The 216,119-nt window shown below is 45.7% G+C and overlaps 13 protein-coding genes across 17 annotated transcripts; 6 read left to right on the forward strand and 7 right to left on the reverse strand.

The window, feature by feature from the left end:
* Positions 1 to 23,487: 23,487 nt before the first annotated feature.
* On the forward strand, positions 23,488 to 28,347 carry poli (polymerase (DNA directed) iota). Its single transcript, XM_056278778.1, has 9 exons — positions 23,488 to 23,622; positions 23,757 to 23,882; positions 24,540 to 24,704; positions 25,210 to 25,356; positions 25,586 to 25,822; positions 26,234 to 26,412; positions 26,528 to 26,619; positions 27,598 to 27,731; positions 28,124 to 28,347. The coding sequence occupies exons 1-9, from the start codon at positions 23,532 to 23,534 to the stop codon at positions 28,345 to 28,347; spliced, it is 1,395 nt and encodes a 464-aa protein (XP_056134753.1). The 5' UTR covers positions 23,488 to 23,531.
* Positions 28,348 to 29,198: 851 nt separating this feature from the next.
* Positions 29,199 to 36,472, forward strand: LOC130117589 (ras-related protein Rab-27B-like). The gene is made up of 6 exons (XM_056285705.1): positions 29,199 to 29,218; positions 31,477 to 31,630; positions 33,197 to 33,282; positions 33,834 to 33,937; positions 35,766 to 35,889; positions 36,283 to 36,472. Exons 1-6 carry the CDS (start codon positions 29,199 to 29,201, stop codon positions 36,470 to 36,472), a joined length of 678 nt encoding a protein of 225 aa, XP_056141680.1.
* A 4,068-nt stretch (positions 36,473 to 40,540) lies between these two features.
* On the reverse strand, positions 40,541 to 45,219 carry LOC130123704 (sia-alpha-2,3-Gal-beta-1,4-GlcNAc-R:alpha 2,8-sialyltransferase-like). The gene is made up of 4 exons (XM_056292971.1): positions 45,062 to 45,219; positions 44,547 to 44,669; positions 43,470 to 44,027; positions 40,541 to 40,823 (listed from the first exon to the last, which is right to left on the reverse strand). Exons 1-4 carry the CDS (start codon positions 45,217 to 45,219, stop codon positions 40,541 to 40,543), a joined length of 1,122 nt encoding a protein of 373 aa, XP_056148946.1.
* A 552-nt stretch (positions 45,220 to 45,771) lies between these two features.
* On the reverse strand, positions 45,772 to 50,234 carry LOC130119364 (cyclin-G2-like). The gene is made up of 8 exons (XM_056287833.1): positions 50,068 to 50,234; positions 49,398 to 49,521; positions 49,135 to 49,272; positions 48,682 to 48,932; positions 48,474 to 48,552; positions 48,281 to 48,379; positions 47,260 to 47,462; positions 45,772 to 46,638 (listed from the first exon to the last, which is right to left on the reverse strand). Exons 2-8 carry the CDS (start codon positions 49,518 to 49,520, stop codon positions 46,527 to 46,529), a joined length of 1,005 nt encoding a protein of 334 aa, XP_056143808.1. The 5' UTR covers position 49,521; positions 50,068 to 50,234; the 3' UTR covers positions 45,772 to 46,526.
* Positions 50,235 to 50,364: 130 nt separating this feature from the next.
* On the forward strand, positions 50,365 to 77,264 carry LOC130122449 (coiled-coil domain-containing protein 158-like). Its single transcript, XM_056291375.1, has 23 exons — positions 50,365 to 50,754; positions 50,917 to 50,974; positions 51,103 to 51,248; positions 51,793 to 51,974; positions 52,139 to 52,248; positions 52,808 to 53,138; positions 53,361 to 53,425; positions 53,591 to 53,701; positions 53,866 to 53,947; positions 54,418 to 54,537; positions 58,373 to 58,585; positions 58,994 to 59,230; positions 59,656 to 59,824; positions 62,266 to 62,418; positions 62,861 to 62,973; positions 67,156 to 67,314; positions 67,555 to 67,647; positions 69,019 to 69,105; positions 73,669 to 73,820; positions 74,466 to 74,525; positions 74,656 to 74,723; positions 74,968 to 75,135; positions 77,151 to 77,264. Coding segments are annotated over exons 1-23 (3,009 nt in total). The 5' UTR covers positions 50,365 to 50,624; the 3' UTR covers positions 77,153 to 77,264.
* Positions 77,265 to 77,269: 5 nt separating this feature from the next.
* zgc:158260 (uncharacterized protein LOC571389 homolog) lies at positions 77,270 to 81,579 on the reverse strand. Its single transcript, XM_056278790.1, has 8 exons — positions 81,353 to 81,579; positions 79,766 to 80,108; positions 79,360 to 79,529; positions 78,489 to 78,660; positions 78,186 to 78,266; positions 77,945 to 78,088; positions 77,779 to 77,856; positions 77,270 to 77,583 (listed from the first exon to the last, which is right to left on the reverse strand). Exons 1-8 carry the CDS (start codon positions 81,544 to 81,546, stop codon positions 77,467 to 77,469), a joined length of 1,299 nt encoding a protein of 432 aa, XP_056134765.1. The 5' UTR covers positions 81,547 to 81,579; the 3' UTR covers positions 77,270 to 77,466.
* Positions 81,580 to 92,530: 10,951 nt separating this feature from the next.
* scarb2a (scavenger receptor class B, member 2a) lies at positions 92,531 to 112,844 on the forward strand. Of its 2 annotated transcripts, XM_056282982.1 has the most exons (13): positions 92,531 to 93,027; positions 99,434 to 99,591; positions 100,118 to 100,265; positions 100,635 to 100,829; positions 101,984 to 102,075; positions 102,541 to 102,660; positions 103,167 to 103,345; positions 105,148 to 105,266; positions 105,735 to 105,808; positions 105,929 to 105,980; positions 107,151 to 107,303; positions 108,149 to 108,196; positions 108,594 to 112,844. In XM_056282982.1, exons 1-13 carry the CDS (start codon positions 92,905 to 92,907, stop codon positions 108,723 to 108,725), a joined length of 1,593 nt encoding a protein of 530 aa, XP_056138957.1. In that variant the 5' UTR covers positions 92,531 to 92,904; the 3' UTR covers positions 108,726 to 112,844. The 2 variants fall into 2 exon arrangements, with proteins under 2 accessions (XP_056138957.1, XP_056138966.1); XM_056282991.1 differs by lacking the exon at positions 108,149 to 108,196.
* Positions 112,845 to 117,221: 4,377 nt separating this feature from the next.
* On the reverse strand, positions 117,222 to 143,364 carry ppef2a (protein phosphatase with EF-hand domain 2a). Its single transcript, XM_056287369.1, has 17 exons — positions 143,313 to 143,364; positions 138,120 to 138,128; positions 137,522 to 137,649; positions 136,835 to 136,889; positions 136,568 to 136,743; positions 134,891 to 135,005; positions 134,664 to 134,710; positions 134,074 to 134,240; positions 133,766 to 133,802; positions 132,500 to 132,649; positions 130,799 to 131,155; positions 127,099 to 127,284; positions 126,623 to 126,765; positions 123,747 to 123,853; positions 123,351 to 123,517; positions 118,349 to 118,436; positions 117,222 to 117,475 (listed from the first exon to the last, which is right to left on the reverse strand). Exons 1-17 carry the CDS (start codon positions 143,362 to 143,364, stop codon positions 117,222 to 117,224), a joined length of 2,238 nt encoding a protein of 745 aa, XP_056143344.1.
* A 6,760-nt stretch (positions 143,365 to 150,124) lies between these two features.
* Positions 150,125 to 161,025, forward strand: LOC130121271 (flavin reductase (NADPH)-like). Its single transcript, XM_056290151.1, has 5 exons — positions 150,125 to 150,184; positions 156,300 to 156,443; positions 157,027 to 157,228; positions 158,888 to 159,052; positions 159,973 to 161,025. The coding sequence occupies exons 2-5, from the start codon at positions 156,309 to 156,311 to the stop codon at positions 160,128 to 160,130; spliced, it is 660 nt and encodes a 219-aa protein (XP_056146126.1). The 5' UTR covers positions 150,125 to 150,184; positions 156,300 to 156,308; the 3' UTR covers positions 160,131 to 161,025.
* Positions 161,026 to 168,249: 7,224 nt separating this feature from the next.
* LOC130116449 (long-chain-fatty-acid--CoA ligase ACSBG2-like) lies at positions 168,250 to 188,907 on the reverse strand. Of its 3 annotated transcripts, XM_056284365.1 has the most exons (16): positions 188,724 to 188,907; positions 188,508 to 188,622; positions 186,961 to 187,035; positions 185,849 to 186,129; positions 183,737 to 184,011; positions 183,212 to 183,300; positions 180,285 to 180,405; positions 175,450 to 175,530; positions 174,989 to 175,138; positions 173,948 to 174,115; positions 173,568 to 173,749; positions 172,367 to 172,600; positions 171,988 to 172,205; positions 169,847 to 169,986; positions 169,244 to 169,487; positions 168,250 to 168,406 (listed from the first exon to the last, which is right to left on the reverse strand). In XM_056284365.1, the coding sequence occupies exons 3-16, from the start codon at positions 187,023 to 187,025 to the stop codon at positions 168,318 to 168,320; spliced, it is 2,337 nt and encodes a 778-aa protein (XP_056140340.1). In that variant the 5' UTR covers positions 187,026 to 187,035; positions 188,508 to 188,622; positions 188,724 to 188,907; the 3' UTR covers positions 168,250 to 168,317. The 3 variants fall into 3 exon arrangements, with proteins under 3 accessions (XP_056140340.1, XP_056140335.1, XP_056140333.1); XM_056284360.1 differs by having other exon boundaries at positions 188,508 to 188,907; XM_056284358.1 differs by lacking the exons at positions 188,508 to 188,622; positions 188,724 to 188,907 and having other exon boundaries at positions 186,961 to 187,156.
* A 3,662-nt stretch (positions 188,908 to 192,569) lies between these two features.
* hint2 (histidine triad nucleotide binding protein 2) lies at positions 192,570 to 195,268 on the reverse strand. Of its 2 annotated transcripts, XM_056295910.1 has the most exons (5): positions 194,852 to 195,268; positions 194,436 to 194,573; positions 194,168 to 194,272; positions 193,743 to 193,815; positions 192,570 to 193,638 (listed from the first exon to the last, which is right to left on the reverse strand). In XM_056295910.1, exons 1-5 carry the CDS (start codon positions 194,936 to 194,938, stop codon positions 193,547 to 193,549), a joined length of 495 nt encoding a protein of 164 aa, XP_056151885.1. In that variant the 5' UTR covers positions 194,939 to 195,268; the 3' UTR covers positions 192,570 to 193,546. The 2 variants fall into 2 exon arrangements, with proteins under 2 accessions (XP_056151885.1, XP_056151893.1); XM_056295918.1 differs by lacking the exon at positions 193,743 to 193,815 and having other exon boundaries at positions 193,510 to 193,638.
* A 120-nt stretch (positions 195,269 to 195,388) lies between these two features.
* Positions 195,389 to 203,891, forward strand: mrps30 (mitochondrial ribosomal protein S30). Its single transcript, XM_056295884.1, has 5 exons — positions 195,389 to 195,990; positions 197,053 to 197,198; positions 198,387 to 198,492; positions 200,380 to 200,556; positions 203,311 to 203,891. Exons 1-5 carry the CDS (start codon positions 195,390 to 195,392, stop codon positions 203,568 to 203,570), a joined length of 1,290 nt encoding a protein of 429 aa, XP_056151859.1. The 5' UTR covers position 195,389; the 3' UTR covers positions 203,571 to 203,891.
* Positions 203,892 to 204,656: 765 nt separating this feature from the next.
* On the reverse strand, positions 204,657 to 213,678 carry emb (embigin). The gene is made up of 8 exons (XM_056295897.1): positions 213,358 to 213,678; positions 212,644 to 212,724; positions 212,177 to 212,360; positions 211,528 to 211,610; positions 211,170 to 211,306; positions 205,964 to 206,240; positions 205,798 to 205,831; positions 204,657 to 205,584 (listed from the first exon to the last, which is right to left on the reverse strand). The coding sequence occupies exons 1-8, from the start codon at positions 213,428 to 213,430 to the stop codon at positions 205,524 to 205,526; spliced, it is 930 nt and encodes a 309-aa protein (XP_056151872.1). The 5' UTR covers positions 213,431 to 213,678; the 3' UTR covers positions 204,657 to 205,523.
* Positions 213,679 to 216,119: the final 2,441 nt, after the last annotated feature.

The following is a 216,119-nucleotide window of genomic DNA, read 5'->3' on the forward strand; positions in this document are numbered from 1 at the left end:
GTTAAGGGTTGGCCTATCGAGTGGGAGAGAAACGGAGCCGGGGTCAGGTATCACAGCTACGGAACCTTGCAATACGTACGTCTCCAATTATTAGTGCACAATAAATTTATTATTTCAATGTATTTCTTTTAACATGAGGTCAACTGAGGTACAATCCTGGGGAAAATAAATTATGCTCATATTACGCCACGGCAACCCATCCGCCATGTTGGACGACAACGGCTCCATTCATAGGCGTTGCTCACTGCGCGATGCTAAACGTTTTCCAGTCAGAGTGGACATAATCTGTTTCAAGGTTTGAGTCACAGAGTAGCTATCGTGGTTCGATATCTTACAATGGCTGTTTTTGGTTGTTCGAATCGAGCTAACGAGCGGGACACGGTCTGGCTGTCCTCCAACATGGCGGAGCTGTTCGTTGTCAATTAGCCAAAAGAACAAGCAAATATCAGCTAAGCTATTGCCTATACTGCTAGCCAAAATCACGACAAGAACACCTTTATTTTTTATTTTTTGAAAGCTAACACAATCTGTATTTAAAACATCTTAATAAACTAACGCTACCAAATTACGTGTACGGGTAATTTTTGGTACTTTTAATAGATGCTAGACTGCCGTTTAGCTTAGCTTACCTGGCAAGAAACTGCAATATGTCTGAAAGTATGGCGTCCTGCACAGAGCTTCATACGTATTGCCGGCTATAAAGGAACAAAAAACAAGGCAAGAGCACCACCCAGCGGCTAACTCAAGACAACTGCCCTCCATCAACCCCCTCTTTCTTCGATGACGTCCCAGCCATCAGGCTGAGGAATGACAAACTAAACCCACCCAGTGGCGTGGCCACGGGGAATGGACGGGCATTTGTTTCCCCCCCCCAGTTTTGTCAAAAGATGGTCCTCGAGATTCCTTCAAAATTGAGGAGAAAATGCCTGGGTATAGGTTGAGTAGGGTAAGCATTTTTCGGAGAAATGCTGGAAGAAGATTACGTAAGTGAATTACATGATGGCCATTTATAGCGAAAGCGCTCCTTTTATTCGAGGTCATTGTGATGTGACAATGTGGCGAGGTCATACATCAGTAAGGGTTGCTTTCATCACATAGACATTGGAAGCAATGGAAGGTATTCAAATTTTAATCCACAAAATGAGGCGTTTTAATCCACATAACGAGGTACTTTATTGATCTAAACTATGACAAATTGACCTCTTTGTGTGTCGGTAGAAACTGCAATATCTTACTATAGTTTTCCCCATTCGATTTACGCAGTACCACGTGACATTTGTTGTGTTCTATGCATACGTCACTAGGTGGCACCAATGTTATGAATGCCCTGTTGCGTGTAACGTAGGAGAGAAGAGAAGAGAAGAAGAAACGCTTGCTCATTACTGCTGTGCTCCGTGCTTTACTTACTTATACTTACTTATACATACACTGCTTACACAACACACGTCCAAACATAACAACATTGCAGAATTTCCCTTTTTAGAATAGAAATGTGCACATAAAGAGAGACGAAGGAACGGTTTTCCAAACTTTTGCAATGGCTTCCAGTACACTTCGTGATCCTGCGACGGAAAATATAAATATCGACCAAGTACTCGCGCTTGGAGCCATCCGACCTGTGATCGATGTCCCTGCTAAAAAGTATGGAAGTAGGGAATATATGTTTCCTCATAGTCATCAGCAGCGAAGGATATCTTTCCAAAGACATTGACTTAACTGAACTCGTAGATCAGTTTGCCATAAAACCTAGGAAACTTCGTTTGTAACATTGTTGTTAATTGCTAATCAGTGGAATGATACATAAAATACCTGTCATTTTAAGGCGACTTCAGAAGCTAGCTTAGTGTTTGAATTTGTTGCTGAAAGTAAAAATGGTTTTGATACCACGTTAATGCATTTATTTTACTTTCAAAATACTACCCACCTTTCAAAACAGTGGCCAACCTACTATAACATTTGGAATACAACATTGTAAGTATTTTCTGCCTTATTCAGACCATAATTAAGTTATGCCAATATGTTATCTGGTTTAGGTTTGCTCCTATGAATCCGAAAAAAATACTAAATGCCAGTTATCAAGAGATATACGACACGGCCTTGTAAATCTGCTTCTCTTTAAAAGCGTATATCATAATTGTCTACGTTGGCAGAGAAATAAACAATGATAGATAATCATATCAGCTGATATATAGAATAACAGTTACAAAATTGTCAAATTTTCCATTTTAGCACTGACAAACATAGGATCAGGAGAGGCCTTCTAAGCCAAAGTAAAGCATGTTCTTCAAAAATGTACCTTTGGGCGCTGATTTATAGAATAACTGTTAAGAAATTGTCAGTTTCCATGTCAGCAGTGGCAAACATGATATCGGGAGATGCATTCTAAGCCAAAGTAAAGGATGTGTCCCCAAAAAAAGCGTGTCCCCAGGTCCCCTCGTTTTTATACCCCCTCCCTACTTCATTTACCCTGGCCACGCCACTGAACCCACCCACTTAAAAAATATCAAAGCAAGTGTTTGTGGCGTATATGTGGGATGGTGTTATGTGTATATTGTGAGTGTGTATGCTATATGAAGGTGCATATGCATTAGTGTCAATACTCTGCACTTGTTGGGCTTAACTATATCCTGTTGTTCTCCTTGTCTTAGCCCTCTGCAACAGTCTCCATCCTCTTTCTGTCTTTTTCTGGTCACTCTCCAGTCTGGGGACACAACACTCAAATGACAGTTTCTTTGGGGCACGTCTATCCCTTGGTGGATTTCCCCTAAGAGCACCGGACTCATGCAGTGACTCATTCCGACTGACCAGTTAGTTCACTGGTCTCCTGCCCTTCGATCTCCTGTTCCGTCTCAAGCTCTGTGTTTGTTTATTCGACCTGCTCGCCTGCCCCTTTCACTTGGACTTCCCCTATGCTCTGCTGTGTCTTCTCCATCTCCAGATCCTCCTCTGCACCCAACTCAGTTTCTGCTAAGCTTACCTCCCAGTCTACCTCCTCACTCTCTCTCAACTCCACCTGAAGAGACCCCATTGGAAGAAACATACATTGTGTGAGGAGATTGTGGTGGATGACTCTTTCTCTCTCTCCATCCTCAGACCGCACCACATACACCGGAATCCCAGGTTGTTTCTTCACTACGACATAGGGTTTTGTCTCCCATCTATCTCCCAGTTTGTTCCTCCCTTCCACATGGCATATTTTAACCAAAACTCTGTCTCCAGGTTTGAAGATTTGGTTCTTTGCTTTTTTGTCATATTTTTTTTGTTGGTCTTTGGCATGCCGAGACATTTGGTTAGCCTGGGCATATACGTGCGACAAAAAGTTCTGGAGGGCTTGAACGTAGTCACTGTACTCACATGGCTTCTTGTTGGTGGACAGCCTGAAAATCAAGTCAAGTGGGAGCCTGGGATGTCTACCAAACATCAGGAAGTATGGCGTGTACCCGGTTGAATCATGTTGGGTACAGTTGTATGCATGGGTCATGGCATCCACTTTCATGCCAACGGGGCATCTGGTGGGGCTTAAGTGTTCCCAACATGCCCATAAGTGTCCTGTTGAACCTTTCTGTACAGGTGATCAAAGAACTTATCTGTTATTGCCCACTTCAAAGCGAGGAACTCCACCTTGTGCGCAGGATATCGTGTTTCCGCTGGGCTTAAGCTCCTGCTAGCATAGGCAATAACCCTCTCAACCCCATCCTGGACCTGTGCCAGCACAGCACCCAGCCTCTCGCTCAAAGCATCTGTTTGGAGCACAAATGGCAGATTGTACTCAGGGTAGCCCAGTATTGGGGCGGAGGTCAGCCTTTCTTTCAGGGTGCAAAATGCCTCCTCACACTCAGTCGTTCATACAACAGGGCAGACCTTGACCTGAACTTCCCTCCCCTGCTCTTCTTCTTTCTAGGGTCCTGGAGGTAAGGGAGTAAAGTGGGGCTGCTAACATGGAGAAGCCATTGACAAACAGTCGATAATAGCCCACAAACCCCAGGAACTGAAGAACTTCTGGCTGGTGGGTCTTGGCCAGTCCCTGACTTTGCTTATCTTCTCTGGATCAGTTCTGACCCCCTCTGAAGAGACCAGATGTCCCAGGTACTGAACCTCCTTCCTCACAAGCTGGCACTGGGAAGGCTTCAGCTTCAGGTCATGTTCCCAGAGCTGGTCTAACACTACTTGAAGCCTTTCCAGATGCTGGTCAAATATCCTAGAGAAAATGATCAGGTCATCCAGGTAGATGAGAAGGTGGGTGTCATGGCAGTTATTTAATTCCACTCTGACATTACATCAGGAGCGAGACAACAATCTCTTACAATATTGTCACACGATTTTAATATATGCTTAATCAACAGACGCATCCAAGCCCCGGTGCTTGAATGCGCACTGATCAATACAGTACAGTTTCTTTTATAGGGCAGTTGCCTGTTCGTCCCCTCCGCCAAGACCACTTCACTTCTGAGATTAGTGTGTACAGACTTGCTACACTCAGTGAGTCTCCCATACAGCCAACAATTAACAATAGGCCCTTATTTGTGCACCTGGAGAAGACACTTTATGAGACTACCTTTTTCTACTAAACATGGACTTCAAGCATCTAGCTAAGCAATGTAAGGTCATGGTAAAAGATTAAAAGTAAGCAAACATCAAATATGAATTGCCCTCACAATCCCCCCTTTTGATTACTTTTAATCAACAACAAATCGCCTAAATAAAGCGTCAAAGAAAACATAACAATGGTTATACATCCTGGGGAACATCTTACCTCACACAGACTGACTGTGAGGCCTGTCTGTCAGTTGTAAGTCAACTGAAATGCTTCAGATTTACACCAAAAACACTCCATATAAACTCAGCAGTCAGACAGAAGTCACAATCATCCCATGTCCTCTCGAACCAAACATCTCACTTCACTCTTGACTAGAAATGTATAAAAGACTCAAGAGGTTATCTACACTAACCTGAGTGGTTATATCACAAGAAAACCCACGTTGACATGTGGGAAAAACTTATGTGAATGCTCAAAATCCATCTAAAAACACAACATAGTCCCCAGTAACATCAAACAATGAATAAATGATGAAACAATAAATGAGAGATATATTCATAACACACATGTAGGTTGGTTACAAATTAACTAACTAAGCATTAACATAAGGAAAGGAAAATAAACCAATAACTCCAAATAAAGGAAAGGATCTTGGGGAACTACTCTATTAAATGAAGTGACTGTAGACACTTGCTAAAAATGTTCATTATCATCAGGATCATATGGTGGAACCTAGGGATGAGGAAAATGTTGAACTTGTACAGTCTTAAGACAATATTTACGGATCATACCAATCATACAAGTAATGATGAAAAACAATGACCAAAATCAGGAGAATACCCACAATCAGTGTGTGAATGAATGATGCACCCACAGATACCAAGAGATCGAACATGCCTGACAATGGATCCCACCCATGAACAGTATGTAAATCTTTTACCCCTTGTTCAGTATCATGTTTCAGTTCTGATATTTCAGCATCGTTGCTAGTAATATATGCACAGCATTCAGTGGAGACCACCTTACATACACCAACCACCCTGTGAGGCTAACAGAAGATCCAGCGCCATCCTATTTTCAGTTGCTACACGGCCAACATCATCTAAACGTCTCGCCATGGTGACGGCAGCTGTAGAGATGTTCAAGTGATGTTCTAACACAGTAGAGAGTGACTTGATCTCCTCCTGAGCTGCATATACACCATACAAGGGTGTCAATATACCAAATGTGCGCTGAGCAGTTGGTGAGGCATGTTTAGATTTGTGATGGAGTGATGATAATTCTGACTGTGGGCTTCTTTGGGGAAACAGCTATAAGCCTGATCACCACAAATCAGATAGACCTTTTCAGGCAGTACGGGTTGCTTACTGAACGTTTTCTTTACTGTCCTATTACAACGAGCAGTGTCTGCGGTAATTTCATAACTGGGGTCCTGTACACACAAAGAGACATCAGGCAGGACATGCACATGCAGAGTAGGCCAAGTAAATGAACAGTTGTGAGCTAAAGACTTAGTAGAAAATACACAGTAAACCCTAAAAATGCCAATTGTATTTGCAAATTCCATGGGGCTGAATACACCCCAGCTACAATATGATAGGTGTGTTCTGGTTCAGTCATAAGCTTACATTCTATATTGTTATTGCAATCAGCAGGCACAGCCAGTAACTCAATACGATATCGAAGCACTGCATTTACCACTGTTTTAAATTTGGATACCTTCCATAATACTGCATAGTTCAACTCACACGGCCTGTAACCTTTATTGAACTCAAACAAGGTAAATGAGATTATCTCTTTCTCATTATCGGGTAGATCATCATGAATAAGCCCTGAGGCATAGCAGACTGAGAAGGCATCAAATAGGTTAATATCGAACACCTTAAAGTCCGCTGCAGACAACGGTACTGGAACTACCATAGGTGATTGAGACGATGCAGGTAATGGTTGGCAAATCCAACAATTAGTGACGTTACGAGGTGGCCCATTCTTTCATCATAGTTATAGCCAGATTTCCTCTATAGGAACAAAGCATCTTACACGCATTAGAGGAGATTGAACAGTCTGGATGGCTACTGTGGAGTTAGCAAGTTAGCAATATCTTTACAAATCTATGTCCCGGTGGCCAATCTGCATCTATACGGCATGTGGGATCTCCCTCCTTTTCGCACCAGACTGCAGACTGTTTTAAGTCCTCAGCTGTAAGTCGGTCTGTGACTAGCACTTTACAGTGTTCTGTTCCACATGTAGTGATGAGATAGTAATTATCGCTTATCCATGACCAATAAACTTTGCGTACTTCGACCAAACTTGAACGAGAACTTCAACGGAACTTTGACCAGGGTGAGCTGTTGGGTCAGTGGTTAGTAAACAGCTATCTCTATCACACATATCTCTCCTGCACAAAAAGACATTGCTCTCCTGTCATCTGTACGTCTGGCAGTTTGGCTACGGTGGGGGTAAAAGGTGCTGAATGAAAATGTAACAGAAGTTGATGTTGCCACATTATTATTTTGTGGGGAATCAAAAACCCATAATATGGAACCAAAAATCAAAATAGTTATTATTGCAAAACAATACATTGTTCCAATTCTCTTAAAAGGATGTTGGCCTGTTTTCAAGTACTGGCCTCATCACTACAAAGTACCTTGATGGCGCCCTATTGTAAGGAATGCTTCTCCCTATAGCGTAGCAACCATTGGCTCCCAGTAGGGTTTTTTTTTTTAAACCTCGCTAGCCACGTCTACTTCTCTTCCTCTTCACCCTGGCCCTCCGTCTCTAGTGGTGGCACCTTCTTGCAGTGGCTGGTGTGTGTCCAGCTGACTCTCCCCTCCACCTTCACCACTGTAGGTGTGGTCATGGGCTCCCTCCAGTGTTTTCTCTTTAGGTCCCTTATCAGCACCCAATCTCCTGGTGTCAGGTCATGCAGATGACCCTCTACTGTCTGTGGAAGTGCCGAGCTCACCTGCATGTGAATAGAACTCAGCACGTTGTTTAGCTACACACAATAGTTAAGCATCACATCCTCCATGAGATCTGAGCTGAGGGCCCGCCTTTGCGGGGGAAGGGCTATTCCAGTGTTCATGGGTCTGCCTGTGAGGATTTCAAAAGGCGACAGACCTGATGTGGCCCTCCCTCTTGTTCTCATGGCCATCAGCACTAAAGGTAGTGCCTTTATCCATGTCCTGTCTCATCTCAACATTTGAGCAGTTTATTTTGAATCGTCCCTTCTCTCTCTCCACTGCTCCACCACACTGTGGGTGATAGGCACAACATTGTCTCAGATTAATATCCAAAAATGTGAAAGTTGTTTAACAGCACTATTCACACAGCGAGTTCCGTTATCACTGCTGAACTTCCGTGGTATTCCCATCTGGGAATAATCTCTCTTACTAGCACCTTTGCTACTGTGGAGGCATCTGCCTTTCCTGTAGGGAAAACTTCAACTCACTTAGAAAACATATCAACAATCACAAGACAATATTTCTTTCCCTCACATGGTGTTAATTCAGTGAAACCCCTCTGCAGGGGATCAAACGGTTGGTCAGGGGGAGGGTGGCTCGAGGCTTGTGTGGTTTGCCCTCTTGTGGCATTGTTTTTCAAAAAAATTAAATATTTTGAACAAACTTTTGGGAACAGTCTGCAAAGCCTCTCGTAAACCAGTGTTTGTTTACTGTGTCCACCGTCCCCCCTTTTGACACATGGTCCTCTCCATGTGCCAATTTGCATAGAAGGAAACAAACACTTAGGCAGGCAAGGCCACCCGTCCTCAGACTGCCACATGTCATTTACATATGTACATCCAACTCTGCTGATCGCTGCTTTGCCCTGTGTTCTTGCAACAGAACAGAAGTCATGAACCCACCTCTTCATCCACAGTCTGTGTGAATGGTCCATCAGGTATGGACAGTCCCAGCGTGGGCGTGGTAGTCAAAGTCTGTTTCAGTCACATGAAAGCTGCGTCAGCAGCCTCTGTCTACGTCACATTGTCAGTGGAGCCTTCACACACACTCCAACATGGTATCACGACATTTCGTTCTTACAGATCCACTGTCTTCAGTAGCCTGTTGTCCTCAAAAATGACATCAGTTGTTTCTTAGTGCAAGTTTTTCTAATTTTGAGGATGGTTTCCACTAGTTTTGAGCTCAACGTTTTACCCTTTTTATTTTCATTTTATTTTTAGAGATCTCATGTCCTAGGAAGATGACTTTTTTCCTGAACAAATTGCAGTTTACTCAAGCCAGTTTTGTAGCCTTGTTCTGCTAGATGTTTTAGCAAAGCAACGGCACCAACTTCATAAGCTTGTTTTGCTGACGAACAGATCGTCACTATCTCAGCGCGCTCCCCACTGGAAGCTCGCAACTGTCCAGACTCACTTGCAAAACCTGAGAGTCCACCGCTGGGGACTCAACATAACCTGGTGGCATCCTGGTTCACGTATAAGTTTCACCCTGAAATATGAACGCAAACCAATACTGAGAGTCTGGGTGCACACAGACACTGCTGCATTTACTGCCCGTAAATCTTGCCTGAATCGCCCCTGTGCTGGCTGATTCTGCCCCCTTATCTTTTTTTTTTTTTAAACTGGAAAGGTAGGCCTCCTCACTGGTGAATGAACACGTGGGATAATGACTTTTGCTGCCAGCAAACTGTTAAACACTGGTGTTATACCTATTACTGCCCCTGGTTTGGGCAGATATTGTGCCTGACATGGACGGTATGTGCTCTTGGGTGTCACATGGAGGGATTCAGCTCCTTTAACTAACCCCCACATCGTAGTCATCCGTAGCCCATAAAATTTGTGGCAATTTTGCAACCCCGGTTGAGTCAATGGTTAACTGGGGGAAATTTCTCCACCCCTTCAAGTTGAATTTACTGCTCTGTTTTAAATCCACACTCCATTTCCCAATAAGTGTCACAGCCTCTCACCCTTGACATCAAAGCGATCGCCCCTGACACCTGCTGACCCCCCCCCTTTCACCCCGGTACACCAGCTGGTCACGCCCTCTCTCCCTTGACATCAAAGCGATCACCCTTGTAACCTGCTGACCCCCCCCCCTTCACCCCGGTACACCAGCTGGCCATCAAAGCAATTGCCGCTCTCCCTTGACATCAAAGCGATCGCCATCACCCTTAAAAAGCCTCCACTGTGGACCAGTCTTCGCCGGAACGTCGCCTTTCATGGACTTCTGCCTGCCTGCCTACCTGCCGCTGAGCCAACTCCTGCTCTACCCCTGAGATCGGTTACTTCAATAAAGACTTGATTCTTCCCTTACCTGGTTTTCCCGTCTGCTTTTGGGTTCTTTCCTGATATACGTGACAGTACGTTCCAGCCACTATGGACCCAGCAGACCATTCCACCACAGACCTGGCCACGGTCTGCCAGGCTGTAGCCAACCAGGAATCGGTCCTCAGCCAGGTGCTACAGGAGATGGCTGACGCCCTTTGTGAGCTCGGCTCAAAGATCTCCGGAATCCAGACCCAACTTAGTGCCTCTGCTAGCCTGGGACCCGCCCCTCCAGCTCCGCCACCCTCAGCGCCATCAACTTCGGCCAAGGAACCATGGGTTGCCCCGCCCGATAAGTATGATGGAGATTTTGGACTTTGTCGCCCTTTTTTGATGCAGTGTGAGATTGTGTTTAACCAGCAGCCCCAGTCATATTCCACGGATGGAGCCAAAGTCGCTTACATCATGGGTCTTCTCCAGGGAAGCGCCCTGGATTGGGCTACAGCGGTGTGGGAGATGCGGGCCTCCACTTCCTCATCCTACGCTGAGTTCACCACTGCTTTTCGCCAGGTTTTTGATCATCCCGTGCGGGGAAAGATGCGTCAAAAAGACTGCTCTCTCTCCGCCAGGGTTCCGGCAGCATCGCTGACTACTCAGTTGACTTCCGTATGCTATCAGCGGAGAGCGGATGGAACAACGAGTCCCTCCAGGCCGGCTTTTCCAATGGTCTCAGCGAATCCATAAAGGACGAATTGGTTTCCTACCCCGAGCCTGGAGGGTTGGAGGAATTGGTTACCCTGGCCATTCGGGTGGACAACCGTCTCCGGGAGCAGAGGAGAGAGAGGACGCGCCGCTTTACGGGTCACGGCAGCTTTCCACGGGCCACACCTCCGAACTCTGGGGGCCGAGCTCGCTCGACTGAGGTTGCCGTCCTCCGAGAAAGCCCGAGGCGTGACTCTTCCCCAGCTTCGGAGCCGATGCAACTCGGCCGCTTCCGGCTCAACCCGGAGGAGCGTCAACACCGCATCACTGAGAACAGCTGCTTGTATTGTGGTCAGCCTGGTCACTTTCTTGCCTCCTGCCCTCACCGTTCCGTCAAACTAGCAGGCTCACGAGGGAGGGGGAGGATCCTCGTGAGCCCAACTGTCTGCCCTCTGTCTCCTCGTCCACGTACCCAGTTGCAAGCTACCATCAGTTTTAAAGGTCAGTCCACTAAACTTTTGGCTTTAATTGACTCTGGAGCTGATGAAAGCTTTTTGGATGCAAGTGTTGTGAAGCAGTTAGGTCTTGCCACTGTGAGTCTGGACCAGCCTCTTGAAGCTAATGCCCTGGATGGACGTCTCCTGGCCTGGATAACCTCTAAGACCGAGCCTGTGTGCCTCCTGTTGTCGGGAAACCATCAAGAGGAGTTAAGTTTTTTTGTTATCAATTCTCCATTTGCTCCCATTATACTTGGTCATCCCTGGCTGGTTAAGCATAGTCCCCATATTGATTGGTCATCAGCCAGAATTTCAAGTTGGAGTCCTGTCTGTCATGCCATATGCCTCCAGTCTGCTCTGCCTCAGTCTGTCCCTTGTCGGGTGTCAAGCCCTGGCTCCAGGAATGCCAAGCCCGATGCTCTGTCTCGTGTGCATGGGAAGGAGTCTGAGCCCAAGCTCCAACCTGACACCATCGTTCCCTCTACCTGTGTGGTTGCGGCTGCGGCTGTCACCTGGAACATTGAAAGGGAGGTCATAGCAGCACAACAGACTCAGCCTGACCCAGGTAACGGTCCCCCTGGGCGCTTGTTTGTTCCAGATGCTGTTAAATCTAGTGTGTTGCAGTGGGTTCACTCTTCCAAACTTACCTGCCATCCTGGAGTAACCCGTACCCTAGCCTTCCCCCGTAGGCGGTTCTGGTGGCCTTCCATGATACTGGGTCTTTTGTTTCTGCCTGTCCTGTTTGTGCCCAAAATAAGTCCTCCACTCGGGCCAGGGCCGGTCTGCTGTGCCCCCTGCCTGTTCCACACTGTCCCTGGTCGCATCTGTCCTTGGATTTCGTCTCTGGTCTGCCCGCCTCCGACGGTAACACCGTTGTACTGACTGTTGTTGATCGCTTCAGTAAATTTGTTCATTTTTTGCCCTTGTCTAAACTGCCTTCGGCTCGAGAGACTGCGGATCTGCTGGTCAGGGAGGTTTTCCGGGTCCACGGTCTTCCCCGTGATATAGTGTCTGACCGTGGCCCCCAGTTCACTTCTGTGGTCTGGAAGGCTTTCTGCTCTGCCATCGGTGCCACTGTCAGCCTGTCATCGGGGTTCCATCCTCAGACCAACGGCCAGGCCGAGAGGGCCAACCAGGCATTGGAGACGGTTCTCCGCTGTCTGGTGTCTGCCAACCCATCCTCTTGGTCCTCACAACTTCCCTGGGTAGAATATGCCCATAACACCCTGCCATCGTCTGCTACTGGGTTGTCCCCTTTTCAATGCCTTTACGGCTATCAGCCTCCCCGTTTTCCTTCTCAAGAGTTAGACATTCCGGTTCCGTCTGTCCAGGCCCATGTCCGTCGGTGCCGTCGGACCTGGTGGCGAGCCCGTGCTGCACTGCTCAGGACCTCCGGCCGTTACCAGCGCTTGGCGGATCGTCATCGCACCCCTGCTCCGGACTACTCCCCCGGTGACCAGGTATGGCTCTCTACCAAGGATCTACCCTTGAAATCGGACGCTAAGAAACTGTCCCCCAGGTATATTGGTCCCTTTCCCATTGTTAAAGTCATTAACCCCTCTGGGGTCCGTCTGAAGCTGCCCCGCACTCTCCGGGTTCACCCTTCCTTCCATGTGTCCTGCCTCAAACCTGTCTCTACCCTCTGTCTCTACCCTCAGCCCTCTAGTTCCCCCAGCCCCCCGCCCCCACCTCCTCGTATGATCAACGATCATCCGGCTTACACCGTTCGTCGTCTCCTGGACTCTCGTCGCCGCGGTCGCGGCCTGCAGTATCTCGTGGACTGGGAGGGATATGGCCTGGAGGAGAGGTGTTGGGTCCCTCGTCGCCTGGTCCTGGACGCGAACCTCATCCGGGACTTCCACAGGACGCACCCTGACGGGTCTGGTAGGTCGCCCGGTGGCGCCCCTCGGAGGCGGGGTACTGTCACAGCCTCTCGCCCTTGACATCAAAGTGATCGCCCCTGACACCTGCTGACCCCCCCCCCAATCACAGCCTCTCGCCCTTGACATCAAAGCGATTGCCCCTGACACCTGCTGACCCCCCCCCTTTTCACCCCGGTACACCAGCTGGTCACGCCCTCTCTCCCTTGACATCAAAGCAATCAGCCTCTCGCCCTTGACATCAAAGCGATCGCCCTTGACACCTGCTGACCCCCCCCCTTCACCCCGGTACACCAGCTGGCCATCAAAGCAATTGCCGCTCTCCCTTGACATCAAAGCGATCGCCATCACCTTTAAAAAGCCTCCACTGTGGACCAGTCTTCGCTGGAACGTCGCCTTTCATGGACTTCTGCCTGCCTGCCTACCTGCCACTGAGCCAACTCCTGCTCTACCCCTGAGATAGGTTACTTCAATAAAAACTTGATTCTTCCCTTACCTGGTTGTCCCGTCTGCTTTTGGGTTCTTTCCTGATACGTGACAATAAGAGTGCTCTGAAATGGGCATCTATATGCTTACAGTTGGGGTGAGTATTGCACTCCTTCTCCCCTTGTCTCCCACATGTGGTCTTGTGAACTCTGAGTGTGATCCATGGCGCTAAATCCTCCCACTGGGTGTCAACTGTTTTGACCAGAGGCACATGTGGTGTCGAGTTACACACCCAGTGGAGCTGAGTTACGGCAGGGGGGTCGGCACAACTGTCAATGCACACATATGATCCCAATACATCCAATCACTTGTTATAACACAGTATAACAGATGAGTTCCCTCATCAACTCCTTCACTTACATTCATGGCCGGATTAACCCCCCAGGGGGCCCCGGGGCACGCACGTCCATTGCCCCCCCCCCCGCACCGTCAGATAGGCTATGCAAACAATACATTGTTAAATGTAAAACTAATGCAAATAGCCAACATGGTAGTCGACGCTATGCCAATTTGCATGGGATTCGGATGGCGACTACAAAGTACAACACAATTTTGAATCAAAAAACAAACAGATCATCAATATAGACTTTGTAGCTTGGGGCCCTGCATCAGTAGAGACTGTAGCTTGGGGCCCCCACATCAGTTGAGACTAGCTTTGGCCCTACATCGTGACGCAGGGTTGGAACAAACGTCCCTTGTAGGATATGATTGGGGATCCCTACACGAACACAATTCCCCTGACCTTTTGGGGCCCCTCGTGGTCCGGGGCGCTGGGGCACTCGCCCGACATGCCCGGTCCGTAATCCAGCCCTGCTTACATTGGCTGTAACATGCAAATCAGAATCTTCCATGACTGTGTGCTGTGGTGACATGCGAGCATGCGCCAATTTAATCAAACCAGAGGTTATTGATCTCGGCCCCGATGGCGACATATCCCACTGGTATATGTACAATTTCTTGCCATGCCCTAATTGTACATACTGTAACGTGTATGGATAAGTAGACATGTTGGCCCTTGGCTAATGGGTCGGACCCTTTAGTCGACTGGTTAACGTTGTCGCTTGCGGTGTGGGAGACACGGGTTCGCGTCCCGGTTCCTGGACTGCCCCCCGAATTCGCTACAATACTGACCTGGGATGTCTGATACTCTAGTGACGTTAATTCCTTCCTCTATACAATGCAGTACCAAGCCCAATGCACACATCACCGTCTTCTGTGACGACCAACAATGGCGTGGTATATAATTCTCTCACTGCAAAACCTGATGCCCTACAGTGTCAATATATCTACCACTGCATTTCCTGGGGCTCTTGAAATTCATTTTGTTTTATTACTGAAACCTTAGCTCCGGAGTCAACCAAAACGTAATATGTTTTGTTTTTCTCTCTGCCATTTCTAAAATAATTTCAGGTAAATTCTCAATTGTGCTCACCTTTGTCATATTGAATACGCTTTGGCTGTCATGTGTTAATGTGTGTGTGTGTGTGTGTGTGTGTGTGTGTGTGTGTGTGTGTGTGTGTGTGTGTGTGTGTGTGTGTGTGTGTGTGTGTGTGTGTGTGGTGTCAGGAGTGCATTCACCAGACTCCGGAATCTCTCCCGTCCTGCCACCGGTCACGCTTCATCTTCTGTGTGCACACCGTGTGTGTCCTGTGGGTTCCAGTCTCCTTCTTGGTTTGGTACAGCCTTTTGCCCAATGATCAGGGACCCCACAGTTCCAACACCCCTCGTTTCGAGGGCCTGCATTGCGGGGTCCTCGGCCTCTGCTCCGAGGGGACCGCCGCGCCCTCTGCTTCTCCCTCTGCCCCTGTTGGGGCTCTGCTGAGTCTGGTACTGTGCCAGCTGCACCATTTGAAGTTTGTCAGTCAGCCGGGCTTTGGCTTATTGTGCATTTATCTCTGAGAGTTCTACATTATTTTCAACATGGATGGCATGCTCTTGAACAGCAGCTAAATGTCCTCTCTGCTAGCCCACACAGTGTTTGCGCACCTGGCAGCTGATTTCTTCCTCCATGCCGTCCAGGAAACAGATCTTGAACCGCCGTTCTTACGGGGGAGTCATTTCATTCTTTCGGCAGCACTGGTGGTGCTAGACCACTGTTTTCCCTGAAAACTTTTGTCAGTCTGACTAAAAAGTCAGACAGGGTCTTTCCAGGCTGCTGTCTACAGACCTTTATTGTCCCCCCGTCTCATGGTGGCCGGGAAACTGTCTCTCATTCTGCCCGATAGTCCCTCTGCATGGCACCAATAATCGGCATTGTCTGCCAGTTATAATGGTCAGTTTCATCCCGGCTGTACCCGGCTGGTGTGGAAGCGGGTGGTCGCTGGGTTGCTGGGTCGCTGGGCTCCGTGTGACGGGCTCCGCTGCTGTGGCCAGCTGTTCTCGGGCCTCTGGATACAGATGGGCAGGCCGCTGTTGGTCTGTGGCAAGTTGCCGCTGATCTACGGGTCTCTGATGAGCGGCTGAGACGGGGAGAAGATCCAGGCCCTTCTGTGAAAGCTGAGGACAGTGATTAATTGCCCCCCCCCCGCCCTTATATCTCTTCTCACCATTCTTTTGCCCGTTTCTTTTCCCAGCCTCTTTTTTCCACATCTTCCAGCTTTTTTTTTACTTTCATATTTTCCCATCTTATCCTTATCCTGCAGTTTATTATTTTTTGCAGCTTGTTTTTTGCCCTTTTTAGTTTTTTTGCAGCTGTTCTACAGTAAAACTACCAGTTTCAAGAAATTTAAATTTATTTTTTCCACATTGAAAGCTGTTTACAGGAGTCATCACAATGTCTTTCACATATAATTTTTTACACATCCTGTCAGACAAGACTTGTCAGTTAAAAGTTTGCTTTGTTTCTTCCCCATTCTTCTAATCTGCAGTCACTCTTACCCGGAAATTTCCTATCATGACCATTCAACTGACATTATTCATTATTTCCTTTGCCATTGGGTCGCCCTAAGTGAATGTCATTACCTTCAGACGTCTCCACGTGGTCTTCAATATGGCATCCTCATTTAGATAAAAAAGCCGTATCATACAATTCCTGTCCCCACAATCTCACATCCGTCTCTTCTTAATCACTGGAGTCGACTACAAACTATCCTCAGGGGAGGTAGACTTCTTGGGGTTTAGGCAATTTTTCAATCCCTTCATCAGACTGGCCGGCCAGTTTAATCCGTGCAGAGAGTGGGTCAAAGAAGAATATGAATTAGGCTTCCCGGTGAGCCCCCAAACTGTCGTGGCAATTATTTAATTCCACTCTGAGATTAAATGAGGAGCGAGACAAAAATCTCTTGCAGTATTGTCACACGATTTTAATATATGTTCATGAACACGCATCTAAGCCCAGGTGCTTGAATGTGCTCCGATCAATACAGTCCAGTCTCTCTTATAGGACAGTTGTCTGTTCTTCCCCTCCTTTTCGCATGTCTTCCAGCTCTCATCCACTAAGGCCACTTCTGAAATTATTGTGTACACACTTGCTACACTCAATGAGTCTCCCATACCACCAAAAATTAACAATAGGCCCTTATTTGTGCACCTGGAGAAGACACTTTATAAGACTACCTTTGTTCACATGGACATGGATTTGTTCATGTGGACTTCAAGCATCTATCTAAATAATGTAAGGTCATGGTGAAAGATTAAAAGTAAGCAAACATCAAATATGAACTGCCCTCACAGTAACAAGATAATTTTTGATGTATTTGTGCCCATTTCTGCCTATGACAGTCAAATTTCAAAACCCTCAGGTGATCGTAAAATTCCATTAGCATACATTTCTAGGACACAAAGAAAGAAAAAAAATCACTTTTTACCACTCAACTTAGCTTTTGACTTTCTTAACATTTTTTTCTAGAGAGCGCAGAAGAAAAAAATTAAAACAATCAAACAGGATTTGTAAAGGATACTCTGATGAAGTGGGTGAATCTTAGGGGTGCAGTCCCATAGTGAATACCTGTCATTCAGTGAACAAACAGTTGGGCAGGTCTTCCCTCCAGTCTACTGTCTTTCAGATACAAGCAGGAATACAACTGTTCCCAAAGTCTGGATGATGGTTCTACTGCTATGAAAGTACTGTCGCGGTTTTTCTATAGCCCGGATAACTATGGATGGAGGCGGGGACTTTTAGGTGCGACAAACCGGGCTTCACCACCGTTAGCTAGATAGCTGCGCCAATGCTAGGGCTAGCCTGCTAGTTAGCTAGTTAGCCGTGTGCTAATGGGTTAGCAAGCTCACCTTGGGACCAGGGCTGGTGATGGAACAGGGCGGCTGAGCTCTAGGCGGGGCAGGAGATGGGTGGCTGCTCTCCGGGGTGCGTGTCCCTCTCTCTCTCTGTACTCTGGCTCCGGTGTGACCGGGTGAATGTCTCTCTCAGTCTCTCTGGGGAAGCTCTCGGGGGTAGTCAGCTAGCTACAGGTACCGAGGCAGTCTGCTGCTAACACTACCACTGCTAGCCACCGTATCTACTGTCTAGCCCAGGATATGCTAGGTTTCCCTGCTCTATCCCACGCTAAGGTGACAGTCTACGATATGGTTACTAAACAGTTCTGGCCTTTGTCTCTCCCGCGGTGTCTAATATAGTTGCGTCTGTGACAGCGCGAGCTAACCTGTGATTGGTCCTCTAGCTGCACGAGCCCAGTGCAACATTCCAAGTAATCCCCAGGCATTTCCCACTACACTGCCCCCCTCCAGCACTGTTGAGTCCCTTCAACATAAATGAACAACAGACTACAAAGATCAGTCTGATTAATCTAACACGATAAACGGGACAGAACACCCGCGAAATGAACTAGGCCCGGAACAAAGGGCGTCAAACAAATGTGGGTGGTCGCTATCCATACTGGACTCTTGTGACTAGCCTAGTAACCCCCAAGTCAACTAGTCACGTCCGTCAAAGTTAGTCTAGGAGCCAGGCGGGCCTCCGGACTGGCCGGCCCCGTCTGGTGGTGTACGGGAGATGGGACTCAGCGGCGTCGGCTTCGTCTCCTTCTGGGTGAGGGGCGTTGGACTGCCCGCCCGGAGCACAGGCTGCTGTCCCATGACGTTGGGTGATTGTCGACTCGCCTGAAGAGTAGCTGGCAGCAGTGTGTTGGAGCGGCTGGAACCGAGCCGGGGAGCCTGGTGTGCTGGGTCCTCCATCGTCGTTTGCGTGGAACAGGTCCTCCAGCCGGAGATCAAGGTCTTCAACGATCTCCTCCTGCTCTGTCACTCCTTCGTACTCCTCTGTTCTCTGCGCCCCCGGCTCCTCCATGTCAGCAGCGGGAGGACCTCCTTCAGGTGTTTCCTGTGGCCCTATGGCTGGTGCTGGAGCAGACAACAGAGCATGGCGCCTGTCATCTGTGCCCCAGATCTTCACCAGGCAGTCATCTGAGCCCGTGAAAATGCGTCGCCCGGTGCGGTCGAAGGTGACACAGTAGACAGAGGAGAGATGTCCCAGAATCCTCTTGTGCATCTTCATGTGCTGGTAGACAGCTGTAGGCAGTAGCTGGCGTAGACGGTAGGAGCCATTGAGCCGACGCCCATTGCTCGTCTCCACGATATTGGGTGGACTCCCATAGATAATAGGAGGCTCTGGGGGTCGTCCACAGTGCAGAGCAGCCAGCGCTGAGCCCTTCCACACAACATGCTTGCAGCTCTTGTTGGTACGCAGGAGGTTCTGCCTGCCGGCTCCCAGGATGCTGTGGAGACCAGGCACGCTGGCAGGAACCTCTTTCTCCAGCAGTGGACATACTCTAGAACACACTTGGAGTAGGTGGTCTGGGCTGATGTGCCTGTGCAACTTCACCTTGTTAATGTTGTCGATGCCACTGGCCAGGGTCTTGAGCTCAGGGGTGCTCATGCTGTCTCCTACCGGCGGAGGACTTGGAGAGCTATCGCGACGCCGCTCGTCTTCCCATGCTACTCGCCGGATTCTCCCTTTTCCTTCAACCTCTCGCCCCAGCGTCGCTTTAAAGTCATACTCGCGTGCCTCAACCTTCCTGATTGCTTCAGCTAGTGTTTTGGGTTCTGCCCCCAGGACTTCATACGCGATGTTTTGGTTCTTCAGCCCGTGCAGAAAGGCTTCTGCAGCGTAGGCCTCCTGCAGTGTAACACCAACCTGCGGGTATGCCAGTGTGACAAGTCTCCTCACTTCCTCGCCAAACTCATAGAGGGTCATCTCTCTGGCCTGCTTAACCTCGCTGAGTTTACGGCGCGCAGTTCCCTCAGGCAGCTCTTTACCGTAGCGGCGGCGTAACTGGGTGATGAGCGCGTGGTAGTCATCTTTTATCGGAGCCGGCTGCGCGATGACAAAAGACATGGCGTTGTCCCTCAGTCGGAGATACAAGGCGTCCAAACAGGTCTCGTCGGTCCAGCCCCTCTTTCTCGCCATCCGTTCGAATGGTCCAACGAAACTATCCCAGTCGCCCTTACCATCAAAAGTGGCGAGGAGCTTGATGTCATTTTCGTGTCCTCGGTCGGGACCTTGTGAGCTTCGGTTGCCGCTCCGACTTTGAAGGTCTCCTGTCTGGCTCTGTTGACCTCTAGAGGAACCTGCCTGCCCTCCAACGCTGTCATCCAGCAGGTTTCGGCCGCCGTTGCTGTCCAGGGACATTTGGCCACCCTGCATCCCGTGGGGGGGTGGTACTGCAGTCGCTCCATTTTTTCCACCATGACCGATCGGAGTGCTGGTAAGTGGTGCGGGCTCACTGGGTCCATTTCCTGTATAGCGCAGGGCTGCTGGGGCCGCTTTGCTGCTCGGCCTGGCTGGCGTCTCCTCGTTGCGCCGGTCGCTCAAGTTAGCCACTGCGGCCATAGCTGCTGGCAACAGGTGATCAGCGCCGTCTCGCTGTCTGGCCCCTGGGTTCTCCCGGGCCGGGGTGAACTGCGAGAGTAGGCTCATGTCTTGCACCGTTCTGCTAGTTCGTTCTCTGAGCACAGCCCCTGCCGACCCTACACCACTATCGCTTTGAGGGCTACTAGGAGAAACCCCTTGCTTCACTACTTGAGCGATGGGCGACAAACCGGGAGGCTCACCTTGGATATCTGAACGATGACGGGCCCAATCGGTGCGCTGAATGGGAGGTGTGGGGGGACGAGATCGCTTAGCCACCGCTTCCGCTAGTCCATCGATACGCGCTGTGAGGGCCTCCATCTGCATCTCTATCTGGCGTTGCATCTTAACCTGGGTCTGGCGTTCCATGTTTTCCATCTGGCGTTGCATCTGAACCTGGGTCTGGTTCATGGTTTCCATCTGCGCCAGGAGGAGCTTCATCCAGGCGTGCTCTCCGGGGTCTTCTGTCCCCACACCAGCACCATCCAGACTCAACTCAGACTGTTCTTTTACATTTTCTTTGTCCTGTGACATTTTTATTTTTCCACTGATTTACGTGACTACTGAAGAAATTACAGTGCTTCACAAAATGGCTTCTTGCTAGCTGGGTTAGCTCACAGTGTGCAGGCTGAATTATGCCGCCATGTGACCGGGGCAGGATCCTCCGGTGTTGAGATTATGGCGAATCCCAACCTTTTATCCCACTTCTGACACCACTTGTCGCGGTTTTTCTATAGCCCGGATAACTATGGATGGAGGCGGGGACTTTTAGGTGCGACAAACCGGGCTTCACCACCGTTAGCTAGATAGCTGTGCCAATGCTAGGGCTAGCCTGCTAGTTAGCTAGTTAGCCGTGTGCTAATGGGTTAGCAAGCTCACCTTGGGACCAGGGCTGGTGATGGAACAGGGCGGCTGAGCTCTAGGCGGGGCGGGAGATGGGTGGCTGCTCTCCGGGGTGCGTGTCCCTCTCTCTCTCTGTACTCTGGCTCCGGTGTGACCGGGTGAATGTCTCTCTCAGTCTCTCTGGGGAAGCTCTCGGGGGTAGTCAGCTAGCTACAGGTACCGAGGCAGTCTGCTGCTAACACTACCACTGCTAGCCACCGTATCTACTGTCTAGCCCAGGATACGCTAGGTTTCCCTGCTCTATCCCACGCTAAGGTGACAGTCTACGATATGGTTACTAAACAGTTCTGGCCTTCGTCTCTCCCGCGGTGTCTAATATAGTTGCGTCTGTGACAGCGTGAGCTAACCTGTGATTGGTCCTCTAGCTGCACGAGCCCAGTGCAACATTCCAAGTACATCCCCAGGCATTTCCCACTACAGTACACAGTCCAATCGATGACGCTGTAATCACACTTGGAAACGGGGGGGGGGGGTGTTCCTGCTGATGGCTCATCCATCCATTATCTAAACCTCTTATCCTGATCTCAGGGTCGCGGGGATGCTGAAGTCTATCCCAGCAGTCATTGGGAGATACCCTGGACAGGCCGCCAGGCCATCATAGTACCAACACCCAACTGGCTATATGGACGAGGAATTTTTGGAACAACTACATAAAAACGGTGCTACAAAGCAACATTGGAACGAATATGCGAATAGGTTTGTATGTCCTTGCTATCTAACGATCCTTTAAGGATCGTCAAACAATGAGCCGTTCTTTAAACTGACGTTATTTAGTATCCTTGCATGTGTGTTTGGTTGAAACTCAGATACATTATTCATATATTTAGTGAATTATTAAGCATGTTTTTTTGTGTACAAATAATGATTTTACGTGTGTTTTGATTTACAGACCATACGGCTGGCACACCCGCCTGTATTCTTGTCACCACCTCGTCCGATCTGCAGTAGCTGAACATTATGGCGATGCTAGAAAAAAAAGAGAAGAAGTAATGTTGGAATTCATTGCTGGCAGCCACACAACATGTACCCTGGCTCTGCCGCATGACAGAAGCTAAGCAGGTATGGGTTTGGCTAGTACTTGGGTGGAAGATCTCCCAGGAAAACTGAGTGGACCAGTAGGGGGCAGTCGTCCCCTGGTCTTGAAAAACGCAATAAAAAAATCCCAATGCCCCAGTGCAGCGATGGGGACACTGTACTGTAGGATATACCGTCATTCAGATGAGACGTTGAACCGAGGTCCTGACTCACTGTGGTCATTAATGGCCCCATGGCACTTATCACAAAGAGTAGGGGGTTCCCCGATGTCCTGGCAAAATTCCCAACCTGGCTTTCTCCATCTGGCCACCTAATCATCCCCTTGTGTAAATCGCTCAATGATTCCTCTCTCTCCACCTCAAGCTCATGTGTGGTGAGCATTCTGGCACAAAATGGCGGCCGTGCGTCACCCAGGTGGGTGCTACACAGTGGTGGTGGTTGAAGTGAGTTACCCCCTTCAATGTGAAGCCGCATCCGGGCCACGGCACCAAACGTAAACCCAGATTTCTTTCTCTCTCGGCCCTCCTAATCAGTAACATCAATTTATGCAGAAAATAATGTCTGTGTTTAATATAAGCCTAAGCGTTTCCCGTTTTGTTCTGCAACACAAATTATGGCCGTTAATATCGCGACTGTTAATTCTGAAGCTGTTATGCGCTTCAAACTTCTGTTAATTTTCTGTGTGGATCAAAATTCGTTAAAGTGGGTTGATTGTGGGGATCATCTTGAGGAACAAAACGTGTTAATATTATAAATCTTTGTTCGCGACAAAATTTATTCTTGCGATTTATCCAAAATCCAAATCCATAATTTTACGTGACCTTTTCCGGTTCCGGGTTAAAACGGAGGCTGGAAGAAGAAACTCGGAAGTGGTCGTAACAAAGCACGGTGACGTGAGTGTAATAATTACATTTACGTGTCCTGCCTAATATAGAATCATGCACAATGTGGTAGTAACATATATACTGCTATAAAGTAGTCCTTTTTATTGGTTTCGGGGCTAGAACCGTGGGGTAAAACGCCATTTCAAAAGCATAGTGAGTAATCGATGTGGGCCGGTGAACGAAGCACGATGACGTAATGAATATGGGCAGTGCTGGACGTCCAACTCCGCCATCTCGCAGGCTAAAGCCGGTACTACTTAGAGATATATAATAAAGGAACCAAAACAAGGCAAGACCACCACCCAGCGGCCAACTCCAGACAACTGCCCTAGATAAAAACAAGTAACTGCATTTTTTATATTAAGGTTTTAACCGCCGGGGTTTGACTGTCGTTGCGGTGTTGTAGTTCGCTCTCCAGAACGATAGATGGCGGTGTTACAGCAGAGTGAACCGGTGGGAAATAACGATGCAGAAATGTTGACAAGCGATAGTGAATAAGACACTGAAAGTTTAGTCATAGTAATGGTTCGCATGTCGAGTTGAAAAATTAACAAGACATATACTCTGTGTTAATTGAAATGGAGAATAGTGATGAAGACGTCGACGAGGATGAGACTGAGTGGAAAAACAGTTGTACGGACGAGGAAGTCCTCCCTGCAGCTGCTGCAGGTAAACACAGTCGTCCCCATGTAGACTTACCCAAATCCGATACGCCGACCACTTTGCAGCGCCTGTCAGCTAAGAAATGTGTTAAAGAGTGTGAACTGGATAATCATTTTCATACATAACGTTTCTTATCCAAGGCGCCAACTTCGGTAAGGAAGCCGGACCAGCAGCCTCACATAGAGTCATCCTGCATTTTGATTTGGACTGCTTCTATGCCCAGGTGGAAATGATCAGAAACCCAGCACTGCGAAATATGCCTTTAGGTAAACGTCTTCATCTGTTCTCGCTTTTTAGATAAATGTATCCTATAATCATTCGTCCACTCATTCATTCATTCATTCATTCATTCATTCATTCATTCACTCATTCAGTGTGTGTGTGTGTGTGTGTGTGTGTGTGTGTGTGTGTGTGTGAGAGAGAGAGAGCGAGAGAGAAGTAAGGGTTTCAGCCAAACACTTCTAAACATGAAATCTTGACAATTTCATGATTTTAAGATCACTTTCTCTCTCCGTTGTTATCACGCGTGTGTGTCTGTCAGGCTGGCTAATGTTGACAAAATCAAATGATCTATCGATGAAGTGATGACATTTTGGTGATGAATACTGGTGCCTTCAGGATGTTTAGACAATTATTATTTGTAATGTGAACATGATGATCAAGTAAGTAGAGGCATTCATTGTTCATTCCACTCAGCTAAAACAGTCTAACAAGTTTAGAAAATCGTATCACTTTACTGTAATGCAGCCTTTAAGACCAGGGAATGACAACATTTAAGTTAAATTTCCATATTACAATAACCATATTATATAGATATATTGCCCAGCTCTACATGTCGATTAAAAAAATATTTTTTCCTCACAAGGGTTGAACATAAACTCAAGAATCCTCATCATGTTAACTTGCTTTTCTAATCTCTGTAGGTATTCAGCAAAAGTATATCATAGTCACTTGTAACTATGTGGCGAGGGAACATGGAGTCACCAAGCTGATGTCAGTGACTGATGCTAAGGAGAAATGTCCTCTGCTGGTGCTGGTTAAAGGAGAGGACCTCACACACTACAGGGAAATGTCATACAAGGTCACAGGTAACTGAGCATGTTTAATATAATTATGCAGAAGGAGAGGACAGCAGGTTTTACAGCATTAGTTATACAAAGGTTCATGCAGTTTTGTTCTTCAGCCCCATTCAGTTGGGCTGCCTATTCTGTTCTGTTCAGTTCAGAGCCATTGTATTTCATCTTACTCTATTCGTTGCTGTGCTTGCCAAATTATTATTAATATTGTCCAGACACTAACACAACAGGCCCTATAAAACACCGCATATCCTTTGTTCTGTTGCACATTGAAAGTTGATATGTCTGTCTTGGTGACAGAGTTGACCACTTATCTTGGCCTATCAATTCTATTCTACTTTTTCTATTAAGTTAAAATTACTATCTTTATTAACATGCAAATACAAAAACATGAGGCTTGGTGAGACAAAGCATGTCCTGTGCCACTGCTTGCATTCATGCGTCTTGCAACATTGATGTGACAGGAACACCCTCACCTCACCCCTGCTCACCTCGGCCTGTTTTGTCTCCCATCCAGACCTGCTAATGTCCTACTGTCCATTAGTAGAGAGGCTGGGCATTGATGAGAACTTTGTTGACATCACAGAGATGGTAGAAAGAAGGCTTGCACAGACCCCAGTATCTGACAACTATTCATTCGAAGGCCATGTCTACAATCATAACAGTAAGTCACCTAGCTGTCTTTATTGTGTAGCTGTGGGCATGCATGTGGCTCTACTGAAACCAGGAAATGAGTTGTGAAAAAAAATTGAGACACTGAAGACATTGGATTTTCATCAGTTTCTTATTAGAAACTGAGCTCTCTGAAAAATGCAAAAAGTGTCTCACCATTTGAGGTCATGTCAAAGATGTCTGAAATAGTTAAATAATTTGTTTGTACTTGGCCTACTCAGATGCAGACGCCAATCCCAATGGTTACCCCAGTTTGGCCATAGGTTCACACATTGCAACTGAGTTAAGAGCAGCCATCAACAGCAAACTGGGCTTGACTGGCTGTGCTGGGATCGCCACCAATAAGCTACTAGCTAAACTGGTGTCAGGTACCTTCAAACCGAATCAGCAAACCACACTTCTACCAGAGAACATCAGAGATATCATGGGCTGCCTGAGTGGTCTTCGAAAAGTGCCGGGTATGGAAGTTTAGCTTTGACAATTGAATTTGTGACATTGAAATGGAACCCCACAAAGTTGTTTTATTTGGTGGTCTGTGTGTCTTGTCTGACAGGGCACACAAAAGTAAGTAATCCTGTGTTTCTAAAGTAGAAAATTCTAATTTTTTAGGTTTAAATATCAGCAGAATTTACAAGCATGAGTGCCATTTTTATTATGACCATTCAGTCCCAGCACCAACGATGCTTTTTTTTGGGGGCAGTAGATTAAAATGTGGAGTCTTGTTTTTTTAAAAACTTTTTAATATAGTAAATTTTGTCTGGGTTTTTGGTTCTCTTTGAATTTAAAATTGACCTTACTTATTTTTTAACTGATTACATTTGCGGTAATGTCCCTACCCAAATCCTTGTTATCCAATCATATTTTCTAAGGGGTGGGACACCAAACTCAAAAGAGACTTCAGGCCTTGGGATTGGTCAGTGTCCAGGACCTGCAGCTCTTTCCATTAGCCACCTTGGTGAGAGAGTTCGGAGGCCCCAGTGCTCAGCGCTTGCAGAACCTGGCCTTGGGCATTGATGAGTCACCTGTCACCACTACTGGGGCTCCACAGGTGGGAAAAGACAACCCTGAAATGAAATGTTATGCCCAAAATAGTGCACATATATTACACTGCCCAAAAATGTGATATGTGAAAAATATCTATTGATATTTGCTCTAAATTTCAGTCTCTAAGTGATGAAGACTCTTTTAAGAAAATCTCCTCAACCAAAGAAGTTTTACAGAAGATTAATGACCTACTGAGCAGTCTAGTGGAGAGGTGATCTAATTCAGCAACTTTTTTTTTTAACCTTTTAAATCTTTATTCGATCATTGCTGTCTTCAGGAAGTTAAGTTATCATCTCTATAAGCTATCATCTCCGCTTCCGGTGTGGGAAGATGGCGGCGCAAATTCACATTTGCAGTGGCCTCACCCAGTATTGATGTATGAAGATGGCAGCGCGAATTCACGTTTGCGGCAGCCTCAGCCAGTACCGTCCATGCAGTGTCTTTGTTCAGGTCTGCGTCTAAGTTTGTCTTCATTTGATGGCTGGGAGAGTTGCACTGGATCAGCTGGGAGAGCTTGGTCTGCTGCGTCCTGTGGGCCCAGGGACCACGGCCCTGCCTGGAGCTGTGCCTGAAGAGGAAACACTGAGGGCTTTCTGACAGGACGCGGAAGCAGGGCAGGCTAAGCTAACTGCTAGCCCATGCAAGACCAGCAGTTCTGATAACACCGAGGGTGGTCTGACGGCGGCCTCGCCTAGCCTTGACTGTGTTTTTAGTGTCGTCGTGTGGAGTGCGGGGAGGTGTGTCGAAGGTGTGTGGCTGGGAAAGTTGGCATTGGATCGGCTGAGGGAGCTTGGTCTGCTGCGTCCTGTGGGCCCAAATACCATGGCCCTGATCAGAGCTGCGGCCAAAGAGGAAACGCCGAGGGCGGTCTGACAGGATGCGGAAGTGGGGCAGGCTAAACTAATTGCTAGCCCATGCAGACCAGCATTTTTGACAGTCATCCTGGCTGGCGTTCGTTCTCCTAGACAGTGATTTTTTTTAAAAAAAATTTTTTAGTGTAGATATGTGTTAGTTTGGATATATGTGTTCTTGTAGTTTTTTTTATATGTGTTTTGCCTTTGTGTTGCACTGCTGTGGGCTGGGGGAAATGATGTGTCATTTCATTTCATGTGTGCAAATGCATGAAATTAAATGACAAAGTTCTTCTGATTCTGATTCTACAACTTGTCTGATCTGTTTGAAAAACGAGGATGCACAAAGATGGGAGGCAGCCTCAGACCCTGCGACTCACCATCCGTAAATTCACTGTCACCAACAAGTGGTCCAGTCGGGAGAGCCGCCAGTGTCCCATACCTAATCACATCGGGCAGAAGATCTCCTCCGGTAGGCCCACTCACCTGGAAGGTTGTTTTCACAACAGGAAGTGCTGTCATTGTCAAATCCAATCAGTAAAGGTCTAGGTTGCCATACGCAGGCATTTTATTGTATTCTAGTTTTTGCTAACGCGATGATGATTTTTTTTTTTTGGTTGTTTATTTTATTGTTTTTTTTTTTGCAAAGCATAAGGATTAAGCGTTTTACTCAGAAAGACCATCATAATTCTCACAGCCCATAAGGTCTTCAGCTCCATATTAGCAGTTTTCATCATCATCTGAGCTAGTTATGCAACAATGTGATCGCAAGGTTGAATAAGTGTTGTGTCTAATGAAGCTCTTCACTCTGGTCATGTCATCATATTAACTTGGAGGTTCAATTTACTATGGTATCTTAAATAGGCAGCAGTGATGTTCTGGCCCAGCTGGTCACCACGGCTATGAAGTTGTTCCACAAGATGGTGGACAGCAAGGCAGGCTTCCACTTGACGCTCATCAATGTGTGTTTCACCAACCTGCAGTCCAGAGTGGCCGCAGCGGGCAGCAAAGGCTCCATAACATCTTTTCTCACTTGCAACACATCGTCCAAAAGAACGCAAGGCTCCTCACAAGATCAAGTGGTATGATCCAACCTGGTTTCCTATTGCCAATGAGATACATATTTTTTCAATTCTTTCATTTCAGTTATATGTTTTTTACACACATGTTGGCATTATCGTTGCATCAGTATCATAACTCTCCATTTTTTTGTTGCAAGGCTTCATGGGGACTACTGACATTTCCTTCTTTGTAATCAAACAAGTACCATTTAGCCTCAGGTGCGAAATGTTGAGGACTTGTGGTTATTAATTGTGCACCTCACCCCCCCTCTCTTCTCCAATAGGATGATTTGTTTCCCAGTGGGAGGAGTCGCCATGTTGGTCATGGGTTTGGGTGTGAAGTGCAGAAGAATGGCCCCGAGGAGCTGATTACCCAACATTCCTTTCAACCAACGACATGCGTAGGAAACCTTCCCTTTGCAAAGGGATTACCAGAAACATGGGGTCCAGCTGTCCCCGCAGCAGCTTCCAAGATTCAGGACGAGGCTTACGGCATGGTGAGCGCCGATCCTGATGAAATAAGTAATACTTCTAAGCCGGTGTGTCGATTGCCCCCCGGTGTCAACCTGGAAGACTTCACACACCTTCCTGAGGACATCCAGAGGGAAATTTTATCCCCCGCCTATGTGAGCTCACTCTGGGGTGCCCCCACGTCCAGTGTGGGACAGCCTGCCATGGATTCAGCAAGCAACACCCCTCACATATTGAATAACTGCCCACTCCCTGAAGTCAGTGATTTATATAATCTCAAAGAAGGAGAAGAGACCATAAACTATATGAATTCGTCAAACAAACAGACCCTTGTGAATCTCCAGTTCCCTCCAGGCACAAGCACACTACCAGAAAAAGGCAATTCAGGGGACGGGGGGCACAAAGGCATGCTCTCGTCAACCCGGTCGTCTCACTGCGAGTTCCCAGCAGACGTAGACCAGAAGGTTTTCTCTGAGCTCCCCATTGACATCCAGAAAGAGCTGATGTCTGAATGGAGGCAGCAGATGCTGGTCTCTAAGACGCCATCTTCCAGGAAACAGGGGCGGGGCTCGGCGGGCAAAGATGGGAAGTCTGTAGCCAAAGGCCGCCAAGCAAACAACTTGCTTAAGTATTTCAAGCCCGGTTAGGTTTTTGGTTTCCTGTCATCAGCTGACATTGCCCAGCGATGGTTTAAATCGCTACAAGATGTGAATTAAGCGTACTTTTTGTATTGTGTAACTTTTATCCAAACCCACAACTTTTTCTATACAAGATGTTCATTTAAAAAAACTTTATTTTGTAAGTGGAAATATTAAGTTTGCGCTTTCAACTTGCAACAATCAGGCATTGTAGTCTCCCTTCTCTAAAATGTGAAATTCCTCCATTGCCCTCTTTATATTATATTATCCCGTTTTAACTTGGCTTTGGTCGCGGCATTGTTGCATCAGATGTTCTGATGGTAGTGACATCAGCATTCGATGACAAACTTTTCCGCAAAGTTTGTCTAACTTGTGTTTCTTGAGAAGACCAAAAGTGTTTGTTCAGTTCTGCCCTGGTCATGTTGGGGAGCATTGTGTTGGGCTGCAGGATTACCGTCTGAGCACGGAGGAGAGGGGCAAACTGGGTGGTTGGCCGATTTCCACTCAAATCCACAGAGGCGCACCTTGTTTGTTACCACATTAGGCGACTCAGTCCAGTTTTCCAAAAAAGAAAAAAAACCTTCCCTCATTAGGAATAGCAGAAAACACGGGTCTGTGAGCACACGGCCCCCGTTGGTCCTCTTGTCGGTCTTTAACTCCTCCCTGGATCACATGTGGGAAGGGGGAAAGGTTCAGGCAATAGCATGTCAACTATCCGTCTCACATTTTCATTTACCCGGGACTGGCTGGTCTCCCTCTGAATGGAAGCTGTCACTTCCTCAGGCTAGATTGGTAAGATTGAGGTTTTACTTTTGGGTCTGTTTTGGGGCTTCGATGCTTAAGAACATGTTCCCCTGTGGAGTGTGAGCGTTACCAGACCTTATATCCGACCGAAGGATCTGATTTTCTGTTGTCATGTGTTTGGATCTTTTTTTTTTTGTTGCTTCATTGTGCCACAAAATGAGCTGAGTTTTATCTAGAATTTGATTTACTTTCAAGACTTGAACATCTCGCTTTGTAACCGAAATGCAGTTTGATAATGTTCAGTGTGCCAAGACTTCATTAAATTGTAATTTACTCAGACAAATGTGATACCAGGATTTTGTCGGTGTGTTTGGCACAGTCACTTTGTCACCTCACACGTCTGCTGATTGTGTAGAACTCAATACCGTTCATGTAACACCTTTAATCCTGCACTTTTGGAAATGACTTTAGATTTCACGGGGGGCGTCCTGTCTCCCGTCATTGCATTGGCAGTGGAATTTGAGTAGCTCGACAACAAGAGTCTCCTGAAGATGACAAACGTCTGCAGTTTGTCACCATTACGGCAGTCAGCAGATCTTTCTTAACAGACAAAAAATGTTACTCTGCTGAGACTCTTGTCTGCCTGCGAGGGTTACGGGCAGTGGAGACGAAAATCTCTGCTGTCGTTAACAACACAACCCCTCAAAGAGCTGCAAAAAGGGGGACTCGACGGAGGCTCGACGGTGACCTGGATGGAGGTGTCACGCAGTGATGAGCTGTTTTGGCCGTGGCCCGTCGTCAATAAAGGGAGTTCTGTCTCTTGAAACAGGCGCTGCATTTGCTTGGGTGCTGGGAGGAGCTGCAGAGAAAACCCCAGAGAAGCATTTGACTGCTCATGTGGAGGCTAGCTCCAGTCATGTGCTGGCCCCCTCTCTGATCAGCTCCTAATGACTGGAGAGTTATGACGGCCCGCTAAGACTGTGAGATGTTCACACAGCGCCTCTGACTGAGAATTTCAGCTATGCTCCTTAGTCCCTAGATGAGACCATTTCAACCTTTTGTGTGTGTGTGTGTGTGTGTGTGTGTGTGTGTGTGCGCGCGCGTGTGCTCAACTGACATGCACTTACTGTAGTACACATTGTGGGGTTTAACTGGTTTGTGTGCACAGAGGGAACAAAGAAAGCATTTATGAGTGGCCCTCTGGCAAATCTTCTAGCTTCTAGTTTGGTACAGGCTACATGCAGCCGGCGTAGTGTTGTTGTGCTGTGACTGATTCCAGGGCAGGTTGAGCGCCGAGCTGCAGGATGGCCGAAGGGGAATATGATTATCTGATCAAGCTCCTGGCACTGGGGGACTCAGGAGTGGGCAAGACAACCTTTCTCTACAGGTTCACCGACAACAAGTTCAACCGGAAGTTTACCACCACAGTCGGGATTGACTTCAGGGAAAAGAGAGTGGTGAGTTGCGCAACAGAAAATCACAGGGTCATTCATGTAATGAGTCATCACTTTTAAAAATCTAGACTAGAGAAGGTTATGAATTTCAAAAAATATATATTTTTAGAATATGATTATGTATTCTTCGGGTTTAGGCACATTTTATTGTCTTGCATTTTTGCACAGTGTCTCTGCGGGGCCTTTTCAGAGGTGGAATCCTTAATTCAAACGTAAACAAAAGGGTTGCTTCACTAACAAAATACAAAAGTCAAGATTGGAACCTGCTATCACTCGCAAATTGATTGACGTGTCTCTTAAAGGAAAAAATTGTCGACTCGTTTTGTGTTCGTGCAATCAGTACCGATGAGTAATGATATCGACTGAAGCAATAAACTGTGTTGTCGGAGAAATCACTGCTGTCCTGTTCAGTCTTTCCCGCAGCGCCTGCATGTACCAGAATGCATTGCGCGTAAGTCTGATCGTCGTCGATAAAAAAAAACCCTCTGCGCTAGCGTTGTGGGATGTCATTTCCACCACCAGAAACAGTTTAGCCGAGACGATGAGGGTGTGTTTTCTGAACAGTGTGTTTAGAGTAGATTAGCGTATCAGAAACCCTGCTAGGCGGCATTTAGTTTTTCTGGCCGTCAACTGACGTCATGATACGTCACTTGGCGGCCAGCGAGGTTGGGGGGATATCGGTTTCGCTGTCGTCTCGGAGATGCAGAAGCGAGCTGGGGCCATTTCCGGTTGTCTTTCGTGCGCTATCTCTGACCCTGTTTACACTTGGTTTTAGAATGTGTTTTGGGCGATCGGATCACAAGTGGACAGCGAGACACATCGCCGTCTACACGTCTATCATGCGTCTCCATATGCGTCCTGCTGGCCACTTGGGATCAGATTTCATTACTCCGAAGAAGAAGAAGATTTCCTGTTACGTCCTTGCCGGAGACGCATCAGGACGCATTAGCGTTTACGCTACAAAAGATATGTGGTCAAATGCGTCCCAGACCACCTCGGCAAGTGGTTTGAGTTCACAAAACGTTTTGGTGGTCGTTTACACTTGTATTTAGCGGGGAAAAACGCATTTTAAAACCAGGTGTAAACGGGGTCCTTGTTACAGACAGCTAAAGTGACTTTCCCCTTTAACATAAGGATTAACAATTAACAACAATTTAACCCGAGTTCCTGTTTTCTGGTGCTGTAAACTTTGGAGTAAAACTGGAGAAATAAAAATATTTTCAATTACGATCTGTTGAGAAAGACATGAAATGCTTCAATGTTTAACTCAAGATCCTCAATTGTGTATGTAAATACACCTCAATTGTAAATGAGAAACTAGATCACAGATTGGGCCTTTAAAGGCCACAAAACACTTTTCATTATGCTGTGCGCTCGGGGTATCGGTGGGTGTTTTATGACTGATGGGTTTATTTGGGGGCTTAAAATATCCTCAGCTTAAGCCTGGCTCTGTCTCCCCCTTTCTCTCCGGCCTCAACTGATTTCATCCGTCACATGCTCCCCCCCCCCCCCCCCCAAGTCAGTGACATTGGTCGGTAGCTAACGCTTGTTTTCGGTGTGAGTCTTCAGAACTACACGGGCATGTGTGCTGACGGGACCACAGAGAGGAATTTCCGAGTCCACCTGCAGCTCTGGGACACGGCCGGGCAAGAGAGGTGATTACCTACAAGTCTTAAGTTTTTTTTTTAGCCATCGCCCCAATAAGTTTGCAGATGGAAGGAATTTGACTCGGTGTGTGTCTCACGTTAACCCCCCCCCCCCCAACACACACACACACACACACAAGGGACGGAGTGGAACAAAGAAGGGAGACTGGAGTGTTGTAGCATATCTAGAATAGTCTGTGTGTCTGGGAATAACAGAGAAAAGTGTGTAAACAGATTGGGCAGTAAGTATATTTGTACAGTGTTCAAAATAAAAATAAAAAAAAACTGGGATATTTGCATAATAGAACATCGCATAATCTGACATTTTCACTGGGTTACGGCGCCTCAGGAATATTCTTTTGAAGCATTACAGTTGGTCAGATATGTGTTTGGTGTGTGTCTGTGTTTGGTAGGAGAGGTTGTCTAGACGGATTTGACTCTGGGTGGTTTGTGTAAAGAACGCTGTGTGTGTGTGTGCGTGCGTGTGTGCGTGTGTGTGTGTGTGTGTGTGTGTGTGTGTGTGTGTGTGTGTGTGTGTGTGTGTGTATACTAACACACAGGTTCCGGAGCCTGACCACGGCGTTCTTCAGAGATGCCATGGGCTTCCTGCTGATGTTCGACTTGACCAATCAGCAAAGCTTCCTCAACGTCAGGAACTGGATGAGTAGGTGTCCACTCAGCCCCACTTCCCCCGCCAAAGCCTGCAGAAATCACTGGTCTGCACCCACCATCTCCACCGCCCAGGGGTTTATTACTGACACGCCACTCAAATAAAGGAGCCCTTCTCTCTCTCGCGCACGCTTGCTCGTTCGCTCTCTCTCTCTCTCTTTCTCTCTCGCTCTCTCGCTGCAAAAATTACATTAAGAGAAAAAGAAAAAACCGTGCATGCAATGAAGGTTTAAGTAGTGGGTGAACTTAACTGGGGAGAGAAGAAGAGGAGAGAGAGAAGAGAGTGACAAGCAGATGTCTGAGACCGGATTTGCTGGAGTTAAGGACGCGCGCACCTATTCCAGAGAAAATACAAAAACACCACACTAGTGAGCGAGCTTATGAAGAAAGCTTATTCATGGGTCTTAGGTCTGAGCAGTGCAGAGTGTTTCAGGCCGGCGTTGACCTCCGGCCGTGCCGCTGCTGGAGACCGTTCATCAGAGGTTCTGATCATTTTAGAGAGGCTGGATCTCGTCTATAATGTAGTAGCTGTATGAATAACTGACACGCCTAAATTAGGATGACTAATTACAGGCCTGAGTCATCAAGTTACAGACCCCTGGGCACACATGGTCGATGGGCCCCTCGCCACCTTGGTGTGCTGGTCAGGCTTTTAAGCAACCATGACTAAAACCTGACTAAAAGCCTTAAAAGTATGTTATTAAAAAGGAAAATAAGGCATCCGGGTGGCGTGGTGGTCTATTCCATTGCCTACCAACACGGGAATCGCCGGTTCGAATCCCCATGTTACCTCCGGCTTGGTCGGGCGTCCCTACAGGCACAATTGGCCGTGTCTGCAAGTGGGAAGCCGGATGTGGGCGTGTGTCCTGGCTGCTGCACTAGCGCCTTCTCTGGTCGGTCGGGGCGCCTGTTCAGGGGGGAGGGGGGAACGGCGTTATCCTCCCACACGCTCCGTCCCCCTGGTGAAACCCCTCACTGTCAGGTGAAAAGAAGCAGGTGGCGATGCCACATGTATTGGAGGAGATGTATGGTAGTCTGCAGCCCTTCCCGGATCGGCAGAGGGGGTGGAGCAGTGACCGGGACAGCTCGGAAGAGTGGGGTATTGACCGGATACAATTGGGGAAAAAAAGGAGGAAAATCCAAAAATAATAATAATTATAAAAACTAATAAAAAATGAAAATAAAGCAGCCAGAGCTTTTGTTTTTTTCACAGTGATGACACTCTGTTTAATGTAGGTTGTCTTCACACACACACCGTGTCCCCCTGTACTTGTGTGGACCCCCCCTCAACAGTGACAAGGCACTGAGGTGCCGCTGCATTCTTCGGAGTTCATTTTGAACCCTTGCCATCTGTGAGAATGAGCTTTCTCCTTCGCAGTTTGTCCCCGGCAGAGTCAAAACAAAAAAAAACACGTAAGGCTACAAACGCGTTGGGGGAAAGACCATGTTGCAGCAGTTTTTGAGGAGACTCATGATCCTGCTCGCTCTTTGCAAACCAGCTGAATTGGATAATGTCTTCAGCCAATTTCTGCCAAGTGCACGTGGACCCCTGGGCCCGTGCCCAGAATGCCCGTTGGATAATCTGGCCCAGACTAATTAGATGTGTATTATTTATATTCCTACACTGCTGGTACATCACAAGGTAGAGTGACACGTTCGCATGTGGCGTGTAACGTTATCGGCCTTCTGCTTGTTGCACGCTACGCAGAAATAATGAAATCTGCTGCATAACAACAGTATGTGGGATTTGCTGTTGTTTACATCATATAGGATTAATGTAGTTTGCATCATTTTGCAAATGATTGTTTCTTGTGTTTGTACAGGTCAGCTGCAGGCCAACGCATACTGTGACAACCCAGATATAGTGCTGGTGGGCACTAAGGCAGACCTCCCGGATCTGAGAGATGTCCATATCAAACAAGCCAGAGATCTAGCAGACAGATATGGGTGAGTGAGTCATCTAATCATAACAGTAATGATGATGATGATGATGGTGATAAAATTTTGAAGTAGTAGTTGTGTAGCTGCAGAGGATCGTGTAATTGAGCTTATGGGGTCATGCCAACATGAGAAACATACAAACTCCACACATCAGCGCTAACCGCTGAGCCTCTGTGCCATCCAGCAGCGCAGTGCTCAGTGGATATAGGTCAATGTTGCATACCTGGCCTACTCTGTTCAGCCATGACCTAATGACTCCTCCTTTCTCGTAATCCTCGAATGGTGCATTAGGTCACTTGTTTGTTTTTGAAGCCTCACACAAAGCCAAACTCCATGTATGTGAGAACTTACCTGTACGGAAAAAAAAAAATTAAAACCACCCACTTCTTCCCCCAACAGCATCCCCTATTTTGAGACCAGCGCTGCCACCGGCGTCGATGTGGAGAAGGCGGTCAACACTCTGTTGGAGCTGGTGATGAAGAGAATGGAGCAGAGCACCGAGGGGGAGGTTGTCGCCGAGCCCAACGGCAGCCCCGTCGCCAGCGATGAGGTGGTCGAGATTCCTGCCAGGAGGACGTGTGCCTGCTGATAGGTGGACATTTCACCAACCAATATCCCCCTTTCCTTTAGACTCTCCCCCTGGGTCACATTTTAGTTGTAAGGTCCTAATTTTTACTGCCTGTGACAGTGTAGGTCACCAGGTAGGTGAGACTGTTTTTTTTTTTTTTGGAAAATCCACATACACACACACCGCCCCCCCAAAAAAAATCTTTTTCCAATATTATTCTGCTAGGCAAGCTCAGTTAAATGCCAAAGATAATGTGATGTGCTAAAATGAACAAAGACACGGTCCACTTTCAAGCCCAGAGGAATTGGAAAGCTGGCCTACTTAGCGTGTTAAGATAGTTCACTGCCATCGGGTAAACACCTCGTATCTGCACAAACGTTAAAACTTCTCAACAACAACAAAAAAGAAGTGACAAAAAAAAAGTAATTTGAGACACATGACGGCTGTGTATTTTTAAAGCCCCGTGTTGTAATGCGTGAGAGATGCTGTGCTGCAGCGCTGCTGCTGAGGAGGAACGCTACATGGATAACACACACATGCAGCAACACTTGGGGAGCAGTAAATATAACGTCTGGAATAAACCGATAGAGTTTTTCTATTTAGTCTGGAACCACGATGAAGCCTATTCCAGCCCAGATGTGTTGGTCTTTGTTAAGCGTTGTTACTGCTCTCTTAGTTTTGTGTCATACTGGCACTTTTTAAACCATACAAAGGGTTTTTATCATGCGGGGTCGTCATGCAGTGGGTTATAAATGATGTAGATGTGGAGCTGCAAGGTTCGACGTGACCGACACCAACATGTACAGGCCCTTTGTCTCTGGTATTACTGCACTCTTATGCTGTTTTACTCACAACCTGTGTACTACTGCTGTTATTATTGCTCATATTCAGATTTATGACAGAACATGCCATCGTGTCATTGCCCTTTGTGGCAAGTATCATTCCTCCTTTTTTTTTTAATATGTAAAGAATAAGTACAAAGAGAAGGGAGATCCCACTGTAAAACCTTTTGATGCTGGAAAAAAATCAATTATATAATTAGAAAAAGGTCATATCTGATTCTGAGTCTGATATCGGAGAAAAACTACTGCTTTTATTCAACACATTGAGGCATTGACGGTAGGAAGAAGCAGGCACATAACGTATATTCATCATGGAGTATAATCGGAAATACATCGAAGTCATGGTTACACTTTTGTTATATTAACGATCATTTTTGTTACAACAACCATGGTTAGCGAAGAGCTCTAGACGTGACGGATGACAGCCCGGTGCGACGAGTACAGCCACAGCTAAGCTCTGTTATGGACCACCGAACAAAAACGCCATGCAAGCTGGAGGAGGGCTCTGCAGATGTTAAAGGGTTGTCGGAGCAGACGCTGTTCCGTGTCGGTGTGATTAAAGTTGTCTGGAGTCTCGAGTTATGAGGATTTGCCACTCGCTTTGGGAAACGATACACAGGTCGCGCTGTGACTTCACACAGGACGGCAGTCCTGAAGCGGGGTCACACACTCTTGTCAACACTGTTCACACGCATCCGAAGCAGTCGTTTCAGAAAACTGAACAAACTGTAGTTAATGTGCGGGGGGTGGTGGAGGGGGGGGTGTCTGGCAGGGGGCTGTTCAGCATTCATGGAAGTGTCAGGATGCGAGTTAAAGAACAAAACCTGAGCATATCGGTACGAGAACACACATCTGAGATGTCCACCACGGTGCCTTGGATGAAGCCAAGAGGAAAACAACAATTAAGTTTCTAGTTATCACCAAACAGTAGCTAACTCCGTAGTGTCCTACAACAATGTTAAAATCCTGCACCAAACTTAAAAAAACAAAACAAAACCAAAGCCAAACAGCATCGACACTACATTTTTTTCTAGGGTTTAAACACCAGTTATCCTACAGAATCCCAGTTGACTCCGTGTCCAGCTCATGTCGACTTTTACCTCCTGAACAGATAGATGCTCTTTGGTGTTCTCAACAAAACAGATGGTAGTAAACATTCACTACACAGTGCAGCGTGTAGTCCATGTGAGGGTAACCTCACACGGCCACATCCACTGCAGGTAACCCGGGATATTAAACCTTAAAACTTCACATTTGTCTCCGCTCGGTTTTTCCTGTGATGACTGTGTTGTGATCCGGAGAAGAGAAATGATGTTATTTTCCGGACATGCCTTCTCCTCCAATAGAGAAGGACACGTGAGAAGAATTGGGGGAAAGAAAAAGAAGGACGTGACTGCATGGATTTTATGTAGCTGAACCATCACCAAAGTACAAACAAAAAGAAGAAAAAATGTCCACTTGTGCATGACGTGTGCAGTACAAGGCAACCTCAACTGGAATGACTGCAATACACTGTGTGTGTGTGTGAGTGAGAGAGAGAGAGAGAGAGAGAGAGAGAGAGAGAGAGAGAGAGAGAGAGAGAGAGAGAGAGAGAGAGAGAGAGAGAGAGAGAGAGAGAGAGAGAGAGAGAGAGAGAGAGAGAGCGCTTGGGTTTCCATCTTAAGCACGTGCTGTAGGTCACGAGGCGACCCTGAGGCTAGCCATCATTGTTTGAATGCAGTTACCAATAACACCAGCGTGGAGCTTCACATATTAGGTTTAACATGGAGTCTTTTTTTTCTCTTTGTTTTTTGGAGGTGAAGATAATCTACAGATATAAAAATAAAGTTGGTTCTTTATTTGCCAGAAAGATAAAATGGGCAATAGAGTATTGGTCCCTTGTGGAATATAGGAAAACTTTTTTTTGTTGCCTTAAAACATCTCTCATATAAAGTATATTCTGAGTACTATACCATCTGGGATACAAACAATAGCAAAGTTTTATCCACCAAAAAAAAAGAAGAAAAAACGAGTTATGAAAACTAGCCTTAAACATATTTTGGTGCGCCTTGCAAGCATCACTATTGAAATAGAGGCTCATACTATTTTAACAAGATGCAGAATTTCAGTTCTCTGGATTTATTCACGACGTATTTGAAATTATGGCTAACCGATAAACTAGCAACTTCTCCTGCAGGGCTGACGGACTGGGTTTGAGGTGTGGCTTGTGGTTTGAGTCAAAACGCAGTTCTGAAAAGCTTTTCATGAATAATGCCCTCAGTAATGACAAAACGTATTTCCAGGCAATGTTTTAAAGGTTGTTTTTTAGGATTTTTTTTATAATCTCAAAACCCAAAGTAGGGCTTTTTAACAACAACTTTGATTATAACGACGAAACGTCCAGAAAGCTAGGTTAGCCTGAGGCTAGCTAGCTAGCTGTTGGAATGTAGAGCGACGCTCCGCAGGTGAAGAGTCGTCCCGCTAAAATGACGTCACACCCTCCTGCTCTCCTACAACAACGACAGACCTGTCGTAGGTACAGCATTGTAAACAAACACTATCCTTCAGGGCAGCGCGATACCACCAGGGTAAAAACGACTAAAAACAGCGTAAATTGTACCTCTGGTGAAACACTGAATCAGATTATATATATATAAAAAACAAAAAAAACAAAAAACAAAACACTGATCTAACTCCTTCCCTGAGATTAGGCAGTGATTGAACTACAGAATCAGTATACCTCTGTAAAAGGCGTAATGGTGGCAATATGTCTCAATCAATCAATTCCAAGTTGTCTAAAAAAAAACGGAATTGGGGAGATATGATCATCTGATGTTTATCGTGGGCTGAAGTTAAGATAGATAATGTTTGTCCTATTCGAGCTGTTTTTGCCACTACCAGCTGCCATGCAAGAAAAAAAAACGTGTAGGCTCAAATGTGAAACAAATGAGGAGTGCATGTCTAACCTGTGAGCTTTGAACCCAGCAACACCAAAGGAGTAACAACACAGCAGTGCTAAGTCAATACTTTACATCCCGACATCCCCGTGCGAAGGACCGTGTCGCCCGCGTGAGAGGCTTATATGTGATGTAGGTGACGGGAGCCTGTGTTTCTAGAACGAGGGTGTCATGAAGATGGCTGAACGTGCTAATCATGCATTGTGGGGTTGGCTTCATGACCAAAGTTCCCAGCTCGGTCGATGTGTGTGGGTCACAACGGTCTCTCTCCGGCTGCGCCTCCCAGGCCCGTGCCCTGCATGAAGGCCTACTTAGGCGCAGTGCGACAGGCTGAGCTTTGTCACGCCTTCCTCATGCATCTTGTACAGCAGCTTGAACTCGCTGGGCAGCTGGTGGGTCTCCTGCCACTTGGTGGTGAATTTGGTCCCTTTCTTGTCGTAGTAATGGTAGGGCAGCTCCTTGCCAGTGTTGGGGTCCCAGCCAAAGGGCCAGAAGCCGTAGAGGTGGATCTCTTCACACATGGCGGACGCCAGAGTGTACATGAGGATTCCGGTGCTGAGCCGCTTGGGAGCGAGGTTTTTAGTCTTCCAGTATCTGTGGGGCAAATGACGGTTGATGAAAATATATAGCATTCTGTAAAATAGATAGACAGACTGACATATTTGGATAGGTCTTTCAGCATGCTCAATAAGCCAGATAAGAAAATCACAGAAAGGTGAATAACTCCATCTGGATATGTTTAGTGGGAGGCGTTGTGTCCAGATGAACTGATTCACCTTTCTGTGATATCTGGACAGGCTCAAAAACGAATATCTAGACAGACAGAAAGACAGGCATTTAGACAGAATGAAAAAACGATATTTAGAAATAGAGATAAAGGTACAGACGTGCTCAAATTTGTTGGAAAAACGAGGAATGCACAATTTTCTCTGGAATAGCTTGAAACTGACAAAAGTAATTGGCATCCCACCATTGTTTGTGCCATATAGAAATCAGACTTTGCTTTTGATTTTTATCCAATAGGATATTGTAGATAATAAAACAAATGAAAATGGCAAATGATGGGACCCTTAACCTAATATTTTGTTACACAACCTTTAGAGGCAATCAGTGCAATCAAACGTTTTCTGTAGATATCAATGAGACTTCTGCACCTGTTAACCGGTATTTTGCTCCCCTTTTCCTGAGCAAACTGCTGCAGGCAGCAGGTTTGATGGGTGCTTTCTCCAGACTGCAAGTTTCAGCTCTATCCATAGATGTCTGATAGGATTCAGATCAGGACTCATAGAAGGCCACTTCAGAATAGTCCAATGTTTTGTTCTTATCCATTCTTGGGTGCTTTCAGCTGTGTGTTTTGGGTCATTATCCTGTTGGAGGACCCATGACCTGTGTCTGAGACAGAGCTTTCTGAAACTGGGCAGTACGTTTTGCTCCAGAATGCCTTGATAGTCTTGAGATTTCATTGTACCCTGCACAGATTCAAGGCACCCTGTGCCAAGCACAGCAAAGCAGCCCCAAAACATAACTATGACATGCCAAAGGCATGCAAGTATACATGACAAAATAGCTTTTAATTTCATCACTTTTCAGAAGGAATGAAGTAATACTTCAACAAGCTGTAAGGGCACCAACAAATTTGAGCACGTCTGTATGGTAATATGACCAAATAAAGAAATGCCATGATGTGTGCGTCCAGTGGAAATTTGATTCTTTCAACCACTTCCCGATGGTTTTTACTCTTTTCATTTTGCTGAGTCCATTTCTCATTTTGTTGTATTATGTTCATGCATCTTTTGTTGTTGTCTTAGTTTTTCTCGATGTTTTCCAGTGTCATCTCCTGTCTGCTGTCATGCTTAGTGGAATTTTGCTTGAATGTTGTTTTACAATCTTGTTTTTGCTTTACTTGCTCTAATTAATACTTCTTTTATTTTTTACTTCACGTCTGGGTTTTATCCAGGGGGAACTTGAGCAAATTTGAGGGGGGAATACAAGAGGATGCCATCCTCACCGTTAAACTGTTTGGTGAAAAAAACAGCCATCCTCCTTTCCATCCCCTGTGGGTTAAGGCGCTATGTGAACTTAATCAAGGAACATTAGTATGTAAATCTATATTAATGTTTTGTGGATATGAATTAATAAGATTCATTCTCAACACAGTGAAAGGTGTAATGAGTGTAAAATTACAAGATCGATGCCGTGGCTGCAGCTATTAACATTAATAATGGATCTGTTGGATGTAGATGTGCTCCAACAGAACCATTACCTACGACTATGTTTATCCTATGATGCTAAGGAATACCAAGACCAGGCTGCTATGGTTGTAACCTTTACGTGGCTTTTAACTTGTAGATGTAAGCAAACTCGCTGAAATGGGTTGCATCTGAAATCCCATGCTACTGCAGCGAATTCGCGGGGGGGGGGGGGCAGCCGGGAACCGCCGCAGCCGGGACGCGAACCCTGGTCTCCCGCACCACGGGCGACTACGCTAACCAGTCGACTAAAGGGTCCAACCCGTTAGTCAAGGGCTAGCGAGTCTAGTCATACGTGATCAATTTTCTACGTAAGTATGTGTACTATCTTCTACATGAGTGAAAAATATAACTGCTATGTGGACGTACTACTTCAATCATAGAGCTGCACCACTTCCTTCCAGCTCGTTGCGGGTTAATGACGACATACTGTGTGTAAATTTCGCCCCCCCTAAAAACCGAAAAATAACAGACGATTTAACTGTTTTCCTAAGCATAGTGAAAAGTACTACCTGCATTTAAATGGTCCCGTTGCTCTGCCAGTTGTGTTTTGTATCACCCCTCCACCGTTGTTGGTCGTGGGCGCGAAGTATCGCAATGCATTGTGGGATGCCCATGCTGGCGTACTGTTGTTTTCTGACATCCGAGTATTTTTCGTACACTATTTGATGCATACTATGGTTTTGGACACACTAAAAAAGTGTGTGTGTGTGTGTGTGTGTGTGTGTGTGTGTGTGTGCGTGCGTGCGTGCGTGCGTGCGTAGTAAATGGTATGCTACTAAGTAATTTCGGATGCAGTCATGGTCTAGGCTTTAGTTAGTGAAGCACACCCTCCCCTCCGTCCACCACCACCAGACCCCACCATCTCCATTATTATTATTATTATTATTATTATTATTATTATTATCAAAACAAATCCTGGTTTTACCACCGACCAATACGTCACGTCATCACAAACAACAAACTCGTCAGCTCATTTCATCATCCTCACTTGTTGACGTCGTGCATGATGTTGCCCGGCCAGGCCAGCTCCACCTTCAGCTGGCCCTTGTGCTCCACGAAGAAGTCCACCAGGGTGCGCGTCACCGTGGCGGAGGTGTGCAGGAAGAAGGCGGGGATCCACAGGATGGCTCCCTCCAGCTTCTTCAGGTTGAGGAAGAAGTTGTTCCTGTCCTGGATGGTTAGCAGGTTGTTGTAGTACCTCTCCAGGATGCTGGGGTTAAACGTGGTCATGTTGGTCTTCCTCCCCACGTCCTTCTGGTAGACCTCCGTCGGGGCGAAGTTGCAACGGAAGACGAAGTCGGCCTCGTCGATTTCCGTGCCGCAGCGGCTGCCGGTCAGGATGCCGCTGTTCCCCACCACGGCGCACACGTTGTAGTGCCGGTTGATGATGGGGGAGGCGTCCGGCAGCAGGGACTTGAAGTTGTTGCTGATGGAGAAGACGTATTTGTGACTGGAGTAGTCGAAGTGCATCAGCTGGCCGATGCGCACGCCGCTCTTGGTGAGGGAGAAGTTGCTGGCGATGTCGATGTAGTTGAAGATCTCCTTCCTGTGCGTGGTGGTGGTGGTGGGGGGGGGGTGAAGAAAATCCTCAGTCAGAAAAATGCTAATTTTCAAAAACCAAAATATATATTTTTTGATATACTTTATTAATCTCCGTGGGGAAATGATGCTCTGCATTTAAGCCACACTAGTTGTGCAGCTGGGAGCAGTGGGCAGCCGCCGGGGACCAGCTCCAGGTCGCTTTGCCATGCCTCTCTCGGTCAGGGACACGGACAGGAGCATTAACCGCAACATGCATGAGAGAAAACCCACCGCAGAGAACAGGCAAACGCCACACGGGAAGGACCTGAGATGACCCCCCGAGGTTGGACATCCCTGGGGTTCGAACACAGAACCTTCTTGCTGTGAGGCGAGAGGGCTAACCACTGCGCCACTGTGCCGCCCAAGACCATTCCATTCCCTTCCCTTTCCTTCCCATCACTTTCCAGATCATTCATCACGATACTGAGAAAAAAAACAAAACCCAACAACCCCAACATTATCCTATGGGGGGGGGGGTCCATACCTTTGCTGATTAAACGCCGTCTTGTTAAATTTCCATTTCGACGGTTTCCCTTGGAGCTCCACGTTCAGGGCATTTGTTAAAGGGATGAAGGAGGGGTCCAGGAAATTCATGGCAAACTGGGACCTAGAAAAGACGGCGACATCGTTAGACTGGATTAATTGGCAATACACACAATGTGATGACAATATGACACCAATTAACAATTAGGTCACATCTTCTCCACCGACCGCGAAGGTCAGCACCGTGGACAGCTCTGCCGTCTGCAGAAGCTCTGATTCGCCATGACATGGTTTTGAGACACGAGCTCACATGAAACAAGTGTGATGTGGGCTCGCGAGTCGACGTTTGTGGATTTCATTTTGAGTCGTGCACGTGAGGGGGGCAGACTCTTCTGTTGCAGCAGGCCGAGAAAAAAACGAGCCACGCTTTAGTTGCATGTGGCCTATATACATTTTGCGCGTCAAATCAACTTAAATCGAGACCCCCCCCTTCCCTCGTTGAGCCCCTATACTCACCGAAATCCTGCATGGAACATTATCCTCGGCCCTCCCATGTCGTATTTGGAGGAGGTGAGGAAGCTGTCCTTCCTCAGCGACACATAGCTGATGAGAGACAATATGAGCAGCGCGACGCTCAGAATAACCAGACCCAGGGCGTTTGCGAGGCGGACCATGTTGGAGCAATCTCATCCCCCTCTCGGCGGCGGTGCGCAGTAAATCAGCGGGCCCCTATGTTGACATCGCCGCGGCGGAGCGGCGTTTCTGCCCCCTCAGCAAGGTTGCTTACCCAGAGATCGACGCGTTTGACGGCAGCCTTCATACGGTCCCGTGATGTAAAATGGACGCGCGGGAAGACGCTGCTGCTGGGCTGGCGGTGGCCTGCACGGTGCGCGCTGCTGCTGCTGCTGCTGCTGCCGCGGCTCGGTCCGCTCTCATCGCCCGGCCGAGCTCAGTCCGTCCTCAGGGCTGCGGGACGCGCCAGGTCCTCTCCTCCGCCGGCGGCCGCCCTCATCACGGAGATGGATAAAGGATCGCGTGTCTGTCCGGGCTATCTGCCCCGCAACTCCACCCCTCCGGAAAGACGGCTTCCCGGGAGGGGATCAGAGAGAGCTTCATGGATAGCGTGCAGCCAGCTGCAGGTTCCGCTCCGCGCTGCGGGGCTGGCGGTCCAAAATCTCTTGTCTGCGCCAACTGCGATCATTACATAAAGGCACTCACCGTGGACATACAAAATAGGGTTTTATTTTTGGAGGGACAGGTTCCCCCATCTTGATCCATTTTCAACATTGTTGATATACAACACACCATACATAGTAGTCACAAAACATAGATGTTTTTCTTCTTTTTTACATTTTATATACATTTTTAAGCTTTTTTACAGCTTTTTTTTTACAGTCTCCATTCAAAATCGTATATTTCCACCAGTCTCCATGCACATACACGATATCCTCGTGTCTTGACATTACAGTCTCATACGTGTCACATTAAGGTTAAGGACGTTATGACTTTTTCCACAATATGAACCAGCTCGAGTATAAAAACATGAATAAAAAAAAAAAGTAAAATGTGCCAGTTTTAGCAGGTTTTCAATAGCTTGTGGACCTCATGCTGAAAATAAAATTGTGCTTTTAGCATGTTGAACGGAATGTGTCAAGCTTAAACACACATTGACACACGGTTTAAACTCGGGGGCGTACTGCCCTCGCGCTGCCGAGATATTGCAAATTTCAGTCTCATGGTTCCATATTAAAAGTGTTAAAAATAGAAAACAAAAATGGTTTAACAGTAAACTGGGCAGGCACTTGACCCGGATTCGGTATCCCTACATATGGATAGAAGGAAGGGAACAAAAAAACCAAAAACAAAACAGGTTTATTCTTAAAACACAGTGACCACATTAAATTAGCTCCAGTTCAGATGGAACAGATCGACGGCGAGGGTCTGGTCACAAATCCATCACAAGCCAGGAGCCGAGGATGAGTCACTTTCTGCAGCTATGGAAGACAGAGGGGAAGAAGGCTCCTTCTGCGTCACTTCCCGGGGAGCCACACAGACTGTCCTCCTCACAGCTCATGTCCTCCCCCGAGTCCTCACTACGAGAGAACGGGACAACATTAACTGGCCACTCATGTCAACATACTGTTAACTTTTGAAATGAGTCAACTCCACTGTCAGTAGTTGAATTAAGGGAATAGTACTAGTGGGTGCACAGAGAAACATGTAGGATGGCGGTAACATCAGCCACCATCTCACTGCCGAGTGTCGGCATTCACTTACTGCCGGCCACTGTGACTGGTGATGGGCCATCATTTGGACGTTCCATTTCATTTTTAAAATGTAGCTTGCTGGTGATAACAGTGAGCATGGATGACAAAATATGATTCAAAAACCACTGCAGCCTATAGCCTTGAAAGGTAGTTTCAAGTCTGAATGACAAACAGCCCAGTGAGAAGGTCTGCACAACCGGACAGAACAACAGAGTGCCCAAATGTACTCTAACACGCTCTGACAGAATTTAAGACATGGAACGCTTCATCTCGCTGTACCAAAACATGGTCGAATTCAGATCACTGAGTTCAACGCCATCTGGTTACTTCTCCACAACCCACAAAACAACCTGAATGATGCCCTTTTATCAGCGGTTCGGTGTTACAATGTTTTCAGTCTGCTGGGGTACAGGAGGGAAGGGAGAAATCCCCATCAGTCCCCTTTACCTCTCGCTCTCGTCCCAACTCCCCTCTGGAATAGTGGGCAGGCCAGGCACGCTGAAGTGGTTGGCCTGCAGGTTCTGCGCTGTCCGCCTGGACACGATCCACACCAGCCTTTTGTTGTCCGGTTTTGTACATTCGCTCGAGCGGTACTTGGTCATGCACTTAGCCACCAGGTCCCTCCAGTGGCTCAGCTCGCTGTCGCTGATCTGCAAGAGAAAAACAAAGTGTTTAAAGGGGCTGGGCGTGAGGATAAAAGATTCTTGAAATACTCTTGTCACCACCATGCAAGGAGGCAGCATATGTTTCCAAATTATAACACACATCTTGAAAGCCAGCCAGTGAAGCCATCGTATTCATATAGTATAGTTCAGTTTACATAAAAGGATTCATGATCATGCACTAAAACTAGTGAAAACAGCCCTGACATAGTCTCACATGTAAGTGAGACCAAGGCTGGAGCTGTGGCGGCCAACAGACCAAAAATGCTTGTACAAGAGACTTAAATGCTAAGTAGATATACTGATCACATTGGCATCAGGGTGAAAAATTAACACAACTGTACTTATTAGAGCACTTGCAGTGTGTATCACAAGATTAAATAAAGACAAGGACAATAGTTTTAAAGTGATCAAAAGACAAAAAAAAGCTGCAATTTTGGAAAGCTTCCCTGAGTTTAATAAAACCTTGGCTGTAGCTGCAAGGTTTATTGACCTCCAACAGCAATTTCAGCAGATGGTCAGCCAATTTTCAGGGGTCCTACGTGATTCCAAAATTAGCATTTCACTGATACATTGTTGAAAGTGTTGTGTGAATTCACAGTCCCTCAAGCAACTATGATCAGTTGTTGGAAAAGTTACATTTCCTGCTCAAACAAGTATATAAGCATCGCTAAAGGCTTAAATGCAGATATATTTTTTTTAATTTAAAGCTCACAATATTTACTCCTGAAGTACGCTATTTAGCAACAATGCTACATAAAATGAATAAGTTACTTGGCTTGTCATTATTTTTATTGTTATTATACCTTCAGATGCCTTTGGAGTTGCTGTACAATCTTCAGCATGGGAATGGACTGCAGGGCCTCAAACTCCTGAGCAATAAGGGATAATGCCAGCACTGATGGCTGTGGGGAAAGATAAAACAACAGACTTATGAGACCCATGACTCAAAGCCACTGTTGCTACTGTTGCTATGCTATGAAAATCATCAGTCCTTACTTTTGCCTTTGAGAAAACAAGTTGGCATAAGCAGGCTTTTAGCTGGGCTTCCAGTCTCCCAATACTTAGGATCTCCTCCCTTAAAATATAGAGGAAATCCTCATATGATCGTCCAGTATATTTCTCACACAAGCAGAATCTATTTAACTGGCGCAAAGCATAGGATAATGCAGCAGTAATAAAAAAAAACACTGAGAAAAATCATTACCTTCTGGCAGACATGGATGCAAAGGTGGAGTGGTAGAGGTTTAGAAATGTTAAGGCGGTCACAGCGTTGGGCTCCAGGTTGAGCTTCTCTGAGATGATCTTCTCCATACGGCAGAGGTCGGAGACAGTGAACTTGCTTTGGCTGATACGGATGAGTTCATGGGTGGGCGAGATATCACATTCCTGTTCGACCATCTTAGCTGCGATGTGGAAACAACAGACTCCAATACAGGGCAAGTGTTTGGGCTGCACCTGTGAAGATACCATGGTGAGTGAACATTCCATAGATGGACTGATGTCACGTGAGGATGGCTGTAGTGTCTCACACCCTGTGTGTGGCTAAATTTGAACACGGTGCAAATTCCATGAAGCTGTGGGCTGAGAATAAAAGCAAAAGACAGACCTATGCCAAAAGCATTAGCAAATTAAAAGTGCACAATAACTAAATTCCTACCTTCATAATGGCGAGGAACCGGTCGAGGAGATTGACGGCTTGAACAAAAGTATGGGTGCTGTAGCCAAAAAAATTGGTCAGGCCCCACAAATCCTCCACCTTAGCATCTCTGCCTTTTGCTGATACACCATTACAGTCCTGGGAGGAAAAAAAAACATATTTGAACATTACTGGGGAACTGCTGTTCAATAACATAACATCTGGTAAATCCACATACTTCCGGAAAAGACAGCCCAAACTGTAAAAATAGGTCAGTGGGCTACCTCAGCAGGGGCCGACTCGATGATCTTCAGGCCACTCTCCCTGGGAAGAAAGTGGGACTCTTTCGCACAGCACGCCTTTAGCTCTTTCAAAAGCAAGTTGTCGATGGTATGAAGGTCCTTCATCCTGAAAAACAACATAGCTCGGTGTTTGCTGTGGGGGGACTAGGAGATATTGTTTACCCCAATGCATAAGCGAGAAGAGGGCAGAGACGTTTAGTAGGCTAAATCACGCCCACTTTGTGTAAGATATCACGTAGCGCCGACCCTCCCCCAACACAAATCCATTACCACATTGATGAATTTCTGATCAAATTTGATTATTCCCAACAAAGTGATTGTTGTTCTTTCACGCCATATCAAATCACATAGCAAGAAACAATCCAATGACGCTGAAACAGCTCACTTTAATTAAGAATAGGAAAGAGAAGAGCACAGATTTGTAGGGGTGACTGACCGGACGTTAAAAAAAAAGAAATTAGGTCAACTGTTCAAACGTAAGCAAATTTCGACTGTGCAAATAATATTTTTTTCCATTTACGCTAATACCACAACAACGTATTTAGTCCCATATTAAATGAATGAACGTTAACAGCAATAGCATCAAACTACAACTGGTTGGACTTCACAGATCAAACTAACAATAGCAGCCGAGAAACCTTCGTCTTCTTACCTGCCCCCAGAAGGCAACGGTGTACTCAAAAATATCAAAATATAGATGGTCAAATAGCCATGTTTTCCAGTGATTCCGTGGACGGACGATAATTTAAAAGCTCGCCGCGATTTTTATCACTGCCAAGAGCGCAGTAGACAAGGGTCCGCCTTGACCCGTCGAGTAAACAAACGGCTCGTTCAACCAATAAAACCACAATACCCGTCATGCATATCTGTAAACGTCAGGGGCCAGGGCCAGGGCCAGGGCCAGGCTGGTCCATTTGCTCGCCGCCTCCTGCTGGTGTTACGATCTTGATATTTTGCAGCTGCCAAGATGTCTGCGTTTGCTTCCAGTTTAATGTTGTGAAGATGATTAACTGGGCGGATTGGTGTTTGCATTAAGATGATTAATTACCTTGCGCCAGACCACAATGATTTATCTATGAAGAGGATTTGCCGAACGGAAGAGGATGTTTCCATGGTTACGCGTACCCGCGAGCTGATCCGTTCGCTGGCTAAGCTACCTTAGAGTAGCCTGCCTTTTGTTTGTATTTAGCGCTAATGAGCTGACCGGGGATGTCACTGGGGTTGGAAAACTTCGGGCCCCAAACTAAAGGCATCTTCGTCAACAACGACGCTGACGTTTCACATTCTGAAGATGCTGATGGATTATTGCACCACACCAAAGTTGCAAGAGCAGCAACAGGTAACGCTGCTCTTTGGAGTAATGTTAACTCAACTAGCGTTAATGGGTGTTACTAGTTTAAGTGAGGTAGGCGATCAAATGATCGTTAAATATGATGCGAATGTTGGGTATTGTTTTGTTGCGTAGCAAAAGTATTCTTTGATTTAAAACTTGCCGTTACAGAGACACGTAAGACCAGCACACCTCCTAGACCCAACAGTCTGAAACTGCAAGAGCTGAGGTAAAGTTTAAGACCAAGCCAAACTATTAATGTTATAACACAGCTGATTTTTGATCCACATCCCAGCTATTGTAAATGTCTGTCAACTTGTGGGCGGTTATCAATTCTCATTCGTTTCTTCTTTTCAGTGAGGAGCTGGACAGGCGTACTAAAGAAACGCAGAGGCTACAAGAGGAGGTGGAAAATGCAACCAAACGGGTCCTGCAGAGGGTCGGCTGCACGTATAGCATCGAGAAACGCCAACAAAGCTGTCATTTGTCTATGTATAATGTAGGTGAGTAACAAACAGGCTCCTCCACTGTAAATTTAGGTCAGGTGAAGTCCAGTTATTTGTGTAGTACATTTGACACTGGATGCATCACAATGCGTTTTACAAAGCATTGGAGCAAAAAAGAGGGGGAGAAGAGATAAAAAGGAAAAATGTGTGCATATGTCAAAATCATAAAATGAGCACTAAACAAAATCCTGGGTGTTAGAACAGCATAATATTTGAATGCTGTTAAAAAGAATTGTTTTAAATTTTCTTCTGTAAGCTAGTGATGCCTAAGCCAGAAGGCTGGCTGTTTCATTTGGAAGTGGTATAAATACTATGCTTCATCTGTTTTGGGGTGAGTATAAGAGATAACCAGGTAGGCGCTGGTATTTGATAAAGCATCTCCTTTATACTCCAATCATAATCTTTTTTAACTTTTACTTTAGTCAGCCAAGGAGAAAAGATAAGTAACAACTTCAGAAATATAACTGTATTAGTGTAGTTTAAGTGATAAGGTCTTGAAAGAAAATAGATTTATCTCAAAAGGGTGTCTATCGATTGGCAGACCTCTCACCAGGGGTTCCAGATGTCCGGCCAGCTCATCAGGAGCCAGTGATCCAGCCTCTCAGCCATGTTCTGGAAGGCTTGACCCAGAGAGGTATCGGTTTCCCTGGAAAGGAAGTTCTGGAAAGTGCCATAGAAGACTACTCTCAACAGGTGTCGTTGCTGCAGAGGCAGCTCGGTGAGGTTTGTTCCCTGTTTTCTTCAGTCCTGTCTTCCCTGTCAGTTTAAACTGGGGCATTTGGCCGTTTTCTGTCTTCCAAACAAGACAACTACTTTGCTAAATCACAATTCATTGGTTGGTACTTTAGGACACAATTTTTTTCCCCTGCTAACCCTTTGACATCAAGTCATATGGTCAGCATGAGCAGCAGAAGATTCAGTTTCATCAGACCATCATAAAGCTGCAGACCAAGCTTCAGGAGGTCCAGATGGAGAATGCGGTCCTCTCAGACCTCAGGTAAAGGGGGGGGGGGGTGTTGCTAGCCTTGCTGCTCTACCACGCTGCTTGATTTAAGAATTAACTGCTGAAATAGTATATTGACTAGGAAAGCTTTCACCAGGGTTGCAAACTACATGACACATTAGAGCGTGAGTGTCTGTAATAGAACCCAATTTCCCCTCGGGGATGAATAAAGTATTCTGATTCTGATATGAACACATTATCAATATACTTTTAGATACTACATCCTAAATCTCATTACTTGTTTGCCTACTTGACACCCCTAAATTCAAAGACACGGATTCTTACTCTTTTCTAGAAATTCTCAGACTCTTAAGTCTTTGTGTTATGTTCCTTGTTTTTATGTTAGCATCCCATCAAGTCAAATGTTATATTCAAACTTTCTTGGCTAAGAATAAAACTTAATGAATTTACAGGTGGCTGCCATCAGTTCTGATCAAAATATGTTAGTTCAAACAGTAAAGTACTATTTGACCTCAGGTAACTTATTTGAGCAGATTTTTCCCCTACAGACAAGGAGAAACCGCCACAACCCATGTCATTTTTCATCTTTTAGAATGGCAGATTCAAGCAAACATGCCAGCCAGATTGAGAAGATGCAAGAGGCGCTGTGTGAGCTCCAGAGTGCCAAACAGTCCAGCGACCAGAAGCTGCAGGAGATGGAGGACAAAGCAAGATCTCTCAGCGGGAAAGCAAAGTCAATGGAACGCACTATCAGAGAGGTGTACACTTCACTGGTGGCTCATAATAAGCACTATGAAGACAGCACTGTGGCAGCAGATGATGCTGCCAGCAGCCCATGGCAGCTGCCACTGGAGGTCTTCGCTGCCAAGGTAGTGGACAAGCTGGAGCATGAGAACAACAGACTACGAGAGAGGCTTTCACTGGTATGCAACAGAAGTGAATTAACATGAAAAGCCACGTCAACACAGTTTAAACATGTGATTAATGGTGATTTTTACAACTTTTTACCTCCTTTTAGAATATTCTGATAGTTTTTTTTTTTATAAATCCTTATTAAGTATGGTCTACATGAAGTTTATTCATTATGTTTGTTGCATTGAAGAATCCTCTTAAAAGGATTTTACCCAACATCTTTTTATGAACAGCTTGGAAATGATGAACAGAAGTACCAAGGGAAGTTAGACTCCATGTTAAAAGAACAAAAAGACAGGTAATCAAAAAACCTTGTCAAGAAATTACAGAAATGACATTGCTACATAGTGTTTAACAGTTCGGTGAATTCGTCATCTAATCACACACGATTAGCTGTTCTTTTGATACATGTTTATTGCTATAAAGCAAGCAGTAGTCTTACTTGCTTACATTGATCTCTTAGAATGGAACAGCTTATTGCCAAACATGACCAGGAGGTGGCACTGTTGACTGACAAATTGATTTGCTGCGAGAACAACGGCACCAGTTTACAGGTCAAACTGCTGTTGCTACAGTAAGTGTTGTGAGTAAACTATAGTACCTCTTCAAGTGGCTTTACATGTACAGGGGAGACAAAATATTTTCACTTGGCATTCTTCTCTGCTGCAGCTGGCTCGTCTTTCAATATAGAGCAAAGATTCTCTGAACTAATACCAGCACACAAATTCCCTTTTGCAGAAAACAGGTGGAGACTCAGCAGTCGTTGCACCAGTGTCAAGTCACTGAACTTGAGTCCTCCCTCTCCTTCAATAGAGAGAAGGTGAGCTTGAATACGCAATAATGTTATGAGCGTGGCAGGGGGAAAAATTGTGCCCGGATCCATATTGGACAAGACTAGAGAAATATGCATCAGTCTAGCACATATTCAGTGTGCACAAATATGGCAGTAAATCCAGCTGTCATCAGAACATGTACACCGAATGTAATGGGCTGCAGTAACCCGACAAACATCTTAACAACAGAACATGTTAAGCTAAAAATGATGACTTAAGGTAAATTAACACATAAAAGCACACGTGCAGAATACATCAGTGACTCTCACTAACACCAGAACAAATATAAATTTCCATCAGTGTTTCCATACATTAGATTTCCCATGTAATCTAATCATGCTTTACTATAGAGTAGCATAGGTCTTTTGTTTTGTTTTCTGTTTTTTGTTTTTTTTCTACTCAAAATGCTCAGATTCCCATGTTTGATGGTAGTTGCTGTGTCTTGTGCTGTGGGCAGGTTGGATCTTTGGAGGAGCAGCTGACCCAGGCCCTGTCCCAGATGGAGGAGGCCCAGAAAGAGAGAGACCAATCCCTGCACCAGGTGGAGGAACTCAACTCCCAGCTGGTCCAGCTCAAGGTACTTACGTATACCCATACTTTTTGAACTATTATTGGCCATTGAACTCACGTGTGCCCTCTGTTCATATGTGTGCATATTATGATCTCATCAGTTGGAGATTAATCATACACACGAGGGGCCGGTGAAGGAGAAGCAACAGAACAAGCAGTTCCAGGAGCAGAGCTCAGGCCTAGTCTTTAGCAGGGCAGAGGAGCTGCATACAGAGTTGGAGGGGCACAGCCTCTGTGGTCCAGGGGTTCAACACCTTGGTAGGGACAGCAAAGGCGGAGTCCCAGGCGCTGATGAAAGCCCAAGTGGAGGCCCTTGTAAGGCCACCCATAGATCAAACTGTACATTTTCCACTGCAAATTGAAATAATTTTTTCTTTGACCAGTGCATCTCCACCCAGATCGGCAGTATTTATTTACTGTTAGTGGCACGCTTGCTGGGAGCTGTCAATGTATGACTCTGTCATCAGGGGTTTAAAGTGGTTGTCCTTAATTTCTGGTGAATTTGACACTATCAGATGGACACAATAGATCATTTTCATGTCACAGATCCCAGTTGTCCATTCACGTGCAAATCACAATTTTCAACAGTTGTGGCTTTTGGTGGAGCACCGGCAAGCTTATCCCGTGTTAACACACTGTTTGTATTTTGGAGAAAAAAGAATGATCACCAATGTCATCTGACACATTAATATTGAGCAACGTGTCAAGCATTTACTTGAACTTCATTAAATGTTTGATAATGTTTAACTTTATATTTTAGTGCCTTTCACAAGCACTTCCACATTTGACATGAAAGTTCCTTCTTTTTCTCTTCCTCCTTTTTCTTCTTTTCCTTTTGTGGCAGACTCGATGCATTTCCTGTGTTGCATTTGAATACCTTGTGGGAATGGTGGACCCTGCAAGCAACGATGAAAAAGAACATTTAGAGAACAGTTACACAAAGCTTATACAATGAATGGATGTTGCTACAAAAATGCCATTTTTGATGTAAAATTTTTTTAAAAAGTACGGCTTAAGCCCGTAGGGCTAAACCCCTATTGCATTTTTTTGTCATATTGTAATATTGTCCCCTTATTGTCATTCTCCTTCTCCATACATTAGCTCAGTTTTCCATGAGATGGTAAAGGGTAGAGACTTGAACTTTGCACACTCATCATATATGAGATAAGGACCTCATGCAGTATAGTCTGAAACAGCCATGCGATGGCTTTTGCACCCCGTCTCGTGCTAAAAGTAAAACTGCTAAATTTCTGCCTTTTGAATGCTGTAACTCCCGCATCACAAGTCTGTTTGATGCAAAACTTAGTACAGATATTCTCCTGTGTCTTTATGCATACTCAATAATCCAGGTAAGAAAATCACAGAAAGTTGAATCAGTTCATCTGGACACAACGTCTATTGACAGAAACGTTTCAGCACTCATCTAAGTGACCTCTTCAGTCTCAACTGACTGCAGGCATCCCCACCCTTATAAACCACACAGTGGCATAACGACCGAAACCAACGATCGGTTTCATATGCAGATTGCCGTGAGCATTAACTAGAGTTTCAATGGCCATGTGTACTATTCACAGAGGATTGGGGAATAGTTGCAATCACAGCATTGTAAGATGGTGACAGATGGCTGTTAAGTGCCAGGAGGATTGCCGTGACTTGTACATCAGGGAAACCAAACAGATGCTGGTTAAGAGAATGGCACAACACAGAAGAGCTAACATGTCAGGCCAGGCTCCACAGCCTACACCAGGGATAGGCAACATGGTCCAGAAAGGTTCGGTGTGGATGCAGGTATTTGTTCCAACCAAGCACCTGATGACACCTGGTTCTATTAGTCAACCAATAGTCTTTGCTAAGGACGTGGATTTGTAGACTCAGGTATGTAACTCCTTGGTTGGAACAAAGACCTGCACCCACACCGGACTTTTCTGGACCATGTTGCCTATCCCTGGTCTACACCCATCTACAGGCCAGTGGCCACTCTTAAGCATGAGGGTGTGCACAGCCTCGATAGGGAGGAACGCTGGTTTGAACGGGGCCATCTATGTTAAGAGGGAATGACCATCCCTGAACTAAGGGGGGTGGGGGGGGCATCTGCCACCATCTTACAATGCTGTGATTGCCACTATTCCCCAATCCTCTGTGAATAGAACACATGGCCGTTGAAACTCTAGTTAATGCTCACACCTATTTGCATATGAAACCGGTCGTTGGTTTCGGTTGTTGTGCCACTGTATTGTTTATAAGGGTGGGGACACCTGCAGTCAGTTTAGACTGAAGAGGTTACTGAGATGAGTGATGAAACGTTTCTCTCAATAAACGTTGTGTCCAGATGAACTGATTCAACTTTCTGTGATTTTTCTCCTGTGTTCTACAAATGTGCTAATGGGAGCACTAAAGTCTGCCTAGATTTTTGTTTTTTTGTGTGGCTAATTTGCATAATTTGAAAAATAGTTTTGTTCCCTAAGACTTTTGGATTGATTCAATAACTCATACGCCGTTTGTCCAGTTCGTAACAAATTTGCTGGGTATGTTCCCGGGAAGCATCAGCACATGTATGCCAAGGACTTGAAAAGTTCACCAAAGTATATAACCATACTTGGTACTAATCATGTCCAACAATAACTTTCAGTGCTGTAAGCAAATGAACTTCAGATTGGGCATGGTTTATTGGTTTATCCCATTAATGGCCATCACTCGATGACCATGTATCACTTTTAAAATACATATTTATCAGTACTTCAAAAGTATGTGTTGCCCTTTATGGCTTTAAACCTCCATGCATCCAGTTGCATCACGATTAAGTAATTAGTCTTACAGGCGTGCGGGTGGTGTGGCAGTCTATTCCATTGCCTATCAACACAGGGATCGTCAGTTTGAATCCCCATGTTACCTCCGGCTTGGTCATGCGTCCCTGTGGACACCATTGGCCATGTCTGGGGGTGGGAAGCCAGATGTGGGTATGTGTCTGGTCGGTCAGGGCGCCTGTTCAGGGGGTAGGGGGAACTGGGGGGAATAGCGTGATCCTCCCATGCGCTACGTCCCCCTGGTGAAACTCCTCACTGTCAGGTGAAAAGAAGTGGCTGGCGACTCCACATGTATCGGAGGAGACGTGTGGTAGTCTGCAGCCCTCCCCGGATTGGCAGAGGGGGCAGAGCAGTGACCGGGACGGCTCAAAAGAGTGGGGTAATTGGCCAAGTACAATTGGGAGAAAAAGGGGGGAACCCCCCCAAAAAAAGTAATTAGTCTTACCTTAAGTAATGTGTGATGTTCAGTGGCAGCGATTTATAATCCAAATTACTGACAACCAATTGGCTGACTTCTCTGGCTGGTGTCTCTGCCACACGAGCAGCTGCTCTACTGTTGGAGTCAACTGACCCTCATTTGCAAAAACACAGTGAAACCAGCAAGTCCAAACCATGTCGACGTTGAATCATCTCCCATTTTTTAGCTGCATGATGTGTGATCCGTGGGCTCACGTCTGATTATAGCATCCTGAGTTTAATTCCACCCAAGGACTTTGCCTGCATTTGTTCCCCGCTGTCTATCAACCCTGTAGTTCCTGTCTTTCCTCACCAGCTTGTCTAATGAAAAGAAAATAGCAAAAAAAGGCATTCTTAGAATTAAGTAAGAAGGTCTGTTGGCTGAAAAAAAGAATAAAAGAATTTGTTCTGTCAACTTTCCCCCTGGATAAATAACATTTTAAAAATACTTTAGACCAATCTCTCTCCTCTCCTCCTCCTAGGTCGTATTAGTTCACCTGCTAGTATGGTCACAGGGGCTTTTTTTCCGTTTCATGCACTGTAATGTAATTAGCCTCATGTGTCTCCTGACTCTTCCTCCAGCGCTGCAGCGAGCAGCAGCGGTGGGAGCTCCAAGAGGAGGTCAGGACCCTGAGAGGACAGCTGGAGGCGTGGGAGCAGCTGCTGAGAGCTGGCGAAGAGGAGGCCCATCTCCAGGTGCTGCTGGGGCAGAGGGCCCAGGAGAGCAGGAAGACCCAGACACTCCTAGAGGAGAGGGAGGAGGAGCTGAGACTCAGGCAGCAAGAGGCCCTGGAGGTAACAGAGCACCCGTTAGGTGTGTGTGTGTGCGTGTGTGTGCGTATGTATACATAATACCATTGTGTTATCCCTGTTGAGGAACCTTCCTGAAGACATGTATTACCATCCACATAAAGCTGTTTCATGTGTATAAGCATTTTAATATAGTATACTGCTTCTGCCAATGTTACACATACTGTGAGTTTTGTTCGGACAACAGGGTGGTGCGGTGTGTAGAGAAATTGTCCTTTTACCAAAGGACTGGGGTTTGAGGTCATGTGAGAGCAGTTATATACCCTCCTTGACTACCCTTGAACAAGACGCTAAATGTTAACTAGCTCCATAGCTCTCTACCTGTCTGTTTATCTGTGTGTGTCTTTCTGTCCTATGTTTTCATACAGTAACATGTCTAATTCCAACTGGCAGGTCAGCGCCAGGCTGGTGGAGGTCCAGGGCCAGTGCCAGGTTCTGTGGTCGGAGGCGGAGATGCTGAAGCTGAAGCTCGATGACAGGGAGAAGGTGGTGGAGATCGTCAGGCTGCAGATGGAGAGCGGCTCCCAGATGCTGGCTCAGCATGGCCACACCATGGACAGCCTTCACTGGGAGAAGAGCCACCTCACCAACCAGCTCAACCAGCAAAAGCTGGAGCTCCAGCAGCTCAAGGTCAGGAAAAAACTGGAAAGCTGGTGGTTTTCAGCCACTGGTCACACAATAGTTGTGTTTCCATCAGGCTGTTTTTATTCAAATTTTGACATTGCAAATAAGAAAATTGAATTGAAATTCCAAAATATTGAATGACATAACAACTGTGTAAAAGCTTTTTGCCCTTACCATAGGCAGAAAAGTTACTGTGATTTCAGTCACAACAATTACTGAAAAGCACACATCCTGTTGGATTGTGTTAGCACAAATCTGTTGTTCTGGTAAAAATGCTAACAGAAATTTGTTCCCTTTTTTGTTCCCAAATATTCCCTTTGGGTAGTAAAATACTAACCTCCGCAAATGGAAACAAACACCATGTTGAAGCCTGCATCCCCACCCTTCCAAAGAAGAAAAGACCCCTCCTATCTCTCTTCCCTCCTGTGCAGGCTGAGCTGGGCCAGGGCGAGGCTGTCCTGGCTGCTCTGGAGCAGGAGAGGAGTGAGCTGCAGACCTCCCTGGCTGAGCAGAGCCACAGCATCCAGCAGGCGGCCCTGGAGAAACGGCGGCTCACCGGCCAGCTGGACGCACAAAGCAGGCAGCTCGTGTCTCTCACTGGTGAGATGAGCGCTGTGCTGTACATGTGATAGCAAACAGGCTGTTCGTAGTCACACCATAGCTGAGGTCACCAAACAAAACTGAGCTGTGTTTTCCCTGTCTTCACTTCCACTGCACCTGGTGTATGAGTGTGCTGTGGATTCTTTGTTGAGTTATACTGTAAGGTTTGCAGGATGATTCAAGTTGAAAAGACTATGCATTTAAGTTGATGACTGAATCTAATTTTAAACAGAGAGAGAAAAGAGAGAGAGAGATGACCTCATTGGCTATCACAACTTTTGCACAGTTGGTAGCAAGAAGCAATGTTGCGTGATGTCTTCTTGTGCACATGTACATGCAAAGTACATGTAGCTGGGGATCAGTTTAAGGCACTAATTAGATTGACCCATTTACATGGTTTGAAATAATGTGAATTATCTAATAACTAAGTATACATGGATTCCTTTAGTAATCATTTTAAGGCAAGGTAGTTATTAATTGTAATAACCTACTCTTAGCTCATAACTCATCATCAGTCGCTTCTCCGGGGTCAGGCTGTGGTGGCAGCAAGCTAAGTAGGGCACTTCAGACGTCCCTCTCCTCAGCAATGCCCTCCAGCTCCTCCTGGGGGATCCCAAGATGTTCCCAGTCCAGATTGAACATGTAGTCCCTCCAGCGAGTTCTGGGTCTACCCCGGGGTCTCCTCCCATTTGGACGTGCCAGGAAAACCTCCAAAGGAAGGCACCCAGGAGGCATCCTAATCAGATGCCTGAACCACCTCAACTGGCTCCTTTCAACATGAAGGAGCAACAGCTCTACTCTGAGCTCCCACCGGGTGTCCGAGCTCCTCACCCTATCTCTAAGGCTGAGCCCAGACACCCTACGGAGGAAACTCATTTCAGCCACTTGTATCCGTGGATCTCACCCTTTCGGTCACTACCCAAAGCTCATGACCATAGGTGAGCGTTGGAATGAAGATTAACTGGTAAATGAAGAGCTTTGCCTTCTGGCTCAGCTCCCTCTTCACCACAACGGTCAGGTACCACGTCCGCATTACTGCTGATGCTGCACCAAGCCGCCTGTCAGTCTCCCGCTCCATCCTACCCTCACTTGTGAACAAGACCCCGAGATACTTGAACTTCTTCACTTGAGGCAATAACTCATCCCCAACCAAGAGGGAGCAATCCAACATTTTCCGGTAGAGAACCATGGCCTCAGACTTGGAGGTGCTGACTCTCATCCCAGCCATTTCACACTCAGCTGCAAACCGCCCCAGTGCACGCTGGAGGTCATGTCTGATGAAGCCAACAAAACCACATCATCTGTGAAGAGCAGAGATGCTATTCTGAGGTTCCCAAAACAGACACACTCCTCACTTTGGCTGCGCCTTGAGATCCTGTCCATGAATATCACAAACAAAATCAGAGACAAGGGATAACCTTGGTGGAGACCGACACCCACCAAAAACGTGTTTGACTTTGTGCCGAGAATACAGACACAGCTCTCACTTTGGGTATACAGAGTAGGTCCTGCCCAATTGTGGCAGTGACTGTCCTCAAGAATGCAAGTCAAATAATCCACTCGTCTTTTTATTCTTTCTTGTTCCTTATATGTTATTGCAGAACACTGTAACTGGAGATATCCTATTGACCTGTTGCCTGAGGGTTAGTCATTTTTGTGTTTGTTCTGTGAAAACAACATCTGATTCTCTGTGACCTTTCATGTGTGCCGTTTCAAAATGCTGAAAGAAATGGGAACAACACATATGCTTATACCAAAGAATCAAAAGATTGTGCAAATATCTTTGACCCAGTTATGTAAGGATTACTCAGGTCAGGTTTTGACTTCACCCAGATAAACATAATCAGAGGTGTTTAACTGGCTGTTTGGCAGGAGGAAGTATTTACCGGTCATTTTATTCGTCTGCATGTATTTTGCTGTATTGTAATTGAGATGTGTGTGGGGAATTGTCCAACTGGGCCGTAGTGCTTACCTAGTTTCGGGTATTATGCATTGTTTCTGGTGAATTCCACGTCATTAAGACAGGTGTGCACCGTCAGAGTGCACTGTAGTCCCACGTGTCATGTTAGTTGTTTGATTTTGCGATAGTTAAATAAAGTGAAAGATTAACAAGGGATACCGAGAACACCTACTGCGATGTCTAGGGTTTTTCTTCTATTGTAAGAGTGCAGCAATGAAACCCACCCTTTCTTTGACCTGATGTTATAGCTCGCTACTGCGCCATTCCTAGAAAGAGGTGGGCCTTTAAAGAGCTTATGGCAAAAATAATGTTTCTCTTGCTCCGCTGGGTTAGGAAAACAAAAAGTATGCTGGGTATGTTTTCGTTCTCAGCCAAGCCCTTTTTGTTCATGCGATGATGAGCAACTTTGTGTGGTGTGTGTGTGTTGGGGGGGATCTGTCTGCATATGTAACATGCACACATGTACCTTGGTTTTCTCCAGAGGAGCACAAGGAGCTTCAGAGGTTGCACAGCAGTGAGAAGGAGGACCATGAGGCAGCATTGCGGAAGCTGAAGAACCAGCTAAAGAACGCCCTGTCCGAGCTGGACCGGGCCAGGAGCTCCTTAAGGACCCTGGAAGGGGCCGATGGACATGGTCAGATAAAGAAAACACGCACACATCCCTATTTAAACCTCTTTATTAAAAATCCCAGTTTCAAAGAAACATCCACTTAGTGTGGGATAGAGTCATCTGTTTTCCATCATATAGGCCTTTTCCTTTATTTATGCTTTGTTTCAAGTTTCAACAGGCAGATTAGATGGACAGATAACCGGAGAGATTACATCAAATTACCTTGGAGCATACGGAAATACTTTCATATGCTGTTTAGCCAGCGTTGTGTTCCCAGCTGAAATGATTGGATCTCACGTTGAAGATGATCGCTGTATTTGATCTCTATCTCTACAACTTATCTGAAACAGATGAGACTACACCCTTTTCTGAGCTGTTCATCTTCCACGCCCCTTTGGGTGTCTCTCTCTCTCCTTTCTCTCTGTCTCCCTCTCTCTCTACTCTCCCTGGTGCGGCTCTCTCTCAGGCCTCCAAGTGGCCATGGGCATGCAGAAGCAGATCACGGCTCGGCGGGATCAGATTGACTCTCTGCAAGGCAGAATCCAACAGCTGGAGGAGAGCACGGAGAAACTCCACCAGGTGAAGGGCTCAAGCTGCCAGTGTTGGTTTAGTCCCAGGAATCAGGTTGTCTCGGATAAGTTAAAAACAAAAAATACCAGGAGTGATTGTTTGCCCTGTTTGGATGGGATTAGCGTCTCAAATAAAGTCTGAGATATAATTCCTAAAACAAAGATGTTTGTCTTTTCATGCACCCATTCGGATGAAATTGTAGTTGCTGTAGTTTCTCCACAAAATTACAGTGATGGAAGAGCTTAGTCTTTGCAAAAATGCACTGAGCAACAGATGAGAATGGCCATTGAACATACTGTCATTTTAGATTTTGTTATTTATGATTATGAATTTATTCACCTAATGCAGACTGGGTAAAAATTTGAGTGCATTACCAAATGCAGCCAATTTGGCTCATAACAAACCCACAGCTATAATCAACGCTTAAGATTTAATGCATATGAAATTAAACTGAGTCATTTATTAAGTTGAGTTTAATTCATGACATGAATTTAAGGTGAGGAAGGTGTCAGTTCAATGGCCTATCTGAGCAGTTTGCGGGCTCTGGCTCTCTTCACTGATATAATTTTTCTTAATGGCTGATGATGATGGACTCCCAGCAGGCAGTCTGGCTAGTAAGTATAGCTAGTAGGTGTTATTTATAGGCTACCCATACCAGTGAAGTTGGGGTAATTCATCAATAATTTTCAGTAGATCGTCAGAGCATTTTTAATATTTCTGTTCTAGGAAAATACAAAAAAATCAGACCTATGCGTTATCCCATAGTGGTCAAAACAAATTTGCAAAAAGAAATGTCATTTAAAACGGATTTTTCCAATCTATGTACAGCAACCACCTCTCTACCTCCCCACCCATCTTCCCTCCCCTTTACTATTCAGCCCCTGTCAGAGTTCCCGTGTCCCCAATGGAGCTGTCCAACTTTCTGGATCCCATCCAATCTTGTTAAGGACTCTCTCCCAGCTATCTCCTCACTCATCACAGAAATCATTAACTCCTCCCTCAGCTCTGGTTCAGTCCCCCATACACTTAAACTGGCTGCCGTAACCCCCACCCTCAAAAAACCTGGACTCAACCCTGATATCATGAGCAATTTCTGGCCTGTCTCTAATCCCCTCTTTCTGTCAAAAATACTAGAACGTGTTGTCGCCTCCCAACTCAAAGCTCACCTCGTCTCCAATAACCTGTTTGAAATACTTCAGTCTGGTTTCCGCTCACAGCACGGCACAGAAACAGCCCTCCTTAAAGTCACTAATAACCTCCTCTCTGCAGACTCTGGCCACCTCAGCATTCTCATCCTCCTCGACCTCACTGCAGCTTTTGACACCATCAACCACACTGTTCTTCTCTCCCACCTTGAACCCTTCCTCAACATCACTGGTACTGCCCTCCCCTGGCTAAAGTTATATCTCACAAACAGACAACAGTTCATCAGCATCAACAACTGCACCTCCTTCATTGCTCCTCCATCCCATGGTATTCACCAGGGGTTGGTGCTTGGTCCTCCCCTGTTCAGCCTTTACATGCTCCCCCTTGGTAACATCATACGTCATCATGGTCTCCACTTCCACTGTTACGCCAAGATGTCCAGATCTACATCTCCACTAAATCCATAACCCCTACAACTTACTCCAGTCAGACGAACTGCCTCACTGAAATCAAATCACTGATGCAAGCCAACTTCCTCAAAGTAAATGGTGATTTGGGGTGGCATGGGGCCCATTGGTTAGCACTGTTGCCTCACAGCAAGAAGATCCTGGGTTTGAACCCCAGGCCGTCCCAGGTCCTTTCTGTGTGGAGTTTGCATGTTCTCCCCGTGTCTACGTGGGTTTTCTCTGGGTGCTCTGGTTTCCTCCCACCATCTAAGACATGCATGTTAGGGTTAATACTCCTGCCTTGTACCCCTGACCAAGGCAGTAGAAAAAAGAACTGGTGTTCGTCCCCAGGTGCTGCACCACAGCTGCTCACTGTTCCTATACAATAGGATTGATTTAAATGCAGAAGACAAATTTCATTGTAACCAAACAACTGTACAATGACAAAATAAAGTGGCTTTCTTCTTTTTTCTTTATAAATCTGACATGCATCATTGGTCCAAATCCCTTACCAAAACCACTTTAAACTTCTGCCTTACCATCGATGACTCCGCTCTGTTCCCCTCCCCACACATCCACAACTTTGGAATCATTTTTGCCAACCACCTGTCTTTTTAACACAGCATCAATCAAATCACCAGAAGTGCCTTTTTCCACCTAAAAAACATAGTTCGTCTCCACCCATCACTCTCCTTCTCTGCTGCTGAAACCTTGATCCATGCCTTCATCACATCCAGAACTGACTACTCCAACTGTGTTCTCTACGGCTCATCATCCAAAGTCCTAAACAAACTCCAGTACATCCAGAGCTCATCCTGCTCTCCTTCTCACCCACTCCCACGCCTGTGACCACACCACCCATGTCCTCCAGAACCTCCACTGGCTCCCTGTCCCACAACGTATCCAATTCAAAGTCCTTCTCCTCACTCACAAATCCCTCCATAACCAGGCCACCTCCTACCTCACCGACCTGCTCCACTACCATACTCCTTTCTGCAGCCTTCGCTCCTCCGATGCCAACCTCCTGTCTCCATCACATAGGACTATGCTCCAGACCTGGGTTGACGGAGACTTCTCCATAGCTGCCCCCCTCCCTCTGGATCCCCTTCACCAAATACATCAGTGACTGCACCGATCTCTCCACATTCAACTAATCAAAACTCACCTTTTCAGAATTGCTTTTAATGTGTGATTAATGTTGTGTGTTTTATGCTTTTGGTGTGTTGCTTATCATAGTTATTTTGAAAAGCGCTGTTTAAATAAAATGCATTATTATTGTTTATTATAGCTTTCAATACGGACAGCATCAAATTTCTGAGTGCCCTTGAGTTAGAGGATGTCTGCAATACACAAAATTATCTGACGTCCCTGAAGAAATTGATCCTGTCCAAATCAGGCAATTGTCATTAAATAAAATCTAGGGATTCTATGCAGTGGTAATTTCCTAGTGTGTTTGTTTGCTAACCTGGGGGCACTGGGTTTAGTGCCGATCTCAATTATAACTGTTGCTCACACTCATGGTCACATGAGTGTGTGGCTGTGCTTCTGACTGTGGTGATCTTTGTTTACTAGAAAATTCTCTACAGCATGCTGAGCTATGTCTCATAAGCAAAGCTGCCCCCACTCGGTCCTCATGCAAGTCCTCCAGCACCTCTGACTGAGAGTTAACAAGTACTGAAGTCCTTTCAAATATTTTCCAAATGACCTTGTTCTCTTGGCCCACTGGTATGCTGGAAACTCTCCAGAATGGCACGCCTCGTTTAACGGATCGAGAGGATCTCACAACAGAGACTTATAAAATATTATCTAGTGGCGTCCGGGTGGTGTAGCGGTCTATTCCGTTGCCTACTAACATGGGGATTGCTGGTTTGGATCCCCATGTTACCTTCGGCTTGGTCAGGCATCCCTACAGACACAATTGGCCGTGTCTGCAGGCGGGAAGCTGGATGTGGGTATGTGTCCAGGTCGCTGCACTAGCACCTCCTCTGGTCGGTCAGGGCGCCTGTTCAGGGGGGAGGGGGAACTGGGGAGGAATAGCATGATCCTCCCATGCACTGCGTCCCCCTGGTGAAACTCCTCACTGTCAGGTGAAAAGAAGCGACTGGCGACTCCACATGTCTCGGAGGAGACATGTGGTAGTCTGCAGCCCTGCCCGGATCAGCAGAGGGGGTAGGGCAACGACCGGGACGGCTTGGAAAATAGATGAATTGGCCGAGTACAACTGGAGAAAAAGGGGGGAAAACTCCCAAAAAAATATAAATAAATAAATATATAAATATATATATATATATATATATATAATCCACACAATTCAGGTGCTCCTAATGCAGCCATTATTACATTTTCAAGTCCAAATGATTTGCTTTGTAATTTGGCTTCACATGGAGCAACTTCGTGTTGCTCCATGTGATCTGGTGGGAGGGTGGGACTTGTGAACAGTGGGACTGTCTTTCAACCTGTTGACACAGGTTCAAGTCAGAAAAACCAGTATCATTGTTATTGTCATCATGATTTTTATTTTAAAGCCCTTCCACCATTTGTTTTTGTTCAGTGGTGTGTGTGTGTGTCTCTCTTTCTCTCTCTCTCTCTCTCCATCCAGGAGAAGCGCTACCAGAGTCTGGAGGGTAGGCGTCGGGCCCAGGAGCTAGCCAGTGCCAGAGAGGAGACGAGACGGCTTTTGGAGGAGCTGGAGGCCTTGCGCTCCAAGGAACGACGGCACACAGAGAGGGTTGCCGAGCTGGAGACAGCCCTCCACAAGGTGGCGCTCACTAACACTACATTCTCCATCACCGTCTTGCAAAACGATTTGTCTCGCAGAGAAGGGCCTCTTTAAGACTGTTAGAAGACAGCAAAATTATAGTTTCTTTACACAGCCTTATACTGTTTGTGATATAAAAAGACACTCAAAATTAACAAGATTTCATTAAAAAACTTTTTAAAGCAGTCTATCTCATTTGGGAGCACAACACTGACTGTGTTTCACCTCCATCTCCCCAAGATATCAGACCGCTTTGCAGACCGTCAGGACTTCATCCAGCTGCAAGAGCAGGAATTTGTTCGTTTGAAACTCCAACATGCCCTGGACCTGAAGGTATGTTGGGCGGCTTCAGTGTTTCGTTCGGTCTTACACAAAGAACAGACCGTACAAAGGAATTCAACTCTTGTCAGTTATATTATGTGTCCAGTGGTCAGTCATGCAAGATGCACTGTTGGCTCAAAGCCCATATTACAGCGGCAGCAAGGGCAGAACTATGATGAGAGAGAGAGAGAGAGAGAGAGAGAGAGAGAGAGAGAGAGAGAGAGAGAGAGAGAGAGAGAGAGAGAGAGAGAGAGAGAGAGAGAGAGAGAGAGAGAGAGAGAGAACTATGATGAGAGAGAACTATGATGAGAGAGAGAGAACTATGATGAGAGGGAGAAATATGATAGCGAGAGAGAACTATGATGGGAGAGAGCAAGAACTATGATGAGAGAGAGAAATATGATAGAGAGAGAGAAATATAATAGCGAGAGAGAGAGAACGATGATGAGAGAGAGAACTATGATGAGAGAGAGAGAACTATAATAAGAGATCTATGATGACAAAGAGTGAACTATGATGAGAGAGAGAGAAAGAGAGATTTGTAGCAAGTAGGAGCGGTCTAACAATTGTTCTGATTCTGTACTAAGAGGTCACAGGAGACAATTGTTAGACCACTCCTTGCTACAAATCTCTCTCTCTCTCTCTCTCTCTCTCATCATAGTTCTGCCCTTGCTGCCATTTGACGTACCAGAGGGCTTTATTTTCTGCGGTTATTGGTACATTTGACCTTCAGAGATGGACAACGTAGCAGTTTGGGGCAAGTCTTTGTATTCTAATCACAGTCTCATGCTCACCTCTATTACCACCCCATGTACCGTGTTGACAGTTCACACAACTCACTGCTGAATCAACTAAAATCTGCCATTATCAGTGCTTGGGACAAAATATGATGGAATAGGGGCCCAATATTGAGAACATTTGTTTTTCATTGTTGATGACATGAAAATGTATTAAAATTGAAAATGTTCTCCCTCGTTTCATGCTTTTTCCCCCTTCTTTTTTAAACTTATTTTTGCCTCTGTTTTTTTTATGTTTGGCACTTTAGCTGTTGTTATTGTGAAGCATTTGGTGGCTTTGTTAAAAAAAAGGTTCTATGATATATATGTATGTATGCAAAGCTGTCTATACCAACTTGTGAGGGTTTATGATAAGCTATGCTGTTTTGTCTGACTTACACAGTTTGATACTTCCTTCCTGTTGATAATGCTAAAATTCCATGTGACTTTTGTTGACTCATTTTTGTTTTCCCCACCAAGGAGAACTAACTGTATCTTTTAAGTCACATTGTGAAAATGTGGCTAAAGTGTCCTGTGACTAATTACACAAAGCCATCTGGATTTATTGATTTGCGGAGACATGAACGGTCACTTATCTGTTCTACAGGAGCTTCAAGGGCAAAATTTGCGCACTGCCGTTGGCGCTCCATCCACCCCGTCCTCCTCCCAGCCAGTGTCTAAGACCCGTATCGAGGTACAGCTGGAGCCATTTCACTACCTTTTTTAGGACTGATGATTTGTCAAGATTTTCAGCTTTATCAAACATACAAATTCAGACAAAGCCATACAAAAAGGGGTCAAACACAAAAAGTTGCAGTACACTATGACCATATGAGTGGTAAATTTATGTTATCATTAAGCCACTACATATCCTGTTTCTCTGTAAATATACATCAGTGTGCCCCATTTTAATTCACATTTCATTGCTCTGTCCCATTCCCCAACCAAGAACTGTTCCTGTGCAGTTACATGACATAATTCTGTAAAGGAGTCCCTGTATCCCTACCTTATCCCTACCCTGTATCCCTACCCCGTATCCCTACCTTATAATGCCCTGCAGCTCCGCTGGGTGTGTATCAGTGTTTACTTGGCTGCAGATAAAACAGGTTTAAGCACATCTGCTTGTCCTTTAGCCCAGAAACTCACCCTGCATTGCATTCCTGCAGCAGGAAGAGACACTCGGCTCTGTATCGTTTTCACTGCAAAGATGAAATGATGGTCAGTCCTCAGTTTGTCCTCAGTATGCTGCTACACAGTTGTGCACCAGTGCTGATGAAGGCCATTTAAACATTTGGCTTCTTCAGCATAGATAGAGATGATAACGTTGCCATTTCTTTCACACAAAAAATACAAATATAGCTAGTGGCAGTCTCAGGCTATTTGAGGAGCAGGCGCGAAAAAATAAAAAGGACACCGGCTGTGTGCGGTGGGGTACCAGCACGCAGGAAGTCATGATGCATTTATGGTGAAACAATTACAACCCCTGGTTAATATTAAAATTGTTTTATTATGTGAGTATAACTACTGCACCTCTAATAATACACATGGGGAGCTATTAAATATTTAGACATTTATTTCACAAAGACACAAGTCAGTCCCTCCAGGATTTTGCGGGCTTTTTTGGGGGATTGTTGCGACCTAAAATGCCTGATTTGGCGGCAGCTTTTCTAAAAAATTGCAATGCATGTTGTGATGTTTTTAGCCGTTTTTCTTTTTTCTTTTTGCAATGAAATTGCGGGAGCAAGTGAACATTGCAAAAATAGTTGTGATTTTTGTTGTTGTTGTTGTTGTAAAATTCATTAAAAATCGAAGGCAGCTTGTTCCAGGGAGAATAAAACTGCACTGTTCTGAGTGTTATGCGTAACCTTACCAAAACCACCTTACTCAGCTCTTGCTAACTAACCACATGCTGCAAGCTCTCCCCACCTAGACCAGTCCAATGTTACCACACACACACAAACACGCACACACAAAGCTTAGCTGTTTGTCATGCAAACAGCTAAGCACACGTTACCACTAACCATGCATATTGAATCTAACTCACCTTGATTCTTTCCGTGCTTGCAGTAGATCTGGATGCGACAGTCTCTGTCGTGGTGATTTGTCTTGTCTGTTATCCATGCGTTTCAGCCATTCTCCAGGTGTGTTTTGCAGTAGAAAAGTGTTTGTCAATCGATGATTTACATTTGTGTTCCACCACAACGTTACACGTGGTGCAAAACAGTTTACCCCCGCTTTCGTGCAGAACATCAGGGAATTACCTTGCACGGTCTGTGGCAGTAAGTTTAGTTGGTAAATGTGAGACATTTGTGGCACACCAGCCACACCAGCCACCTGCATGTCCTCTCTCACTACATCCATAAACCTCCTCTTTGGCCTTCCTCTTTTCCTCTTCCCTGGCAGCTCCATTTTCGGCATCCTTCTCCCAATATACCCAGCATCTCTCCTCCACACATGTCCAAGCCATCTCAGTCTTGCCTCTCTTGCTTTGTCTCCAAACCGTCCAACCTGAGCTGTCCCTCTAACAAACTTGTTCCTAATCCTGTCCTTCTTCATCACTCCCAATGAAAATCTTAGCATCTTCAACTCTGCCACCTCCAGCTCCGCCTCCTGTCTTTTCATCAGTGACACTGTCTCCAAACCAAACAATATAGCTGGTCTCACAACCATCTTGTAAACCTTCCCTTTAACTCTTGCTGGTACCCTTCTGTCGCAAATCACTCCTGATACTTTTCCCCACCCACTCCACCCTGCCCGCACTCTCTTCTTCACCTCTCTTCTGCACTCCCCGTTACTTTGTACAGCTGACCCCAAGTATTTAAACTCATACGCCTTCATGGGAAACTATGACGATTGGTCAAATTTGTGGAAAAGTTGCGGTGATTGGACAAAATTGCAAGGTCACACAGAATTCACTCGGATTGGCTGAATTTGTGTTAATTGTTGCGATCGCAACATGAGGAAATCCTGGAGGGCCTAACAAGTGATGATGTCAATGAAATGAGCTGTACATTGAGGAGCTTAGTTAGGGTAGGGGGTTAGTCAGGGTGGTGGAATCAGAGTAGAATTCTTCTTTTGGCCATGTGTTTGTTTAAATCAATTACCTCATTTGGGTCAACTGCCCCTCTCAATGGATAGCAGCAGAAGATCTGAGAGCCTACCTTCCTTACATCTGTTACTGATCTGGGTCTTGATCAGCTTCAGTTTAGAGAATGACTGCTCTTCTGAAGCAGTTGTCCCTGGCAATGTAGCGTATATTTTGAGGAGTTTAGTCAGGGTAGGGAAAACTGTCCACATCATTGATTTTAAGACACTTTAATATAGCTTGCACATTGTTGGTTAGAAGAGCATAGGATAAGTAGAACACCTTGAGTTCAGTGACATTTTCTTTCTCCACGCCATAAAACCAGCAAACTTCTCTAACAGAGAGAGCAGCTCTCTCATCTGTCATGCCTTTCTAGTGATTTGGGATGGAAGGCAGTGAAGACCAGATAGGATTGCCCAAGTTGGAGTTTCATCCTTCCCCTTGAATCTCCGGTCTAGCTCCTTGGAGAGGATGTCAAGAAAAGTAAAGAACACCTTTCTCCGGTGGTGCTCCTCCAAGCTCTGGGCTTGATGGTCCTCTGTAGAAGATTGGGAGCTGTACTTGTATCTCTGAGGTACCTTTCTGTGTCTGGCTTGTCCAGGTATATGATGAAGGACCTCAATGCCAGCTGCCCCTGCTTGTTCTTTGGCTTTTGAAAAGGGGACCTTGACTTCCTCATTGCTTTCACCCTTTCCATGACCCCTTCCACAGTGGTGTATGACACTGACAGATCAAGGCCCTTTCTCCGGAGTGCAGAAGCAGCAATGGCAGTCTCAGCAAAGACAGGTGTGATGATTTCCATGCATAGAATAAATTCAAAATCTATACTACGCAAGAGCATCCAGGCATCACCTGCTGCAGAGTCCAGTGGATCACTCACAGCCATGTCCTGAAGCAGCTGCACCAGGGCAGAAAGGACCTTCTTCAGCATTCTCAGGGCATCTTCTCTACAAGCCCACCATGTGTTGGGCAGCCTTTCCAGCTAATTGACTGTCTGGCCAGGTACACAGACTGTTGCATTTTTCAAATGCTGCATGGCGCTTTGTGGATGAACAGCTAAATTGAAAAACTGGACAAAATGTTCACTTGAGGGGGTGTCTGAGTGACGTAACAGTCTATTCCATTGCCTACCAACACATATCGCTGGTTCGAATCCCTGTGTTACCTCCAGCTTAGTCGGGCGTCCCTACAGACACAACTGGCCGTGTCTGCAGGTGGGAAGCCAGATGTGGGTATGTGTTCTGGTCGCTGCACTAGCGCCTCCTCTGGTCGGTCGGGGCACCTGTTTGGGGGGGAGGGGGACCTGGGAGGGAATAGTGTGATACCTCCCACACATTATGTCCCCCTGGTGAAACTCCTCACTGTCACGTGAAAAAGAAGGGGCTGGCGGCTCCACACATATCGGAGGAGGCATGTGGTAGTCTGCAGCCCTCCCTGGATCGGCAGAGGGAGTGGAGCAGCGATCAGGATGGCTCGGAAGGGTGGGGTAATTGGCCAAGTACAATTGGAGAAAAGGGGGGGGTTCACTTGATTGAGCACTCCACCAAGACCAAGTTCAGACAGTGAGCATGGCAGTACACGTATGAAGCTTTCTCATTATGGCTCAGAATTCGCGACTGCAGACCCCTGTAGCTTCCGCCCATATTTTCAGCTCCATCACAGCCTTGGCCCCTGATGTTTTCCATTTTCAACCCATTTTCCTCAAGGAGTGCCACTACAACATTCAATAATTCTTCACCCGTAGTTGCTGTCACATCACAAACTTATAAAAATCACTCCTTAGTTTCCAACTCATGGACAAAGCGAACAACAAAAGACAACTGTTTGACATGGGAAACATCAGTCGTCTCATCCAAGAGAACGAAGAATATTTCTGATTCATTCATTTTACTGAGCATGACTCTCCTGACAGAAGTGCCAAGGGCCTTGATTATGTCATTCTGTGTCTTATAGGACAACAGAGACATCTGTGGCTTTTGGTTTTCTGTTACATGTTATATAACATGTTCATAATACAAATATGTGTGTTGAGTTTCATCAGATACTCAACATTCCATGGTTTTCTGTGTTCAGACACAAACTAATCAGACCAGCTCTCACCTCATCACCACAGCAGTGCACTGGTGCAAACATTCTCTGTCTCTCTGTCTCTCTGTCTCTCTCCTCTGACAGCTTAAGTCACAGGGTCTTCCAGAGAACTCCGCTCTGGAGCTCAGGTCTCTGGTTAGGGAGCTTCGAGGTGTGATTTCAGAGAACCACCACAGACCACATACAGACAGCCACAGACGTAGGTCTGCCCCCGAGAGAACAGCCAGGACCTCGCTGTAAGTCTGAGTGGCTTCCAACCTGGCGGAAGAAATTCGCTTCAGTTCTAAAGTCTGCTTTGGGGTGTCCACTGTGTGTGTGTGTGTGTTTGTGTGTATGTATGTGCATGTATGGAGGCTATGACTTCGCATGAGGGAGTGAGTGCATTGTGGGAAAGAGGGTGTGTGTATGTTTGTGCATGAGCACAATCCTTTGCACAGGAGCATGACAATGTATGTGTTCACGAGTGTGTTTGTGTGTGTGTATGGTATGGCTCCAGCAAAACAAGGTTTTCTGCAGTCCAAACTCATGTCATGCCACAGGGATCACTAGTCTTCTCATTTGAATTTGTATTGGTGGGTATTTGAGGATTCGTGCATGCGTGTGGTAATGACTGTGCACACAACAGATTTGCGTGTGAGCCAATTCCTGTGTGTTCGCATGTATTTGTGTGTGGAGCTATGTTTATGCTGTGGTTCCAGTACATGGCTAGCCTTTATGATTTCATCTGTCCTTCAGTGCAATATAAAGTGAAACTTCAACAGCTGACTTCATGCTAAAAGAAACCCCCCCCTAGTCACCCCCCTGTCTTCTGTGGCCTTATGAGGTGTGATGTGTAGTATGTATGATATGTAGTCACTGTCATTTCCAACCCCCACCCACAGCTGGGGTACCAGTGACACGGCGGTGACCAGCTCCAAACTGCCAAAGGAGATCCACAGCAAGTAGGCTTGACTCCTTCCCTGACACACGTGAACATTGACCTCACTCTCAGACCACGCTGGTATGCAGGGTCAGTGGAAAAGTGTGTCTGTGTTTCTAACGCATGTCTCTGTGTGTGTTCATTGTGCGCAGTGAGCCCCAGCTCCTCAGGACAGCTGAACTGAATGACAACCATGTAACCAATAACTTCTCCAAGAACAGTGAGTGCCGCTCCTCACTAGTTAGCTACACAATGTACTACTTCAACAAAAAGTTGCAGTAATGCCCCTCCCAACACACGCACACACGCACATAAATGCACATTTTCCTTTTGCTGCTGTGATTTCCATTAAAGTGGTGCTTACATAACCTGACACAGGCTGCTCACGCTGTATCGGAAAGCATGAGTTGCAACAGCACCAATATCTAGTTCTAATTTTAACACAGACATTATGTCATTTCTAGGCCGTGTTATGTCTAGGCTGCTGTACCCAGCCAGATACACTTCCTCCCCTCAGCCAGTCTTGCTGGGCCGCAGGTCACCCGTGCATTCCCTCCTCACCTCCAACCCCAACACAGAGCTCTTCGGGAACAAATGTGAGGGCACAGCCGCCCTCAGCAGCGTACTCACCTGTAAGTTGTTGTACAGTGTGTATGCCGATACATCAGCTTTGCCACAAACTGTTTTTCCATTCAGTTTTCAAGCCAGTTTTAGCCAACCTTGCTGCTCCACACCCCCGCCGATCCAGGGAGGGCTGCAGACTACCACATGCCTCCTCCCATACATGTGGAGTCACCAGCCGCTTCTTTTCACCTGACAGTGAAGAGTTTCGCCAGGGGGACGTAGCGCGTGGGAGGATCACGCTATTCCCCCCCGATCCCCCTCCCACCCCGAACAGGCACCCCGACTGACCAGAGGAGGGGCTAGTGCAGCAACCAGGACACATACCCACATTCGGCTTCCCACCCACAGCATGGCCAATTGTGTCCGTAGGGACGCCCGACCAAGCCAGAGGTAACACGAGGATTGAACCACCGACCCCCGTGTTGGTAGGCAACGGAATAGACTGCCATGCTACCTGGATGCCCCTGTAAATATAGTTTTAAGTACTCTACACCATGTGTCCGTCCTTCTACAGCTACCAGAAAAATGAGCCAGCAAAGGTGAAGCGCCAGCTGATCATGTGATTAAATCCTATTCACATTTCCCTTTTTATTCATTTTGATGCATTTCCATCATCCATTTACCACATAAACTTTATTGACAGAAGTAAAAATTACCTTAAGCGAGCGTTAAAACTTTTTTGCACTATTGAGGACGTTTTATCTGACTTTAGCGGTTTCAATCCAGCTTTTCTAATGCAGTACTTCATTATGGGTATAAAAATGCTTTGGCAGAAACGTGGCTAATGAGGCCATGTTGATTTTGATTAAAAAAAAAAAGATTTCTGTGACAGACAGATGTCTGACTGACATGATAAAGAGAAACTGTCTTTGACTGAACCGCTTTTGACTATTATATCCAACATGCACCAATAGTTTGTTAGCTTAGATGGGTCCATTATTCATAAAAATGTTCCTGTTTGAATGAAATCCTTTATAAACATAAATAATAGGTATGTGGAATGAGTATTAACTAGTTCCACACACTTCCTTTGTTCATTTATGATTATTTATCATTAAACTTATAGGCTTTGGCAGTATTGCTGATGAAATATAATGCGTATTTTAATGGTATATTCCTGTACAGTTTTAGTGTAGAAACATCTTACTGCTTACGCTACTGCAGTTGAAAAAACAAAACAAACAAACTGGAATTAAAAACGAAAGTTTAATATCGTATGTGTGCTGAGGGATTAGAGGTCAGGCCCTCATCTGACACTGGAGCTTTGCTTGGGTCCACTTCACCAGCTTACACTGAGTCGTTTGAGGCTTTCCCCCAAACCGTTTGCTCAGCGGCCAGGACTGGGGCTGAGGTGAGCGAGCAGGCTGTAAGGACCTGGAGAGAGAGCTGGACCACCTCCAAACCATAGCTGAAGACTGGCAGCTGAACAACATGGGTTTGGAGGACAGGGAAATGGTGTCTGTGTTGGTAATGACTTTCTGAGCAGTGCCTAAAGAAATGGCATCATAGCAGAAGACGACCATGTTTTGTGGAGTCCAACCTTCCATTATCCAAGCTGCTTATCCTGCTCTCAGGGTTGCGGGGATGCTGGAGCCTATCCCAGCAGTCATTGGGCGGCAGGCGGTGAGATACGCTGGGCAAGCCACCAGGCCATCACAGGGCCCACACTCACACACATTCACACCTAGGGACAATTTAGTACGACCAATTCACTTGACCTACATGTCTTTGGGCTGTGGAAGGAAACCCACACAGACGGGGAGAACATGCAAACTCCACACAGAGGATGACCTAGGATGACCCCCAAGGTCCGACTACCCCAGGGCTCAAACCCAGGACCTTCTTGCTGTGAGGCAACCGCGCTAACCACTGCACCACCGTGCTGCCTGTTGTGGAGTCGTTTGGGGAAAAACAAATAATTTACAATGAAATAATGTAAATGGTATTTGTTTGGTCACTTGCTCTTTTATCCTGTGCCCCAGAATCAACTTGACTAACAGTCAACATGTACTTTGTCTTTCAGAAAACTCCTCCTGTAAAAGGAATCAAGAAAGAAAGATGAAGGCCTCGAATAACGAGGCTCTACAAGAACACAGACTGACCAAATGTCTATTTTTGTAATTAAAATGAAATGTTTTCTGAATTTATTTGCTGCTTCTTTAGTCATTGAAGAGTAAACATATTTTAAGAAAATCGCAGTTACTGAGAATCACAGACATTATGTCACAGAGTTGTTACACATTTGACTGTACACAATGAAATACACTGTCCATGTGAGGTATCCAGGTTTATCTCAGAAACTTAACAAGACTGTGAAACCACTACATCCGATTGCTTTCTTAAAGCTCTTTCGAGCTTGCTGTGGTTCTTTTGCAAGTCTGAGCAGAACCAACAGCATTGGACCCGCCTTTCATCCAAGCATTTTGTTCTTCTTCTGAGGAGAGATTGCTGAGAAACTGAAAAAAAGAAGCAAGCCTGGCTGAAAATCACTCAGTTCGACCAGACTGTCCTCTAGATTAAAAATAAACCAACCAACTCTTATTTCCACTAAAATCTATGTGTGGTGCACTGAACGACTGTTTAATTCAGAGACCCTGTAAAACGTGGTCGGAGAAGCCCTTGTCTGCTCAATATATTGTGGCGAGTCTTACTTTTGGCATCCTCAACCCCTTGCTGATGACATACTGTGTGAAAGCCTGGGTCACGTACATCTGTCTCAGCAGCTCATCCTGTTGAGCAAACCAAGCTGTTTTCACACTTTTCAATCTGCGAAGGGACAATTTATCTTAAAATGTTGCTCCAAGTGATCGTTCTCACCTTCTCAGTTGTTTGGCTTTGGAATTCGAGCTCCTCAGAGATGCCACTCGAGTCTCTCAATAGTTCATTTTCCTCCCTTTCCCGCCAAGTTTTAGGATTCTGGGAGCGCACTCCATGTCTGAGCGTCTGAGCTCTGAGTTCCCTCTGAGGAAATTATGCACCACAATGATTGATGTAATGTTTTAAGGCCAACAGCTAAAGAATCGCTGCTTTTTCAGTAAGGTTTATGATGTTTTTATACCTTTTTTGGCTCTGGGTCCTTACAGAGGACGGTTTCTGTACATCTGGGCAAGGATGTGACAGTGCCATTTCTATCTCCACCCTGTTGGAGACAATTACACATTTCTAAAATCTGCTGCAATTTTATAAACATCATTGCAGTTCCACTTCAAGTTCTGGCAAACTAGAACAAGTCCCTTGAGGCAAGTTTTTAATTTGTGATATTGGGCTTCACAAATAAAACTGACTTGACTTGACTTGACTTGACATTTTCTCCTCCCAGTCTTTCTAGTGAGCCGAATCCTCTCCTCAGTGAACATCTTACCAAAGGGGTGAGCCAGTCGCAGAAACGCCTGACGACTTCCTCTACACACTTGTCTTGAAGCAAAGAACTGAGTGGATCCACAATGCCTCTCTGGTCTTCCTTGGCACCATTCTCATTAACCCACAGTCCTTCTAAAGGGTTCTTTGAACTTGCTATGTGACCATCAAGGCTGCTGTCAAAGGATTAAGAAATAACATCAAATTTCCACTAATAACTATGTCTTTCTTTAGCCAAATTATAACCATGTGATTGAATGAATAATTGGTCTGGATGATTAAAGGGACAGTTCACCCCAAATCAAAAACACATGTTTTTCCTCTTACCTGTAGTGCTATTTATCCATCTACATCGTTTTGGTGTGAGTTGCCAAGTTTTGGAGATATCGGCCATAGAGATGTCTGCCTTCTCTCGAATACAGTGGAACTGGATAGCACTCGACTTGCGTCGCTCAAAGAGGCAGAAAAATAAAATTAATTAATTAAAATAAAAAAAAATCAGCAGCAATGTCTTTCCAGAAGTTATGACCCGGTTACTCAAGATAATCCACACACCTTGTTGTGAGCAGTTTCATGTAGGGGTAGTTCGGTTTAAGAAAATAGTTCCTACATGTATCTCACAACAAGGTGTGTGGATTATCTTGAGTAACCAGGTCGTTATTTCTGGAAAGTGACACTGCTGCTGAGTTTTGTTTTTTTGTAAAACATTTTTTGGCACTTTGAGCAATTGAGCAACTGTTCCATTGTATTCAAGAGAAGGCAGACACCTCTATGGCCGATATCGCCAAAACTGCAATAGCGATAAATAGCTTTTGGGGTTAACTTTCCCTTTAAGATGCCATCAGTGCCTCAGATCAGGTTGTCAGTCTACTTGCTTTTCAACGTCAGGTGTTCCTTCCTTGCATCTTCCCATTTCTGCTTCATTTGTCGCCATTTTGTATTCCTCATCTTCACCATCCACATGCCCTGCTACAGATGTAAGGGTTCCCGAGGCTCTGTCTATGCACATCTCTGGGTCCAAAACAGATAGCACCTGATCGAATAACTGCAGGAAGGAAGACATGGTGGGGTGCGCAGTTTGTATCATCTGCTGACACTTCCCTTTTGTGATTTGTGTCATAGTACCGTTTGAATGTTGGCAGAAGGGGTTATAGTCATTCCTATGACACATAGCTTATGGCCTACTGACCTAAAAGCTGTGAGCTCCCAATTCTCAGCAAGCTGGCATCATTCAGTGACAGGAAGGATTAAGCTTAGTCAGCTCTGAGGAGAGTCACTTACCTCTAAGGGCATGCTCTGCACATAATGTGGGTACAGAGCCAAAGGATGCTGCTCGAATTTCTCCTCCAATGCAGCCACCTTTCCTGTGCAGATTTGCTGCTGGATGTTCCGTTTCGAAAAGTAGGCTTGCTCTTTGGAATAATGCTTCTTGGGTCTTCGATTGAGTGGGAGGTTGGATGTGCCACGGAAGATAACAGGGGAGGCATCTGTCCTGGCCTCAGATGGGACTTGCTGTGGCCAGCCATTTCTGAGGTCATCTACTGAGAAATGCCAGCCATTGGTGTCCAAGGTTGGCTTGGACAATGGATTCTTGAGATACTTGGTCTTCAACCTCTCTTTGTACCTGAGGAGTTGTTTTGGAGTCATAGTGAGTTTCAGAAAACAGTCGTGGAATTTACACATTAAAATGCATTATAACGGCAAAAACAGAACAATGCGGTAAACCAGTGCAATGGAGAGGGTTAGTCCTCTCCTGTCTGGTTGAAGTTAGTGTGGTGTTGGGCTGGAATGTAAACCTGCATACACATGGCTCTCTAGCACATGGTTGAGGAGGCATCTCTCATCTGATGCTCTTCCTTAGGTTTCTCCCACTTTTTGCCTGATAAGGCTTTTTTCTGTGGTGTTTTACAAACCTCTACATTGGCACCTATTATTCTATTTTGTTCCTTATCCGATGCGAGGGTCTAAGGACCGGATGGTGTGTCGCTGTAAAGCCCCCTGAGGCAAATTTGTGATATTGAGCTATACAAATAAAACTGACTTGACTATTTTTATCTGTTGGAGAATGTTATCTGATTACAAAGACCTGTGGGATGAGACTACATTGGGATTTAAGGTTGTACAAATACAAAATTTGACATGAAATTACAGCGAGTGACTTTAAACAATGACCATAAGAAGCTCAAAGCTGCAATTGTGAAGATCGTCGTTTTGTGTAACCTACTGACACCACCTATGGAGATACTGGCAGCCTAATTGCACCCAGAGATTTACCCCATCGCCAAACAAAAACGGATTTTAAGCTATAATTGTTGCCCTTCGTTGGTAAAGATCTTCCGTGGGCTTGGTCAGCCATACGTGATTGTTAGGCTCAACATTTTATTGTAGCAAATTCGGGGGATAACGCAACCACAGGAACTGCCGCGGCCGGGAAGCGAACCCGTATCGCCCGCACCGCAGGAGACATCGCTAACCGCTCGACTAAAGAGTCAGACTCGCGAGCCAGCGGCCAGCGTGTCTTCTTATCCATGCACGTTACAATATCTTAGGCTAGGCTAAGTTTTGGGGGCATCTTTAGCCTGGTAGTTTTCTCAAAACCTGGCACCCCTGCCAACGAAAGTGGCCCATCGCGAAGTTATCACCAAAATCAGCTGTAACAAAAGCGTTCATAATGTAGTAAGTCTTATACACGGTGCTTGTTTGCATGTAATGATAATAATCATAATAATAAATCAATCTTATATAGCGCTTTTCTAGTACTCAAAGTCGCTTTACAATAAATGGAGTGAAACAAGACGACAGATGAACATAACACATGTAAATGTCAAGGATTGCAACTTTAAAGTCGCCGCGTTGTGTTGAACTCACCAAGCGGTGGTCGGCGGCGCGGGCCTGGTCTCCATGGCTACACACCTGTCGAAGGTAGCGGGACTTACAGGGCCGCGTTGCATTTCCAGAGCTACCAGACAGCCTGTTATGGTCCGTTGGACGGTAACTATGGCAACGGCATAATTGTGGTTAAGTAGGCAGGAAGTTTCCGAGGTCCCCGAGTTGGCAAACATCCGCCCTGGGGAGGTGCCCGAAAGCAAGTCACATCGAACCACGCAGTATTCTTCTCTCTCTCTCTCTCTCTCTCTCTCTCTCTCTCTCTCTCTCTCTCTCTCTCTCTCTCTCTCTCTCTCTCTCTCTCTCTCTCTCTCTCTCTCTCTCTCTCGCACGCACACACGAAGACTGACAAATCCAAACAATAAAACATGTTTGTGGTGTAAGTCTTCTGACCACTAGAGGTCTCTCGTTGTTAGGCTATCGAGGGACTTGGCACTACTTTTGTGTGTGTAAATCGTTTTAGAGCACAAAGTGTGACGGATTACATCTAGTTAGTGGAGAGAAAAAGCAAACCTAAACTTAACATCAGGTACCAAAACAGAAGTTTATAAGCGCAACAACACAGATTAGTGCAAAATCAAAAAACAGCGCAAAGACTGACGGTGAGCGTGTGTATGTTGCACTGCTTTTAATTTTGCACTGATCTGTGGTGCCTGCTGTGATAACCCCGTGTTTTTGTTTTTGTATGTGATGTCATGTTTAGGTTGTCTGTTTCTTTCTGCTAACTAGAAGGAATCTTTGTGACCCAAGACGATTTTATATATACTATACACACACACACACACACACACACACACACACACACACACACACACACACACACACACACACACACTGACTGGACATGTACTCGTGGTTCTACTCAATGCTGATGAATTAGCTAATTGGCTGGCCTTCAGGTCCCCCGACATTCATGCTACTCAAACACACCAAGGAAAGCAGCGGAGGGACAGAGAGGCTACTGTTTCCCCTTTTTAAACACATGTTGATCCCTATTCATAGCAGCAAACTAACTCATTAGACAGCTTGAATGTAGTCAGCGAACTCTTTAATGGGCTCTTGTCAAGTCGCTTGCCAGCTACACGGCCAGCTTGACTGGAATCATTAATGCAGTCAAATTTGTTCTGGATTCAAGACCAGACCATCAAAGCATGTTTGGATTTTGGGTGACTGCAATATTCGGTTTTGTTGACGCCGTTCTGTTGACATTTGCCGCCGACTGTTTCGCCCTCCTGGTATATCACGGGCCGAAACGGGGCCCTGGAAGCGATTAGAAAAAGCCACAGTTCATGCTGTGCGCTAGCCTGCAGCTCGTGTTGATGTGGACTCAGACTACCGCACCGAATGGATGTTTCTTGTGCTTTATGCCCCTGGCTTTTGCAGTAGCCTCCTCCATCGCTGATCGATTTCCTCGTGCTGTCACAGGACTAGTTTGGGCTGACAACATCATGCAGAGGCGTCATAGCCTTGTGAATGGTTCCCACCGACAGACATACGTCATATGATGCCATTACTTGGGGTGGGGGTGGGGGGTCCTCACAAGAATGTAGATGAAAAATTTCACTCATGTGAATTTCGCCCCTCTCAACTAACTTCTCTGCGGAGGTTATTTTCCTCCCACATACCTCCATGCCGGCAGCCAGCTGTATATCCGTAACTGGTACTGGCTAAGTATCGGGCCTAAAACCACGGCGCTTTGACCTTAGGGGTCAACTTTGAACGCGCTTGCTTCGCGGCAGCCGGCGCCCAGCTGTAAAACGTCCTAAACACAGGCCTCCAGAGAGAGGACACTGAAATGCCTGTTACGGATGCAAGGCCCTCACATATAGGCACACGCACACGGGTTCACAGCAACCTCCTTCACATGTAGGGGCGCTCACGTTACCTTACCTACCCACTCACTCGGTCGCGGTATTAAAAAAAAAAAAGAAAAAAAAGAGGGGCAAAGACTTTGTGAACTCTCGCCTTTATTCTCTTTTGTTCCCCTAAAAGGGATTTCCATCACACACATCCTGATTTGCAGATACTGAAATACGACACCCGTGAAAATGCTCATTGTTTGCCGAGCCCTCCAAATGGTTGCTGGAGAATGGCCTGACTTGCTCCGGCTCAGCCCACTTGGCAAAACCGAGGGAGCAAATAAGTGGATGTGGGAATTATCTTGACACTATTTGCTCAGTATCCATCTAAAGCACACATTTTGTGTAAATATGCAAACATCAGAGCCTCATGACGCCCGGGCGGAGTTGTTAATGATTGTGCCATTTCAGAAGCACACCAGCTCCCTGTGTGCAGACTCAAATATAAGATGTAAAGCTAGTTTAGACCGGCTTTATTACTGTAGAATTTGCATTTGGTTTTATTTGACGCAGCCAAACCGGATACGGGAGCAGAAGAGACGGGGGAGGGCAACCTGAGAATATTCTGCTGATTGCAGTATCCGCAAAACAATGCATCACATTTATTTATCTCTGGCTTATCATACTTTGCTATCTCGTTCATTTGTATTTGGTGTTCTGTTTCGAGGATGTGTTTATACCTGATTATTCCCCGACTTGACCCCAGCTAATCGAGAAGAGGCAAACGCAACAGGACAGATTTAATTTCCCCCCAGAGACTTTCTACATGTTACTGACAGCGTAGACAATGGGGGGAAACAGGCATTTTATACAGGAAATGTTTGTGTTTACACCAGAATTAGAGAATATCACCGCATGCTGCTTTTCGGTGGGCAAGAGGTTTACCGCCATGTGTGTGTTTGTGTGTGTGTGTGTGTGTGTGTGTGTGTGTGTGTGTGTGTGTGTGTGTGTGTGTGTGTGTGGGTGTGTTTTACAGTCCTTTACAGCCTCGTGGATGTTGAGAAACAGGCGACAGCAGTAAAGGTAGCCGTACACACTGGATAAGGATGGTTCCGTGCAAACAGCTAGACGGGTGTGGCACCATCATGTTGTCCTTTATTCCAGTTGAAGTTAGAGGATGCAGAAATGTGTGTGCGTGCGTGCAGACAGTGGAGAAGCTCCTTCCTGATCATTGCTGGGTTTAAACTACCAAGATGTTGAAGCAGGTGGCGCGGCGGTTAGCGCGGTCGCCATACGGCAAGAAGTTCCTGAGTTCGAGCCCCGGGGTAGTCCAACCTTGGTGGTGGGTCGTCCCAGGTCGTCCTCTGTGTGGAGTTTGCATGTTCTCCCTGTGTCTGTGTGGATTTCCTCCGGGGGCTCCGGTTTCCTCCCACAGTCCAAAGACATGTAGGTCAGGTGGAGCAGCCGTACTAAATTGTCCCTATAGGTATGAATGGGTGTGTTTGTCTCGGCCCTGTGATGGCCTGGCGGCCTGTCCAGGGTGTTTCCCCGCCTGCCTCCCAGTGACTGCTGGGATAGGCTCCAGCATCCCGCGACCCTGAGAGCAGGATAGATAATGGATGGATGGATGGATGGATTTTGAAGCAGCTTACCTGAAATCTGCCCAACACCATTGCACACACATGCACACACACTCAATGGTCATTTGTATCCAGAGAAACTGTGGAAAACAGGGCACGGTAAAAAGTTTTAATAAGTGTTTTTTCCACGATTCTTGAAAGGTGCATCTACCTCTTTTTTCTATATAAATGTATTTCTAGTTTTTCCCCTTATCCCACCCGATTAACCCAAAGGCATATGGCTGGAACTCTCGTCGAAAAACTCCCCTGGCTCACGTTTCCACAGGAAGGAGATAGTCGTAACACCAGCTTCCTTCCAACTCGTGTCGGCTGCTCTCGCTGGTTTACACGCTGAAGCCTCGCGTTACCTTCAGGTCGCGAAGGAGACGTAGGGAGAATGCTTTCGGGATCTTGGCTGCAGACGCCTGGATTGGCCAGAGGGGTCGCTGGAGAACGACGAGTCACCGAACACGACACCAATCTCCACCCACTGTCCCTCGGGTAAGGGTGGCTTAATGAATGCCTCACCCCGTGGACGCTCTGGCCGTGACCGGTTACGGCGGGGGTCTGGGATACGAACCTCCCAGCCACATGACGAGCGGGTTGCAAGAACGGCGGTTTATTCCGCTCGGCCACCAGGGCGGCGGAAAGGTGCATCTACCCCTTAAGCATTTGATTCCCATCACTTCTTTTTTTTTTGGATTTTTTATTTTTGGATATACTCTATTGATCCCCGTGGGGGAAATTACGCTCTGCATTTAACCCCTCCTAGCTGTGTAGCTAGGGGGCAGTGGGCAGCCGCCGCGCAGCGCCCGGGGGACCGACTCCAGTTCGCTTCGCCATGCCCCGGTCAGGGGCACAGACAGGAGTGCTGACCCTAACATCCAACTGTCCATCCATTATCTCAACCGCTTATCCTGCTCTCAGGGTCGCGGGGACGCTGGAGCCTATCCCAGCAGTCATTGGGCGGCAGGCAGGGAGTAACACCCTGGACAGGCCGCCAGGCCATCACAGCTAACCCTAACATGCATGTCTTTTTTTAACATTTGCTAAAGCTTGCTTTCCCGTTTTTTTTTATTTTGAATTTGCAAAAAAAATCCGTTTTCAAATCAAATCAAATTTGAATTTTTAAAAAATTGCAAAATTGCAGCAGGAAAAAAAATCAAATTTGAAAATGTGGGGGAAAAAATGCTTTTTTTTTTTGCATCTTGTGCTTCCAAATGATTTTACGCATGACTAACTGCCCTAAATGTACAGTCCCACAATGCACATCTTGTTACATAATCTTTCTGTCCAGGCTGGGAACAACGGGGGGGGGGGGGGGGGACCCAGCGAGGTCACGGCTGGAAGCACAGTGACTGATGTACATTTTTCATTTGTGACTTTCCACCTTATCAAAGGAAAACATGTGAGGACGATCAAAGGGGCAGTGTTTATCCTCTTTTTCTTTTTTTTTGTGTGCGTCGGCCATCGCCGTATGGTGCAGCGGCAGCCACCTTTCCTCCTTTGCGTTCATGCATTAACACTTTCCTGCTTCTCGCTGGAACAATGAGCTGCTGTCTCCTGTTACGAAACACGCCAGCTCAATGGTGGGAAGTGGTCGACGCCTAGGTAGGCAAAGGAACCGTAGAGTCGGTCCATCACTGAGCCGTCGCTGCTGCTGCCGAGTAAATAAACCCAAACGTCACACCAGAGGAGAGCATGAAAGGTACCTGGACAACAATGAAAGCACCTTCATGGTATTTTTTAGTCTATATGTTATATATATATATATATATATATATATATATATGTGTATATATGTATATATATATGTATGTATATATATATATATATATATATATATATATATATATATATATGTGTGTGTGTGTGTGTATATATGTATATATGTATATATGTATATATACGTATAGTCAAGTCCAGTGCTGGAATAACATCTCCATGCTGTGGGAGAATATTCTAGACTGCAGCCCAAAGTCTGGAGAAAGGCACAATACGCTATGCCCAGTTTATCTCAGCCAGGACAAGCTGTTTCTCACACTGTAACTTCTCATATTACCTAACTTCTCTGTTGCACCAAGTTCTTTCGACCACCGTGATCTCTCCAAGGAGAACGAGTGATGGGATCCCTGCAAATATAAATTCAGTATACGGTGCCTCTCCGCTGGTACTAAACAGCTCGAGGTGCATTAATCACATCCACTAAAAAAAAAAAGAAAAGGTCTGGACCTCCTCCTCACGGGTCTCCTCTCCCACGGCGATGCCTGTATATCAGCACCCTGGCCTCACAGGCTCTCCCCGGCCATCCAAATGTGCCGGGACTGTCTTATGACCCCCGGTACCGCCCCCCCCCCCCCGCCACGTTTGCAAAGCCTCCTCACGGGGCGGGAAATTGTGTGGCGAGACATGAGACAGTGCGTAGAGAAATGTTTAATGCGGTTTTGGCTGTGTTGATATAAGAGGGGTGTCTGAGATAAGAAGGGCCGTGGCTGGTGATACGATGGGCCTGGACTTTAAACTCCCACATCTTCCAGCTGTCGTGGGGAAGTGACAGAGAGCTTACTGTGGGGGTGTGTTAAAACGAAATACGCTTAGTGTGAAGACCTGACCTCGCTGTTTATTCAGGCTTTTTTCTTTTTTTTTGGTAGTTAACTTTGAATTGGTTAGTAATAGCAAATTCCTCCTTGAGATGGGAAAAAGAATCAAGACTTAACTTCTCTTCCATGTGCATGTACAACAGCAACCTGCTCTGCTGGCATTATAAATGGACCTCAGACACTTACTTTGTGTTGACTCATTCAGGTTGACAAACGTCTGCTCAGACTTTAACACCAGAATCACTGCCGCGTCTTGGCAGTTCTGAAGTCTGAAACCCTGAAAATGTACCCTGGTTTCCAAATAAATCCCCTACCCATCATACGTTTGACTGGGCGTTTGAAATCCGTTGCCCCGAGCAAACTTTTACCTGCCAGTGAAGAAAGACAAACATGTCCACCTGAGAGACAGAACTGAAGACTCGGTTTTTACAGATATTCACTCATGGTGAAAATGTAAAGGTTATTGTTTTGAATATTGATGTTAGCATTAGCCCTCTGATGGCCTGGCGGCCTGTCCAGGGTGTTTCCCTGTCTGCCGCCCAATGACTGCTGGGATAGGCTCCAGCATCCCCGCTACCCTGAGAGCAGGATAAGCGGTTCAGATAATGGATGGACAGATGGATGTATCTGATTATCTGTTGCTCTTTCAATGTGTTTAATTTGAATACTTTTGGATCTTGTTAGGAGAGGTACATTATCATTTTATTATTATTATTATTATACAAATTTCCTTTAACTTCATGCCATAATACAACATAATAACCGGGCCCATTCCTTGGGCCTAGGGTTGGAATGAGGTAGAAGTCTATTTGATGGATAGTGCCTTTCTTAGGATATGAGATGTTCCAAGTAGTGGGATCTTCTGTAGTTCTTGTCTTATGATGTTACCCGGGATCCGTTGGGTGTATTTCTCCATCCCATTTTTTACAAGTCCCAGGGCTCCTATCGCTACTGGTATTGTTGTGGTTTTCATTCCCCACATTCGTTCAATCTCTATTTCAAGGTCTTTATATTTCGACAGTTTTTCAGTTACTTTTACTGAGGTGCTGCTTTCAGTCAGGATGGACATGTCGATGAGTAGGCAGCTTTTTTCTTTTTTGTTCTTGATGATGATGTCTGGTCTGTCGCCTTTATCTCCCAATCTGTCTGTATTGGCATGTCCCATAGGATTGTGATATCGTATTTTTCTGTTACTGTTTGGGGCTCATGCTCGTACCATGTGTCTTTTGTGTTGATGTTGAATTCTTTGCAGATGTTCCAGTGCAGGTATGTGGCGGTCTTGTTGTGTCTTTTTAGGTAAACAGTTTTGGCCAGCTCAGGGCACCCTGCCACGATATGGCCAATGGTTTCCTGGAATTGACCACATATCCTGCACGCTGGGTCTGTGCCGTCTTTTTATTATTATTACTATTACTATTATTATTATCATTATCATTTTTATTATGATGATGATGATGATGAAATGTGGGAACGTCTTGGGATCCATCAGGAGGAGCTGGAGGGCATTGCTGGGGAGAGGGACATCTGGAGTGCCCTACTTAGCTTGCTGCTACCGCGACCCGACCCCGGGGAAGTGGCTGAAGATGAATGAATAAATGAATGAATGATATCGTTATTATTATTATTATTATTAGTTGATTTATACCTTTTTCTTACCACAAAAGACACGCTATCTTCTTCATCGCATAAACGAATGTGCATGATTCGTCACTTGTGCATTGAACCCGGCAGTAAATTGCAGCGCACATCTGGTGCAAAGGAGACACTTGATTCAGACTGCAGCATTCGTGAGGAGAAACAGCTGGACAGAGGTTTGACCCTGTTACTTACACAGCGCTGCATGGGAAAGTCCTCATCTGAGTCTGAAAACTGGGCCTTTATCTGAATGAAACGACTTGTTTGGTGGGAATACGCCTCGTTGAGTTGAATGCCTGTATTTCCATGAGGAAAACAAAAAGCTTAGTATATCTTCTGGATCTCCACAGTGAGTCAACCCCTAAACCTCAAACAGGCTTTGCAGTTAGTTTGTGATTGGGGCAATATTATTTATTTATTTATTCATTCATTGCTCTTTTTGTAGAGGCACCTCCATAAAATGTGTGAGCAAACAAGTGACCGGTGAGTCTGTAGTGAACGCTAACCCACAACTTCACTCCTACGGGGTGAGAATCCTGCGTGACTCCAAAGTACACTCCCAGACACAACAGGAGAGGAAAGCCCATGTTGACTCGTCAACGTAACCCACTTTCCACCGTCGTCACCGGGGCACTCAAAACTGCTGACCTCAGATATTCCAGGGAATTCGGGGAATAATTTAATTTGCCAACTCATGACTGAACGTTGTGCCCAAATAAATGCTCTTGTTGTTGTGACATAGGTTGTGTCTCGTAAAGTGTGGGGCAAAAGAAGGCTATTGGTACAAGTTTCTGCAGTGGGGAAGGACATGTGTGAGGGCAGAATGGAGGATCTGTGAGGACAAGAGACACCCAGATCGCCTGGAAGAACTTGTCCAAAAATGATTTACCCTCTGGATAGAAGTCTCCTTGTTGTGGGATGTATGAATGGCGGCCTTGTCCTCACAGTGGACCCTTTTTTTAGGGTAAGTCTACCAATATATGTTGCTTACATCAAGAAAAGAGCTGTGATCATCAGACACCTTTGTGTGGGGCCCTGAAAGATGGGTGCGTTCAGCTTCCAACAATTCAAAAAATATGAGCAAAATCAGTGTCGCTCCGCTGACCTAACATAAAAAGAGGCTATTACAAAGGCTGAACCGTTTTACACCCCACCCCCTCATTACCCACCCTTTCTTTCTTGGCAGAAACAATGTTCCTGCATTACTTGACTGTTATCCTTCCCCCCTGATGATTTTCTTTAGCATTTTTTACCTCTCTTGTTTGAACAGATGCCGCCCCCCTCCTGCATCCTCCATCCCCTGGGACCGCCATAGCGCTCTGGACAGTGAAGTAACACACAGTTACATTAGCGTTAGAGCCTAGCCCAGACAGTTCGTTCCTAGTAAAGGCACATCAAACAAGTCGATGTATATCACTTCCTTTAGCAAAGAACCGTTCTCTGCTTAAAGAGTGGATGGTGCAAAAGTTTGCTCGGGCAAGATCGAGGTTGCTGGGCGACCAGACTCATCCCATAAATTTAACGCCTCCATTAATGTCCACACTGCAATTTAGCATGATATATATATATATATATATATATATATATATATATATATACACACACACATACATACACACACACAGCCCAGGCAAAGAGAAACAGATGATAGGCCGAGCTGATGGGACTGTGAAGAGTTTTTGTCCCTTTTAGGATTCAAGAAGGCACAAGTTTGTAGTTTACAGAGGCCATATACATTTAGCCTATAGCTATATGGCTAGCTGAGCTTCATAGCTTTGACTATTTTGCTTTATGAGCTGTCATTTAGTCCCCAAGAATTATGACTCTATACATGTCCTTGAGATAAACAGCAGGTGTTGTCTGTAAATAAGGATGTTGATGGCTCTCGATGTGGCCCAAGAGCCCGTCCAGTGTCCTATTTCAGCCCGGCCCATCAGAAGATGTTTATAGTGCCATGGAATTGAAAAGGTAGAAACCTTGAGAAATATATCCTTTCCCCGAGGTGATTGGCAGCCTTTGATGTGTTCCTAATATGAACATTTTTGAAAACGATGACATAATTACTTAACATCGTAGTCAGTTGGTTTGTTGTCAACAGATCGGTAGGCCTATTAGGGCCTAATTGTGAGAAGAAAGTTGATATTTTCCGCATTCTCTAGCATCCATTTAAGAGCTGGTATCATCTGCATTACGGCTGGAAAGCAATTGTTTTAGGTGTATCTGATCAACCTGCTATTGCCTTTTTCCTAAACCACAACACATTGGTACCTGTTTGTCCAATCATGCTTTTATTCTCTGAACCTTGGAAAAAAGGTCTTGACAATAACTTCTCCCAGCTGGTTAAAAACAGCTCTTTACCCAGGAAATGTCATGCACAAGATATAGGAACCACAAACATAGTAGTATCCATGCTTGCATTCGTCTTCATATCCTCTTCTTTCTTTCTTCGCTGTCTTCATATCAGGCAGCTACAATGTGACATTTTGCAGAAAGAGCTGTTTTGTGATTATATTGTTTATTTAGCGAATCTGGCCTTCTCTTAACATTTGGTACGTTAAGAGGACTGTTTCCCAGCCATTCCGCTAGACATGCATTTCTGCCGGCGTGCGCGTCACGCTGTCGTTCGACCTTTATAGGAGCCCCGCCCCGAAATCAGTCGATCAAATTCAGCAAGACGCTCAACCGCGTCTGTCCAATCAGCATGCAGCGGGGGTGGTCCTGAACCGGTGGTCCGGGAGCCCGCTAGCCAATGAGGTTAGCCGCTCCCTGGACAAAAGGCTCACGTCAACCGTCGTTGGTCGTCTGAATGGCGCATTATTCATGTTCAAGCTGGTCTTATTTAAGGAGACGCGATGAGGTGAGGTGGCGGAGCTCTTATAAGCGGGGAGCGCTGGGCGCATCGGGATGGGCTTGTTCGGAAACTGTATGGGCCAGCACATCGGCTGGTCGATGAGCTAAGACTGTGTATTTTAGCAAAAAAAGGACATCGGAGGAGGGAGAAAAAAAATCCTCAACATGCTGCAAAGTGTGCACTACATACCTCCCAACGATGTCTCAAAGTGGCCAAGTAAAATACAACCGCTGGCACATGTCTGAGGTTGGCCATGCGTTGCTATTCATAAAGTCTTTGTCAGCGCGTTTTAAGCGTCTGCACGCCAACGCCACCACAAACGTGTCAGGTGTGTAAATCACGCCCAAATGTACAACTATTTATAGGTATTTATATCACCTACTTGGATTTCACACGTATCTGAAGGGGAAAAACACTCTTCGTAGATATAAACAGACAACACGTTAAAAAGACCAATATAAAGTACAGGCCAGTTAATTTTTCTATTTGTTTTAGCTTCTTTGTCGTGTTGTGGTCTTTGAAAGGGTGACATCAGCGACAACCATGCTACTCCGCGCACGCGCGCACGCCCCCGCGCACGGAGCAGCCTGGAAACGACGCTGTCCGCCTGACAGCGTTCATTAGCCCGCTGAGGAGGGAGGAGGCAGTGGAGAGAGAGGTCTTCTTTGCTCGTCCTCTGCGCCGACAGCCGCAATTCTACGCCGCCTCCCGACAGCCCCAGTCGTCTCCCGTCGGACGCCGGCTGCTCAGGAAACACAGCGAATGTCACCTGCGGAAATCTCTTGAAAAAAGTGCCAACGTCTTAATTTTGTTCTCTCCCCCCCTCTCACCGGACCGTGGGACCACGCCGAACTACAACACCTTCTGAGGGCGAAGCAAGCAGCCATCAGAGAGGCTGAAGAGAGAAACCGCACCGTCTACGTTTGCGACCAGTGTTAAAGCGCCGTTGTTGTTTTTTTTTTTGGAGGGGGGCAAGTTCGTCTGTAGTTGTTAAAAGTTGTTAGCCTGATTAGTTAGCATCGTCGGCATCATGACTCGGAGATCCTGTGCCATATACGCCACCGGAATCGTGTGTGCTCACCTCCTGATCGTGGGGATCGCCCTGGTCGTGGCTCAAGTCTTCCAAACAATGATACATAGCCGGTTAAAAAAGGTGAGTTTAATGCTTTCTTGACTCGCATGCAACCGCAAATTGTCCTTCTTTCTGTCCTTAGTAACCTATCTGTGACTCGTCTGTGTCCCACACGCTGTTCCACGCTCAACCATCTGTCAGCAGAAACCGCTTTAAACCTTTACAGTTGTTGAGATTGTGGATCCACGTTGTCGGTCGACATCCATCTTTCACTACACTCATGGTTAGACTGTTTTTGTTTTTTAATATTTAAAAAAAAATCTTTTTGGTCTGCTGCATGCTGCATTTATAACCCTACTACGCTCCTATGTCTGTGTGGCTGGACGCGGTCAGCCTTCCCAGTCATAAATCTGCAGGGTACGGCTGTCCTGACACGGAGCGTTTGCTCGTACATCGGCGGACGATAATACAAGCGACCCCCCCCCCCCGGTACGCATAAGGGTAAAATAACTTGCGTGCTGGTTAAACACAACCTAAATAAAAGCTTAGCCTCACTCAAAGCCGGGAGCTTAATTGTCTGTCCTCTCCTGGCTGGTGGCTTTATGATTAACCTCTCTTGCAGGTCCGCTGGCCGGTCTGTAGCACATGTTTTGGGGATGTGAAGGTTTGTAATTCTGTGTCCTTCTCTGCTGGTTTACCGGGTCGGTCGGTACCTGGTACTGGTAAGAGATGGGGGTGGGGGCGTGAATGTCTGTCTGCGAAGAGGTGGGGGAAGGGAGCTGGGTGACTAATGGCAAGTTATAAGGGGGTCCCCCTCTCTCTCCCATTTGAAATAGTTGAAATAACTCGTGTTGCTTGCCCTGTTCACTGTGCTGTTGGCCATCCACACCCATGGTTTTCTGACTTCACAACCCCCCCCCCCCCCCGCTACAATCAGTTCAACATGTATTTTTTGACAAGACTGTTTAGTCAAGAGGTGGACACACAAACAGCTGCCTCACTGACACAGTGCCCCCCATCTCCACCCACCACATCTCCGTTGTTAAATATAGGTCTGGGTCGCATTATTCTCATTTTGATCTCTGGCAATGTCCCAAAAGCGTTTTATTCCAAGTTCAGTTAAAAAAAAAGGGGGGGTGCAGAGAATTTGATGTGGTTTTAATTACTGAAAATGGCAGAATAGCTAATCCTCTTAACGCCACAATCTTGCCATAGAATTAGGTAGGGCAGGACATGCCAAAGTGACTGCAAACATCTTCCTAATCTGACCGTGGTGCAGCTCTCCGGGTGGATGGAGAGCATGCAGCATGCAGTTTACAACTATAAACTGCCTGCAGCACATGGGTGTGTATGGGAGGGGTGTTGAATAAAGCCATGGTAGGACTTCTAGGGGAATTCTTGGCCTCGGGGAAAGGATTTTAACTGAAAGCAATTTGGGGACATGGTTGTTTCCAGTCTTGGCCTAATCTAGTCCTACAAGTTATTCTGCTCTGATGATGTGAAGCAACCACATGCCCCTCCTAGTGTTATACTGTTCTCCATCTCGGTGCAGCGCTACGGGTGGAGCTCAAAAACAAAGTTTTACCACAAAAAACACAGGATGTAAGTTTTCAGACAACATTTATTGTCATGTTGTCATGTAGGTTAAATGGTGTTTATCAAGTGTGGGACTTTTTCCTTTTAAACTATTGTAAATGGAAATTATTGCTCCAATTTATTTGTTCTCATTTAAAAGGATTTTTAAAACGATATGAAAGTTATTCTAAGCGTGACTCAAATTCCTGTCTTGACTTTCACACGCACTCCCTACAAGGTCCTGCAGCCAAGATTAGCGATGGCTTTATCAAAAATAAAACCCCTGAAAATGTTATTTTGGTTGCAAACTGCAGGTGGAATTCCAGTCCCTCTTATCGTGTCACCAAAGATGACGTTTCTGAGATGTGGTCATCAATGATGGATGTATGCATGGGGCTTTGCTGGTGGTTTTTGGAGGGGGATGTTGTGAAAACTGCCTGCAAACACTGAAATGCTTGCAATTTTTTGCTGGTTGTCCATCGTGCCCGATGATGACCATCTTCTTCTATTTGTGGGTCCTTTGAGGACTCAGATAGCAGAAGATACCTGCGCAGAGATGGTTTTTAAAGTGGCATGGGGAGTGCGCTTCTCCCAACGCCACATGACTTGATTGTAGAGGAGATGGATCCGATGGCAAGGGGGATCCCTAGACGACCGGCACCTCCACACAACTGCAGGGGGCTGCCGGAAATCCTGTTTTTCGGAAACCGCCTCGAAGCGTACCGCCACAGCTTGCTTTTCTGTTGGGGTGAGCTCCCTTAGCCTTATGTCTTCCCAGACTCACCCACAAGGCAGCGGGGCAGTGGTTGATAGGTGCCAGGGCGTGTCCACCAGGGTGGGCCTGCACACCATATCTCTGGGGCCCACTGCTGCTCCGAGATCCCCTGCCAAGTTAGCCTGGGGCTTCAAGACCCCAGTTACCACGTGTGGCCACGGGGAGGCCTGGCAGGAGTCTTGGTGAAGGAGAGGCTATGTACTGGCAAGGGAAGGCTTACACGCTAGGATGCTTCCCTATTCGCCACAGAGGCTAGCCAGCGGCAGCAAGCTAAGGGCAGGAAGGACACAAGCGGGTTGGAAGAACACATACGCCTTCCCTCCAACTACACACTGCTGCACTAGATGCATCACAACACCCTGTGTGTATGTACACACAAACACTGAAATAACACACAAAAACACTGACAGGTTGAGGATTAGAATATATTGTGTGCAAATATATTGGCGAGAAATACCTTGACATAGAAGTCAAAGGAAGTCTCGCTGAGGAGGGGAAGAGCTCAGTGTCTGTATAGTTTTCCGCAAAACAAAGAAGTCTTACATGATTAGGCCCTTGGTGTTTAAAGATAATCAACCTATAGAAACACAGGCAAACGGGAAGCCGAGACTTGGGGCCTCCCATATGATGTGTCTCATGACGGCACATGTCGATCCCCTGACACCACATAACACCGCCTCCTTTAAGGTGCATGTGGCCCACATAGCAACACAGGCATAAAGAAACATACACAATGAATAAATGATAACTCTTGACATTTCATGTTAGTTTACTTTCACAGGGACGCACAAATGTACCCCGTTTTACCCTCAAAAAGCTGGTCACCTTAGTCATAGCCAACACTCCCTATAGGCTGAATAGGCACACATCCTCTTAATTTATTTCTAATCTTGACGGAACAAAGAAAGGACATTTTAAAGTTCCTATCGGATACATGAAGGCTAGATTTTGCCTCCATTAGTCTGGAGTCGGCCAGGATCTTAAGCTGAGGGTTTTCCCTCTGACTTTTCTCCCTATCCACAAATATCATCACATCGAACCAAACTGAAAAGTGTCTGAGGTTGTTTTCCGTGGAGGTTCCCTTCACCTTTTTCTCTTCAGTGTTCGGTCTCTCTCCCCTGGTCCCATGGACGTAGCCTTCCCGTCAGCAAACACAGTAGGTTTTGATTAGTCTGAACCTCACCTCTGTCAGTTGACTGAGGCTGACACAGATCAAGGTTTCAGTGTATTTTTCCAGCGATAAATCACGTATGTACCGTCTTGATGAAGGTTTTCAAGAGACCTTTTTTCCAAGGTTGGTAAAGATAAGAGCCCCTCTAATCTAATGGTAGAAGGTTAACCCTTATCAAATGATACAAGGATGGCCACAGAAAGAAAAACGCCTGTTTTGAAACAGACCACAGTCCACCACTTTTCTTTTCAGCTGCAGATTGTGGCATTACACCATTTTGTTTAACTTCTCCAAACCTGACATTATCCTATGTAAGATGGTATCGTGTACTCAGCTGACCATCAATGGCTAGACTTTGCAATGAGGCAGGATTCACTTCCTTATTTCCTGTGACTCTTGAGATTTTCTCCAAAAATACTCTTTCAAGTTCCCACCAAGTGTGATTCTTTTCAGCTTCATATTGACAGTATTCACTCGGGTGGAAATGAAGGGTTCGGCTTCATTGAGCTTCTGTCCATATAAACAATCACACGTCAAGGAGACACAGTGGGCCAAACGGCTGTAAAGCGTCCCGTTTCGTTAGTTCATTGGGTTTTATTCCCCAAGTTTGATCCTGTTCATCAACAGCAATGTGTCTCAATCAAGTGTCCTCGAGGAAAACCATGCCTGTCTTAATTCATTGTACGTTGCTGTGGATAAAAGTGACCTAGCTGCAGTGTCCTTTAAATGCTTTGGAGGAGGAGGTATGGGGAGCTAATCCCACACCTCCTCCTCCCCAAGACTTGAGCCGTTGTGGTGTCGGAATGGGTTTCCAGGCTTTATCCTCACAGAGATGTGAGATCGATGGCTTTTAATCACTTCCTTAAATGTGTAAAACATCACAACCAGGTCATAGCTGGACTTCAAACCATTTTGACTTTGAGTATAATGGACACAGAGGGTGTGTTTGGTTTATAGTGGCACACCTTTTATCATGAGCTACAGTCTCTTTCAGCAAATCTCAGAAACCCTCCCCTCTTTTCCTTTTGCATAATTTCGCCATCTCTCCTCCCTCAAGGCTGTTGGAGGGAGAAGGGCTACCCAGATCTTCCTATGGGCTTTGACAGGAAGCCAGGGCAAAGTGATGCAGGTGGGCATTCTTTCAATGGAAGAATTCTATAGATGGAAACATCTTTTTGGATCTTGGAAGTCATAAACCGAAGAGGAACTCGCCCCTGTGCAAGCCACACCTTTAAGCTGCATCCTCTTCAAGTGCCATGGAGACCCCCCGGATAGTTATGAATGGCCTTTTACAAGCACGCCTCATCCTACTCGGGGGACCCAAGGCTCCAGGAACATGTCATGAAAAAGACATAAGGGGGGAAAAAGTGGGTCATTTCTCACTCGGAGTTTAAAAATAGTATCTTCTTGAATGGAAAAGTTTGCTCACTTTCCAAAGGATTTGCGCTGTTTTATCAACAAAGTTGGACGACCATCCCAAATATGTCAACATATGCCTACCAATAACTTAAAAAAAAAACAAAAAAAAAACACTGCAGCCTACAACATGTTGTCACAGGATCCATTTCTTGGTCTTCAAAGTACGAATTAAGCTAGTTTAGGCTACGTGAAATATCTGGTTTGTGTTTCTGTTGCTCTAGTTCAGGCATGTAACATCTTCACTTCATGCATGGTTGCTACAGACCTCAGTTTAAAATGTCTGGTTTAGTTTAGTTTATTTATCAGGATCCCCATTAGCTGTGCCCTAAAGCACCGCTAGTCTTACTGGGGTCCCCATAAAAACAATACATTTAATACATACATTTAAAACAAGACAGAGAAAAACAAAACAAACAAAAATACCAAAACCTACATTAAACTTTACAGTACACATAAGTCATCATAAGTCTGGTGCGGGCAACTTCATTCGGAAAAGACCCGCACTTTAACATGCACCACCGCCGCTGGTGAGAGGCATCGCTTCATACATCCCTTTTTTGAAGGTCCTTGTGTTCGTTAGGGCGTTGTGCTCAACATTAAAAACACAGGGACCTAAAACCAAGCTAATTTGTGTGCACCAGGACTTGGTCTGGGTATGACGCTCAACATAAAAAGTCCTAGCGTGTGCAAATTAACCCGGTTTTCAGTAAAGCATGAACTTTAAAATACAGTACATGACCGCGATGCGCCTTTGGTGGCCCCAGAATCTGGTTTGGCCGGGAGAGAAAACCCACCTTGTGCTTCTTTTGCATTTGGGTGACGTGCTGTGGCTGTCGGGTCTGGATGTGCCCTGACAGCGTTGAAAACACAGCAGTCCTCTTGTTTCTGTGTGTGTGTGGGAGGGGGGCAGCCTGCTGTGGTAGATTCTCACAAGGTTCATGTCTAGGCTTGCTGAAGTTGAGTAGCAGATAGCATTTATGTTGATGTGCTGTACTTTCTGGGACTGCTGCTCACCTGTGTCGTGGAAACTTCCTGCGAACGCTCAGTAATGAAGAAATAATGCACAAAACACTTGACAGGTTGAACATACAAATATGTTGGGGGTAAATACCTTGACGTAGAAGTCGAAGGCAGTAGTCTCGCTGAGAAGGGACGAGCTCAGTGTCTTGATAGTTTTCAGCAGAACAAAGAGGTCTTACATGATTAGCCCCTTGGCGTTTAAAGACAATTAACCTATAGAAACACGGGCAAACGGGAAGCCGAGACTCAGGGGCAGGGGGGCTCGAAGAGCTCCCCATATGATGTGTCTCCTGACGGCACATGTCTATGCCCTGACACCACCTCCTTTAAGGTGTATGTGCCCCACATAACAACACAGGCATAAACAAATACACACTGAATAAACGATAACCCTTAGTGTTTCATGTTAGTTTTACTTTCATACCCGTGAAGAACCTTTACCTCCAACCCGTCCAGGTTATCATGCCCCAGTCTGAAAACGATCAAAACATGTTTGTTTTTGTTTTTTTTTTGTCTACTTTCAATAGGAAATCACTTTGACGGAGAAGAGCCAAATGTTTGAGTCATGGAAGAACCCACCCCCACCAGTGTACATGGAATACTACTTCTTCAACGTGACCAACCCAGACGAGTTCTTGGCCGGTAAGAAGCCATCTGTGAAACAGATCGGACCCTACACGTACAGGTAGGTGATCGTTCATAACTGCATCGTTATCATGGAGAGACAGATCTGGGCAAGCGGGGGGGGGGGGGGGGGGGTATGGTTGTTGGCGAATAGGACCACACAATTAGTTGTGTATAATTTTTACGCAGCAATTTCAACTTCCTTTGTATTACTGTAAGAATTGTCGATTGGCATATCGGTTGCATCGAAATATTGTTTTTTTCATCTCAGTCTCCTTGTGAAAATGTGTTTGCGTCCAATTCCAACCAAATTGTAGTAAAAGTATTTATTTGAAGTCAAATCATCAATACTAAAACGTGTAACAGTGAGGATAACAACATCCAGCAAGATGGGATTATCATTTCAGCTGGAACCTGCGGCCCTGTGCGAGACGCAGGAAAAGCTGTGCTCGCCAAGTCGGCATGTTTGTCATCTTGGGTCATCCTGTGTTTGATTTTTGTGAAATCAAAAACAAAGACATCTGTGGCAACTGAGCTAATAGCCCCACACACACACACTTTCTGCACTTTCTTTTCTCCATCGCCAGAGAATACAGGCCGAGGGAAAATGTGACTTTCCTGGAGAACGGCACCAAGGTTTATGCCCTGAACCCCAAAAGCTTTGTCTTTGTCCGTGAGAAGTCAGCTGGCGATCCCGAGGTTGACATCATCAGGACTGTCAACATTCCCTTTGTGGTAAGACTTTGTGTGTGTCTATGCGTGTGCCTGTTCCTACCGTCGGTGGTCGGTCGGGTCATTTTACTCGTTTGACTGACAGGTGTGCGCCATTGCTGCTGCTGTTTCGGCAGCCCTCTCTGGCCATGAATCGCAGTATGGCCGTTCCCACACATATTCCAGCAACGCATGCCAAACCATTCTCCTCAAGGTTTTATTATGACAGCCTGATAACGCACTAATACAAATAAGCTAGCACACTTTGGGCATTTTTCCAAAGTGAGGCGCAAAGCCAAACCAAGTGAACTTATTAACACGGTGTATACTGTGAAGTGGAGCTTTCCTCCTCTCTCGCTCCTTCCCTAATTTGTTTTTTTGTTTTTTTTTAAGGCGGTAATGAATGAGCTTAACTCCTACTCCTTTGTCCTGCGTACTGTGGTGTCCCTATTGATGAACGGCGTGGGTATCGAGATTTTCATGGCACGTACCGTCCACGAGGTCCTCTGGGGCTTCAAGGATCCCCTGCTCTCGCGAATACATGCCATGAAGCCTGACGTGGATGAGTATTTCGGGCTGATGTGGAAGGTGAGCACTGTGATTTATTTATTTTACCTGTACGGTATGGTGAACCCCTGGATTTCCTATAGAAATGGATTGCGGGGAGTCCTTGGCTCCTTGAATAGGAATAGAACAGGAAATAGAGTATTTTTCAAGAATTTTAATTTTCAGAAATTATATCAAGTAGAGACTGTCACAGTTAGTATTCTGATCATGGATTTGACTCGCCAGGATTACCTCCCCGCATACAGGGTGGACAGTTATACCAAAAAAAGCGCAAAAAAAAATTCCACATGGTTGTGAAATTTATGTGAGAAGTTTGAGTTCTGTGTCCTAAAATAGATTTGAGACTCTCTGGTACGGAAGAACAGGAAGTTAGATAGTGTTTTTATGCACGTTTAAGGAAGTTAAATACTCTTCTGTGTTGCTGAATATTCTCACACAATTGTAACCCAACGTCATACACAGGCAGTTTTTTTTTTGTTAATTCCATAATTTTGTCGTAAATGATGCTTGAAATAAAACTTCTTGCAGTTTTAAGTTGCTGGGAATGACTGAAAACAGGAAGTGTTTGGGACTGGCACGTAAAAGCGAGATTGGCATCTTGCTGATTAGAGATGTTTACTTCCTGTTTATGTAAAGACTCAACATTGGCAATTTTGCCACATGTGGAGACAATGCGTGACCGTAGTTGGTGTAGCACCGCAGCAGATCCGATCTCGAAATCCCGCGAGGATGCTGCTCGAACGATTCCAATCTGAAGCACATAGCAAAATGACAGCTTGCTTAGGTTATGGTTTCCTCTATCTGTCAAAAGAGTGGTCTGTTTTTGTGTACTGCAGTGACTTATACCCTTTTCACACTGGCCAAGAAACCCGCCAACATCTGCCTTTGGTCAATGTAAAAAGGTGGATGTGGGGGGGTGGTGGCCAGTGTGAAAGGATTATTACGGATGCATCATTGCATAAAAAGTCTGGTCAGAGTACAACTAAGGGTACGTTAAAGAGGAAGAGTACAAACGCAGTATCGCTATTACTGTCTTCACTTTGTGTCAGCACGCTTAAAATGCGGCGTTTCCGATTCGGCGTCCCAACCGCCGGATCGCCAGCCATTTTGTTCGTTGGTGTCAAACAGCCGTTGTGGTCTGAGAGCTCCTCGTCCTGTTTGTGTCTGTCCCACAGAAAAACGGAACTCACGAAGGGGAGTTTGTGTTCAACACCGGCGAGCACAACTACTTGGATTATGGCAAGATCGACACATGGAATGGCTTGAGGTAAATGGCCGCGTGAAATGTCTCACAGACATGTCGAAGTAACACTGGAAAAACAACTTCCCCTCCCCCTCCTTGACTCCCACCACCTTCCCCGCTTTCTCATATTCCATGTTATTACACTTCTCCCTCTTCCTCTTAAATGGGGTTGTCAGTACTATCACTATTGGTGGCAATTTTTTCTTCACGCAAGCATATTCTTGGTTGGTCCTTTTTTTTTCCTTCTGCATTTACTTATTTGCGCCATTGTGTTGGATTCAGAGCCAAGTCAAAGTCCAAGGCAAAACAACTTTGCCCTCTGGCTTTTGGGAAGAGAACAAGGTTGCAAAATGAATGTTTGAATGTCCCAGATGACTCTGTACTTTGAATGTGATCAGTAAGAACAGGTAGTCGAAGCCCCCACCCCTTGCGTTGCAAGACCACTGTGTCATGCATTTTGATATCACTTTTATTTGCACTGATTGACAGGGAGATGACATGGTGGTCGTCCAATCAGAGCAACATGATCAATGGCACCGATGGCGCAGTCTTCCACCCTCTGCTGTCGAGGGACGAGCTGCTCTATATCTTCGCCGCTGACCTCTGCAGGTATGCATGTGCGCTTATCTCTCTTAACCACGCATTTGTTTACAGTCAAAGTAGCTGGAAAGAGAGGGAGGGATCAGGGACAGGGCCAGAATGTCGAGGGCAATTACCAGAAAATACTGCCTGAGTCACATCCTAATGAGCGCTGTGAGCGTGCTCCCATGTTGGGCAGCGGTGACCTGGGATCACACGTGGAACGCTTTCCAGAGAGTCAAAGCTAGAAGAGTCTTATCAGTTTTTATTCAAAAGGAAGCATGACTTCACGCAGCAATACTCCTCCAGGAAATAATCTTCTTGGGAATGGCTCCTATGAACCATAAAATCATCGTGTGTGGGAATCATGATAAATTCCTTGGGAGGAGGAAGCTCTTAGAAAAATTAACAAAAGAAATTAAACCCCCCCCCCCATATCTCAGGGTACTTGACGAGGAAATGTCTAAGTGTCTCTCCACATAAGCAGTGTTTAGTCCTTTAAAATAGTCTCTGATGTTCACGTGTCCACCCCTCAGGTCCATCCATCTGGCCTACGTGAAGGACGTGGAGGTGAAAGGCATCCAGGCTTACCGCTTCGCACCCCCAAGTGATGTGCTTATGAGCCCCAAAGACAATCCCACCAACGCGGGCTTCTGCGTGCCAGCCGGAGACTGTCTCGGTACCGGGGTGCTTAAAGTCAGCGTTTGTCGAGAAGGTAGGAGCACTGCCCGCGACCCAACTTTGACCCCCCCCCCCCGTCTCGTCCGTGCCGCCTGACCCAGTTATCCACCCCTTTGGCTTACCAATTCCCATAACCTAGCGTCCCTGTCTCCCTACCCCAATATTGGCCCTTCGGATCCACAGGTTCTAGGTGGTCACAGTTCCAGCTTTGTAGCACAACTTCCCAATGTTTAAACACGCTGAATTTTACTCAATACCCAGTTCAATGTTTAACTCCGAACGGTAGACACTGAAATTATTTATAACCAGTCAATGAGTAAGAATGTGATTTGCTTTGATAAGGCAGCTCCTTTATGGCTTAAAGAGATACTGACATGCCCTTTCTGAACACATTTTTTAACACTGGGAGTTTGAATCATAACTGAAAACAGGTGTGGTTTTATGAATTCAAAGCTATTGGCTACTGTCTTCCTGGGTTGGGTGGGGCCCGGTACCGCTCGTCACTTTTTATTTACAAAAAATGTCGGATAGCGAGAGGGAGATCCTCTGCGAGGATTACAGTTTCGAGGAGGAGGATTCGGTGATACAAATAATTGTTGGATAGATAGATGATAGATATTTAGATAAATAGATAGATAGCAATACGTCATAGCAAGATCGATAATAAAGTCTCAGCAAAATAGCACAAAATCGAGCCAAGTAGCTAGCAGGAGGGGGTGAAAGAACAGCTTCTCCGTGGTTTTATAGCATCTCGCTACAGACACACCCTATATGCAAATTGACTGGTGTCTACGTACCTACCGGCACAATTTGTTATTGGACACCATCTACAGTCAATCAGATCTCTCTTGAGTGGCCGCAGACATGCTGTTTTGGCCACTGAATTACTCCGTGGTCACATTCCAACTCGGAACATAGCCTATCAATAGGAATTTTCAGATTTTGATGTCAGTATCACTTTAACTGTAAAAGATGCTGACATTTAATTGAAAAGTATGAGTCTATAAACTTGACAACTTGGTTGACGCTCCCCCGCATGATCATTATTATTTTAGCCCTAGGTGATCCAGAGCTCTACATTATATCACATGATGAGATCGACTGTGGGCCTACATACAGTAGTTTTGAATTCGCCAGAATGGAAAAATATATTTTCATTCTTCTTTTTAATTTATATCTATTTAGCACTATCCTAGAAATTCACCAAATTTTTTTTTATTTTGAGGTATTTTGAGTCACCCTGGCAAATACAGTAAGTTTTTTTTTTAGTGACATCATCTGCACTTGCACTTTTACACTAAGAAAATGTGAAATGAATGGGGAGCGAGACCAAGAGAAGACTGAAACTAGCTGATAGGATATCGATGTCCACCACCTTCTAAAAATGTCTGTTTGTTGTTGGCTGTTGGTCAAACCGAGCTCCCTCCCCTCACAAAACTCCCCTGGCACTATAATTTCATTCGGACCGATGTCAAATTGCGGAAGTTTGCAGTGCTCTAAAGGCCATTTTGTTGGACCTTTAAGCCACGGAAACGCCAGGTCTTTATCAGTCCCTGTCAGCTTATCAGAGTAGGTGGCTTTTTTTTTTCAAACCCTGTTATTTGTCTTCTACTAATATGGTCCGGTTGTTCTCTGGCTGTCTGCTTTGCTATAGCCAGCGTAGGTATTTCCATATGACTCAACTCGAAACCTGATGGCACATTATCATTCATGTCATCAGTTTTTTTGCATCTTTCTTTGACTGTTGATGTTTCTGACTGTGTCATCTACAACAGGAATTGGCCAATGTTTGACTGACGTTTGCTCCCCCCTGCCAACCCCCCGTCCTTCTTTAAGGTGCTCCTATCGTGGTGTCGTTCCCCCACTTCTACCAGGCGGACGAAAAATACATCACTGCCATTGATGGGCTACGGCCCAACAAGGAGGAGCACGAGACCTACCTCGATCTGCAGCCGGTAGGGGTTAATGTTCATGATCTGAACTGATTAGATCTGCAGAGTGTAATCTCAAAAGGTCTTTAGTCTCAAACCCTTGTTTGTTTACATACTTGTCTTTTACCTAAATGAGAATAGCTGATCTGATTAGGGCGACTCCGTTTGTTGCTGCGTTCCTCCCACTTAAGGCTTTTCTGCGGGTGACGGCGGCGGTGGTAGCGGTCGTGTAGAGGTTGTGCAGAAAACAGAATGCATTTGTTTTTATATTTTTTTAAATTCAAATTGTGAAAATTCTATGCTTAATTGGTGGCTAAGTGAGATTCCATGAATCAAAATTGTTGCTCTGTTCACCTGTAGGTTTGTATTTTAGAATTTTGTTGTTTTTTTATTTTTACGTAGGTAAACTGCAATTTATGAAATGCATTGAGCTTTTTTTTTTTTGTTTTTTGCAACAAATTTGGATTTTTTTTTTTTTTTTTTTTTTTCCAGACCACAGGGGTTCCTATCCGGGCCTGCAAGAGAGCCCAGCTCAATATCATTCTCAAGAGAATCCAAGGCTTCCCGTAAGTTGAACTTTGACCCACAGCGCTGTTGCCACGCTCTGCTCCAATCCCAGCCACACAGTTTGAGCCCGGCGTCCTTTTTCACTGATTGAAATCTCTCTCTCTCTGCCCCACCTACAGCAAAACCAAATTCATCAACGAGACCATTTTCCCCATCATGTTTGTCAATGAGGTATGCACTTGCCCTTCAGCACATCTTGCAACACATACAGGCGCTACTGATCGCTCTCATCCCCGTATCGATAGGCTTCGGGGCACACTGCTCAACTGAAAAGACAGGCCGTCTCACACTCACTCACTTGTTTTTGTAGTTTGAACTTTGTTTTTTTTGGAGGCCAAATGTTACAGCAAGTTGGATATGGATGATTTGAGCACTTTTGAACATGAATAGAAATTTGGTGGCGAGCTCAACTCATCAGCTATCATCTTTTGTGTGCCCACCAATATGTCATTAGTTAATATTTATCAGTTTGTCAGGAATGGACCTACAATTACTGTTATAAGTATGCAGTTTAGCAGTTTGATAATAGGACCCCCCCCCTTTCAAACCATCATATGGTTTTGTTTCATAATAAAGTTTTATCAACAGTTATGTCTCTACCAACTCTCCATCCAAACCTTGGTCTGAATTATTTCACTACAACTGTGCCAAACTAGTGCCAAGAGGTCAGGTCTTCAGTCAGTGTTGTTGGCCATACAATGGCTGTAATCAACCTTAAAGGTCTGCACAACACTTAAACAACTTGTTTTCACTGAATGCTGATGTACGTGGACATGTCCAAGTCAGAGACCTCAACCCTGGTGACATTTTAGCGCAATCTATACGATTTTATACGCAAAGCAGCTGCTTCTGTGGTTATAACTGCGTTATTACAATCATGGCATGTCATAGGCTTGGCTATGTGATGTGATACGAGTCACGACCTCTCGGCTACCTTCTACTATAAACACAAAACATTCAAATTCTTCGGCAGAGGACAGGAGTATGTGAGCGAGAGACATATTGAAAGAGTGGATACATTTATCAAGACACAGACCAAAGTTACATGTTTCTATATTTTTGAATAGACGGCGCTATTGCCAAAGGTTAAAACTGCAGGGCATGGTTTGATACCTGTAGCCCATCCCAACATTTCCCCCCAGGTTCTGGCTTTCCTTAAATCTCACATGGTCCATTTAAACTGGGGTGTTTGGTTGACCTTTAAGGCTGTAGGTCCGTCTCTCAATCACAACCACCCCCCAAACCGGAAACTGTGGCGACAGATGTCCTTAAGGTTTGCAGTGTGTCCCCGTAGCGTAAGCCAGCGGCCCTCCAATGACCACATTTTTCCATCCATCCTAGACGGCCATCATCGACGATGAGTCGGCTTCTCAGATGAGGACGTTGCTGTTGATCGTGACACTCGTGTCCAACTTCCCACTGCTCATCGTGGGCATGGGCCTCATCTTGCTGCTGGTGCTTGTCGTCCTGTTCTGCCGAAACCGCCAGAAAAAGGTAAGACCTGTTCTCTGTCCTTGGGCCAGGTGTAGGAAACCCCAAATTGTAGAATTAATCTGCAGTATTGTCCTGGTGTGTGTGTGTGTGGGGAGCTTATGACCACCCCCCACCCCCCAATACAGTGTGTGCTTAGTCACTTACACTGGCTCACAGTTTAAATTGTGTTTCAGTTTTAGACTGATGATGCAGGAGTGTGTTTTCTGTCACTGTGAATCCAGCAGGTCGGGAGGGTTTGGGACTGAGTTCTTGCATGAGGAAAAGTTCCTGCACTAACCTCACTGAGCTGGTGACCGGGTGCCCCGCCCAGCAGCTTGCATGTTAGCTAACACAACGCTTGACCCCTGCCCTGTGCAAAGCAGTCAGCGTGTGCTAAATCTTTTCAATTCATGATCCAATGATGTTTGTTCATGCTGAATTTATTTTTTCGCTAACAGTCAGCACAATCCTTGTCTGTAGCATCGTAGTTCCTTTTTTTCGTGCGGTCACCGTACGAGACAGGCATAGGACACCGCCGTGCCAAAGTGCTCTGCACTATAGTAAACCCCTGAAAGTACAGCGTACCTTGAATACTTATCTGTGTTTGTCTGAACCAGCTTATCTGCCCCGCGATGGCCTTTCTTACTGTCCATGGATGATATGATATTGACGGGCGTAAGCGGCCTGCGGGGAGGCCTGTAACATGCAGACACAAACGCTTACACAAGAACCAGACTTAATTTACCACTGAGAATGTTCAAGTCACTGACTTTTGTTCCTGATGTGTGGACATGTTGTCGCAGCCACGGTCTAATTTACAATTTTTCTGTAACCCCCCTCCCCCTTTGTTCCCTTTCTGTTTTTAGAATGAAGTAAAACGCATTGATTTTACTGAAGCTTTTCATTCTTTTACTGTAAGTCTTCATTTTTGCCTGGTTTGCTGTTTTCCCTTTTTTTTTAAATTTATCTCTTTGCTTGGTATTGATTTATAATTTTTTAATTATCTTCTGTAATACGTATTTCTTTATATTCTCACCTCCATTGTGTTGTTGGTTTTCCTTAGTTCCAAGTTGGGAAGTCAAGTATGTAGTGTGGTGGGGTGTTTATATTTTTTCCATAGTGTCCATAAGCCATATTTACAGTACATGGTTAATGTCAACATGGTGTCTGTAGTCAAAACAGTGTTAACCAACATCTGCCGACCATTTAAGAGTCGTGTCGGCTTAAAAAAAAGTATGTTTGTTAAAGTTTTGCCTGTTCGTAGCGGTTTGCCTTAACGCCGTCTGTCCCCCTGCCTCTCTTCCCAAGCAGACGGCGAAGGACGACACGGCCTACGCTCCGGTCAGCGACAAGCCCGAGGAGCCCACGGAGACACACGCCAGCCAGCCAATGAGGAACGGCTCCTACATCGCCATGTCACCAGTGGAGGCCCAGAAATGTTGATGGGGGGGCAGTTGATGGCGTCTTAAGGGGCTCAGGAAAGGGGACTGGGGGAGCAGTGGAGGGGTTGGGAATTTCACACACACACACACACACACACACACACACAACAGGCTTTTTTTCCCCTCTCTCTCATTTTCCTTGATTAGGAAAAAGGGGATGATAAGGGGGCGGGACAAAAGTTCCAGCAAATGTTTTGCCAGTCCCAAGACGCTGCTCCTCTCGCTGGACCCCCCTCATAACCGACTGACTGCTTTTCTGTCCCTGCTGTGCACGGTCCCCCACTGGACCCCCCGCCACTGCACCACAGCAGCCCCCCCCACTCGTCCCCCCCAGGACCAATGCTGGGTTGGGGGGGGCATGGCCCACACAAGCCTTCTTTTCTTTTCCTTTATTTTTTTCCTCTAAAAGGAGCTGGTGGGGCATGGTTTGCGTGAATGCCTGGGGGGGGGGTCCTCTGTGTGGACGCTCACCAGCCAACCAGTACAGCTCAGAGAGTGTATTTGACAGTTAGTATTCAACCTGAACAACCACAGCTGTCTTGTCAGATGCATTCTTGCTCTTTTTGTTTTAATTTTATGGCATTTTTTATTACCGTTCTAGTTTTTTAATGCCGCTGTCTCTCCCGTGTTGATGTGAGGTGACCCTCTAAACTACGCCAACAGATTTAAAAAGCCTGCTCTTACAAACAGAACCTTAATGATACCCCCCCACCCACAATTTAAGCCTGAGCTCCTGCGTTCACAGTATGAAACTGTACTTGTATCTTTTTTGTAAAAAAAAAAAAACATAAGAAAGAAAATGGACTGAGCCAAACTATTTATAGCATTTTTGCCTTTTTCTTTTTTTTTTTTTAGATAAATTGGTGCACCCAACTTTGCATCCTAATATCACAGTGGAAAGGTGTATGTGTGTGTATGTGTGTGCGCGCGTGCGCGTTCGTGCACATTTCTTAAACTTGCGTGTCCTGTTTTGATGGATGATGGCAACTTCTTGATGCAGGAAAAGTGTAGTATAGCGCCAAAAGTACTAGTGATCCCCCCCCCCCCCATCCTTTTCTGAACACTAGGTGAAGACGTAGGTCTGCAAACATTTCAAGGCGAGGACCAGGTGAGGGCCTCGGCCTGCCTGCCTGCTGCGGAGCCGCGACAGTCGCTGGACAGCCGAGTTTAACGAAACACAACCACAGAGCTTACAAAGGGAGACTCGAACCCACTCTCTGCCTTACAACGTTCCAGTGTCCTTTTTGTTTATACGCCGTCAAAATAAGCTGGAAACCTTGTTTGTTTGTTTTTTTTCCTTGCTTTTCCATTCCTGTCATTACTGTACATATTTGTAAAGGGGAAACGTCGGGACTACCTCTGACCAAATCCAGCGAGTAGTCCCTCCCAGGTCTTTCAGAAGACACTAGAGCTCAGCTCACTTTGACCACTCGCAGGCGTCTACACTTCGACTTTAGAGAAAGCACAATCTGGTTTGATAAAACTAGTCCTCACACTAGGCTACCTTTTTGTTTTTTTCCTAAGATAGCTCGCCTGGTCGAAGACACAGGCAGGTGCCGTACCGGTGGACTTGTTATTTTGGGGCATCCTCTTTTCCCCCCTCACATGCACCGCTAAGCACCGTGCATGGGGTGGGTTGCCGGGGAGTTGTGGGTATTATTTCGGGAGCCTGGGCACCGGACAAATTCGCAGACACTAAATGGTAAAGCGGGGGTTTGCAGACCCTGTCCGGGTCCCGGGCCAGGCATTCAGGCAAAACACAGCACTTGAATCACTTGTCGGTCTTAACGTTGGATGTTGTGTTTTCATTTTCTCTTGTCGGTCACCTTTGTGTCGCAGCCGGGGCTTTTGGCTGCTGCCACCGGAAGTTGAATTGTGATGCCTGCGCTTCTCCTCCCGGGAAGTCGTGCCCCGTCTGTTTTCATCCAAGTTCTTGTTCTGTTTGGTCCTTGGTCGCTTCAGCGGAACCGGTCCTTGTGTAACATTTCGGCGGGTTTCCCTGTCAAGCTATCGGCTGTGATGGATGTTGTTTTAGATTGAAACAACGGACACATGCCTTTTTTTTGTTTTGTACTTGCTTTTCAGCACATGGGGTGTCTTCTTTTTTATATATACATATAAATATATATAAATATATTTTCTATTTGTTACTGCTGCTAACGATTGCCATAACCTATGGACTTGTATTGTCTATGGATAGTTACCATGACGTGCTCAGCTTTTAGTTGGAGGTGGCGCCACGGCCCAGTGAGCTGCTGCGGGTGCGGCGGCGGCCGCCGTGGCCCTCACCCTTGACACCTGGGAAAAACGTGAGCACAGGATACAAAGCCCAAAGCTTGCTGCCATTTTATCAGAATTAGCAGTTTTATCCGAATCCGCAGTTAACGATAGCGCGCAACAGTTTTTGTAAGGATGATTTGTAATGCTGAATAACCACAGACCCGTTAGCAGGGGGGTATCTGATCATGTTCTTGGTTTCTCGGGGTTGTGATAGCACTAGTAAACTGGACATTTCCCCCTAGCTGGACACGACGCAGTGCCATCTGGGTATGTTGATGCCATTCGGGGTTGGTGGCGGAAGATTCTGGGTATATTGTGTAAATCCATGGTGGGTCCTTTAAAGAATTCACAGCTTGGCCTCTTGTTCCACATCTTATCCAAGCAATCGCGGCCTCGGAGACCTCCGCTGTTCTTTTCTAGATCACCGTATCGGCTGTTAACCTCCTCGATGACTTGAACCCAAGAGACCTTAACTCCAGCAAGTCCCGCTGAGTGTGTGCGTTCGTGCGTGCGTGTTCACGCCAGCATGCAAGTGTCTGTTTGCTTGTGCGGAGCCTGTTTAAACAGACACGCACCTGAGCCATCGCTCCTCCGCAGACTTCCATTACACCGACCTTTGAGTTCGATCATTCGAGCCCATTGGCCCGTCCTGTTTGACCAAAGATAACCCACATGGATCTGTCCCGACACCCTGTTTACTCTCCTTCGGTGACACCGGCCGTGCCGCCAGCCGCCGCCGCCTACCTTTTTACTAATTGTGCCATGACCCATGGGAAGGATATACTACAGTGTTGTGTGTACGTGTGTTTGTGTGCATGTGCTTTTTTTGCAAGAGGGTAAAACGAAGTTTCACAATTGGTTGTGATATCAAAGTATAGTGGTGGGTATTGAGTTTTTCACACACACAGTGAGTGTTCATGTGAAGTTAAAAGTTATTTTATGGGCAAAAGATCTCTCAGTATTAGGTATTGACAAAGCAATACAAAGTTGTGTAAATTAAACAGTTGTGGATGCATTGAAATTGGCCACAATATTTATGTATCTTATGGTTTTTTTTTAAAAATTCATATTGTTTGTTTTGTGGTCCGATGTCATTTCTTTTTTAGTGCAGTTAAATTTTGTAATCAACTAGGGTCAAAGCACATTTCAGTATTTTTTTTTCCTTTGTTTTCACCAGTCCAGTTTGGAAAGCTGGTCCGGTTATCTCGTGGTGTTAAGTTCCACATCAAGACGTTGCAGCCCCTTTTCGAACATGTCTGTAAGAGAAGATCTGCACGGTGGGGAGATGTTGGATGGCTGCACAAAACTGTTAGGTTTAAACCTGTTTTTGTGGAGGCAATGCATTGTTTTTGTTGTTGTTTTTTTTCTTGGTCAGACTGGAGTGATTTATTGGAAGGCTGATTATCTTCGTAGACGTGGGCAAGGAGGTCGGTTGCCTTGTTGCCATTATGGTCCGCAAGTGGAGCACACAGGCGGTCTTACCTGTTTAGATGAATGAAGCCCTCCGTCAGGGATGGAAAGCTAGACTCGAACTTCTCTCAAAATGTGTCATCACCGGCTCTCCAGTATGTTCAGGCAGCATATGTCGGCTGCAACTCCCCAACCGAATTTGTAAAGTCACCAATTAACAGATATTTGCTGACGAGATACTAATTTGTTATTATTATTATTACTGCTGCTGAAAATGACAATCCCCTTGTCATGTTAGGTGCAAGATAAAGTCACAGTAATATCCATTTTTAGTTTTGATAATTTACACTGCACAAATGTTTCTACAGTGCTTTTGTAAACATTTCTAGTATTTCCAAAAAAAAAAAATTGCAATAAATGCAGTCTTCAAATGCTGTCTTGCTTTGTTATGTGTATGTCATTGTCTACCTTTTGAGCGTGATGGCTTTCAAACACGTGACGGTGGTAAGAGAGTTTGGAGGTTTCCATGATGCAGGTGTTTACTCACTGAAGAGGTTTGTTCCCATGAGTTTATGTAGAAAGTAGGAAGGAAAACTATTTTTACTCTTGATGGTTGGTGCTCTTGAGGTATTCCTATGCAGCAGCTAAGCATTCAACTGTTGGAACCTTTTAGGTGCAGTTTCCCCTGTCCTCCAATAGGTGGCACTGCATCTCACTTGCACAGTACTGTAGCCTACTGTGCTAAAAAAAAGTAAAGAATAAACAGTTTGTACCACAGAGGTGACCAATATAAACTCTCTTCACTTTCAGCTGCATATTCATCATCATGACTGAGATGTTCCAGTTTACTGAGGACTTTTCATTCAGTCCTCTTCCCAGGAGCAAAGCACCAACCAGACCTCCTGCAGTGCAGGAACAATAAATGGCCACTCCAGCTAGGCCTCACCACCCTCCCCTCCTCCATTCATCATTTCTGCGTTAGATTGGGGGAAGAGATGGAGGCAAAGCAGAAAAATGAAAGAAGACAGGCCACGGCGTGTGAGCGTGGGCAAACGCACCGCCCTTGCATGCTTTGTCGAGGCAGAAACTCGAGACCAGAACGGCTGTGAAATAGATGGGTGCTGGTTGATGGATGTGCCGCTTCTGATTAAAGGCACATCTTAATTTAAGTGAATGCTCCGCTGGCGTCAAGACGAGGCCTAAAACTCCATTGTCAGCAAACTACTGACCGACTCTGTGAACTGCTAGTCAAGCCTTCCTGCGCATGTGAGTCCTATTAAACCGACACTCAAACCAACCAGGGACATCTTTACACAAGTTCCCGTTGTGCTTCTTCCTCCCATCTGTCTGTCTGTCCTTGTCTTGGTGACTGAGTTATCATGTGGTTAAGTTAACAAATAAACTTCTCTCTCAAGTCCAGACGACAGGGACAACATACAGTACAGGGAAAAACCATCTCAACAGGGTCCACATCGAAAACTCTGACCACACCGTGAGCTACGGAAGGTCAATAGAAAAGTCATTGTTGTGCCTGACACAAAACATCAGTGTAGCCTAGGTGAATCTGTGACCCACAATGTGATGAAACACATTTCATAAGAATCCGGTTTTAGGATATGTAAATGAGCGTAAACCCAAGATTTTCATGCCGTGTGTCACGTAGGCCCAACCTATAACCAACCGCCCACGTCAGCGAAAGCAACGCTTGACTTGGCCGGCTCACATTGTGGACAACCCTGAACTCGTCTTACTAATCTTCTGTTTCAGAGGTGTTCTTTGAGAGGACAGCCATTAAGTAAATATTGAGATTTTACGGGAAATAATATAGCCAATCCTCAGGCCAGTTTTGTGTACCAACCCTAATATGGGGCGTAGCGCCTTTTCAAACCCGGTCATGGTTGATTAGTATTTGTGAATACTAACCAAATATAAGGCCCGTCGACCTCTGCCAGAGGACTTTCGTTTTTAGAAATTAAAGGTGATACATCTGTCTTTCCAACACGCACCCTTCACATATTTCCGAGCTTTAAAAAGGGCACTTTGACTCCCTCTCCTCGTCTCCTCTAGGGAACTAGCGCTCCAAAACTGCACTCTCCTGCCCCCTGGTGGTGGCTACACAATAACGCCTGTCTGTCTGAGCAACCTATCAACGACGCAGTATGCCGTTAACTTCTTCATTTCAGGTTATTATATGAATATGAGAACGTTAGAATCCGGAAATCCTGTGAAACCCAACAGAGTAACTATGTAAAAGGTCAAATAAAATACAAAGTGACTGACAAAAGGATTTCTTCAATTGCCGTGAGATCATTGCTATTAAGTTCAAGTAAGGTTTTACGTTGTTTCCTCAGCAGTCCTTTGGATTACAAACAACCAGTAACAATTCTCTAAATGGAGATACACACAAATATGCCATATCTTACATGCAAACGCTGGAGCTCACACATAACAGGCTAGATGGAGACGTATCGAGTATTCACTTACAAGATGCGCCCTGGATGGCATGTCGAAATACACCAACCATCACGATTTACCTGCAACGCAACAACAGCGTCCACTGTGCAAGTATAAAATAACACTGATATTTGATGACGCTTTTTAAAAATTTTCTCCCCAATTGTACTTGGCCAATTATCCCACTCATCCGAGCTGTGCTGGTCGCTGCTCCACCCCCTCCGCCGATCCGGGGAGGGCTGCAGACTACCACATGCCTCCTCCGATGCATGTGGAGTCGGCAGCCGCTTCTTTTCACCTGACAGTGAGGAGTTTCACCAGGGGGACGTAGCGCGTGGGAGGATCACGCTATTCCCCCCAGTTCCCCCTATTCCCCCCGAACAGGCGCCTCGACCGACCAGAGGAGGCGCTAATGCAGCGAACAGGACACATACCCACACCTGGCTTCCACCCGCAGACACGTCCAATTGCGTCTGTAGGGACGCCCGACCAAGCCGGAGGTAACACAGGGATTCGAACCGCCGATCCCCGTGTTGGTAGGCAACGGAATAGACCGCCACGCTACCCGGACGCCCCCTTTTGACGGCGATGATGATTATTCATAAAAAATTGTCATCGTATGAAGGAAGAAAAAAAGAAAAAAAGAATCCTATAAATTACCATACCTTATTGTACAGCAACAGGTATGACAGAGCGGCCATTTAGAAGCAGGAACATTTTGTTAGAGTCAATGAAACAAAGCATGAATTCTCCATTTGGGACAAGGTGAGGGCCCATGGTCCCGCCGTCCTGCATCATTCAGTAAACTGTTGGCACGCACACAAAACCGTGTGTAACCACTACGACTTAATGTTACTGCTGTCGGGCGTCCGGGTAGCGCAGCGGTCTATTCCGCTGGGGATCGCCGGTTCGAATCCCCGTGTTACTTGGGTGTCCCTACAGACACAATCGGCCATGTCTGCGGGTGGGAAGCCGGGTGTGGGCGTGTGTCCTGGTCGCTGTACTGGCGCCTCCTCTGGTCGGTCGGGGCGCCTGTACGGGGGGGGGGGGGGGGTAGCGTGATCCTCCCACGCGCTACGTCCCCCCGGTGAAACTCCTCACTGTCAGGTGAAAAGAAGCGGCTGGCGACTCCACATGTATCGGAGGAGGCACGTGGTAGTGGTAGTCCTCAGCCCTCCCCGGATCGGCAGAGTGGGTGGAGCAGAGACCGGGATGGCTCGGAAGGGTGCGGTAATTGGACGGGTACAATTGAGGAGACTGCTGTCAAGAAGGCACCAGGAACATTCAGTTCCAGCCACGCTGTGAGGGCCATCAGTAGCGCGTGGCTGTTTATCACAATTTGGATTTTGTGCGACATTGGATGAATAGCAGGCTGGTATGGAAACGTTTCGTCTAGACCGGTGTGGTTGAAAACGGTGAGAAGGTTGATGCAACATGCAAAATGTACGATGAAATACTTTGGTCCATCAAATGATCTACAATATTTGACAGACAGGCTAAACATTGTGATTAACTGTAATCCCAAGATTTATCAAAAAAATAATAATAATTTTAGCAAGACAAAATATGACGCTTTTCAAGCCGTAGAGTTTGTGGAAACAGCCGTAACCGAGCCATTTAACAGTTATATTTTACATTTTTCTACCAGAAAAAAACAACAAAGGAACAAGATTAAGATTCTTTATACAGTAAATTGTTTCTCAACTAGTCTCTGCAGCAGTTTCTCCACAGGTCTCCTCTTCCTTAAAACTCAGAATGAACACGGCAAGCCCCCCGCCCCCCATCCATTCTTCTGAACTCTGACCTCTCGTAATCCCATCCAATCCATGGCAGGGGCATTAGCAGCATCTGCGTCTTAAAGTGCGTCATTAAAGCAGCTTGTGTTTGGATTCCCCCGCTGCTTTGTAATCTGACGCGTGATGAGCACGACACGTCTTTTCCCTCCCACATCCATCCATCCATCCATCCAGCCATCCGCCCATCATCCAGCCATCCTATCCACTTAATCCAAACCGGGATGGCAGGGGGGGCAGTGCCCACGCCAACATGCCGCCAGAGGTAACAAGGGAGATGGATACAGGGCACCGATCCGTCACAAGGCTGACACACACGTTCACACTCCCATTCACACCTACAGGCAACTGTACACACTCCAGTGGGAGGACTACAAATTAGGGGAGAGAAACCCCCATGAACACGGGGAGAACACGCAAACTCCGCTGGGAAGAGTCCGTCGATCAAACCCTCTTGCTGTGAGGCAATGGCATTTAACCCCCAAGCCACCATGCCCCCCCACCCCCATGCAGGCCTCCTTCTTATTGACTTCTCTGAGTTCTGTCCTCCCTCTCTGCGGTCATATGTTTGGGTCCCCCTCCAGCTTGGTGAGGTCCGGGGCGGTGCCCATGAACATGCTGCGCCCGCGCTCCAGCCTGCTCTTCTTGTCCGTTAGGCGGAAGGCCTCCATGAACTCGTTGATGTCGATGCTGCCGTCTTGGTTGCTGTCAATGGTCACGGCGAGGTCCGAGATGGCCTCATCTGTGAACTCCATCCTCAGGTAGACGCTCAGCAGCTTCCACGTCTGCCTGAAGTCCTCCATAGTGATGAAGCCTGTGGGGTGGCAGTGGCGGTGTGTGTTTATGTATGTAGAGGGAGAAAGAATGGCAATGTGAAAAAGAAATATTGGTGGTATTGGGGGGAGGGGGGGGGCTCGAGGAGGTGGTGGAAATAGTGGTGTTAAAAAACACGAGAAGGAAGGGGCAGGAAGATATGAAGGCGGGAGAAGGGGACAACGTGAGGAGATAGCGTTGGTGGGTGCGGGTGGAGGTGTTGCGGGGGCAGTACATCAGTGGGTTAATCCCAACCTTAGCTGCGAGGAGTCTGCCAGCCGCCACCTGCTGCAGGCACGCTACAGGGGGATTATAATTACCTGTGGCTGAACTCGGACCAGCAGCTCTGGTTGTACGAGGGACACAACACGACGGCCTGACCCGCTCTTAACGCGGGTCTCACATAGCAGCTTGACCGAGCAAAATCCATTCAGCTTTTTTTCCCCCCGACATAGTAGCGTAGTACAAAGTCTGAAGCAAATTACGGAGATGATGACATGGTGCAATGCACTGCTATGGCAGAATGTTCTGGTTGCTTTACAGTTCAAAAAACAAGCGCATCAGGGTGACATGGTGAGATGGAGAAAGACTGACAGCAACTCATAACTGTCTTCATTTGATTGCACAACTTAATTTGATCAATTCTGCACTTGTAAACACTTTCCCCACTGTAACTAGTTAGTTTGTTTAGGAGCAACCGAAACATCTGGTTATAAACCAACAACGCATTACACACATGTCTGAATTTCCTAATTTTGGGTGGGACTGGGTGGGCATGGTGTTGGACGGGGTGGACTGATCCAGACATACTACAATATAGCACCACTGCAGATTCCATTTCAGATTTAATGAAGATGAGAAGTGTTTGTTTTACCTGAGTTGTCCATGTCGACTATCCTGAAGATGGTCTCCAGGGTGGAGCGGTGGCGGTAGAGGGTCTCAAGTAAACTCTGTTCAATGTGCTGGGTGGTTGGAAAAGAGCAGTCTCATGTGAGGATACGCCAATATGAAGTGTGAATGGAGCTTTAGTGAAAGTTCAGTCAGGAAGCCTATCTTTTGCATGCATAGGCCTGTAGTTATATTCCTTATTTTATGCTGCCGTTATCATTTCTCACACATGCTCACTCATATTTTCCCTTGCTGTCATTGTCTGGGGCTGTTAACTGACTTATCAGCTGATCACGCCACCTGTTCTCATCTATCCAATAGCACAGCAATACACCTGCATGTCTGCCTATCCGCTTGCTGCTGTCTTAGGCATTCATGCTGCTGTTATATGCACCCCTCCACCTCCCCATCACCACTTAATCCTCACAGATCATAAGTTTCATCACTTCCTCAGCCTCATTGGCCTCACTGGGCGGCACAGTGGCCCAGTGGTTAGCACTGTTGCCTCCCAGCAAGAACGCCCAGGGTTCGAACCCCAGGCTATCCCAGGTCCTTTCTGTGTGGGTCCCCATATCTGCGTGGGTTTTCCTCGGGTGCTCCGGTTTCCTCCCACCATCAAAGACATGTATGTCGGGGTTAATGTCCCTGACTGAGGCATGGCAAGCAGAACTGGAATATCTATCTATCACCTCAGCAGAAGTCATCAGCCACCAGTGTCTTAAAAAAAATCTCCCTGTCGAGTCCAATGTAACGACCACGGATGTGTAGACTAGTTAGCCCTTGGCTAACAGGTCGGACCCTTTAGTTGACTGGTTAGCGCAGTCGCCCGTGGTGCAGGTGACCGGGGTTTGCATCCCGGCTGCAGCAGCGGTTCCCGGCTGCAGCAGCGGTTCCCGGCTGCAGCAGCGGTTCCCGGCTGCAGCAGCGGTTCCCGGCTGCAGCAGCGGTTCCCGGCTGCCCCCTGAATTTGCTACATTGGTGTCCGAAGTGGGATCCATCGGAAGCGTGTGCGCCCAGAGGCATGAGGGAGCTGGTATGCTGAAGCACGAGGACATGCTCCCCGAAAGAGGGGGGTAGAGTAATGACCACGGATGTGTAGACTCACTAGCCCTTGGCTAATGGGTCAGACCCTTTAGTTGACTGGTTAGTGCAGTCGCCCGTGGTGCGGGCGACCCGAGTTCATGTCCCGGCTGCGGCGGTTCCCCCATGAATTCACTACATTGGTGTCAGAAGTGGGACGGTAAGACCGTGAGGCCATCAGAAGCACGTGAGCAGTGGCTTGTGGTGCGGGAGACCTGGATTCATGTCCCAGCTATCCCTGAATTTGTTACATTGGTGTCAGAAGTGGGATGGTGAGACCACGAGGCCATCGAAAGGGCGTGCGCCCAGAGGCGAGAGGGAGCTGGTATGCTGAAGCATGGAGACACGGGTCCTGAAGGAGGGGGGTAGTGTAATGACCACGGATGTGTAGACTCACTAGCCCTTGGCTAACGGGTCAGACCCTTTAGCCGACTGGTTAGCGCAGTCACCTATGGTTCAGGCGACTGGGGTTCATTTCCCGGCTGCAGCGGGGTTCGTTTCCCGGCTGCCCCCTTAATTCGCTACACTAAGCATCAAAGACTTTCTTGACATGTATTCATTTCTGCCTAATCATCTGTTGTAATAAATAATTATCTTTACTTCATTCACTATGTCTCTCCTGATTGAAATACATATATATATATATATATATATATATATATATATATTATCATTCTTTGTTGAACCACATTAGCAGCTGATGACATCCTGTATCTGTATTTATGTATATATATGTATATATATATATATATATATATATATATATATATATATATATATATATATGTGTGTGTATGTGTGTGTGTGTGCATTTATACACACACACACACACACACACACGTGGTCGTTTGCCATTTCAGCGTATGAGAAGGGAAACTAACCGTTGAAATGAGCACGTCAAGCGTTTGGTTGAAATGAAGCCCTATACTCACGGCTACTGGTGGCAAACTCTTTAGCATCATTACAGTGACTGACTCTGTTGAAAATGTCACTTAAATGTGACCCTCTCTATTCTTCTCGATTTAGTTGCACCCCTCACTACCACAGCTGGGTGACTAAAGAGGCCTTCACCCTGGTTTAATGACCAGACATGTGGTCTTAAGCAGGCCTGCAGGAGACTGGAATGTAAATGGTGGAAATCAAAATTGGAAGTTTTTTTTACCTATCTTGGCATGAGTGTTTATTGAAATACAAGCGCGCTTTATCTGCCACAAAAGCAGCGTATCTCTCTCGGTTAATCAATATTAATAAACATAACCCGAGCTTTCTCTTTGACACTGTATCTAAACTTACTAAAAAGCAACTGTCTATTAGCTGGTCACCATTCATGGCACATGAGTTCCTAGACTTTTTCTATAACGAAGTTGATGAGATCATAGACAAAATTAGTTCTTCAACTTCAGCTACTCCTGCAGATCCTGTCTTACCAAATTCATATCTATACAATGAGTTACAGATAGATAGTCCCTGTTATTACAGCTTTTGAGACTCTCTCTCTTGATACTTTGACTAAGCTCATGTCAGCCTCTAAACCAACTACTTGCCTACTTGACCCTTTACCAGCGAAACTTTTTAAAGACCTTTGGTCTTTCCGGGGACCTACAACGCTAGACATTGTTAATTTATCACTTACTACTGGCACTGTTCCCAGCAGTTTTAAGACAGCTGTGGTTAAGCCCCTAATTGGAAAAACCACGCCTCGATCCAGGGTCTCTTAATAACTATCAACCAGTCTCTAATCTTTTGTTCTTTTCTATAGTACTAGAGAGGGTTGTTTATCAACAACTTTTGACCCGTGTAGAAGAAAACTATCTATATGAACCTTTTCAATCAGCTTTCGGGGCCTGTCACTCCACCGAAACCGTTCTGACCAGAATGGTGAATGATCTCCTACTAGCTATGGATTCTGATTCCACTCCTGTGCTTCTCCTACTGGACCTCAGTGCAGCTGTTGTCACCACTGATCACTGTACACTATTAGACAGAATAAATTGTAATTTTGGTGTCTCTGGCTTAGCTCTCTCTTGGCCTAAGTCCTACTTATCTGGAAGAACACATTGTGTCTGCTATAATAATATTACATCGAAATTCTCTGACATTAAATATGGTGTACCTCAGAGCTCAGTTCTTGGCCCTCTACTTTTTTCTCTTTATATTTCACTTTTCTCTTTATATTTCACCTCTTGGCCAAATTATATGCAGTCATGGAATAAATTGCCATTGCTATGCTAATGATACTCAGCTGTACTGTGGCTACTGTGAAAAATTGGATGTCACTAAATTTTCTGCTTTCAAATTCAGATAAAACTGAAATGATGATCGTTGGCCCTGCTAGACAGAGACACCAATTTGATCAAATAATGACAACAATCGACAACTCTGTGATTACACAAAGTGTGGCAGCCAAAAATTGCGATGTTACATTTGATCCCAAGCTTTCCTTTGATCGGCACATTAAAGAAATCATCAAGACTGCCTTTTTTCACTTACGTAACATAGTTAAAATTCAGTCTTTCCTGTCCATGGCTGATGCAGGGACTCTAATACATGTATGTGTTTCATCCAGACTTGATTACTGTAATGTTCTATTTCAAGTTTGCCACATTCTGGTAGAACTAAAAATCCGCAGATGGTTAAGAATGCTGCTGCTAAAATCCTAACAAAAACTGGAAAATTTGGCCATATTACACCAATTCTTGCCTCCCTTCGTTGGCTTCCTATCCATGTTAGATCAGACTTCAAGGTGCTCATGCTAACTTATAAAATCCTAAAGGGGCTTGCCCATCAGACCTGTCTGATCTCCTTAAACCATACATTCCATCTCGAGCTCTTTGCTTTCAAAATACAGGGCTCCTGTGTGTACCCAAAGTTAAGAAGAAGTCAGCTGGTGGCAGGGCCTTTTCCTATCTGGCCCCATTCTTGTGGAATAACCTGCCTGTTGCTGTCAGACAATCAGATTCTGTTGAGTCATTTAAATCCAAATTTGAAACTCATTTTTTGCCTTAGCCTCCAATTAGTTGCCTTTAAGTTCAGTGCCTCACAAGCTGTATACTGCATGGCAGGTTGGTTTCTGTCTCAATGAATTTACTAAGCACTGTTCTGCTGACGAGATTATAGTGTATAGATTATTGACTACTGCAAACTGTTCTCTTCTCTCACATGTTTTTTCTCTCTCTCTCTGAATGATGTCTTCTCCTTTCTCTTCTTCTGTGTGTTTCAATGGTGTGATGTGAGTCTCCCTTGTGTGCACATGCAGTCTGTACTCCTCCCAGATCTCCATGGTGATGGTGGGCACTGCTTGGCATCCTCCTCATCACATTTTCTTTTTACATATCTTATAAATCCACATAATGTTGTTATCCTGTTTCAATGTTATATCCTTCTCTCACTCAGGTGTGACTAATGTGTTGTTTTTGTCTACATGGTAATGGTGGTCACGTGGCTCGGGTCCTGGGCTGTTCCGGTGGTGTCTGGACACTGCTTGGCATCCTCCTCATCACATTCTTCATATATTCTATAATTCCATTATAATTCTGTTAACATATTTCAATGTTGTATTCTGTAAATTGTGTAAACACAAACATCCATTGCACGTTGTCCGTCTTGGGAGTGAGATCCCTCCTCTGTTGCTCTCCCTGAGATTTCTTCCTATTTTTTCTCCCTGTTAAAGGTTTTTTTTTATAGGAAGTTGTTCCTTATCCAATGCGAGGGTCTAAGGACCAGATGTTGTGTTGCTGTAAAGCTCCCTGACGCTAATTTGTAATTTGTGATATTGGGCTATACAAATAAACCTGGCTTGACTTGACTTAAATGCAATTCATCAGATGTAATAATTTCTTTTGACCATACCAAATTGATTTCCTCACTTTTGCATCAAGCTAACTACACAACATTAAGTTTTCATTTACTTCCATGTTGGGCTCTTTGAAGGCCAGTTCTTTGAACCATCCCTGGTAGTCCAACATGGCATCGCTGGTCTTGCTGGTGACCAACTGGGAGCGAAGCATCCTCCAGGGCAGACCCAGGCGCATCACACTCTCTACCGCCATGGCCCAGTCATTCAGGGACACCAGACCTAGCCAAGAGAGGGTGTTTATGAAAAAGTGTTCGGGATGGTGAGACATTAAACGGGGGCCTGTTTTTCTCCTTTAACGAATGAGGATATCTCCGCCCAGGTGGAGGAAATGTCATCTTTCGATAAACAAAACTAAACGGGGTAGGTGTGGGTGAGGTATGAAAGAGACTGGAGTGCGATGTGAACCTCTGGGGACTGGATTTGATTGTGAAATTAATACCACACAAACCTGTGTTTTCTTTATCCAGCTCCTGGAAGATGCACATGAGGTCCGACTTATGTGCAAACAACTGCTCCCGCAGAACTTTGAGAGCGGAATGTTCCGTTCGTCCCACGCTGCAAACCAGAGAAGAGGAGGCATGACATCCAAAAGCCTGAACAAAACTCACTTGTGCAGAATATCAATGGCCCAGGACTGGGATCCATTCATACTCTCAAATCTGAGTAGCTGTGATTTGTGGCAATCTGTTTTTCTCTCTTTGTATGGGAGAGATTAGTATTCAAAAAGTCGTGCGGAAGCTGTGGTAGTTAAATATCTGCCCGCTTATCGGTGAATGTACAGCCAACACAGGACGTGACTTGCAGAGTTTTAAAATGGCTATGTTGCACAGGCAGCATGTAAGCTGTGATAACCATCTAAACACAACATCTCCGTTTGTGTCCCAACTGGTTGCTGATTTAGCTGCACATTCAGAAGCAAAAGACCAGTCAAAGGCAATACATGAGAACAGAATGAAGGCATGATGAACTGTATGAGGAGGCACCAACCATATAGGTCTGTAGACTTTTACAACCCATCTTTTATGAGACAATCACCCACGTTTTTTAAGACAAATGTTTTTTTTTTAAATCCACCTTTCTGTCTTGTTGTTCCGACAAGAACTTAGTCTTTTTCTTGGCCTCCATTGTACTGTATATGCTTTGCTCTTATTGTGAATATTTTTCCTTCTTTTCTCCCCAATTGTACCTGGTCAATTACCCCACTCTTCCGAGCCGTCCCGGTTGCCGCTCCACCCCCTCTGCTGATCCGAGGAGGGCTGCAGACTACTACATGCCTCCTCCGATACATGTGGAGTCACCAACCGCTTCTTTTCACCTGACAGTAAGGAGTATCACCAGGAGGATGTAGCATGTGGGAGGATCACGCTATTTCCCCCCAGCCCGAGCAGGTGCCTTGATCGACCAGAGGAGGCGCTAGTGCAGTGACCAGGACATATACCCACATCCCGTTTGCCACCTGCCGACACGGGACGCCTGACCAAGCCGGAGGTAACACAGGGATTTGAACCAGCGATCCCTGTGTTGGTAGGCAATGGAATAGACCGCCACACCACCCTGACACCCATAAAAAAAGATATATCATTGGTTTGAAAGCCTACATATTGGTATAGGACCCATTTAGGGACCCTAACCTGTATGGATTGGTTGGACAGTTGTGATCAAAACGAACATGTGTCTGTAATGACGGACGCACAACCAACAAACATGTGCAGACCAAGACTGATGGTCCAAACAGATACCACTCATATTCAGATTCCTACGTTGAGAAATTATCCGAAGCTCTAGTCATATACTGTGATATACCCTGACAGAGGAAGATATAGTAGATTTATATAACATACAAACCACTTCATTAAGTTTTAGGCACCATTTCCTCCATAATACGAAGTGTCAGGGTTAAAGACAGAGCGGGCAGGAACTGGAACAATTCATCTACAATGCTGTGAAATCATATGGACTATTTATTACTTATTTTATGTCTTAGTTTAATGCTAGCCCCACTTCTACCTCTTCTATGTACCTTTTTGCTGATGGCACGAATATAAATCCCCCCACAGGAATCAGTAAAGTTTGGTTTGGCTCACATGTAATTCAATGAATGACTTTGTTCTGTTGTCAAAGAGAACTTCATGTTAAACATATCTGTATAGGGGTGTCTGGGTGGCGTGGCGGTCTATTCCGTTGCCTACCAACACAGGAATCACCAGATCGAATTCCCCTGTTACCTCCGGCTTGGTCGGGCGTCCCTACAGACACATTTTGCCATGCCTGCGGGTGGGAAGCCGGATGTGAGTATGTTCTGGCTGCTGCACTAGCGCCTCCTCTGGTTGGTCTGGGCGCCTGTTTGGGGGGTGGCGGGGAACTGGGGGGGAATAACGTGATCCTCCCACGCACTACGTCCCCCTGGTGAAACTCCTCACTGTCAGGTGAAAAGAAGCGGCTGTTGACTCCACATGTATTGGAGGAGGCATGTGGTAGTCTGCAGCCCTCCCTGGATCGGCAGAGGGGGTGGAGCAGCGACCGGGACAGCTCAGAAGAGTGGGGTAGTTGGGTAATTTGCCGAATACAATTGAGTAGTAAAAGCAGGGGGGGGGCATATCTGTATGTCATGCCGCAAACTAAACAGGATCTGTATGAACCTCGGCCTTTACATTTACTTAGGCAACATTCATAGTCAGAACCTTTACAATAAATCTAAAAGTAAACGAGGCTTAAATCAGTTATAGAAGAACAGCATAAATGTCAAACGAGTACAAATTACACAAAAACAGATGAGGCACAGGTAATATGGATGAAAGAGGGTAACATGTTCCTGAACATCTATGTATCAGGAAGACAACAGGGACCATAATCATGTAAGGCTTTGTAGAGATGAAGAGAACTTTTTTGGGGTACCCGTCCAATTACCCCACTCTTCCGAGCCGTCCCGGTCGCTGCTCCACTCCCTCTGCCGATCTGGGGAGGGCTGCAGACTACCACGTCCCTCCTCCAATACATGTGGCGCTTCTTTTCACCCGACAGTGAGGAGTTTCATCAGGGGGACGTAGCACGTGGGAGGATCACGCTAGTCCCCCCAGTTCCCCCCCCTGAACAGGCGCTAGTGCAGCAACCAGGACACATACCCACATCCGGCTTCCCACCGGCAGACACGGCCAATTGTGTCTGTAGGGATGTCCGACCAAGCCGGAGGTAACACGGGGATTCGAACCAGCGATCCGATCCCTGTGTTGGTAGGCAACGGTATAGACTGCCACGCCACCTGGACGCCCCCATGAAGAGAACATTTTAAATGTATTTTTGAGAACATCATTAAAACTAGCTGACCTTTGCCTCATGCTGAGCTCCCTGGTCATACTGTTGGCCTGGTACTGGATCATATAAGGCACCAGGTCTGGCCCCAGCCGCACATACGCCCCCCGGTTACTGCCCACATCATAGTAGTTGGAGGCTGAAAACAGAGTAAGAACCTAAACAAGAAAAACAGAGGAAAATGACTTTTAGTACATGAGCCTCATCACCTTGACAATGTCATGTGACATCCTACCGGACTTCAGTCTCACAGGAAGTGTGTAAACTCCCAACAGGTCCAGGGGTCCCTACTAAACGGGAATTAGGAGACCAAGAACCATTTGGAATAGTTCAATTTCCTCCATCATTCAAACATTCAGCCTTCTCTACTGGACACTTAGGAAACCAAAACCTGGGGTTATTGACTGAACCAGCACGATGAGCGGTGCTTGTTTTTTATTTTTACTGCCCTGTGGTCGACCCCTCGGCGCCCCCTCCTCACCAGGACTCACCCTGCGGTTGTGGCAGAACTCGTAGCCCTCCTGTTTACACTCGTGGGACCGGATGACGAGCTGCAGATTGTGTCGGCTGAGGAAGTCTTCGGTGACGTCGGGGCCCCAGTAGCAGCCCCCGCCCCTCACCTCATTGGGCATGCAGCCATCCTGGGACATGGGGTCACTCCACAACAGGTCCAGGATCTGGTGAAACACAGGACGACTTGGATTTGGTTTTACATTTCGATGCATTCATCATGTCACAAGAACAATTCAGCTCCTCAGGTCATGTGACTCTGTCGATGGCAGCTCTCTTTGCACTACTTGTTCCTCAGACAATTGTTTTTTTTTTAACCTGTGCTGTTGGCAGGTTTGGCATACAACACGGGGTTTTTGTATGCCAAAGTGTCCTAGACAGAGTTAATGTGCGAGTGGCGTTCAGGTTCTCCATCTGCAAAGGCAACCATTATTAATCATCAAGAACCGCTTACAATAACGCCGTCCTTTGGATGACCTGTGGGATGACAAGAGCACAGGGTTTTTGTTATACGTTTATAGCCCCCACTGGTCCTCCTCCCTGCTTGTTTGAACAGCCATCCCCGGGCCCCGCAGTCATTCAGACTCCCCACAACCAAGAGAGCAGCCAGAGCCCAAAGCACTGCAACCTCAGAGGGACACTGATCCCACAGGGGGGGCTAGGAGCCTGCAGAGCAACAGCCATGCGTAACCTCGAGGAGCACAAACCAGTCCCCAAAGGCACAGGCTGGGCCCACATCCCCACCACCAACCCCGAGGAGCAGGCGCAGGGCACACCTGCAGGCGCAGGACCCGAGCACAGACCTGGAGCTGGGCCCCGTGACCAACAGATCGATGTACTGTCGGGACCGCCGACCCAGTGGGGGGCAGGCACCCGATGTAGGGGCAAGGCCTGCCATGCTGCCACTGGGTAGATGCCCCCCCCTCCCACCCTCAGCCAGCCACACACAGTGAGCACGCACCCACATAGCTGAAAACATCCAGCCCATGACACCCAATGGCAAACTTCCGCAGGGCAGACAGGGCCCCGCCACTGCCCGCAGTCAGCCAGACATGCGGTCCCCCAACCACCCTCTGCACCTGCGGCGCCTATCACAAAAAAGCCACACAGCAGGGTTTTTGAATCATGACCTATACCAGGAATATCAACTGAGCACACAGTCTCTCTTCCAGCCTTTTTCCCAATACACATTTGTACACACTCACATCACTGATCAGTACTTGCCTTGCTCAACGGCACCAAAACGTTGAGCGAAGTGAAAGCACGACTCATTCACTTTACCCCGACCACATTGTCCTAGCCAGTCTTGCAATTCAAACCCACAACCTTACATTCCCAAGCCCTATTCTGTAACCTCCAGGCTTTGAGGTTCTTTCCTTTTTTTTTTGTGGCATTTTCAGCCTTTTATTTGATAGCGACAGTACAGAGAGATAGGAAAGGCAGAGGAGACAGAGGGGGATGAAACGCAGTAAAGGGCCCGGGCCGGATTCCGGGCCGCTGTGGTAGGGACTCAGCCTCAGATGGTAAGTGCTCTACCAGGTGAGCCACCGGGGTGCCCCGGTTCTTTCCCATGTTATGGTCGACAGACAGACTAAAGTAGAGAGGGATTAATGACGCAGGGGATTCCAGTCGAATAAGGCCCTTATAACTACAGACACCTGAGCTGAGGCTAGAGTTGATCACTAGGAAAAGGCTGGTTGGGATATCTTTAGCATGACATGGGGTTTATTTGGCGCCCTGAAACAAAGCCAGAACACAGTTAATTGGGTTTAAATGCGTGGGGCTTTCGTATTCATGGAGGTACAAAGTTCAGAGTTTGTAATTGGACGTAAGTCTAGTATTGATTGCACATTTTCAGCTGAGTAACATTACATGTTATTTAAATCATATCCTGACTGGATGCTTAACAATGGCATTGTTTAATAGATGCTTTTGCAGCAGCTAAAAAGAGCTAAAGTTAACTCATCTGAATCCTGTTTTTAGCTAGCCAATGATCCAGAAAAGTAAGCGGACACCATTAGAGACAGAAAAACTTTTTATCAAAAGACTGGTTTGTCTGAGCAGATTAAAGGCGACAGTCTTACACTCTGCCGATGGTGTTTCTGGGAAATCCTACTTCAAATGAAACCACATGGGCAATACCAAGTGATGGAATAAGAGGGCGAGACTAAGAGAGAATAGTGGTGGGGGGCAGGAAAAAAAAAATCCCCTCCTTTTCCCCCCCAACTGTACTCGGCCCCCACTCTTCCAAGCCGTACCGGTCGCTGCTCCACCCCCTCTACTGAGCTAGGGGGGCTGCAGACTACCACATGCCTCCTCCGATACATGTGGAGTCGCCAGTCACTGCTTTTCACCTGACAGTGAGGAGTTTCACCAGGGGGATGTAGCGCGTGGGAGGATCACGCTATTCCCCCCAGTTCTCCCTCCCCCCTGAACAGGCGCCCCGACCGACCAGAGCGGTGTCCTGGTCGCTGCTAGTGCAGCGACCAGGACACAGACCCACATCCGGCTTCCCACCCGCAGAAACAGCCAATTGTGTCTGTAGGGACCCCCGACCAAGCCGGAGGTAACACGGGGATTCGAACCAGCGATCCCAATGTTGGCAGGCAACTGAGTAGACTGCCATGCTACCCGGACGCCCCACTGGAATTTTTTTTTGTCAGTTTTCTAACAAATAAGGATTATAATGTTAATTTAAAAAAATACCAAATCTTTAATGCTTTACAACAGCATATATATATATATGTGTGTGTGTGTGTATGTGTATACATATGCATATATGTGTGTGTGTGAATATATATATATATATATATATATATATATATATATATATATATATATATATATATGTTAGATGCACTCACTCTCAAGCATTATCCACACAGATAGCACAGCTAAAAATGAGACAGTGAGTGGCTGTGTCCGAAATCGCATACTAGCATACTATTTAGTACACCAACATAGTCTGTGAGTGTCTTTAGTATGTCTGACACCATAGTATGCATCAAATAGTATGTGAAAAATACCTGGTTGTCATACTACATCCAGAAAAATAACCTAGTATGCAAACACTGGACACTACGCTGGCATGACGGCGATACAAAACCCAACTGGCAGAATGGTGGACTCATAGTACTTTTCACGATGCTAAGCAGAAAGTGGTTAAAATCGTCTTTTATTTTTACATTTAAAAAAAAGATGAGCCTCACCACACCAGTCGAAGTTTATACGCACCATGTGGTCATTAATCCCGCAAAGAGCTGAGAGGTAGCTGTGCAGCTTTGTGACAAAGTAGTATGTCCGAATAGCCATCATACTTCTTACTCACACATTAGTAGTGTAATGACTATGGATGAGTAGACTCACTAGCCGGCTGGCTAACGGGTCAGACACTTTAGTTGACTGGTTAGCGCAGCCACCCATGGTGCAGGCTACCCAGGTTCGCGTCCTGGCTGTGGCGGTTCCCGGCTGCCCCCTTAATTCACTACAATAGTATGCTGGAAGCTAGTTAACTTAAATGTACTATGTAGCATGTGATTTGTATATCCGTCTGACACAACCAGTGAGTGAGGTAGGAGCCAGATTCATGAGGTGCTTCCCATCTAACAAATACGTGCCCTTTGGTACTGTAAATACTTACATCTAAAGCGCTTTTCAGGCATACCATGTTCATTTAGTCACCTGTTTCCACTCCTCTTTGGTGTTGTCCGTGGTGTCGGTGGAGTCCTGGGAGGAGTCAGAGGAGACTGACGGGTTGAACTGCTTTTGCGACTGGCTGAAACCTGAGTTGAGAAGGTTTTTCTGCCGCCGGCGGACCACCTGCTCCTCCTCCAAGGTGAGTTTGACACGGTTGGAGAAGTCCTGGAGCGAGCGGTTCTGGAAGCTGTCGCGGGTGCCCAGGGGTTTGGGGAAGGTGAGGGACACCCGGCGCAGGTTCATCTTGTTGGTGAGCCAGACGTCATCATCCAATTCAGGGTCCACCAATGTACTTACCACACTCTGCTGTCTCTTCTTTGGAGGCCTCAGAGCTGAAACATACTGGAGGCAAGCAAAGCAGAAGTTAAGGGGCTTTCTGCATAGGAGTGATGTAGTAATATCGGCCATATTATTTTATTTGTCCACTACTTATGTAGAAAAGGTTTAGAAAGTTTAATCAAGACAAACAATTACCTTATTACCCCTCTATATAACAAACAATTTGACAACATGGGCTTGTTTTGATGCAAAGCACCTGATGAATTTGGCTTCTAACTCACTCACAGACTGACATTTAGTCTCTAATATGCATTAAGACATTTAGAATATGTATTTTTTTTTAAATTAACATTATAACCCTCATTGGTAAGAAAATGGGCAGCATATATTTTTCCTGCCATCCCCACCACTGTTCTCTCTTAGCTTCTCCTCGTTTTCGATCACGTGGTATTGTCCATGTGGTTTCATTCGAGGTAGGATTTCACAGAAACACCATCAACAGAGATACCAGTTAGGCTATCACCTTTAAGCTGCTCAAACAAATCAATCATGTGATAAAAAGTTTTGAAGTGTTTCTGATGTGTCTGGGTTCTGGGTTGTTGGTTAGCTAAAAACAAGCTAGCTCGGTTTAACAGCTATTTAACAATGTCAGTGTTAAGCATCCAATCAGGATATGATGTAAATAATATGTGACATCAGCTACTCAACTGAAAATCAGCAGACAACAAGAGGCCTACTTCCAATTACAAACAATGGTCCCATATCATTCTGCTCACAACAAAGTCACACAACCACTGTTAAGGATTGTTTTAGGTGTTTGTGTGTGTGTACAGCAACAGGTGGCGAATGCATTGAAAAGCTCTCAAAATCTACAATTTTTCTGGGGGGGGTGGATTTCCCCCCTCCTTTTTCTCCACAGTTGTAATTATCACTTTCTTCCTGAATCGTCCCGGTCGCTGTTTGTACCCCCTCTGCTGATCCAGGGAGGGCTGCAGACAACCACATGCCTCCTCCGATACATGTGGAGTCGCCAGCCGCTTCTTTTCACCTGACAGTGAGGATTTTCACCAGGGGGTTGTAGTACGTAGGAGGATCATGCTATTCCTCCCAGTTCCTCCTCCCCCCGAACAGGCGCCCCGACCAACCAGAGGAGGCACTAGTGCAGCGACCAGGACACATACCCATATCCGGCTTTTGTGTCTGTAGGGATGCTCGACCAAGCCAGAGGTAACACAGGGATTTGAACCGGAGAGCCCTGTGTTGGTAGGCAACGGAATGGACCGCCACGCCACTCGGATGCCCGAAATCTACAACTTTAATAGCAGAGCACGCACACACAGTTTTGAAGAAAAAGCTGTGCTTCATATCTACGACAATATGCGTGACAACATGAGTTTTGAACCTCACCTTGTGTCTGTCCACCCTGGCAAGGACACTGAGATCAGTGGTATCTGAAATGCCACCGTGCAGGACCAGCACCTTCTGATCGATCACTGTAGCCAAAGGCAACCAGCTGAAGATCTTCTGCAACAACTTTAAGATGCGTTTGCCGTGCATCTGGCAAGACAGATAAAACAGGAAATGACCCACAAATCTATGATTTTTACACATTGTGTAGATTTGTCAGATTCAACTAAAAGTAGTTTTAACAAAATATTTTATTCAAATAAAGTAGTAGGCCTACACATTTTTCTGACTAGTAGGCTACACATCTAAGCCGAGAAATTCACATTTTTCATTTAGGAGCAACAGACTGGGCGCCATCTTGGCATTATTGGCGCTATTCACGGGGTTAACAAAACAAAAAGGCAGTAAGAATCGACAAAGCCGTGTTGACACAAATGCCTCCAAGACTTCATGTGTGGGCCTCTGGACAACCACCATGATCTAAGTGGCTCAATAAACAGCCAGGGGGTCAGGTGCTCCCCTAAGTCATCTTGTCTAACAACCTCCAATCCTCTTAGCCCTCAGAGGAAAGGGCCCAGTACCAGTGACCAGGCAGACTCCTACAGAGGCTTTAAGACTTAATTGGAGCCTTGCAGGTGATGCTGACAGGTGCAGTTTATAGCTGTGATGCCACAAAGAGCAGGGGTTGACAACAGACTTCACCCCTACGTACTGATTTCATATGCAGGATAAGGGGGGAATACCATCCATCCATCCATCCCTTATCCGAACTGCTTATCCTGCTCTCAAGGTCGTGGGGATGCTGGAGCCTATCCCAGCAGTCATTGGGCAGCAGGCAGGGAGACACCCTGGACAGGCCGCCAGGCCATCACACAGGGCCAACATACACACACACACACACACACACACACACACACACACACACACACACACACACACACACACACACACACACACACACACACACACACACACACACACACACACACACACACACACACACACACACACGCATTCATACCTAGGGACAATTTAGTATGCCCGATTCACCTGACCTACATGTCTTTGGACTGTGGGAGGAAACCGGAGAACCCGGAGGAAACCCACGCAGACACAGAGGACGACCCGGGACGACCCCCAAGGTTGGACTGGCTCGAACCCAGAAAAAAACTCCACCCCAGATGGGACTACCAAACAGTTCAAACACAGTAACAGGGATATCGAGATTTAACTTTAGGGCTGCAAATCTACACACAAGGAACCTACCTTGTATTTAGTCAACACTTCCTTGGTGAAACCGTATCTAGAGCAACATCAGAGTTGGGGTTTTTTATGTTTAAAAGAGGGGCAGGGGTGGAGACAACAGAATAACCGAGGATTAAGACGTGTGATTACATTTAATAATTTCCGTAAACACAGGTAAAAAGTGATGGATTGATTGATTACAGAATTGTCCAGGCAGGGTTAATTAGACGGGACAATAAAGAGTGACAAGTTAGGCAGTGTTCAGAGAACATATGGCACATATATCGAGCATCTGAATCGCTAAAATGGACCCAGATTAACTTCCTTACCTCAGGTTGACTATGTGGTCCTCGTGGTTCCCCCGGTTGAGGTGGACTTCACTTGGGTACAGCAACAAGAAGGCAAACAGAATGAGGAGGATCTCTATGGAGTCTTTGCCTCGGTCCACAAAGTCTCCGTTAAACACGTAGGGCCTCTCGAGGGACGGCATGCCATTCTGCAGAGGAAACACAGAGATAGATAGCAACGTTAAAGGGCTAATCCCTAATCCCAGACCTAAACAAATGAATAGCACCGATCACAGACACCCAAAACATAAGATCACAGCTCACTTTTGAAAAATGACATTATCTTACAGTTAAATGTGCATTTCTAACATTAGTTTTAACATGGCTTGCTGCCGTGGATGGATGGATGGGTTGCATGTTTAAAGCGCTTTTCTAGCTGCAACAGCCACTCAAAGCCACGGGAAGTGTATACACATTGGAGCCTGCTGGTATTGCAACACTATTTACAAAAAATTAAAATCCACCAGCAGTCGAAAATTCATCCACTAAAAGAAGTGCTGGGTTCTTTTCTCTGACTGGGAGATATTTTCTGCATTGAGAAAAACTCAAGTTTATACAAAGGATGTTCGTACCTTGTAAAATATCAGGAGCAAGTCCTCCAGCTGTCCATGCAAATCACCTTGTAGGAAAGAGTTGGAGCGTTATTTAGTAAGCTTTTAGTCAACATCTTTGTCACTTGTGTTGAAGGTACCGCACAATTTCGTACACAACTCAAATCTTTAAAAAAAATGAACAACCCCTGGATTTCAAAGCTGACTTTAACGTGGGTTACTGGTTAACCCTTCGTCTCCCGACTCACCACAGATGGTTATTTCCTTGCTGTGGCAGGTGGAGATTCGGCTGATATTTGGCAACGACCGCAGCAGTTTCCACGTCTCGAGGAGCAGCTGGAGGACGTAGCGTGAGTGCAGCTGCTGCTGGGAGAGAGACTCGGTGAGCCAAGAGGCTTTTGGGGCTGTGCAGCGCCGACCAATAATCATTCGTTGTAATCTTTCTTTTGCACCAATGAGATGAATTGTATTTCATGAAGACATAGAGTTATCTACACAACTGGCTTCTCAGCACTTGAACAAACTGGCACATTATACATTTCTGCTAAGGCTCGGTCTGTTTTGAATATGGAGAGGTTTTCTCCAAAGTGCAACTTCATCCACTGATTCGCACTTCTGAGAAACCTTCCTACATAAAAAGGTGGTCCTTTTCAATTTGGGAATTACAGGGGCCACTTTCAAGAGAAAGATACAGAGGTGCTTTTGAGACCCAGCAATTCATTTTTGTCCACTGTAGTGGACGTAGTGTTGTCGCTCATATCTCTCATAATATACATGCCACTGTATTCAGTCCTGTTTTCCCTTAAAGAGGACAACTGTGCCTCTAAAATGACGTCACATGTGGAGGGGGGGGTTGCCTACTACAGTAGACATGTTGTAAAATTTGACACAAATCTTTGCAATGTGTTTTTTACCACCCCAACGCTTAATTTATGTAAAAAAAAATTATTAAAAAAAAAAAATTAAACTATATTCTTTTTCCTGGGTCTCAGGGGGCTACAATAAAACGTTTAAGGGGACATCCGGGTAACGTAGCAGTCTATTCCGTTGCCTACCTACACGGGGCTCGCCGGTTCGAATCCCCATGTTACCTCCGGCTTGCTCGGGCATCCCTACTGACACAACTGGCCGTGTCTGCGGGTGGGAAGCCGGAGTTGGGTATGTGCCCTGGTCGCTGCACTAGCGCCTCCTCTGGTCGGCCGGTGCGCCTGTTCAGGGGGAGGGAGGGGGAACTAGGAGGAATAGCATGATCCTCCCACGTGATACGTCCCCCTGGTGAAACTCCTCACTGTCAGGTGAAAAGAAGCGGCTGGCGACTCCACATGTATCGGAGGAGACATGTGGTAGTCTGCAGCCCTCCCCGGATTGGCAGAGGGTGTGGAGCAGCGACCCCCCCATTGGACGGGTATAATTGGCGAGAAAAAATGGGAAAACAAAAAAAGAAAGTAATTCAAATCCCTGTTAGTCACGAAGCGGCATTCAGTGTTATTCCCAGAGAGACACTCCTAGCAGACCTAAACAACATGTTCTCAAGAGAATGGTGCCCTGCTGAGAGCTGCTATGCCTAGAGACATGAGATCCTCTACTGATGAATGCTAATGGTAACCCTCTCCTGACACAAAGAAATAGAAAATTATTCTGAGATACTCTGTTTTATCTATCCCGGTATTCATTCTCCCCTAGCTCATGCGTTGACCTGCGACTATTTGGTGACATTAGATTACTACTGACCCAAGAAGACAAACTATACAAGTATAGGTTAGCTTATGTTTAACCAAGACTTCATCCAAATGTTGATCGTTGAGATACATGCAGACAAAACCTTAACCGATGGCTTCAGAAGCCTTCAAAAATCATGACACAATCTCCTTTTCAAAAATGTTCCATTGAAAAAAAAAAGGTAAAAGCAAACAAGTAGCGCCTACCTTCTTGTTCCTGAAGGCCTCCACGAGTTCGGCAGCTTGCTCAACGGTGAGGGGGAAGATGAGGTGGGGTCCTGAGTAGATCTCCGGCACCTCGATGTTATTGTAGCTGAAGTACCTCTCCCACTCCGCATCCCGACACACCTCGTTCTCCCGGAAGATGTGAGAGATCAGGTTCCCTGAGGGGAGGCAGACCACAGCTGGCAGGTTTAAGAAAAATGGCTTTCTAATGGCGAATAACAACTTTGGACATTAAAATGAGAAGCTTACTTTCATTGCTGGATGGTGTGAAATTATCCACGAGGTAGCCAAGAAAGTTGTACAGCTGCAGGGGGAAGAGAGATGATTTTTTTTTTGGGGGGGTTACATTTTGATAGTCACTCTTGGCTAAATGGCTACAGACCGCTGGTCTATAACTTCTTGCCTCAGGGCACCTCATATACAGATATTTTTTGTTGTTGATTCAGAATTGAATTGTAGGACTCCTTATTCTGTATGTTGGGTGATAATAAAGATGAAAGTAAAAGCGATGGTTGCAACAGTTATTCTTATACATTCTCTTCTTCTTCTTTTGGCTTATTCCCTGTTTCTGAGGGGTTGCCAGAGCGGATTTTACAGTTTCCACTGGTACCTGAGGACACAGCACCAATGGCAGCTGTTGTTAACCTGGGCCTTGACCGATCTGGTATGGTCTTGTTAATCCGCATAAGGGTTTGGCAAAATTTTACATCAAATGCCCATCCTGACACAACCACTAACCCTATGGATGGGGGCACAGGTAAAGCATTGGATGCCATCCCAGTATTCATGGACTTGTGCCAATGCCTTCGCTAGACAGTATTGTATTCTTATACATTCTCTATTGTGGTATAATGTCTAGTGAGTTAAATACCGGGGAAACAGAAGTGATATGTGTGTTGCTGGGGGCCACTCAAGGACCCCTTTCTTGTTTCTTACCTTTATCTGTGCCTGTTCGCCAGAGTACTCGATGGACTGGAAGATATGCCAAGTGTACCTACGTCTCATCTCCATACGTGCCACATACTGACGGTACCAACGCTGAATCAGCACAGCCGCCTTTATAGCTAAGAGCACAGAAAACAGGCAGTCAAAGCCAGTGTCCTCCGTGGTAATAAACAATACACAGTGTACCCACTTCCCCTAAGTGTCGACACGTGCGTCTCAGTTACCCTTTAAATATGACCACAACTATATTTTAACTTTCTTCATTGAACACTGAAACACTGACCGGCAGGCTGATGCCCTGGCCCAGTAAATTGACAGTTTTAGCCTACAGTCTACTTTTGTCTCCCTGCTACCTACTACCCAGTACCACCTGCTATCTGCTACGTACTACCTACCACCTGCTACCTACTACCACCTGGTACCTGGTACCTACTACCCGATACCTACTACTACCTGCTACCTACCACCTGCTACATGCCACCTACTACCTCCTACCACCTACCTGCTACCTACTACCACCTACTACCACCTACTATCTGCTACCTACTACCTGGTAAGTGACAGAGGAGGACAAGGGTGTTGTGCTTACATGTGACAGCTATGAACAGCAGAGCAAGGGGAGGGGGAAGACAAAAAAAAAACAAAAATCAGTTGATTTTTTTACACATAACAGACTTAACAGTAAAAACGCGTAAAGGTGGTGTAATTAGACTCAAGTGAAGTGGAAAGCATTTGCCTGGGACATCAGCACCTTATGTAGTATATGCAAGGCCAGATAAATAAAAGAAAAATCAGAGTAAAACAAAAATCCTATAGATATATATTAAGGGGCCGACTTTTTATTTTTATTTAACCAGCCAGGGCATTCCCTTGAGATTAAGAATCTCTTTTTCAAGGGAGACCTGGCTGAAACAGGCAGCAGCACAAATTAAAACACATAGTTAAAGACAGAAAACATAAAAGGAGACAAATCGTTCTGCAAGATATTTCCTGCCAAGGGTGCAGAATAGACAGATGCCCTTTTTCCAATTTCTGTAGAGGCATTTGGGACAGAGAGCATAAAGAAGTCCTGAGAACACTGTCCAGCACTTGTCTGTGTGATAAAGACACATAGGTAGTGTGGGAGCAGACCAAGAATTGACTTCTATATAAAGATGTACCAATGTAAGAGCCAGAAAAGGCCATCCTACCCGAGAGTATTACTCACAGTGGTGAGTCAGCTTTACCTCAATGGTAATAGCATGGTGAGCTGTGTCAACCATATGAAGATATAGTATATAAGATCACCATAGTGCAACACAGGTAAAAAAAAGGGGTGGCAACAAATTGCTTTTTCACATTAAAAGAAAAACAGAACTTATTTCAAAAATCAAAACAGTTTTAGCCTCAGCTTTCCTCCACATTTACTGCACATGTGGCTTAAAAGTGAGGGAGTCATCAATTAAAATACCCAGATATTTATAACAGTTAACGGCCTCTATCTCACTTCCCTCAAGAGTGACCACCGAAGGGATATTTTGAGGCCTATTAGAGTTGGTAAACAACATAAGCTTGGTCTTATCTGCATTAAGAAGTTTCAGCTGAAGTAGGGTATTTTGAACATAAATAAAAGTATTATGCAAATATTTATACTTGACATGTAATCAATCAATCAATCATGAAACTTTTCAATCTAGTTTGTCTCTACATGGTTCATTAAACACCCCATAGTTGAACACTCTGCAGGCATATCCAGCTCTTTAAGGCTTGACACATCTGACACAAGGCAGTCACTATAACACACATTGGGCGGTACATATCCCCACTATATTGGTGGGATTATATTATCCACTCCCAATACTGTGTTTGGTGATTGTATTCATTTTTTTGCAAACGGTAATCGGCCATGGACCAGGACCACCATCCGAAACAGTATCATTCATACTTCGATGGACTTATCATAATTGTTACTTCCATCTACCATCGGTTTGAATAGGCTGAGTGTAAAAGCGTGAACATTGATGCATTGATCTGTTGTTGATTAAAATAATGTTACCAATAACATTAAATCAGGGTATTTTCGCCTGCAATAGTTGACACGCCAGGGTTGCCTTTTAAGTCCCTTGTTATTTGCCCTCGCCACAGAATCCCTGACAACAGCACTTCGTTCCAATCCTCTCATTAAGGTATTGTTAGATACGGACATGAACACAAACTTTCTCTATATGCAGATGAGTTATTGTTATACATAGCCAACCTTTCTGTTTCCGTCCCCGCAGCCCTTGCCACTTTCACATCCTTTGGTCACTTATTAGGGCATAAACTGAATCTTAGTAAAAGCGAATTGATGCCGCTTAATGTGGCCGCAAAAAGTTTCCCTCTACATAACTTTCCATTTAAAACTGTTCATAATAGTTTTACTTATTTCGGGGTGCATGTCACAAACAGATTTGAAAATCTCTTTCAGGCCAAATTTGTACCCCTTTTAACATGTACTAAGGACGATTTGGAACGCTGGTCTTTGCTGCACCTCTCTTTAGTCGCAAGAATTAATTCTATTAAAATGAACACCCTCCCTAAATTCCTATATGTCTTTCAACACCAACCGATCTCTCTTCCCAATATGTTTTTCCTAATTTTACCTTTTATATGGGATAGAAAATTATTATGGGTATATTGGGAGAAGGATGCTGACTATGGAGAGCTGCCTGGGAGGAGGAAAAGAGGAAGGCCAAAGAGGAGCTTTATGGATGTGGTGAGGGAGGGCATGCAGGTGGCTGGTGTGACAGAGGAAGATGCAGAGGACAGGAAGAGATGGAAACGAATGATCCACTGTGGTGACCCCTATCGGGAGCAGCCAAAAGTAGAAGTAGTAAATATGGGATAGAAAATCTTCCTAGGATGAGAAAACAGCTCTTACAGAGGCCCAACCCAGAAGGAGGTCTAGTGCTACCAGATTTTAGGTCCTACTACTGGGCTGCTAATTTTAGGATCATTCAGTACTGCTTGCGGAGCAAAGAAATATCCATCCATCCATTATCTGAACCGCTTATCCTGCTCTCAGGGTCGCGGGCATGCTGGAGCCTATTCCAGCAGTCTGAACACCCTGGACAGGCCGCCAGGCCATCACAGGGCCACAAAGAAATATCCACACCCCCAATTTGGCTAGAGATGGCAGCTGCCTCATCTGCACCAGCATCATTGTCTTCCATCGCTCACGTTTCCATTACAGGCCTTTATCACTTCTTTACTAAAAATGTATGTGTCAAAACAACATTGAGGATGTGGAACGATTTTAGATGCCATTTGGGATTTAAGAAAACCTCTTTTTCTGCCCCGGTGGCCTTAAATCCGACTTTCCCCCCCATCTATGGTGGACAGTGCCTTCTCAATGTGGTCTAGTTTTGGTATAAAAAAGTTTAGCGATCTCTATATTAACAATATTAACAAGACATTTCCTACATTTGAGCAACTCTCAGCCAAATTCAGTCTTCCCAGACATCATTTTTTTTAGGTTTTTACAGATCCGGAATTATATCTGCAGCATAGCGCCTCGATTCTTCCTGGTGACACAGTTTGACACTTTTCTTACCCCCCTTCCTACTCTCAAAACTAGCCTGGCAATAGTCTATAGAACAAATTTGTTCTTTACAGGCCACCTCACTAAACGATATTAAATCTTCATGGGAGGCGGAACTGGGTGAGGAAATATCTGATGAATTATGGGTAGAGGCACTCAAAAGGGTACACACCTCCTCTACTTGTACTCGACACAGCCTCATCCAATGCAAACTCATTCACAGGGCTCACTGGACCAAAGCAAGATTATCCAAAATTGATGTTAGCCCTAACTGTGTAAAGTGTAACCAACCTCCTGCAAATCATGCTTCTATGTTTCGGGGTTGTCCATCTCTTGTTGGTTTTTGGGAAGCTATAATTAACACTCTCTGAAATAAGCGGCACACAGATTGAACCAGACCCACTAATCGCACCATTTGGGGTTTCCTCACCCAAATTACAACCGACCAAAATGAATAAGTAAATAAATGATAATGAATAAATACAATGAGTAATAATTACACAATTGCCTTTGTCACCCTGTTGGCGAGGCGATTGATCTTGCTTAGATGGACATTTCCGGCACCCCCTTCCCATGCTCTCTGGATTAAAGCTGTTTTGAATTGCATAAAGCTGGAAAAAATTAGACATACACTTAAAGGATCCAAAAACACATTCTGTGTAATGTGGACTCCCTTCTTTTCTTATGTTAATCAATTATACCTCCCTGCAGTTCCAGTGTGATGTATAACTATATTCTTATATGTAGCCTGTATTCTTTTCCTCGCTGGATGAGGTTGAGGACACGATACATTCTGGTGATGCAAGAGGCCTGGTATATATGTATAGGACACACAAGGTGAAATGTATTGTCTGAAGTTATTGACCTATGAACAATTGGTATCAACATGTTGCGGGGGGGTTTTCGTAATTTTTATGGTCTTGTCCCATATTCTGTTTTGATTTTTTGTTGTTTGGATGTGTTGTTTTGTATTCCTAATACATAAATTTCCAGTACGATTATTTTGTAAATACTGTTTTTGATTTGATTTTTGATTTTGATATACTCTATTGATCACCGAAGGGAAATTCCTCTCTGCATTTAACCTACCCTAGCTGTGGAGCTAGGAGCAGTGGGCAGCTGCCGTGGAGCAGTGGGCAGCTGCCGTGGAGCAGTGGGCAGCTGCCGTGGAGCAGTGGGCAGCTGCCGTGGAGCAGTGGGCAGCTGCCGTGGAGCAGTGGGCAGCTGCCGTGGAGCAGTGGGCAGCTGCCGTGGAGCAGTGGGCAGCTGCCGTGCAGCACCCGGGGACCAACTCCAGTTCATCTTGCCACACCTCGGTCAAGGGCACAGATAGGAGTACTAACCCTAACTTGCATGTCTTTTTGATGGTGGGGGAAACCGGAGCACCCAGAGAAAACCCACCACAGACACGGGGAGAACATGCAAACTCCACACAGAAGTTCATGTTGAAAACCCAATAAACAAAGTTATTAAAAAAAAATCATAATGTTAAACGGTATGATTCGTAGACATGTGCCGCCGTGGCAATGTGGAGTACTGCAACAACACGATCACTCCACTGACAATAAAGAAACATGACATATCTCACAACACTGGGAATTTGTTTGAAAAATGGAGACAGCTGAAACCCTCAAAAGTAAATGAAAGTGATTTGGTACTGGCTGGTTTTATCATTTGCAAGTAAGAAAGCAAAAAATGTATTTGCAATCATTAGCAAGGTCCACTGCCTTTGGACCAACAATGTATATGAAGTCTGACCAAAACCACAGCTGATGTGGGATGGACAGCCGCTGTGTGCACAAGTTGTGGATTGCACCTTTAGTTTTAAATGATTATTCTGTATCACTGAATGTGTTCATGAAAATTCAAGTTCACCCAAAACTATAAACTATAAAAATTTACTACATTATGGTTTTATCAAATATTATAAAGACACAGGAGATGAGTTTTGAGAACATTGAACACCAGCCCCCAGAGCCCCCAATACATTTGGTCACCCCCATTGTTGATTTTTTTTCTTTCTCTTTTTTTTGGGGGGGGTGGACAGTGTGATGGGTTTATTTTAATCCAGGTAAGTGTTTTAAAGTGTTGTTTTGTTTTTTTTGGTGACATGTCTGTCTTTTGCAGTAAGTCCTCTGATCCAAGGCAGTTTTTATCCTACAGGAGAGAATAAAACCAACCTTGAACCTGGAATACATGGTTGCAGTCTTGCTGACATGTTACCTTTGGGGGTCTGTTTGTGGAACTGGTCAGATTTTGTGACGCCACATCCCATGACTGTTCCTGTTCAAAACACAAACACACAACACGTCAGTATAACCTGACACTCCTCGTATACACCTGATACACCTCGCATACAAAAAGGTTTGTTCAATAGTTAAGAATATAAATGCGTAGAAAATTAGATACCAGTTAGACACCAAAAATAACTCCACAATCGTAATGTTGTAGTTACATGCGAGGGCCTTGAAACAGCAAACAGCTAAAATATCAGTAAAATTAAGATTTTCCTTGCATAATGAGTTTTACTTTTCGAATGCTGCAAACACTACAGGGGAAAAAGGCATTTTAGCGCTTTGCTAGTTTTTCCGCTTCCGGTGTGGGAAGATGGTGGCGCAAATTCACGTTTGCGGCGGCCTCACCCAGCAGTGCCTTGTCTGCGTCTAAATTTGTCTTCGTTTGATGGCTGGGAGAGCTGGTGTTGGATCGGCTGGGAGAGCTTGGTCGGCTGCATCCCGTGGGCCCAGGGACCACGGCCCTGCCTGGGGCTGGACGCGAGAGCGGGGCAGGCTAGGCTAACTGCTAGCCCATGCAGACTGGAGGTTTTGATAACACCGAGGGCGGTCTGGCGACAACCTCGACTGTGTTTTTAGTGTCATCGTGTGGAGTGCGGAGAGGTGTGTCTGGCTGGGAGAGCCAGCGTTGGATCGGCGGAGGGAGCCTGGTCTGCTGCATCCTTGACCGGAGCTGCGCCCGAAGAACACCGAGGGCGGTCTGACAGGATGCGGAAGCGGGGCAGGCTAAGCTAACTGCTAGCTCATGCAGACCGGCAGTGCCGACAGTCATCCTGGCTGGCGTTCATTCTCCTGAACAGTGATTTAAAAAAAAAAAATTTTTTTAGATATGTGTGTTAGTTTGGATATATGTGTTCTTGTAGTTTTTTTTTATATGCGTTATCGTCATTGTGTTGCACTGCTGTGGGCTGGGGGAAACATGTTTCGAGTGTTTCCGATTCTGATTCTGATTAAAGACCTTTAGTTTATACCGACAACATATCTGGGAAGTGAATGGCCCATGTCGGGTAAAAACACTTTCTTACGAGTAATTTATTTATTTATTAATTAAATGTTTTAAAGCCGATGGCCAGGGAACCCGATCTCATTTAGGCAATAGGTCAGGCTAAAATAGGGAGGAGGTGGAAGATGTTCAACTTCATGTCTTGTAATCTGGTTATCTGGCGGCTCACCCCTGACCCATCTATCTGATCGTCCTCAATCCTGTTGCACCAGGCCCATTTTGTCAACATTTCTGTGAAGGCTTACGTTACGCAAAGACTGCGGAAAAAAATATCTCCAGTGACCCGTTTCTACTTATAAGACATTTTGTATGTCTCTCTCTCACACACACACACACACACACACACACACACACACACACACACACACACACACACACACACACACACACACACACACACACACACACACACCCTATTTGTGCTGTCAAGTAAGCAACTTGAGCAATGCTACATTTAATTAAATTATTTCTAAAGGAGGTGCTAAAAGTAGAAAGAATGTTTTCAGGTTAACTATTTAAGAGCAGAACGTGGTTGAAAAAAGACATGGCTGCATTTCAGTCCATGCTGTACAGTTTTTATCCATAGGCCTACAGTTAATGCCGGTCACACAAATAGGAATGAAAACACCATTACAGGTGTCTGGGAGACTAGGCAGCGGCAGAGTACCTACCTGGTCACCTTTACTATCCAGATGACAAGTTTCCAAGTCGTTTGGCTGTCAGCGTTTTCCCTCAGCGAGCGGCTGAAAGGCATTTGCCCGGTTGCATCCTGTGCCAGTCCTCAGGGATCAGGTCAGGGGTTTTAGGGTTAAAGGTCGATCATTGCAGATGGATGATGAGAAATGTAACTTGGCTGATACAAGTTTAACACTGTGGCTTCACGTGTGCTGCTCTCTGGGTCCGCACCAAGGCTTTGTTTCAGTCTTTCCTCCCTCAGTGGGATCTCATAATCAAGGCACCCAGTTTCAAGTGGATTAGCTGAAGCTAATGACTTCATGTGGCTAGACTGGCCTTTAAATAGGATGATGGCAAGCTGCTGGTAGACTGTTGGAGAGAATTTGGCCAATACCCACTGGTGGTGGCTTGCAGCTGCTTTTTGGGACATACTTTTAATTACATCTACAATTCAAATGGCTTTGTCGTGGAGGCGGGGCAGGCTAAGCTAACTGCTAGCCTATGCAGACCGGAAGTTCCGACAGTCATCCTGGCGTTCACTCTCTTGGGACAGTGAAATGTTTTTCCTCCCGATATGTTGGATATATGTGTTTTTGTTGTTGTTTTCTTTTCCTTTTTTGTAGTTTGGATAGTATATGTGTTCTTGTAGTTTGGATATGTGTTTTTGTGTTGCACTGCTGTGGGCTGGGGGAAGCGATATTTCGTTTCATTTCATGTACGCAACGACAAATAAATGTTCCTGATAAATCCTGATAAGTGATCAAGTGCTTGCCCAGCGGGAATATTGCAGACATGCTCTATATGAAGACTTATCTAAAGTTGAAATACAACATTGGGTCCTGTTTGTTTATCATTCATTAGAGTGACAGAGTGGCTCCCGTAATATGGCTCATCACCTTAAAACACCCTCAGTGCTCGGCCAAGCCATGGCATGGATAATGCCATTGGCCATTAGGCTGCCTTCCATTGACTGGCCATTATGGCCACTAGACTGAGAGAAGCTGCGGTGCCCTGTTCTAACAGAACGGCCCGGTGTTATACCATAAATCCTCTTCTATCGCAACATGTCCCTCTTCACGGAAGTGTGCGTACGTTCATATCTACTCAAGTCAAGTCAATTTTATTTGTAAAGCCCAGTATCACAAATTACAAATTTGCCTCAGTGGGCTTTACAGCAATACAACATCCTGTTCTTAGACCCTCGCATCGGATAAGCAAAACCTCCATAAAAAACCCTTTAACAGGGAGGGAAAAAAATAGGAAGAAACCTCAGGGAGAGCAACAGAGGAGGGATCTCTCTCCCAAGACGGACAGATGTGTAGGGGATGTTGTGTGTACAGAATAGAACACAATTTACAGAATACAACATTGAAAGAGGATAACAGAATACAAATGGAATTATATATGAAGAATGTGATGAGGGGGATGCCAAGCAGTGTCCAGATGCCAGCAGAACAGCCTAGGACTAGAGCCAATGCGACCAGCATCACCATGTAGACCTGACAGGAGGACAGACTACACATGCACACAGGGGAGACTCACATCACACCATTCACATACATGGGAGAAGAGACAAGAAAAGACAATAGTCAAGGATACAAGATTGAAGTAGAATAACAAAATTATATGGATTTATAAAATATATAAAAAGAAAATGTGATGAGGAGGATGCCAAGCAGTGTCCAGGTGGTGACTACCATCACCCTGAAGACCTGGGAGGAGTACAGACTGCATATGCACACAAGGGAGGTTCAAATCACACCATTCACACACACAGAAAATGAAAAAGGAAAAGACATCATTCAGAGAGAGAGAGAAAAGACATGTGAGAGAAGAGAACAGTTTGCAATAGTCAATAATCTATATGCTATAATCTCATTGGCAGAACAGTGCTTGGTAAATTCACCGAGACAGAAACTGACCCGCCATGCAGTACAGGTTGTGAAGCACTCAACTTAAAGTTACTGGAGCGCTTGGCACTATGCAAAGCCAACAGGACACTAATAACCTTCATCAAGAACTCAATGCGGCAGTGGTAAACAACACTAGAGGCCAACTCAAAGACAATCATACAGGTAACCATCCAATGTGGCGTATACCAAGGTGATGCACTGCCCCTGGTGCTGTGCTGCATAGACCCGAACTCCCTCAGTCAGATCATCACAAAGACTGGATATGGATAAAGTTCAGAAGCGGAGTTACCATAAGCTCCCTCCTATACATGGATGACATCAGACATCAAACTGTATGCCAGGAATGAGCATGTATATCTCACTCATCAGCTGCTAATGTCATTAGCAGCTGATGAGTGAGCGACGCACGAAACAGGCTTGTACCGCTATGTATTATAACTTTTTTCCTGCATCTGTATTGATATTCCGCTCTTCATTAGTTGAGCCCTTCTGTCAACACCGTTGACGTTTTTTTGGGGGGGGAAAACACTATATATATATATATATATATATATATATATATATATATATATATATATATATATATATATATATATATATATATATATATATATATATATAGGGAATCTAGAAAGGAATTGGGAAAAACTAGAAAAGCAGCTAGAAAAGCACTATATAAAATACAACTTGATTGATTGAACAAGACCAGAGGGTCAAAGCATCAGCTACTGGTTGATAGAGCAGTCACCCAAGACCAAACAGACTATCTATCTATCTATCTATCTATCTATCTATCTATCTATCTATCTATCTATCTATCTATCTATCTATCTATCTATCTATCTATCTATCTATCTATCTATCTATCTATATATATATATATATATATATATATATATATATATATATATATATATATATATATATATATATAACTTTGTTAAAAGAAACACTCAAGGGTAGGGAAAGTGCTCAACAAATAAGGAGCAAAATAATTCAACGAGTCAAGTAAATTCTTTATAAGACAGTACAAGCCTGTTTCAGGCCATAAGCAATCATCAGATGTGGGATAGTGTACAGGACGATCTGTACTGAATACAGACTGGAAGTCCCCAAGTCCACATGGGAGACACTGCTAAAGGTGGTTGAGATTGGCAAAGCTAGGATCCTGTGGGGCTTGAAGTTCAAGATTGACAAGCAGGTGCTGGCTAACCAAGCAGACCTTGTGGTGGTCGACAAGGAACAGAAGACAGCAGTAGTGATCAATTCAGCAATCTCGAGCTACGGCAACGTCCGGAAGAAAGAGCCCGAGAAGCTAAAGAAATACCAAGAGCCGAAGGAAGAACTAGATTGGATAAGGAAGGTGAAATCCACAGTAGTCCCAGTGATGATAGGAGCACTAGGGGCTGTGACCCACAAACTGGGAGAGTGTGTCCAGCAGATTCAAGGAGCAACATCTGAGGTCTCTGTCCAAAAGAGTGCAGTCCTAGGAACAGCTAAGATACTGCGCAAAACCCTTAAACTCCCAGGTCTCTGGTAGAGGACCCAAACTTGAGGAAGACACACACCATCCAAAAAAGGGTGAAAGGGAGATATTGTGTGTGTGTGTGTGTGTGTGTGTGTGTGTGTGTGTGTGTGTGTGTGTGTGTGTGTGTGTGTGTGTGTGTGTGTGTGTGTGTGTGTGTGTGTGTGTCATGTTTTTCTATCCTAATGGGGACATTTGGTTCCCATTAGGATAGAAAAACCAGAAACCACCTCCCTTGTGGGGCCATTTTATGGGGCCCCACAAGTAAAAGGGTCTATTTTAGGGTTAGGACTTGGTTTTAGGGTTAAGGTTAGAATTAGGGTTAGGTTAGGGTAAGGGTAAGGGTTAGGGTTAGGCATGCAGTTTGTGTGGTTAAGATTAAGGTTAAGGGCTAGGAAATGAATGTAGTCAACGAGGGGGCCCCACAAGTATAGATTTGCGTGTGTGTGTGTGTGTGTGTGTGTGTGTGTGTGTGTGTGTGTGTGTGTGTGTGTGTGTGTGTGTGTGTGTGTGTGTGTGTGTGTGTGTGTGTGTGTGTGTGTGTGTGTGTGTGTGTGAGTGTCTGCTGAAAACAACCCAGTTCTGCTGGCAGTTGTAAAGAGAAACGTTACTCATTTCACTTGTTCTAATGCAATCTAATTAGACTGCATAATTGCCCTTTGATCCTTTTTATTCTGACTGTAATGCTTTTTTTTAAAATCCGTTGTCTATGGACCCATGAAAGGAAAGGAAAGGAACAAAATAAATCAGAATAAAACACCTCTCAATACATGTCTTGATGCATGCTCAATAACCCAGGTAAGATCCAGGTAATCTACCTCTCAATACCATTATATTAGCAGCTTCCAACAAAGAAAAGTATCACTTCATAGGTGATACTGTTTCTGGTATTAGACTTTGGCTATAAAAGTCACAGATCAATAGCAGTTATTCTCGTAATATTTACTAGCCTCACATGTTTAATACCAGGACCCTTTACTGTAGTGGTCAACCAAACTTCTGTTAGATAATGGGTGGAATTTCTAGTTGGGCTGATTTTAGTATTGCCTTATATTGCCTCCCTCCCCTCTGTTAACGTCTTTTGGTATTGCTACAGATCAGCAGTACTTATGCTGGTGATACTGAAAAGTGATTAAAAACAATAGTTATAGCGGTCCTTGCCTATGGGTGGCGCCATACTAGCTTGTTTACATGCTGGTGCTGATCTGCGTCTTTGTAAACTGATCATACTGGAGAGATCATGGATGTATATAGAGATGGGACACGGGAGATGGGACATCCGTGGGACAGACCCTCTCCAGTTCAGGCTGGCCGAGCTTTGACCCGCTGCTTGGTATTGACGAGGTTGATAATTTTGTAACATTCGTGCCAAGCATGCTGCCAGATTTCTCTTGATTCTTCTTGTTTTCGAATAAAATTTCTAATTTGCAATATTCACTTACTATCAGACAGTTTTTGTTTTACTTGAGTCATGGGCTTTTGCACAAAATCAGTCCATATTCTTTTTTTTTTATTATTTTTATTTTAATCTGTTTTACGACAATGGATTTAGGTTACGTCAGAGATCCTGCATAAGTAACAGGTCAGAACATTGCTGCTCTTGAATGCCTCCTGTTGGGCGCGGGAGGAGGCGCATCAGCGGACAGCAGCATGTTGTGAAAGTAAAGCAGCGGGACGTCCTTCAGGTTTGTTTTGAGTTGTTTATCTATCACATGATGAGCAAATAATCGAAAAATATATGGAGTTATTTTACCAACAGTGAATATAATCTCAGCGAGTATATGCTGATGTTGTAAGGGGTGGAACATTATGAGTCATATAGTCGTGATACTATTGACATGACAGTACGTGCCACAAACCAGCATCGCTGACATCGTGGCCAAGAGTGTACATCAAGTACAAAGTTGGAAGCCGTATGTCATATATTGTACTGACTGTAAAACCCTTTGGACTATACAAATACACTGGAGTTGACTTGAATAGTGTAAGCCCAATGGGTAGATCACCAGCAGTGATTTAAGTCAAGTGAAGTCAAGTCAATTTTATAGCCCAATTTAAGTAAAGTATTGTATAGCCTTAAAAAAATCCCCTAAAGTCTCCTTACAGATACCTTTATACTACTTTTTTTCCCCCTATGGCCGAAACATTTCTTCACATCCTGGTGACATCACAGATAAAAGTTTCACTCAATTGACACAAGTTTCACACACCGATTGATACTAAAATTATTATTATTATTATTATTATTAGTGCTAAAAATAGTGAGGTAGACCACACGAGTGTCACCCAGTCTAAAAGCCAATACATTGGTTGCATTTAACCGACTTTAACATAGACACCGCTATTGGTCGACACATTCTTCTTCTCCTTCGTCTTCTTCTTTTTTCAGCTGTTCCCGTTAGGGGCCGCCACAGTGAATCATCCATTTCCATCTCCTCCTGCTCTCTGCATCTTACACGCCAACCAACTGCATGTCCACCCTCACCACATTGATAAACCTCTTTGCCTCTTGCCTGGCAGTTCCATATCCCCCCACCCCCACCCCACGTGAGAGAGAAAATTATCTTCCCACATGTTGGGATCCTTCATGCAGTGGAGCTACTGGAGCAGGGCATGGTCCAAACAGAGGGTGAAAGGGCGCCCCAGGAGGTAGAAGCAGAGGGCGCAAACCTCCCATCTGATGGCCAGGCACTCTTTTTTGACGGTACTGTACCTCTCCTTCAGCCAGCTTGCAGCTGGTATACAGCAGTGGGCAATTGACTCCACCCACCTCTTGAGGCAAAACAGTCTGACACGTCGGTCTGCAAGACAAAAGGGAGAGAGAAGTAAGGAGTTTGGAGTAGCAGCTCCCCACAGGGGGCTTGTTTAATCCTCTCAAACGCCACCTGACACTGCTCCATCCACTGAACCGGATCTGAGGCACTCTTTCAGGTGAGGTCAGGCAAGGGACTAGTCAGCTCTGCAAAGGCGGGGATGAATTGTCTATAATAGCTGGCCAGTCCCAGGAATGCTATCACCTGCTTTTTCATCTCAGGCCTTGGGGTGGCCGCAATCAAAGTGGTCTTATCTATCTGGGGGCACACAGCCTGCCATCTAAGGGGTACCCCAGATACAGTACCTCCCACTGCCCAACTGCGCACTTCTTCGGGTTGGCCGTAGGCCCTGCCTGCCTCAGAGACTTGAGCACTGCCACCACTTGCCGCATATGCTGGTCCCAGCTGCTACTGTAGATGATCACATCATCCAAGTAGGCTGCAGCATTCCCAGTGTGTGGCCGCAGAACCCAGTCCACGAGGCACTGAAATGTGGCTGGAGCTCCCAAAAACCTGAATGGAAGTGTCACAAATTGGTACAAACCATCCGGCATGGAGAAAACTGTTTTTTTTTCTCCTTAGGCTCTGGAGTCAAGGGAATCTGCCAGTAGCCCTTGGTTAAATTCAGTGTTGCTAAAAAGGAAGGTGAGCCAAGCCAGTCCTGGAGTTTGTCAACCTGTGGCCTTGGCTAGGCATAAAATTTGGTTACATCATTCACCTTGCGATTGTCCACACAGAACCGTATAGACTCATCGGACTTGTGCACAAGGATTATGGAGTTACACCAGTCACTGCTAGACTCCTCTATTACTCCCATTTACAGCATGGCATTGACTTCTGCCTGAATATTTTTCTTTTTGTGTTCAGGCAGCCGGTATGGACATGAGCACACCATTACACTCAGAGATGTCGCTATGCGGTACTGTATGAGGTTTGTGTGTCCTGGCATGGGGGAGAACACATCAGCAAAGGGCTGCTGCAACATGGCAACCTCGGCTTTCTGGCGGGGTGAGAGATGGTTCTCACAATGGAGGGAAAGAGGTTAGTTCACTTTTGGTACCTCTGGCCCAAACTCATCTCTCTCTGATACCACCGTGGCCAGAGACACTGGGACGGCCTCTTTCCATGCTTATTGGAGAGATTGAGGTGATAAATCTGTCGCATCACCCCTGTCATTACGGACAACCTCATAGTTGACACCCCCACCCGCCTTGTGACCATGAAGGGTCCTTGCCACTTGGCAAGTAATTTGGAGCTGGACGTCGGAAATAATACAATGACTTTTTCTCCCGATACAAACTTGATGCAGACGCACTCCTCTGTTATACAGGCACTGCTGCCATTCCTGGGCCTGGAGCAAATTCTCCCATGATAACTGCCTAAGTGTATGGGGTTTTGCTCTCATATCCAGGATGTACTGTGCCTCATTTATAGTGGTGTGTGGACCGCTCTCCCAGCTTTCTTTAATCAGATCCAACACACCTTTCGATGTTCTGCCAAACAGCAACTCAACGGGGAAAACCCCCATGGAGGTCTGGGGCACCTCCGACACTGCAAATAATAGAGGATCCAACCATTTATCCCAATTGCAGCTATCCTTGTGTATGAACTTACAAATCATAGTTTTGAGTGTTTTCTCTCCACAAGTCGGTCTGTTTGGGGGTGACATACACTCCTGCGAATCGATTTTATGCCCAATAACTCGTATAGTTCCCATCGTGTATGTGACATAAACGATGTGCCCTGGTGAGTCAGAATCTCTTTCAGTATTCCAACATGGGAGATTACACGAAACAGTGCCTGTGCAATGCGTTTAGCTGAGATATTGCGCAATGGCACCACTTCGAGATAACGTGTTGCATAAGCCACTATGACTAACATAAAGTGATATCCCCGTGCAGACCAATGTAAGATCCATACCAATACGCTCAAATGGGACCTCAGTTAATGGTAAGGGGCGCAGTGGTGCTTTTGGGGTGGCTGGCAGGTTTACCAATTCACATTCCCGGCAAGACTCACACCACTGCAGCACATCTCCGTGAATGCCCGGCCAGTAAAATCGAGCCATGATTCAGTGGACTGTTTTATCATAACCGAGGTGACCTGCCATGGGGTTGTGATGGGCTGCCTGGAAAATCAGTTCCCGGTGGCCTTTTGTCCAAAAAGGCCTCAACGGCATCAGCGGATGTCATCTTGGGGAGGGTGATCTGGGGCCGATGAGATGGGGAAGAGTCTAGATCACCCCACGGGTGGCCGAACACAATAGCTCCCTCAGGAGAGCCTGGTCTTCTGCCTGCAGAGCAGCCAGCTCCTGCAGGGCTGGAGTTGGCTGGTGCTGCATCTGGGCCTGGCTTTCCTGGAGGTTGGTGATTCGGTGGAGGGTTCCCTCCAGAGGAGTTTCTTGTTGCTCCATCTCTTGACACCTGTACAGGCCACCACTGGCAAGACTTGTGCCATGGGAGGGTTGAGTTACGGATAAGGCTCAGCGTTTTCGGTTTTTATTTTTCAAAGCCATCCAGCATGCCGAATTTCGCCACAAGAGGACACTGTTACATAACCTCACACGAACAGGAACAAGTTTTGGATCCGTGGAAACATAAAATCCGGGTGAAAATCAGTTTAAATCAATCTGCTCTTTTTAACAAATCTGGGTATTTTTCGGTGAAAACCGAAAACGCTAGCCTTGGTTATGGGGGATGGACACAGCGTTGGCGAAAGACAGGCTCTTTTATTTGCACTATATATTTCTGCTGACCGTTGTGCATGCTGCACTGGCTGGAGAATCCTCTCTCTCCATTGCTGGAGACTTCTTTCTTTCCATTACGGGAGACTCCTTTCTCTCTGTCTGGCCTGTGTTCGCTTGCAGCTTGTCATGTACAGTGCATCCGGAAAGTATTCACACCCCTTCACTTTCCCCACATTTTGTTATGTTACAGCCTTATTCCAAAATGGATTAAATTCCTTTTTTCTCTCATCAATCTACACACAATACCCCATAATGACAATGTGAAAAAGGTTTTGTAGAAATTTTTGCAAATTTATTAAAAATAAAAAACTGAAATATTGCATGTACAATAAGTATTCACCCCCTTTACTCAGTACTTGGTTGAGGCACCCTTGGCAGCGATTACAGCCTCAAGTCTTCTTGGGTATGAAGCTACAAGCTTGGCACACCTATAATTGGGGTATTTCTCCCATTCTTCTCTGCAGATCCTCTCGAGCTCTGTAAGGTTAGATGGGGAGCGTCGCTGCACAGCTATTTTCAGGTCTTTCCAGAGATGTTCAATGGGGTTCAAGTCTGGGCTCTGGCTGGGCCACTCAAGGACATTCACAGACTTGTCCTGAAGCCACTCCTTCGTTGTCTTGGCTGTGTGCTTAGGGTCATTGTCGTGTTGAAAGGTAAACCTTCGCCCCAGTCTGAGGTCCTGAGCGCTCTGGAGCAGGTTTTCATCAAGGATCTCCCTGTACTTTGCTCCATTCATCTTTCCCTCGATCCTGACTAGTCTCCCAGTTCCTGCCGCTGAAAAACATCCCCACAGCATGATGCTGCCACCACCATGCTTCACTGTAGGGATGGTATTAGCAAGGTGATGAGAGGTGCCTGGTTTCCTCCAGACGTGACGTTTGGCATTCAGGCCAAAGAGTTCAATCTTGGTTTCATCAGACCAGAGAATCTTGTTTCTCATGGTCTGAGAGTCCTTTAGGTGCTTTCTGGCAAACTCCAAGCGGGCTGTCATGTGCCTTTTACTGAGCAGAGGCTTCCGTCTGGCCACTCTACCATAAAGGCCTGATTGGTGGAGTGCTGCAGAGATTGTTGTCCTTCTGGAAGGTTCTCCCATCTCCACAGAGGAACACTGGAGCTCTGTCAGAGTGACTATCGGGTTCTTGGTCACCTCCCTGACCAAGGCCCTTCTCCCCCGATTGCTCAGTTTGGCTGGGCGGCCGGCTCTAGGAAGAGTCCTGGTGGATCCAAACTTCTTCCATTTACGAATGATGGAGACCACTGTGCTCTTCGGGACCTTCAAAGCTGTAGAACATTTTTTTTACCCTTCCCCAGATCTGTGCCTCGATACAATCCTGTCTTGGAGGTCCACAGACAATTCCTTGGACTTCATGGCTTGGTTTCTGCTCTGACATGCACTGTTAACAGTGAGACCTTATATAGACAGGTGTGTGCCTTTCCAAAGCATGTCCAATCCATTGAATTTACTACAGGTGGACTCCAATCAAGATGTAGAAACATCTCAAGGATGATCAGTGGAAACAGGATGAACCTAAGCTCAATTTTGAGTGTCATAGCAAAGGGTGTGAATACTTATGTACATGCAATATTTCAGTTTTTTATTTTTAATAAATTTGCAAAAATTTCTACAAAACCTTTTTCACTTTGTCATTATGGGGTATTGTGTGTAGATTGATGAGAAAAAAAGGAATTTAATCAATTTTGGAATAAGGCTGTAACAACAAAATGTGGGGAAAGTGAAGGGGTGTGAATACTTTCCGGATGCACTGTATGTCATGTGTCAGTCAGTCGGACCCAGCTTCACTGCAGAATATAGAGGCGCTGTTAGTCAGGCACACCTGAGGCTGATCATCAGTCAACCGCTACTGGATATGCCATTCCACGACCCACGCTTCCTCTCTCGCCGAGGCTAAACCACACCCCGCTGCCACAGTGTCCATGTGCGAACAGGTTTCCTTTTGACACTGTCAGCATTTAATTCTACCTGACTGAGATTTCCTAGTGACTTTTACCCTGATTTTTACTAGCAGGATGTCTGCCAAGCAGTTGGTGTGACTGCTTGGCAAATATCCTATCCTTCAAAAGATAGGGCTTTTTAAATGCACTATCATAAAATCAGATTTTCACACTTGGAGGAGCAAAACGGGGTGGGAGCTGCTCCATAGTGTGGGAAAGCAAAACCCATGTCAGTTGCTTCCACTCAGCCACTGGCTGCGCAACCCGAAGTAAAGAGCTGTTTTCCAGGGTCCAACGATGAAGATAGCTGTGCTGGGGGCCACAGGCCAGACGGGACAGTACCTGGTTAAGCAGGCGCTGCAGCAGGGACACACGGTCACCGCTATAGTCAGAAACCCGGCCAAGCTCAGGGTGCAACATGACAAACTAAAGGTACTGTGTTCTTGAACGCACCCCTCACTTGTTTTTGTTTTTTGTTTTTTTTGTTTTTTTTTTGCCCTGTACTTTTGATAAAGGGGGTTATGGTATGGGTTTGAAGTTCACATATGTTGCGGTGACATTGTTAAATGTTGTATGTTTTTGAACATAGCTTGCTCTTATCAGGGAAAGAAAAGCACCGCTGATCTCTTCAGATATTCTAAGATGACTGTGACAGTTAAGATTGTAATGGATTCGCCATAATGTCGGGTTAATGTGCTTTTGTGGACAGTGCCGTTTATAATGTGGACTTTGGTATGAGACTCTTTGTTCCCACTATGTATTGTCGTTTGCCGTCTTCGATATGAACTGCGGAGTCGCTGCTATTTTAGCAAGAATATTCATGAGGTGAAGTGTGAAAGGTAGAAAACATGGATATTCCCAGGCAGGCAGGTGCTGGCGCTCACCCCTGACCTTAGCTGAGGTCAAGATTCATTCCCCTGCACTTCATCTTTTTCTTTACTTATTTAGAAAAGCGTTCCGAACAATAGCATGCTTATTTTTGTGAATCTGTTGTTGTTTTCCTTTTTGCTGCCAGGTAGTGGAGGCGGATATTTTCTCAGCCAGCACTTTAAAGGCTCATTTCAAAGGGCAGGATGTGATCATTTCCTGCCTGGGCTTTCCAGCTTCCTTCTTGTCCGGGGTGACAGGCTACACCCTTTCCATGAGTGCCATTGTCAGCGCCATGCAAGAGGTCAGGGTCAACAAGATCATCACCATGACCTCCTGGTACACCGAGCGTAAGTCTCCTCAGACGTCGTGCCACGAACTCGTGCTCTTGGCCCTGGTATGACGACTGTATAATCCTGTATTCACTGTGGGGATGGCACATGACGTTGGCATTTAGCAAAAACAAAGAACACATTTCAGCTTTTAATCAAAGTAAAAAAAAAGGTTCAGTCATGGTTTTAATTCTTTGCGGTCAAAAGACTATTTCTTTTAGAGAGGGGAGAAGAGAGACTTTATTCGTCTTACAGGGACACACTAGTGCACATACTTATGCAGGGAGTGGTGGCAGAGGAATTGTTCCCTCTTCATTTTTTCCATCCTGCTGTCCTTCCTCCAGGAGCAGCTGGCAGCCCAGCCCTTTCCTTCAGCACCCGTAGACCAATTCCAAGTGGACATCCATGTTGTGGTCAGGGACAAGACAGGAGAGGGTTCTGTGTGTTTTTATTGGGGTTTTTTTTTATGTTGGAGGACACCCATGTGAACATGGGGAGAACATGCAAGCTCCACACAGAAAGGCCCCTGGTCGATATATAAACCCACCTGAGCACGGGGAGAACATGCAGAGTACACACAGACAGCCACTGCGCACCGGCAGGCCTGGGGAGAACATGCAAACTCCCCCAGTACCAACACCGCCCCAGGCGGGAATTGAACCCAGGACCTTCTTGCTGTCAGGCAGCAGTGCAAAGCACTGTGCCACTATGGCGAGCACTTTAAAAAAAGCATTCGAAGAACTCCTCCTCAGTTCAGTCATTTAGGACAGTGTTTCCTAACCCCTCCTCAGTTCAATCGTTTAGGACAGCGTTTCCCAACCCAGTCCTCAAGGACCCCCTATCCTGCAGATTTTCTTTGCAACCCTGAATAGGTACCTGTTTGTAGTTATTCAACCAATCAGCAATGAATTATGTCAGATTTTGCACACCTTGCATAATTAAGTGCTATGAGATGATTGGTTGAGTAAGTACAAGCAGGGCCACCTATGCAGGGTTACACTGAAAATCTGCAGGATGGGGGGTCCTAGAGGACTGGGTTGGGAAACACTGGCTTAGGAGATTACAAACGTTCCACCATTCATTTCTAGAGGACATTTTTCACACAATAATATCTGAAAAAGTATACATATTTTCACCACAGAAGTCAAATCAGTGCTTCCTCTGACCAAGGCCTGCCTGCTCAGAAAAATGTCACAAAACTCCATGCATCCGTTTTAGGGATGTTTTGCTGACAGCCAGTCCAACACGTCAAAAAATGTACCTCGTAAACTCATAAAAGGTGTTTTGAGACACTATACGTTTCACTCTGCACTGAGTTCTCATCGGTTAGTCTTAGTTTATTGGGCGTTGTGGCTCAGGAGGTAGAGTGGGTTGTCTAGTTATCAGAAGGTTGCTGGTTCGATCCCCTGCTCCTCCAGAGTAGTGTGTCAAAGTGTCCTTGAGCAAGACACTGAACCCCTAACTGCTCCTGATGAGCAGGTTGGTGCCTTGCATGGCAGCCTCCGCCATCAGTGTGTGTGTGTGTGTGTGTGTGTGAATGGGGGAATGTGAGGCGTACGCTGTAAAGCACTTTGAGTGGTCGGTAGACTAGAAAAGTGCTGTATAAATGCAGTCCATCTACCATTTCGTCTGAGTTTTTCTTTTTCCGTTTTTCTTTATTTTCTTAATATGTATCAGCAAACTCTGGAACCCAGTCACCCTACCTCATCCGTTTCCTCCTGTTGCCAATGATCCGAAGTGTCCTCACCAACATGTATGAGATGGAGCTCTTCTTAAAGAAGAAACACGACATCAGCTGGACAGTGGTTCGGCCCCCAGGACTCACGAACCTGCCTTCAACAGGTAAAGGCGACAAGCAGCGGCATGGCAACGAGGAAAATACACACTCTGCAGTTTTTAAAAAATGTGACCTTAGGAACTATTTTGTCACAGTACAACCCCCCCCCCCCGTAATAATCTTTCATTATCTAAGGAAAATTAACCACACATGCATGCCCTTTTTTGACATTATCGCCATGTCTAATGTCTTTTTAAAGTCGATTAAACCCTCGCCTCGGAGCTATTGCTGTACGGCTGTTCACTCATGCACATGCTATCTATGTGGACAGTGATGATGAGGATGAATGGGGTCCTCATAAGAAAAAAAAAGCTCAACCTCGCCTTTGGGGATCTTTATAGAGGACCGAATGAGAATGTCGTTTCGGTTTCAACAGAACTGGTTATGTGAATGATTTAAAGTGGTTATCAGCGATTTTAATTTAGAACACTCATACAGCTATCAAGTAGACGCACTTAGATCATCCGGTCTCTGTGGCCACCCTAGGCACTGTAAACAGAGACAGACAATTTTGTCTGTATTCTATCCCTGTCAGCCAATCAGGAGAGTTCTTTGCAAGCTGGCGTCTCCATTGATCTCTACTTGCTGGCAATCCAGACCAGGCTCTTAAGTTAGAAGCGAGGGGGCGGATTCTTTCCCAGTATGTTTTCAAAATGTAGCTTGCTAGCTAACTTGCTAACTTCTACCCAGGGTAGCTTTACCCCCGCTTTAACTGAAATAAAAAGACGTTGGCCTCGCTGAAACATAAGTCATGCCCCGCTGCTTTCGTCCATAAATCCAATGGCAGTAACAAGCGGGGACGTTTGAATATTGTTTCCTGAATGTGGGTCTTTGTGAAATGTTGAGAGGCCGCTACAGCTGTTGACAGCGGTCCTCGAGAAGATGCTCACAAATCCTAATAGTTGTGTCTTTGTGTCCTCCACAGCTAAAGAGTTTCTTACTCACGAGGGCTTCTTTGTACCCGACTCCGACGGGCATCCCGCTGGCAGTACTGTGGGCAGAGGAGACGTGGCTCGCTTCATGCTATCTCTGCTCAGTAGCAATGCTTGGGTTAAGAAGGGGGTAGCTGTTACCACTAAGTAGGCCGATGTAACCATTCTCAATAAATGTGCTGTCCCTTCTATTCTGTCACAAAGTGCTCATGGGTACAGTCATGCCATTGTCTTAATTAGACTTTTGTCTGATGTTTATGTCTTATTCATTGTCTTGTTCATTAGCTTTTCAACATCTTGCTCTGATGTTGACAGATGAATCAATATAAATGAGATCTATGTATGAATGCCTCTTTATGATATTGTTTCCATTTAGGAAAAGCTGTGTACTGTGTTTTATTTAACGGAAACCACACGCAGCGGGGTAAACTTTAAAAATCAACTTTGCCTCATGAGGGTAATAGTGCACAAGGCATTGACTACAGCAGGGATAGGCAACATGGTCCAGAAAGGTCCGGTGTGGGTGCAGGTCTTTGTTCCAACCAAGCAGTTACACACCTGATTCTATTAGTCAACCAATAGTCTTTGTTAAGGACCTTGATTTGTAGACTCAGGTGTGTAACTCCTTGGTTGGAACAAAGACCTGCACCCACACCAGATCTTTCTGGACCATGTTGCCTATCCCTGGACTACAACATGTCATTCATTATCCCTCTTATTAGACGTATCCATGCAGAATAACTTAATGGTTGGAATTTGTGTATAAAGTTACGGGGACCTATGTCTATCCTGACTACGTTTAGATGTACCTATGTCATAATATATACCTATAATAATATATATAATAAACAATGCCAGAAGTTATGGGGTCCAAACCACTGCTCTCTCACAAGGTGACTGTGGCGGCGACAAAAATTATGCGCTAAGTGACCTTCGAGCCTCATTATTGTTGAATGTATTTCTGGCAGTTGACCAATTTGTCTGCATCTTGTAGACCAAGGTTTTAAATTGTCTGCTGTCCCTCATAAAAAGAATCCGTTTCGTACGCCCAACCTTGTCAGTGTTATTGCATTGTCTAATGTCTTGCAGTCAAAGACATTTAAACCTTGGAGTTGCCAAGTTCAACAACCACTAAGGGTACTGATGGGCTTGAAAGGGCTGGAGAGACATACTGACTTACACATGACCTACTGAGTTTGACTTCACAGAACATTACAGATGAAGTTGTTAGAAAGTTTTTACTACATTTCTGGCTCGACCCAACAGTCATACATCATCTTAGTTCATCCCCTCTTGCCACAGGAAATGCAGTGTAATTTTGACTTTCAAGTTAAGTAATTCCTCCATTTTGAATGCCATTTAAGATAGCTAACACACAATCGTGTGACTGTGCCTATTTCTGTCCAGATCAGAGATCATGAGGACATCCTACCTGACTTGACAGTCGATAAGGTGCGAGGCATATTTGCAGCTCACTTGTATGCTTCATTTGTCCCCATGGCCCGGTTGGTATCTCTTCAATATGATGAGCCAGATAAGAATCATAAAACCATATAAGGTGGGAAAGCATCAGCTTGAAAGATATGATTTGAGCAGTTACCTACCTGGGAGGCACTAATGTGTGTGTTACAATTGGCCTCAAAGGCTAAAAGATGAATTCATCTGATATTTCATCTGATATGTCTGTCAGTCATGGTAGTGTGTATTTGTAAATCGAAGAATTATGGCAGTCAGGCTGCATTGTTGCATACAGGCCAAACAGCTTGATCCTGAATGTAGCCTCCAGGAGAGGATAACCCATCTGGTCTTGTGTGAGAGACAGGGTCAAGGCTAGTCAAGTCATCTCCAGGACTGGGAAATTACTTTTAAAAACTTTTATAATTGCTTTGTTCTGTTGACCTATTACAATGGTTGACATTTACTTCATGTCTGTGCAGACCCCGTATAGCTAGAAGTAGCACCGATAGCAGCATCAGATGGAATGTTTGGCCTTAATTTTTGTTTTAGATACACGCTGAATCTGTGATGTTGTGAGCAGGGCTGGATCTAGGCATAGACAAACTAGGCAGCTGCCTAGGGTCTAATTGCCACAGGGGGGCCCAGACAAACCGATAAAAACGTCAACATTTGGTCTAAATTAAAAATATTTAACATAGTTTAAACTGTTATAAATAGTTAATAATAAACAAAAATATATACCTAACTAATTAACCATAATAACCATGTGGCAGTTAAAAGTAATATTTTTGTTTACAAGTATCAAAATGTGCTTGTTTGGGGGTGGGGAGGGGGCCCAAGAAAAATGCTCTGCCTAGTGTAATCTATCCAATTACTCCGGCCCTGGTTGTGAGCCATGGTTTAAGATTTTTAAACTTTCAAGATTCTGAATGTGAATCAAGGGGTCACACAGAAAGTTGTCAAACTGTAGCAGTCTAAACTATGCCTACCTCTAAACAGCAAATATGTTGACTAAAATTATTGAGATAAGAGGTAGGTAGGCTTTTTATGACGACAAAGTGGTATGGGAGTTTTTAGAAATCTAGACACAATGAGAGAATCAGATGATGAGGTTTCGATGGAAACAGATGCAAAAACTGCAAGTCCTCCAAATTTTAACACTTCAACCATGAGTTCACCAAAGCCGTTTGAGGAATTGCAGTCAGGGGATTTTGCAGTTAGGGTTTTCCTGTTTTTTAAGTGTTGTGTCTTGTGCAACTTGCATCATAATGTAAAACCCGTGGTGATAACATATGGTCAAATAATTCCCAATTAATTGAAGAAAAAGAAACTGTTCACATAGTTCATTTACATCCACTATTAAAGCCAAGGAGAGCGTAACTATCAAGTGCACCAATTTAAGTATCAGTATTTGTTTAAAAACAGAAAATACTACCCCACCCCATTATAACCACGGCCCCTGCCTGGCGGTGCACCGAGGAGGAAACACCAAGGGCGGTCTGACAGGACATGGAAGTGGGGCAGGCTAAGCTAACTGCTAGCCCATGCAGACCGGCAGTTCCGATAATACCGAGGGCGGTCTGGCGGCGGCCTCGCCTGGCGTTGTCTGTGGTTGTTTTTTGGTGTCGTCGTGTGGAGTGCGGGGAGGTGTGTCGAGGGCGTCTGGCTGGGAGAGTTGGCGTTGGATCGGCTGGGGGAGCCTGCAAGGACCACGGCCCTGCCTGGAGCTGCGTCCGAGGAGGAAGCACCGAGGGCAGTCTGACCGGACGCGGAAGCGGGGCAGGCTAAGCTAAGTGCTAGCCCATGCAGCACTTAGCTCAGAAAGTCAAGTCAAGTTTATTTATATAGCACATTTAAAACAACCACAGTTGACCCAAAGTGCTGCACAAGCTTAAAATACAATATAAATAAGTGACACATATGAATATAAAAATATATGTGAAGAATACACGATAAAATAAAGAATATAAAATGTAAATAAAACATAAGGGTAAAAGTATATTTTTCACAATAAAATCACGGTGTTAAGCTCAACTTGAATTGAATGTGAGAAGAGGTAGGTCTTTAACCAAGATTTAAAGGTCTCTAGGGTCTGAGCAGATCTTATGTGTACTGGTAAGTCGTTCCAGAGATCAGGGGCAGCCACTGCAAAGGCTCTGTCACTCCTATTCTTAAGCCTGGATCTCAGTCATCCTGGCTGGCGTTCGTTCTCCTGGACAGTGATTTTATTTTATTTTGATTTTTTTAGTTTGGATATATGTGTTAGTTTAGATATATGCATTAGTTAGTATGTGTGTTCTTGAAGTTCTTGTAGTTTTTGGATGTGTTTTTGTCTTTGTGTTGCACTGCTGTGGGCTGGGGGAGATTGTATTTCGTTTCATCCATGGAAGTACATGAAATGAAATGACAGAGTGTTCCTCGTTGCTGATAACCTCAGGCATAGCGAGCCTGAGGTCATGTTTATTATTTGGCAGGTGTTCTTCTGGCCCTGACAACATGGATGTGAGCCTGAAGTGGCCCACATGTATAATAGAAAATATGGCTCAAATATGCCAAATCAAATGTGGGCCTTTTTTGGCAAAGATGCGGTGCTCTGGGCAACATGTGATCTGGATGTGACCCGGAAGTGGCCCGTGTGGTACATGGTGAATATGGCCCAAATGTCACAAAACAAATATGGGCCACCATTGGCAAATACGTGGCACACGCGGCATTGCTTTGGCTTGGTTCTGGCCCAGATCTGGCAAACAGGAGCGGCTAACGGGTTGGACCCTTTAGTTGACCGGGTTCGCGTCCCGGCTGCGGCAGTTCCCGGCTGCCCCCTGAATTCTGAATTGCCCTTCTGGGATAAATAAAATTGTCTGAATGTGAATCTGAATGTGAATTCACTACGTTGGTGTCAGGAGTGGGATCGTGAGACAGCGAGGCTGTCGGAAGCGCGTGCACCCAGAGGCATGAGGGAGCTGATACGCTGAAGCGCGGCGACGGAATTACGCTTAAAACGGATGCTAACATGATAGTACATCTTCCCCACAGCGTCTTTGAGCCACTGTGAAACGGAAGATGGGTTAGGAGATTTCCACTGTAGGAGTAGACGATGTCTGGCAATTAAAGAGCCATCCATCCATTATCCAAACCGCTTATCCCGCTCTCAGGGTCGCGGAGATGCTGGAGCCTATCCCAGCAGTCATTGGATGGCAGGGGGGGAGACACCCTGAACAGGCCGCTAGTCCATCACAGGGCCAACACACACACACACACACACACACACACACACACACACACACACACACACACACACACACACACACACACACACATTCACATAAGGACAATTTAGTACGGCCGATTCACCTGACCTACATGTCTTTGGACTGTGGGAGGAAACCGGAGCACCCAGAGAAAACCCACGCAGGCACGGAGAGAACATGCAAACTCCACACAGAGGACGACCTCTAAGGTTGGCCTACCCCTTCTTGAAACCAGTCTGATATAGCTGCAGAGTCATGCGAGTTGGTGCAGTTTAATGTTAGGAACAGCTAAACTGCCCTTCTCCAGCGGAAGCTGTAGGTGTGCCAGTTTCAGTCTCGAACATTTGCTTTGCTTTGCTATTAAAGATGTGAAATTAATCTCTTTTTAGATAGAATTTAATCGACCTGCTTCATTGGTCCCAAAGATGGCAATCAATGGTTGTAGATGTATTCCCATTATACTAGACATTATATTAAAATAACCGGACCAAAACTGTGGGCAGAAGAAAAACATAGGGCTCAAATGACAACGTGGGTTCAAACATCTATTACATTTATCCTCTGCCTCTGGGTAAATTTCAGACAGTCTTGATTTCGAAAAACAGGCCCTCTGTATAACCTTAAAGTAAATGAGTGCAAGGCAAGGACAAGACGAGACAGTACGTAGCCCACCCACAACTGTTTCCCACCACTCCTCACTGAGTTGAGGTCCAAGCTCCCCTCTCAATCAGCCCTTGTTGTAGAGTTTGACTGATCACAAACATCCAGAATACAGTTTTACACCTCTGAAACAATCCCTATTCGTAGCATCTTGAAAGTAAGCAAACCCTCCCATCATTGTTGGAAAGGTGAAGAGGGAAAATTAGAAAAACGTTTAGAAACAGTTTCTAACTTGGAAATACCTAAAAAAAATGGTTTGCAGGCAAGCCATACGGCGATGACAAGTTGTTCAAAATACCGTCTGAATCAAGGAGGCATTGTATACCTTTGTTATGCTATAATGAAAAAGTGCAATCCAAACATGAGGGAGGAAACAGGTAATTGTTACATAATGGACCCATAGGAGATTCAGCTACAAATTTGAAATGTTTCCTAAATTGATACCAAATTTTTAAAGTACTGAGCACAACAGGATTTTGATATATGCTAAAATCTAGGTTGGAAGGAAGGATTTAGTATAAGAGCAGATATAGAGGGTGGAGGACAGCAAGACTGGACTTCCAGTTTGCACCAAGTTAAATAAGGAAAATCAACCAAACAGCATATTTTATGAATATGTGTAGCCTAGTAGTAGAATTGAAAGCTCAGTAAGGTGAGACCACCACTGAACTTACATCTTTGGAGTAATGATTTACGGACCCTTGGAGACCTTGCACCACAAATGAAAGAGCTAATAATTTTGTCTAAGGAGTTAAAAAAAAGGTTTTTTTTTTAAAATAATAGACAGAATACCCTGAAGACAAGGTGCAGGGTTAGTCACATACAGCGACAAATCATCTGCATACATTGATAATCGATATTCAACGCTGTTGTGAATAACACCTTTGAAAAAAGCGGAGGCCCTTAATGAAATGGCCAGTGGTTCAATAGCCAAGGCAAAGAGAGATGGCGATAAAGGGCAGCCTTTACACATCCCACATTCTAGTGCAAAAAGACATATGCATGTTAGGGTTAATACCCCTGTCTGTGCCACGGACCGAGGCAAATGGCAAGACGAACCGGAATTGGTCCTGAGGTAGTGCATGGCTGCTGCCCACTGCTCCTCGCTACACAGCTAGAATAGCTAAATGCAGAGCGTAATTTCCCCAAGGGGTTCATTAAAGCATATCCACAAAAAAAAAAACTATCCCGAACGAATATCATTTCTTTGAACACAAGCTTGTGGCAACGTGTATAGTAATGTCACCCAACTGATAAATTTATCTCCAAAGCCAAATTTCTTAATACTGCGAATAGGTACCCCTACTCTACCCTATCAAATGCCTTCTCCACATCCAATTAAATTACAATCTCAGGTAAATCATCAGAATGTGTTGAATGAATTATATTTAAAAGACTACGAGTGTTAAAAAATAAATGATGTCCCTGAATAAAACTATTTTGTTCCTCAGAGATAATACTAGGAAAAAACCCTCTCTAAACAAAGAGCAATAGTTTTGGCCAGAACTTTTACATCAGCATTTAGTAAAGACAGATGTCTATAAGACCCACAGGAAATTGGATCTTTATCTTTCTTTAAAAGAAGAGCTGTTGAAGCTTGAGTCAGTGTGGGAGGTAACAAACCATTTCCCAAACCTTCATTAAACATCAAAAAAGTAAAGTTGGCGAATTTGTGCAGTTCAATTCTTCGTATTCTTCATATACGATCAGTTCAAATATCAAATTCACACTGAAATGATTAAACGTATGCATTAAGGGTCAACTTTTTTTTGCACAAATCATTTTCTTTTTATTGAGCAAGCTCATTCTGGTCAATCATGCATCACAAAATAAACAATTCACCATTTCTCAAATTGTACATGGAGCGACAGAGGATAAAAATATGAACATTTGCTCTTGTGCTTGTGAATGGAGAAATTCAAACTATTACTCTCATTACATGTTTTCAATATATAATGCACACTGAATACCAGCAGTTATTCAAAAATAGCCTCTCATTACGATTAGGTTGAAAATTTGCACCTCAAAGGAGGATAGGAATTACTGCCAAATTTTACAAAGTTGCTTCAAAACTAAAACTTATGAGGACGAAAAGAAACTCATCTTCCTCGGCCACAGTGGCTCATGCTTGCTTAAATTCACCACTTTCTTTGGCCAGCTGATTGAGCTGTAGAATTGAGAAAATGTCTAAAAGATGAACGGTTGCCCTTCATGTGATTGGTGGTGTACATAGACCCACCAGTTACTGCCAATATCAACCAGCACTTATAGCTTGTGGCTGGTTTTCATGTCTCCCCCTGCTTGAGACCAAGATTTACCTTCAAAAACAACGGTAACGTAAGTATCCTAACACTGTCATTTGTGCAGGTCTTGGTGGCAGGACTTGGTTATGACATCACCTGGTTTATGTACAAAAAGTGCATTGTTGCTGTGAAGTCTGAAGTATGTACATTTAAAACAGCTTAAATATGGATTTGGAGCAGACATCAAAGATCTTTTTCTTTTAAATTATTTTTTACCTTTATTACACAGCGACAGTGAAGAGGCAGACAAGATATGGGAGAGAGAGGTATGACACGCAACAAAGGTCGCAGGCTGGAATCAAACTGGCGACCATGTGGTATGCACTGTAGCCATTCGGCTACGGAGGCACCCCGTCAAAGTTATCTCTGTCCGGCTTTTTCAAACATTAAAACGTGTCCATAAAATTTTTTTAAAAAAAAACAACTTCTCAAACATTTAATAAGTATACAACCACTCACGTCTCGACTATAAATATCCTTTGCACTTTGTGAGCAATGACTTTCAGGTAAAAACCAACACAAAGTCAATGTTTGTACGAGTCTGAAAATTATGAAATATATAAAACGGTGCTCATACATGGAACTTAAGTTGCTTGACTTTCATTTTTGGGTTTTTTTTTTTCTAACATTCTCCATAACCTCCATTTGGAGAATTTTTTTTTTTTACTATTGTTCCTGAACCACTGCATACATCTGCTCTATTATTTCATGGTACATCTTCACAACAACCGGCCTCTTCAGTTTCATGGTCGGTCCTGCAAAGAAAAAGTTGAAGAAGAAGAAGACGAAGGAGAGGAGGAGGAGGAGGAGGAAAGCTTAATTCAATTCTTTTCTCAAACTTAGAATTCTGTCTCTGCTGCTTGACAAGCAGAACATGTTGCGGTTTTTCCTATATAATTTCTTAACAAAAAAAGATGAGATTTAATCGTGGTCTTGTCAAGAGGGAACACACATCACACCATCTATAAGACAAGAATGTGGTCTGGTATGTGGCATGGTCACAAGACACGGCCTTGTCAGATGTTACTTAACCACCAGCTGACGTTAAGCCAGCAGTGACTTCAAATGTCTACACCTCAATGTCCTCCTTCTTAGTCACATTTCAAGCATTTTAATATTTTAATACCAGCTTCTCCCCTCGGGCGGACACTTCAGAGTCCACCAGTGTGGGCTTAAAAGAACTCCTTTGTCCCCCTGTCCATCAAAGCCCTAAATGGCAAGCTAGCCAGAGACTAAGCCCTGTAATGCTGCTTTTAATTTAACTGTAAATGTACACTTTATGATGACTCTGTGTTGATGAGGCTGCTTTACTCTTACTGCACATATTATGTATGTACACCATTATGATGACTACAGGTGTGTTGTATGATGGGCAGGTTGCAATCTGTTGGCTGATGGCAGTCTGTGCAGGTATTGTGTGTGGGTGACAGTTTGTGTATGTACCGTATGTATGCACTATGTTACTTGTATTTTTAAACAGCATATACTGTTTGTATCCAAGGCAAATTTCCTTCGGGACAATAAAGTCTATCTTATCTTGGCTTATCTTACTTTGAATATTAATTGTAACTGAACTTGCTCCCTGGACTCACCCAGTTCCCCTCCGGATACCGAGAAGTCTTGCGCCAAGATGACCCACTTTTGGATCTTCTGGGCATTGGAGGTAGCTCTGGCATTGACCCGCTCCATGCCTTCCTGAATGGCATTATAGATAGCTGGCTCCTTACTGGCTGTGATCTCTGAGACCTTGGTGGCTGTGACGCCAAGCTGCTGACAGTACGCCAAAGCCTCGGGGCTCAGCTCATCTGTGGGGTCACCGTTGTCGTCCACCGTGCACTACGGTAAGAGACAAGGCTCAGTTGCTGGTTTTTCTTTTGACTTAATACCCCAAATACGTTGGTCGTTGTTGGTCTGTATGACAACAAAATATCTCCAAAACAGAGTGGTGAAGCCTCACAAAATTTGATGAGTAGGTAGGCCTTGAACAGAGGAACAATTGGTTAAATTCTGAATATTTTTTTAGATATTCAACTTTTTCTTGGAAAATCTTCCCAGTAGAACTGAATGGCAGAAGGTAATCTCCTTGCCTGGGCATGACTGATGATGTTAAACTTAATTCATAAAACTGATTTAAACCACTGTAAGCACCTTGTCTGCACTTTTACACTTTTTTGATGACACATTGGCGGGTTTACCTTGAGGGTGAGCAGCATGGAGAGGAACTTGCGCTTGTCTCCAATCAGCATGGCATTGCTGATAATCGGTGTCTCGGCCTTGACCGCATCCTCGATGTGCACCGGGGGGATGTTTTCTCCACCAGCTGTGATGATCAGCTCTGTCCAAAAGAGTACAACTGTTAAAACTCCAAGACTTTACATATATCTTTTTTCATTCCTCTTCTATTGAAGTTATCGCTCTTGTACAACCATGTGTTTTCCTCCTTGTTTGGTTTGGTCAGCTTTATTATGAGGGCATCTGGGTGGCATACCAGTCTATTCTGTTGCCTACCAACACAGGGATCTCCGGTTCGAATACCTGTGTTACCTCCGGCTTGGTCAGGCATCCCTACAGACACAATGGGCCGTGTCTGCGGGTGGGATGCCGGATGTGGGTATGTGTCCTGGTCACCGCACTAGCGCCTCCTCTGGTCGATCGGGCGCGTGTTCGGGGGGGACTGGGGGGAATAGCGTGATCCTTCCGCACACTACGTCCCCCTGGTGAAACTCCTCACTGTCAGGTGAAAAGAAGCGGCTGGCGACTCCACATGTATCGGAGGAGGCATGTGGTAGTGTGCAGCCTTCCCCGGCTTGGCAGAGGGGGTGGAGCAGCGACCAGGGCGGCTCAGAAGAGTGGGGTAATTGGCTGGGTACAATTGGGGAGCAAAAGAGGAAAAAAGCCACAAAAAAAGTTTTATTATCAAGTTACTTTTCAGGTGACATGTCTTTATAAGGTATTTAATCCCCCCAAATTTGAGCCTTATGTGTGTTATAGCTTTGCTGTTTTATTCGTGCATATAAAGCACTGTACATCAGTGTCAATTGGGGGGATCTGGGGGCAACTGGTGGGGCTCAGCAGAGACCTTTAACACATTTCTTTCTAAAATGTTAAATTAACCGGATTATGCAAATTATAACTCTCCAGTCTGTCGACCCAGTTGACCAGTTCCCAGATTGTGTGCACCAGTTAGTTCATTCATTTTAATGTATTTCGATTGGCATGTGGAGCAACAGTTCCGTTGCAACTCCCTGTGTTATCCCTACAGTTGGACCTTCGACAGTTGAATCAGTAGATTTACAATATGGCGGTGTACCGGACTGACTCCTTGTGACAATGACATGATTCACACCTGGTTCATTTAGTCAAGTCCTCAGAGAAGACCACATGGAATATGTGTGCACACCATTTCCATTGCCGGAATTCAAGCACAACCAACCACTACGTATAACATCCATCCATTATCCAAACCACTTATCCTGCTCTCAGGGTCACGGGGATGCTGGAGCCTATCCCAGCAGTCACTGGGCGGCAGGTGGGGAGACACCCTGGACAGGACACCAGGCCATCACAGGGCCGAGTCACCTGAACTACATGTCTTTGGACTGTGGGAGGACACCGGAGCCCCCCGGAGGAAACCCACGCAGACACGGGGAGAACATGCAGACTCCACATACAGACGATGACCCGGCACAGCCCCCAAGGTTGGACTACCCCGGGGCTCGAACCCAGGACCTTCTTGCTGTGAGTTGACCATGCAAACCACTGCGACACCGTGCCGCCCAGCCCTGTGGTTCATTTTTTTTCAAAAAGAAATATCTGTACATTTATTAGAGTTTAAAAGGTGATTTATTCATCAGAAAAAAAATAAAATTCTAACATGAAAAGTAATTCTCATGTTTTATTCTTTGTGGTAAATGCCTTTTCTCACATTGAATGACAATTTCTTTTAGCATTTAGCTGTTTTGAAATTACTGATTGAGTTTTGGGAAGTGAAAATGTAAAGTAAAAACTGTTACTTGGTACTTAGTGCACTACCATTTGCTTTTAAACATGAAAAGGAACGCCGCAAGCTTACGCAGGTCTGTTCTTAAGAGGGCTATGAGCTGTCCACCCCCCAAACAGGCACCCTGACCAACCAGAAGAGGCACTGGTGCAGCGACCAGGACACATTCTCACATCCGGCTTCCCACCCGCAGACATGGCCACTCTGTCTGTAGGGATGCCCGACCAAGCCGGAGGTAACACGGGGATTCGAACCGGCGATCCCTGTGTTGGTAGGCAACGGAATGGACTGCTACGCCACCAGGACGCGTAAAACTTAAATTTGACAAGCCATTACCTTTGATCCTTCCTGTGATGTACAGGAAGTCATTTTTGTCATGTTTGCCCAGATCCCCAGAGTGCAGCCAGCCATCTTGGTCCAGAGCCTCCGCTGTCTTGTCTGGCATGTTCAGGTAGCCCATGAAGACGTGTCGCCCCCAGAAACAGATCTCTCCGTTCCCTTCTGCATCTGGCTTGTCCAGCTTTGTCTTGCAGCCCGTCATCACCTGCCCACAGCTGGGCAAAGGCAAAAGACAATTCAGCATATGTCCAATTACATTACATTAATTACATAGAGGTCAAACTTCAGTATTTTCATATATATCAACATCATGCATCCATCCAGATTGAACAGCCAGTACACAGGTCAGCTTGTCCCAGAATCCCTTGCTACTTACCTCATGATTTGGTAAGCGTTGGTCCAGGAGACAGTGTGCGGGCCGGAGCTCTCGCTCATGCCATACAGCTCGAAAAGAGGGATGTTGAGGCTCATGAAATATTCCAGGGTGTCTTTGGTGATGGGGGCAGCACCTGTGAAGCAGGCTTTGCAGCGGTCCAGGCCCAGTGCAAAGCGCACCCTCTTGAAAACCAGGTTGTCACACAGCATGAAGCCCCAAGGTACCACGGGTTCCCTGTCAGTCATAACAAATACACCCAGCAAGGGGAGGAGGCTTTATATATAGGGTATGCAGTATATTTCAATCACATCTTCTGACAAAGAAAACCCACAGTGAGAAATGGTGCCGACAGTGATAATATCATGCTTTGTGAAAAGCAACATACCGATGACTGTGATATTGTAATATCTTGGATGTCATTGCAACAGTGCAAAGGTAAAGTTCTACAAAAATGGTAACTATGTGAAAAAACTGGCTCCTAATCAGGGTTCAGATCATAGCAGGGGACAGTGAATGACACAGTAAGGGAACTGGATGTTCTGTACCACATAGCAAAGACACAGTTCAATACTGACCTCACAGTAAAACAAACCATTTTGTGACATGGCATCAATGGAGAAGAGCTAACAAAATGGCCATCATCGATCAATGAGGCAAGCACCTTTTTAATTAACAAGATTGTCTTGTTAAATTCTGTCAAACAGTTTTGCTAGGGTGTCTGGGTGGTGTGGCAGTCTATTCTGTTGCCTACCAACACAGGGATCGCCGGTTCGAATCCCTGTGTTACCTCTGGCTCGGCCGGGCGTCCCTACAGACACAATTGGCCGTGTCTGCGGGTGGGAAGCCGGATGTGGGTATGTGTCCTGGTCGCTGCACTAGCACCTCCTCTGGTCGGTCAGGGCGCCTGTTCAGGGGGGAAGGGGAACTGGGGGGAATAGCGTGATCCTCCCATGCGCTACATCCCCCTGGCAAAACTCCTCACTGTCAGGTGAAAAGAATCAGCTGGCAACTCCACATGCATCGGAGGAGGCATGTGGTAGTGTGCAGCCCTCCCCGGATCGGCAGAGGGGGTGGAGTAGCGACCGGGATGGCTCAGAAGATTGAGGTAATTGGCCAAGTACAATTGGGGAGAAAAAGGGGGGGAAATTAAATTTAAAAAACAAAACACATTGTTGCTGTTAAATCTGACAAGATTTCTCACCCATTCATGGCGCTGTAGTTGTATTGCAGTCCTATGGACTTGGCCCAGTCTGCCACTCTCTTCTTCATCGGAGATGCCTTGGCACCCACAGCTTTCATCTTCTCCTGCATCTTTTCCCACACCCGAGGAACCCCCAGGAAAGCAGTGGGCCGCGCCTCCTTCAGAGTGGTCCCTAAAGAACCCTGGGAAATAAATAAATAATTCGATGCATTAAGTAATGCACTGAATGAGGTCATTAGGTCACCAAACCCCTGAATTTTTCAGATCATGTCAGCATTTTTCCCTGCAGCCCAAAGCCATTAGCCTCCAATCTCAACTATTGTCCAGTGTGATACCCTTCAGGATTAACACTGTGTATTCACAGAACAAGTGGCTCTGACCTTAAGGGCATCTGGCTCAGCGAAGTAAGTAGTCCCACCAAGTCTCATACAGACCCAAATGTCGTTCATTTGTGCCGCCACATGGCTGAGGGGCAGGTAACTGACCACCACCTCCTCACCAGGCACCAACTCTGTCACCATGCCTGCTGTGTTGGCTGTCCAGGTGATCTGAATAGAAAAAAAGTAGAAGATTCATCAAAGTTGTGAGGCTAATACTTGAGCTCAATTTCTTTATGAATTACTCCAGGATAAATCAATGATACCTGTCGAGTACATGTGTTTTTAAACATTCTTTGTCTTGGTTTTTATAATCTATCTGCCTAATAGACTGAAATGTGTTTATGTTTACAGTGACGGTTCCTGATGGCCACCAAGCGAGTCCCGCGAGGCTCCATTCTCAGCACTACTCTTTTCCATTTACTTTAAAAGCATTAAAAACTCTATTGAAAGTTTTCCAAATGAACACTTAAGATACAATCTTTAGTTAGACTTTCCACAGACATATGTTTGAATTCCCTTTAAGAGAGTTTGGATTTAAAGAGGGCTTTCTCACACTAGATATCACTTTGGACCACTCCAAGACAAAGAGGTTATGGTTCAGCAAGAGGTATGTTTTGTCTGTCAACAAGTGGGTGTCATTGACCTAGAAAACTCTCAGAAACTAGAAAGATCTCAGTATCTTCCTTCAGGAACCTTATTCAGGAACTAATACTCTCTCTGAAACCCAACAAACAACTACTGCCACGCTATTACCCTTCCCCACCTCTTAGCTTCTAACACCATTTACCCCAATTTACCAGAGTGCCTACCAAGTAACTTCTATCAGCTATCATTAACTGTATGTCACACACATGGTTGTGTTATTGTTGCGTCTACTCTCTCTTTTTGCACCCACTTTATCTTCCTCTGTGTGATATTTCCCCACCTTTACCTTTGTTTAGTGTTTGCTGTTTATTGTTTCATGCAACTGCCCCAAATAATGTACTGACATAATATTATGGAGGAAACAAAGAGATGTTGATCAATGGCTAGGTTACTCACATTGTCATGACTTAACATGACTCCTTTAGGGTTGCCAGTGGTTCCAGATGTGTAGATGAGGGTACAGCACTCATTGGCCCTGAGGCTGTCAATCACAGCATTCAGCTGCTCATCAAGCACCTCCTCTCCCAGCTTCATAAACTCTGCCCACTGCAGAGATATAGAGATTATGCTGAAACTCGACTGATCCGTATTGAAAAGCATTATTATTAACTGCAATGTGCTGTTCCATATTTATGAACTTTGCCTATAACCACATACGAATTAAAGCAAAACAGTTGACAGGTAATAAAAAAAGGCATAATGTCATAAATTACAACTGCATCTGATGCTGACAATGATAGAGAGGGGCAATGGGCCAAAGTATTCTCATGGTATGTTCCAGCATTCCCATTCTGGCTTTGTCATAGCCGTCTACTTTTTCTCACATGTCTTTTTTTCCTATGGCATTGTGTACATACTGTGTACAGGTTTGGCAGCTTCTGCTGCAGCTCGTCTTTGTACTGAACAATGGCTTTCAGATGAGGAAGCTGATCTTTAACCTAAGAGGACAGACAAATAACAGAGAGGCCATTAAGCTTTCATCCATACACTGAAAAGTTAAAGTGAGTGCAGCATCAGCATACCATATAAAATAAAATGACAGATAGGGGAGGAGAGGGAGGGAAGGTGGGTGTGCTGCAAAAGGATTTCACTTCATAGGTCCTCAAACAAAAACATATCAGGTCCCAGATTCTGATTTGAAAAGATTTATCCCAGGGTGCCCCAGATGGTAGTGTTGTCCCCCTGCCCCTTTTTCTCCCTTATTGCGCCTGACCACTCTTCCGAGCCATCCTGGTTGCTGCTCCACCCCCTCTGCCAATCCGGGGACGGCTGCAGACTACCACATGCCTCCTCCGATACATGTGGAGTCGCCAGCCGTTTCTTTTCACCTGACAGTGAGGAGTTTCGCCAGTGGAACGTAGCGCGTGGGAGGATCACGCTAATCCCCCCCCCCACAGTTCCCCCCCAAACAAGTGCCCCGACTGACCAGAGGAGGCGCTAGTGCAGCAACCAGGACACATACCCACATCCAGCTTCCCACCCGCAGACACGCCCAATTGTGTCTGTAGGGACGCCCGACCAAGCCGGAGGTAACACGGGGATTCGAACCAGCGATCCCTGTGTTGATAGGCAACGGAATAGTCTGCTATGCTACCCAGATGGTAGTGTTTTTGTTGTTATTTGGTTCAGCATTGAATTCATTGTAAAATAACGACTGACAGCAAGTCACTAGTCAGTGCTTATAGCAAATCCCCTACTTCCACCGACAACCCACTGACAGCAATGAAGAGTAGCTTCTGTGCAACATAAGATAATGCTGGATTAGTTGTTACACATGGCCAAGACTAAGGAACGGGGTACAAAATTGTTGCTGGGGAATGTGTTGTACAGATTCACTCTGTTCCAAACAATAAATTAAATCTTGTGGTTATTTGCAAGGGGCAGAAAGCAGGAGAGTTAATGCGAAAGGTCTGGAGGACATATAGAAACTCTTGCAGAATTTATCATAGTGAAATCAATGAATAAGATAATCTCTCTTGTACATATATTCTCTGAGTGAGATAAAACCTACCAAATTATAACAAAATCAAAAGTTGCTTAATTTTGCTCAGGACACCCTGAAACATCTAGAAGGACTCTACATTTTCTTACATCTTTAACAGCATGTCAGTGTATTTGTAGTTTGCACATCTGTGACTTTGCCGACCTGAATCAAAATCGGAAATGGTTTCATCAGCCAAGACAGAATACACATACAGGGAATTTTACTGGATGGGACTGGTACATGAAACAAATAGGACATAGCAAAACTGCAAATTTAGGGGGGGGTCTCTTCTGTACAGGAAGCAAAAAGCCAAATTAAGCATTTCACAGATAGGAATATCCACAGATATGTACTGAATAGTATTCACACATGATGAGTATTGTTCTGGTAAGAAAACACATCAACATGAGTAAATGCAGATCCGCAGAGTATTGACCAACGTTTAACTAGGGTTTTTTTTAGGGAGTTGTTCCTTATCTGATGTGAGGGTCTAAGGACAGGAAGTTGTGTTGTTGTAAAGCCCCTTTAGGCAAATGTGTAATTTGTGATAATTGGCTATACAAATAAAATTGACTTGACTTGACTATTACACAAGTATAATTCGTCATCTTGGAATAGGGCTACATACTCACAGGCGAACTCACACAGAATGGCTTACGGCCACTGATAGCATCATGAATTGTGCATCACTTGCAACCGCTATCTGCCCCGTCTCAAGGTCTGATTCACAAAAAATATTGCGCAAATGATATTACAGCAAAAACACACCCATGAAGTTTTGCAGCTGAGTGCAAATTTCCCTCGTTTTACATCTGATTGCAATTATCCATGTGGCAAAGTATAAATGGTGGCATCGCGCCAAGAACACGGTTGTCAGGTTCAATGTCATCCTTGGTGTCATCAAGTATAGCAAGAATTGTTTGACCTGGCAAACTGTATGTGTGAATGATTTTGGTCTCAGTTAAATCAAACAGTGATATTCTACTGTGAAATATGCGCTCATGAGCACACATGGCATGATGATGCCTTCGTCTGGCTGCAATCACTGCTGCCATGATCACTGGAAAGTATCGGCATCACTTACCTCCAACTCTCTGAAGACGCCAATAATTTTCACTCTAACTGCATGTGGCTAACTGGTGTTTTGAAATGAGACTCATTTGCATAGATGGGGGCCAATTTTGTACCAAATATATGTATATCCGGAGGGTGTGCTCCAATTACCGGGACACCACATTGCTCAGCCTCCCTGGGAAAGTCTGCTCTAGGGTGCTGGAAAGGAGGCTCCGACTGATTGTCGAACCTCGGATCCAGGAGGAACAATGTGGATTCCATCCTGGCCATGGAACAACAGACCAACTCTTTACCCTAGCGGAAGTGCTGAGGGAGGCATGGGAGTTTGACCAGCCAGTCTACATATGTTTTATGGACTTGGAAAAGGCTTACGACCAGAGGTGGACAACCCGGCTTCAGAAAGTAAAAGTCCTGCCACGTATTTCTTCCACCCATACACTACACCAGCTGAATTTAATTAGCACAACTCTTCAGCCAAGTAAATCACCTTGTTTAGTCAATGGCTAGTAAAAATACATGGTAGGACCTTTACTTTCTGAAGTAGGGGTGTCCACCTCTGCTTATGACCGTGTACCTCGGGGCACTCTGTGGGGGGCACTGCGGGAGTATGAGGTACCGGTGCAGTTGCTACAAGCCATCCGGTCCTTGTATAACCAAAGTGCGAGCTCTGTCCGCATTCTCAGCACAAAGTCAAACATGTTTTCCGTGGGTGTCGGACTCCGCCAAGGTTGTCCTTTGTCTCCGATTATGTTTGTGATATTTATGGACAGGATCTCAAGGTGAGGAATGTGTCCATTTTGGGAACCTCATAATTGCATCTTTGCTCTTTGCAGATGATGTGGTTTTGTTGGCTTCATCAGAACGCGACCTCCAGTGCACACTGCAGCTGAGTGTGATGGCCAGGATGAGAGTCAGCACCTCCAAGTCTGAGGCCATGGTTCTCTATCGGAAAATGGTGGATTCCTCCCTCCAGGTTGGGGATGAGTTGTTGCCTAAAGTGAAGGAGTTCAAGTATCTCGGGGTCTTGTTCACAAGTGAGGATAGGATGGAGCAGGAGATTGATAGGCGGATTGGTGCAGCATCAGCAGTAATGCAGACGTTGTACCAGACCATTGTGGTGAAGAGGGAGCTGAGCCGGAAGGCAAAGCTCTCAATTTACCAGTCAATCTTCATTCCAACCCTCACCTATGGTCATAAGCTTTGGGTAGTGACCAAAAAGGTGAGATCGTAGATACAAGCGGCTGAAATGAGTTTCCTCCATAGGGTGTCTGGGCTCAGCCATAGAGATAGGGTGAGGAACTTGGACATCCGGAGGGAGCTCAGAGTAGAGCCGCTGCTCCTTCATGTCAAAAGGAACCGGTTGAGGTGGCTTGGGCATCTGATTAGGATGCCCCCTGAGCACTTTCCTTTGGCGGTTTTCCAGGCACGTCCAACTGGGAGGAGACCCCCAGGGAAGACTCAGAACTCGCTAGAGGGACTACATATCCAATCTGGCCTGGGAACGCCTCGGGGTCCCCCAGAAGGAGCTGGAGGGCGTTGCTGGGGAGACGGATGTCTGAAGTGCCCTACTTAGCTTGCTGCCACTGCGACGCGACCCCGGGGAAGTGGCTGATGATAAGATGAAATGAGATGAGATGAGATGTATGCATATTATCTAATGTAAATACATACAAACAGCACTGGAGCACCGGGATGCTATTTGCTTGGCAGTGCAGTCCTAAAGGTCCTGTTTCAGTCCAACCTGAGGGCAGTCTGTCACCTGTGTCCTAAAACTGTCTAGAAAAGGTTCAGCAGGGGTGTCTGGGTGGCGTAGCGGTCTATTCTTGTTATCTACCAACATGGGGATTGCCGGTTTCAATCCCCGTGCTACTTCCGGCTTGGTCGGGCTTCCCTACAGACACAATTGGCCGTGTCTGCAGGTGGGAAGCCGGATCTGGGTATGTGTCCTGGTCACTGCACTAGCACCTCCTCTGGTTAGTCGGGGCGCCTGTTCAGGGGGGAGGGAGAACTGGGGGAAATAGCATGATCTTCCCACGTGCTATGTCCCCCTGGTGAAACTCCTTACTGTCAGGTGAAAAGAAGCGGCTGGCATGTAGCCACATGTATCGGAGAAGACATGTGGTAGTCGGCAGCCCTCCCCGGATCAGCAGAGGGGGTGGAGCAATGACCGGGATGGCTCGGAAGAGTGGGGTAATTGGCCAGATACAATTGAGGAGAAAAAAAAGGGGGGGGTGTTCAGCAGCAATTATGCAGGTCAAGCTCCTGGTAAACCAGGACACTTGGTTTAGAACTTTTGTAAATCTATGTCGCCATGCCAAAGACTGTTTTAAGTGGGTAGAGGCTAGTTCCCATCGATGCAGAGAATGGTCGACTGAGCATGCGCAAGTACTCGTTGCCTCCGTTGTTTGGGTAAGTTAAGGTTAGGGTTAGGGCGGGGTTAGGGTTAAAGTTAGCTAATCAGACGCAGAGTAGGGGTGGGTCTTCCTAGAATCCTGGCGCCTGGATGCTACGCGGGGCGTGTGGAGGCATGGTAGAGGCATTTCGCACCTGCTCAGTTGACCGTTCTCTACTCCATTTCCGTTCTCTGCATCAATGGGAACTAGCCTCTACCGTTTTAAGTGTTAGACTCCATACCTGTAGGATTTTGACCAGCTGTTTGTGGTTCTCCACAATCAGGACATTGGCATTACAGTTAGCAGCCACATACTGACAAGCCTCTGGGGAGTTGGTTGTGTAGATGCCTGTTGCCAAACCTCTGTTGCACAAATATGACGAGAAAAGATACAGATTAGAGTAGATAAGATAAGATAAGATTTTTTTTCAAAAGTTCACCAAAGGAAATTGAATCATGCAGCTGCAACCAGACTCAGAAAATGTGCAACAGCGGAGATATAAACAGTGCAGGAGATGAAAATTAATTTCATAAAAAGAAATTTATAAAATATACAATATAAAATGTGGGGAAAAGACACCATTTCAAAACGAAATCCTTTCTATCCCAGAACTGAGCAGACAGGGAATCAATGCTATCAACAGAAAATAGATAAATCAATGATCAAATCAGCAACAGTGGAGAACATCCATCCATCCATTATCCAAACTGTTTATCCTGCTCTCAGGGTCGCGGGGATGCTGAAGCCTATCCCAGCAGTCATTGGGCGGCAGGCGGGGAGACACCCTGGACAGGCCACAAGGTGTGCACAGGGCCGACACACACACACCCATTCATACCTAGGGACATACCTAGGGACAATTTAGTGTGGCCAATTCACCTGACCTACGTGTCTTTGGACTGTGAGAGGAAACCGGAGCCGGAATGACCCCCAAGGTGGGACTACCCTGGGGCTTGAACGCAGGACCTTCTTGCTGTGAGGCGACCGTGCTAACCAATGCGCCACCATGCCGCCCAGTCATGAACATTGTCACACAATTTCACGGGTAAAAACTAAAAGCACAAAAAGTAGGAGTAGTGGGAGGATGAACACGGGAAAAAGGTAAACAAAATGGCAGCAAAAGTTTAAAACTAAGATGCTGAAAACTAAAGTCGGGAAAATCGGCCTTTATCTTAGAAGTAATACACAATCCTGGGTGTAGTTGTGACGGAGTACCACGGGCTTCAAATCACACATCAGCCAGCACCAGCGGTTGGTTTTGCATCTGTCCAGCTGCCAGAAAGTCTGTTCATCCACCCGTCTGCTGAGACAGTGAAATATGCAGCCTATCCTGCTCTTTCCAAAGATGGCTGCTGTTCATGCCCCCACCGCTTACAACACCAAACTTGCTGTTTACAGTATACAGTACACAGACCACAGCGTCGACGACAAGACATGAGAATCTCAATTTAACAGCACACAAGTCTCTGCCGTCATCTGGAGACGTTTAACAACTGTGCCAAATCTGGGAAGGAAATTTCGCGCCTCCGTTACGGCTCATACCACATGGTCACATGGCCACATGGTCATATGGCCACATGGTCACATGGTCACTATCGTCATCGGCCGCCTCTCTGTCTGTCACTCTCACTCGCGCTCTCTGTCTGTCCGTCTGTCTCTCTCTGTCCATCTGTCTGTCTGTCTGTCTCTTTTTCTCAAATTCTAAATCAAATGCGGATGGCTTTGTTGGCCTGACGTAACACTACATATTGCCAAAGCAGGGCTTTAAACACTGAAAGAGCTCAACATTAGTTGGAAAACATTACTGAAAAAAAACACTACAGCAAAGAAACAGTACAAAACAAAACGAATACGCTGTCATCAAATATAACAGCAGCAACGTACGCCAGGTGACTGCCCCTCACTGTATGGCAGGCAGCACTATATTTGATCTATTAAATATTTAAATATCCATCCATCCATCCATCTATTATCTGAACCGCTTATCCTGCTCTCAGGGTAGCAGGGATGCTGCAGCCTATCCCAGCAGTCATTTGGCAGCAGGTGGGGAGTAACACCCTGGACAGGCCGCCAGGCCACCACAGGGCCCACACACACACACACACACTCACACACACACACACACACACACACACACACACACACACACACACACACACACACACACACACACACACACACACACACACACATTTATATATTAAATACAATAATATTTCTCTCTGTCTCTCTCTGTCTCTCTCTGTCTGTCTGTCTGTCTCTCTCTCTTTGTCTGTGTGTGTGTGTGTGTGTGTGTGTGTCTCTCTCTCTCTGTCTCTCTCTGTCTGTCTCTCTGTCTCTCTCTCTCTCTTTGTCTGTGTGTGTGTGTGTGTGTGTGTGTGTGTGTGTCTCTCTCTCTGTCTCTCTCTCTGTCTGCCTCTCTCCCTCTCTCTGTCCCTCCCCCTCTCTCTCCCTCTCTGTCTGTTTGTCTGTCTGTCTGTCTCTCTCTGTCTCTCTCTCTATCTGTCTGTCTCTCTCCCTCGCCCACTCCCTCCCTCTCTCTCCCTCTCTCTCTGTCTGTTTGTCTGTCTGTCTGTCTGTCTGTCTCTCGCTCTTTCTCTGTGTCTGTCTCTCTCATTTCCTGTGTGCTTCTTCATTGTCACTGTCTTATAAAGGTTCAAAAAAAAGCCCCCCCAAAAAAGAGTGAAATTTCATCAATTACTGTCATCCATGTAAATAAATATCATAATGTAAAGCTGGCTGATGATGAATGAATGAATGAATGAATGAATGAATGAATGAATGGATGGATGGATGGATGGATGGATGGATGGATGGATGGATGGATGGATGGATGGATGGATGGATGGATGGATGGATGGATGGATGGATGAATATAAAGTCAGCAGCGGCGTGTCAGAGGGTTACCAGTCTGCTGATGACAATATCTTGCAGAAAGCACAGGCTCCACACCCAGTTTCCTAAAAGCAGGACACAGCAGCCCAGCAGCTGCCTGTGTTTCCTCAACTCTCTTCATTATCCTAAACAACTTATTGACACTCCCCTGCACCAGGCAAGAGAAGACCTGCACACAGACCTGCAGACAGACCGGGCTGCGGACTGCACCGCGTGAGCCCCATAAAGGATTCTTATCTGGCTGGATTATGGTTGTCTCGAGCGTCCTCTTACCCCGCCAGGATGCAGCCGACGTCTGAGATGAACCACTCAGCGCAGTTGAAGCCCAGGATGCCCACGCCGTGGTAACGCTCCAGCCCAAGCTGAAACGACACACAACTTTACTCCTGTTTTGCCTCGCAACATGAAAATTTAAAGAGACCGTGACACGGCGTCTGGCTTACTTTTGACCCGCATCACATTTGCAGGGCTAAACCTAACTTGGTGGGGGTGTGGACACGGCAGAGAAACGGGAGAGGTAACCCTAGCCGTGAGACCCACACATTATGAGTATATCAGTTTTCAGCTGGCCATTCTCGCCCCGAAGAGGGAACTACAGTGAGAGATAAAGGAAGTTCTGTCGCACTATGAAACTGCCTCGACAGTAACAGGGTATCTAGGTGTAGACAGATCTCACCACAGTGTGTGAAAAGCCCCCTGCTCTATCAAGAAATTACTCCACCCGTCTTCAGATGGCACAGAAAAACTCCTGGCGTCAACTCTTTACATGAGCTCGAACAAGTTCCCGGACAAACAGACCTTGAGGAAGCTCTTGGCGGCGGCCCGGCACTGCTCGTAGTACTGCCTCCAGGTCTGGGTGACCCACTGACCCTCCTTCTTGGAGGCCAGGGCTGCGTGGTCCCCCCATGCCTTCACAGTCTCGAGGAACATCTGGTGGACGGTGACGGGAGTCTCGGACCCAGGCCCGGAGCCCTCTATCCTCAGTTTGACAGCCTCGTCCCTGTCGGTGCTCCACAGCCGCTCAGCGGGGGCCAGAGTCGCAGTGATGGGCAGCTGGATCAGCTTCGGCACATCTGTTTGGGGACAACAGGGGCAGTTGCATTTTCCCGCCATCAGTAACAGCTCAGAACTCGGAGGTCCACCACGGGCGGTTTTCAAAAAACCAAAAAGACACACACCAAGTTTCAACACTGGTGAGAGGGTGAGCCAAATGTGACAGGATGTGACTGTCTCTCACAGCCCACTGTGTGTTTGTGTGTGTGGGTTCACAGCGGCTCGACTAAGAGCGGCGGCAATTTGCGAGAGGTTGTTTAGGGAGAAGGGGGCCGGCTGTGCTGCCTCAGGTTACCAAACAGGAAAAACACGAAGCTGAATTCCTTTCCATCAAAGCAATTTACCTTCTGTTTGGCAAGGAGCCAGACAGAAGATTTAAGTGTTTATACACGAAAACACACACACACACACACACACACACACACACACACACAGTGAACTTCCTTTCAAAAAAGTCCTATTCCAAATTAAAGTGTGAAACCTGGCTTGTTATTTAATAGTGCAGTGTAGCTCAACCAAGCATGCTGTGGGATTCGATCCAAGGCGCACTGCATCACAAGGCGACATCTCTAACCGCTTGGCTAAGGGGGCCGACCCCCGACCCCACCAGCTGGCCGGCCAGTGAGCCTTTTGTAGTTTACAACAGCACTGCTGACATTGGCGGCACGCTGGCCCAGTGGTTAGCGCTGTCGCCTCACAGCAAGAAGGTCCTGGGTTTGAACCCCGGGGTTGTCCAACCTTGAGGGGGTCATCCCTAGTCCTTTCTGTGTGGAGTTTGCATGTTTCTCCCCGTGTCTGTGTGGGTTTCCCCTGGGTGCTCCGATTTCCCCCACCATCAGAAAGACATGCATGTTAGTGCTAATACTCCTGCCTCTGCCCCAGAATGAGGCCCGGCAAGACGAACTGGAGTTGGTCCCCGGGCGCTGCGGCTGCCCGCTGCTCCTAGCTACATGGCTAGGGTGGGTTAAATGCAGAGAAAGAATTGCCACACGGGCATTAATATAGTATGTCAAATAATCCTGTCTGTCAGGATGATGTTATATATTTTACTCATGTTCTTTTTTTTTTGCCCCCCATTTCTGCCCAATTGTACTTGGCAAATTACCCCACTCTTCCGAGCCGTCCCGGTGGCTGCTCCACCCCCTCTGCCGATCCGGGGAGGGCTGCAGACTACCACATGCCTCCTCCCATACATGTGGAGTCGCCAGCCACTTCTTTTCACCTGACGTAGCGTGTGGGAGGATCACACTATTCCCCCCCAGTCCCCCGCCCCGAACAGGCGCCCCGACCGACCAGAGGAGGCGCTAATGCAGCAACCAGGACACACACCCACACCCGGCTTCCCACCCACAGACACGGCCAATTGTGTTTGTAAGGACGCTTGACCAAGCCGGAGGTAACACGGGGATTCGAACTGCCGATCCCCGTGTTGGTAGGCAACAGAATAGACCGCCACACTACCCGGACGCCCCCTACTCATGCTCTTCAATTCACTCCACATCACATCACAGTTTCCACTCACACTCAGTCTGTTTCTCAAGTGTTAACCTTTGCTCCTTGATTCATTCTAGTCACTAGACCTGTTTCAAGGCCATGGGGGTGTGAAGACCATTTCCAGCAGCACTCTGAACAGTCCGTTACCCCGACACAACCAGCCTCCCACCCTTCACACCTAAGGACAATTCAGTCTCCAATTCACTTGACATGCACATATTTGGACCGGTGGAGTTCCTGGAGGAAACCCATGTAAACATGGCGAGAACGTGAGCTTCTAACACATTTACAGAATTAATAACAAAAATCATGCTGTGCCCTCTCCTTCACCAGTCGATTCAAAGCTCGACATCAGACTCTTACCTAGGTAGAGGCCTCCATTCAGCTCGGCAGGGTAGGCTGATGGTTCGGTACTGTTGGGCGGGGCTGGCACCACTGGCGGTTCTGCAGAGCTCTGCTCGCTGTCTGGACCTGCCGCTGTACTGTCTCCATGGACGCTGTGCTTTTCCTGCAGGTGTGAATCTCCAGCGCAGTTCTGTGTAACTTCTGGGGTTGGGTCTCCACCATTGGCCAGGGGGCTGCAGAGGGTCTGCTTGTGGACGGGTTTAGAGCCCAGTGGACTCCAGGCCTTTTGAGCGGCCATGCTGGGAAAGCACATGGAGAAATTATGAATGAACCCTAACACGATGCACTTCAAGATCGGCCGTGCTGATCTGCGAAAGGAAAATGTGTAAAGCAAGAGTTGGGGAGATTTTATATTGAGAACAGTTCAGACCTCCTTTACAGACAAGTTTCCAGTTTCTGATTCTACCTATCCCCCCCTCCACACACACACACACACACACACACACACACACACACACACACACACACACACACACACACACACACACACACACACACACACACACGCACACACACACACTTTTTCTCCCCAAATGAATTTTTTGGCCAATTTACCCCACTCTTCCGAGCTGTCCCGGTCGCTGCTCCACCCCCTCTGCTGATCCGGGGAGGGCTGCAGACTACCACATGCCTCCTCCGATACATGTGGAGTCATCAGCCGCTTCTTTTCACCTGACAGTGAGGAGTTTTGCCAGGGGGACATAGCGCGTGGGAGGATCACGCTATTCCCCTCAGCCCCCCCCCCCCAACAGGCGCCCCGACCGACCGACCAGAGGAGGCGCTAGGGCAGCAACCAGGACACATACCCAGATCCGGCTTCCCACCCGCAGACACGGCCAATTGTGTCTGTAGGGATGCCCGACCAAGCCGGAGGTAAGACAGGGATTCGAACTGAAGATCCCTGTGTTGGCAGGCAACGGAATAGACCGCTACACTACCCGGACTGATTCTACCTTTTTACATAAAAAAAAGTCTGCGATCACGTGGTTGTTCAGTAGATAAAGTCTCAGTGGAGATCAAATGGTAAACTGACGGCTTTCTATTTTGGACATTTGGGTATCCTCACATACCTCTCAGCATCTCTGTCCATGAGCGAGATCCCGTTGCTGACGACAGAATCCTCGTGATCAGACATCTTATAACGGCTTGGAAGAGAGGAAAGCGTGTTATAAACAGATTATCAGATATGTGCCATGGAAAATTAGAGCTACTCTGGCCCGGGGCTTCTGGGTGTGCTCGTTTCATCTGAATCCGAAACTGTTGAAATATCTCACCCCCGTGGTCATTTATATAAGGCAGACACTTGCATGCCATTTCAACATGTCAGTGAGTGGTCACAATCACGTACGTTGTTTCGGATGTTGAAAGTGTGGCTGCTTTGCCAGAGGGAGTTGTGTCATTTCGTGTGTCTGTCTGTGTTAGGCTGTTGCGTCACAGACCAAACAAACTGTGACCAGTCGGTGTCATTTCCTTCTGTCATAAAGTTTTAAGAGGTTATCGTGAACAAAATGAACACTTTCAATGCAAAAGAAAGCGCTGAAATCTGCAGTTCCCCACAAATCAGTCATGCAGGCTGCTGTAGACAGTATTACATTGCCATCTAGCGTATTTCTATTGTAACTGCAAGTCAGAACTGGTTCATCGTGACTTTCAATCATTTATCAAGCGCGTGATATCATGAAGAAATAGACTAATCATCCAATTCAATATATTTGAAGCACAAATCTCAAGGGAAATAAAGTCTACAATGGATCTCCCGACTAACATAACGAAGAAGTTATTTCATATCATCCGATTTGAGAGAGGACGATCCGTTCACCCATTTCACCGATCAGATAATCGATCTAACGATCAGATAATCGAACGGATGACCTCTGGCTTTTAAGAGAGAAAAAAAACTTGAGTCAAGATTTCTGTGCAGGCAAAGTTCACCCCCGTTACAAGACTACACGGTGTGGCAATAGGAGACGGTGGAGAAAAGGTCATATCTCAGGATTATGCAAACGAAGAAGAGTTTCACACTTATTCATCATGTGGACATTGGACACACTGTACTGTAAGATGCGCTGCGGACAGACTACAATCGAGTCACCAAACCCGAGTCCCAAATCATGACAAAATATACGATTCCCAACCAGTTAACTCGAAATATTTACATTCTCTACCTGATGGGCGCACAGGTGTGTGCGTGTGTGTGTGTGTGTTGGGGGGGGGGTGAGTGGCTCTGTCTGTTGACTAAACAGTAAAACACCAAACGAGGACCTGTTTTGGAGCCGGACTGCGTGGGGCCAAGCTGCCGTTTGCGGGTGTCACTATATTTCCCGTGGTTTTCCCGGTATTCCAACGAATTGTACATCCTTATATCCTTGCCGCTGTTGCTTCAGAGACTTGAACCTTAAACAACGGACAAGTAGTGCGCTGATACGTCTTTCCACACACCGGACAATACTGGACAACTTGCAGCACAATAACATCGCAAACCAAGACGACTTTTGCTCGGCGTGACAACACCAGTCGGTATGTCGTCGGTCCGAGTCCCACTGCCCTTGCTGCGTCTCGCTGTTCGCCCTTTACGCAACATGATGGAAGAAGGCGTGTGGGACCCGCGGGCGCTTACCTTGTGCAGACGGGCAGAGATCAGCTCGTTGTGTCCGACGGCAGCAGGTACAGCAGCAGCAGCAGCAGCCAGGTGCAGCAGCAGTGACGCGGAGACCCCCCCGGAGCTCAGCGACCTGCAGAGGTGGGAGGTGGGGGCGTGGAGGAGACCCGAGCAGCAGACTTACATAATCGTCGCCCGGTTAAAGATCCACAGGCAAACTTGACCGCAGGTTACCTCTTCAAGTGTGCCGGAGAACAACTGGCGCAGAAACTGTACGCTGGCTCTGGTGCTCTAGCTGAGAACTCCCAAAGTGTTGTTTGTGGAAAGTGCCTTTCTCTTTAACTGCCGTCAATGACAACTTGGGGGAAAATAATGCGTGTAAAAGCTAAATGTCCTTTTGCGTCCAGCCGTGCAAGCCAGGGATTGTCAGGTGTGTATCAGGTGGCGTATCAGTAAAGAAGACATAATGGCGATGCCTGCAGATAACTTCTTCGGCTTTATGAGTCCAGACTTTGACCTACAACACAGTTTCGGTGCAACCGCCCCCCACCGAGCGACATAGCCAGCCAGGGAATAGTGCCAGCTGTGATTTGGGAGCTTGTCCCTTCGCTAACCACAGCGCTGTTATATTCCCCTGCATGCGTCGCCCCTCCCTGCCTTTCCCCACCAAGCTCCATCTGATAAGGTCTGGCTGAGGCCCGCGGTTAAGGAGGCTGGACGTTGTTTATTTTAGTGAATGCAGGTGAAAGTTCAACCCGGCTCTCTCGAATGTCCCCCAGTGACTTGGAGCGCAGGCACCAAGGTCATGCAGTCGCACCACCCGCTCAGACCAATGGTTGCGCCGGGGTCTCTGACCGCCGCGGCTATGGCTGGGCACGCGCCAACCCCGCCAAGTTGGGCTCGAAAGTTTGGTGCTTTTCATCCCCGTCAGCAGGTCTACCGGGTAGGCCACTTCACCGCCCTCGCCAGGGGTTTGTTCTCACCTTCTGTACAGAGGGTCCATGTATACCCATACACACCGCAGACAAGGGCGCAGGAGAGAGTTTTATATCGGGGGGGAGGGGGGGGCAGTGTTCGAAATACAGTGTGATGTCCGGTGCCCCCCCCCAAAAAACAATAATTTAAAAAATTGAATGGACGGACATATCACGCATTGAAGTGGCTGATCAGCAAAAAATAACATACAGCACATATGCCTTTATTGTGATGATAATATTAATAATAATAATAATAGAGAAAAAAGGTTGCAGCTTCTTATGAATATAATAGAACTTTATCAGCCATTTCACACAAGGTAATTAGAATTTTTCTTTTCACATATCTCTCCTAGATTCACACACACATAGACCCCCCCTACATGTGTATTTCATCAGAACATTTCAGAAAACATAGGGCCTGACCCCAAAATCCAAGATTTTAGTAAAGCAAGGGTTATTGAAATCTCGGAGAGACAGAACTCAAGCATCGCGTTACCGACATGTCGGTCACCCTGATATCAGCTTTATCTGTTGAGTTCACTGCATTTCCTTTGTTTTTAAAATAAAGAAATAAACTGTTTTTTTAACTAGTGAAAATGCATGGGACAAAAAGTTCAGTTATCAATGTTAATAGCCCCCCCGACGTTTTATTTTTGCCTCCTCTAGGGGTGCGCCTGGGAGTGCTGAGCACTCCTGGGCCCTATTGTAATTCGAACCCCCCTTAAAACCCTGTAGGGGGGTCCGGGGGCATGCTCCCCCGGAAATTTTTTTTAAAAACGGGTTTAAACTGCCATTTTACAAGTTTTCAGCAAAGAAAAACATGTTTCATGGCCATATGATAAGGCCTCCCTCGGAAGGCTGTTATTACAATTTCGGCAGCTAAATTAGCCATTTTTAAGCTATTCGAGACAGAAACCTAAAGCCTAGACGTCTGTACGTCATTGAGGCAAATCATGGTAGCTGGTGAATACATTTACCCACAGCACCAACCCAGCAAGACTGCACATCCCAACAAAGTGACGTATCGGATCTCTGTACAGAACATTGTTTTGTATATGAACACAATATTATTGATACAGGACAAATGATTTGTGGGGAAATCCCTCAATGAATGACAACAACGCCAATTAGCAACAAATAATAAAATGTATTAAGTTTTTTTTCCCATGCCTCTCCTCTTCTCGTCCCCTAGCTCCTCTCCGCTCCTTTTCCCCTCCCTCCTTTCCTCTTCACATATGGTGGGATGGGAATGACATGGATGCTGGCACATACAGGGAGTATGTCCAATATTTTATATATATATATATAGTAGTGGATGGTCTTGTTTATGGGGGGGCTTTTTCGCGCCCCCCCACCACACACACATTGAGGGGAACTTGTCCCCCCCCTCCCCGCCCCTGTTCCGATGCCCTTAACCACAGACAGCGAGGCACTGAAACACTCACTCAACTTCCTGGTTATAAATGATAGGTACGTCACACATTTAAATATGAGACATGAGTAGAAGTGAGGCATGCTGAACGCCTACGCGGTGATCCCTACACAGCTCAGCACTTTTATGTCCTCCATTGCCTTCGACTTGATTTTTGACCCACTTTGACCCTTGTCCACCTTCCATGTGGAGCCTTACACTTTCGTTATGCCATTTTATTGCTCTAAACTTTCAGCTTTTCCTTTCTCTTTTAAACTTTTTTTGGGGGGGGGGTGTCCGGGTGGCGTGGCGGTGTATTCCGTTGCCTCCCAACACGGGGATCGCCAGTTCGAAACCCCGTGTTACCTCCGGTTTGGTCGGGCGTCTGTACAGACACAACTGGCCGTGTCTGCAGGTGGGAAGCCGGATGCGGGTATGTGTCCTGGTCGCTGCACTAGCGCCTCCTCTGGTCGGTCGGGGCGCCTGTTCGGGGGGACTGGGAGGGAATAGCGTGATCCTCCCACGCGCTACGTCCCCTTGGTGAAACTCCTCGTACGTTTACATGCACAGTTTAGTCGAGCTATGCTCGATTAGTTCATTAGTCCCGCTACTGACTTTGGTCCCAGTGTACATGCGCGGGAGGGAAATCGATTTACTGAGGGAGTCATGTGGGCTCCGCTACGATAGGTGGCGATATGCACTCTTTCAGCTTGTTTGCATTGGGCCATTACCGGTTGACCTATTACGTCACACACGCAGAGCACAACAATCGTCGCAGTGAACTAGTAAGTTAGCAACCCCTCTGAAGAAGACGAAGATTTTTTTTTGGCGTTGTAGTACGCCTGTTTAAGGTGCTTCCACCGAACGCGGATCTGCTCCGGCGTCCTTTTAAACCTTGCCCCGACCATCTGCTCGGCTACTTTTTTGAATAAGTCGCCATTTCTTGTCTTCCTACCGTCCATGTATTTTAAAATGTTCAGCTCTTTCAACTGAGTAAGCATATACTCCGTATCTTCATCCGTCAAAAATTAGCTCTCGATGTTTTCGCCATGTTTGCAGTTACTGGCTTCCTCTTGTGTCCCCCTCGTCTTCCGTTTACGCTGTTCGACTTCCGGGTCAGACTTGGCGCGCGGAAAGTTAGCGCGTGCGCAGATCCCCTCGACCAGCTCCAGTCCGACTAAGGTGTATACCCGTAACATATACATGCAGAAGTAAATCGACTTCCAATCGCATTATCTGGGTGTGTTAGTTCGACTATTACAACTTCGATTTCAGTCGAGCTAACATGTTTACATGCATTTTAAAAGTCCGGTTTTAGTCGGACTAACGCAATAATTCGATTTTTTAAGTGTCATGTAAACGACTGTCAGGTGAAAAGAAGCAGCTGGCGGCTCCACGTGTATGGGAGGAGGCATGTGGTAGTCTGCAGCCCTCCCCAGATCGGCAGAGGTGGAGCAGCGACCAGGCCGGCTCAGAAGAGTGGGGTGATTGGCTAGATACAACTGAGGAGAAAAAAACGGGGGGGGGGCTTCTCTTTTTTCTTATTCGGTGTCTTATTCAAAGCTATGTGTAAAGCACTTTGAATGGCCTTCGTGTATGAAACGTGCAACATAAACTGTCCTTGTGTCTCCACGGTGTATGTTTAAGATCAGGACAGCCAATCTGCAAACACCAACAGATGGTTTACAGCTGTTTAGGACTGAAGTTGTATCTTTATTTGAATTTAACTTAACGCAGGGTGATTCCTATTACATCGGAACATTTACCAGCATTTGTACATACACGTATTACAATTAGCTAAACAGTCATTATAAATTCCTGCAAGGCACGGCGAACACAAGTAGCTTTCTTGAACAGGTTTGATGAAGTCTCCAAATCTCCATCAACACCGTGAAAACTGTATACATGTATACACCCTAACAATACAATTAGCACAATTAACATAAAATCAGACCGCACATAACGTGGGCTACACATAACATACATAACGTACCACGTTGGCTGCATGCCAGAATGAGGGAATTGTCCGTGAAACTTGCAACGATTGTCTTTGATGTCCTTACAGCTTCCGTGACAAACATTAACCCATGATGCCCGCGAACAACAAGAAAAGACCGCGGGCCACCCGACAGTCCATGCATCACCCCGCCAGGAAGCTGGCGGAAGCACGCGACCGGAAAAGAAGGCGAAAGCACGTCTCCCAAACAACGCGAGACCAGACTCAAACGCACACATGGGAACAATCACAAACAAATCAAATCATGTGTCACTCAACAATCAACGAACAAACAATATACAAACCAATCACGAATCAATTAATATCAAATGTAAATAACTATATATAAACTGCATATCAATTAAGTATCAATGAAATGTATCAATGAACTGTATGCACCATTATGGCTACATTTACAGCCATCTTTATTGTATGGCAACTAATTTTCAGCATAATTTCATTAATTAATTTCAGCAGTATTTTCTGTGAAATCTTATATATAACGGTCACATGTTTGGCATAACAACATCAACATCATTGCGCTTGTGATACAAGTAAATATACATAGATGGACACACAAAATCCAGTTGTGCACACACACACACACACACACACACACACACACACACACACACACACACACACACACACACACACACACACACACACACTATTATCCAGGAGGCCAGGTCATTTGTCTGCCCCCCAACACGTGAATGTGAAGATGGTAGACTGACTGAGCGCCGTCCCTCCCGTCATTGATAACTGCAGCAAATTCAAACAAAGACGGACAGAAATCAGCGTGTGAATGAACAGCTGGGACATAAGGAGAATTTACCAGCGCCATAAAGTCAACTGGTTCAACGTACCCACTCTGTAACCATCACTCAGAGACTCTTCCTTTGCCACATTTTTGGCAACGACCAGAAGGTGTCCTAAGAGCTAATGGTTGTGGGGGGGGGGTCAAGAATCAAAATCATTATTATTGGCTGAGTAAATTTGCACATAACATAGACTATGGCGAGTTGCTCACATACATTATACCACGAAAAGGAAAGACTGAGAATGATTTAGAAAATAAAATTCTGTGAATATAAAGTTTCTTCAAGACAACAATGGACGCCAGCTACACAAACGAGAGAAACAGTTAAGGAAAGACATGTAATGTAATGTAGTGGTAACATGTTGCATCTCCCCCACCGCTGTGGTAAAAGCATGCTAGTTAAGGAAAAAGGTCTGCAGTCTTCCACCTGTGTAACGGATGTATTGGAGGCAAGAGAAGGCAGCTAGATACCTCAGCATCATCATCCTTGGCCTCACTAATTCTTGGAATGGGAAGTCTTGGTATGACCAGGAAATGGATAGGGGCCTGTGGGCTGACATCTCTGAAGGCCAAACACTGATAAACACAAAAACGAGATATACCCCAGAATTGAACTTCGACACAGTGCCGTAAATCCATCCGTCTGCTGAACACTAGTCGGTGTTGTTTCTAGATTCCGCGCGGGAAACTGATTTAAAGCACACGTTGACGCACGTTTTTCCAACCGTGTGACGTTTACCTTGTCGTCCTCGTAAATGATATCGGCGGGGACGCTGCCGTCAATCACTCTGGAGAAAATGGTGGGAACGGGGGAGCCGTATCTCCTGCTCGCCTCCTCTGCCAGGGACACTTCGTCACCTTTGGTGCACAAAGATCTCTGCAACAACACACAGTAAAGGAATGCACTGATAGCGCTGATACTGACAAACAAACAATATGTCCAGCCATGTCCAGTCTGTCTTCGTCACCGAGCGTTTCCGCTCTTGTGACGCTGGAGTGGAAGGCTTCCTATCTACTTGAGCTACTAAACCAAACCTCTTCGTGGCCGGACTGCACTTGTGACCCGGTGCACGCATCAGAGTATTCTGCGTCAGTCGACGAAAAGAAAAGATTTATGACAATTGCTACGACACAAGTGAATTTTAAACTTGCTACCTCTGCTCGACATGCACGGTGCAAAAAGCTGAAGTGACGGCCACCGGTACTGGCGAGCCGCGTTTGGAAAACCCGTCCAACATTCATGATGACCCGCTGTATTTCTACCGAACTGAGCTTCTGCCGCGCAGTTATGAACTGGCTTAGTTTTAGAGTCGAAGAGCAGCGAGGGGGCGAGATTGGCACCTCTTCATTTCTTTTAACGTTTCAAAGACGAAGACTCCGCACTACGGGCTGTTCTGTAAATATCAGTAAGCGTCTCTTTATTTTAGCCGGACGTACACAAAGGTGCCTTCAAGAGTAAAAACGTTGCTGAATGCTATTAATACCGAGTAGCCAATAACCAGTGCGAGTAATACAGCTCGGCAGCAAAACAAACAAGTGATTTTACTTGATTCCTCTTAAAACCAATTCTAATTAAAAATAAATAAATAAAACAGCGTCAAATATTAAATTTGTTTCTTTTCACCGCTCGTGCTGTAGGAAGCGGTGTCGTCTAAAGCGGAAGCAGTCATCATCTGACGCGCAGAGGAGAAACATGGCGGCTCGCGCACGGTTGCCCTTGCAGTCGTTGCTACACAAAAGATTGTCTCTTTACGTAGGCGAGAGGGTCTTTCATACCGAGACGGCAGTTAAAGAGCCGGCTTATCCTCCCGTCCTCCCCTCTCTCACTGCGAAAAGCAAGTCCTCAAAATCTCATCGGCTCCATCTGCAGCATGAAAGGGTGCGCGCCGCCGACGTGCAGGAGAAGCTGTCGCTCCTCACTCGCATCCAGAGGATGAAGTACGTCGTGCGGCCCCAGACGATCACCCGCGACGCAGATAAATGGTACCAGCATTTCACCAAGACCGCCTACATCCCCGGTCTGCCCGATAAATTTACTATCACCGACGGGGGGAGCGAGGATTCGCCAGCCGAGACTCGAAAGACGTCGGCCGGCGTCGGAGAGGAGACCCTCGCCGAAATCCGCGCCCTCGTTAGCCACGCAATCCTGCAAGAGAACTGGTACTTGAAGAAGCGCAGGGCCTTCGTCTACAGACGACAGGCGCATTTAGAGGCCCCCTTTCTGAGAAACTTGGGCTCTGGAGTTACGAACATAGTAGCCAAGCACAATCCGGTGTTGCGCCTGTCAAATCTAGGTAAGGTGTGAATCACTGTCGCATCGTTGTTCCAAGTTGATATTATCATAAATGGGTGGGAGGCTGTCATCAGTCTTCATTGAAATGGTTAGTTGATCTATTCCACGATCCACTTCTGCTGGCGTCAAACATATGAAGGGCCTAGGCTCCCGCGACCCTGGGTAAGGATAAGCAGTTTGGATAATGGATGGATGGATGGATGGATGGATGGATGGATAGTCTATTCTCAGCCCTTATTTCATTACAACACGTTTACCAACCGACCAACCAACTCTGCTATAAGGTGGTTGGGGAATATTGGAATGAACGAGAGAATAGGAATGGGCTAACTCAGTATTATTTATCTCTCAGGGAGACGTGGATATTGTTGTATCTACTACTGCTACTTTCGGCTGCTCCCGTTAGGGGTCGCCACAGCCGATCAACTGTCTCCATCTCTTCCTGTCCTCTGCATTTTCCTGTCACACCAGCCGCCTGCATGTCTTCCCTCACCACATCCATAAACCTCCTCATTGGCCTTCCTCTTCCCTGGCAGCTCCATATTCAGCGCCCCAATATACCCAGCATCTCTCCACCACACATGTCCAAATCATCCCAATCATGCCTCTCTTGCTTTGTCTCCAAACTGTCCAACCTGAGCTGTCCCTCTTGCTATTTAATGATACAATTTTGTTTTCCAAAATAATGACGAGAATCTATTACCTACAGTCTATCACAAAATGAGGTCTGAGATATGCGAGGCAGTATTATTTGAAAACTAGTTTTGGTTTTGATGTTCTTTACATGACCAATCAGGTCAATATGATGAACCTCAGTTGGATTCTTTAACATGGTATTTTTGTTAATGTAAGCAGATTTCATGATATATATCGATATCATGTACATCCCCCAATGTCTTCCATATGGGGCCAGCACTATGACTTTTGGACTGTAACTTTTGGATTATAAAGATAGTTTTGTGCTTTTTTGTAATTAATTGGAGTATTGTGAGTTTCTTAATTGGTTCTTTGAAGAAGGGGATCCGTTTTGTGACACCCTCACTCTCTCACCCTCTCCATCCAGCTGTTGACCCCCAGGTGAATTTCTATTGGATGAGAGGGGAATGGACCATCCCAAGGGGACACCGGGCAGGCCGGGTGGAGCCAGTCAGGTTCCAGATTGATGACAAACCCCACAGTCAAATTAGGATACCTGAACAGCTGCCACAGGTAAATCGCTCTGAAGTCAACAAGCTAAATTGGTGGCATTGGGGCTTAATGGTTCAAGAGAGACCGCCCTGTAAGTGGGAGGTATTGTGTTCAGTCCCTGCCATGGGTCCTATCAAACTGTCCTTGAGCAAGACGCTGAGCCCATACCTATTTATTATAAAAAATACTATATAAGAGCAGTTGCTAGAACGACCAAGCCGGTCATTTTGACCGTTTTGGATTTTGAAAACTTAATAACTTTGTTAAAAAATTTAAAAAAAAGATACAGACCTGCTGCTCCCTGAATGCTCCTAAAATTGCATATATTTGCATTAAAATGAGTTTTAGATCAGTTGCCAAAAAGTAAAAAAGTTATGGTAAGATCTACCTAAAACGACCATGAGTGTGGTCAAAATGACCGCGTGTAATTTGCACGTCATCATGCGCGTCATGTCACTATTTATGACGTGTGTTGCTCGTGTCATTTCCTTCACAGAGTTCATTGCTCTGTCCTAGAAACACTTCTGGGTACAGACGCCGTTTCGGACGCACCATGACTACCACCGAGGCGTTGCAGTGTTTACAGGCGTTGGACAGCGGCCATTTTAAATTGTTTGAAAAATAGTATTAAAATTGTTAAAATGTAACTCATTGGTCATGGAAAGGGTCTGGATAATAAACAAGAAACCACAGCAAGGGCGTCCAGGTAACGTGGCGGTCTATTCCGTTGCCTACCAACACGGGGAATCGCCGGTGCAAATCCCTGTGTTACCTCCGGCTTGGTCAGGTGTCCCTACAGACACAATTGGCCGTGTCTGCAGGTGGGAAGCTTGATGTGGGTATGTTTCCTGGTCGCTGCACTAGCGCCTCCTCCGGATGGTTGGGGCACCTGTTCAAGGGGGAGGGGGAACTGAGGAGGAATAGTGTGATCCTCCCACGCGCTACGCCCCCCTGGCGAAACTCCTCACTGGCAGGTGAAAAGAAGCGGCTGGCGACTTCACATGTATTGGAGGAGGCGTGTGGTAGTCTGCAGCCCCTCCCCGGACCAGCAGAGCGGGTGGAGCAGCTGTGTGGGATTTACCAGGGCAGGCGACTTTTCGATCAGTCGCATCGCTGAGTTGAAACTGTCTCATCAGCTTTAAGTTGTTAAGTCAGCACATCAGCGTGTCCTCTAATCTTTTTTTTTACCGATCTCTCTTTTTTTGCTAGTTCACTCCGATGGAGACCTCCTATGCAGCTGAAGTTCCAGAGTTCAAGTGTACCCCTGACAAGATGCCGTTGTTCAAAAGACAGTATGAAAACAATATTTTTACAGGTAATGGGGCAGCCCGTGACCCCTCACGTCCACTGTGCTTATCCGGTTGTTGTTTTGTCATCGCTCGGTTTGAAGTAACATACTCGTGAGGCAACAGTCAGTTGGGATTAGGGATGGGTACCGAAACCTGGCATTAAACAGGCACCGGTGCTAAGTTATGAAAGACCCTAGTATTGATAAGCTCTGATATTAACTGTTCTGCTGTCAGTATTGGAGCAAAATACATTTCCTGTTTATGTAGGCTACATGAATGTTACCTCGCACCTGATATCTCACCAAGTCCATTTCTGATTTACAATAAGATCAAGACATTCGTCTATGATGCATTTTCTCTATTCTCTCTCTCTCTCTCTCTCTCTCTCTCTCTCTCTCTCTCTCTCTCTCTCTCTCTCTCTCTCTCTCTCTCTCTCTATCTGAGCCTGTCATATGTATGAGCCGAGGGGCGGGGCCAGCTCTCTGCCCCACACACACACACACACACACACACACACACACACACACAGCCTGCTCTCAGTGACGATGGTGGAGAGAGAACTAAACGGTCAAAAGTCTGGTTATACTCCCCCCCCCCCCCCCGCCCCTTTTTCTCCCCAATTGTACATGGCCAGTTACCCCACTCTTCCGAGCCGTCCTGGTCGCTGCTCCACCCCCTCTGCCGATCCGGGGAGGGCTGCAGACTACCACATGCCTCCTCCGATACATGTGGAGTCGCCAGCCACTTCTTTTCACCTGACAGTGAGGAGTTTCACCAGGGGGACGTAGCGCGTGGGAGGATCACGCTATTCCCCCCAGTCCCCCCCCCCCGAATAGGTGTCCTAACTTACCAGAGGAGGCGCTAGTACAGTGACCAGGACACACACCCACATCCGGCTTCCCACCTGCAGACACGGCCAATTGTGTCTGTAGGGACGCCCAACCAAGCCGGAGATAACGTGGGGATTCAAACTGGCGATTCCCCGTGTTGTTAGGCAACGGAATAGACTGCCACGCCATCCGGACCCCCCCTGGTGATATTTCATTAGAGTCGATGCTGACAATGCTCGTTGCCACGAGTACAGCAAATCTTCTGCATGTAAGGGCGGAAACACAAGCAGTCTTTCGAAGCATCTGGCGAAAGTGTGTCAAATACGGGCTGAGCAATGCACCGTTTGACTGCCGAGCTCATAGCTCATCTCCCATACGTCCATCCACCTCAGGTCTGTTATGTGTGCTAGCAGCCTGGACCCCACACAGAGCTAACTAAATTATACAAACATGGGTTGATGTGTAAAAGTTACGCTCTGTCCACACATGAGAAAATAAAGAAATGTTAAGTCTGTTCTTAATTTGTTTTGTTTTTTCACTTAAACAAAAAAAAAAACCCAAAAACAATCGATAAGAGTACCGTTAAAGTACCGGATCGATAGGCAGTATCGGTAAGAGTAGTTGGGATAGCAAAATGCTTACTATCGGTTTCAGAAAAGCAGGTGTACTCTCCATTTTTGTCTTGCTTGAGCATATTCATTATTAATAACCTGTTTTCTCCTGAATATTACAGCTACACCCCTCTTTCCAGTTTCCCCCTGGATATAAAATATCTTCTGAAGGGCTTCATGAGCTCTGTCTGCCATATGTGCTTGCTGGCTTCAGCGTTGCTTTCATTTCAAGTCTACTACCACCCGCTACTTTCCTCCGCGGTCGGCTGCTACGCGGCTCCGTATCATTTGTACCTGAGAAAACCTGCCAGTCAGAAAAGTCACTTAAAAAATTCAGGACTTGTATACTTGTGGTGGAGTTATTGACTCGAGTACCCTAAAGATGGAAAATATTTGAAAGGACATTTGTTTGCATGTCAGTGTTCAGGACTGCACGTTGGACTCGCAACAACTTTCTTCCTCCGTCTTCCAGGAGCCAAGCTGCCGGACCCGGTGTGCTACGGCCACACCCAGTTCCACCTGGTCCCAGACATGTGCCACAGGACCAATCTGATCAAACGCCGACAAGCTGACCAGGTGGAGGTCTTCCTCAGGGCCAATGGCCTCTGTAGCCTCTTTGCGTGGACGGGGGCTCAGGCCATGTACCAAGGTAGGTTACCGTCACACCAAGGTCTGATGTAGAGTTGTTACATCCATCCATCCATTATCCGAACCGCTTATCCTGCTCTCAGGGTCGCGGGGATGCTGGAGCCTATCCCAGCAGTCACTGGGTGGCAGGCAGGGAGACACCCTGGACAGGCCGCCAGGCCATCACAGGGCTGACACACACACACACACACACACACACACACATCGGGACAATTTACGGCCGATTCACCTGACCTACGTGTCTTTGGACTGTGGGAAGAAACATGAGCACCTGGAGGAAACCCACACAGGTGTTGGGTGTTTTGTTATGTCGGCTTCCCTTGCTGACACAACCACTAACCCTATGGATCATATATCCACACACACACATATATCTATATATATACAGTGTATATATATATATACAGTATATATATCTATATATATACAGTATATGTATATATATATATACAGTATATATATATCTATGTATATACAGTATATATATACAGTATATATCTATGTATATATATACATCTATCTATATCTATCTATACATACATACATACATACATACATACATACATACATACATACATACATACATACATACATACATACATACATACACATATGGATATAGGCGGCGCAGTGGTTAGTGCGGTCACTGCAAGAAGGTCCTGGGTTCGAGCCCTAGGGTAGTCCAACCTTGGTGGGTCATCCCAGGTCGTCCTCTGTGTGGAGTTTGCATGTTCTCCCTATGTCTGCTTGGGTTACCTCCGGGGGCTCCGGTTTCCTCCGACAGTCCAAAGACGTGTGTGTGTGTGTGTGTGTGTGTGTGTGTGTGTGTGTGTGTGTGGGCCCTGTGATGGCCTGGCGACCTGTCCAGGGTCTCTCCCCGCCCGCCGCCCAATGACTGCTGGGATAGGCTCCAGCATCCCCGCGACTCTGAGAGCAGGATAAGCGGTTCAGATAATGGATGGATGGATGTTATCCCCAGCTGTTTGTTCATGTGGAGGCTGCAAGCAGGTGTCTCATCTGACACCGTCAGACTTTTTTTTTTGTCTTCTCAAATCGTGTCAGACAGCTGTTCAGCCTGTCTTTACATCCTATTGCTTAGCAAAGATCTCAGGGTGATTTATTTTTTTAACTGCAGAAGAGTAGCTGTTGTGTTTCAGCAAAATTAGATTTTCACCATTAATGCTCGTGCAGACTGGTAGTGTTAGAAACTTTTGCCGGCACCACTCGTTTGCAAAGATAGCAAATTATTTAATTTGGGTGCCAAATAGGGGATTTTGTGTTCTTTTTCACGAGTTCTTCCATGATTGCATTTGCTGAAATTGACCAGCACGCGGGACGGATAGATCCACAAACGCCGATTGTTGGGCAGTAGGAAAATGTTAACATATCGCCCAGGATTCATTTGGTATAATTACTCCACTACACCTAAAAACTAACAAACATTGCTACTGTATATGCATCTTCTTCTTCTTTCGGCTTGTTCCGTTTCCCAGGGGTCGCCACAGCGGATTTGGTAGTTTCCATCGGTAGCCTGTGAGGGCACAGCACCGATGGCGGTCTTGTCAGTCCGCATAATGATTTGGCAAAATTTTATGGCGGATGCCCTTTCTGATACAGCCACTAACCCTATGGAGTGTATATGCATCTGATAGTGGTAAATATAGGGCGTCGGATGTGGGTGTGGAGGGGGGTTTGTTCTTGGACCCCAGAACTCACTAATGAGGCTTCTGGAGGCTTCATTGGCCCAGTTCAACGAAACATCTGGGATGGAAGGTGCCCACATCATAACCTCAGTGAAATACTCACATTACTCTCATTGGTTGTTGTGGTTTGTTGGCCAAGGGTTGCTAGTAGGCGTTTCGTTTTTGTTTTTTTTACCTTCTGAGCAGGCTGTTTCAAGCCAGCAGTGTCAGCCGACCCATTAGCTTATAGGCATTCTCAGCAATTGTCAAATTTGATACCCACCTGAGCCATTTGGAACTGCATTCATGAAGATTTATGAAGGCACTGTCTGATGTCTTCTTGAATGTAGGGACAGGCGGATGAGGTTGTTTGGTTGAACTGAGCTTCCATGTGTAGCCTCCTAATTATGAGCACAGGGGATTTAACATCAGATCCTGTGTATTACTTAACGCCGTGAATCTTTAAACCTTGGCTGTCACTTCGTACAAATCTCCCTCAATCATCTTCTCATATTGAGTAAAGAACCATGCAGCATTGCCATAAATGCATCATGACACTGTAATCTATACTTTGTTTTACAAGTCAGTGGGTTATGATTTTTATCCAAGGTACTACACACGGGGCAGGAACAGTTTTGTACATCATCCAGTTTGGCGAGTAAATCTCATTACCAGCCTTTACTATTATGTCACCTGACAAAACCTTTACAGCAGAAGAGGACCGCTGAATGAAGGTGGTAAGCCTTCCAAAAGTTCCTGAAACAACAGACCTGCTGGACAGGTGCTGCCAGTGCTTATCAGCTTTTGGCTGAAGGTAATTTCCTGCCCTGGAGGTGTTTCTTCTCCTTTTCATCCCCCAAAGGGGTAGGAAACACTTAGAGGATAGTTAAACTTTTACTATGTTAACTTTTAAAAAGTTCTTCCAAATAAAACAGGACCTCCAAATGATGACATGGATAAAGCACATCAACTCAGCAGGTGCTGCCAGTATTTACTAGCGCTGGACCGGTGGTCATTTTCTAACTCGGGCTCTACTTCTTTGCCTTTCTTTTTTATCATTGTTATTTCTGCAGGCTTCTGGAGCCAGGAGGATGTAACCAGACCGTTTGTTTCTCAGGCTGTGATCACCGATGGTCAGTTCTTCTCCTTCTTCTGCTACCAGCTCAACACCCTGGCCCTGTCGCTGGACGTCGATGCCGACAACCCCAGGAAGAACCTTTTCTGGGGTACCGAGAGTATGCGCCTGTACGAGGCCGTGCAGGATGGAGAGGTGGTGGGCTTGGATGACAGGGTCCTAGATCTTCTGGTCCAGTTTCTTATGAACAAGCCGTAGACATTCAGTCTCCTGACTTTCCTCTGAAAGGTCTTCTTCTCCTGTTGTCTTTGTGTCCTGTCTCTGCACATCATGGAGGAAAACCTCCACTGAGACAGTGTCGTTAAAGGCATTGTGGGAGAGACCTTTTTGGATTTCATCCCTGCCGAAATGGAGGCGTCTGTTGTCTTCACATGTCAAAAAAATAACCAACGTAATGTCTATAAAAGCGTTAACATCTGGAATGAGCCACGTGACCTTAATTGTTGGAGGACTTGAGGTGCTCAAACTGCACTTGTACGTGTCCCTGCTATTGTTGTGCAGATTGTATTTATGCCGAGATTAAACCATACTTTTCAAATGGTTTGTGTTGTTTGCTGTTGCTAGTTGATGTTTACAGAGATGACTGTTCATGTGTTTTATTTGGCGTATTACCGTTGGTTACGAATGAGGGGATCCAGTACACAATCATGTTTGCTTTGTGGATTTTAATTTAATTTTTAATTTAAGTGGTGGCACGGCGGCGCAGTAGTTAGCGCGGTCGCCTCACAGCAAAAAGATTCTGGGTTTGAGCCCCGGGGTAGTCCAACCTTGGGGGGGTCGTCCCGGGTCGCCCTCTGTGTGGAGTCTGCATGTTCTCCCTGTGTCTGGGTGGATTTTCCTCCGGGGGCTCCGGTTTCCTCCCACAGTCCAAAGACATGTAGGTCAGGTGATCGGCCATACTAAATTGCCCCTAGGTGTGAATGCGCGTGTGTCGGCCCTGTGGCAGCCTGTCCAGGGTGTCTCCCCGCCTGCCGCCCAATGACTGCTGGGATAGGCCCTGAGAGCAGGATAAGCGGTTCGGGTAATGGATGGATGGACGGATTTGAATTTCAATTAACACCAGAGAGGAAGTGCAGTTGATAACCCTATATCCGCTCTCATTCTCTCATCTGACAAACAAACCAAGCGTCTGCAAGTCACAGCATCACTCTGCATGTTCACAAATCTGCAGGGATGAGGCGTTAGCGGTCCAGTTCATCTTGACTGCTCGTTTCCACCAGGGGGCGCAACATACTAAATCGACGGCTTCATTAAGAAATGTCTGACAACACGACGACAGTGGTTAATATATTTTAATTCATAGTTTTGCATATACTATAGACTAAACATTGAAAGAGGTTTTGATAGAAATACCACTTAGTATCGTGACAGCTGAAGTCATGATTGCCTGAAAGCATGGCCTCCGACTCGTCTGACGAACGAGACATGTTCGTCAAAATATACCAGATATTTCATTCAGATTGCATATAGACATATAGTACACACGCCACATAGACCGCAACATAACACCTGAAATGATGGAAGTGGAAGGTAAGCGTGGCTCGTTGGTTAATTAATTAATTAAGGCACTGCACACAAATCATAACGGACCTGAAGCCTCACAAAGGTTTTTAGAATCGAGGAGTTGTTGGCGGGTGAAAGGAAATCTCATTTTATCTCGAACAGAAAAGGGAAATTCTCGCGAGACTGGGAACGCCGGTCGCGTTTAACCCTTATTATTCCAGACAGGATCTGGCAGGTTTTTGTTTGCAGAAAAATAAGGAAAAAGATTCCAGTAACTTAGCCGTTTAAGTGGTCGCGGCATCCCGGTCGCATGAAACTAAACAACTTGGGGGTAAAGACGGTGTACATCTGAAAGGAAAAACACAGAAGAGGAGAAACGGCGCCAACAAATTGCATAATTAAAGTCAAATCGGTGCACAGTGACAGAAATACTACAGCTAAATATCCAGGCGGACCACCACCGTGTGTGTGATGGCTGGTCTGGTGAGCATGCTTTGACCTTCCTGCTTTTCGTATTGCTGTGTTGGCTCTATGGGGCCCACCGTTTATTCCGTACAGTTGAGTTCGGCGCTCAGATAGTTTGAGAAATCATAGCACACGTGAACGTCACAGGAACCTGCTGATAAACGGCAGCTGTTGTTTACGCTGTTAAACCTTCCTTTGCCTTACTGAGGAGTCAACCTCCATCCCATTATTGTCCCCTTGTGTCCTAAAGAAACAAAAGAAAAAAATCCATATATTATATTGTATGTATATTATAATTAATATTAATAATATAATTAATAACATACTGTAATATATATTATATCATAATATATAATGTATTATAAAAGCGGTTTGGATAATGGATGGATGGATATATCAACTTTCATAACTGACCATGGTAATAACAAAAAATCAAAATGGATTCAGCAACACTCACAGCTTATTAGTTTGCTCAGCAGTCATTTCATTTCCTAAGAAAAAGGCAGACACCAATTACATTATTAAACTAATGGTGGTTCTAAAAATATGGTATTCAATGACATCTAGACTGAACAGATAACTTGATTTTTATTTATTTATTTATTGCGTGTGTGTATAGCTACCTCCGTCCGATTTATTCTTAGTGTTCCTCTCATAAAGCAGAATGATGACCACCAAGACCAGGACTTCAACCACAATGCCGATGAAAGGCTTGAGAGGCTCCAGGAAGCTGATGATTTTCACCTCAACTCGGCCCATGCTGGTGCCGACGCTGTAGACGGCGGTGCAGTAGTAGGGGCCCGAGTCGGCCTCTGTCACGTTTTGCAACGTCAGGATGGTCTTTCTATCATCGTTTCTGATTTTGTAACGATGGGGTTCTGCGGCGGTGTCGATGGCCTCCTGTGACACACATCACAAAATATTACATCGTCATAGCTGGCCTTCAGCAGGGCCTGCGAGAGGTGTAAGTGAGTAACAAGTAATGCTGAGACACTGGAGGGGGTCCAAATCAATTTGTGCTTAGGGCCCCAAAAAGGTTTGCACCGGGCCTGGTTTTCAGGGAGCATGGGTGTCGTATGGCGATACTTCATTGGTTGATTCTTGACTTGCTGTGCTGGTACTACCCCCATGGGTGGATTACCGAACAGGCCTACCAGGCCCAGGGGCCCAAGGGCTCAGGGGGCCCGTAAACCAGATCCTCTGTGTGAAATTGCCGTTATTAACTTTGCTGTTACTCCCCTCCAGTTAAGTCACTGCCTCGTGCTCGTGCATAGCGTGCAACCAACAATAACAACCTGACCCAACTGCAACACAAGAACATTGGTTCCGCTATGGAAATATTAGACAGGTCCTTTAACATATCTTCTTATCTCATATTTATGTTAATTAATAAAAATATTCTTTTATAAAAAAAAACACTTGCACTGCAACGTTTGCATTTCTTGTAGCATAGTCAATGGGCTTCGTCATTCATGTCAGTAACAGAGCCCCAAAAGTCCGACTGAAAAACTGAAAAAAGCTGTAGGTGACCATGTCTTAGCCAATATGCTGTTGGCGTTAATTGTGTGTATGGGCACTGTAAATCCTGTTGAGGTCAAGGTGAATTTAGTTATGGTGCTGTATCTGCTCTGCAGGGGCGGGGGGGGGGGGGGTCCGTGCCCAGGGGTCCACTGTCTCATAATCTGCCTATGACCACCACTAAAGGAGTTATGCATCATCCAACCCAGAGGACTATTTCAACAGAAGTATAATCTTCTATGTGCCTCTGAATTTCATAACAGGAACGAAGACGAAGCAGGTAATGGCATTATCAATGAATATACCCACATATCACCTTGTATAATTCCAGATTTTACTGAAGTACTTTGTAATCCCCCACAAGAACGGACATTATCCAAGGAGTCCACCAGAATACAATAAAATGTAGGTAATCATAAAAATAAAAGTAAATGTAGTAAAAAGAAGTTTACATAAATCATGAAAATCATAAAATGCGGGACAGCTCAAAAGTGTTGAAAATCATAAAAAGTCGCAAAGTAAAATATAGAAAATGCTTAAATGTGTATAAGTGCTCCAGCTGGATTACAATTCTAAGATAAATCAAACTAAATAAAAGGTATTTAAGCACAACACATGCTTGTACACCAAGGTGAATCACTCGATAGCTAGAAATCTAATCATAGAGTCAATCAAATATAGGTCGATAACGATTAACCTAAATCATAAAGATATCTCACAAGATATTTTGATAGAATGTCAAAATGATGAATACATCAATCTACATAGATCGACAGGATAAAGTAACAATCTAAAAAAATAATAACATCATTAAAAAGAAGTTATATGAACTGCGTGGAACTAGAAACATCTATTTCCTGAAGAAACTTGGCTGCTGAAAGTACTTGAAAAGATGCTGTATAAACTTTTGATGTAAATGTCACAAATTAAAAAAGGGTACAAAAAGGATATAAAAAATGTACTTGTGAAATGGCGAGAGGCTAAAGCCGGTGCAACGACTGCTAAAGATGCAGTTGTTAATGCAGCCACCCAGAACAATAGAGATGCACGTTTATAGCTAAAAATATGTTCAAGTAAATGGGTAGGGCAATTTCTTAAGCATTGGAGCGTATAAAGGAGTAAAATAGTGTGAAATGTTGACAGAAGAAAGTCAGTGCAATTTGTTAAAGCTGCTAAAGAAGAATAGAAGGACTACTAAAGCTGTAACAATTGTGGCAGCCAATCAGAACAAGGTAACATAGGGTAACCCTAGATCTGTGATCATAGAGGAAGCCATCTGGCTTGCCCCCTGCAGCACTAACTCCTGCAGCAGAAAGAAAGCTGCTGGAGGGAATAGTGGCTGTTTCACCGGCCTTACACCTGGTACATGCTTACATTGCTTGTATCTGAAGAAGGGCGCCTCTGGGTCTACTTAAATGCAAAGATGCCTAACCCGAGGCACCAGGAGGACTGCAAGGTGAGGTAGAGCCAGACTGTCAAGTTACAAATCATAACTGACCCCAGGAAGGACCTACCTCCCAGGCAATGACAGCACAAATGAGGCTTCCTTGTTTGTTGAATGGAAAGCGAGAGAAATCTCTGAACTGCGTTGGAAGGGACTAAGACACAGCAAAGTGGGCTACATGTCCATCTTCCATGACACCCTGTTGAGGACAGCAAAACAAGCTGCCACTCCAGGGTGGAATGCATTCAAACCCCTTCAGGGGGCATTTGGCCCATGCTAGCATAACCTGGTCCTAGAGCCTTATACAATCAATGTGATAGCCGCTGCCTGGAGAGGGCCAGGCCTTTGGTCCCTTCACTGTAGCAGATGAACCGCTGCTGAGTGGATCTAAATAAAGTCTTGTGCCCGGTGAGAGCTCTGAATAGATATTCAGAGCTCTCACCGGGCACAAGACGTCAGAGGTTCTATCCTCCTCACTCCGATGAGGCAGAGGATAAAAGGTCTTCAGCACAACATCCCTGGAACAGAACAATAACTTAATGTTCTTGGGAACATTGGGAACAAATCACGGTTGATGATTTACCTGGGCAGGACATGGTACTTACAAAGGTTTGTCATAGGATATGTTTTTTTTTTGGCTAGGATCCTCATTATTTTTGGACCTTGGGGCTTTGAAAATACTGGCTGGTGCTCTAATTCAGTGTCACTTTGACTACGCCTGTTGTGCTTGGTATGATGGTATTCCAAAGACAACCAAAAATAAACTTCAGGCTTCACGGAACAAACTTGTCAGAGTTGTTCAGAGGTGACCAGTGGACGTCCGCTCACTTGTTTCCTCTCATTCTGAAAGAGTAAATTGGCTTAGGGTACAGAACACGGTTGACTAGATTAAAGTTGTGTACGGTTGTTGTGTTCTATATATACGCCAGTAGGTGGCAACAATGCTCTGTTGAGTGTAACGTAAGTGAGACGAGAAGAGAAGAGAAAAGAGAATAAGAACCGACTGACCATTACTACTGTGCGCCGTGCTTTACTTATTTATACTTACTTATACATACACTGCTTCCACAACATACATCCAAACAACGGTACTGAGGATTGTTCTGGGGGATGTGCCCAAATATCTTACTATTTTTGCCGGTTTGGGAACACACTTAATTATGTCACTAGGTGGCGCGCGACTGACTTGTACCCTATGGAATAAACTACCCAAATTCATGAAGGAAATTGACGGAGTGGGCAGGTTCAAAAAACAAAAATGTGGTGTAGGAACAGGTTATATTAAATCATTATCTCATATACTGTTAAGATTTGTGTGACAGGAACCACCTATTTCGTGCCTAATCTTTTTTCCCCTTGTGTTGTATATGGTGTCTCTGACGTATGAATGTTGTGTTTTTTGGGTGTGTGAGCTGTCAAGTTTGTCATTTGCTGATGACTATCCTTGTTCCATCAAGGACCACAACGGGAATAAGCATACTAGCGTCCATGTGTTATCCTTGATTTATTTCATCTTTTGATATCCTTGATGCCATTTACTTTCTGAAAATTGTACATGGAGCCCTTATCCTGTATGTATTTATTTATTTATTTATTACTGTCGAATGGAATCAATCAATCAATCAAAACAACGAGGTTTGTGCAGAAAGCAAAAGCTTAGAAGGAGGAAGAAAATGACAAGGGCTCCCGATGCAAAGAGAAAGAGGGGAAAAAAACATTTCTATTACTTTAATACTACTCTTTTCCCATTCACGTCTATGTGATAATTCGGTGCGTAGGTGATAAGCTAGGAGGTTGTGTCTGAGCATCCTGTACTTTTCTGTGGTTTCCTGTGTCAGTAGCTGCTAGCGCGTGTGGTTTTAGCATGTTTAGCTTTAGCGGCCTCAGTTCCCATGGCAGCAGCAGCGTTATCTTCCACTGCAACTGTAGGCTGGCGGTGACTCTTCCAGTTTCACACAGCTTCTGGGGGCCGTTTAAAGAGCCCATTTCTTCTTTTCTGAGTCTTTTCCCACGAAACGGCAATTTCGACACTGACGGAAGGACACTCCCCGTTTCGAAATAAATATGTTACAACCTGTATTGTCAAACTGCATGACGAACTGATAGGACAAAAGTTGAAACACAAACTGCAGAGCTGCTTTGTGAATTTTTCAGACTTTGCGTTAGGAGAAATAATTTCATTCCAAAAGGAGACGTTCTATTGTCTAATAAAATGCAATGCTGACTTTTATAAAATGTTGGATGGTACAAATTAAAAACAAATTGTTTTTAACTGAAATATTAATGATGGTGATATCTCACTTAATTATCCTTATTTATGTTTGATTATTTGATAATAGCCTTGTGATGGCCTGGGGGTGCCTGCCACCCAGTGACTGCTGGGATAGGCTCCAGCATCCCTGCGAACCTGAGAGCAGAATAAGTGGTTTGGATAATGGATGGATGGATGGATGGATGGGTGGATGGATGGATAGGCTGGCTACTAAATGAAGTCACTGGCTGATAAACGATAATAACTTTACACACTGAATCATCTATGGTATAGAAATATTCAATGATGAACTTCATGTTACAATTTTCCCAGTTTGGAATTGAGCTTTCTGTGCAATAAAAGGCTGTGTAGCTCTAACACAGCCGCGCGACGTGTTTAAACGTTTGTAGAACTACATTAACAAAACAAGAATGGACCTACAACGGTTACAGTAAAATGACAGACCAGAACAAACCTGTCCATGTAAATACTATACAGGCTATAGTCATACAAGTTTTAACACCTATTAAAACGGTGTTGACCATACATTACTGTCGAACACAAAGATTTTCTAAAACAACACAAGAAATGCTGTGTCAGAGGGCGGATCACTCACCTTATCTGTCCCATTTGTTCTAAACCAGCGCCAAGTGTTGGGCTTGGGTTTGGTTTCCTCTATCTTACACAGGATGACCACAGAATCACCCATATAGCCCACTATGGGTTTATCTCGCATCTCTCCCATCTGTGGAACTGACAGAAACCACAGACACTGTTGGAATCTAGACATGTGTCCTCTCCACCCATGTGTGTTCCTAATGAGTCTCGCATGCATGAGGATTCTCATCTACTATGATAACCATCATTTAATTTCAGCTCATCCATCTGTCTGTCCGTCCGTCCGTCTGTCAACAACTGTGGGGTATCACTTATCTTACACCAAGCTGGCTATGAACAGAATATGAAATATGTACCTGCCAAGATAAAGTCAACATTTGCTTCATCGCCAAAGACACAGGAGTAATTTCCCAGGCTTTCTTCACCAATGATGCCGAACCTACGAAAGAAAGCAATACATATAAAAGAGATTCATTTAAAATGATGTAGACCAATTTCACGAGAAAAAAAAAAACACGATCCCTGAGATACATCAGTATATTTTACAAATTACATGATTTCATCGTCAAAATATTAACTACCATTTCAGTGGAAAATGTCTGAGGATTACTCATAGTAATAACCCATATAATCTGCTTAATTCTCATGACAGCAATTGTATAAAAACGTGAAAACTTGTCTTTTTCCCCAAAATTGTGGCTCGGTGTCATTCGGAGGCAAACTGTTTTAATCTGTCCTAATCATTAGAGAGATGGTTAATGAACATGGCTGTTTCACAACCAACAGAGCTTGTTAGCAGGGGAAGCTGGTACAATACTGTTTATTAAACACCCCAATTATTCCAGGCGAAGGAGGCAAACACAAGCTGTAATCGATCTGGACCAGCCTCTGCTCCACACACTACTAAATAGCACACATGTGATGAAGGCTAATGTCCCTCCAAGACAAAAACGGAATACTTAAATCCACATACACTATGACAGTGGAGCCAACACACGTACTCACGCTCTTTTGAGATTAAACTGCTCGTTCTCAAGCTGTACCGTCAGGCGGCTGTTTTCAATCTCATTCCCATCTTTGGTCCAGTGCCCAGTGATGTTTGGTGGTTTGCTTCGAGCTCCAGTCAAGTTGCACTCCAGCACCAGATGGACAGGGTTCAGCACTTCCACCTTCTCTACCTGACCTCCTCCTGCCATGACAAGCAGTAAAACACAGACACGAGCCCGAGTCAGACACCTGTCCATCCTGAAGGTGTGATCACATTCAAATGAACGTATTGAGTGATGGCTTTTGATGAATCAGCCACCTCGGCCATAGCTAGCTGGCCCGGCAGATCAAACTCCACATCTCCTCGGGCACCTTGGACAGATCGAGCCGTGATGGTGGAAGACATGAGAAGGTGGCAAATCGACAATTCAGCATCACATTGACCCTGACAGACTACCGTTGTAAAACAAGAGGTCTATAATCACCTTTGATGACCACGCTCTTCACGTCAGTTGAGAGTGGATGAGCAGAGACTAATGGAGGAGGTGCTGAGCCGAGTTCATCTTCTTTAAGAAGAAATTAAAATATTGAACACAAAACAAGTTAGAATCATCTTGGGTTTTTTTGCATCCTGACATTACATAGACCCTCTCTCTGTTCTTGAAAAAGCCGTTTTCCTGTTCAAAAATGCGATTACATTATTTTTTTAATTGCCGTCTCATTTCCTATGTCTGAAGGGAGTGTGAACTTCCTCTTCAGCACATGTGTTGGCTACTGTCTCAACTTCAGCGAACAGGCCAGGCAACACAAACCTCATAGATCTGACATTGAGGGTAGAAATCTAGTTGGGCCCATCCTATGGCACAAGTGTTACACAGTAAACACTACAGCAATAACCCAGCCTCAGCAGAAAGACACACTTCACACGGGGGCTGAGGTGGACAACTGCATCCCAGGAGGAGAGCACATAAAACCAGTTCATGGTGCCCTATCTAACCATGGTGAGCCGTCACAGAACGGTTCGGGTCAACCTATCAGTGTCATATCATTACAAGCTATGACATAGTGCAGCCTGCTAGTCTGCCAGGGGAAACAACACATGACATTATCTTCACAAGGTCACATATCATTTTATCACTAGTCAGAGGAAGGATGCAGCAACTGTGCTAACACACACATCACAACCAACAGTCATTTACTTGCATTGATGCCTCTTAAAAAGAGGAGCAAAGGGAGGATCTGAAAGGAGATCTGGGTCCAGTAAACCGACATGTTTCCTCTCCTAGTCCTCCGTCAGACTGAGTGTTTTCGCTCTCACTCTCTCTCTCTGTCTGTCTCTCTCTTGCTCTATCTCTCTCTCTTGCTCTATCTCGCTCTCTCTCTAGCTCTCTGTCTGTCTCTTGCTCTGTCTCCCTCTTGCTCGCTCCCTCTCCCTCTCTGTCTCTTTGTCTCTCTGTCTCTCTCGCTCTCTCCCTCTCCGTGTCTCTGTCTCTCTCCCTCTCTCTCTCTCTCTCTCTGCTGCAGTTCCTCTGCTGGCTACGTGCTTTACATCTTTCCTCCTCTGTGTCCTGCCTCCTCTCTCCTCCGCCCCGAACTCAGCATTGTGAAGTGACGCAGTCGAGATGTCAGCTGCCTGCCCGCCTGCTGCTGCGGCTGCCTCCGTCCATCCATTATTCAAGTAGACATGGTGCTGTGTTATCCCAAACAACGGGGCCATGGAGGACGCATCCTCGTCTGTCCTGCAGCCAAATGGTACCGTGTGTATTTACATCTGGGTTCTGTGCTCACCCCGGTCTATAAGCAACACTGTTGTCATTACGATGCAGTAAACCTGTTAATGCAGCGTGGCCAAGCATGGCATATGGCAGAAATTAGTGACTAATAATGACAAAATAAGTATCACAGTCTTATTAGTGAAAACATTCATGTGACTGGTAAAAACCATAGTGGTGACTTGTGCCTGTCAGATAACAACTATTTTTTTTAGCAACTTGCAAAAATTTAAATAGTTACTAATAATACACAAGTCAGCAAAAAAAAAAAACCCTCCAAAAAATAGATAAAAGCCACCTATCATGGGCTTTAGCAAATAAATCCAGTCAGTATCTATTAGCCACTAGCAGCAACGGCAGAGGGACAACTGGACATCAGAATAACTAGGTCATGTTAAATTAACATAAACTCATGTATTCGATGCTTAACCGTAGTAGAACTGGAGTAGAAACAAGTAGTAATTAATATCTAAAGCGTGTATGAGGGTAAAAATAAAGCTTGTTTTCCCAACTAGCAAAAATAAAAATGAAAGTCATGGCTAGCTACAATAAAATAAGTACTAGCATTCTTTATTCTTGTAATTTCCACTACTACTACTACTACTACTACTACTACTACTACTTTCCTATTTTTAACTTATTTTTGTAATTTCTAGTTGTTTTAATTGTTTCTGTTACCATTAAAAACAGAAAACCAATTAGTGCTATGTTTTGTGTCTAGCAGCTGGCTAGTGGCTGTAGTAGTGACTGTGGTAGTGAATGTGGTAGTGACTGTGGTAGTGTCTGTAGTAGTGACTGTGGTAGTGGCTGTAGTAGTGGCTGTAGTAGTGACTGTAGTAGTGGCTATAGTAGTGACTGTAGTAGTGACTGTGGTAGTGACTGGTACTGACTGTAGTAGTGACTGTAGTAGTGACTGTAGTAGTGACTGTGGTAGTGACTGTGGTAGTGACTGTGGTACTGACTGTAGTAGTGACTGTGGTAGTGACTGTAGTAGTGACTGTGGTAGTGACTGTAGTAGCTGGTAGGATAGAGACTAGCAGAGACTAGTCATTATGTAAGAGGACTAGACACATGGCTACAGGGCCTGGCTGCCATCTTGGAAACAGCCTCCTGACCAACATGTCTTATACTACAAATCCTAATGTACTGCAATACAACTCAACACAGCAACATACAAATACATACATACATACATCCATCCATACATACATACATACATATGTATATACTTTGACTGGATTAAGAGTAAAACTAACTTAATTTCCCTTACCTAGAAATTAATTCATTGCATTTTGTGTAATTCTATCCATACTGAACTATACTATTATTTGGTTTATTCTGTCCACTTCATATGTGTCTGTTTGCCATCTTATTTCTCTCTATCTCTATCTGAGATGATTTTTTTTCCACCAGCGCAGATGGCATACCTTTCACTCTCTCTCAGTACTTATTAAGTATAAATATAAGATATTCACCAAATTTCACATTTTGACGATGGGATTTATTTGCAGGTTAAGAACTATTGTGGAACTTGACCTAGATATGCAGGAGGACATGGCTGAAACACACACACACGCGCGCGCGCGCGCGCGCGCACACACACTGTCTGGGACATACTTTGGCTCAAAGCATCTGATCCTTATGTAAGGGGATTAATACCAAATAGTCACATGCAGAATTGAATGGAGAATTGTCTGAGAACACCAGTGCCTGTGCTTACTGGTCGATAGCACTCACCTGTAGTGTGACCTTTTTGCAATGACACTGCATTACTCAGACTGCATTGAGTCAAACAACTCCACCTTTGTAGGCTTGGGGTAGATAATAAGCAGATACAATGGCTTTGGATGTGCTATGGATGCATCGTGCATGTACCAGTAAATGTGTACCAGTCTGTGCAAGCCCTCAGCCAGTGACCTCCTACTGACTTTTCTCACCAACGGACCAATCAAAACACGAAAACCTGCACTTGAAGAAGCCCCAAAGAGAGATAGATCGTGGCATAAATCCCTTTCTACTTGTCAGACAGTCTCTTACACATAGTTCCTCTGGACAGTGGTGCCTTGCAGAGGGGTCAGAGAAGTACCGGCTGAGGTTTACTGATAAATTTCAAGGAGCAGAGATCATGTCTACTGCAGGAATGTCCCGAGAGGAGGCTGAAGAATACCAGCTGCCACGTTTGCGGCAGC

This window comes from Lampris incognitus, chromosome 1, assembly GCF_029633865.1.
Source record: "Lampris incognitus isolate fLamInc1 chromosome 1, fLamInc1.hap2, whole genome shotgun sequence".
In the NCBI taxonomy this organism is placed as follows: domain Eukaryota; kingdom Metazoa; phylum Chordata; class Actinopteri; order Lampriformes; family Lampridae; genus Lampris; species Lampris incognitus.

What these genes read in the sequence shown, in the direction of transcription:
- poli (XM_056278778.1), top strand. Translation starts at nt 23,532, where the DNA reads ATGGAGAATAGTGATGAAGACGTCGACGAGGATGAGACTGAGTGGAAA. An exon ending in ACTGCGAAATATGCCTTTAG is followed by an intron (nt 23,883 to 24,539) that starts GTAAACGTCTTC and finishes TAATCTCTGTAG; the next exon opens with GTATTCAGCAAAAGTATATC. An exon ending in CTGAGCAGTCTAGTGGAGAG is followed by an intron (nt 26,620 to 27,597) that starts GTGATCTAATTC and finishes TTGAAAAACGAG; the next exon opens with GATGCACAAAGATGGGAGGC.
- LOC130117589 (XM_056285705.1), top strand. Translation starts at nt 29,199, where the DNA reads ATGCTCTCGTCAACCCGGTC. An exon ending in ACTTCAGGGAAAAGAGAGTG is followed by an intron (nt 31,631 to 33,196) that starts GTGAGTTGCGCA and finishes GTGAGTCTTCAG; the next exon opens with AACTACACGGGCATGTGTGC. An exon ending in GACACGGCCGGGCAAGAGAG is followed by an intron (nt 33,283 to 33,833) that starts GTGATTACCTAC and finishes ACTAACACACAG; the next exon opens with GTTCCGGAGCCTGACCACGG.
- LOC130123704 (XM_056292971.1), bottom strand. Translation starts at nt 45,219, where the DNA reads ATGGTCCGCCTCGCAAACGCCCTGGGTCTGGTTATTCTGAGCGTCGCG. An exon ending in ACGGCGTTTAATCAGCAAAG is followed by an intron (nt 44,028 to 44,546) that starts GTATGGACCCCC and finishes CACCACGCACAG; the next exon opens with GAAGGAGATCTTCAACTACA. An exon ending in ATCATGCACGACGTCAACAA is followed by an intron (nt 40,824 to 43,469) that starts GTGAGGATGATG and finishes TTTGCCCCACAG; the next exon opens with ATACTGGAAGACTAAAAACC.
- LOC130119364 (XM_056287833.1), bottom strand. Translation starts at nt 49,520, where the DNA reads ATGAAGGACCTTCATACCATCGACAACTTGCTTTTGAAAGAGCTAAAG. An exon ending in TTGTTTTCTCAAAGGCAAAA is followed by an intron (nt 48,380 to 48,473) that starts GTAAGGACTGAT and finishes CTTTCCCCACAG; the next exon opens with CCATCAGTGCTGGCATTATC. An exon ending in AACTCCAAAGGCATCTGAAG is followed by an intron (nt 47,463 to 48,280) that starts GTATAATAACAA and finishes TTTCTCTTGCAG; the next exon opens with ATCAGCGACAGCGAGCTGAG.
- LOC130122449 (XM_056291375.1), top strand. Translation starts at nt 50,625, where the DNA reads ATGTCACTGGGGTTGGAAAACTTCGGGCCCCAAACTAAAGGCATCTTC. An exon ending in TTTGTCTATGTATAATGTAG is followed by an intron (nt 51,249 to 51,792) that starts GTGAGTAACAAA and finishes ATCGATTGGCAG; the next exon opens with ACCTCTCACCAGGGGTTCCA. An exon ending in TGCAGAGGCAGCTCGGTGAG is followed by an intron (nt 51,975 to 52,138) that starts GTTTGTTCCCTG and finishes TTTGACATCAAG; the next exon opens with TCATATGGTCAGCATGAGCA.
- zgc:158260 (XM_056278790.1), bottom strand. Translation starts at nt 81,546, where the DNA reads ATGTTTGCCAACTCGGGGACCTCGGAAACTTCCTGCCTACTTAACCAC. An exon ending in GCGACTGGCTCACCCCTTTG is followed by an intron (nt 78,267 to 78,488) that starts GTAAGATGTTCA and finishes TGTCTCCAACAG; the next exon opens with GGTGGAGATAGAAATGGCAC. An exon ending in AAAGCCAAACAACTGAGAAG is followed by an intron (nt 77,857 to 77,944) that starts GTGAGAACGATC and finishes TTTGCTCAACAG; the next exon opens with GATGAGCTGCTGAGACAGAT.
- scarb2a (XM_056282982.1), top strand. Translation starts at nt 92,905, where the DNA reads ATGACTCGGAGATCCTGTGCCATATACGCCACCGGAATCGTGTGTGCT. An exon ending in ATCGGACCCTACACGTACAG is followed by an intron (nt 99,592 to 100,117) that starts GTAGGTGATCGT and finishes CTCCATCGCCAG; the next exon opens with AGAATACAGGCCGAGGGAAA. An exon ending in TTCGCCGCTGACCTCTGCAG is followed by an intron (nt 102,661 to 103,166) that starts GTATGCATGTGC and finishes TCCACCCCTCAG; the next exon opens with GTCCATCCATCTGGCCTACG.
- ppef2a (XM_056287369.1), bottom strand. Translation starts at nt 143,364, where the DNA reads ATGGGATGTGGCGTCACAAAATCTGACCAGTTCCACAAACAGACCCCC. An exon ending in CACACCATCCAGCAATGAAA is followed by an intron (nt 136,744 to 136,834) that starts GTAAGCTTCTCA and finishes GCCTCCCCTCAG; the next exon opens with GGAACCTGATCTCTCACATC. An exon ending in CCAGGGTGGACAGACACAAG is followed by an intron (nt 131,156 to 132,499) that starts GTGAGGTTCAAA and finishes GCTTGCCTCCAG; the next exon opens with TATGTTTCAGCTCTGAGGCC.
- LOC130121271 (XM_056290151.1), top strand. Translation starts at nt 156,309, where the DNA reads ATGAAGATAGCTGTGCTGGGGGCCACAGGCCAGACGGGACAGTACCTG. An exon ending in TGCAACATGACAAACTAAAG is followed by an intron (nt 156,444 to 157,026) that starts GTACTGTGTTCT and finishes TTTTGCTGCCAG; the next exon opens with GTAGTGGAGGCGGATATTTT. An exon ending in CACGAACCTGCCTTCAACAG is followed by an intron (nt 159,053 to 159,972) that starts GTAAAGGCGACA and finishes TGTCCTCCACAG; the next exon opens with CTAAAGAGTTTCTTACTCAC.
- LOC130116449 (XM_056284365.1), bottom strand. Translation starts at nt 187,025, where the DNA reads ATGTCTGATCACGAGGATTCTGTCGTCAGCAACGGGATCTCGCTCATG. An exon ending in CTGAGCCAGATGCCCTTAAG is followed by an intron (nt 173,750 to 173,947) that starts GTCAGAGCCACT and finishes TTTATTTCCCAG; the next exon opens with GGTTCTTTAGGGACCACTCT. An exon ending in CATCACAGGAAGGATCAAAG is followed by an intron (nt 169,987 to 171,987) that starts GTAATGGCTTGT and finishes TCTTTTGGACAG; the next exon opens with AGCTGATCATCACAGCTGGT.
- hint2 (XM_056295910.1), bottom strand. Translation starts at nt 194,938, where the DNA reads ATGAATGTTGGACGGGTTTTCCAAACGCGGCTCGCCAGTACCGGTGGC. An exon ending in ACCGTGCATGTCGAGCAGAG is followed by an intron (nt 194,574 to 194,851) that starts GTAGCAAGTTTA and finishes GTGTTGTTGCAG; the next exon opens with AGATCTTTGTGCACCAAAGG. An exon ending in CCAAGGATGATGATGCTGAG is followed by an intron (nt 193,816 to 194,167) that starts GTATCTAGCTGC and finishes CACAACCATTAG; the next exon opens with CTCTTAGGACACCTTCTGGT.
- mrps30 (XM_056295884.1), top strand. Translation starts at nt 195,390, where the DNA reads ATGGCGGCTCGCGCACGGTTGCCCTTGCAGTCGTTGCTACACAAAAGA. An exon ending in TACCTGAACAGCTGCCACAG is followed by an intron (nt 197,199 to 198,386) that starts GTAAATCGCTCT and finishes TTTTTTTGCTAG; the next exon opens with TTCACTCCGATGGAGACCTC. An exon ending in GGCTCAGGCCATGTACCAAG is followed by an intron (nt 200,557 to 203,310) that starts GTAGGTTACCGT and finishes TTATTTCTGCAG; the next exon opens with GCTTCTGGAGCCAGGAGGAT.
- emb (XM_056295897.1), bottom strand. Translation starts at nt 213,430, where the DNA reads ATGTCGGTTTACTGGACCCAGATCTCCTTTCAGATCCTCCCTTTGCTC. An exon ending in TTTAAGAGGCATCAATGCAA is followed by an intron (nt 212,725 to 213,357) that starts GTAAATGACTGT and finishes TTCTTCTTAAAG; the next exon opens with AAGATGAACTCGGCTCAGCA. An exon ending in GAACAAATGGGACAGATAAG is followed by an intron (nt 206,241 to 211,169) that starts GTGAGTGATCCG and finishes TGTGTGTCACAG; the next exon opens with GAGGCCATCGACACCGCCGC.